Consider the following 288,358-nt stretch of genomic DNA (forward strand, 5'->3'; position numbering starts at 1 on the left):
CCACCAGGGTCATTTTTTTAATGTGAAAAAGCCCTTTAAGTGTTATTCCATCCAACATGCCGTATACATAGAATAACACGTGACTGGTTGGGTTCCTCCAAACAGAAACGAGGAAGTCCAAGTCCTCTGAAGTTTCTACAGAACTACAATGCAAAATGGAATCTTTACGGAGGTAGGACTTCCACACACAACCCTCAAGAGGGGAACTTCTAGAAAGTTTTGATATTATAAATGGGCATAATCAATGCCTTCCAAATATATAATAATGGTGTGTAACGGTAAGGACCACAAATGCAATAGAAGGTCAGGACCCCTCTAGGAATGTCAGAACAAGTGGAGATTGTGTGGTGGTGGATTATGGTTTTCTTCTCTCCACTGGTGGAATCTCTCCCACTGGCTTCTCTACATAGGGGGTCACATTTTTGTGTGTTTTGCCCTGGGGGACTCCATATTAGTAGTCACTGGCTGTTGTGTGGGGGACCCTGTACAATCCCCTGAGTATGACCTCCTGACCATTTTTGCGAGCCATTTGTCAACTGTATCTTTCCTTAGACTGGAAAATATGTCAACCATATTTGTGGATACACAAAAAACGGGAGGTTGCCAAATGATAGCTAGGCCCAACCCCTTCCAGAGTCACATGGTTGTGTTGTCTAGCAACACCTGCAAATACGAGCTGCAAATGTATTTCTGAGTTTTTTGCTGCCCTATTGAGTTCCATAAGACTGACCTCTCCATGTGTCACACCCATCTGTAGACAAACCCTCCCCCAGTGCACATGCAGCCTGATTTGCATATCCATAAAAAGATTGGAATCTTTACATTGCTTCATCAGTTTCTGGACACAAAAGAGGGTCATTTATCTTATCTCAGTTTCTTTTGGTTGTTTTTTGTCTTTTTTTTCCGTCTGCTTCTTTGGTAATTTATCAATCTCACCTTTTCCGTGTATTAAATGTTGTTTTATTTTCAGATCTCTTTTTGAGACATTTGTTACAAATGTCTCAAAAATGTCGCACAGATGTCTCAAGTTATTTCTTTCCAAGTTTTTTTTTTAAAGTATGGGTTTGTCTGGAGTTTTTTGCGCTAAAAAATGTTGCAAATTTTAGAGAATTTGAAAAGATAAATATAATTAGCGACAATTAGCACATCTGGAATAAAAAATAAAGGTGTCGTAAAGAAAAAAAACAAATGTTTTCAAAATGTCCAAAAGAAGGCGCAAAAATTGCAATGCACCAATAAATGTCAAAAAAAGACAGAAAAAAAACAGGAAGAAAAATAAAGATAAAGGATTGTTCCTGCTCCCAATAAAGGAACCCTGTATGGTACATTTATTAGTATGATGGGCATTTTGGATCATTTTGAGGAAGTCTCAAAATTAGTAAGGAATGGAGGCCATTTTGTTGCATTTCAGTCTAAAATCATATTTGCTTTAGAGCCACATCCCATTTTTTTCTCATACCACCTCAAAATATTCACAAATTGCCCTTTAAAGGGAACCTTCCCCCAGAGGGCCATTTTAGCAGGGGACAGATTCCTACAGAAACAGTACTGTAAATTCCCCATGTTTTTAAAATTGTAAAGCGCTACAGAATTTGATGGCGTCATATAAATAAAGATTATTATTATTAAAACAAAGCTGCACACTACATGGCTATTGAAGTAATCTATATTGGGCTCCCTGCTAGAGTCTTCAGTTGAGTCCCAGAGAGGAGGGGGATTTCAAATCCTAACGTTCATCCTCTCCTGGATCCATTCACTTGTCGTAGGGAGAGGGCTCACCGGCATGAGAATAGCTGACTACGGTGAGCCGACATCATCAGGGGGAGGGAGGAGGAGAGAGAGGATGTGGGTGGGGATGGAGGAGCGAGGATGATGGAGGGGGGATCCAGGAGTAGACAAATGTTAGAAATGCCCCCCTCCCTATATGGTTTATTTCAATAACCATATAACTTAGACCTTTTTTAAAAAACATGAAGTTGAATATACAGCAAAGTTTCTATGGGAACTTATGGTGACAGGATTCCTTCAAAGGCAAATTTTAAAGAAAACCCACCATTTGATTTGATGCCGTATGAAACAAACATACCTTGCGAATGCTGTAGCTACACTGATGCAGGATGATATCTTGATTAATATAACATTACAATTATAACATTCAGGACGTTGGGAAAGCTGGATCAGCATGGCTGTCTCGATCAACACTGAGCTTGTAATTACAAATGGAGGTTAGTCAAGCATGACTAAGCATGACTAATCAACCTGAGCTGGATCAGTCATACACAACAGCTAGGGGATGGTGCAGCAATTGATTATTTTGTCTGGCAGGGAGAAGAGTGATTGCATCATCTTCTTCTGCAGAGAAAAACTCACCTGCTAGGAGAAGCGCGGAACCAGCCATAGAAGGGACAGAGCTTCATTATCATAATGTTATATCTGTTTTATCAGCAAAACCACTCAGCACAGGGATTAACCAAGATCTGATCCTGCATCAGTGTAGCTACAGCAGTCTCAGGGTATGTTTGCTCCATAATGCATCAAATCAAATGGTAGGTTCCCTTTAAGAACCCAAACTGTAGACAAGTATTTAACATAAGTTATTTGTCTCCAATTCATAATCCGTCGGTAGAAAATTTTGTTTTAAATAATTTTCCCAATTTAGAAAAAAATTCTAATGTTTTTCATCGTCTTTCATCGAAATTTTAAATCCTGTGTCCAAGTGTCAGACTTTTCAGCTGTCTCCGGGGCTTATAGGGGAGCCCGTCCTGCTTTGCTTAGATGCATAATTCCAACAGGTTTTAAAAGACGACTCATCACCCAATGTCACCGAGTGCGACACGCGGAAGGACAAATTGCTTCCATTATTCCCACCACTCGCTGCAATTTCGTAGAGCGCTTCATGGCTAATATTACACCCCATGACTCACAAAATGACAAATGGACTGCTGCTCTAATGCTTGTTTGTCAAGTGTCATGGCTGGTGATTCACCGTGACTCATTCAGTGAAGCTCTGCGTTTTAGATGTATCTAAGCAATCTGTGCCCGAGCCCCTGCGCACGTAGGATACAGCGGACCCCCGACATCCGCACCATTCTAGGTCTATTATTTTTAATATTATATTTCTTTTTATATTTAGTAGTAGTTATTATCTTACTGTTATCGTATATTTTTATTTTATTTATATTTTTTAGATATATATATATATATATTTAATTTTTTTATATATATATATATATATATATATATATATATATTTATTTATATTATTATTTTCTGGTTATTTTTTTTTCATAATTTTTTTTACCCTTTTGTCATTAATGTAATTAAAACATTATTGTTACGTGTTAATTTATTAGCTGTTATATCCATTATTGTATAGAATTATGTAGTCTGTGAATTTTTTGGACTTCCAATTTTATTAAGTGAAACTTAAAGGTCCCATGGCAATGGTGGTGAACCTATAGCACTGGTGTCATAGGCGTCACTCGGAGCCCTCTCTTTCGGCCATCGCTCCAGCCACCAGACAGATCTCGAGGCCTCTTCCTGCAGTCTTTAGCAGCCCAGGATGTGCCACAGGTAGCATTATATTAAAGCAGCACGTTCCAGCCTGCCTGGAACTGCGGGAAGAGAGAGAAGATACGGACAGGGTCGGATTACTATTGGAGCTTCTAATGCTGGCTTTGTGATTCTTCCTAATCGGGGAGCCCTGGACGGAAGCTAAAATGATAATCCAACCCCATCTCCTCACTCTTCCTGCAGTCCCAGGCAGCTCCTGCTTTAAATATTGTTGAGTGTCCTCAGGACACCGATACTGTTGATATCGATGGCCGAACAGTTACTGGCACTTCACAAGAAATAAGTGGGTTTTGAATTGCATTTTTGTCACTTGATCTCTAAAAGGTTCTCCATCACCATTATCACGGGTGCTCCCACGTCCCATATCTTGGGTCGCGGGCTCACCCGTGCCCCTCGGTGTTCGCGAGCGCGGCGCTCGTGCTACATACCTCTCCTCGCTCCTGATCCTCGGGCCGTGCGCGTGCCGGCTTCAGAAGATTTAAAAGGCCAGCACACCATTAATTGGCACTGGCCAATTTCCCAGAATCCTACAAAAACCTGCCTCTCCCTGCACACCCTGCCGGATCTTGTGCCCTAGGGAAAGCTGTGTTCCATGCTCTGTGCTGTTATTGTGATTTCCTGTTGTGAACCCGGTTCGGTTCTTGACTACGCTCCTCCGTTGCCTGCCTTGACCTACATCCCCGACTCTGATCCCGTGCTGCCCATCCTGACCTCCTGCCTGTCCCCGACTATGACTCTGCTTAATGTCTTTGTTCCTCGTCTTGGCTGCCACCGTGGACAAAGTCGCACCTGTGGAACGACCTGGTGGTAATCTGCCGCAGTAAGTCCAACTTGCTTTGCAGCGGGCTCAGGTGAAGACCGGGTGCCACTTAGATTCCGGTCCCAGGTGTTGGCTTACATCATCGTCCGCAGTGGTCCTGTGGGTCCACTACCCCAGAAGCCTGACAACCATTTGGCAATTCAAGGCTCTCCACTGTGACTGAGGGAGCTGGATCTCTGTAGTACCACAGCTTGAGTCCAGGAGTTGGACTGTCATTGCGATGAAGTAGAAAGATACTAGTTCCTTTTCCTTGGGCTGGGTCAATTATATAATAGCCAGAACGAGTGGGAGGTGGGGGAGAAGTTAGTGAGTAAATTTTTGTGTTAGTGAATACACTGTTAAATATGTATCTTCCCCTTTAAATAATAACTTCCTGTGCCAAAACCTTCCAGGAAGTAGAGACCATTAGGGACCGGGACATTACCGGGATAGAAGTCGCAGGGGATCAGTGAGGAGAGAATTGCTTCCTTTATTATTTTTTAACCCCCTTTGAAAAAGTTTTTACCCACGAGAGGGTCCATAAAAAAATGTAAAACTAACTAATTTACCCCCAAACATGACCTTTTTAGTCCATCCAATCACTGATCTGTCCATCCAATCACTGTGTTTATAAATAAAATTTCGCTGGAGAGTGTTATGCATTTTAACTTTTGCCATTTCCCGATATATTTCTCTCATGTGTTTTATAAATAGGTCCTGTTTTATTTGTGTGTTCAGACCGGAGAGGCGGCCCTCGGGGCTTTTTCCACTTTCCAAATGCTTTTGCTTTTCGGTGGTGGAGGTCTGCGGCAGAACATGAATAGTCAAGCCAAGAAATTCACAACTTCAACTGAAAGTCAAGAGGAATTAACCTGTGAATATAGCACCAACATATTCTATAGCGCTGCACACAGGAGATCATTCACACTAGTCACTGCAGCCAATGAGGCTCTTAAAGGGTTCATTTAAGTCGCCCAAGATCTTCCTGGTATAACTGTCCCCTGGATCTGTTTATAATATAAGATTGTTTCCTCCTGACCCTGGAAAGTAAGAAAATATTTTAATATTTTGGGATTATAACTTCTGTTAGTCCAACGCATCCGGCATCTCACACTGCGGTGCTCTTAGCACTGCTGCTCCTCATTACCTTTTATGTGCTCTAAGTGAAAGCTGTAGTAGTCTTTTGGAAAAGGCAGAAGTTACTCAGAGCAGAGATAACACTGAGTTTCCTACACAGTACTTTGTATAAATTCATTTTTTCAGAATGAATTACTGTTGGCTTTTGGGGGTCAGTGTTAATTTCTTGGGTCTGGGGTCTGTATTTCCTAGTCTGAATAGCATCCAAATAAGTTTAGGTAACATAATTAATGAAGTGTGAAAATAATTTAGCTGCTTTTTTTTTTTTTTTTTTTTTTACAAATAAATCCTCATATTCATTTTAGTGATTACTAATTTTACTGCATGGTCTGGGATTTAAATGAACCCCTGAGTGACTCTGACTGAGAAGCCCAATTATATTTTATTATGTTTCACCCTCACCCACCCTTTCTAAAGTTGCAATAAGCAAAGATGTATCACAGCTTGTTTTTTGCTGGCTGGGATAAATTATTTCATGGCAACATTTTCCTAGAATTTATTTACAGAGTGCGTCAGATTAATTATATTTTGTTGCTTTATTTTCTAACCTTTTTATATTTAATAGATATATTTTTTTTTTAAGTTTCACTTAGCCCCATGTAGTGAAATTAACATGAAATCATTGCATCACATTGGACATTTTTTTCTTTATTTTTTAACATGCATTATTGTTTTAATTTTTTTTTTTAAATACCCATAAGAAATCTTTAGACTAGATGAGATTGATGGGATCCAACACCCAGCACCCTCACAAATCAGCTCTTTTTCGTATGTGATAAACAAATAATAAAGCAGAAAGGAAACAGCGCCATTCTCTGCGTAGTGGTCAGATCATGTAACTGCAGATCGGTACTGTCCATTTAAACGTGAGCAAACCTGCAATGACACGAGTTAGCCACTACACAAAGAATGGCACTGTCTGCGTCCTGCTCCATTCTCTGTTTATCAGATGCTAAAAACAGATTTATCAACTTCTAAAATTGATTGAGCTCAGCTTGGACCTTCTCCTAATCACACACCCAGGTAACTGAACCCTAAACTACCGTATTTTTCAGATTATAAGGCGCACCATCAATAAATGCCTGCAAAAACGTCTAGGTTCATATATAAAGCGTGCCGGATAATAAAAATGAATGACCAGCAGGTGGCAGACCTGTGAACAGTACAAGGCAGCTGTTGTCTGTAAGTACGGTTCATATATAAGGCGCACTGGACTATATGGCGCACCGGATTATAAGGATGAATGACCAGCAGGTGGCAGACCTGTGCACAGTACAAGGCAGCTGTTGTCTGTAAGTAGGTTCATATATAAGGCACACTAGACTATAAGGCGCACCTTTGATTTATGAGAAAATCAAAGGATTTTTTGTGTGCCTTATAGTCCGAAAAATACAGTAGTCCTCCTACCATATAAGGTCCTTCAACCCAGAGAAGATATCACTATGAAACAATATTGAATGTGAAAATTGGTCAAAAAGTTGTAATCGCAGCTGAATACATGTAGAATTTAGCAATATTTTTTAACTACAGCCAGTTACATAAAACCGCTCCATTTCGGGCCCACAATAAAGTGTTGTGTTTGGCAGGAATTTTCCTATTAGGACGTTATTACACAGTCAGGTATTTTACATGTCGGGTTTACAGTGTATTCTAATTTGAGCTTTTCGTTTAATACGCTTTACTAGATGACATAAGTTATTTGTAGAAGCTTTTATTGTAGTCAAAATAAAATGTAACGTGGAGTTACGCTGAAAACATGTGGCGGCACATTTTATATCGCCCTTATTATTCCGTGTAGGTTAAGGTTTCATTCCAGTTATGAAAAAAAAGCCAATGTTCATTCTGCTGCTTTTTTACATTACAAATCACATTATTGGACTGTATGTTAAAAAGTCCCAGTAAAACTATTAAATCAAGTCAGAGAGTCATTCACATTGAAGGAGCAATTAAATCCCAAGTTCATAGCTCGTAGAGGATTTATGGCGGTTCTCCATGTAATACTTAATAGGTCGCCTGTTTTATTATGTCTTATGGGTGTGTCAAGAGAATAGAAGAAACCCACTGGGAAGTTCTCTATTGGTTAGAACAAGAGTCATGCCCGGCATGGCCATGGAAGACCACCAGGATCCGTAGCAATTGTTGGCCCTTTGATACTTGCATTGTGGCCGTGTTGAGGGTCCATGGTCAGAAGGACCCCAGAGCATACATTAAAGTGGATTTGAGTAAAGTTTTTCCACAATAGTTCTGGTAAAAAAGTTAAAAAGGATATTGCCAATCTAAAAGAAGAGGACTCCCGTGACTTGACAATCCATCCATCTGGCTCTACTTGCACTTGCCTCCCATTTGTCACAGGTGCTCCCGCGACTCACGACTCGGGTCACTGGCGCACCCGTGCTCCTCTGTGTGTGCCCCCGTCCCCTGCCACGGCTCTCACCTCTCCTTGATCCAGCACTGGCGCCAACAGGCCGGCGCGCCCGTCCCATTCTCCTAGGGCACACGAGCCGACTTCTGGAGATTTAAAGGCCCCAATAATTGGCGCTGGCTGGTTGACAATTTTGATAAAGTCTAGCCTTTTCCTGTCTTCCCTTCCGGATCATTGTGCTATATGCCTCAGAGAATCTGTTACCTGTGACCTGTTTCCGTGTAGTGACCTCCCGTTGTGACCCCGGACCTGTTCCCGATTTCGCTCCTCCGCTGCCAGCCCTGACCTCCTGCTCCATCTCTGACCCCGAAACTCTGCCGCCTGTCTTGACCTATTACCTGTCCCAGAGCACCAGATTGCCTGCTGACTTTGTACCTCGACCTTGGTCCAACCGTGGTCTTTGGTAAAAACCGGGTGCCACTTAGATTCCAGTCCCAGATGTCGGCTTGTGTTATCATTCGTGGTTGTCCAGGGGGTTCACTACCCAAGAAGCCTGACACCATCAAGAGCTAAGCTTGAGGGTTTATGCCTCCACAATTGGGATTTTGGGTTGTAAGAGCTTAAAGAACTTGAAGGCCTCAAACCTCCAGAGATCTTCAAGATGGACATCTGATTGGGACATCGTAGCCTCGAAAAATCTTATCTGTGTGGTCCCAGTCGAACCGAGATTTGGGTTCTCCACCTTTATGGACCTCAGGGTCACCACTTTGTGGTTGTGGTAGTCAATTCACTAAATATATCTAATTACAGGTTACAGGATGACACCACAATTATTGCCTAGATAGTTTTTTCATTAGAAATCAAGTAGACACACTGGCTTCCAACACAATGGCTAGAGTTGAAGGACCTAAATCAATGGGTCATATATCATTTAAGACCCACGAGGTTGAGAACCACGAAGAGGACATTCATTTACCGCCTTTGCTCACTGTTAGCCAGCAGTAGTGTTCAGGAAAACCCTAGAGAAGACCCCCGTAAAAGTACTAAGTACGACTTTGGTAGTCCGGGTGGCCAGAGCCAGCGATCTCCTACTGGTTTAGTGTGATAGAGCAGCCTATGAGGATTGAGGAGAAGCGAGGTAGGACATCGAGAACGTTGCTAATGTATATTATTTCTGTGTTCCAATATTTATAATATTTGACACAATAACTTAATACAATAACCAGCTGCAATGATAGCTCCCTACACTTAATCATAGGGTTCCTTGGTTCTGTCTTGAAGACTTGGCTTGTAAACTAATTGTTGTTTAGTCTCTGAACAAAAGCCAAATACTTTTTGTTTCTTGAACAATGAGGGATCTCATTTTTGTGCATCTCCAGCACTTTAGCTCAGATCTGTTGTTTTACGTTCCAGTTTCGCAGATCCGGGGAATATCTCTGTCGATACAGCAACCTGAAGTGTTGCTCATGTCTTGGTAACCTCTTATGCTTGGTTACAGAATGGTTTCTATATCTCAGCAATTTGTAACTGGAAAGCCTAAAATGGGCGTCCTCCAACAACGTAAACAACGTGCTGGAGGTCTGTTCTGTTGAAAGGAAAAGCCACATCACCCCCTCCCCAATCCCTCAAGTAAACTAGAAAACCCCTTTAAGATCCAAGCACACAGTTATATTTTATTTAACCGGTTGCAGTAAGAGGGCTTGATTTTTGTGTGATGAGTTGTATTCATTATAACAAAATGTTGCCACTGTGAATTCAACAAAAAGTACCCTCTGAGTGAACGTGTGTCTTGGGAATAAAGTTCTGACCCAATAGGGAGAAATCCTGGTTAGGCAATCATGTCATGGACCAGTGGTGGTTTGTGGTTGCACGTTCATACAATGTAATGGCTTTATAATCACCAATGTACCAATTATGCTCTACTAAAGCTTGTAACCTGAAAAAGAGAAGACGTCAGTAGGTAGCTGCACTGGACTCAACCACCCGGCACTGTGCCTGCGCACAACCCAGACCACACCATACTTCCAAACATGGAGGACCTGGGGAAGACATGACTGACACCATATAATGGTTAGTCATTCATAGTTCCCCACAGCTATAGACACTCTTTAAATTCCCTCTCCACAGTTTTAACTCTCTCTAAGCCACAGATATTGGTCGACACAGATGACATTAGGTCAAATTCCAAAATGCAGTAGTTTCCACTCCCCAAACTCAAACTCCAGTCTACCTAGATGGCTCATTCTGACCACCATATGTTTTAATGTAGCTATACCGGAAAACTGGTATATGTACAGTAATAAATATTCTATCCAAAACTATGAGTGATAAACTACCTGCCCACAGTCACCACTAGGGGGAGCTCAGTACATAAAAATGCTCTGAACTCAATGGAAGCTGTAAAAAGAACTGGTAGCTACCTAAAACTGCAGGCACTTATGTTAGTGAGCACGAAAAAATTGGCAAAGTGCCCCCTCCACCCCATAACAGCTGTATTGTATCTACATATGGTAGGTTCACCATTGGCCAGTTACAATGTATCCCTAATTAGAAAAAATAATGAAGGACAATTTTTTTTTTTACTTTTAAGGGAACTTAAAATAATACAAAAAAGCTAGGGCTATGATATTTGCATTGTGATGTATTTGGCATCACGATGCCAGACCATGTGATGAGTTGAGGGGTCATTGTGGCGCTCAACTAGGACACAACCAGAACTCCACAAGAAAAGTTCCCTTAGATACATTTTCCAAAATCAACAGGACCAGACATCATGCCCATTGACCCAAAATGAACATATATGAAGAAGTCCAGGATGATGCTTAGCTGTGGGAACCCTCTAGCAGGTCCCCTTTAGCAGAAGACCTTCCCCTTTAAGGGGCCTTCATCAGGATTTTGGCCCGGGGCATGCTGACTGATATGAGCGCACTAGATCTCAGCTTTCTGTTTCTGAAATTGGAAGCAAATTTATCTGCTGTTTCCAGTCTCTGATAAGTTCAGTCACGCAATCTATTGTGTGGATATTTGGAACTTTTCCAGATAAAGGGATTTCCATATTTTGGAGCTTCATAGCGAGAACAACTAAACAACACAGAAATATTCTACCCGTTGTTCTGACCTCTACACTCTTGGCTTTTCCTTCAGCTTGATTCTTGGGTAGACATCATGGCAATGACTATAGGAACAGAAGACATCAAGTACTGTCTCCAACGACTGATTACATCCCGAAAATCTGGATATATTCACTAAATACTAGCTTAATGGTGAAAGTGTAATATAATCCCTAAAGGACACTATCACACAGGGTGAAGGATTGTACACCCAGCACACTGACATACTGGTGTGTGCCCACACTGGCAGGATCTGCTCTTCTTTTAACGTCTTATGCCCTGGTTTTTGCAAAAAAAAGAGTCAAATTTATGCAAATGAGCCTGAAGGACACTTTTTGGGGAGCTAAAATGGCTTGCACAGGAATTTAATGAGGGTGTGCGCTTGGATTTTGGCTCACACAACCCTTTTGTGGTGCAGCTGCGCTGCTTGCGTGCGACAGAGTTTGGGAGCGTCGGACGATTTGGACTGAGCACACTTACATGAACCGGGAAGAAAAAAGGTGAACTCCGGGGACCTGAGCGGGGAAGCGACACATGCAGGATATCGGGCGCACGATCTTAGTGAATTGAGGCACAGCGCATTATACACGGACAATGCACTTTCTGTGAACTCCGGTGACCAGGTAAGTAAATGTTCCTCACAATGTACCGTATATACTCGAGTATAAGCCGACCCAAGAATAAGCCAAGGCCTCTAATTTCACCACAAAAACCTGGGAAAACCTATTGACTCCAGTATAAGCCGAGGGTGGGAAATGCATTGGTCACAGCCTCCCCAGTATATAGCCTGCCGGACCCTGCCCCATGGTATATAGCCAGAACCTGCCCCCCAGTATATAGCCTGCCAGCACATATACCCAAGTAAACAGCCAGCCCCCTGCCTAAGTATATAGCCAGCCCCCTGCCCCAATATATTTTGCAGCCCCCTGCCCCAGTATATAGCCAGCCCCCTGCCCCAGTATATAGCCAGCCCCCTGCCCCAGTATATAGCCAGAAGCGGGGGAAGCCAGAAAGGTGAGTTTTGATAGATCTTTATTTTACTTGAGTATAAGCCGAGTTTGGGTTTTCAGCACATTTTTTGTGCTGAAAAACTAGGTTTATACTTGAGTATATATGGTAACTCTTACAAATGTTTGGGGTCCCCAAAGATCAGGGGCAAGTTGTTGACTTGGGTTTCCTCCAAGAAGCTGCAAATTTAGAATTTTGAAGACCACCATACAGCCCTGCAGATCAACCCACAATGCAACTCTTACAAATGCTTGTGACCACCAAACATTAGGGTGACCCGATACAGAAGTAGGATGTTGGATTCTGAACCACATCATCCCCGCATGCTTTAACCTGTAGTGGTGTCCAGAGAATGACAATACAGATATGACAATGGCTGTCCATGGAGTAATAACTAAGTTTAGTGCCCCAGAAACTAATGAAGGGGAACTAATCTGCAGTAACCTTGTCTGACCACTACATAGAGAATGTCTCTTTTGAAATCCTGCTCCATTATCTGTTTATCAGCTTGACAGGTTCACAGACTTAGGTTGAGGATGGGAGACTATCGGGTCATGCTGGACCACCCTCTGACAGCTCTCTGCTCTCCAGAACCTGAGTGGTCTTAGGTGCCACCACTTGGTACATATCAGACTGACCAGACACCTTGCATAAACTATGAACGAATACAGTATAATGCTCACAAGTTAAATCAATCAAGAACACAGAAAGGCTCTTATTAAATTGAAGGTTTAATATAAAAAAAGGACAGTGCTTACAAATAACAGGGATTATCATACAAGATTAAAGAGACTAATACATACATTGTAAAAATAACAGTTTGATAAAACAAAAAGGGATAAAAACGGAACTTAACACATTAAGTGATGTTATACTGTAAGTCTGGTGCCTGGGGAAGCAGAAGTAAGTGATCAATCTATCTGCTAGGGATCCCCAAAGAATGACCAAGTCTATCTGGTAACTTCTACCTAAGTAGCATCCCAAAATCCCCTCAACACCCGCCTGTGATGACACAAAGGACACTTGTATATGGTAATTGCCTTCTATGACACAGTGGGGCAGATTTACTTACCTGGTCCTGTCGCGATCCTGCGGTGCGTTGTCTGACGAGGATCCGGTTCTGCACGGATTCACTAAGATCGTGCGCCCGAGTTGCTGCATGTGTCGCTGCTGCGCCGAGGTCCGCTGCAGTTCAACTTCTTCTTCCTGGTGTATGTGAGTTATTGATCTTGCGACACAATTAGTTTTTTAAATTCCGAGGTTTTTCCGAATCCGTGTTGTCCGGCGGCCACGCCACCCGATTTCTGTCGCGTGCAAGCCTACGCCGATGCGCCACAATCCGATCATGTGCGCCAAAAACCCAAGGCAATTCGGCGCAAAACTGAAATAATCGGGAATCCCGACGAAAGTGCGGTGTTCAGACCCTTAGTAAATGAGCCCCAGTGTGTTTAAGATACATATGTGCCTCCGAATCTTCCTTTCCATGCGGGCATCCTATAAATCTGGTCTTACTGCCATTTGTTCCCTTATAATGTCCTGCGCGCATGCATACTAATCCTGATGGTTATAATAGTGATCATTTGGGAATTATGGAATTGCTCCCTGTTGCTGGCGTGTCAGGCCGGCATCTTTGGGTGAGTAACGTTAGGGGGGTGGATGGAGTTATTAGGGTAAAGTATATGGCTGAAATATTAACTATGCCACATATTCCTTTTATGTGTATGGCAAGTTTTGGGTTTATAAAGGTGACCTCAAATATCTGTAGGTCATCACCTACTGCTGACTTTGTTAAGGGGGGAACCTCATCCACAAGCCATTTTATAATGAAATTTCTGGCTCTAGAGGAGAATGGTTTTATTGCCCCAGCATCCTGGTCTGGACTATAGGAATTTCAGAGAGAAGGGGGAGCCTACTTCTCACATAGCTGATCTACGGGATTTCTGGCTTTGAAATACTCACCCAGATCTGCAATCAGTGGGGGAATACTCAGTCCAGTCATAGTCCCGGTCTAAAAAATGGGTGGCTGAGTGAGTAGCACTTCTGCCTTGCAGCGCTGGTGTCCTGGGTTCAAATCCCACCAGGGTCAACATCTGCAAAGAGTTTGTATGTTCTCTCCGTGTTTGCATGGGTTTCCTCCAGGTCCTCCAGTTTCCGCCCACACTCCAAAACATACTGGTAGGTTGATTAGATTGTGAGCCACATGGGGACAGGGACTGATGTGACAAGCTCTGTGCAGCACTGCGTAATCTGTGTGCGCTATATACATAAAGAATTATTATTATTATCATTATATATATCTATGTAGTAATCTTGATTCTGGTACTGTATCTATATAGTGATATTGTTTCTGGTATTGTATCTATGTTGCAAGTTTTTATGTTGTTTCTTTGTAGTAATCTTGGTTCTACTGATGGATCTCTGTAGTTAGCTTGGTTGTATCCATGTAGTAAGGTTGCTTTTGATACAGTCACCATATACTTAGTTATCTTATAGATTCTTTTCAGTAAGTTTTGTTGTATTACTGTTTTTATGCACTAAACCTCAGATCATTTATTAGTTCGCCATTTTCAGGTTTTGCGTGGCTTTATCAGGTATTTAACAGGTGTCTGCGCTGGGATTGTGTCGGACGCGATCGGATTGTGGCGCAGCTGCGCTGACCTCGTGGGGCGGGCCGTCGGACAATCCGACTGATTCGGACTGAGTGCGGGATTTAACTTTCAAATTGTGTCGAATCCAATGCACTTACATGCGCCAGGAACAGGAAGGTGAACTCCTGTGGACCTGAGCGGGGAAGCAACACATGCAGGATATCGGACGCACGATCTTAGTGATTCGCGCACAGTGCATTATACACGGACAATGCACTTACATGCACCAGGAAGAAGAAGGTGAACTCCGGGGACCTGAGCGGGGAAGTGACACATGCAGGATATCGGACGCACGATCTTAGTGACTCCCCGCACAGCGCATTATACACGGACAATGCACTTACATGCACCAGGAAGAAGAAGGTGAACTCCGGGGACCTGAGCGGGGAAGCGACACATGCAGAATATCGGGCGCACGAGCTTAGTGACTCCCCGCACAGCGCATTATACACGGACAATGCACTTACATGCACCAGGAAGAAGAAGGAGAACTCCAGGGACCTGAGCGGGGAAGCAACACATGCAGAATATCGGGTGCACGTTCTTAGTGACTCCCCGCACAGCACATTATACACGGACAATGCACTTACATGCACCAGGAAGAAGAAGGTGAACTCCAGGGACCTGAGCGGGGAAGCAACACATGCAGGATATCGGGTGCAGGATCTTAGTGACTCCCCGCACAGCACATTATACACGGACAATGCACTTACATGCACCAGGAAGAAGAAGGTGAACTCCTGGGACCTGAGCGGGGAAGCGACACATGCCGGATATCGGACGCACGATCTTAGTGACTCCCGCACAGCGCATTATACACGGACAATGCACTTTTGCGGAACTGGCTGGACCGGGTAAGTAAATGTGCTCCTTTGGGTCTGTGTTAGTCTTAAACTTATGCTACCGCTACTACTACTACTACTATTACTACACCCCATCACAAACATAAGATAGGAAACTAATATGTGCAGGGAAGGGGGAGAGGGGACAACATTTGCCAGTCAGAGGCCCCAATTGGGAGCCCTGCCCCCACTGCTGGGCATACATGCTACCGGAGGGCGCCAGGTGACAGCGACGTTGTGATGGATGATGTCAGCCTCCGCTCTTCAGGTAGAAGATCATTATGGTGAGAATCTACACGGAGAAATTAGCGGGGAGTTTTGTTTCCAGACAGACAATTTCATCATCTCTTAATTATCAGGAAAGCCCCCGCCGTGCTTGTTGCTCAATTCAAATCCTAGGAAGTTTTCTGACATTCAATCTGATATCCAACAAATACAGAACAATATCTCATTCCAAGCCGACTGCAAATGGAAAAGCGCTGGCAGCCGCACGAGGAAATTCCACCCTGTTAGGTTTCAGATAAGTGCCCGGAGCCGCGTCCGCAGCCTGGCAGGAATCATTCCGACACACAGATCCTATAATGGGAAGAGAGCGATTCCATATGTGCCACATTCCGGCCCCGTGCACCCGGCATTCCTCCCGCTCAGCCCATTGTTTACTTTCCACATTCTGCCCGGGTCCAGGCCGAGGTCCCAGCGTCTGATCCAGAGCGTGTACATGTATATACACATCCACCCACTGTATATACACAGGAGGCGGGAAGCCATGGGAAATAGCACGGAACATACATCAACATAGGACGAGCGGGAAGTGATGACATCACAGACTGTATATACAGGCTGATCCTTCTACAGAGAGACACGGCAGGGGACAAACAGCCGCAATGCTCCAATAATACTGCCATACAGTGCTCTTATAATACAGCCATACAGTGATGCGATAATCCCGCCATAGTTTCCACATAGCACCGCCATGCAGTGCTCCGATAATACAACCATACAGTTCTCACATTATACCGCCATACAGTGCTCCGATAATACCCCCATACAATGCTGCCGCCATAATACCATACAGTGCTCTTATAATACCGCAATACAGTGCTCCGATAACACCGCCATACCATACAGTGTCAACATAATACCACCATACATTGCTCCAATAATACTGACATACAGTGTTCCCATAATACCACCATACAGTTCACCGATAATACTGCCATATGGTGCTCTGATAATACAGCCATACAGTGCTGCGATAATACCGCCATAGTTTCCACATAGCACCGCCATACAGTGTTCCGATAATACAACCATACAGTTCTCACATTATACCGCCATACAGTGCTCCGATAATACCCCCATACAATGCTGCGATAATACACCATACAGTGCTCCAATAATACAGACATACAGTGCTCTCATAATACCGCCATACAGTGCTCCAATAATACAGCCATACAGTTCTCCAATAATACCGCCATACACTGCCCACATAATACCACCATAAGTTCTCCAATAATACCGCCATACAGTGCTCCGATACTACACCATACAGTTGCAACATAATACCGCCACACAGTGCTTCAATAATACTGCCATACAGTCCTTACATAATACCACCATGAAGTGCTCCAATAATACCCCCATACAGTTTCCACATAGTGCCCACATAATACCACAATACAGTGCCCACATAATACCACAATACAGTGCCCATATAATACCACAATACAGTGCCCACATAATACCACAATACAGTGTACAGTGCCCACATAATACCGCCATAAAGTTCTCACATAACACCACAACACAGTGCCCACATAATACCACAATACAGTGCCCATATAATACCACCATCGAGTATCAGCATAATACCACAATACAGTGCTCCTATAATAACGTCAGACAGTGCCCACATAATACCACCATACAGTTATCCAAAATTACCACCATACAGTGAACAATTAATGCTACCATCGGGAGTCTACATAATACCACCATACAGTGTCTACCTAATACCACCATACAGTGCCTACATAGTACCACCATACAGTGCCCATATAATACCACCATACAGTGCCTACATAATACCACCATACAGTGCCTACATAATACCACCATACAGTGCCCATATAATACCACCATACAGTGCCCATATAATACCACCATACAGTGCCCATATAATACCACCATACAGTGCCCATATAATACCACCATACAGTGCCTACCTAATACCACCATACAGTGCCTACATAATACCACCATACAGTGCCTACATAATACCACCATACAGTGCCCATATAATACCACCATACAGTGCCTACATAATACCACCATACAGTGCCCATATAATACCACCATACAGTGCTCACCTATTAGCACCATACAGTGCCTACATAATACCACCATACAGTGCCCATATAATACCACCATACAGTGCCTACATAATACCACCATACAGTGCCTACATAATACCACCATACAGTGCCCATATAATACCACCATACAGTGCCTACATAATACCACCATACAGTGCCCATATAATACCACCATACACTGCCCATATAATACCACCATACAGTGCCTACATAATACCACCATACAGTGCCTACATAATACCACCATACAGTGCCCATATAATACCACCATACAGTGCCTACATAATACCACCATACAGTGCCTACATAATACCACCATACAGTGCCCATATAATACCACCATACAGTGCCCATATAATACCACCATACAGTGCCTACATAATACCACCATACAGTGCCTACATAATACCACTATACAGTGCCTACATAATACCACCATACAGTGCCCATATAATACCACCATACAGTGCCCATATAATACCACAATACAGTGCCCACATAATACCACAATACAGTGTACAGTGCCCACATAATACCGCCATAAAGTTCTCACATAACACCACAACACAGTGCCCACATAATACCACAATACAGTGCCCATATAATACCACCATCGAGTATCAGCATAATACCACAATACAGTGCTCCTATAATAACGTCAGACAGTGCCCACATAATACCACCATACAGTTATCCAAAATTACCACCATACAGTGAACAATTAATGCTACCATCGGGAGTCTACATAATACCACCATACAGTGTCTACCTAATACCACCATACAGTGCCTACATAGTACCACCATACAGTGCCCATATAATACCACCATACAGTGCCTACATAATACCACCATACAGTGCCTACATAATACCACCATACAGTGCCCATATAATACCACCATACAGTGCCCATATAATACCACCATACAGTGCCCATATAATACCACCATACAGTGCCCATATAATACCACCATACAGTGCCTACCTAATACCACCATACAGTGCCTACATAATACCACCATACAGTGCCTACATAATACCACCATACAGTGCCCATATAATACCACCATACAGTGCCTACATAATACCACCATACAGTGCCCATATAATACCACCATACAGTGCTCACTTATTAGCACCATACAGTGCCTACATAATACCACCATACAGTGCCCATATAATACCACCATACAGTGCCTACATAATACCACCATACAGTGCCTACATAATACCACCATACAGTGCCCATATAATACCACCATACAGTGCCTACATAATACCACCATACAGTGCCCATATAATACCACCATACAGTGCCTACATAATACCACCATACAGTGCCCATATAATACCACCATACAGTGCCTACATAATACCACCATACAGTGCCTACATAATACCACCATACAGTGCCTACATAATACCACCATACAGTGCCCATATAATACCACCATACAGTGCCTACATAATACCACCATACAGTGCCTACATAATACCACCATACAGTGCCTACATAATACCACCATACAGTGCCTACATAATACTACCATACAGTGCCTACATAATACCACCATACAGTGCCCATATAATGCAACCATACAGTGCCCATATAATACCACCATACAGTGCCTACATAATACCACCATACAGTGCCTACATAATACCACCATACAGTGCCCATATAATACCACCATACAGTGCCTACATAATACCACCATACAGTGCCTACATAGTACCACCATACAGTGCCTACATAATACCACCATACAGTGCCCATATAATACCACCATACAGTGCCTACATAATACCACCATACAGTGCCCATATAATACCACCATACAGTGCCCATATAATACCACCATACAGTGCCCATATAATACCACCATACAGTGCCTACATAATACCACCATACAGTGCCTACATAATACCACCATACAGTGCCCATATAATACCACCATACAGTGCCCATATAATACCACCATACAGTGCCCATATAATACCACCATACAGTGCCTACCTAATACCACCATACAGTGCCTACATAATACCACCATACAGTGCCTACATAATACCACCATACAGTGCCTACATAATACCACCATACAGTGCCCATATAATACCACCATACAGTGCCCATATAATACCACCATACAGTGCCCATATAATACCACCATACAGTGCCTACCTAATACCACCATACAGTGCCTACATAATACCACCATACAGTGCCTACATAATACCACCATACAGTGCCCATATAATACCACCATACAGTGCCTACATAATACCACCATACAGTGCCCATATAATACCACCATACAGTGCCCATATAATACCACCATACAGTGCCCATATAATACCACCATACAGTGCTCACTTATTAGCACCATACAGTGCCTACATAATACCACCATACAGTGCCCATATAATACCACCATACAGTGCCTACATAATACCACCATACAGTGCCTACATAATACCACCATACAGTGCCCATATAATACCACCATACAGTGCCTACATAATACCACCATACAGTGCCCATATAATACCACCATACACTGCCCATATAATACCACCATACAGTGCCTACATAATACCACCATACAGTGCCTACATAATACCACCATACAGTGCCCATATAATACCACCATACAGTGCCTACATAATACCACCATACAGTGCCTACATAATACCACCATACAGTGCCCATATAATACCACCATACAGTGCCCATATAATACCACCATACAGTGCCTACATAATACCACCATACAGTGCCTACATAATACCACTATACAGTGCCTACATAATACCACCATACAGTGCCCATATAATACCACCATACAGTGCCCATATAATACCACCATACAGTGCCTACCTAATACCACCATACAGTGCCTACATAATACCACCATACAGTGCCTACATAATACCACCATACAGTTCCTACATAATACCACCATACAGTGCCCATATAATACCACCATACAGTGCCTACATAATACCACTATACAGTGCCCATATAATACCACCATACAGTGCCCATATAATACCACCATACAGTGCCCATATAATACCACCATACAGTGCTCACTTATTAGCACCATACAGTGCCTACATAATACCACCATACAGTGCCCATATAATACCACCATACAGTGCCTACATAATACCACCATACAGTGCCCATATAATACCACCATACAGTGCCTACATAATACCACCATACAGTGCCTACATAATACCACCATACAGTGCCCATATAATACCACCATACAGTGCCCATATAATACCACCATACAGTGCCTACATAATACCACCATACAGTGCCTACATAATACCACCATACAGTGCCCATATAATACCACCATACAGTGCCCATATAATACCACCATACAGTGCCCATATAATACCACCATACAGTGCCTACATAATACCACCATACAGTGCCTACATAATACCACCATACAGTGCCCATATAATACCACCATACAGTGCCCATATAATACCACCATACAGTGCCTACATAATACCACCATACAGTGCCCATATATTCAACAGAATTACTAAGTGTAGTATAGGAGGATATATGTATAGATAGATAGATAGACAGATAGGAGATAGATAGATAGATAGATAGATAGAGAGATAGAGAGATAGGTATGAGATAGATAGATAGATAGGAGATAGATAGATAGATATGAGATAGATAGATAGATAGATAGATAGATAGATAGATAGATAGATAGATAGATAGATAGACAGATAGATAGAAGATATATATATAGATAGATAGAAGATAGATAGATAGATAGATAGATAGATAGGAGATAGATATATATGAGATAGATAGATAGATAGATAGAAGATAGATAGATAGATAGATAGATAGATAGATAGATAGATAGATAGATAGATAGAAGATAGATAGATAGATAGATAGATAGATAGATAGATAGATAGATAGATAGATAGATAGATAGATAGGAGATAGATATATATGAGATAGATAGATAGATAGAAGATAGATAGATAGATAGAAGATAGATAGATAGATAGATAGTAAACAAAAAACGGCAGCACTCCCAAGGGGTAAAGAAAAAAAGGTGAGGTTTTATTCCATCTCTAGCAACGTTTCAGCTGTGGATCAGCCTTTGTCAAGCAATACAACAAGTGTTCAGTCAGTGTTTAAATAGTGGTTACACAGTGACGTTTCACATCCATCAATTAAGTGAAAATACAATTTTACAAGTCATCAACTTATCTATATCAGACAGTAATACATGTGTTATCAGTATCAGAGTGTTATCAACATATACATAGTGACATATTACATAAATATAAAACGAAGATATATAAAAAGAGTAATACAGTGTAAATTGATGCCAAAAATCACCTGTGTGGTCCTGTGCCCGCGTTGCGCAGGACGCATTCAGCGTCTCCTACCAGCTACTGCGCATAGCCGGAAGGAGGAGAGGAGACAATGCACTGCTACTGCGCATGTCTACCAAGCGCACAATGATATTACTAATTCTCCGTATCGTGGGGAGTAAGAACGGTGTAATGTGGCGCGTATGCGCCTAGCACCCTATTCTGGCGCACGCTAACACATTAGGACGCTGCTGCGCCCAATACATTGTGTAGCTCAATATCAACATCTGGGTGAATCATAAAGAAGTAAAAAGATATATATGTGTACTAGTACAGAGGAACACGTCACAAATAATGGACAATGAGAAATATAACGGGGTTAGAAAACCTCCAAAGAATATGTCCACAAATAATGAGGGTCATGGTGTATCCTCCATCACCCTATTCGGGCGATCAAGGTACCCATGGAGGGGGCAAACTTCAGTGCGGGCAGGGTGTACATATAATATGTCACACTGTCACTCACCAGACGATGTCCCCACCTCTAGTGGACCTAGACTGATGTCCTAGTAACGTGTATAGCTTCCTCATTGGCTATATCGCTATGGCAAAGGAAAGTCCATTGTCGGTACATCACTAATTGGAACAAATCCACTGTCTCCACTCCTCAATAAAAAAATAATAAAAAAATAAATATCATTGACTTCAAAAGAAAAAGAAAAAGAAAAAAGCGGGAAAGTACACACAGAAAAATTGATGATTTTGGCGATCTTCTTTCAGTGCATGTAGTGATTATGATCTGTTCACCAAAAGCAATTTTTCTCCCATTGTCACACACACAGCTGTTGATGCATTTATCTTAAGTATTAAGCAAGGTTTGAAAAATGTAAAGGCAGATGCTACAACCTCTATGTTTTCACATCCTAACATCACTAGACACGAATGGCAGGCTCTACAGGAACTTGTCCATGACGGCGACCTCACCATCAAACCGGCTGATAAGGGTGGTGCGGTCGTCGTCATGGACACCACAAAATACATACAGGAAGCTGTACGTCAACTGAATGACCCTGCAGTATATAAGGCAGTAAATACAGACCCAAAATTTGAATTCAAGAGGAAGATTACAGGAGTCCTACATAAAGCCAGAGACTCGGGCATCATTGATGAGGCATTACTCAATTACCTGTTGGTAGATAATCCAGTGACACCAGTATTATATTTACTCCCAAAAATCCATAAAGATCTATGTAACCCACCAGGGAGACCCATTGTCTCTGGCAGGGGATCAATTTTTAATACCATTAATATTTTCCTTGACAAGATTCTCAGGAAGTTTGCCACAGATACACAGTCATATATACGAGACACCTCTGATTTTCTAATTAAACTGAATGAAGTAGATCTAAACGATACTGGTGAGATCATCCTGGCGTCATTTGACGTAGTCAGCCTGTATACCTCAATCAACCATGAGAGGGGTCTAGCAGCTGTTAGGAGAAAACTACAAAATTCCGATTTTTCAGAACAAGTCATTATGCTTATCATGGATTTATTAGAAATGGTTTTGATGTGTAACTATTTTATGTTTCAGGACATGTTTTATGTTCAATTGAGGGGGACGGCCATGGGGGCCAATGTTGCCCCCACATACGCGAACATTTTTATGAGTGATTGTGAGGAGAGGTGCATCTATGTATCCCACCATTTCTCAAAAGCGGTGAGATGGTGGCGATACATAGATGACATCTTCCTCATCTGGTGTGGCACCCCAGAGGAGTTATTGTCTTTTCAATCCTTCTTGAATGATATCGACAAAGATGTCCAATTCACCACGGTATGGTCTAAAAACGAGGTACAGTTTCTGGATGTGAATGTGAGTGTTGATGAAGGCAGGATATGTACTAATTTGTGCACTAAACCTACAGATAGGAACAACCTACTAGAATACAGTAGTTGCCACCCTAGGAAAATGATTAAATCGTTACCTTATAGTCAATTCATCAGGATTCGACGTATCGTCTCTGATGATTCCTGCCTTGATAACAATTTTGAGCAGCTCACTAAAAAGTTCAAAAATAGGAGATACCCCTCCTCTATCATTACAGTACAGAGAGACAAGGCACATACACTTGATAGAAATATACTATTACAATCCCGTACGAAAACCAGAACGGACAAACGGATCCCGTTTGTCTCTACATATACAGAGTCAAGCAACAACATAAGTAAAATCATCTTAAGGAACTGGCATCTCTTATCAGATGCCTTCCCGAATATTGAAGAATTTTCTAAACCGCCTCTTTTATCCTACCGCCGTACCCCCAATCTGAGAGACAGATTAGTTAAAGGGGATGTTGGATCTGGCAAGACACTCAGGCAAACTTTTTTAGCCCCTCAGAGAAAAGGCAGTTTTCCGTGCCTAAAATGTGTAAATTGCACGATGATGTTGAAAGGCGATAGCTTTACACATCCTATTACAAAGCAAAAGTATCAGATCAAACATTACCTAACTTGTGACTCCGATTTTGTAATCTATTTACTTCAATGTCCGTGCAATCTTTGGTATATAGGAGAGACCACCTTAGACTTCAAAATTCGTATGAGCCAACATCGATATACCATCAGGAGTGGTAGAAAGGACCTTCCGGTCCCTAAACACTTCAAGGAGTGTAACCACAGGGAAGGCCAATTGAGGTTCAGGCTGATCGACAGGATCCCCCCTCTAAGAAGAGGAGGTGACAGAACTAAATTATTGAAAAAGAGAGAATTGGAGTGGATTTATAAACTAAATACACTTAAACCAAATGGCTTGAACGTGGATTTCAAGACCAGTGGGATCTTCTGACTTCTGGCTTGCCCTTTATGTCCTATGACTTACCTGTTGTCTTCTTCCCGTAAGGTTATTGGTGTATTTGATACCAAGATACTAATTTTTGTTTTATCTGTTTTCTTTCAGACCACTATCTTCACGTATAATCACTACATGCACTGAAAGAAGATCGCCAAAATCATCAATTTTTCTGTGTGTACTTTCCCGCTTTTTTCTTTTTTCTTTTTCTTGTGAAGTCAATGATATTTATTTTATTATTTTTTATTGAGGAGTGGAGACAGTGGATTTGTTCCTATTAGTGATGTACCGACATTGAACCTTCTTTGCCATAGCGATATAGCCAATGAGGAAGCTATACACGTTACTAGGACATTAGTCTAGGTCCACTAGAGGTGGGGACATCGTCTGGTGAGTGACAGTGTGACATATTATATGTACACCCTGCCCGCACTGAAGTTTGCCCCCTCCATGGGTACCTTGATCGCCCGAATAGGGTGATGGAGGATACACCATGACCCTCATTATTTGTGGACATATTCTTTGGAGGTTTTCTAACCCCGTTATATTTCTCATTGTCCATTATTTGTGACGTGTTCCTCTGTACTAGTACACATATATATCTTTTTACTTCTTTATGATTCACCCAGATGTTGATATTGAGCTACACAATGGGGCACATTTACTTACCCGGTCCGTTCGCGATCCAGCGGCGCGTTCTCTGCACTGGATTCGGGTCCGGCCGGGATTCATCAAAGCAGTTCCTCCGCCGTCCACCAGGTGGCGCTGCTGCGCTGAAGTCCGCTGGAATGCCTCGAAATACACCGGCCTATCCAGGATGAAGGTGAGTGAAATTTTCGCGACACAAATTTTTTTTTAAATGCGGCGGTTTTTACGAATACGTCAGGTTTTCGTTCGGCCACGCCCCCCGATTTCCGTCGCGTGCATACCGGCGCCGATGCGCCAAATTCCGATCGCGTGCGCCAAAAACCCGGGGCAATTCAGGTACAATCGGCGCAAATCGGAAATATTCGGGTAACACGTCGGGAAAACGCGAATCGGGCCCTTAGTAAATGACCCCCAATGTATTGGGCGCAGCAGCGTCCTAATGTGTTAGCGTGCGCCAGAATAGGGTGCTAGGCGCATATGCACCACATTACACCGTTCTTACTCCCCACGATACGGAGAATTAGACATATCATTATGCGCTTGGTAGACATGCGCAGTAGCAGTGCATTGTCTCCTCTCCTCCTTCCGGCTATGCGCAGTAGCTGGTAGGAGACGCTGAATGCGTCCTGCGCAACGCGGGCACAGGACCACACAGGTGATTTTTGGCATCAATTTACACTGTATTACTCTTTTTATATATCTTCGTTTTATATTTATGTAATATGTCACTATGTATATGTTGATAACACTCTGATACTGATAACACATGTATTACTGTCTGATATAGATAAGTTGATGACTTGTAAAATTGTATTTTCACTTAATTGATGGATGTGAAACGTCACTGTATAACCACTATTTAAACACTGACTGAACACTTGTTGTATTGCTTGACAAAGGCTGATCCACAGCTGAAACGTTGCTAGAGATGGAATAAAACCTCACCTTTTTTTTCTTCATCCCTTGGGAGTGCTGCCGTTTTTTGTTTACTTACATAGATAGATAGATAGATAGATAGATAGATAGATAGATAGATAGATATGAGATAGATAGATAGATAGATAGATAGATAGGAGATAGATAGATAGATAGATAGGAGATAGATAGATAGATAGATAGATAGATAGGAGATAGATATGAGATAGATAGATAGATAGATAGATAGATAGATAGATAGATAGATAGATAGATAGATAGATAGATAGATAGGAGATAGATAGATAGGAGATAGATAGATAGATATGAGATAGATAGATATGAGGATAGATAGATAGATAGATAGATATAAGATAGATAGATAGGAGATAGATAGATAGATAGATAGATAGATAGATAGATAGATAGACAGACAGACAGACAGATAGATAGATAGATAGACAGACAGATAGATAGATAGATAGATAGATAGATAGATAGATAGATAGGAGATAGATAGATAGATAGGAGATAGATAGATAGATAGATAGATAGATAGATGGATAGATGGATAGACAGACAGATAGATAGATAGATAGATAGATAGATAGATAGATAGATAGATAGATAGATAGGAGATAGATAGGAGATAGATAGATAGATAGATAGATAGATAGATAGATAGATAGATAGATAGGAGAGAGATAGATAGGAGATAGATAGATAGATAGATAGATAGATAGATAGATAGGAGATAGATAGGAGATAGATAGATAGATAGATAGATAGATAGATAGATAGATAGATAGATAGATAGGAGATAGATAGATATGAGATAGATAGATATGAGATAGATAGATAGATAGATAGATAGATAGATAGATAGGAGATAGATAGATATGAGATAGATAGATAGGAGATAGATAGATAGATAGATAGATAGATAGATAGATAGATAGATAGATAGATAGATAGATAGGTCCTGGCAGGTCTGGGTGCACCCTATAATTTGGAGTCCTGGCTGTGTACTCCCTGCATTACTGTGTAACACGATCCTGTGATAAGTGAGCCTCCCCGAGCCTTGGCTGCAGCGTTTTATGTAAAGAATGAAGGACATATGGGAATGATTATCAGCGCGCGGAGCTTGGAAAATGACGTCAAGCACTTTGAGTGCCACATAAACATTTTTCCCCGAGAATCGGTAATTGTTAACATGAAAAGCGGAGCGGGGAGGACTGGCCTGTGCTTCCAGGACTCATTAGTTAGCGGCCATACTGGATCTGCTCTGTTTCTGCAGCGGCAGAACAGAAGGGCACTTATTTCTCCGGGAATGGAATGTGCCAAGCAATTCGGAGCTCCACATCCAACCACCGCCGTTTCCATACTAATTATCATCATAGATCTGTAAATCCGTCCATGTAACGGCAGCCGGGGCGTCCAGAGAACGCGGAGACACGACATCGCCAGAGCTCGTATTATCACTTCTCTAATACTAAAATGACCCCCATGGGAAATTGGTTTATTGTTGATGGAACTGCACGGTTTGGGACTGCGATCTCTAGGGCCCAACGCTCAAAGCCAGTGTTGGGGCCCACAACTGGACAATTACACAAAAATATTATTGGTCATTCACAAATTCCTAAATGTAGGCAACAAAATATTCTTACAACAATAACTTGGTTCCTAAAGTTTGGAACGTCCTGGAGGTCCTGGAATGTTACTGGAGGTCCTCGTAGCAATGTATCATTGCACCCACTACAGGGGCCCATGCAGAGGGCATCGTCCTGACAATGATATAGTTAGAGGGGTTGTCCACCCTGTTAAAGCTTCTTGGACGCCGTAGGGTGCCATCGGGAACTGGTGGGCGCCGGCTCTTTGTTGTCTTATTGTGGATGGGCCTTGTAGTCATTTCTGTTTGCACAACCCTTCCGTCATAAACGCTCCACTAAGAGTGGTTGGAGGGGAGATGTCCAGATGGTAAGCCAACAGAGACAGACAGGAAGTCTTTGGTCTTCTGGTTCCCGAAGGCTCCAAGGAAGGTTTGATAGGACAAGTATAATTTGTGCCACATTATTACGGTCACTTACTTACCCTGTTAAACTTTGCTAAAGGTGGCCAACACCTTTAACATTGAGTTTCTACCATGATGTGATGATGTCATTGAGTCACTCCTAGTTACAGGAGAGAAGTTGGGAGGACTCCTATGGGGAGAATGGGAAAGCAGGACTATTGACTATTGTGGGGGACACTGTGACTATTGGCTATGGTGTGGGTACTGTGACTATTGGCTATGGTGTGGGTACTGTGACTATTGGCTATGGTGTGGGAACTGTGACTATTGGCTATGGTGTGGGAACTGTGACTATTGGCTACGGTGTGGGTACTGTGACTATTGGCTATGGTGTGGGTACTGTGACTATTGGCTACGGTGTGGGCACTGTGACTATTGGCTATGGTGTGAGCACTGTGACTATTGGCTATGGTGTGAGCACTGTGACTATTGGCTATGGTGTGGGCACTGTGACTTTTGGCTAACGGGGGGGGGGGGGCATTGTGACTATTGGCTATGGTGGGGGCATTGTTTGACAACCCTAATGAAGTGGATAATTTGTATCAGCTGATCCTACATTCGGGATCGGACCTTATCACATAGGTTAACTTCTTCCTGATCAAGTACATTTCATGGTCAAGTGTGGTGGGATCATCCAGAAAATCAACTTTTTTCTAGATGTTCGCTGAAGTCAAGTTCTCTCCATCTCAAAATACCCCACCCCCACCCCCCGGCATTCCAGAATATAGCAAAGTCACTTTTAGTGATGAGCGGACCCATTCAGATTCAGGTTTGTTGAGTTTGCCCAAACTTTGAACAAAAGTTCTATTTGGGTTCCTGAACCTGAACATCCACTGGTAACAGCCACATCATTGCTGGCGACCGATTGGGGTGTTAACCCTTTAAATTCCTTCGGCAAAGCCGCCTATTCTACTGAGGACTTTTGCTGCCCGGTGACGTCACAGGGAACAACCATCCTAGTGGAAATAAGGGCGCTCATGCCCCGCGCTGTTACGGGTACTCAAACTTCCCAGATTGGGGACGTCCATGTGGGCAAGAGTTGAACTTCATAGTTGGTATTCTGGATGATGCCACCATGATGAAGAACCTGAGTGACATCTGATTGGTCGGATGAGAGGCCTAATGTTTTTATTTATTATTTTGTTGTTCCTCTTGCACTTTCTCTTGCTCATGAAGCTAGACACCCCTCCGGGACCTTCTGCCGCGCTGTGCCGAGAGACTCTGATTATTATTGCTATTTATTGAGAGACATTTGGGACTCTTAATCTAAGCTGTGCACTGTATCGTTTTTATGCCTTCCTTAGAGTTATGATGTTTACATTCAATATATTCAGGTTTTTACCTCGATGTTGCTGCTGATTTTTGTGTCTGTGCCCTCCAGGTGCAGAACAGAAGACAAATATCTAGTGTCCTAAAATCTGAGGTTTTTAGGCCGCTCCAAGTCAAGGTTTCCCTTTGATGCTCTGAGCTGTGGATTTCACAAATTATTGTTTTATGTTTTAAACTGTTTTGTGCTTCTTTTGTTCAACCACTTTATAATGAATTCATGTACGAGTATGAATGGTCAGAATGTCAATCGTGCAGAATGTTGTCTGACACACATAGCACAAGGGAACATATGTAAAGGGTCGTAAAGAAATAAGAGCTCCTCCTAAGTCAGCAGTGGTAGCTCAGGCAGAAGCTACATGAGGAGGAGATAAAACAGCCAACACCTGAACACCTGTCAGGTCGCTGCAATAAATGTGATTCAAGGTCTAACTCTATTAATACGCACTAATACGCTTTCTGGGTCCAGAATTTTGGGGTGCCACAAAACTGGCGCAGACACTTCATAAATACCTGTGCAAGCCATTTCTTGTCTATGAAATATTAGACAGAAAAGTGGCACAACCAATTTAATAGATCAGGCCCAATGGGGCAGATTTACTTACCTGGTCCTGTCACGATCCCGCGGTGCGTTGTCCGGCAAGGATTCGGGTCTGCCGCGATTCACTAAGGTCGTGCGCCCGAGTTCCTGCATCCGTCGCTTCCGCGCTGAGGTCCGCCGGAGTTCACCTTCTTCTTCCCGATGCTTGTAGGTGCGTGTCTTGCGACACAATTCTAAATCTTAAATTCCGCGTTTTTTTCCAAAACCATTGGGTTGTCCGACGACCCGCCCCCCCGATTTCTGTTGCGCGCAAGCAGGTGCCGATGCACCAAAATCCGGGGGCAATTCGGCGCAAAACGGAAATATTCGGGAAACCCGACGGAAATGTGCGATTCAGACCCTAAGTAAATGAGCCCCAATGTGTTTATAATAATAGTTCTTCACCCGAGGTACTGTAGGCTCTTCTTTGGCTAGCTCCCTGGAAATTTCCAGAGCACGAGAACTAGTATTTATAATTTTAGGCTCAGCTCTGGAGTTCCTGGTCATTGGGGCAGATTTACTTACCCGGTCCATTCGGGATCCAGCGGCGCGTTCTGTGTGGAGGATTCAGGTCTTCCGGCGATTCACTAAGGTAGTTCCCCTGATGTCCACTAGGTGTCGCTGTTGCACTAAAGTCCATCGGAGTGCACTGAAGTACACCAAGCCAGGCCGGGTGCAGGTAAGCGCGTGTCAAGCAACACATTTTTTTAAAAAATACGGAGGTTTATCCAAATCCAACGGGTTTTCCGATGGCCACGCCCCCCGATTTTCGTCACATGCGCCATAATCCGATAGCGTGCGCCAAAATCCCAGGGCAATTCAGGGAAAATCTTGGCAAATTGGAAAAATTTGTGTAACCCGCCATAAAAACGCGATTCGGGCCCTTAGTAAATGACCAACATTGTCTTTGGTCTTTGGACTTCTGCTGCTACAGAGAGAGACTCTGCTGATCTTGTGCTGCACAAACAAAAGAGCCGACACGGCCCCCATAAGAATCATCCAGCCTATCTGAGGTTTTGAATTTCTAGCCCTGCAACTAACACATTTACTGCACTTAAGCTCACCAACTGGACATCCCTGCATGTCATATGAGTGGGATGTTGCAAAGTCTGTTATTGCTAAAGACTTGTTTGCAGGACCTGCTGATAAAGGAATTGTGAGTTTTTATTCTTAGTTTCCAAGTATAAGGCCCTGGATAAACCGCTAACATCACGGACCTCCCCCTTACCATCTGCTGGCACCTGTCAGCTAACCAAGGTGAAACTTATAGTGACGTGGCCTCCCTCTCTTCTTGTTTCACCTTGATGGTCTTCACAGGGGTGGATGAGGCCTTCTCTAGGACTATGCTACCATGATATCTGCGGCTAGACCACAATCTAGCCAGCCACTCAGTTCCTATAATCCAGCTGCCCGTATATACGCTGTCAGCCCCTGGTGGGGAAGCTGCGCTAGTAGAGCCATAGAAGGCACATTTGGGTATTGGACTGTACCATTAAGAAGCTTTCCAAGTCAACAAAGCTGTGAGCCTACCTGTGGAGACGCCTCTCTGGTGTCTCCAGGTCTAGTAAAGGACCTGAAATCTCATATAATAGAGGAGACTCCACCACCATAGCTGGATATCTCCAATTGGTGTATCACTTCATTATTGATTATTGGTATCCCAACCACAGCTCTGCTGTACAGGCTGGAAAATTAACCCATTACCTACAGTGACAACCAGCATTAAGGGCTCCCACCAATCTTAGATTTTTGAAAATTCCTTCAAAATGGTTTGTCCTAAGAATTTAAAAGACTCGTCTTTGATTTCTTACAATGTTGGGATTTCGGATTTCCATGGATTCCGCCCAGTATCTTCGCTACGTGTTGATTGTGTGTTAGCAAATTACAATGGTCTGTAGAACATGGCAGCCCCCAACTCCTGAATATCTCAAGCCGTGTAGTCAGGACTTGTCCCATGTTAACACATACCCGCCATTGTATTCTCTCCGTAGCATGACAATTTCCCTGGGACAGGATCTGACAGTATTTACACACGCTGGAGCTGGATGTAATGGGCACCAGATGTTTATGAATGAATGGGAGATCAAACTGAACATTTAATTAATCATTGTTAGCTCTTGCAATATCCAGATGTTTGGTTTTAGGGGGGAAAAATGGTCTAGAGCGTACACATTGCGGATAATATTACAGGAGGTGTTTCATGGCTGGGAAGAGAAAATAGATTCCTTGATACATTGTTTGACTTTTCGCTGCCCCTTATTAAAGGCTGCACTTCCTCAAGGAATACGTCTTAAGTCCTGGCTCTAAGAAAAACAAATATAAATGTAGGGTCTTGATAGAAGGGAAAATGGGGACATGATTGGTGATATGTTGTTACTGACCTTCCCCTGATCCTTGGACGTCTTCATTCGACAGATGCTCGGTCAACATTAGAATCCTATGGATGTTCCGGGACAAGGTTCCTATAAAGGTTGATGCTTAATATTTTGGATTTTTCAGATGAAATAATATATAGGTCATAAAGACGTTGTCCTGTAGTCACACGTGTGGTTGTCCCTAGCGATCACGAGACCTGCGTCCCCCAAAGAATAGAGTGACAGACACAAAGGGGCACATTTACTTACCAGTCCCTGGCGCGTTCCCCGATCCGGAATGTCTGATTCACTAAGATCGTGCCCCCGATATCCTGCATGCACCAGGAAGAAGAAGGTAAACTCCGTGGACCTGAGCGGGGAAGCGACACATGCAGGATATCGGGCAGAGGATCTTAGTGACTCCCTGCACAACGCATTATACACGGACAATGCACTTACATGCACCAGGAAGAAGAAGGTGAACTCCGGGAACCTGAGCGGGGAAGTGACACATGCAGGATATCGGGCGCACGATCTTAGTGACTCCCCGCACAGCGCATTATACACGGACAATGCACTTACATGCACCAGGAAGAAGAAGGTGAACTCCGGGGACCTGAGCGGAGAAGCGACACATGCAGGATATCGGGCGCACGATCTTAGTGACTCCCCGCACAGCGTATTATACACGGACAATGCACTTACATGGACCAGGAAGAAGAAGGTGAACTCCAGGGACCTGAGCGGGGAGCGACACATGCAGGATATCGGGGCACGATCTTAGTGACTCCCCGCACAGCACATTATACACGGACAATGCACTTACATGCACCAGGAGGAAGAAGGTGAACTCCGGGGACCTGAGCGGGGAAGTGACACATGCAGGATATCGGGCGCACGATCTTAGTGACTCCCCGCACAGCGCATTATACACGGACAATGCACTTACATGCACCAGGAAGAAGAAGGTGAACTCCAGGGACCTGAGCGGGGAAGCGACACATGCAGGATATCGGTCGCAGGATCTTAGTGAATCGCGGCACAATGCATTCCAGAAGAACAATGTACATTCAGGGATCGCGCAGGACAGGTAAGTAAATGCGCCCCTTTGGGTCAACTCCAATGATGGTCTTAAGGTTTACTTGCTTTTGCCTGTTATTTCTATTATTAAAGTCCATAGATCAGTTAAATGTAGTCCCTACCTCAAGCCCCCATGTTTCACTACCTGTCACCACTCGTTTCATAACATTTTCCTCATCCAATCATCCTTTACTCCTCATAAGATAAGGCAACTAGTGATCGGGGTCATGCAATAGTTTTGTTTTTTATGTATTTAATTTTGGCCTGTTTGTCCTGGCTTTGAGTTTTTCTTTTATCCTTAAAGGGGTTGGCCACTTTTCAATAAATCTCTTCCATTAGATATGTATATGTACCTGTGTCTCTGCCTCCTTTGACAGCTTCAGCCTTTCCCTCTTCTTTCCATGCTTCCCTTTGCATATATACACAGCTTCCTCTCTCTCACTGCTCCAGTCTGTCATCATGGAGTCACCCGCTGTGTCTCTCTTTTCACTGTCCATCCTCACTGATAGAAACAAGAAGAGGAGAGGGGGAGGGAACGGGATGAGTCGTAACTATCTTGCTGCAGCTCCTCCTATTCACCAGAGCTCAGACATGTAAACAAAGAATCCTGGAGAATCTGCACACAGTACACATACAAGTATCAGAACTGCTGAATCACTTGGTGAACATTCAGGGATTATTACTAAAAAGTAAAGGCATATGGGTAACTTATGTAAAAGAGTGTCCAACCCTTTTAACTTGTTGATTTCTTGTGTTTACTTTGGCTATTTCTCTGTAGCTGTGCTGCCTGCCCCAACCTATATCCAGATTTTCAACTTTGTATCCTTACTTCACCAGCCCTGACCTCAGCCCAAAGCTATTAAATACATTGCCTTGCATTGCACATGAGTCCCAAGTCTTTGCACAAGAGTCCCCCTAGGCCAGCGGCGGAAAACCTTTTAGACACCGAGTGCCCAAACTACAACCAAAACCGACATATTTTTCGCAAAGTGCCGATGCAACAATTTAAACAGTAACTTATTACTCCCTGCTCTGTCATAGGTTCAAATTGTATAGGCACCTGAGGACACCAATACAGTAGAAAGAAGGAGAAGAAGTTTGGTCATCATTGTAGCTTCCTTCTAGGGTCCTGCGCTACATGGGATTGCAAGAGGTCTTGAGTCCTGTCTGGCGAACCCTATCCTGGGGTGATGGCAAGAGTGCCCATATAGAGGGCTCTGAGTGCCACCTCTGGCACCCGTGCCATAGGTTCGCCACCACTGCCCTAGGCCCTAGTACAGCTTTGCCGGAACCACTTCAAGCGGTACAACCTGACCTGGTGGTCTTCCAGCATAACACTTAGATATCTCTGTATAACCCTTAGACTTCATTGCAGAGTGACCACCAGGTTGCTACCTCTTGAAGTGGTCCCATTGTTAGCGACAGCCACCCTGGGGCTGAGGTAAATTGGTTTAATGCAAACAAAAGAGAAGACTTTAAAAATGAGGGTTAAAAATGAGATGAGGTTATGAAAATTTTTCACAAAATTAGGCTATATTCACACTGCCGTTGCCCGCCCGTACCGTACCGGGCAACGGCAGTGTACGGGGAGAGGAGGAGGAGGTGAGCGCAGCTCACCCCCGCCCCTCTCCATAGCAACCTATGGCGCACAGCGCCGTATTACGGGAAGAGATAGGACAGGTCCTATCTTTTTCCCGGGTACGGAACGGTACGGTGCCGCACGTGTGCGGCACCGTACCGCTCCCGTAGGGTGCCGTGCGCCCATAGAAGTGTATGGGGGACGTATATCGGCCATATATACGTCGGCCGTATATACGTCCCCCATACGTTCGTGTGAATATAGCCTTAATAATCAGGATGTAGTTCTGGGCAGTCAGAGGCAAGCGAGGGCCAACACCTGTCTCTCTGTAATGTCAACAAGGTGCTGAAACATGGATTAAAGGGCGAAACCAGGGAGGCCACTGAGGCTAAAACACCCTGAGGAGTGGCCCAAAGCCAAACCAGTTAGGTGACATGGTGCTTCTACTAGCCGGCCGCTGATATAAGTAGTCTTATTCCACACTTGTGGAGTGGTTTCACGCTGCACCACAAAGAGAAATCTCTACTTAACCTAAAGAGTTTAGCAATGAGATCTGGTTAACAGGAAAGTCCAGGAAATACTGCTGAGGATTCGAGCTTATGGAGACAGCTGGAACCAATCATCACAAAGTCGGAAAGATGAAGCCCTAAGCTCCCTGTCCATAATGTCTTGCTCTCATTTGTACACCTCAGTCTCCTCTGAAATGAGAAATATACAAGAACATTTTTGATGGACGGATCTAGGCAGGACACTTTCATGGTGCCAGCTACAGATGTCTACATGCCAAATAAAACACGGGAACTCCCATGTCTGAGAAAAGTTTAGTTGAAAAATGATGACTTAGCTCACGTGAGGATTTTTTAAGTTCTTGGGATGACTTTACTTCTAGTCGTGATCTAATGTTTGAACAAGTGAATGAGTAAACTCGTTCCTTCAACCTCTTGAAGCCCTCTTGTTGGGTTTCTTTATATTCTACCTGGTTGGGTTTCTCTACCTTCTCTATAATTTACCTTGTTGGTGTGAAGTTCCTCAAAAACTATGCTACTGCCATATTTATAAATGAAGGTATAGCACCTTGTGCCTAGAGGAGCTCTCGTCGTTGCTAGTCATGGCACTGGTTGGCATGGTAGTGGTAGGTCAAGTCATAGGGGGGGTCCTGCCATTTCCATTTTCCAAAATGCCTCAAATTTCCAAACCTTGTTCATTTTGGTAGAGTATCCCTCTTATTTATGGCTTCCTGTAAGATCTCTACTGTGTTAAGTGTGGAGTGCAATGGTCTGGTAATATTGCATATTTGGCCATAATGTGGAAACCTGCAGGTCCCGTCCAGCATTGTAAGGTAGGGCCTGCTAAAAAAAAAACCAACAGCCAGAAACTGGCCACCCTGTGCATAACCAATAAAGTTGGATCCCCAGGGAATCAGGGAACAAGGGTAGTACCACCTATCTGCCCCCCCTACCTGACTATGGACTGTATCTTCAGGGTACGTTGACCTTCGTAAAGTTCTAACCCCCAGCCCTACAGTCTGCTCTTGGCTGCTCCTCTGCTCTTGGCTGCTCCTCTGCACTGGGCTGTTTAGGCAACATTTCCTACTGGAAACTGTCTGAGCGATAAGGTTCCTAGGTGGCCGGGTTCTGTGAAGGGGTTGTCCTACTTTAGATTTGTGTTACATTTTTACTAGTGCTGAGTGTACCTATCAAAATTTGGGTTTGGCTGAACCTGAATGTTAAAATAATGTTTGGGTCTGGGTTCAAATTCTATACCCGGACCGCAACCTGTGACATCGGCAATAGTCCGTGAGCTGGCACCAGTTGCCAGTGGTATATAAATGTCTGTGGCAAAGCGCCAACACTAAGCTGCTGGTGGCAATGCCCCCAGCCATTTTGGTGTGAGTCGTCGCTCCCGATGACAGTGGCGTTTAAAGAGTCTACACCTGTGATTGGTGCCAGCGCCCAATTGCAGGCGTTAACCGAGGGAAAGGTTTGAGCCAAACCTGGCCCCAAACTTCTAATGAAGTGTGTGGGCATGTGTGGGGGACCTGAACCTGAGAAGTTTGGTACAAACCCAAGCAGTTAGCAGTTCTGGTCCGATCAGCACTAATTTTAACCATGTTCACCTGTCCTGCCCTGACCTTGGATTGCTTATTGATTACACCTCTCTCTGCTCCTTTGGTACATCTTGACCCCTTGGGATCGCCCAAGAGAGATAGGAGCCTGGTGATGTCGAAGTAGAGAAGTCCAGATCGCCATGCAGGGGTTAAAGAGTGACTACTAATAGGGTCACGTGGAATATCCCATAACCAAATCTGTGAGGTGACACAGTAGCTCCACAGCTGCTGCATTACAGCTTCCCATATGGTAGCATCCAATAAAAATCTAGTCCAGCAATATACTAAAGTAGTGTCCAGTCATACACCCCCTGGGGAATGCGGCTACCACTATGGATCCACATGTGGCCCCAGGCATTGATGTCTCATGGTCATGTGACTTCCCTTCCCGCACATAATCGCTTCTCCTGTAGAATATGTTCTGCAGGTTTAATGATTGACCAATCATACAGCAGCGTCCCATCTCTTATCTATCATCCCTCATAGTAATACTGTGATTTCTTAGTTGTTAGATATTCCTTTAGGTACATTTGCTCAAGATCGGGAAAGCAAATAAGTGGCTTATAAAGCACAAAAAAAAAAAATCCTCTGCGAATGTTAATAGCATAATCAATGGCTACATAATCAATGCAGTTACTAGGAAAATAATCATCTCGGTTACGGCTGCAAATATTAACTGAGATTTACCCTTCCAGTAAGAATCAATATATATTATAAGCTAACCAACAAACCGTGTCCAAGGAGGTGCAGGATCGGGAGAAAGCGGGAGGCCGGCACAAGAAACGGGAGCACCTACAGATCTTGTGGGATCTGTAACCTAAGGGGTACATGCCACAGCTTTAGTGTTTAAAGGGAACCTTTGTAGAATTTCCTCCTTTATGTAAAATCTCACCCGTTTACCTACAAAAAATTCTCCCCCAAAGTCTGGAAATCTGACTCATCTCAGCTAATTTTACATGACATAAGACAGATTTAGTGGTTGCAGGGTTAGTGTCACTTCAGAAGCCCCAATCTTCTGTTCTATAGCACCTAGTAACATGCTGCTGGTGTCATATTAAAGATAAGGATCTCATCTTTCAGATCACATCAGGTTTACGGCTTTCTGAGCTGAAAAAATTTACATACAGGCAGCTGAATACATAATTGGAAAGGCAAGATTCCGATGAAGATCTACTTCCTACTTATTTTTTAACTGCCTGTATGACCAGCTCTATAGCTCACAGAACCACAATCCTGATGTGATGTAAAAGCATAAGCTAGATAGGATCTGAAAGATGAGATTGTCTTTTGTAAGACACCAGAAGCATGTTTCTAGGTGCTATACAACAGAACATAGTGGGCCTCTAAAGCGACACTACACCTGCAACCACTAAACTTGACTCAACTCAAGAGTTTTATCTATGGAAACGTGTGAGATTTCCCATAAAAGAGAGAATTTGAGAAAGAACATTTTATATCCTACCTGAATGAACTGTTAGATTAGTGACAGGTTATGTTTCTACTGGAGGCACCAATTGCATTTAACAACTGTAAGATACTTTGTCTGATATGGAGACTGTAAAGGCGACAGACTGTACTCCCTTGTGTTGCAGACATGACCTCTGACCGTCCTGACCTCTAGTTGTTTCTTGAATTTTGTTTCAGGACTGTCTTTGACGCTTCGTTGCCCGATACTTTGCACTGACCTCCTCCGAGCCACCTACATTAGTTGTCACCTACACAAGGAGTACCACAAGAGGTAGAAGCTTATGTCCTCCTTGCAGCGAAGTCTAGATGCCTGTACAGGGGTTAAAAGGTAGAAATGGAAACAATTACATGATACAGTTGTGAAAGAGATACTAATGTATGGTGTCGTGGTTCTGTGGCTACTGAGGAGAGGCTCATGAGGTATAAGGAACTGCCCAAGGAGCTCAGAGAATTGTAGCAAGGCACAGATCTGGCCAAGGTCACAAAATAATTTCTGCAGCACTCAAGGTTCCTAAGAGCACAGTGGCCTCCAAAATCCTTAAAAGGAAGAAGTTTGGGACAACCACAACTCTTCCTGAACCTGGCAATCCAGACAAACTAAGCAATGGTGGGAGAAGAGCTTTGGTGAGAGGGGTAAAGAAGAACCCCAAGATTGGTAGGGCTGTGCTCCAGAAATGCAGTAGGGAGCAGAACTTTTAATAGATGTTTATTGGTAAATTACCTAACATCCTTCCCCCCACAGTTGCACACACATTACAATAAACATGAGGTAAAGTGGCCAACCCCTTTAAGTGTATGCTTGTATATCTCTATATTAGCAGTAGAATCAGAGATCAGAAACAGGAACTTCTATATGTGGCTGAGGACCTAGAGTGCTTTTCAGAGATGTCCTGTTTCACTGTTCATTGGGAGACATTTATCATACGTGGGCACATCTGCATATGATGTAAGCCCCGCCTCATAAATCCGGAGGCTCCGGCCTCCTGATGTATCCATAGGGCAGCTGTGCCTTTCAGGAATTCTACACCAGGCCCTGGCATGCATAGAACTGTGCTATTACCTGCAATTGTTAAGGCCCGAATAAACGCAGCCTATAGATAGTGTGCAGGAGCAGGGGCAGGAATGTCTTCGCACCCCTCTAGGACCAGGAGGCGTAAAGGGTTCGTAAAGAGGGAAATAATCACAATCCCTGACGATTCGAAAGGAATTGTGATCATTTCAAAGTTTCTAGGGCAGAAAGCAGCCCCTGATAAATGTCCACTCTGGGCTCACTCAGCTCCCTCCTCTGTTACTCAGCTCCCTCCTCCACTCTGTCACTCAGCTCCCTCCTCCCCTCTGTTACTCAGCTCCCTCCTCCACTCTGTCACTCAGCTCCATCCTCCCCTCTGTCACTCAGCTCCCTCCTCCCCTCTGTTACTCAGCTCCCTCCTCCCCTCTGTCACTCAGCTCCCTCCTCCCCTCTGTCACTCAGATCCCTCCTCCCCTCTGTCACTCAGCTCCCTCCTCCCCTCTGTCACTCAGCTCCATCCTCCCCTCTGTCACTCAGCTCCCTCCTCCCCTCTGTTACTCAGCTCCCTCCTCCCCTCTGTCACTCAGCTCCCTCCTCCCCTCTGTCACTCAGCTTCCTCCTCCCCTCTGTCACTCAGCTCCCTCCTCCCCTCTGTCACTCAGCTCCCTCCTCCCCTCTGTTACTCAGCTCCCTCCTCCGCTCTGTTACTCAGCTCCCTCCACCCCTCTGTCACTCAGCTCCCTCCACCCCTCTGTCACTCAGCTCCCTCCTCACCTCCGTCACTCAGCTCCCTCCTCCCCTCCGTTACTCAGCTCCCTCCTCCCCTCTGTCACTCAGCTCTCTCCTCCCCTCTGTCACTCAGCTCCCTCCTCCGCTCTGTTACTCAGCTCCCTCCACCCCTGTCACTCAGCTCCCTCCTCCCCTCTGTCACTCAGCTCCCTCCACCCCTCTGTCACTCAGCTCCCTCCTCCCCTCTGTTACTCAGCTCCCTCCACCCCTGTCACTCAGCTCCCTCCTCCCCTCTGTCACTCAGCTCCCTCCTCCCCTCTGTCACTCAGCTCCCTCCTCCCCTCTGTTACTCAGCTCCCTACTCCCCTCTGTAACGGCACAGACTACCATTACCTTTGTGCAATTTTGTGATAAACTTAAACACTCTACCAAAATCAATCAAGTTCCGTGGGAATTTTAAAACTGTATATTGTATACACTAATAAAACCTTTATGCTACTTTATATGTACGACATCCCTAAAAATATGTATAAACTATTGTAACTAAAATAATTACCAGAATAATTACCAGATTATCACTTCAGTGCTATCTTTTAAGTTGGGTCATGACCCAGATCTGAGATTACTACAAGGGTTTGGTCTGTACAGTCAGAGCAGAAGGTAGGGCAGCACGGTGGCTCAGTAGTTAGCACTACAGCCTTGCAGCACGGTGGCTCAGTAGTTAGCATTATAGCCTTGCAGCACTGGGAACCTGGGTTTAAGTCCCACGCAGGTCAACATCTGCAAAGAGTTTGTATGTTCTCTCAATGTTTGCTTGTGTTTCCTCCTGTTTCCTCCCACACTCCATACATACTGGTAGGTTGATTAGACTGTGAGCCCCGTGGGGACAGGGACTGATTTGGTAATCTCTGTGCAGCGCTGCAGAATCTGTGTGCGCTATATAAATAAAGGAATTATTATTATTTATGCTATTGGACCCCTGTGCAAAAATTACCCCCCAACCGAATTTGAATGTATAATTTTTAGAAGAAAACTTTCTAGACACCCCCCCCCCCCCCTATGACATTCATAATCCCTAATATACAGATACAGGTTCTACGCAGAGACTCTCCGATCTGATGTCTGAAGGGTCTAATAGCTGCCATATAGGGAGTAGTATGGACCTGTTATAGATTTTCCAGGACTAATCCTCGGGTTCAGCATTTGCAGTCATCGTCAATACTCCTGTTTATGGGATCCTGGTCTGTAGATCCTTTCTCTCTGCATTAATGTCAGAGATCAGCCTTGTGGTCGCCCTAATCTCACTATCCCAAACCACACGTCTCATCACTTCACAGCCCACAATTACCACCACTACTATGTATTCTTCTCCTTTGTTTAAAAATCTTTTGCAATCCTTACATTTTTTTTTCTTTTTTATTGTTTCCTAATACTTTCACATTAGCTATAATGACCTGGTATGAGGTTGTCGGGGACAATATCAAACTATCCCTGCCTTCAGGGGTCAATGAAAGTTGCCTCCCCCTTCCTGCAAAAGTAAAATTCCATGCCCACCCGTCCAATGATTAAATGAAATCTCCCATCACAATCCATCCTGATAAACCAGGGACATTACTCATAGATACAGGCACCGGGACTGTGATATCTGCTTATATCTGTTATCCATGGCCTCTTTCCTTCTAAAATCAACTTTTAAGTTATTCTATTGCGAAAGAAGGGCTCCTGGGGGGTGTTACCAGAGCCCCTCTGTGCTGCAGCTTCAAAGGTTAACCTTTGCAGGAGCTATTCCTCCCTCCCACTGTGCGAGAAAAAAGCAGGCAGATGGAGGGAGGAAGTGCTGAGGGGGAGACAGTGTAACAGCCTGTGAAGCTACATCATGGAGGAACTCTCTCCAGAGCCCTTCTGTGTCAGTAGAATTATAAAAGTTGATTTTAGAAGGAAGGAGGCCATGGATAACGAATATAAGAAGATACCACAGTCCCGGTGCCTGGATCTAATGTCCGGTAATGTCCCTGGGTTATCAGGATGGATTGTGATGAGAGTTGCCGGATGCTGCATCAGTGTAGCTCCAGCATTCTCACCGTATGTTTGGTTCACAATTCATAAAAGCAAATGGTAGATTTCCTGTAATGTTCAGGCTGTCGAAGATGAGACAACTTTTATATGTATTTTTATTTAGAAAAATTGGGGCAGATTTACTTACCCGGTCCATTCGCGATCCAGCGGCGCGTTCTCTGCGGTGGATTTGGGTCCGGCCGGGATACATTAAGGTAGTTCCTCCGCCGTCCACCAGGTGGCGCTGCTGCGCTGAAAAGCATCGGAACGCACAGGAGTTCACTGAGCCGGGCTGAGTGAAGGTAAGTGCAAGCTCCGCGACAGATTTTTTGTTTTAAATGCGGCGGTTTTTCCGAATCCGTCGGGTTTTCGTTCGATTTCCGTCGTGTGCATGCCAGCGCCGATGCGCCACAATCCGATCGCGTGTGCCAAAATCCCGGGGCAATACAGGGAAAATCGGCGCAAATCGGAAATATTCGGGTAACACGTCGGGAAACCGCGAATCGGGCCCTTAGTAAATGACCCCCACTGTGTTGTATTTTTTGTTGTATATGTGTAGTTTATCCATGATTATAGACCAATCCAAGTGTCAAATGTGTGACTACAATTCCTGTAGCAAACCCCCAACTATAATATGTTCATAGTAATGGCTTTCACCAAAGGCTTCTAGGCTCTGCTATGCCCGTACCCTCTGCTCTGACTCCACTTATGGCCCTCGCCCCAGGGGTATCTGAGCAGCACTTCTGTATTGCAGGGTGCTATGCCTGTCAGTGTGATGTTGACAGGTATTCTAGTTGACCTGAATACTATCCCTATATACCAAAGATACAATCAACTGCTCAAAATTGTGTATAAAGAATCTTAAAGGGGTTTTCCCAGGATAGAAAGTTCTCAAATTTTATTCCCCTTAGTGATGTTTACACAATAAAGATCATTTAACCCCTTACTTCACAATGCTACTCAGTGTTAATTCTGTTTTAGCTCCTATCACTCAGTGTTGTCAGTGTAAGATTCCAGAGTGTGAGTGGGGACTCTCTGTGCAGACGCTTCATGATCCCTCTGTGCTATGAGATGCTGTGTGCTGACAATGTGCTTAGTTTATCAGGGTCCAGGGTTTATTTACACTTTTATTTAGCTTCTAAATATTCACTAGTATCTGACATATAGAAAGAGAGATGAGACTGATCAGAGCTGAGAGATGATGAGATACATGAGATGGATATAACACAAAATGACATGCTCAACTCTGTAATACACACAAAGTCAGCACTGCTATATGCCTCCCTTCCGGATTAAGACTTGTCTGTAGATTGAAGAGCAGTGGTTCTTAACCATGGTTCTATCGTACCCTAGGGGTTCGGTGAGTCAGTCTCAGGGGTTTGGCGGAGCCTCTGCCATGGAGGTCAAGACACACACATATTTGATTTATAATAATAATAATTCTTTATTCATATAGCGCACACAGCGCTGCACAAAGCATGACAAATTGGTCCCTGTCCCCATGGGGCTCACAATCTAAACAACCTACCAGTATTTTTTGGAGTGTGGGAGGAAACCAGAGGAAACCCACACAAACACGGAGAGAACATACAAACTCTTTTGCAGATGTTGACCTGGGTGCGATTCGAACCCAGGACCCCAGCGCTGCAAGGCAGAAGTGCTGCCCACTCAGCCACCGTGCCCCCCTGTGATTTATCACTAAAGAAGGGTTTGGTGAATGTGTATATGAAACTGGTGGGTTCAGTACATCAAACAAGGTTAAGAACCACTGTTGTAGACTGTCTGAGCTGGTCTTGCAATGCAAGGGGGGAGGGGCAGGTGGCAGAGAGCACTGCAGTGAGCAGGCAAGAGAAGCTATTCATGAGAAGAATCCAACCATAGTCAGAAGATTTATGGTTGTATCCAAGGGCAACCAAAATTGTAAACACCAAGAGAGAGGTTGGACTTATATTTGTGAAATGTATTTTTGTTAATATCAGTGAATTAGAGAATGTGTTATTTTGTTATCCTGAGTATATTTAAGACTCCTGTCTTTGTGGGAATATCCCTTTAAATCTCTATTTAATCTATAGTTTACAATAGTATCTCCAATCCCTAAATAATCAGGTATAAAACAAGATGTGAACCCCAGCAGCACAGGACAGAGGCAAATCCAGACAACCATAGAGAGATGATATAGAATGGGCAGACAAGTGTAAGAAGTCAGTACTAGGGATGAATAGACCCGCTTAAGTTTGTGTTCAACCTGATAGTTTGGTCTGGGTTCAGATCTGGGTATCAAACCCGAAGGCTCACCTCCAAGGAAAACGCCCACACTCGGTGTTTACCCTTTAAATGCCACTCAATTCTCTGTCTGTGAGTTTGCTATTGTCTGACCTAGCTGCTGTGACTCCCTGCTGCCTCCTCCCCTCTCCATAGACTTCTATGTAAACTGACCCCCCTACTGTCTTATAAGTAAGATTCAAGCGGCAATATCAGAGTGAAAAGCAGATTAGGAAGGAAGATAATAAGAGACAAAGTAAATGGAGTCGGAGGCTGTTTTCTCTGATAAGATACATCACAGAATTTCTTGAATTTACTTGTATTGCTGATTTATGGAATATTTGATAAAATTATGTAACTATCTGGACACTGTTTAGTGGGCGCATAACATGTTTGCTACTTTTTTGGGGGGCCCATTCATACTATTTGCCGTCTACAAATGGACAGAGATGAAGGTGGGTCTACAGCGACGTCCCCCTACCCGAAGACTTATAGAAATCTATTGGAGCTGGTAAAGCCCCCTGGGTTGAGTGGCAGCAATTACAGCAAAATGCTAGTCACCAGCTACTCCTTCCCATGACCCAACCAGCTCTGGCCGGGTCAGATGACACCTACAACCTATCAGCAGCTTCAGCAGTTACAGTAGTAGTTACTTGTAGTCCATGCAGAAATGAATTGGGAAGTCAAAGCGAGATAAGAACCCCCTGTGGCCATTTCGAGGTTTATAGTATATCTAAAAAAAAAAAATTTAAATAGGAGTCTACCACCCACACCAGACAGCACTATTTAGATAGGCGCATTGTAAATCCCCACAAACCTTTATTATTTCTGGACATTTTGCCACTTCCAAGTTATTCCCTGTTTAATCCGTATGCTAATGAGGCAGTTAGCGCGCCTATAGAGCTTTTTCCTCTTGCCCCAAGCTTCTTACAAGACAAACCTCCAGCAAATCTAATAGCGAGGATAGTGATCCAGGCAGAGATAGCAGTGCCCCAGGTGTTCAGGATACACTCAGGGTGCACCAACTACCTCATTAGCATATGGAATATAGAAACAACATAATGGACAGAAATTGTGAAGTTGTGTTTGAAATCACAGTGTTTTTCTCTACAACATTCTACATGTAGGTAGGGAGATGGTAGATACACTAAATTTACCATCAGAATCCACGGTGGCTCGGTGGTTAGCCCTACAGCCTTTCAGTGCTGGAGTTCAAGTCCCAGGGTCAACATCTGCAAAGTGCGTGTGTTTGCGTGGGTTTCCTCTGGGTCTTCTGGTTTCCTCCCAAAACATACTGGTAGGTTGATTAGATTGTGAGCCCCATGGGGACAGGGACTGATGTGACAAGCTCTGTGCAGCGCTGTGTAATCTGTGTGCGCTATATAAATAAAGAATTATTATAATGATAAACCAGTGACACTTACTCATAGATTCAGGCACCGGGATTATCCATGTACCTTCCAAAATCAACTTTTACAAATATGCTATTGGTCCTGAAGGATTTTGGGATGCGTTCCCAGAGCCCATCCATGCTGTAGCTTCACAGGCTGTTACACTGCACAGAAGTGAGATAGGGAGGGGGACGTCCTCCTGCACAGTGTAACAGCCATTTACAGCACAGAGGGGCTCTGCTACACACCCTCTGTCTTATTAGCATAATTTTAAAAGATGATTTTAGAAGGAAGGAGGTCATGGATCACACAGTCCCGATGCCTGGATCTATGAGTAATGTCCCTGGTTTATTATGATGGATTCTGATGACAGGTTCCCTTTAAGGCTGCCCACTCAACTGAAGTTAAGTTTTGTTAATGAAAGGGTAACATTCCGGACACCTACTAAACGGTTCAGAGCGGAAAAGGTAGATCAACATTTTGAAACTTCTTAGCGCCCAGTATCATAATCCACAGAACATATGTAGACTCCGACCCAGAAGACGCTGGAGCTGTTTGAGGACTCTTCCCTCTATGTAAACACAAGTTATTTTCACTCGTCTTCAATGAATGCGGCTTTAATAGTCGCCATCAATGAATCTTTGTTCTCTCCACTAAATACACTGTCGGCAGAAGAAATCATTCCAGGGCCAAACTAAATTCCTCGGAATTTAGGATCCACACTATTACAAGAGAGATGTTACTGAGCAATTACAGTAAGTATGTTTACCAGCGAGAGCCCCGAGATTAACCCTTTCACTACCAATCACCATAATGATGACTATAATGGGGGGGGGGGGGGTCTCTATTCCTCCCCTGACCGGATCCTGTATTATCCTGGGAAATAAGCTGCCACCGGAGATGTCTGGGAGCAGATCACTCTCCTTTCCCTATTGGAAACACATTGAGGTTTATTTACTAAGGGTCCGCATTTCCGTCAGGTTTTCCAAAGTTTTTCGGGGATCGTGCCGCTTGGACAGGTATTAAGAAGGGGAATTTGGCGCAGACGATCGGATTTTGGCACATTTGCGCAGGCTTTCATGCAACGGAAATCGGGGGCGAGAAGTCGGATGATTCGGATAAACCGCAGGATTTAACTTAAAAATTGTGTCGCAAGCCAAGCACTTACTTAAGCCGGGAAGAAGAAGGAGAACTCCGGGGACCTGAGCGGGGAAGCGACACATGCAGGATATCAGGAACACGATCTTAGGTGACTCTCCGCACAGCGCATTATACACGGACAATGCACTTACATGCACCAGGAAGAAGAAGGTGATCTCCGGGGACCTGAGCGGGGAAGCGACACATGCAGGATATCGGGTGCAGGATCTTAGTGACTCCCCGCACAGCGCATTATACACGGACAATGCACTTACATGCACCAGGAAGAAGAAGGTGAACTCCAGGGACCTGAGCGGGGAAGTGACACATGCAGGATATCGGGTGCAGGATCTTAGTGACTCCCCGCACAGCGCATTATACACAGACAATGCACTTACATGCACCAGGAAGAAGAAGGTGAACTCCGGGGACCTGAGCGGGGAAGCGACACATGCAGGATATCGGGCGCAGGATCTTAGTGACTCCCCGCACAGCGCATTATACACGGACAATGCACTTACATGCACCAGGAAGAAGAAGGTGAACTCCGGGGACCTGAGAGGGGAAACTACACATGCAGGATATCGGGCGCAGGATCTTAGTGACTCCCCGCACAGTGCATTATACACGGACAATGCACTTACATGCACCAGGAAGAAGAAGGTGAACTCCAGGGACCTGAGCGGGGAAGTGACACGTGCAGGATATCGGGGGCACGATCTTAGTGATTCCCCCGCACAGCGCATTATACACGGACAATGCACTTACATGCACCAGGAAGAAGAAGGTGAACTCCAGGGACCTGAGCGGGGAAGCGACACATGCAGGATATCGGGCACACGATCTTAGTGAATCGCGGCGCAGTGTATTGTCGCCGGACAATGCACTTTCGGGGTGCTCCTCCAGGCCGGATAAGTAAATGTGCCCCATTCACATGAGTCAAATTATGATCTCAACTTATAATGCAACAATCTGTACTAATAAACCCACTGACAACTTTGAATTCTCAATTTGGTCATATATTTCCAGGAGGAATAACAGAGGAACAATACAAGTTCCAATAAAACCTGAGTCCCAGTCCTCCATCTAACATGTCTGTATGTTACAGATTGTATCCGGCCATGTGAACGGGACCTTTAAAGTGCATTCTGTAGACTGGAAACAACTGTAGCAAACCCTCAGCTGTAAGAACGTAGATTAAAGTCTCAACGGGAGAAATGAATAGTCACAGTCACTGACAGCAAACAGAGATGTAACAAAATGATGAGGAATTAATACACACAGTATATTCATAACCCTGCAAACACTTTCATTACACTGTAATATAACCAGATTGCCTGAGATCTGGCAGGAATCCCACAAACCTGGCAAAGCTCCGGCACAAGCTGCCGCCAGGGGAGACTCGCTGCAGGTTTTATTTATATTGCTACAATTGACTTCAATGAAATCTTCATGAATATGTATGCGGTGAGCTCCCCCTAGGGGTGGCTGCAGTCAGCAAGAATTTGTATCATCGTACTGTACCTTTGTATGAGGGAAATCAGGTGACTAAGAACTTTGTATGAAAAAGTAGCTCCGGCCTCTCCGGCTGAGTCTCAAACATATTTATACTAAATACTCCAGTGCCCCCATTATGGTGACATTGTATATGGGGAAAGCTTCTGCATTCTGCTTCCAGGGTGGACTCCTGCATGTGAGGGGCTCTAAGGAGGCTGCTAATGGAGCCCTCTCTGCCACATCCAATACTAAGGGATCAGGTTATTTTATTTTTTAGTAAGTGGCCTACACCCATATCAACATCAGATCTGAAGAGACAATGTTGATATGGGTGCCGCCCACCATCTTGCTGCAGGTGGTGCTGCCTGAGGCAAGAGGCTCAATTCAACTCATTGCTCGTGGATGGACATATAGGGGCTTTTTTTACTAAGGGTCCCGCGGCCGCATTTTCGTCAGGTTTCCTGACTTTTTGGGGATCGCGCGGGGGATTGTGTTGCACGCGATCCGATTGTGTCGTAATCACGCCGGGCTTCACGCAACACAAATCGGGGAACGGGCAAGCCAAGCACTTACATACACCGGGAGGAAGATGGTGAACTCCGGCGGACCTCATCGGGGAAGCCACACATGCAGGAAATCGGGCGCACGATCTTCTTGAATCATGGGGATCGCGCAGGGACCGGGTAAGTAAATGTGCCCCATAATGTTTATTTACATCTTAAAGATTGTCACAGTCGCATAAAAAATATTATATATTTTGATACCTAAAATATGCAAAGTGGCTCCTATTTGATCATATATTATACGGTAAGATAGAGATGCACATAGGATACTCTTCCTGCTTTATAACATGCTGCCTGCAGATAGGACACTATGTATAATCTGCTCAGCTCTTCCTGCTTTATAACATGCTGCCTGCAGATAGGACACTATGTATAATCTGCTCAGCTCCTCCTGCTCTATAACATGCTGCGTGCAGATAGGACACTTTGTACAATGTGCTCAGCTCCTGCTTTATAACATGTTACCTGCAGATAGGACACTATGTACAATCTGCTCAGCTCCTCCTGCTCTATAACATGCTGCCTGCAGATAGGACACTATGTACCCATCTCCTGCTCTATAACATGCTGCCTGCAGATAGGACACTATGTACAATCTACTCAGCACCTCCTGCTCTATAACATGCTGCCTGCAGATAGGACACTATGTACAATGTGTTCGGCTCCTCCTGCTCTATAACATGCTGCCTGCAGATAGGACACTATGTACAATGTGCTCAGCTCCTCCTGCTCTATAACATGCTGCTTGCATATGGGACACTATGTACAATCTTCTAAGCTCCTCCTGCTCTATAACATGCTGCCTGCAGATAGGACACTATGTACAATCTGCTCAGCTCCTCTTGCTCTATAACATACTGCCTGCAGATAGGACACCATGTACAATCTTCTAAGCTCCTCCTGCTCTATAACATGCTGCCTGCAGATAGGACACTATGTACTATCTGCTCAGCTCTTCCTGCTCTATAACATGCTGCCTGCAGATAGGACACTATGTACAATCTGCTCAGCTCCTCCTGCTCTATAACATGCTGCCTGCAGACAGAACACTATATACAATCTGCTCTGCTCCTCCTGCTCTATAACATTTATGGGTGTTCATAGCATTGGACTGTCTAGTGGCTGAACCAAGTCACTGAGCTTAAAGGGAACCTGTCACCAGGTTTCACCCCACTAAACTCCCAGCCCCCTCAGCTCGGGTATGAAATGTCCTTTCTATAATTCCCTCTTTAACCTATTAAAAAAAATCTCCTCTAGACTCAGGCAATAATGACTCTTCTAACCTCTTTTTCACATGAGATGAGTCAAGTTTAGTGGTTGCAGGAGCCCCTATCTTCTGTTCTGTAGCACCTAGAAACAAGATTTTTGTGTCATATTAAAGATAAGAGTCGGTTACGGTTGCGATTAGGGTTCTGTGAGCTGCAAAACCAGAGATACAGGAGGCTAAAGACATAGTTGAAAATGCAGATAAAAACCCAGTTCCCCAGCATCTTAACTGCCTGTATGTCCAGTTCTGTAGCTCACAGAACTAGAAGCCTCTTCTATATAAAATATGAGATTGTTATCTTTAATATGACACTAAAAAACATGTAATCAAAGATTCAGGCTTCTCACTCCACCTACAACCACTACACTTGACTCATCTCAGGTGAAAACGACGTGAGAAGAGTCATGTTTTCCTGACTTTGGGGGAGATTTTTTCTATAGGTAAAAGGGTGAGATTTCACATAAAAGAGGAAAATCTAAACAGGAGATTTCATCCCTGACCTGCGGACTATTCGTTTAGCAGAGTAAAATCTGGTGACAGGTTCTCTTTAGCTCCATTCCTATGATTGGTGGCTGAACTGCAGTAACCTGGTCTGACCACTGCACTGACAATGGAGCTGTCTACTGAGGGTGCTGGGGTGCCCAGGCTTCAATATTGCAGACTTTTTCTATGGATATGTTATCACTATCTTTAAGCCTGAAATCCTTTCTAATAGTAAAAGGTTTTTCCATGTTAATGATACTGCAGCTCCAGCCAAACATTGGGGAGGCCTGAGTGTCTGAAATGTTACCAGTCATCAGGGCCACCATCCGGGGGGTTAGTCTGACTTTGTTCAGGGGGCCCCAAGGAGGAGAAGGGGCCCTAAGACACAGAAAACCTTCCTCCCTTTCCAGGTGCAGGGAACTCACTGTACACACAGGGGTGGATGATCATTCTATGGGGGGCCCCACAAAATTTACCAGTCAGGGGCCCCGGACTTCCTAGTGGCGGTGCTGGTCATCCTTATCACTAACCTTAAAAATATCTAATTGGTCAAAAAACCCACAAGTAATAAGTGATCCAGAAACCTCAGCAATCAGAACCTCTGGGGGGGAGGGGGGGAGGGGGGGGCATAAGTCATTTCTATAGGAGGGGGGGGGGGGGTCGCCGCTTATCTCCAGCAACAAGGAGTTAAACACTGTGCAAAAATGTAATTCTGACAATTTTTGGCATCATCAGGCCTGATATACAGGAGAGAATCTGACAGGATTGTGGCCAGAAATCCACGGAATATCACATAGAAAAGCCTAGAAGTGGGGCGAGGGCTGTGCGTGTGGGGCGAGGGCTGTGCGTGTGGGGCGAGGGCTGTGCGTGTGGGGCGAGGGCTGTGCGTGTGGGGCGAGGGCTGTGCGTGTGGGGCGAGGGCTGTGCGTGTGGGGCGAGGGCTGTGCGTGTGGGGCGAGGGCTGTGCGTGTGGGGCGAGGGCTGTGCGTGTGGGGAGAGGGCTGTGCGTGTGGGGCGAGGGCTGTGCGTGTGGGGCGAGGGCTGTGCGTGGGGCGAGAGCTGTGCGTGGGGCGAGAGCTGTGTGTGGGGCGAGAGCTGTGTGTGGGGCGAGGGCTGTGTGTGGGGCGAGGGCTGTGTGTGGGGCGAGGGCTGTGTTTGGGGCGAGGGCTGTGTATGAGGCGAGGGCTGTGTTTGGGGCGAGGGCTGTGTTTGGGGCGAGGGCTGTGTTTGGGGCGAGGGCTGTGTTTGGGGCGAGGGCTGTGTATGGGGCGAGGGCTGTGTATGGGGCGAGGGCTGTGTATGGGGCGAGGGCTGTGTATGGGGCGAGGGCTGTGTATGGGGCGAGGGCTGTGTATGGGGCGAGGGCTGTGTATGGGGCGAGGGCTGTGTATGGGGCGAGGGCTGTGTTTGGGGCGAGGGCTGTGTATGGGGTGAGGGCTGTGTTTGGGGTGAGGGCTGTGTTTGGGGTGAGGGCGCGTTCACACGTTGCGTTTTGACCTGCGTTTTCATTGCGTTTGAAACGCATATACAACAGCTGAGGAGGGGTGATTTGCCTAATTACATCACTGTTAACGTTTCCATTTACAAAACGCATTGTAAACGCGATGTTAACGCATGCGTTAACGCATGCCTTTTGTTAACGCATGCGTTAACATTGCGTTTACAAACGTAAACGGTCATGTAATTAGGCAAATTACCTCACATCAGCTGTTGTATATGCGTTTCAAACGCAATGAAAACGCAACCAAAACGCAACGTGTGAACGCGCCCTGAGGGCTGTGTGTGGGGTGAGGGCTGTGTGTGGGGTGAGGGCTGTGTGTTTGGGGCGAGGGCTGTGTGTTTGGGGCGAGGGCTGTGTGTTTGGGGCGAGGGCTGTGTGTTTGGGGCGAGGGCTGTGTGTTTGGGGCGAGGGCTGTGTTTGGGGCGAGGGCTGTGTGTGGGGCGAGGGCTGTGTTTGGGGCGAGGGCTGTGTTTGGGGCGAGGGCTGTGTTTGGGGCGAGGGCTGTGTTTGGGGCGAGGGCTGTGTGTGGGGCGAGGGCAGTGTTTGGGGCGAGGGCAGTGTTTGGGGCGAGGGCTGTGTGTGGGGCGAGGGCTGTGTTTGGGGCGAGGGCTGTGTTTGGGGCGAGGGCTGTGTGTGGGGCGAGGGCTGTGTTTGGGGTGAGGGCAGTGTGTGGGGTGAGGGCTGTGTGTGGGGCGAGGGCTGTGTATGGGGCGAGGGCAGTGTTTGGGGTGAGGGCAGTGTTTGGGGTGAGGGCTGTGTGTGGGGTGAGGGCTGTGTGTGGGGTGAGGGCAGTGTTTGGGGTGAGGGCTGTGTTTGGGGGGCAGCCCCCTCCCCCGCCATGTTGTGTCAGGTAGTGGCAGAGTGAGTGCATTAACCCAGCCCTGCCGCTTCATTAGCATCTGCTGCCGCTACTGCAGGACTACAGGGGGGAGAGACACCCAGAGGAGGGGGAGAGACACCCGGAGGAGGGGGAGACACACACACACGGCACAGGGACACACACAGGCGGGAGAGACACGAGGGAGGGGGAGGCCGGAGCTCATTACACGGGCGGAGCGGACATTTTGTCATACATTACAGTATCTGGATGAGCGGAGAGAGCGGCTGCGGAGCCGGGGCTGCAGTCGGGACCGGGCGGACGTGACAGAACGTCGGGGAAGCGCAACATTGTATCAGGAGCAGAACGTCCCCGCATCGGCGCCGCGCAGCTTTGTGTCGGGGAGCAGAGGGTCGGCAGCAGGAGACCGAGGAGCAGTGTGTCGGGTCGGGGAGCAGTGTGTCTGCACCAGGAGGTCGGGGAGCAGCAGCTGCCTCTCCTCCCCCGGAGGGGCCCCTGCTCCTGCTGCTTCTCCTTCCTTCTCCCTGGAGTGGATTTTTCCCTTCTGTGAGAGCCCAGGACTCGTGGAGCCGCCATTTTTCCCCCTGTGTGACACATGAACATGGCAGTGCCGCAGAGCCCGGGATGTGAGCGCTCTCCCAGCTTGGAGGACGGGTAAGAAGAGGGGGCGCACTGGTGGTGGTGGGGGGACTCACAAGCTGTCAATCATTGTGACAGGGGACTGACAGCCGGGGCAGCTTATTTATTCATGGAGGTTCTGCAGCAGCTGTGAAGGGTATATCCCTACACTGACCTCTGGTGGTAGAGTGGATTAACCCCTTGCCAGTGATTGTGATGGTGCATGGGGATTGGCCAAGGTCATGTAGGGTTGACATTCGGTTGGGGCTTTGGGCACAATGCGACCTTTCTGTCTGGTCGTGTGTCAGGAGCTTCTTCTCTTATTAATGGACGTGGAGGAGCTCGGAGGGTTCGGAGGAGGGTGACGAGCCGTCATTTCCAGAAAGCCGAGATGTGTGGAGTGTAATGTACAGGGGCGAGGAGCTTCCCTCTCATAACATAACCTTTACTCCCATGTATAGCCGCAGTAATGAGCGCTTCCTCCTATCCGCTGCCATGTAGCTGTGCCACCATATCAGTATCAGCCATCATACACTCCATTACTGCTCGCCTATTAGTTCTGCATTATACCGAGTGTCTGCTCGGGCTGCGGAGGGGAGAGTCCTGAAGAAATCCTCTGAATAGAGGCATATGATGACTGTCCCTAACTTTTAGGACATTGTCTCAATATCTTCTGGATCGTACGGGTTCATTAATTTTATTCAGAGCATGTGTAGACATCTCAAGAGGTTTAAGGATCTAGAAGATCGATAAGCCCAAGATATACAAGATACTCCTCTACCTTCCCTCCAAATCTTGATGCTGTGAGAACCCTCGGGTCTGTCGTCAGGTTGGATCTGGAGGGTAGACTATAAATCTCTGCCACTTGTGGTTTGGTTGAACCAATTATGTTGCTATAAAGCCCCTCACCAGTTGGTCCTTAGATCGAATCTCTAACCTGTCCTCAGTTTAGGTTATTATTCTCTGCCAATTCCGGTTTCATTGGACAAGGTTTACCTCCAAATACTGATGCCATGAGATCCCCCACCCAGTTGGTCCTTAGGTTGGATCTGTACCCTGTCCTCTGTTTAGATTATAAATCTGTGCTACTTGTGGTTTGGTAGGACAAGGTTTACCTCCAAATTTTGATGCCACGGGATCCGCACCCAGTTGGCTCTCAGGTTGGATGTGTACCCGGTCCTCGGTTTAGGTTATAAACCTGTGCCCCTTGTGGTTTGGTGGGAGCAGGCTAGCCTCCATGTATATCTATATGAATTACAGACGGCAGCTGTGACAAGGATTTCCTATTGGTTTCCGCTAGCAGTAACGTAGACTGATAATCTCGCTGTTGATGTTCGCTTCTCCCAAGGCAGATAGAGCTTATTATTTGTATCCTGTGGAGAAGCAATGCGTAGCTCAAGCCTTGACAGGAAAGCGAGAGCCTGCTCCGAAACGCTCCCCTCCCTCTTCGCCTTTTGCCCTTGTGGTGGTAGAACATCCTTCCGAGGCAAAATACAAGACACACGTGTGTAGGGATCATGCACTCATGTTTCAACCAGTCTAGAAAAACAATTGACAGGATACCACTTGTGTCTTGGCTCCCTGGGGGGGGCGGGGGTAGCACCCCCTACCAGGTTTGTTTTCGACTGCTATGTGAACAGACTGGTTCTAAGACCCCTAAAGTACACAGTGACATTTGCTCCAAATTGCAACCCACCTACAACCTCCCCCCTCGCCCCTGCACCATCCGCTCAACCTGCTCATGTTTGTTTACATTTTTCTTGTTAAAAGTCAACTGTGGCCCGAAATTTATTATTTTTTGGGTTGTTTGTGATTGCGGAATAGGAAATTGATCTTGGTTTGGTCTTTGACCTGGTCTGACACTTCCCTGCATGAATACCCCGGGAGGTCACACTCACGACACTGCCCCCGGGGGGCTTCTGCTGTTAAGTCCCCAAAATGGTTTTGCAGGTTTTTAAAGTAATTTGGATAATCTTGAGAAACTTTTCTAGAAATCTATAGATGGATGTGAGGCTGTCCAGCGCTCGCCTAGACTTGGTGCAATCTACGGTCTCCGCTCCATCAGAGCCAGGGCTGTTTGTTTTGATGGAAACACTGTAGTCCGTAAAATGAATCATTGGGAGGAGCGCTCCGTGCCGTGCCAGATATGTGAAATTATTATAGATTTTGTGTCCAAAATGAATGTGTTTCATTAAACTTGACAGCTGTAAAAATAACGGATCGCGTCGCCAAATGTATTTGTTCTCCGTGACCCAGACTGCTGCTTATTCCCGGAGACTGTAGGATGTCTTGGGTTGTGTTCCTTGTGAGGCTGAAGACTAATCCCAAGTGTCTGTTTTCTCTCAGGGGGAAGGAGGAAACGTTTTTATCTCCAAGTATTGTCATGGCTGAGGGGGAAAAGTAAAATATGGCAGCGGTTAAAGAGGAGCTGGTGATGCTGTAAGTGGTGTTGAGGTTTTGGTTCCTTCTAGAAATTAGGACCTGAAGAGCTTCAATCGTCCATCTGGTGCTCAAGAGGAGCATAGTACAAGCACAAGGCGAAGCCCATTCTGTACAAGTGTCGTGAATGGACCTGCATGGAGTAGACTTGCATTCGAAATTTTGTGTTGATGGCTTTGATGATTGAGCCTCAATAGAGCAAAGAGTATATTAAAAGGTCTATGGGCACAACAATTTCCAAATCTGAGCTCTATTGCTCTCGTGTAGTGGATGGCATTGGGTAGAATTAGTGCCGGGAGCTTCTATGTACTGGATACGTGCCATGAGGGTCATTGGGTTCTAAGAGCGGCTAGCAATTACTTGAGTATTGAAGGCCTCAGAGATGGCTTCCAATGATATAGTTACATGAAATGCTGTAGTCAGTGCCTCCTCTCATCTTATCTCTGTGAGTAACGTAGTTTGAGTCTCAAAAAAAATCTACTTTTATCCAACCGTACACATAATCCTGAATGTTGATCACGTTGAAGGCAAAAACCCATCAAGTAGAAGCCAAATTTCCTTCTCTTGGAGAAATAAACTTTGACTCCAGATATGATCATTAGTAAAAAATCTCAGCAATTTTAAAAGTTTCTTTTTTTCACGGTTTAGAAAGTAAATATTAATCCTTAAATAAAATCTAGCACATGGCTATACCAAGCTCGCTCACATGCTGGTATCAGCCTCCTGAAACCAGATCCAGTTTTGTTTTTGGTTTCTAATAAGTTTGTTTTTAAGAAAAGCGGCTTTGAAAATTATGCAGATGAGCCTCAGGTGCTCCTGTCTATGTCATAGGAGCCTCTGCTGGCACAATCTAATAATTATTCACTCCTCCATTTGGATGTCAGCCGGTTGTGGGCAATTCATCTCATGGAACAGCTGGTTGGGCGATGTGGGAGATGACCGCGCTTGCGCAGGGATTGCTGAGATGTCACCTCTCCCTGGCAGGGCAGGTGAGGGGAATCGAGGGAGGAGACGGACAGCAATGCCAAATAAAATTAGGAATAATAACTACAACAGAGCCTGGGAGGGCTTCTGAGACATTAACAGGAACCCCTGAGGCTCATTTGCATAATACAAAAACAATTTCTCAAAAAACAAGTGTATCAGCGATTGGTTCCTTCAAGAATTCAGTCTTCTCCCCAAACCCTTACAAATCACGAGAACAGGGGCTACTTTCTCTCGAAGGAAAATTCATAAAGCCACACGGTGCATAAATCTTTGGTGGGGGCGTCCCTACCTCCTTGTGGTCCCTACCTCCTTGTGGTCAATATACTTCCTGTGTTTGGTCTGGTGGATTCCACTCATGACTAGTTTTTGACTATACTTCTCGTGTTCATGCCATGCTATCTGGGCTGGTGCCTTCTAATCACGGTCTCATGACTGTTTGCTGTTGTCCATCTCTGGTCTACCTAATTTTTTTGGTTCTTGATTGGTCCCTTCAACCCATTTGGTGAGAACCTTTTATGTCCTTGATGCCATAAAAAATCCTTCCCATGTTTCTTTAATGGTCTTCTGTCTAGGAGATTCCACTCTTGTTCTTGACGAGTTCTTGGCTTTGTCCACCTTGAGTCTACCTAATTCAGTCATAGTCCTGCTAGGCACCTACAACTCTTAGTAAATTGAGGTATGACTTTCCACAAACCCAGGAATTATACTGTGGGAATCACAGTGGTAACGACTACACCCCGGCTCGCTTGGCGCTCAGCCTGTTGGTTTTGCCACATTTTTTTTCTCTTACACTCAATAGATGTAATTGAAACCAGAAGTCTTTCGAGTTTATGGGCAGCCAAGAAACTCCATTTTCTTTCCAGCCAAGAAAAGGGGGGGAAAATAAATATTTTTTTTTTCTGCTGATGTTTTTTCAAGTTGCTGAAGTCTCGTTCCTGCCAAGAAGTTCACTTATTGTTATTTAACACGTTATCAATTTAAAAACTTGAATTGTTTGTGATGAATCTTTCGGTGCCAGCGAACGTAATTGTCGGACTGGATGTCTCTTGACAGCAGGGGGGATAAAAAGCTTATTTTTATTAGTTTATGGAGATCTTGATGAACATTTAGTCTTGTGTCCCGCAAAAAAATGTTTTTTGTCTGTTCATTGGCTGGTAATAGTCAATAGTTAATGTCTCAATGGACTCAAAAAATTTCTTCTAGCTCTTATTGTGTTCAGAGTAACTGGAGGAGTAAAGTAAGTGGATTCCATTCCTCAAGGGGTTCGGTAGGATTAAAAAATAAATTGTGCCGTAGCTGTTAACTGGTTGGGTTGGGTCCAGCCAAAAGCTTGTTAATTAAGCTTAGTATCGATACCAATTGCAACTATGGATTAGTGGACCTGAACCGCAATGTTCCGGTCTGTGGCCAACATTGCGGTTTTGGGTGAACCTGAACTTAAGCCAGTGCCAGAATTTTTTTCTCACCACCAGCGATTGATGCAGTATTTAAAGGGTTAACACCCACGATTGGTGCCTGGTCCATGGGTGTTAGAGGTTAGTTCTGTTTCTGTACCAGAACCACTCCTTTTTTTTTCAAGATTCGAACCCCATTGGCTCCGCTCATTCCAAGATGCCACCCAAGGGCAGGTGTGGTACAATAACTAATAGAGACCAGCCTCTTTTTATTTTCGTTTTAGGTCCTGGATTTCCCAATTTTAAGTGGGTTGTGGGTTTGAAGAAATAAAGACCAAAGTGATGGTTGCACTTGGTACATCCCATAGGCATCTCACCAATCGCTCTTATGGGTGAGACCTCTACCCATGCATGACCAACCTTAATGGCCCCTAGTATACAATGGGTGAAAATTGTTAAAAATTTCCAAAATTCTTCTCTGTTGTGAGGTCTTTATAGCCACGTCGACTTGGGCCGTTTCTTCTGCTTGAGACCACTTTGAAGATTTGCGATAAGATCTTGTGGCTTTTTTTTGAGGTTGCAGAGATTGCATTGTGGACACTCTTGCAAAACAGTGAGCACATGTGATAACCTCAGAAAAATTGAAAGCGTAGATACCAACTGGCTGTTTTATTAGGGGTTGGGAATGTGCTGACTGCCAGCACCAAAAAAGTTGGGGCAGGTCCTATGCTTCCCGTCTTTTCAGCCTGGGCAGTCACTTCCTATGGATATCGCTGATGTCAGACGGGCCAAAATAAGCAGCACACGTCCTATTGTTTGCATCCCACAAATCACTTTTGATGTGGACTTTGTGATCCATCAAACCCCGAGATTTAGTGGTCGTTCGAGGAGTTGTATCTGTTTGTTGGTAACTAAATTTCGGTTTCCAAAGTCGTCATTGTCACAATCATTAGAATTAAGAACCAAGTCTGAGTCCATGGATGGACCTCCATGCTTAATGGGTCTACAATCCAGCAGAACCTATCCACTGAACACAGGAGAAGTTACACTTCTGGGAATCCCAATGATCACAAGAATGGAAGTCCTATATCCTTCATTTTGAGTGTTGGTTATTCCTGTACGCTTCCCATTCATCAATCCCATAAACTTCAAAGAAGCAATGGTCATGCATTCTCGACGCCTCTCCATTGAAACAAGGGACAGAAGACTTGATTTGGATTTGATTTGAGCTACTTCTATGAACGTTGTCTAAGTGGTCCACTAGTCTTTAACCTATGACCCCCTCGGTGTGGATCTGGACTTCACTGCAGGAGGCCACCAGGCTACGAGCTCTTATTATGGTATCTGTTAAGAAGGACTAGATCCCAGACAAGTCTAGAGAAGGCCATGAATGACCTAGAAGGGAGAGGTAATCCTGGCGAAGGTCAGAGCAGGTAATCGGAGTCAATATGGTAATCGGGCTGGATAGGTGGAACCGGTTAATAATTGGGTAGAACAGGTGGAGGTCACTTACATGAGGCAAGAGACTATGTGCCATGTTGTTTATGCACCTTCCCATGGGTGTAGGTGCCCTAAATAATCCAGGGTGTTTAGTGTCTGGGACACCGGGTCACAGGATACATGTGCCAGGCCTTTGGAGGGCACCTGTAGTCTGGTATCTTACTCCCCCTAGTAGGGTGGAAAACGAACCACCATGTAAAATGATTATTCGAGCCTTGCATAGGTGAGATTGGAGAGATTTTCACTGACATACACGAGATTTCCTTACGTAATGTGTTGTAATTACACAGCTGTATTTACTATGAGATTTACACGATCTCTCTAATCTCCCAGCTGTGACCTTCAGTTTTTACCTTCTATAGTCGTCACGTAATAGATAAAAATATACACTTGATATTCTCCTCCGTGTTCTCGCCATTTGTGAAGTGACAGCTGATCTTGCTGGTGCGCTGCTTATATCATGAAATTCTCTGTTTTCGTGGAATCACATTGAAGATGTGCGACCTTGGCTGAGAAGTGGCACGTGCCGGGGGTACTGATCGTAGTGCAGTATAGGCATACAGTCATCGCTGCGAGCCAAGAGGGATGGTGGAATCATCGCCTTGTAAATGGGTGGTGGTCGTCTTGTTATTCACATAGTCATGTTTGGACAGTTTACCGTAGACCTTAAGAACCTATTTAACCTCAGTTGGGGCCATTTTTAATTATTTTGTGGCCAGAGATTGTAAAGATACCCATAGACATTGGTGGAAACTAAATTAAAGAAAGGGGGGCCTAGAAATGTTCTAGGTGTTGGCCACCTGTGTCTTGCTCTCGTCTTCAGGGTCATATTAGTAATTGCAACTTCCTGTGGTCAGATACTTCTAGTCCCTACTTGTTGTAGTCAGCTTGTCGTGGGAATAGCTACACCTAAATCATATTTTTTTGGGGGGGGGGTCAGTGGAATGTTTTTGAAGTAACTTGAGATGTAATGGTGAGGGTGGAGCTACGTGTTTATAAATCTGTTGAGCTTGAGGTCAGGAAAATTCTATGATTAAGTCCAGACCTTTGGACTCCGTGTGGCCCAAACCCTGAAGATTTTTTTTTTTTCCCCTAAACTGCTTTTGCAAGTCAATCATTGACCTCCAAATTTTTGAAGCAGCTTGGTCGTATGGAGTAGACTTTGCCCAAGGACTCTCTTAGACAACATTTTAGGATTATCCCACATGATGGGGATGTGGTTTGTATCCAGCCATTTGAAGCCAACGTCTTGCCGCAAATTTAAAAAAGTTTTTGCCAACTGTTTTTGATCTTTTGCCATAAGTGAAGACTTGAAGATCCAGTTCTTTGGTTGTCCTCTGACTGGTAGGAGTTTTATAGGGAAATGTAACCGGTTTTACATCTGTTTGGAATGAAGATGTTCGAAGTGTGTATCTGGTTGTCTTTCTATTACTATGAAAATATTAGGAACCCTGCACCAGGAGAGAATGGGTCTACGTCGGGTTCCTTCTTTCCATGGGAGGAAAATAAATTCTCAATAAATCTGGTTCTGCTTTTATTACATGGAATATTCTTCTTGATTTTCATGGGTTTCCCAAGATTCTCCCCCTCTAATTGCTCTATAATGGCGTCAGGCTTACTCTCTAGGTCCTTCTGTAATGGGGTCTGGTCCCAAGTGAAGGAGCCACGTTTGTGTAGCGTCTGTTATGGACATGGGTTGTCTTCATGAGCTTCTGACTTCTTTTAAAGGGGTATTCCAATTTTATATATCAATGGCTTCCTCATAGGGCAGTGATGGACCCCAATAGCATTAAATGAAGGAGGGGATGTTCACATAATTCTTGTAGCTTTCCTCCAGGGTGCTTTTGAGAAAGAAGAATCGTGGGCAGCAGCTCCAATGATAATCCAGCCCTGTCTACACCTACTTCCTCTTCCTGCAGGAAGTTTCTGGAAAACTCTGTGCTGGGGTAATGCCTGGGTGCCCACAGAGATGGCTCTGAGTGCCACCTCCGGCACCCGTGCCATAGGTTCGCCACCACTGTCATAAGATGTGGGTATGATATGTCACCTGTATTTATCACCTTAATGGGTGTCCCACAACTCCATCCCCCCCCCCCCCGATGATGTGACTGTGCATGTGCTCTTCTCTCCGTTCACTTCTATGGCCGCCAATATTCTAGAGAAAGTGTAGATAAAGCGCGGCTCTATAAATAATTGTGGTTGGTTCCTAATATTACACGACGTTGACGGAATCGGCCGGTTACTTCCTCTCTCCCAACAACCTTTGTAACAATGAGGAGCCTTGTGGTTAATGATTTCCAGCCTTGTGCGGGTAAACACATGGCGTCAGCTCCAGGCCTGTCCCAGGTGACAGCGCTTGTCATGGACGCCATGACCTGACATTGTAGCTCGGTTTTTTTCCCTCTTTGTGATGTAGGTGAGTCATGCAGCGAGCGCCTTCCTCCTGAACCAGATCTATCTGGCTGTGTACTGCGCCGCTGCTGCCGCTTGTCCTTGTTTTCCTCTGACCTTTTCTTTTAAATTGCTTTTCTTTTTTTAATGCAGTGTTGAGTAGATGCGGAGAATTTAACTCCCGAGTGACCGGTCTGATCTTTAATCTTAACTAGAAGAAAAAATTGTTAAAAATTTAAAAAAACAATTAACTAGAATGTAGTAAAAATTACAAACAATCCATGGGATAAGACCTTTTTAGAACAGTTAAACTTTTTAACAGTTTTTTTTTATATATTCCATCAGGCCGCAGGACAAAGAGCAGATTTCTTATTCACTAACCGCCCAGGACTCTTCTCTAGTGTTGCTCACTTTGTATCAGCTGCCAAGTCTAGTGGAGGAAGGGTAGTGACAGCTGCTCTCAGCGCGCTCCTATCTCACTAAATTGGGTGTCATTGTCCAAGTCCATTCAGCTATTGTCCATAGGAACTAAGAATTACACCAGCCACAACTAATATAGTATCGGGCCCTGCCATCAAAAGTATACTTATTATAATACTGCCCCTTCTGTACAAGAATATAACTGCTATAATACTGCCCCCTATGTACAGGAATATAACTACTATAATACTGCCCCCTATGTACAAGAATATAACTACTATAATACTGCTCCCTATGTACAAGACTATAACTACTATAATACTGCCCCCTATGTACAGGAATATAACTACTATAATACTGCCCCCTATGTACAAGAATATAACTACTATAATACTGCCCCCTATGTACAGGAATATAACTACTATAATACTGCCCCTATGTACAAGAATATAACTACTATAATACTGCCCCCTATGTACAAGAATATAACTACTATAATACTGCCCCCTATGTACAGGAATATAACTACTATAATACTGCCCCCTATGTACAGGAATATAACTACTATAATACTGCCCCCTATGTACAGGAATATAACTACTATAATACTGCCCCCTATGTACAAGAATATAACTACTATAATACTGCCCCCTATGTAAAGGAATATAACTACTATAATACTGCCCCCTATGTACAAGAATATAACTACTATAATACTGCCCCCTATGTACAAGAATATAACTACTATAATACTGCCCCCTATGTACAGGAATATAACTACTATAATACTGCCCCCTATGTACAAGAATATAACTACTATAATACTGCCCCATATGTACAAGAATATAACTACTATAATACTGCCCCCTATGTACAAGAATATAACTACTATAATACTGCCCCATATGTACAAGAATATAACTACTATAATACTGCCCCCTATGTACAGGAATATAACTACTATAATACTGCCCCCGATGTACAAGAATATAACTACTATAATACTGCTCCTATGTACAGGAATATAACTACTATATAACTGCCCCCTATGTACAAGAATATAGCTACTATAATACTGCCCCCTATGTACAAGAATATAGCTACTATAATACTGCCCCCTATGTACAAGAATATAACTACTATAATACTGCCCCCTATGTACAAGAATATAACTACTATAATACTGCCCCCTATGTACAAGAATATAGCTACTATAATACTGCCCCCTATGTACAAGAATATAGCTACTATAATACTGCCCCCTATGTACAAGAATATAACTACTATAATACTGCCCCCTATGTACAAGAATATAACTACTATATAACTGCCCCCTATGTACAAGAATATAACTACTATATAACTGCCCCCTATGTACAAGAATATAGCTACTATAATACTGCCCCCTATGTACAAGAATATAGCTACTATAATACTGCCCCCTATGTACAAGAATATAGCTACTATAATACTGCCCCCTATGTACAAGAATATAACTACTATAATACTGCCCCCTATGTACAAGAATATAGCTACTATAATACTGCCCCCTATGTACAAGAATATAGCTACTATAATACTGCCCCCTATGTACAAGAATATAACTACTATAATACTGCCCCCTATGTACAAGAATATAACTACTATATAACTGCCCCCTATGTACAAGAATATAGCTACTATAATACTGCCCCCTATGTACAAGAATATAACTACTATAATACTGCCCCCTATGTACAAGAATATAGCTACTATAATACTGCCCCCTATGTACAAGAATATAGCTACTATAATACTGCCCCCTATGTACAAGAATATAACTACTATAATACTGCCCCCTATGTACAAGAATATAACTACTATAATACTGCCCTCTATGTACAAGAATATAACTACTATAATACTGCTCCCTATGTACAAGAATATAACTACTATAATACTGCCCCCTATGTACAAGAATATAACTACTATAATACTGCCCCCTATGTACAGGGATATAACTACTATAATACTGCCCCCTATGTACAGGGATATAACTACTATAATACTGCCCCCTATGTACAAGAATATAACTACTATAATACTGCCCTCTATGTACAAGAATATAACTACTATAATACTGCTCCCTATGTACAAGAATATAACTACTATAATACTGCCCCCTATGTACAAGAATATAACTACTATAATAACACTGAGGGATTATTCTGTATTGTAAGTTCCCTGTGGATGACACTTTGCAGTATGGAGAGGCCGCACTTTCCCTGTTATCCGCCATTGCCGGCTGTTTACATTAATGGTCATAAGTCATTGCCTCCTTGTACTCGGAGTGTACACAGATCTTTCTTAGAAGCATTATCCGTGTCCGCCCCGCTGCCTTGTTGACTTGGGGTAAGAGCTCTTCAGGCTTCAGTTTTCTTCTTGCATTGACCATGATGCTCCCGTTCTGTGACTTGGGTTTGCAGGCCGGTTTTTGTCATCAGGAATTTACTAGAAAGTTACAGGAGGAGGTTGTGCGATCAGGTTACTGTGGGAAGATGAAGTCGTGAGCGTCTCCTCCGTCATTGTGAAGCCGCGGTTCCTGTTGGAGTTTCTATATGACTGATGGTCTTACAATGTCTTCTATTTGTGTGATGACTACTCGAGTTCAGGTCTTAAAAATGACTCGTCTGCTCAAATTGTGCAGATATCGTTAGTCCATTATGTGTAAATTAGGAGTAACTTTGTTCGGGTTATTATGTGATCTCCATTATCCGGCAGCTTCCTCTGTGATGGATGGTGAGGCTTTGAGTCTGCCCATCCATTCTCCATAGATGTCTATATAAATTGACAACACGTTGAGTCCCTCCTGCTATAGGTCACTGTCTGCAATTTGCAGTCTCCCCCGAGCTTGTGAGTGGAAATCTAGCTGTTGTGACTCGCCCCACTCCCTTCCTTCTCCATAGACTTCTATATCCTTTGATCCTTTCCAATAAAATGGAGTTGGCCACAGATCGGCAGGAAGAAGCAAGGATAATGGAAAATCTTGCAAGTCAGTGAAAGTCTGTCAATCTTGCTAGCAAGAAGGAATTCAGCAGAGATTCCACAGTGTAAAGCAGAGTAGGAAGGGAGGAGGATAATAATTGCCAAAGTAAGAGGAGAAGGAAGTGCTTTCCTCCGATTAAAATTTGACACAAAGTATCTTGTTGCTGCACTGCTGCTTGATTAAAATCCGTAGAACCAATGGGAGGAGTTATTTTGAGCTTGTACCATTTTCTGCCCTTTTAAGGTGAAGGGGAGTGGCTTATCAGTAAGGACTGACCTCATCTGAAATGGGTCATCCAACAACCTGCACCAAAATTTCTCCACAAAGTGTTCCATGCAAATTACGGTCTGAAAAGAAGCTCCATATATTTAATTCGGTAACAGCCATTGGGGCACATTTACTTACCCGTCCGGAGGAGTTCACAGAACATTGTCCGACGATAATGCATTGTGCATTGCAACCTCAATCCTGCTACAACTTTAATGCATTGCAGAGGTGAGGAACTTTAGCGCACTTCAATGCAGAGAGCTAAGCGCTGTCCAGAATTAGAAAAACATTGCTGTTATTTTTTAAGAACCAGCGCCACCCCTGTCTGCAGGTTGTGCCTGGTATTACAGGACTGCCCCAGTATAGTGTAAGTGTACGGATGGGGCATGTATTAAGAAGAGCTACCATGTCTGATGAAACTTGTACGACCCTCCCGGTACTTCCGGAGTCAGTTGACCTTAGACATGCCGTATCCTATGGTACCATCTTATCAAAGGCGTAAGAAACTGCTTGAATAACAATGTTTTAATTTAGTTTTTTCTTAAAAGTATGTTGTATAGGTTCATTAGTAACTATCTGGAGAGTAGAACCTTGTCGGGACCCGTCTACTCCAGCAGTTCCTCAGGGCTTGAGTTTCCTTGGTGAAGCTGCACTTACGCGTAAAATGCTTTCACTCATAGCTGCGGTCAGATTGAGTGTCGCTCGGTGCCGTAATTCCATATGACAGCGTTTATACTTCACCCAGGGAAATCTATGGTCTGCTATTTTATGACCCCCCTGAAGCTTATTAACCACGTTTGCTATAAATCCTGTGATCTATGTGGAGATATGTACATTTATCTGCATTAATAAACCCTTTTACTGTAATATTGCCAGCCTGGCAGCCCCCGTGTCCTCGCGTTTCTAGAGGAACGCCTCGTCTCCGCTCACGACGAATGTAATAAATAAAGATGACAAATTATAAATGGGAAAATGTATTCGTTCCCGTCACATTTTGTGTGGGAGGAGGAAATGAGGCAGGAAGATTCTATAGATGGTTATAGATCATAAAGGATCACTAATGGAACTTGCCAAAACTTGAGGTCAGCTACACTATGGAGGCCATCTATAGCAAAAAACAACTGGTGGACACCTCATCATCCAAAAATATGACCCAAGCTAGTTGTATAGAATCTCGTAGTCTGAGTAGGACCGTAGATATACACCACACCAAAGGTCCTGAAAGCCCACCATAGCGATGATCATTATGACTGTTCAAGCTTTGCCCACCCAAAGTTTCTATTGAAAGAATTTGTTAGAACTTGACCATGTTATGGTCAACAGTTTTGCCCGTTCTCCGTGAAAAACGTTTCCTTGAATGATCATTTGGCAAATGGCTATTCCTCTCGACCTCCCATGTTGGATTTGGCTGAGCTTGTGTATTTTTTTTATGTGGATAGAGTAGAGTAAGCCACTGCCAGACACTTCCCCAATGGAAACCAAAAGGATTGACCATTCAATAAAAATTCCATTAGCCCAACTTTTCCTGAATTCCCTTGAAGTTGTTTGTTGGGGAAGAGTCGGAAGACACTATGGACATAAGAAAATTCACTGGTTCCTGAAAACCATTTCTTTATTTACCACTACAGACCCCATCATTTTTTTTGGACTGTTAGTCTCGGTACTTGAGGATACACCTTTTAGAATTCAACCATCAAGGTCCCAAAGATGTGTTGTAGAAAAGACTCAACTATTAGAAACTTGTTGATGGTAAATAGGGGGACATCCTGAAGATAATGTAGAAATGGGGTTAGAAACTCAACTTGGTGGATCAGTGTCTGTCATTGACTGGATCCACTGTGCGTTTTTTTTAGAATATTATCGAAAATGTATCACCAGTGAGATGTAATGGCAGATTCCGGTGGTGTGGGCGGCTAAAAAATGCTACCAGTACAGTAAGCGAAGAGAGTAACCTGATCGCTTTGCTTTGTATTGGCTGACGAGACTCAAGTGATGACTACTTGTTGCTTATTCTGACGTGAAGATGATTACCGTGATATACGGCTTTATCCATGTACCCTAAATTTTAAACCAAAAGTCATAAATCTTGTAAGGAGACGTATTCCCAACTTTGACGCGTTTTTCAGCCTACGGCTATAAGACGATGGAATATTGCGACAATGCCGTGTCTCTTGTACAGGCCGAACGTAACATGTTCCACCCGTGCCTGTGCTGTACCAGGAAAGTGATTTATGTAGCACCTGCCTCGAAAAGAGGTGACTTTAGGCTACTACTCAACTAGTGAACCTGAAATGTTTCTAAACCTTTTGTGTAAATGAAGAATTTCATAAATAAAGATGAGCTGACCTGACGTTTTGGTTTTGGGTTCGGCTGTGCGGCCAGCACATATCGGGCAAAATGAAGCCCCTACCAACTGTCTGGGTTGTGCAGCTGGATCCAAACTGCTAAAGTCAGGTCCGATCATCTCTAATCTCTATTGCTTACCAAATTCGAATTTCCCATTTATTACTCTATTTTATGCCCAGTTGACTTGTCCAAAAAAATTATTTTGTTGACTTGCTTCTATGCTTCCTCTTTGAATGATAGAGTAATTTTATATGCAGCGATAACATCTTCTAGCAGGTTCCCACCTCTTAACGTGGCAGATCAAAGAAACCGTAGCACAACAATTTCTAGGAACTGTTTGTCTGTGTAGATACTTGATACAACGTAACCCATCGGCACACCCTCCAACTTCCTAACATCTGTGGACTTGAGTCAGATCATGGTGCCTCGAGCTCCCCTGGGAGTAGTTGTATTATAGTATCCTACAATGAAGCGGGTCAAAGGGTTGTAAATGAATCTAAAGACTTGTGTAGAAAGTAAGTTGTTTGGGCTGCCTAGAAGAGATGGAGGGAATGTCTCGGGCTCGATCTCCTTGGAATGTGGTTGTAGATCTGGTCTGGTCAAGATTCCTCCAGCAGAGTTTTCCATTGTTTGGCTTCTCGTACTTCAGTTGTTTGACCTTTTATTGCCTATCTGAAAATAATGATGATAATCACAACTTTTAAGACTTCTTAGATCTTTTGATCATGTATGGTAAAATTTTTTTAAGAAGGTATGAAAATGGGATTAATGAGTAGATAATGTGAAGGGGCCTCTGGCATAAGCATTAGTTAAAAGTAAGACTACTCTTCATTGACTATTTGTTTTTCCTTTTTTTCAGATTTCCAATTCTCTCTCGCCATTGCTGATTTTGGACTCTATAAGGCGATAAATTAACTACTGCTACTTCTATAGACCGTATTGCCAGTCTAACTCCAATATACTTTGGTCAGAAGTCAGTGGATTTTTGGATTTGCCATGGAGCAACGCGAAAACATGAGCAGCAACCGACAGCGGTGTTGTGAGACAGACTTTATTCCGTCTGCTTCTTCTTTGAAGACCTCAACGTCTGGCTCTACTGGTGGAGACGCCACCATCAAGCCAGCACCTGGGGCCACCAAGACTGGACCTGGAAATGGAGAGTCTATGGAACCAGAAGAAGAGGATGAACTAGGATCTGGAAGAGATGTGGATTCAAACTCCAACGCAGATAGCGAGAAATGGGTGGCAGGGGATGGTTTGGAAGAACAAGAGTTTTCCATCAAGGAGGCCAACTTTGCCGAGGGAAGTCTAAAACTTAAGATTCAAACCACCAAAAGGGCAAAGAAGCCTCCGAAAAACTTGGAGAACTATATTTGCCCCCCAGAGATTAAAATTACTATAAAGCAATCCGGAGAGCAGAAACTCTCCAAATCTGGGAAAAATAGCAAACCTGCAAAGGAAGATGAGAGAGCTCACATGAAAAAGAAGGTAAGAAATTCAGTTTCGTAGCCATTGTTCAGTGGTGCCTAAAAGAAAGTTCTAAAATACCACTTTGCATTACATGTAGTATGCGTTCTTTAGATTGCAGTACTACTGGTTTGGACCTCAGGTATCTTAGACTCGCCCTAAAGACCCATGAAAAGGAAAGTCTACAGTTACATTGGCTTCTACGAAAATAAAATTAATGAGAATTTCAATGAAGTAGGACAGGAAGACTATATATAAGGTGTAGGCTATATGAGAGACACCTCCTGACTAATTCTAAACGCAGATGATGACGGGAGGCCATTGGGTACCAGCATGTTCTAAAGAGAGATCTCCCTATTTTATATCACGCATTGAGGGGAGGGTGTACCCCACATCAACTACTATAACGATTTGGAATGAGTAGTAACGGTTTGATCTGTAGAGCAGTAGAAGCGTTCTTGATGCAACTTGAAAGTAGAACATGACAGAAGTCTTGTTCTCTGTGCAAAAACCAACAGTGTGACCTAGATTTGTGAATGTGTTGAGGAGGAGGATTAGCATAAACATAGTGTGATTAGCATAAATGTAGAGCGTGATATGACTCATGTATGTTATGTTCCTAATCAGTTGCCTGGCTATATGACCCTCATGTGGTTGCTTCGGGTTACATATCTGTCCTTATTGACCTTTTTATTACTTGGCTTTTCTGGTAGGGTCTTAAGCTGTACCTGGTCGGTAATGGTCGCATCTATAATAAACCTAGTGTAAAACAAAGGCGCTTATGGATTTTCAGCCAATAGAATAGTGTCTGCCTTTCCAGGTCTGGAGTTACTGGTGTCCATACATTTTGAATACCACGAGCGTTTGAGCAAAAGTAGAACTATTTCATACATATTGCTGTACTGGGTTGGGTTCTCTGTTGAGTACTTTGGCCAATGTTTGTCGAATTCCTGTTGGACATCTTCTGGTTCTATAGTTGGTTCAATAAGACTTCCGGGTTTTCTGACCATTTCCATCCATCTCAAACTATCTTGAGTTATAGTGGAGCAAAATGGTGTAGTGTTTTAGACCACTTTATAAGCCAATGTGACTTTTTAGGTGGTCTACTGTAGGACATCTTTCTGGCTTTTTCAATATGTGTTGCCTACACCTACGTTGACTCTATCTTATCTCCTTTGCTTAAGATATTCCAAGATGAGTGGTGCATAGAGATGGATAGCCATGGCTAATAGCTAGGGATGTTCCTTTGCCGGATTGGCTATTCACCTGTCAATTTGGCAAGATGTCTGGGCCGGGTGGCCGAACGCGGTAATCAAGTCCTGTGATCTCTAGTGGTGAACGTTCATCTTTGTTATGTTTGTATATTTTTTACGTTTTGTCACTGGGCACCACTCATCTTATTTTGAGCCTAGAGGTGGGGTCAGGAATCTTTTTCCATGGTCGGAATCCACTTGAAAGAGACATGGAAAAAGATGGAAGCATTAGGACATAGAAACTTGGAAGCCTCCACAATTATGATTACAGCACTGACTGAGATTGGACATCGTCGTGATACGTGTAGTATGGTAATTTTAGTTGTCAAACAAACACTTTTGTTGTTGCTAAAATAATGAAGAACGATGAATAATGAGGATTGAACGGCATGTGTTTTCTAGTGTGCGCGTGGTATGCGTGTTAGTTGTTTGCATGTGTTGACAACCGCGCAGGGATCTGCTAAGTTCTCGGGGCTCACGCTGAAGTTGTAACAATTGGTTTGCAAACTACAGAAATGGATTTTGCTCCCTGCTGATATTTTAAAGCACATTTCTCGGCTAATGTTTACATATGGCTCAGTGGCATGAATTGTGCTGTATCGATGCAAATAACGCCGGGTGGTAAACCACAGAAAGTTTCAAAGTCATTTAAATAACAGCATGGTGGTGGACAAAGACTGGCACTACCCGCCGCTCTGTATGATGGGACGTTATCGATTCCAAATGGAAGGTGTAAGATGTTTTTCATGGTCTTGTTTTTCACGGCCGAGGTTCCTGGTGGATAATGAAATGTGTTTGAAGTTGAGAAGAAAGATGTCGCTTCTGTCGTAGAATCTCTAAGGAACTTGTGTTCAAAACAACAACAAAAAAATGGGATCTATTTGGTGAAATTTTTTGTAGGTGCATTGGCAAATCATTGACTAGCTGACATCTTCAAAGTCTTCTGAAGAAATACTTGGATCATAGAAAGGTTTCTTGCCAAAGATTGACGCGTAGGCTCAATGTAGCAAAGGTTAGATGCAGTGGTGGATCTCATCTTCTCTTCGGTCTTGTGTTACTTATATCCTGTAGGTTCTTTATCCAATATTCTTATATCCTGTAGGTTCTTTATCCCATATTCTTATATCCTGTAGGTTCTTTATCCAATATTCTTATATCCTGTAGGTTCTTAATCCAGTAGTCTCCAATCCCGTAGGTTCTTAATCCCGTAGTCTCCTATCCCGTAGGTTCTTAAATCACTGATACAACCACCACTTATAACCACCAAAACGCAACACCTTACTAAGGGATTGTACCTCAATACCTATAACTATAAGGGATTGTACCTTAACCTTTGTTTAAGTGAACACCAGATATGGGGACAGGAGACTCGTGGGTAATTGAGGGGGGAGGTGAAGCAGACCACCATTTTTTTATAATCTGCTACATCCCCTTCAAGAGCTTTCCAAGTAGAACTTGAGTTTTTTTGCCGTCTCCCTTCTGTTTTATCCATGGGCCATAAAGGATAATGGGATTCACATGTTAGTGCAGTGAATTAATATCTGAACCTCGATGGATTTCCTGAACTTTATCTGCCGGTTCACATGTGTTCTGAGGCAATAAGTCAAAGCCGTTTTGAAATCTCTCATTAATGCGTTCCTGTCTTCTATCCCGTCCTGCCACCCGACAGATGTTTTCGTCATTTTTCTTACCCCACTTTTGGCAAGCCCTACAGTAAATGGTTATTCCACTCAATGAGTGATAGTTCCAAAAATGTTGGGATTCCCATCTCCTTTCTCAATAACGTGACATACTTAGAAGCAGGTAGCATGCAATACTCAACCACAAATCCCAGACAGTCTATCTGCACCATCTGGTTTGGAGACCTTTTAGGTTTCTAAGACATTAATAGAGCAGAACATGCGCAGAGAAAGAAATCTGAGCTCATAAGGTGGGAATACACATAAGATAGAAGTCGATGCTTGGGCCGACCATTGAGCACAACATCATCTGCTGAACAATAACGTTGCCAGTGCTGCCATATTTTCCATTGTAGTCATTCAAACTGGCCACTTCTGAGATGATGGATAAATCATCATTTGTCGGAACATTATTCCATAGAAATATTTTTTGTGGATTAGCAGCCATAAATTTGACCTCCTCTTTCCATGCTACTGTGCATTGTACTGTTTAATACTGGAAAAATTGATAGATTTGTGGTTGTTTTTGTGGTTGGCACAATCAAAGTTGACCTAGTCTTCCCTGTTCGAGTTTTGGTCTAGCAACGTTGCGAAACTGAAATGTGCAAACCTCTCTTATGTTTGCTTTATGTCTGCCAGCTTTGGTGTCCTTGACCTAGAACGGCATCAGATTAGCTACTATGTAGTTTATGGAGTGAAGTGAAGGCGTGTGGAGTCGTTGAGTTTTTCATCATTCATCTATTGGAAGGTTCATTAGATCTGTGTTACAGTAAATGGGACATTCCTGGAACTGTCAACTAGTTTGCTTGTTTGGGAAAACTTTACCATATTTAAACCATAAATTCCTAATTTGTCTCTTACAAGTGATGTGATATATGACCAAAAGTAATATCTACCATTGAAAGACCTTAGGACACCACTAGCATCCAGTAATTTGTTCTTAAGATGTGTTTTTTAGAAAAGCAAACGCTATGGTTTCTAGAAAAGACTTCACCCCCAGTTTATAAAGTTATGAATTAGAAAACTTCCATCTAATATAGACCAAAAATGTCCATTATATCGCCCAATGTTAACCATAGAGGGTTGAACGTTGACCAGAGAGGACGACTTTGGACCTGGAAGTGATTTTTAGGGGCAATCTGAACCTTACAGAGACTTTTGCTTCCCTCATCTCTTTATTTAGAGCCCTGTTTTGCCTTCAAACGTTCTGTCATTTGTTTTAATAGGACCCAGTTATTCCCGGTGCACCGTTGACGTGCTTTCTAATAATAGCAACTTGCGAAGGGTTTCGACACATTTTCCATGCATGATTCATAATCTGAGCACATTCCATGCTCACAGACAAGATAATATGATGTTGGATCCACCCTGCTGGTTCGTATCTTCCTTCCCCTGTGTGTGCAGAGCGGGGATTGGAGAGCGCAGGACACCATCTGCTCTACTGGATGCTGCAAAGAACCAGGAGAAAATACCAATAGCTCTTTGTTAAGGACAGAAAATAAAATAAGGCCCCGTTGTATTTGTAAAGTGTGAGAGCGTCTGGTATTGTGTTTCCCCTCTGCCCCTGAGGGGAGGTTGGTTCTTTCTTTCGGTCTGTCTTTCTTCTCCAGCCTTTGATTCAATTCCCGGGCCGGTCAGATTGCAGCTGCTAGTGTCTACTATACACGGGGAGTCCCATGGTTTGTAGCATGTGTTAATTTAGGGAGTGCAGAGATACTGACCACTTTCCCATGTGTCTGTTATAAATAGAACTGTCCTTTAGGGTTATTTTTGAGCTCAGCACAAAGGCCGAAAGCTTTAAATGTGTTCTGGAGCCACCCACAAAGGCATAGTCCAAGCCAGTATCGGACTGGCCCACCAGAGTGTCAGAAAATCCTATGATGGTCCAGACTTGGAAACAATAAGTCTGATGGTCTTCTGATGGTCTTCTGATGGTCTTCTGATGGTCTTCTGAAAGCTGTTGATAATAGAATGAAATGTAGACCCCCATAACCGTTATCTACTATTGACCTAGAGCGCCCGAGTCCAATATTACTCCAGGTACCTATTGGTTAAACAAGTACATCCAATTTAACACTCTCTATTCACAACCATGAATAACCCTACTCCATGTAATGAATGTGTTATTGAAGTATCTCTTGGCTACACTGTGCATTTTGCCTTATGATTGGACACCGGTTTTCATCCCATAGGAACTCGATGAGTCACAATATGTGTCAGCTGTTATATCGTGCCCAGATTTTTTGGAAACAACTCAAGTGCATTGTGAGGGTATATTCATCGCAGAAATTTCTGTGCCTAAAAACATTATTCCATTCATCTCGATGGGAATTTTTTGGCTATGAGCGTTTGGATTTTTGCCGATTCAAGTAGAATAGTTGCAGAAATGATTGGAACAAAGCCTCTTGATGTGAATATGGCTGGCCTCTAGACTTTCTGGCCAAAATTGGCCACAGGCTGTACAGATTGCTCTGTTTTATCTAATAAATGAAGTGATGGTGATCGTGAGTCCTCTTGTTAGACGGGAAGCTCCCCTGGTCATCAGAATGGTGGCACCTGTTCCCTCAGCCTCAAAACTTCTCATATAACCTGAAGCTTGCTTGTCCTATCTATTCTGAAGATCATTGGACATCTAATTAGTCAGAGCCCCTTAAAGTTTTTAGATTTTAATGGATTAGATGAGGGTTTACTCAACTCTATAATTTATTAAAAATATCTTTGCATCTTCTCCTCTAATATCTTGGAACTTGAGTTTGTTTCCTCTACCTATTCCCTGTTATCCACTAGATCCGAGACGTAACCTCCCGTCCTTCACCATGGAAAATCTGCATGCAAATGCACCTTTCAAAAATTGACTATGTACCGCTTTGGATTCTGTGCCTTAGGCTGTTTTCCATTTGCATGTAACCACACACACATATATATATATATTTTTGTAAGTCACGCTCCAGAAGAAGCGTTATGTAGATGAGATTCTGCCTTGCGCCTTGTTGAATGCTACACGCCAGGAAATTAGCATACAACTGTTCAGTCCCGGGCCATTTGTTGCTTTCGGCAAGGAACGCTCTTTGAAAAACCCTTTAAATCAGATTTTTTTTTTTCTTTCTCAGCCTCTTTCACTTTGCCTACATCTCCTTCTATAGAAGCCGGACTTGCGTTGAGATTAGTGTATTTACATTCGAGGCATCTGCTCGGTTTATCGGGGCAGCTGATCTGGAGGATGTACAATGGTGGATATTGAATTAACTGTCATTGCATAAAAAATTAGTCAATGAAAACTCAAGCTCAATGGGGCTTTTGTAACTGTATACGACGAGGCAAGAAATTGTATCCCATACAAGCACAGGACTCTCCAACTGTGACTGATCACATTTGTGTCTGTGTAACGAGCTACTGACGGGACTCAACTTCAGATGCCAACTGCTTGACGCTTCAAGGTCATCGTGACCTTGGTGGTGGTGGAAGACTCCTTCCTGGATTTGCATGGGAGCTGAGAATATACATTTCATTCCAGGTTTTTTTTTTCACTAGAGAAAGGTGTTGTTAATTTTAACAGGCTTAGCTAATAATTGGTTGTAGGAATCCTAGCAACTCCTGGCAAATGCGTTGACGCCCAAGAACATCGCGAGGTGTTTTGACTTGTTTTGACAGTTTTGTTAGAATATTAGCTGAGGGCTTTATTAAGAGTCTAGAATAATATATATATAGCTGATAAAACGTGGATAAAAGATTATATACTTCACACTACCGTCTGCCTTTTTGGAGGATGGAAAGTCACGATTGGACAAATACTGGGGCAAAACTCCGGGAGAAGAGCTTCATGTGTAGAATTTGTACCAGTGTATAAGCCACATTTGATCCCCGGCCTGTCGTCTGTGGAGGCAGAAACTGGGAGTTCCCACTACACGTCTGAAAGTCAACCGGTCCCTTCTTTATTCTGATGTATAGGACCCTAAGAGAATCTAAAGTATGTTCCGTAGGGCGTCAACTACCCGATCTATCAAGGGGATCATAATATCGTGGACATTTATAGCAAACATTTGGCTCTTCAGTTGCTGCCACATCGGTTTTCACGTTTTTGTATGAGGTTGTGGTACACCCCTAGTTTGGTTCTCGTTGCAGGGAAGTAATTATGCTATTAAAGACCTCAAAACATTGTATCAAGTTGGGTTTTATGGAACAGTTTGCAGTTTCCGAAACAGATCCCTAAATATACAGGTACTTTATGGCTTGAGTTGCAAAACCAGGCACCGCACTTGGACAACTCTGGTGTGAACGAAACCACAGCTGTAGTTGTAGGCCCTTCATGCTATATGGAAAGCTTAGACTGTGTTTACTGTTCCTTCATCTCAAAAGATCAACTTAACCGATCTGCTGCTTCTCTAGGAACCTTCTTTCTTGATGAGTCCGGAAACCTCTTTGAGGTGATAAAGAATCTTACGGGAGTGATTATTTCAAGGGAAATGGCCAGAATCTGTAACACAGGGTGGGACTTTGGTCTAGGTAACGAGTGGTCTTCTGAGAGTGATGGTCATTTTGGACTGTAGTTTTGTGACCATTTTGGTGAGATCTTCCATAATACAGTTTCTTTCTACCCTTCTGGCCAGTAGCTACATGAAGTCGTTGTTGTTATTGATCCTCACTATCAGACCTCCCTTGGATCCATATCATGCCTCCTATTGTGATTTCAGTTTTGGAATTCTTTTTCAGCAAAGCTTTGGACTACTACAAAGTCTTTTGACATCGGATTGACCCGCAGCAATTATTTCTTGTGACATTTTAAACTATGAATTAAAGATTAGCTGATGGTGTAAGAACTTGTGCTGCAGGCTAAAGCATCATGCGACTCCGATGGTTGATAAGGAGCTGCGGTATGAGCACGCCTGACCGGCCGCTGCCTGCTACGACGTGTTGGGATTTGTAGTGTGACAATCGTTTGGCTCGATGTGTTGCGTCTCGTATTGTTTTGTGAAGGCTTAATAGAAACAAACTGTGGACGGTATGGCAGAGTTGAATCTCCTGGCCCCTCTGTGAAATCTCAAGCATGACCCCATGACTATCATTTAGCATATTTGTATTGGGTTCTTCAAACTCCAGTTCCTTGGTGTAGTGGAAACCGTTCCATCCTCCACTTCATCTTCTTGACATATGATGCCCTTATAGGAGCCTAAATTTGCCCAAATTTCTGAGTTCCTCACCCACAAGGAGACCATTTTGAGATTCCTGTCTTCTTCAAAAGATGGAATTTCTTTTAAAGCATTCAAACTCAATCTATCAGCAGTTTTGACCAGGTAATAGCTTCTCCCAGTGCACTCTGACCTGGAGCACAGGGTGTGCGGACACACCCTCAGTGCACTTAGAGCTATGATCCTAAAATTGAAATGCATTTTGCAGTCCAGCTACTACTAACAAATTCTAATGAAGGTAATATTAGACAGCTCTAGCTACCTGGAGGCATAATAATAAGCTGCTAGGCCCCAATGCAAACCCTGTACCAGGCAACAGACCTTATGTTCATTATAGTACCTGTCTCTTCATATGGGGAGGAGAACCTAATGACACCTTAAGGTCCTTGAGACCCATTGCACCCCTTTTAGCCCGTAGGAAAATCGCCTTGAACCAGGTTGGGGTTGGTTATTTTCTTATAGGGGAAAACCTGTGGTCCTAGAACATAAAAGTTTTTCGAAATATCTCCATAGAACATCTAGAATAGAATATCTCCAAGTATTGGGTCAGAAATCTCAAACCAGCTGAAGGACCACAGCTTGTAGACCGCTGGTTATGAATTTGCACTCCGTGGATACTGTGTACAGTATGTAAGTGTTTTGTGTTGTTTTTTACAGAACTTTGTGGTTTTCTTTGCAAAGAAAAAGCTAACTGGAAATGCAAAGAAAACTCTAAAGCAAATTGTGGTCAACTTGCTTCCTTTTTACACGTTTTTAGAGAAATTATGATTCTCCTGTAGCGTATTATAGCAACGTGAAGATCACATGACATTGAGGGCCACGTACTACAGTAGCTTTGTTTCTGTATCCTATAGGCACGCAGTGTTTTTTTTACAACTTTTTGGATTGTGAAGTTCTACTCGTTGTATTTCCTCGATGTAGACCGAGTAGTTAATCTGCTTCCTGACCAGCGTGGGAAAGTGTTACGGGTCCCTGGTGACATGTGTATGTGTGATGGGACGTCACATCTGCTCGTGTTAGATCTCACGGTTTTACGCCGGGTGTTGAAAAAGATTCTGGGACGCTGGGAAAAGTTGGTGACAAGAAGTAGCTTGTAGACCGCTGAATTGAGTGTGGTTTTTTACTTAACTAAGTAACACGTTTACAGCTCAGCCACACATTACTGAGGCTTGATGGAAGGTTGGTCTGGAAAGTGAAGACTCTTTGGAAATGTCTCTCTGGTTTTATATTGAGGTTAATATAGGTTTAGTTTTTGAGGGGCAGACCTGTCCACTGAAGCTTCTCTGAGGTGAGAGCACTTGATCTCCAACAAAGATGATCAGTGACTCCTTACTCCCGGCTCTTATACTGCAAGGTCCTGCAATCTTCATGACTGTTTTATCATATTCAAAGTAGGAAAAAAAAGGAACGCTACACATGGCACGCAAGGGATCTGAGATCATCTGACTCTAGCCAAATTCACAGATCTGGCCAGCAATGGAATGTGTATTGGGACCTCCCGATTCTCGGCTCATGGAAGATGTAAGGGGACATAAGAAATGGGGAGGCTTGGACTGCCCTTTACGATTAGGACTCGAATTGCTCCTAATTCCTCCTCTATCCTCTTCATTCTTATTATTTTATACTAATGGAGCTACATGCATTTTTCTATGGGGCAATTTGTTTTTGGTTTTGAGAGATTTTCTAACTACATCGAATTATTATTTTTTTCTATGAAAATTTTCCCTATTCTCTAGTTTAAGGATAGCTGAGGATAACTGAGATATCCCTTTGAGGCTGGCCAAGCCCCAAAACCATCTAGTGCGTAAGGGAAACCTTGTGTCTCTCTACTGAGGGCAAAGGACTAAGGACCTTCTGAAGGCAGAAGTAACCAAACTGGTCATACATTTTGACAAAATTGTTCACTGAAATGGTGGGATTGGCCAACCATCTAATCCCTATAGAGTCCTCTGGTGGCCGTCGTTTTGGGGAGTAAGGGTCGTGCTACTGGCTTACAGCCCAATATTTGGGGTTTGTTTTTTTTTCCCAAGTAAAGATACCAGAGGTCTTTGGTGTTAACTTTTACTCCATACAAGACCCCATTGATGTAGTCTTGGTATAATGGAAGCTACGGTAGTAGTTTTAAACTTGTACCGACAGTCCACTAAATTTCCATTGTACTAAGAAAATGGCTGAGCTGTTACAACCAGTCTTAGCACAGGGAAGTAACACCACTAGCACAACAAGCAAGTCAAAGGAGAATCTAAAACATGGGCAGGACAAAAGCTTACTATTTCAACATCCTCTACTTGGCACTTGTGGCGTCAGGTGTCCTACATTCCTTCTCCGGTGAAGGTGCCAGGTAAAGGACTGCTGACAGCAGAGATGGAATCTTTGGACGACAAACTTCTTACCTTTGAGTTCACCGTAAACATGTTTGTGTGGATCCAGACGATGGCCTCCATGAAGACCACAAAAACCAGTTCGGCAAGTTTATTGGCTTGTCTCTTTGGCTGTGAGTCGAATATCATCACGGAGATGAAATATGAAAATGTAGTAGCAACCATTATACAGACAGAAGCAATCTATAGTTCAGAACATCTTTACAGGGGGTTTTCTAAGTTACAAACCTTGGTTATTGGTCTTTACAATATGTGCTCAACATCAGATTGGTTGGGGTCCTACACCCAGCACCCCCACAGACCAGCTGTTCTCGGCAGTCCGTGCACAAAGAATGAAAATGGAAGCAATGAGCTTTGTTTTCTTAGTGGTCGGAAGAGGTTACTGCAGACCAGCTCTTGTTTACTTGCATAGGAACTGATCTGTGGGGATGGTGGACATGAGACCCCTACCAATATCCTATTGAGAACATGGTCATCAAAATCTTTAGGCCAGAAATCTTCTTCAGACCATGAAACTTCTGAATTTTGACTCTGAAAATCGCTCCAAAACTAATCGTGCCACAATGCTATGTTAAAGGTTCTCACACAGCACTTTGATTAGTCTAGGGTGTATCTGTGTCCTGTTAGGATTCCCTAAAACCAAAATTATTTCAAGAAAGTTTTCTTTAATTTAAAACTTTTACCCAAACTGGTAGAAGTTTTGAACTAGTTTTTTTTTTCTGGTCCATTAATCACAGAAGACTTGTGTTACTATTGCTCACCCTCTAAATGGGCAGCAAATTTTTGGCCCTTGTTGCCTTGAGTTGGAGTGATGACATGAACCAAAATCTGCACTAAGGTTTCAGTCTAGTTTTTGCTCTAGTTCCCGTTGATCTGATGCATCGAGCACAAGTTCTGTCATCTCCTGTCGGCTTGGGCTGGTGGCTGTTGATGTGGTGTTCCGCAGAAGCTTTAGTCGTTACAATCATTTCTATAGACGTTTGCCGGGCTTCCCTGAGTTTTGTTGGCACATATTTTGTGTTCTCGACATTTTCTATAGTGGTACTTGCCGGTTGACTGGTGCATGATAGACCAGCTGAGATTCTGAGTGTCCCATGGGTGCTGGCTTAGACTAGGACCTGCATGTGCAACGAGCCAAATGTCGGATGCAGCCCGACTACTGCCTTGGAAGTGAAGCTGTCAATCATCGTCGTCTGTGCCTTCTGCTGTGACTTTGATTGACAGCTAACACAAAGGTTTGCGTTCTGGTCAGCTGAACCTGATGATCTATCCGCTCAGGCGAATTACTTCTAGATCTTTACCCTTAACATATACGTGTTTGTTCAGGTAACAACATCTTATGTGAGTAACTCGTAATAACTGTTCATGTTATGTGTTGGGTCTGTTTTGGCTCGTCTCTCCCCTCCAACTACTTTTTTTTTTCTGGTTTTTCTGGATATACAATTGCTTTCCGTGGTTAATGAGTAGTCAAGTGTCGGCTTTGTAAGCAAATCATGTGTCCACCTCCTGAATAAATACTTGTCCTACCTAATTTGTTTAGCAAAATTGTAGCCTCAAACCACTCCGACCACCTTTTTTGTTTCTATGTGGCCATATAGGAAGAAGTTGAAAGGGAGAGGTTAAAGTTTTTTTTGAGGGGGTGGGGGGTTATAATTTTAAGGATGTACACACAAAGTGGGTGGTTTGGCAGTGACAAGCCATGGACTTTAACCAACCTTATGATCTGAAGTTCTTACCAAGACAAAACTTGGTAATGAGCTTGGGTACTCCAACATGCCTATTGTCCTCCACGCTGCTCCAGGGGCTTCACTTGTTTTATTCACCCCCACCATTTGGCCAGACGAACCCCCTCTATTCTCAGGGAGTCGAAGGGACCTATTGGAGGGGTTGAAGGGGGTATATTGCCTATTGATGCCTAATGTATAGTCAAGTTTAGTATTTAATGTTGGGAGTGGGGTTGGGTCTTTTGAATGGAACATTTTTGGATCCTTTTATGAAATCTATAGCTACTGCCGAAGCCTCGTCCTCCATGAGTAGTCCATGAGTAGTCCTAATTGATTTCCACTTACCTAGGAGGACAACGAGCGACTGATGAAGATCGTTGCTTCTTCTTAACCTTTCCTACAGGGATGGCCGCACCTATCCCTCCGTACTTTTATTTGTTACACAAAGAGACATTCATGGAGTTTATTTATCCAGGGTGTCAACGAGATCGCTTCACTTCTAAAAAGAATTTCCATTAACAGGCCGCCTTTTTATAGAAGTATTAGAGAATCTTTATAAAATGTTACAAACGAATTCTATTTGATTTTCCATCCGGGCGATGGCGGCCGCACAGAGTCTCTTTCTTTCCGTGTCTGCACTTCTGTGTAAACAGGGAAATGGAGGGGCAGCCGGGAATCTCAGAAATCCTTCTATGGAAAGTGCAAGAGTTTATGTAAAGACCACATTCAGGTTTTAATTTTTATTTATTTTTTATATTACCTTTTTAAAGATGTTTTATGTGTTGACCACCATTGATTTTTCTAGTTGGGTTTGTCGCCTCTACAAGGGGGGCCCATGGTGGTTCCAAAGAGTTGGGCTAGTAGTTGAGTTGTTGGCACTTCGGACCCTACCACATCTTTCCGAAAGGATTAGCCATGGATTTTAGATCTTTTGGTCCTTCCTGTATCTCTAATGGGGTGGCCTTGCTTTGGCTGATCCAATGGGGGGGGAAAGGGTGGTGCATGTAAAATTTAAAAATGTCTAATTCCTTGATTCCGAGGTGATGTCTGTCGACGGCTTCTTCAAGTTTCTCCACCTTTTTAGCCGATGGTTCCTGTGTGTGGATTTTTAGGAATAACTATTTTGTTTGCGCCCATTGAATAGTAATAGTCATGTTTACTCTGTGATTTGTTTTATCTCTTTTTATATTGGGTAAGTAAAGTTACCCAACCAGCCGGATGGACATCATCTTCTGTGTACGGAGATTACTTCATTTTCTCAAAAGTTGTCAAGGGAAAAAGCTAAGGCAATGTTTGTCATCTCAGAAGATAAGCCGGGTCCAAAGACGTCTGGCCTTGGATTGTTTCCAGCTGCTCATAAAGAGCACATGAACCGTTGTCTGGGCCAAATATGTAATGCGTGAAGGTGCATTCATACGTGGCGTATGCAACGCGATACAAGATCTGAGAAGAGGGGATTTGCCTCAGGACATTGCATTTACAAACTGCAATGTTAAAGGAAACCTACCATGAGGAATCCACTGAAGTACTCGTGGTGGTAGATTCCTCCTGCTGCCTCTGCCCTAATCTGTAATTTAATAACCTGACCTGTTAAAAGACTTTATTTTAGTAATATTTCAAATAACGGCAGAGGCTCCTGGGGCGTGTACTAGCCTGGCCGGGCACTGGGAGCTAAGGCTTTTCCACGCCCCTGGAGCCTCTGCAGTTCATTTACATATTCCTAAAATAAAGGCTTTTAACGTGTAATGTTTGGTTCTAAGATTATTAAATTTCAGATTAGGACAGAGGCAGCAGGAGGAATCTACCATCGCATCTACTTCAGTGGACTCCTCATGGTAGGTTTCCTTTTACAGCCATGGACTACAAATCTCCTCTTCTCAGCTGTGTTTCAAAATGCATGCGTTATCGCCACATACACCACATGTGAACGCACCCTAAGGCTCGGGAGCGACACTTTTGAATCTGCACGGCCAATTTTAAAAAATTTGTATTCTGGGCACAATGGCTGCCTTGTGATTGGTCTTGTTGCCTTAAATGAGTTGGAAACCTAAAAGGACACCATTACATAAATTTTATATGGCGAACCAACCCCCCCCCCCCCCCCCCCCCCCCTTACTTTTGAGATTTTGTCTAGTTCCCTCCAATTTTTTCGAAGACCTCCAGTTTCCATACAGTTCTCGTCCTCCTCGGGGTAGTGGTTTGAATCGATGGCATTCGTGTTCCTGACTTTTATAAATAGGGGCTGCCCAAACCGTCTGGTTTGACCACAACCGTCCGCAAAGCCGGTTATCTGTAGGCAGCAAACCGGTCGGGGCAGTTTCTGGCCATTATCATAATTGTGAAATAATTACTGCTGAGGGCACAAGAGGACGTGAGAACTAATGTGGATAGAAGACGTGTAATAAGACTTGTTTCTCCGGGGTCTGAGCAATGTCTCATTGGGTAACTAGTAGACTGCATCCTCTATATGGACTATGGGCTTGTGCTCCTATATGGACACCACCAGCCGGGGCGGATAAGACCACCATGGGCCCTGTATGATATGGACACCACCAGCCGGGGTGGATAAGACCACCATGGGCCCTGTATGATGTGGACAACACCAGCCGGGGCGGATAAGACCTCCATGGGCAATGTATGATATGGACACCACCAGCCGGGGCGGATAAGACCACCATGGGCCCTGTATGATATGGACACCACCAGCAGGGGTGGATAAGACCACCATGGGCCCTGTATGATATGGACACCACCACCAGGGGCGGATAAGACCACCATGGGCCCTGTATGATATGGACACCACCAGCAGGGGCGGATAAGACCACCATGGGCCCTGTATGATATGGACACCACCACCAGGGGCGGATAAGACCACCATGGGCCCTGTATGATATGGACACCACCACCAGGGGCGGATAAGACCACCATGGGCCCTGTATGATATGGACACCACCACCAGGGGCGGATAAGACCACCATGGGCCCTGTATGATATGGACACCACCACCAGGGGCGGATAAGACCACCATGGGCCCTGTATGATATGGACACCACCACCAGGGGCGGATAAGACCACCATGGGCCCTGTATGATATGGACACCACCAGCAGGGGCGGATAAGACCACCATGGGCCCTGTATGATATGGACACCACCAGCAGGGGCGGATAAGACCACCATGGGCCCTGTATGAATATTATAGCCCCTACAAGTCTGGAATGGCCTCCTACATCTGGTCCTAGACTGGAGGTTGTTGGGGAATGTCGGATGCGTCCCTTCTTTCTGCCTCTATACTGATCCGCGTTACAAGTAGGAGCAGCTCTAATCCGGCTACAGGCGGCCGCGAGATTCCGGCACATGAGGAGGAGACAGATGTTTCTCTGTTAATAGAAGGTGTTGGGATTTGTATTATGTAACAGGATCTGGGTAGAAGATGCTGAGATGGGGCCACCCTGCCCCCACCCGGATTGAATGTTGAGATCATACAACACCCAATGCCATTATAGGGATTTAGAGTAACTCTGTGCATGGATGTGTCCTATAGATGTATAATGGGCCTGTGATGGCCTCTCGGCCTTATTGCCTTCTGCGGTTTTTCCTTTTCTGTGCTTACATGACAGACATAGGGTCTTAGGTGAACAGGTTTTATTTCCTTATAGGCTGCTCGTACATATGGGACATATATACACTACTGATATTTCTTTACATACCCATGTCCTTATAGCTTTTAACCTGTTATATAAATTAAGTTTTGACATCTGAATGTGGTCTGTAGAGAAGTTTGCTGGCAGCATGTTATAGAGCAGGAGGAGCTGAGCAGAGTGTACATAGTGTCCTATCTGCAGGTAGCATGTTATAGAGCAGGAGGAGCTGAGCTTATTGTACATAGTGTCCTATCTGCTGGTAGCATGTTATAGAGCAGGAGGAGCTGAGCTTATTGTACATAGTGTCCTATCTGCTGGCAGCATGTTATAGAGCAGGAGGAGCTGAGCAGAGTGTACATAGTGTCCTATCTGCAGGCAGCATGTTATAGAGCAGGAGGAGCTGAGCAGAGTGTACATAGTGTCCTATCTGCAGGCAGCATGTTATAGAGCAGGAGGAGCTGAGCTTATTGTACATAGTGTCCTATCTGCAGGCAGCATGTTATAGAGCAGGAGGAGCTGAGCTTATTGTACATAGTGTCCTATCTGCTGGTAGCATGTTATAGAGCAGGAGGAGCTGAGCTTATTGTACATAGTGTCCTATCTGCTGGCAGCATGTTATAGAGCAGGAGGAGCTGAGCAGATTGTACATAGTGTCCTATCTGCAGGCAGCATGTTATAGAGCAGGAGGAGCTGAGCAGAGTGTACATAGTGTCCTATCTGCAGGCAGCATGTTATAGAGCAGGAGGAGCTGAGCTTATTGTACATAGTGTCCTATCTGCAGGCAGCATGTTATAGAGCAGGAGGAGCTGAGCACATTGTACATAGTGTCCTATCTGCAGGCAGCATGTTATAGAGCAGGAGGAGCTGAGCACATTGTACATAGTGTCCTATCTGCAAGCATCATGTTATAGAGCTTGTATGTTTATCTATATGTAGGAAACATATTATAGAGCAGATTGGTATGGATTTGAAAGATGCTGTACAACTTACTTCCAGTTCTATATCTCTGATCGTCTTTAGACTCAGGAGTCAAGTCATCACTTCTATTCTTTTATTGACCTCTATCATTGCAGGCGCTCGGGTCCATAGACCACGAGGCACCATATAGGTGGCTCCTCTGGACTCCGTAGCCCAATAGATCTGAAATTGTATAGAATCCTTTCTACTTCACTCTTGCTCTATAACATTCCCAGAGTGGATTAGACACAGATAGACACAGTCTTTATTTCTTTAGTGCCATCACATTCGGCCGGGCTTTACAGATTGTGGGTGACATATACAAACAAAATAAGACGTAAAGGAGCAGTGACACAGTTTTCGACATGACTGATTTCCTCTACGTTTCCTACAAACGTCGCTATGGTCTTCTAATCGGACACATGGATCACTTCCAGCTGATCTGAGCAGGAGGATAACTGATCATTATTGGTGCCTGAGCCTGGGTTAAGTAAACATGACGAGAGTTCAGGTTAATTGTCCCCCGGCCACCGAGTCACGTAGAAGTCTGGCCAGGGAGCAGATGGGACGGACAACGTCATCGCCTTCCGTCTCATTGTGTCTGGCCTTCCTCCTCCTCCTCCTCCTTCTCTTTGGCTGAGCAGAATAGACCAGATGGTAGTGAGGGGAGCAGACAACAAGTGAGGCATGGCATATGGGCAGCCTGGTTAATTTTGATCCCTGCTGAGATGTGGATTGGAGAAGGTAAGTTACAAAGGCCAAGAGCGAGAAAAAAAAAGCTTAAGACCTGACAGGGAAATTGGATTCAATTTTCTGTTGTGGACAAGGCATTTTTTTTTTTTTCCTATACCGTTTTCTCTTAGTGTCTCGCCATAGCCCTCCCTGCCTTAAGTGATGCTAATACACCTCATTATAGAGGAAGGCCATGGGGGAAGGGGCGTACAAGCGCCCGCTACATACTGAACACACACTGATAAATTAGCCCCCTTGTTTCCTTGTCATTTATTGCAGGAAGTCTTGTCAGCTACTTAGATGGTCAAAATGGATCTGTGTGCCACAAACGGATGACCCTCTCACTGCCTTGACAGGGGTGACTATTGAAGTGCATTTCCATGCTAACGACTCTTAAGGCTTGTATCCGGTGTCATCTTGTTCAGCACGAGTCTTCGGGGCACAAGACTTGTACACATGAGGCTGAGGAACTATTATTATGGCCTAGAACCTCAAGGCTTGTGAGCCAAATACTGTTTGAAATTGTTGGAAATGTTGGTGGAACCTTCACCGTAGGGTATACAAATCTTGGTCCTGGTATCAAACAATGAAATTCTATAGAAATATTTAGAATTGGACTTCTTAGATGTGGTATCCTAGAGAGCCCATGGCTCTTCATGCACCCCACCCAACCCCCAAGCAGATTGGTAATATATAGTCATTGACTCGGAAGAACATCTGAGATCCCTCAGGCATAGGTACCTTGTAGTTGCATCACACACTACATGATTGTAGTTACTTGTGGTTTCAAGTGCTCTGTGGTTGTTGAGGTGGTCCAACGTCAACCTCGATGGAGGTTAAGTTGGCCCATAACATGGCAGTAATTGAGGTGGTCCAACGTCCACGTCTATGCTTGCTAAGTGGTCCCATAACATGGCGTGTGGAGGAGTCTGAAGTACAATTATTACTGTATGATATTTCATCACTCCATTTCATAGAGATCCATACTTAGGCTACATTCACATTGCCGTTGCCCGCCATACCATAGCACGGTTGGCACATGGCAGTGCCGGGAAGAGGAGTATGTGGAGAGCGCCGCTCACCCCCGCCCCTCTCCATAGCCTAACATAGAGACCGGCGCCGAATTCCGTTTATCGTGTGCAGCACCGTACCACTCCCGTACGGCACCGTAAGGCCATTGCGATGTATGGGGGACTCTAGATCTACACCCCGTTGCCATATGAAAGTTGTTTCCTCAGCTGGCGGGATGTGTAAAGCATGAATGTGGATGAATGGAAACTGGTGAGAGCGAGAAGAAGGGGGCAGGCTGGACCACACCATTAATAAACTGGGAATACTTTTTCTTACTGCCTATTGAGTGCCAGGCCTTGGGTTTGATCTGCCATGAATGCCGTTCCCTCTCTTTCTGGGGCTTAGATTCTGAGAAGATTTGGAGCATTGTCTGAGGTCGCAGGATGTCGGATTGATTTCGAGGCTTTTGTATTGACTCCAGTCTCCTGAATGAAGCTGTCATTTGTGTCTGTGGCTGGCGAGCAGGCTGTCCGGCTGCAAGCTGTGCCTTCCTTTGTTGTTTAGGCCTCATTGAGCAGAGGGAAGAGGCTCATTTCAGGGTGATTTACCACCACCCAAACACCAGCTGTCTGTTGTGTTTCTGATGCTGCTGCTACCTTGAAATCATTCTCATCCCTGTCCCCCCCATTCCCACCCCCAAGGCTTCAAATTCTGTACTGAAACACAAAGAGAAGCGAGGGGCTATCTGTATTGTGCACACTTATTACAGCTGGTCGGTTAGAACCGTTTTTCCATCCCGGTCTACAGTTTGCTTGTGGTATTGCAGCTTAGCTTGATAGAAGTACCAAGCACAACCAATATCTAGGTGTGGTGCAAATTTTTTGAAGGTGGAGGCCAATGGGATTGGTGGCCTCCCGTAGAGTTACTTACATTAGCCCCCCCAGGAAGCAGCGACTACAGTGTTCTCATGGTTTTTGGCTCAAAAAGTTGCCTTTAAATGTTTTCCTCTCCTTTTAGTCTGATGGTTACAGGAACTGGCAGCACTGTAGACCCCTGCTAAAGGGTCTGGCCTTACACTGTGTTATTGAGCCTTCGAGACCTTGCAGCTGCCACCCATGGGGATCTCCCATCTCCTCCTCGAGAAGGTTTTATCTACATTGACTGCCCATCTGGTAGTCTATCCATGTCCATGTTGTGTTCGTTCTAGCTTCCAAAGCTTTGATTCCAATTTAATTATTTTTTAACCAAGTCCTGTGCTTGGCCCCGTCTCCTCCTCCTTCCAGGCAGCAGCGGCCCATCCATCATCATCGGTGACTGCGGGGCCTGTCTTGTTAGAACACACGGCACTAGGGTGGGCTGGAGGAGAGCTCTCGTTTTCCTCTGTGTACACTGCTGTGGGATATGGTGATGGATGTGATTGTTAACATGCAGCCATGTGGAAGTCTCTAACCACAATTCCCAGGTTTGAGACTCGTGAAATCCTCAGTTTTTGTTTGGAAATTCCTTTGGTGATGTCGCTTGTTCTTTGGGAATTGATAGGCTGCTGACATTCATGGAAAGTGGAAATCCCCACGTGTAAGAGCGTGGACCACTTTATTATACTGAGACATCTTGTCATAGAATTGATGAAGGAGTTACAGCAGTTCTAGGGAAACTCGCGGAGCCCGTCGGATCCTATGACCACGACGGGGCATGTTCTTCTGTAGAAGCCTCAGATGCAGATGTGAACTTTTGGCTTTACTTGTTTGGCATTGAATATGTAGAGAACTGGTGATGCACATATTGGGGCAGATTTACTTACCCGGTCCTGTCGCGATCCCGTGGTGCGTTGTCCGACGTGGATTCGGGGTCTTCCAGGATTCACGAAGGCTTTGTGCCCGAGTTTTTGCATGTGTCGCTTCTGCGCCGAGGTCCGTCGGAGTTCACCATCTTCTTCCCGTTTTAAGATTCTGTGGTTTGTCCAAATCCGTCGGGTTGTCCGACGGCCACGCCCCCGATTTCCGTTGCGTGCAAGCCGGTGTGCCGATGCGCCACAATCCGATTGTGTGCACCAAATCCCGGGGCAATTCGGCGCACATCAGAAATATTCGGGAAACCCGACGGAATCACGGTCCGCAGACCCCTAATAAATAAATGAGCCCCATTATGTCATCACTTCTCCTGTAGCATTTCGGATGTCTTTTAAACATAGTATTTCTACAGTCTCCATATCCTGGATTAAGGTCCATTTAATGGTTCTGCATAGATACTTGGCCTGGAATATAGAAGAAAGCAGCTTTGGGTGTTGCGTGAATCACTCAGTGCCTGAAAATATTGAATCTACAAACCAACGATCACGTGAGATGTGAGAACATGTAGAAGGTTGGTAGTAATCTTGATCCAAGCAGGTTCCTTCCCCGGTCGTCTTAGTGGTATGGTCCAGGCCCAGGAGATAGGCCTCCTTTTTATCAATGTTGCGCCCCTTCATGTACCATCCCATCTTTCTCCATTTTGCATATGATCCGTGAAGGCTTTCTCGGTGCACATTTTCCTTCTGAGCCGCAGCCAAGGGATTGTGAGATATTGTCTTGGGCCTGCGGAAAGATGTTGTCTCTCATTCAGGCTCGGGACGTTGATGAATGGATGCAATTCTCTGTAATTGCCCTCTTGTTAGGTTAGTGGCTTTCCATCCTGCTAAGCTCATTAACCTTTTTAATGATGCAATATCCTTTCCCCCATATAAAATATCATGTACTGTTTATGTAAGCGGCTAGAGACGCCTCGTACCCTCATTTGTGGTCTTCGCATGTCATCCATCTGACAACTCTGTCATAAGGACGAGGATGAATTACTCTGAGGATAAATCACAGAACTCAAGTCAAATGAAGGTACATTTACAGTCATGAGCTGAGAAGTGAATGTATGCTTGTACATAGGGGGCAGTATTATAGTAGTTATATTCCTGTACATAGGGGGCAGTATTATAGTAGTTATATTCTTGTACATAGAGGGCAGTATTATAGTAGTTATATTCCTGTACATAGGGGGCAGTATTATAGTAGTTATATGCTTGTACATAGGGGGCAGTATTATAGTAGTTATATTCCTGTACATAGGAGGCAGAATTATAGTAGTTATATTCCTGTACATAGGGGGCAGTATTATAGCAGTTATATTCCTGTACATAGGGGCAGTATTATAGTAGTTATATTCTTGTACATAGGGGGCAGTATTATAGTAGTTATATTCTTGTACATAGGGAACAGTATTATAGTAGTTATATTCCTGTACATAGGGGGCAGTATTATAGTAGTTATATTCCTGTACATAGTGGGCAGTATTATAGTAGTTATATTCTTGTACATAGGGGGCAGTATTATAGTAGTTATATTCTTGTACATAGGGGGAAGTATTATAACACATGGGGGTGCGGCGGCTGTATGCGGATGTGTTACTGGGGGTGCGGCGGCTGTATGCGGATGTGTTACTGGTGGTGCGGCGGCTGTATGCGGATGTGTTACTGGTGGTGCGGCGGCTGTATGCGGATGTGTTACTGGGGGTGCGGCAGCTGTATGCGGATGTGTTACTGTGGGGTTGGCGGCTGTATGCGGATGTGTTACTGGGGGTGCGGCGGCTGTATGCGGATGTATTACTGGGAGTGCGGCGGCTGTATGCGGATGTGTTACTGGTGGTGCGGCGGCTGTATGCGGATGTGTTACTGGTGGTGCGGCGGCTGTATGCGGATGTGTTACTGGGGGTGCGGCGGCTGTATGCGGATGTGTTACTGGGGGTGCGGCGGCTGTATGCGGATGTGTTACTGGTGGTGCGGCGGCTGTATGCGGATGTGTTACTGGGGGTGCGGCGGCTGTATGCGGATGTGTTACTGTGGGGTTGGCGGCTGTATGCGGATGTGTTACTGGGGGTGCGGCGGCTGTATGCGGATGTATTACTGGGAGTGCGGCGGCTGCATGCGGATGTGTTACTGGGGGTGCGGCGGCTGTATGCGGATGTGTTACTGGGGGTGCGGCGGCTGTATGCGGATGTATTACTGGGGGGTTGGCGGCGGTATGTGGATGTAGCACTGGTCAGAAAGTCGATAGTGAGCAGGAGTATGTGTATGTATGCCACATTCAGTGGGGGCCTCCACAAGATTTTGTGCCCAGGGGCCCCCACCAACCTTAATCTGGCTCTACCAGTGAAAGCTATTAGCAGTAAGCGCAGCCCGTGAAAACTTACGGCAGCATGCAGTGCATGCTGACTGGACTATTCTGCCCCAACAATGGTTGGCTGAGCTTGCTGCTAGCCAAGCCGTAGCCAATCCGTGTTGGGTCAAAGTAACAACACTCCCCCGACCACCAAGTGTTCTGTATAGAGCTGAATCTCACAGAACACTTGTAGTGTCGGCACGGGAGTCATCCTTCAGCACCAGGTAACAGTGTCCCATATACTCTCCCCTAATAAAGTCTCCCCATTTATTCTCCCCACACAAAGTACACTATTAAAACTTCACCAAATGTCACACAATGACCCCTAATAAAAGTATCCCCTACACAGTCCCCTTAGGCTACATTCATGGCGGGCACACGTCGTTGTCCAGGAGAGGAGGAGGTGGTGAGCGCTGCTCGCCCCTGCCCCTTTCCAAAGAGAAACATGGCTGCACAGCACCGCTCTGTACAGTGCCGTTACTTTACTGTTACTTTATTAAATATTTTAGCACACTATTTGGGGAAAAAACATTTTTTCTTATTTTTCCTCCTCTAAAACCTAGGTGCGTCTTATGGTCCAGTGCGTCTTATAGTCCGAAAAATACGGTAGTTATATTCCTGTACATAGGGGGCAGTATTATTGTCTACATATAGTATAGATTACATTTGTCTTTAATTAACAGTATTGCTTTAAAATAACTCCCCACCCCCCAAAATTGGTATTGGCTCGGAAAAGACAAACCGCTACGCAGGCATGAACACAGGGTCGTAAAATTTGTCAAAGTTTAGTGGATTACAAACCCCATTGTAAATCCTGCATAATGTTTAACAGCCTCCTGCCTCTTCCAGAACTGATAAAATTCTAATAATCCTCAATAAAATATTCTCAGGACTTCCATTTTTCAAGTTTATTTTCTGTGACCCTTCATTTGTACTTGGCGGCCTACCTTGGCATCGGTAAATGGAGATGTGTGTTGGGTGGAAATCTGCAGCAATCCACTATCCAGGTCATGTCCTTCACTACTGAACATTTGATTTTTGGTGGAGTTTTGAGGCTCGAGGATTAACTAGAGAAGAATCGTATCCTTATTTGACTTAATACATAGATATAGTCACTGTGTAGATGTTTTTGGATATTTTTGGGGTTTCTGGCTGTCAGAGCAGACCCATGTGCTCTGTTTCTAGTCCTTAATGGGTCTATGTACCTGCTCCGTCAAGGTTCCTAATACTAGTCTTGGGTTTGGAAATGTATCACGTCTGCCCTCTCCTCCTTCTACAAGACTCATGGATTGCTAAAATATACGAAGTGATATGTGGAAATACATTCAAATTCACCTGAGATAGAGAAGGACATTAATGAGACCACTCGAAGAGGCAGGAAGAGCGTCTTTAAAATCAAAAATTTTCACCGTCCTGATAACAGTTTTGTCCTTGGTGGCCAAATCCTCCTATTTCTGTCCTTGGAATCGGATGCCGTTTCTTGGGTGTATTTTTAGTTGGTGACTACAAGCATTTATCATGGCTCTGACAGAACCCGGTCATTATCTAGGGCAGCAGATTTTTAAAGAGCTCCATGGTTTGTGGCCAAACAGATTGTTTGTCTGGGAATGTGATCTTCAGCCATATAAATTATCCTCCGGACTTGTAGATAAACATGTCCCTCCCTGTCCAGCGACTGCTTATGGCTGAAATCCTTCTAACAGATTAACAAGCCTCGAGATCTCAGATGCTCCATTCAGGCCCTCAGTGTTGGCTGTTACATTTGGAGACCCTTAAAAAGTCAACCACCTGGCAGTGGGGCTCCGTCCGAGGTTTCTAGGAAGATTATTGGCTAAACCTGCTTATTATACTTCAACCCCTAAGACAAGACAAGAGGTTTGATATTTTTTTGTCAATATAAAAGAGGTCTCCTATCTCCTAAAACAGTGATGGCGAACCTTTTAGAGACTGAGTGCCCAAACCGCAACCAAAGTGCCAAATGCCAACTTATTGCTCCCTGCTCTGACACAGTTTGAAACATATTGGCGTCCTGAGGACACCAATACAGTAGAAAGAAGGAGAAATTATTGTAGCTTCCCACTAAGATCTTAACGGGATGAATCACAGGCCTGGAGAAGGGGCTCCAATGATAATCCAGCTCTGTCCCCACCTCTTTGCTCCTCAAGTCACTTTAAAATAGTCCTGAATGTGGCACTTCCTGGGCTGCCTTTGACTGCAGGAGGAGGAGTCCTGAATGGTGACCTTTGTGCTAGGTGATGGCCCCGGTGCCCACAGAGAAGGTTCCGAGTGCCACCTCTGGCACCTGTGCCATAGGTTCGCCACCACTGTCCTAAAAAGTCTACCCAAAAAATGAGACAATTCACAGTAGATTGTGACAAATCAAAGAGGTGTTCTTAAAGGTAAATATGTTGTTGGTTGGAAGACCTACCTAGTGCTCACGGGGGTCTTAAAATGAAGCACATCAGCCCCCCTCTGCCTCTAGAGGTCACTTTACACGTGGTCGAGAACAGACTTGAGATTGTACAATTACTCTATATCTTGGAATTGATGTGGATTATGGCCGGAAGGGGTTCCAAGTCCAAGTTGTATTGGAGACCAATCTCCGAATTGGCAACTTTTTTCTTTGTACAAAGCTCGAGCAATTATTTGTTTCTATATTCGAACAACTTAAAGATGAGGTCAGATTCTCCATAAATTGGGTTATCCCAAAGGAGGAAAAGATAAGTTTTGAGATTGCATGTGTGTATATATATCTGAAGACTCAATAGTTTGGAATTTTTGAAGCTCTGATCTGTGGATTCCTTAAATTATCCTAATTTTAAGATCTCAAATTTTGTCAGTACATCATAAGCTTACTCAAGGTTGAGGACCTTCACCGTCGCATTGTGGTCTTGAGGTTTACGTTGACATCTGGTTTCTCTATATCTTGGAATTGAGGTGGAACAATGATGACCATCTAGTGTTGGTTAAAGTTTTTAGCCTCCAAATCTTCCTGGGAGCTGTGCTTGGGATTACTGGGTCTTACTTCTTCTCAGTGAGTTATTCCTGGAATGTTGTTGGGGAAGGGGGGCAGGGTGGCTCCAGAGTTTTTGATGCCATTAATAGCGATGTCTCTGGTTGAACTTTTTTTTTTTTTTTTTCTGGGTTTTGGTAAAATGAATTTTTCTTTCATCCTGGGTGAAGTGAAGCCACACACACGGGTCTGTTTATGTAACGCTCTGACATGGACATGTTTAGAAAAATAAAGAGCTGCTTTTATGGAGCTTAAGAAAGACTTTCTTCCCAGGAGCTGGACAGTCACATTAGTGTCTTTGTGGAGGACTGCATGATCCCCCTGCTGGGTATGAACTGGAATCCCGTATCTTTGGAGTTATTCCAGGAGGCCCCATAGATGGTAGCCAAGGATGCAGATTTACTTCATATTTTTGATCTCCTGGTTTAGTTTTAAGACTTTGTGGTATGTTTTATTACCTCATTACAATGTACAAATGCCTGAACGGACAGTACAAGGATCTCTCCAAAGATCTTTTTATACCTAGGCCTGTGACCAGGACAAGAGGACATCCTCTACACCTAGAGGAGAGGAGGTTCTACCATCACCATAGACAGGGGGCATCCTCTACACCTAGAGGAGAGAAGGTTCTACCATCACCATAGACAGGGGGCATCCTCTACACCTAGAGGAGAGGAGGTTCTACCATCACCATAGACAGGGGGCATCCTCTACACCTGGAGGAGAGGAGGTTCTACCATCACCATAGACAGGGGACATCCTCTACACATAGAGGAGAGGAGGTTCTACCATCACCATAGACAGGGGGCATCAACTACACCTAGAGGAGAGGAGGTTCTACCATCACCATAGACAGGGGACATCCTCTACACCTAGAGGAGAGGAGGTTCTACCATCACCATAGACAGGGGACATCCTCTACACCTAGAGGAGAGGAGGCTCTACCATCACCATAGACAGGGGACATCCTCTACACCTAGAGGAGAGGCGGTTCTACCATCACCATAGACAGGGGACATCCCCTACACCTAGAGGAGAGGTGGTTTTACCATCACCATAGATAGGGGGCATCCTCTACACCTAGAGGAGAGGAGGTTCTACCATCACCATAGACAGGGGCATCCTCTACACCTACAGGAGAGGAGGTTCTACCATCGCCATAGATAGGGGGCATCCTCTACACCTAGAGGAGAGGAGGTTCTACCATCACCATAGACAGGGGGCATCCTCTACACCTAGATGAGAGGAGGTTCTACTATCACCACAGACAGGGGACATCCTCTACACCTAGATGAGAGGAGGTTCTACCATCACCATAGACAGGGGACATCCTCTACACCTACAGGATAGGTGGATCTACCATCACCATAGACAGGGGACATCCTCTACACCTACAGGATAGGTGGATCTACCATCACCATAGACATGAATTTTTTTTTTTATGCATTTCTCTGTCTCCTCCTTTTCTTGGACATGATCTCCACAACAATTAAACTCCAGAAATCTATAAAGAAACCTTTTCTTTGTGTCTCTGGGGTTCACCTTCTTCATGATCTTGTGAGATAACCCCCTTATTCAGATAAAGAGAAAGGAATAAGTCGGTTCTTTTGGAAATCATCAGATTTTTACTGGATTGTTGTATCTGAAGCCGGATCAAATTGTACTCTTGGAGCATAACCCCCTTATGCCCTGCCTGAAGAAGAACCACCACCCCTGGTCAAGGACTCAACGGTTATTGATCATCTTCTCTGTTTAGTTTCTATGAGGCATTTGTTTCTCGATCACATAGATCATGTTTGAGGGCCACTTTAGTTCTCGTTTCCTTTTTTACGATACATTTCTGGGTGTAGTGTTCCTTTATAGATATTCAACACTTCTCTGTTGACTTTGTAGCTTAGCAGTTTCCTCATTTCTTTCAGGTCCAGGTCCACTTTTGCAGATGTCTCCAGTCCAGGGGTGGTTGCCTCTTTTAAGGCACCACAGGTTACATCTTTAGTCAGGGAACCAACTGTTTGAGAGGTTTTTTTTTTTGGGTTTTTTTTTTTAGGTCCCCTGAGTAAACCGAGTGACTCTTCAAAACGGGATGTCACGTTGAGTGGTGAACATTTGGTCAACCAGTGTCGGTCATGATCCATAGTCCATATGCTTTACTTGTTGGCCCAGCAAATGGTTAAATCTGTATTTACCCAGACACTTGTTATTCCCATTGGCAGTTGTAATGGATGGAATATGTATCTCCATTTTGTTTGATTTCTATGGATGTTTTTGATGTCCGTTTGTTGACATTTTCGTCGCACAACCTATCAAATATGTTCTCCGCTCATGGATTGTAAGGGTAGTGCAGCTAAGTTTTGTATGTAGCCAGAGATTGAGGGTAACCTGATAACCGCTGGGCTTGTTTGCTCCTCTGGAAATAGTATCCGGGCTGGGGAGTAATTATTTAGTGAGTGGAGCGCCGGGTTCATGTTGGCCGGTATCAGATTAATCATTATTAAGCATGGATTCTGTAATGGAAACCTTGTCCTGTGCCCTGGTGTCTCTCTACACGGAGGAGGCGATGCCTCTGGTTACATAATGATGTTATAGTGGTCACCACCAAGAGTGGATTCTACGTGACAGGAGGCGTGTGATTGGTTATAGGAGGTGGGATTATTTTTTGGCTCCATTAGAACATTTAAAAAAAAAAGTTTTAGAACCTTCATCTCCTCTCAAAATCCAAAATTGCAGTTATGGTTTCTTTGAATACTTGAATATTGGGTAATTTTTGAAATGGAAATAATTTCAGGTCCACATTTCATGGGTTTATTTTTACAGTTTCTTGGCCAGAAGGGGCTCCACGTCCATTGTATTGGAGACCAACCTCGGAATTGGCAGCTTTTTCTGGTACAAAGGTCAAGCAATTATATGTTTCTATAATCTAACAACTTAAAGATGAACTCAGATTCTCCATAAATGGATTATCTTAAAGCAGGAAAAGAGAACTTTTAATTACCCCCTCCCCTTTCTGTTCGCACTAGTGTATGAGGGACGAATATATGTCTATGAACCCCAGGCTCAGCACTCGTTGTGCTCACCGTTCTAAACCATGGCCACAAAAAAGATAGAGCATGGTCTGTTTTTGGCAGTAAGAACGGCTGTGTGGCTCTATTCTCTATGGAGAGGTGAGGGGTGAGCAGCACTTACCTCTCCACCTCTCCATCGCGTCTGAGATGTTCCCACACGGCTACGGCTGGGTTGGCACACATTTGTGAGAATGCAGCCTTATTCACATTGGCCAATCATTTGTGAAGAGCTCTGTGATCTCTCTATTCCTTAGCCAGCACAGTGCTGTGCGTTATCAAGTGGCTGTGATTGGTATTGCAGTTCAGCCTCATTGACGGACTTGTTATCGGCCTCAGGGAGGCACTGGCCTGTAAAGCGGGTGCCATCCCAGATGTAACCCATGAAGAGGCATATGATGACCTTGCCTTGAGAGAGGAGTATTTTCATGGCTTCGGGATGCTACCATCCTGCCTCATTTTACTTTGCCAGACCAACTGTTCATGCTCGATATTGCCCCCTCAACTCCACTGAGTAGAGGTCCAATTTGACCCCATAGGCATCTGACCACCTCTCTTGTTGACTTTGCCCATATGTGGGCAATGTTGAAAATGAAACGATAGACCCGTGTGTTATTTACCAGCAGTGTGTTCTCCCTCTATTGGGGGAGTCCCCAGCCAAAAATAGCTGCCAAGTACCGGAACTTGCCCAAGTAGTGAAATATACACAAGCACTCAAGCGCTTGGGCTGTTTTTCTAGTGAACCGATGTTGAAGGTTATAAAAATTGTGCTATTACTCATCTCCACTTTCAGTATGATCTACAGTGGAAAATGAGTGTGGAGGCCGCGGGCTGGCACCTCCTCGTGATGGGCTTGTTGTGTAGGTCAAGCTGGAGCTATGCTACACATTTCCTCCGAAATTCTATTCTTGCACAATTTCCCAGCCCAACCCCCCCCCCTTCCTCCCGCCCTTCTCTGGTATTTTTGTATCCCGCCATGTAGTAGTTGTACAGGACCTGTCTTCTTAAAGGGGTTGTCGGAATGTACAAAAACATTCCCAGGACCTGTGCCTTGCCTCATAATCTGTGGACAGGAGTGGTGCTGTTTTTGGAAAACACTATATCCTACTAAGATTTTCTATTTCCAAGTGCAAGTCCTTGTGTATGGTGTAAATTTTGCAGACACAAGCTCTATGTCAGTTCTGGGTTTTGCATATACCTCCACATAGGAACAATAAGTTGAGTGAAAGTACGGAAAGTTTTATGTGCGAGGAAATGTCCTCCTCATCCTTTGGAGAAGTCATCCTGCTCCATTGCTGTAACTTTTGTTTTACAGGTCCTGACAATACGGCTAATGAAATCCGGAGTCTGTGGTTTATTGGGCCTCGCTGGCACCATAACCGTACAATATTATCTTTCTCTTGTGTCTTCTGCTTGTAAAACGTTGTCATGATTTAGCGGTGCTGCGTCTTGTTTATGGTGTTTTTATGCAGACTTTGATATTTATATTCATTTTGTGATTCTCACAAGCCTTTGCTTAGGTCTCTCTTGAATCATCTATTATCTATTTTATCTTATTTTCTGGTGGATTACTTACAGGAACTATGTGCCATGTTATATAGCATAACCGAGCGTAGCCACTAGACCGTGATGTAGATCGAAACAGAGCGTGGCCACCACACTGGGATGTAGATAATAACCAAACAAGGGCACTAGTCCACGACGTAGATCGTAAACGAGCGTAGCCACTAAACCGTGACGTAGATCGTGACTGAGCATAGCCACTAAACCATGACGTAGATCGTGACCGAGCATAGCCACTAAACCATGACGTAGATTGTGACTGAGCAGAGCCGCTAGACCGTGATGTAGATCGTGACCAAGTGTAGCCACTAGACTGTGATGTAGATCATAAACGAGCGTAGCCACTAGACCGTGATGTAGATCATAAACGAGCGTAGCCACTAGACCGTGATGTAGATCATAAACGAGTGTAGCCACTAGACCGTGATGTAGATCATAGCGGAGCGTGGCCACTAGACCGTGATGTAGATCGTAGCGGAGCGTGGCCACTAGACCGTGATGTAGATCGTAGCGGAGCGTGGCCACTAGACCGTGATGTAGATCGTAGCGGAGCGTGGCCACTAGACCGTGATGTAGATCGTAGCGGAGTGTGGCCACTAGACCGGGATGTAGATCGTAAACGAGCATAGCCACTACACCGTGATGTAGATCATAGCGGAGCGTGGCCACTAGACCAGGATGTAGATCGTAACCGAGTACAGGCAGTCCCCGGGTTACATACAAGATAGGGTCCGTAGGTTTGTTCTTAAGTTGAATTTGTATGTAAGTTGAAACTGCATATTTTTTAATTGTAGATCCAGACAAAAAAAAATTTAGGCCCCATTGACAATTGGAGTTTAAACATTTTTTGCTGTAATGGGACCAAGGATTATCAATAAAGCTTCATTACAGACACCTTACAGCTGATCATTACAGTCTGGGACTATAGTAACATCCAGAGAGCTTTACCAGAGGTCAGAGGGGTCTGTCTGTAACTAGGAGTTGTCTGTAAGTCGGGTGTCCTTAAGTAGGGGACCGCCTGTATAGCCACTAGACCGTTATGTAGATCATAAACGAGCGTAGCCACTGGACTTGTTTCAAAAAGAAATGAAAAAGGGGTATTTGCAACTTTCTAGGCTAATTAAAGAAAAGTTTGGCGTGTTTCGGTTCGGTATGCCCAATCCTCCACCTAAAGAGTAAGAGATGCAGCAAAACATCCATGTTTGCTTTGCAGTGAATGGACAAGATCCCAATGTCCTTCCTGAATGTAATTTTGTAACGTTTTATAAGGACACGGGTGATGGACAAACACTGATGACTAAATCTGTCGCTGGGTTTCACACCAATTTACATAACTGTTTAATAGCAGGTTAGGCCGATACGTTAACACCCAAGTTTTCTTGGGATTTCTTGCTTTATTTAGGCCAGAGTCCCATCTTTAAAGGAAATCTACCACCAAAATCCATCATGATAAACCAGGGACATTACTCATAGATCCAGGCACCTTGCTTGTGGTAATCTTCTTACATTTGTTATCCATGCCTTTCTTCCTTCTGAAATCAATGTTGAAAATTATGCTTATGAGTCTGCAGGGCACTGGGGGGTGTTACCAGATCCGCTCCTTGCTGTAGTTTCACCGGCTGTTATACTCTTATCCTTCCCATGCTTTCAGATCATTTCCCTCTCCCTCACACAGTGCAAGTGGAAAGTGTAACAGCCTGCGAAGCTAATGCACTGAGGAGCTCTGGTAGCCCCCCCCCCTTCAGAGTCCTTCTGGATCATTAGCATAATTATAAAAGTCGATTTTAGAAGGATGGCGGCCATGGATTACAAATATAAGATTATAACAGTTCCGGGCCCTGGATCTATGTGTAAGTCTCCCTGTTTTGATGTCATGATGGGTTTGTAGGTAGATTTCCTTTGATAATTGGGTGGGTCGGCATGCAATTTTACATTCTGCAGAAAGGGGAAGGTTTCTACTTTCAGTGACCCCAGGACTACCCATGATGGAGGCAAGGATAGTTTAATTTTGCCCCTGACAACCTCATTCCATTTCATTATAGATGATAAAAGCCAAGAAAGATGATTTGATATTTTTTTTACTTTTATGGAAGACTCAATAATCCTCTGCTGAAGCCTTGCAAATCATCGTTAAAGGGCTACTCAACCTGCCTTATCTCTAGAACTCGTGCTGCTGGATACAATCTATTATTCAATTGTAACATTCATTTCAGTGACTTCAAGGAGAAGTCCAGGAATGTGCCTCTCGTTCTCTAAAAATATCCCGAAAACTTTTTTTTTTATAGACCAGAACTGGTTACCATTGGACACGGGCAACAATCTTACTGTCGGACACCCTGGCGGGTCTCCTTTAATGCACTGGGTATGTCATTTGTGGAATAATGTGCCTATTGTGAGGCTTCTACTTATCATATTACAAATCAACAGAAAAGACACTGAACAAGTAGGGAATGCTAGGAGCTCCGAATTGTATAAAGTAGCACATTCCGCTACCGTGTAGGCTGTAACTCCTGGGTATATGATGATCCTACTTGAATGTGTGGCAGATCTAGACACCTGCCGCATGTCCACCAACAACCGAGTCCAGCGTTCGCAGCTTCCTCTGTATTTTATTGACTTCCACTCATAAGTCTATAGAAGGAACCAGTTGTGGTGTCTTAATATAGCCGGGTCTGCGTAACATTATATACCCAACCCCTCCTTCCCCACACATAAACACATAGTTCCTCCTCCTACGTACGTATTCTATGACTTGTGAAGTTAATTCTGTATCTAAAAAACATACATCTTGCTTCTGGCATCCAAACCATCTACAAAAAAAAACTACAACCAAGCCCTTGCCCAAAACATCCAGCTTCAAACCTCAAGTGGTTTCACATTTTATGCGGTCATTGCCTATCCACATGTTATGAGGAACTGTTGGGGGTTCCATTACTTGGACCATGAATGGTCAGGAGAACTGGACCTAAACACATCCTTAATGCTCCATATGGATTCATCAAGGATCCATTCCATTTTGTCGGAGGTCGCCACCACCATAGATAAGCATGGAGCACTGGTTGAGCAAGGAGGTACTTGTTGGGTCCTCCAGAAATATATCCCCTATTTAGTGAATATCTACTATATCTGTCCATACCCAAGTTCTCAAGATCTCGTGACTATTCATCATCTTTGTCTTACGATGTAGTAAGACGGACGCGGAGCTCCGGCAATGTAGTCATTCATCAGTCCCATGTTCTCCTCTGTATTTACATTATCCCTTGAACTTTTCGGAGAACACCCGGTGTGGTGTAAGATGCCTATTAATCATCCTTCTCGTTACACATAATAATAAAATGTTGCTTATTTGCTAAGTTATGTGGAGGGGGATCGTTTAAGGGGCACCAATTCTTAAAATTCCATAAAAAACCTGAATCGAGCAGTGTTGGGTGATGAAATGTCAGGCAGTTATGATTCAGAGAGAGGATTATCTGTTAAATGGTGGCAAGATAATCCGGAGAATGTAATCCCATCAATCCCTATGTCCCCCGGGGAACACAGCCGGTCTCCTGTCTATGTCGCGTGCTAGGGCCTATTTTAAAGGAAGTCAATTAACTTATGGCATTGGGTTCCTTCCAAGTTCCGTAAGACTAAGGAAGGCTAATTTCCTCAACATCTTCCCCATTTTTGAAAAGGGAGAGGTGATGGACCCCAATACAAATTGGGCAGTATAGTGTATAATAGTTGGTTTGACAATAATCCCTCTTCTTGCAACCTGATCTATTAGTGGAGGTCCAACTGCTGGGTCCCTGGTTCTGCTGAGCCCAATAGAAGTAAATGCAGAGGCCACTCCTTTCTAAGGGACTTCTGGAGATGGTCATGTTCATCATTTTGCTTTCTTGAGCTTCATAGATTAATGGAGATGTCCTCCATGAGCGGCCAACTATTCCATTCATCCAGTGCTCAAGGAGACCCATTCTTATGATCGCCGTGAGTCATACCGTTACAACTCAGTACTTGAGTGGATACTCAGGCGTTGCGGATAACTTGAAACAACCAAAGTAAGATGTACAACCATCCAACGAAGACTTTTAGTCAATTGGAAGTCTCCAAGTCTTGGCGTGGTCACACAAGAGTAACAGTGTTTGTACTCGTTGTACCCACACCAGATTTTCCATCATTACAGATTATAACCGCTCTAGTTCCTTGATGGATCGGTTTATGCACTTGACCCTTTTGACGAGATCTAGGCAGATGCCTATGGCAGCCTTTTGTTGGGGGGGGGGGAGGGTATTCTGTACATAGATGCGCGTTACAAGCACAGACGTAACATTGTGCATCTGTATCAAACGTTCAGGTTACTAATGTTCTCTGGGGGCTTGTCCCACCCCTCCAACACCGGTCTGTCTGTCCTGATAACGCCCGCTCCATCTATATACAAGTCTAGGATTCCACGCTAAGCGCCTGTTATTTTGTGTCGGTGCCGCTGGGTTCAGGAGGAAGCTCTGTATTGACTTTCACTTGATTACTGAAGCAATTGAGTTTGTCAGTGAAACGCGATAGGCTCCATCAGCTGCCATCCTGAGATATTCCTATCAGCGGCCATCAGTGGCTTCGGGTTTCTGATCCTTCCTCAGATTAGCCCTGTGCCAGGACATCAAATGAAAATCCACTTTGGCATGGTTAGAGGAATTAATAGCAGGGGGCAGGTGTCCTCTTACAAGCTTCAAAGCAAAAAGCCTGTCCCGTTCCTCCAGCCTGGATGCCTAAGGGAGCGTCGGATGTTGCAGGACTTCATTATCTGTTTATAATCTATTGTAATGGGGTTTTATAGAGATGGCGGAGTTCTGCAGAACCTTGTAGCGTCTTGTCAATGGAGCTTACCATCTACCCTCTCTCTGGCCTTGAATGTGTGGTGCTCCTGGGATCCCTAGCAGTCCAAAAGACTTGATTCACATTAAGTATCTGTTGTTCTACGTTATAGGAACGGAATAGAGGTGTTAAATATTACAGAACCCAGAATTAAAGGGGCTCACTCATATGTAACTAGTGGGAGTCCCCCGCTGATCATGATTGGTTCTGTTACCCACTAATTCATGGAGCAACCGGTAAAGCCTGTCCATTCAACGTCTATTAAAGCCCCAGACATCTGATAATGTTGAATCGAGCAGCATGATGGATACTCACGTTGTCCTTCTTACAATTACCCCAATGATATGATCGATGAGGGACCTAGCAGTTGGACCCTTATCTGCTGATGCAGCAGAGAACAGTAGAACTCGGGACAGCCCCGACAAATGCCCCAAAGAAAAGTTGGGAAATATGTACGTATGATTTCCAGGATGAAACGAAAACATTGCCTCTTAGCTACCTTGTAAGGCAGTCCCCTGTACATCAAGCATGACTTTCAGGAAGCCTAATGACATGATGCAGGATTAAAACCAAAACAGTATATCTATTCCAGAAGCATCAGACTTCAAACTATAGAGAGTTTCCATGCCATTGCTTCTCGGCCGTAGAGTGCAGGGAGCTATTTTAGCAGAGCAAGAGCGCTTATAGAGACTTTGCCAATTGAGGCCGCCTTACGGATGTGTGGAGGCTTACGGCTATTGGTGCGCCACTTGGGGATTCTGGGAAATGATGCGATAGGGAAAACAAAGTAAGATGTAACAAAGTAAAATTATAAGGCAGCCCCCTATATATCAAGCATGACTTCCAGGAAGCCTAATTACATAATGTGGGATTAAAGCCAAACCAGCATATCTATTCCAGAAGGAACAGATTCTCAGAATCCCCCATTGGAGCATCAATTGCTGTAAGTCCCCACACACCTGCAAGGGAGCCTCAAATGGCAAAGTCTGCATTATGAGTCTTCTTGCATACCTACCTGAACCTCCAGCCTCTCATTTTGCTAAACCAGTGTACTGACAAAATACACCACATGGACACCACACTGTCTACAGTTGGGAATTTGTTGCTTCTGGAATAGATGTACTGGTTTGGTTTTAAATATGGGGCAGCATGGTGGCTTAGTGGTTAGCATTACAGCCTTGCAGCGCTGGGGGCCTTGGTTCCAGTCACAGGGTCAACATCTGCAAAGAGTTTGTATGTTCTCTCCATGTTTGCGTGGGTTTCCTCCGGGTCCTCTGGTTTCCTCCCACACTCCAAAAATCATACTGGTAGATTGTGGACCCTATTGGGAACAGGGACTGATTTGGGAAGCTCTGTGGACTAATCCCACATCCTGTGATTGGGCTTTCTGAAAGTTATGCTTGATGGTAAGGGGGCTGCCTTACAAGGTAGCTAAGAGGCAATGTTTTTCTTATCTCATTCTGGAAAACATATTTGCATGTTTCGCTAAATCCCCTAGTAGAGCATAAAGGACTGCAATTCTCCACACACCTTCAAGGTGGTCTTTCTTGGCAAAGTCTCCATAAGGAGAGCTCTTCCCCAACCAATGAAAAGTTGGTATGCATTTAAGAGTAGTGTGGATTGCTGCAGGTCAGGGGTCACTGGAAGGTGAGGACGAGCAGAACCAACTCTGGCAGCAGAAAAAAACTAGAATTTAGTAAGCGGTATCACAGATCTGCGTTGCACTCCTTGTCCCTCAGTTACAATTTTCTCTGTGATAATTACCTTTTGTAGCTTAATTGCTGTGAATGTCAACAAACCTGCACTGCCCAGGGCACCCCGAGCCCTCTGCTACATTCATGTGTCCTAGTACATGAGCTGAGAATAATGACTCATATGGTGACGTGTGATGGGGGTGGTACAGATTCTCATTATGGAGATCCAGCTGCTGTATTGGCCAATCAAACTTCTTAACTGTGTTGTCCACTTCTCACAATCCCTATATTTTTTTTTTTAGAATGGTCCTTTGTCAATAATCTAAGTGTCCCCCAGTTGGGACCACCAGTCATCAGCTGTAATCTGTTGGGAAATCGAGTAGTAAGTGTGATATTTCTCTGCACTGCCTCCGCAGGTGAAATTGGGTTTTACACATTGCCTATTCAATGTTATAGTTCTTTATTAATCAAATTAAAAACAAACTGTAAGCAAAACCGTAACGTCCAATAAGGATCCTCCAAAGAGAAGCCTCTCTAGTAGCTGAGAATTTGCGAGTAGGGTGTAATATGTCCTGGATTTTCCAGGCTTTCTGCCCAATATCTTGGATTGTTTGTGTTTTCATCCACATTTTTCCTGGGAGCTATCGGTAAATACTAGGTCCTTGTGGGACCGAAGCAATGAACCCAGTGTTGAATATTTCTCCAGTTACCATCTGTATTTGCCTCCAAATAACCGGCTTCACCACGTTCTCCCCTGGGCCAGACTCTCGAGTGTCGCGGTAATTGATTTAGTGACATAAGTGACGAGTTCACCCGCACCTCGTAGAGAGCATTTTGTTGGATATCAGTTTCCTGCTCAAACGTTGCCAATTTTTAAGTCATTTTCTCCCTTTCTCTTTGGATATTATATACACATATATATATTACAGTCATGTTTGGAGGATAGGATGTGTATCTTTATTATGGACTAGTTCAGTTGGCTCCATATAAATTGCATAAAATATCCACCAAAATTTCTACTTTCGCTAGTACCTGTTGACCATCCAATGTGTTGTGCAGTGTCCAGACTAGAAACATACGTTAAAGTGGTTGTTCCAAGTTTTAGTGTATCTACAGGATATAGGGCAGTGGTGGCGAACCTATGGCACGGGTGCCAGAGGTGGCACGCGGAGCCCTTTCTGTGGTAAATAAGTGGATTTTGGTTGTAGTTTGGGCACTCGGTCTCTGAAAGGTTCGCCATCACTGATATGGGGGATAACAATCTGAACAGTGACTCCTCCTTCGATCACGAGAATGGAGGTCAAGTGGAGCATGTGCCCTGCCAGGCTGCTCAATACCATGGAGGTCCCGGATGTGCCAGAGATACCACTGTTATGTGCTTGGATTAATTATCATAGTATGTAGAAGCAGACCTAGAACCTCCACAATTGGGATTGTTATGACCTAGGGTAGCGGTGGCAAACCTATGGCCTGGTTTCCTGATGTGGCTCTCGGAGTCCTCTACGTCGGCACAGAGGTCACTTAACAGGACTCCAGGCCATTCAGGTAGCCCCAGGATGTGTAGGGAACTGCAAGAGGATCAAGGAGGTGTGGATAGGGCCGAGTTAACATTGGAGCTACTGCTCCGAGTTCTATGATTCTACCTGTTCAGGAGACCCTGGAGTGAAGTTACAACAATGATACAAATTTCTCCTTCATTCTACTGTATTGGTGTCTTCAGGGCAACTATATGATTGAAAACAATGATAAAGCCAAGGAGCGATAATTGACTGCTTATATTGCCATATTGGCACTGTGCGAAAACAATATTTGGGTTTTGGTTGTGGTTTGGGCACTTGGTTCACCACCACTGACCTTAGGGGTTGCTGTCTTAGCTGTGTTTGGCTCAAAGGTCTCCTGCCTAGAACATCATTGAATAAGTCCTGTTACGGCTCTGCAGCTTAATTTTTTTTCGGGGGTTTCAGAGGGATGAGTGGTAGATTGACACCCCTGGACAACTGGCTATGACTGATTGGCCAGGAGGACAACTCTGGCCAATCATAGCCATGGTTAGTTTGCCAGATTTGCTGTTCGGCCACCACCATATGTCTGGGTTGTGCAGACGCAACTAAACGTTTGGGACCACTCGTCTCTATTAGGGAGTGATCCCCATGTTTCCCTCTCTAACCCAGAGCCACAAAGCAAGGAAACCAGAAGAAAAGCCTATGACGAGAATGATGCAATGAATTCTGGGAGTGATTGTTCCATGGACTTCCACTATTCAGTTACTTGCGATAGTTGTTGTTTCTGTACTGGAGGCTTATTACGCTGACTTATTCTTGTGATGGTGTCTGTTATAGTAATTTTTGGCCGTTCATTTGTTGCCTAATTTTCCCCCGTGACCTCCAGGGTAGGTCGTGTCTGTCACGTATCCTGGGGGTTGCTCATTTAGGCCGCTTACTGCCAGGTGTTTATCCGCTCATTATTGACGTCTATGCTCCCCCTCCATACGCTCCTATACTGCACGGCTAATTAGCCACAATCTCATCCATTATCACTGACTGCTTCCTGTAACTGTAGCAAATCACACAATGTCCATTTTATTACAATATTCAGGTTGTCATGGCGATTTAATAGTTACTGCATTTACAAGGGGGAAGAAAAAGGTCAAGCAATCGATAACCTATATGCAGGCAGCATGTTATAGAGCAGGAGGAGCTGAGCAGATTATACATAGTGTCCTATCTGCATGTAGCATGTTATAGAGCAGGAGTAGTTGAGCAGATTATACATAGAGCCCTATCTGCAGGCAGCATGTTATAGAGCAGGAGGAGCTGAGCAGATTGTACATAGTGTCCTATCTGCAGGCAGCATGTTATAGAGCAGGAGGAGCTGAGCAGATTGTACATAGTGTCCTATCTGCATTTAGCATGTTATAGAGCAGGAGGAGCTGAGCAGATTGTACATAGTGTCCTATCTGCAGGCAGCATGTTATAGAGCAGGAGGAGCTGAGCAGATTGTACATAGTGTCCTATCTGCAGGCAGCATGTTATAGAGCAGGAGGAGCTGAGCAGATTGTACATAGTGTCCTATCTGCAGGCAGCATGTTATAGAGAAGGAGGAGCTGAGCAGATTGTACATAGTGTCCTATCTGCAGACAGCATGATATAGAGCAGGAGGAGCTGAGTAGATTGTACAGAGTGTCCTATCTGCAGGCAGCATGTTATAGAGCAGGAGGAGCTGAGCAGATTGTACATAGTGTCCTATCTGCAGGCAGCATGTTATAGAGCAGGAGGAGCTGAGCAGATTGTACATAGTGTCCTATCTGTAGGCAGCATGTTATAGAGCTGGAGGAGCTGAGCAGATTGTACATAGTGTCCTATCTGCAGGCAGCATGTTATAGAGCAGGAGGAGCTGAGCAGATTGTACATAGTGTCCTATCTACAGGCAGCATGTTATAGAGCAGGAGGAGCTGAGCACATTGATGTAGACAAATTATAATTTGGGCTTACGAGTCCAGTGACAGGTTTTGCTCAGTTCTTGATAGTTTCATTCAGTGTAATACTCCATTTTCCCTGAGCTGGTTCTGTAGGTAAGTTTAACCCTCCCTAGTGCTGGGGTCGGGGCTCAGTAGCGGGTGGTCTTATACCGTATTTGGCTCGTTATTGGGAACCCTTTTAACCAAAGCAGAATGTGCTGAGTAGACACAGTCCCTTATGAGGAGCCCGTCTGTCCATCAGCTGCTCCCTCCTTCTGCACCGGGCAGGGTCGGGGCAGCCGCCTCCTGTTCCTGCCGATCAGCTATTTGCTGGTTACATTTGTTGGGAGGGTTGTGGTTTTATCACAAAGCTGCAATTGTCTCTCACAATGGACTTTGCCAAATCAGCAGTCTAATGGCGGAGAAATAAAGCCGGCTACAAATGAACTGCAGCAGCTACTGCACTGTGAAACCCTGCGCTTGTATCTCGTAGGTGTGGGCTGCGTTGTGTTTGTTTTTTTTTTGGTTTTAACATTGTTTTTTTTGTTGCCACTAGATTAATTAGTTATGTGTTATTTTAACCATTTCAAATTTTTTTTAGATTTTAAATATTAAGATTTAAAAACCTTTTTTAATTATCAATTTAATCCTCATGACCCTATTCATTTATGATTAATTAAATTTTTATTTTAAGGGCCAACCATTGCAGGTCCTTGCCAAGTAATTCCAGGTCCCGGTCCGGCGTTTGGGCTCCCCTCCAGTAACTCCCAAGACCAGAACCGAACCTCTACCAAACTTTCAGGATCGGTTTGGGGCGAATCTGATGAATAATCTCTAAATAATGTATTAGGTCTACGAACAAGTCTACTCCATTGTTACTGGTGTCCATTTCAGCACGGTATCTTCTGGGCGTGGTCCTCTTCTTTATTGGGCAACTGGTGTAGCCAATCATTGGCCTTTGTGGTCACATGTGCCTGAACAGCCTCTGCCTGGCTATACTAGTCACATGGTAACAGGATGGGTGGGAGCCATGACGCTAGAATGATAGGACCTTGAACGGAGTCACTCGACCTTCATCAGGAGCTCAATGGATACGTACAATGTGGCCACCGGGAGCTTCTCCAGTCATAATCGCCACATGTAGGGCTCTAATACAACCTGTGCCATAGTTAACATTCCCGCCTGCCTCTGTAGTCCCTCGCTTAACCTTGTTTACTGCTTTAGGATTTTTGGGGGGGAACATTTTAACTGTAATGTGCAACCAAAAAGGAAGTTGTGATTAATTTAGGAGAGCCTGGGGCAGTGCCAGAGGTAGCGCCTTTTATTTATTTAGTCAAGGTCGATGACATGCCACCAGCAGGTGCGCGAAACCGGCTTCTATTTCCAGAAAAATTTTATGGAACAGGATGAAGCTGCCGGGCCATAGGGTCTTCTGATAACACTGTCACTCTGATTTCCACCGCCATAAAAACGATAAATCGTACCAACACCCGTGCGGTTTCTGTAACGTGTCTATTTATTAGAAGTTTATGAGAAAATCCGAATTAAAAATGTCATTGCTATGTATTACAGGAAGGACGGAACAGGTCAAAGATCAGTTGATAGGGGGTCGGATCACCTCTGACCTCTGATCCATAGACTTAACTCAATCTTTCCAACTAAAAATGGTGGGTTGTCTTTGGGCGTGTTTGAATCTTTGAAGGGGGTTGACCAGGGAAACTATAGGTGGGGGAGAGCAGTGATTGACACCCAAGATGGCTTATGCGGAGTATAGGTCATCAATTGATTTTCCTGGTCAAACTCTTATAAATAGGTTTACAGGAATCTTCCTTTCCCTAAAGTTGGCCACTGTGAAGTCCTGGAGGTCAAGGGACCTATTATGGCCAATTGCTGATCAGAACGGGCCCCAGTGACCAATAACATCACAGGGGGCTAAAGTGTGTCTCACAACTCCCCAACCGGCATTGCCGTAAAACTGAAGGCCATGGAACCAGGAGCCGGTGCAGTGATTACACCTTCCCCAACACCTTAGATTTTGTTAAAAACTCTTTAATCTTTCTACATTAACCAATTGCTGCCTTGTCATCACCTAAATGCTCTAAACAACTTTTTTATACGTTGATGAAACGTTAGAAGATGATTCAAAGTGGTGTCCATGCCCCCGGGTGATGTTGGGTTGAGCTACGCGGAGAGCGGCTGTGTGTATCTGTAGTGACGGCGCCTTCCCGGGCCCTTCCATTTGTAACAAGTTTCGAGTAATTGTTGCCCTTGTAACCAAAGAATGTGCCAATTTATTTCTCCACATTTTTGGAAAAAAAAAATTTCTCTCCTTCTTCCTTTTAATTAACATAAAAGCTCTTAGCGCGTCTGGTAAGTGGGGATTGGTTTTATTTATATGCAGATGAGATCGGGCCTTTTACATGGCGTGTGAAAATGTTAACAAGCCTGAGAACGCAGGGAACATTCAAGAATTCATTTTTTTTTATCCCTATGGTTTTTTTTTTCTGGCCTATCTTTTGGATAAACATTACAAAGACATCTTTGCAGCCCCGGGACCTTGAGACTTCCACTGCTTGTCTGGGGTGAAATCTCGCTTTCTCACCTTTGTACTCTCTCTCCTTCTCTCTTTGGAGAAGTTTCCATGGATACTTCACAGGAAGAGAGATGACAGCTGGAGAGGAGAATGGTCATTCATGGGTCTTTAGATGGTAGAGGTCTTTGTTGGTGTATTTTTAGTATCCAGGGTAGTTTTTTGTCCTTGAAGCAGGACTTGCCAGAAGTTTTTTTTTGGAAGTCCACTCTTCATCAAACCTTTTGTAATTAGCTCGATTTGAAGGCTACTAGAGTCTGTCTTCTGATGGACCTCTGGGTTTTTGGATTGGGTTAGTCTGAGCCCAATGGATTATTCTCTGAGCTAGTCGGACACTGATCGCAGAACTCGGCTTTCCTCTGTCATGCTCTCAGATAAGACATAAAATCCATAAAATCTGACCCATAAAATCTAATTTTAAACTATTTCAGGAATCCGTGTGTCAATATGGTCTCCAGCTCCAAGTATCAAAGTAATCCGATGGTCACCACAAAACCTTAAGACACCTACTGCTTGTCTTAGGTGAAATCTTGCTTTCTCGCCCTTGTATGGGTCAGAGGAAGGAAATTTAGACACGGGTTCCTGAAATGGTTTAGAATCCGACTTTATGGGTCAGGTGTCTTATCTGAGAGGAGAGCATGACAGAGAAAAGCCGAGTTCTGCAATCAGTTTCCAATTGGCCCACCAAAGCACCAGAGGATCCTCTAGTGGGCCTAGACTGCAGTCCAATACTAGATCCTAGAGATTCCTCAGAAGACAGACCATAGTAGCCTTGAAATTGGGTTAATTATTGAGGTTTGATTTTGTGGTCCCAAGAAACATCACAGCCTGGGATGGTGGTGAACGCAGAGCTGGAGGTGGAGAAGCTGCAGGAGCTGGTCAGGAAGCTGGAGAAGCAGAACGAGCAGCTGCGAAACCGGGCAAGTAACTGCACAACCAGCCCCACCTGCTGCTGCCGCCCCCTGCCATGCTGTGTGCACGGCCGCCCGGACTATGCCTGCCCAGCCCGGTGCCCACTCTGCTATGCACCTCCACCATCGGGGGAAGCTTGTACCCTCCGGAGAACATGGGCTATTACAGCAGAGCGGCAGCATGTGCCACCATCCTGGATGAGGTGGAAGTCCTGGACCTGGAGGATGGGTATTGTAGTGAAGAGGAAGACACCTGGCTTTACGTGTCGCCTGCTAAAAAGTCGGAGCAGAGGAGGATGCAGCAGCCATCAGCGTCCCTCACTCACTGACTGACAAACCTCACAGCCTATAGGTTTTTATGGTTCAAAGATGGATTTCCCAGTGAAAAGCTGAATACTGGCTGGACTCAGTGGAGACCGAAAGAGTCCTAATAACTCCGCCCACACACAGTAAATAACCGATCTTCCTTATTCATTGGGTGTTCAAGAAAAGACTGTGCAATGAGAAAGCTTGTCCCACCCACACAAAGCAGTTGTCACAGGACTCTTACTGTCTCTCCTGGGAGTCCTGTCCAGATTTTCCCTTTCTAGATGTTATGTACTTGATATGGCCGCGCTCCACTTCTCTCCATCATATCTTTCTCACCAATGGGGCAGAGTTGAGGTTTTTCTTTACTTTTTTTTTCCTTTCTCTCTTTTCATTGCATGTCACATGGTTTTTATGCTGGTGGTTGGGTTTTAGGCCATTGTCGTCAAGTGTCTCCTCGTCCAATATGTATTGCCTGACCTGAGCTCATCTCTGGTTTGTGGTGTCAGGGTGGATTATTTATGGAGTCTGTGACCATGGATGTGAGACACCAGTATGAGAAGAGTTTGGGTGGGTTTTTGCTGACCCCCTGTCCAACATGATTTACTGCCTGTAGATACTGTTACATTCCGGACATTCCACAGACACACAAATGGCTTACTGATGTTATGTTATGGCTGATTCCACCCAAAAATTACTAGTGAAGTTAACCCTAACTTTCCCTTTTCCCAACACATCATAATCATTGATGTACATGTATGATATCTTCCTGGAAGAATACATTACTTCCGCATAGTATGGACCTTCCATGCTCATCATAACTGATTATACTACTGGTATTAAATAGACCATGGATGGCAAAAGTCCTGAAGCCAACGTTTCTAAAATTTGCCCGGTGATAAGCAAAGTCTACCCTTCATGGTCACATTGGGGTAACATTTGGTGAGGCTAATTGAAGGTCATCTGGCACCAATTCTATTCTCCATGGTCCTTCAAACCCTTCAAGTCAAGACTATCCCGGAAAGGAACACTAGTGACATCTCGTCAATGTCTACTGACCCTCACTTCTATGATATAGAGTGGAGATGGTGGTCACTAGTGGTTGTTTGATGGCTTCCTTCTGGGACTTTTTTTTTTTTTTTTATGTTTATAAAAGTAAGTGAAGCGCCCCTTTAAGTGGAATGTTCTGTTCTATAGGATTAGAAGAACCCTTAGTTAAGGAACCCCTTGACTATTCCGTGCCCTGTCTTGTAAATTTACAATTTCTTTTCCCCAGAGGTTTTATTGGGGCCATAAATTCTCCAACTTCTTCCTGACCCCTAGATAAGATCACATGTAGTAGTAATCCTGTGCTCTTTGGAGGGGATGGAGGACCAGATGAGGGGGAGGGGGCACAGCTCTAGATAATAGGATTTTGAAGGTTTTTGGGCCACAGGGCAGAGGTGATGTGCACTTCGTGCCCCCACACAAGAGCGGTAAATCAGTGTATAGCAGCCGTAGTGTCCATCGAGTGAGAGGGGCCTGGTCTGGAATGTCTCCAGTTACGATGCCCACCATTGTTTTCGAGTGTGGGCTCCTTGCTTTGTGTGTGGCAGGCCGCTGCTCTCTGGTGTCAGCCTCAAGCTTTGTTCTCTCCAGTGAATTATTTCTGTTTATCAGCCAGGGCAATAAATGGTGGCCTTTGCCTCCTGGAAGGGGATTTCCTATTCTCTGTAGTGTTGGGGGCCAAGGAGGACCCACTGTAAATTTTGTGCTGTCTCTTGAAGGAGGCTGGATACTTAGTCACACTTGAGCAGCTTCCTAGAGATCCTTGGCCTTTCCAAAATAATGTACTGCTAATTGACGGGGATAATATACGAGTTATTCTCCGGGTCTGGTGGGGGGGGGCGGACTGAGACAAAGCCCCTCTGTGGGTACAGGGATGCGGTTATGACAAGTTCAGTCCGGTCTGAAGATCTGCCTCTTACATGGCTCCCCCCAAGCTTTGCTAGAGAAGAGGAGTCGTTTTGTACTCTGAACATATTAAGACTTTGATTCTTTAGAAAGTGACGCTGAGATCCGAGACACATCGTGCCTCTTTATTCAGACAACTGGTAGTACATGCATAAAGTATGTGCACAATCTAAGGAATGTGAACACGCGCCTAATAGTAGACCGAAAAACTCAATTCTAACCAGTGACCAGGATGCCCACCATTACTGGTCACCCTCTCACGTTTCACATCACACGAAGAAGATCTTTATCACGTATGCAGCGGCGTTCCTTGAATTACAAGCATTTTATAACTTATTTTCTGCTTTAAGGTAATTACATATTACTACACTGTTTATTTAAGACTACTGTAGCAGTTTTCATGGAAAGTATTTTTCAGGGTTTTTCATAGGGGGGATATGCACGTTAGCCCCTGGCTCTCTGCTATCTAATGCCTGACCCTGCTATTGTGTTTCTTGCTGTAGCTGTTGAATACATCAAGTAACCCTTGGATTCTTCATAAATGTTTGGTCTAGTACTGCTGGTCACTTACGAGCAAGATGCAGTTTACTTGTTGTGTAGTTAACCTTGCATATGTATGGTCCCCACCGTCGAAATGTCTAGCGGTTCATGCTATTGTGTGTTACAACTTGGTGCCTAATTTCGTTTAATAGTTCAAGTAGACTTGACCTAGAATTTGGCCTGCATAGCCATTAGTCAACACGAGGTCTTCTCGTTGTCCTATATGCTACATAATTGTATGTTGCAGCATAAAATGTTCCCCAACTTACTTTACAATTGTATTATTGTTTTTGGTCTTCTCACTCAGTGATGGTTAGTGTAAGATTCAGTGTGGGCTGGTGCTAGCTAAGCAGAGACTACATGTGTACTGACAATGTGCTTAGATTATCAGGGTACAGGGTTTATCTACACTTCTATTTAGCTTCTGAACAGTCTACTAGTATCTGAGAATCAGAAAAAGAGAGATGAGACAGTCAAGAGATGGATATAAGACACGATAACACAGTGAGCTCTACTGTTTCATCTAATCAATACAACAATGAGCACTGCTATGCCACTCCCTCCCCTGGGATCCAAAACTTATCTTGTTTGTAGAGCAGCTTCTGCTGTCTCCTGTTAGAATACCCCTTTAATATAAGCTCAGTCAGATACTACATGGTGAAGTTTTGAGATGACTGGTGCAGGATGACTAACATTTCCTCAGTGCTGGCCATCTTGGAAAATGTTGAGCCAAGAGAAAAGGGTAACGAAGGACATACAGCATTACACCAGTGGCAGCGTGGGCTATGACATGATTTAAATAGTTCCCAATGATCCTCAAGTACATTACACATCATATTTTTGAATATCACCCAAACTTTTTGAATTCTAGTCCAGAAACTGATGATGATTACCAAACAGTGGGTTTGGAGCCTCAATAATCTCCCTGTGTCTTGGCAGGTGATCCAGAATGTTCTCCAATGAGTGTGTCCAGTGGTCATCTCTATTTTCCCTCTCTGTGGCCAAAGACTGATCCTTCAGTTCGCCTCCTAATAACGTGACTGTATTGTCTCAGATTCTTGGCGCTTTCCCAAGACTATTCATCTGCGCGTTCGTTACGGCTTAACATTTAATTTGTACTTTTTCGTTTTCGTGGAATTCCTTCTCGATTCATCAGAATATCCGTTCTCGGTTAAATAAACAGAACTGTGATTCCTTTTATTTTCATGCAGATAACTCATTTGTCATCTCTCCCAACAACATTCTTGTGTATTTATGTAAAAGTTTCCATTCCTGGTCTTACTCGTCATTCCATTTACTGGAAAATTATGTTACATTGTTACATTTTTTTATGGCCGTAGTGGTCTGTTGTTTTTTGTTTTATGTTCTTTTTGTACCTTGAATCTTTTGTACTTGTCTGTGTTTTTCTAATAAATTAGAAGACCCTCCAAGAATATGGATTCTTCCAACGAGGGTGTAGACTGAGATCATTAGGGCTTGGCACGTGCCGGATGTTCTGGAGCATTGAGTAGACCACTATCAGTTGTCATCACCTGTGGTAGGTTCTCCAGCATAAATTATGGTTAGTGCTTTTGGCCAGTGGTAAGGATCCCTTGGGAATGGTCTGAGTTTGTGCTCTTAAAGGGAACCTGTCATCAGAAATTGGCCTAATAAACTATTACTATGATGTTATCGAGCAGCTGAACAGCTTCTGGGCCATGCTTTTTTTTGTTCATGGCCCAGCTTGGTGGCATCATCCAGAAAATCAACTTTTGAAGTGAGATGTAAATCGGTTTATACAGTCAGGCAGGTGGAGAGTTTAGCACTGTAGTCAAGCTCTCCCGCCTCTGACCACCTCCTCTCTATGATTACGTCAGCCTTCAGGAGATTTGGACAATGAAGTCTCTGGATGCAGGAGCTTCAAATACAATGAAGGGGGAATCTGAGGCAGAACTTTGTTAAACTCTCCGCCTCCTTGACTTCATACGCCCAGTTGACATCTCACTTCAAAGTTTGTTTTGTGGATGATGCCACCACACCAGGCCATGAAAGAAACCTGTTCTAGAAGCTGCTCAGCTGCTTGACAACATACTGGTAGTGGTCTATTAAGCCAAGTTTTGATGACCGGTTCCCTTTAAAAATTTCCTACACTTTGGATATCGGTTCTTCTCATGAGCCGGTGGTTTGTTCTGGAGAATAAAAGTAGTTGGCATCTTTATATTCAAAATGCACACCCTTCTTTCCCAACATCTGACCTCAGGGAAGCTCGGGATGACCTCATACACATTTAATGGACTGGTCGATGTGAAGTTGGTGGCTATGGCTGGTATCCAATGTATGTAGCATTTTTATGGTACCTGGAATATTTCATGTGTTTTTGGCTTCTGTTAGATTTTGCTACATATGTCATGGTATTTGCCACCCGTAGCTTCTTGGTGAGTGTTTGTGGCCTATTGTATGTTTTTAAGCAAATCTCATGGTTGGGCTCAAAGGCCATGGTAAGCTCTCAATAAAATGCCCTTGTGAGTGTTTTTTCCATTATTTCATGGTCTTGTCTCCATGTCTTAGTCCTACACTTTCAAAATTGATACATCTAAGTCATCCAAATATAACATTTTTGATGTGTTCTTCTGTCGTTCTTTTCACGGAGACAAGGCATCATGATCTCGTAGAGTGAGAATCTAATCTTTTGTTACAAACGCAACAATCTTTTAAGAAGACGACCCCTCCTTTCCCCTCCTCGCCCCCAATAGCTGTTGTGATTTCTCGGGGCCAGTTGTCTTGTCTGCTACCTTTTTGTATATTTGCATGGCAGTTGTGATACATATCCACAGGGTAGATATCCACGCTTTGCTTTGTGCCATCCCTTCCCCCGCTGAGCCGAGTCTTGAATGTAAGCATCAGCGGAAGCTAATTGGTTCTATGTTCTGCAGGCGATTTCCTGGAGCATGAGACAGAACCTGGTGGTGGAGCTTTCCAATTCATTCACTGCCTTCTCGCTCTCTCTTTTTCCCCCCTTTCGTTTGCATAATCCTGGACGTGCCACATGGTTAATCACTTAATCATCTCCAGTGCCATCATCACCCCCCCTCCTCGGAGGAAACATTCTGCAGGTGTCGGGAACAAGGGCCTCCTGATTATAAATGTCCTCCCTTGGCCCTCGTATTCAAGATTTCTCCCTCGTCCATGTCCTACCCAAGTACTTTAGAGCTCCCTCTTTACCGGTTTATTAAAAATGCTAATCTTCTTCTGCCCGTCGTTGCCGATAAGGGGGATGCCCTCTGGATAGAATGGATGGGCATTTTTGTGGGGTCTCCGGAGTGATAATCCACTGGTCAGACAGAAGCTTCTTTTCATCAAGGTGACCTGCACAAAGAGCCGGGGACGTGATGCTAGACTTAATATGTGACAAGACGACTAGAATGGCTTCTTTGTTGTGGAAGCTCCTTCCAACCGCCGGCACACAAGGACGGGGCGAGACTTCTCTCACACACACTTCTCCTGGACTTGCTTTTCCCACAGAGACAGAAGCGAGAAAACTCCTACCTCCCAAGGGGAAAGCAACACCCCCGTCTATAACCCGAAATCTCCGCCACCTAATCGAAGTGACAGGTGGACAATGGGAAATATTTTTTTGTTCTTCTTCCATCCACTCCAGTGCAATATAAATTAAGACTTTTTCTCTCTCCGCTTCAGTTCCCCTCATTCGGTCTCATTGTCATCGATTGCTACCGACAGAAAGACGTGAAGTGTCCTTTTTACGTTTTCGAGTGGGGGATTACTTACTGCAAGGCCACTCGGTTCCCAGACATAACAAAGAATATTGATTTAAACGTGAGGTAAAAAGGGGGGGGGAGCAGCATTTTTCCCATGGCCGACCTCGTAATGAACCAGTAAAGCCTCGACGGCAGAGGTGACGATTGCCTCCCGACCTACGGAGGGCGCTGTTGACTTTATTGCTAGTTAATTTAATTTATCGATTTGCGGATGAGATGTTACACTGAGATTCTAAAGGAAGTTCTTCATTGTGTCCGGTGTCAGAGCTTATTACTTTACCAAAGCTGAAGAGTTAATTCAGCGTGTCCTCACACTGCTGCGCCCTTAGCTCTGTGCATTGAGCTGCTCTGAATACTACTACTGTAGAATGAAAGTGGAAACCTGCTATGGCTTTTTACTCAGCCAAATTGAGGCATGTCAGAGGAGAGAGCTGAACGCACAGCAGTGTGAGGACGGTCCTCCAGTGCACTTCCTAGTTTACCCCTGGCATAGGAATCCATATTAGACAGTCCTGCTTCTACTAACGTACACAAAGGTCTGATTTACATATCTCTCCAGGGACAATACTGAACACTAGCTGCAGAGAGCAAAGCAGTGTGAGGACATTTCTCCAGTGAACGTCCTAGTACAATCCTGGAATATAAATCCATATTTCACAGTCCTGCTGCTACCAGTAACATGCACAAAGGTCTCATTACACATCTCTCCAGGGACAATACCGAACCCCAATACGGAACACTAGCTGCAGAGAACACAGCAGTGTGAGGAGACTCCCTCAGTGGACTGGGAGAAGCTACAATCCTGGAATATTTAATCCATATCTAGCAGCCCTGCTTCTACCAATAATATACACAAAGGTCTGATTACAGCCTTTTCCAGGGCCAATACCTCACACTGCTGTTTTCTGTGATCTCTGTAGAGAGCACAGCAGTGTGAGGTATGATTACATATCTCTCCAGGGCCACTACCTACCACTGGCTGCAGAGATCACAGAAAACAGCAGTGTGAGGTCTGATTACACATCTCTCCAGGGACAATACATAACACTGGCTGCAGAGATCACAGAAAACAGCAGTGTGAGGTATGATTACACATCTCTCCAGGGCCACTACCTACCACTGGCTGCAGAGAGCACAGAGCACAGCAGTGTGAGGTCTGATTACACATCTCTCCAGGGACAATACATAACACTGGCTGCACAGTGCACAGAGCACAGCAGTGTGAGGTCTGATTACACATCTCTCCAGGGCCAATACCTACCACTGGCTGCAGAGAGCACAGAGCACAGCAGTGTGAGGTCTGATTACACATCTCTCCAGGGCCACTACCTACCACTGGCTGCAGAGAGCACAGCGCACAGCAGTGTGAGGTCTGATTACACATCTCTCCAGGGACAATACATAACACTGGCTGCAGAGTGCACAGATCACAGCAGTGTGAGGTCTGATTACACATCTCTCCAGGGACAATACATAACACTGGCTGCAGAGAGCACAGAGCACAGCAGTGTGAGGTCTGATTACACATCTCTCCAGAGACAATAGATAACACTGGCTGCAGAGAGAACAGAGCACAGCAGTGTGAGGTCTGATTACACATCTCTCCAGAGACAATACATAACCCTAGCTGCAGAGAGCACAGAGCACAGCAGTGTGAGGTCTGATTACACATCTCTCCAGAGACAATACATAACACTGGCTGCAGAGAGCACAGAGCACAGCAGTGTGAGGTCTGATTACACATCTCTCCAGGGACAATACATAACACTGGCTGTAGAGAGCACAGATCACAGCAGTGTGAGGTCTGATTACACATCTCTCCAGGGACAATACATAACACTGGCTGCACAGTGCACAGAGCACAGCAGTGTGAGGTCTGATTACACATCTCTCCAGGGACAATACATAACACTGGCTGCACAGTGCACAGAGCACAGCAGTGTGAGGTCTGATTACACATCTCTCCAGGGACAATACATAACACTGGCTGCACAGTGCACAGAGCACAGCAGTGTGAGGTATTATTACACATCTCTCCAGGGACAATACATAACACTGGCTGCACAGTGCACAGAGCACAGCAGTGTGAGGTATTATTACACATCTCTCCAGGGACAACACAGAACACTTGTGACCGATTCCTGGCAGAGGTGACTATAAAAGTGAGCCTTTGACTTTAGGGTCATGAGACTAGAACCCAATTTGTGGTCATGTTTCTCTCTTATGATTTGTTAATCTACACTTTAACCTGTCGGTGGAAGAGACCTGTATTTTCGGAGCTGCACATAGTAATTAAATATAATATGGAATAATATAAAATGGAGAATCATGTAAGTGGGTGTGGCAGTGAGATGTAGAATGGGATGATGGGTGTTGTACTGGTTTTTGTGTCTATGAATCAGTCGTGTGTATCGGTGCACGATCGCCCCCCCCCCGCTCATTGGTTTCCTCCCACATTAATTTGTGGTCTCATCTGCTATGCCAGGGGCATCTTCCTCACCCCCGGGAGCTGTGCCCAGCTTAGATGACCATATGGGGAAGCCCTTGTAGAACGTATTTATCACATTAAAAATTCCGCTTCTCATGATCTCATACCCCCTTATGTTGCCTCAGGAAAGGAAGGGGGGGGGCTTTAGGCCCGTTAACCATTTGAGCACCCGTCCCCCTATACTGTGCCCTCCTGTGAACATTCGGGACTGATGCCAGGGCTGCCAATCATTACACTGTATCCTTTCTTTCATTAAACGGAGGAAAGGGAAGCAAAAACATTTCCCTTGGTGTGACAAGTGGAAGGAGCGATGACGTGACGTAGGACGCAGTGTAACCACTCCTCCTGTTTGTTTGCTTTAGACCTGTTGGGTTTGTCTCTATAAAGGGCTTTTCTTATCATGTTCTTTACTCCGGTTACCCCTCCCACCCCCCACCCCCCTCTGTTCTGAAAAGAACCATAGGGGTCCGGCAGCCCCATGTCTGGGAGAGTCTGGTTCCCACAGGGTCCTCCTGCCCTCTGATGGTAAAGTGTATGGAAGAGCAAAGAACTTGTAACATTCACAGGGTAGGAGAGCAAGAAAGCGATACAATGTAACGAATTATAGATTCTATTTATCCTGTAATAATATTATGAAATACAATCCTACTATGTATCAGGAAATAGAATGTTTAGTATTATTATTATTATTTACTAGTAGTAGAATATTATTAAAATAAGAATAATAGATCACAAAATAACCAATACTTATAACCATTATTATATTATATTATTATATCCAGTAGTAGTTGAAGCTAGTATTGAAAGATGTAATAGTAGTAGTGGTAGCGGTAGCAGAAGGGGTAGTAGAAGCTGTAGAAGAAGTAACAGTAGTGGAAGCTGTAGTAGTAGTAACAGTAGTGGAAGCTGTAGAGGTAGTAACAATAGTGGAAGCTGTAGAAGTAGTAACAGTAGTGGAAGCTGTAGTAGTAGTAACAGTAGTGGAAGCTGTAGAGGTAGTAACAATAGTGGAAGCTGTAGAAGTAGTAACAGTAGTGGAAGCTGTAGTAGTAGTAACAGTAGTGGAAGCTGTAGAGGTAGTAACAATAGTGGAAGCTGTAGTAGTAGTAACAGTAGTGGAAGCTGTAGTAGTAGTAACAATAGTGGAAGCTGTAGTAGTAGTAACAGTAGTGGAAGCTGTAGAGGTAGTAACAATAGTGGAAGCTGTACTAGTAGTAACAGTAGTGGAAGCTGTAGTAGTAGGGATAGTAGTAGTAGTAGTAACAGTAGTGGAAGCTGTAGTAGTAGTAACAGTAGTAGAAGCTGTAGCAGTAGAAGCTGTAGCAGTAGAAGCTGTAGCAGTAGAAGCTGTAGCAGTAGAAGCTGTAGCAGTAGAAGCTGTAGCAGTAGAAGCTGTAGCAGTAGAAGCTGTAGCAGTAGAAGCTGTAGTAGTAGAAGCTGTAACAGTAGTTGAAGCTGTAACAGTAGTTGAAGCTGTAATAGTAACAGTAGTAGAAGCTGTAATAGTAACAGTAGTAGAAGCTGTAATAGTAACAGTAGTGGAAGCTGTAGTAGTAGGGATAGTAGTAGTAGTAGTAGTGGAAGCTGTAGTAGTAACAGTAGTGGAAGCTGTAGTAGTAGTGATAGTAGTAATAGTAACAGTAGTGGAAGCTGTACTAGTAGTAACAGTAGTAGAAGCTGTACTAGTAGTAACAGTAGTAGAAGCTGTACTAGTAGTAACAGTAGTAGAAGCTGTACTAGTAGTAACAGTAGTAGAAGCTGTACTAGTAGTAACAGTAGTAGAAGCTGTAGTAGTAGTAGTGGAAGCTGTAGTAGTAGGGATAGTAGTAGTAACAGTAGTGGAAGCTGTAGTAGTAGGGGTAGTAGTAGTAACAGTAGTGGAAGCTGTAGTAGTAGTGATAGTAGTAATAGTAAAAGTAGTGGAAGCTGTAGTAGTAGTAACGGTAGTAGAAGCTGTACTAGTAGTAACGGTAGTGGAAGCTGTAGTAGTAGTAACGGTAGTGGAAGCTGTACTAGTAGTAACGGTAGTAGAAGCTGTACTAGTAGTAACGGTAGTGGAAGCTGTACTAGTAGTAACGGTAGTGGAAGCTGTAGTAGTAGTAACGGTAGTGGAAGCTGTAGTAGTAGTAACGGTAGTGGAAGCTGTACTAGTAGTAACGGTAGTGGAAGCTGTACTTGTAGTAACGGTAGTGGAAGCTGTAGTAGTAGTAACGGTAGTGGAAGCTGTAGTAGTAGTAACGGTAGTGGAAGCTGTAGTAGTAGTAACGGTAGTGGAAGCTGTAGTAGTAGTAACGGTAGTGGAAGCTGTAGTAGTAGTAACGGTAGTGGAAGCTGTAGTAGTAGTAACGGTAGTGGAAGCTGTAGTAGTAGTAACGGTAGTGGAAGCTGTACTAGTAGTAACGGTAGTGGAAGCTGTACTAGTAGTAACGGTAGTGGAAGCTGTACTTGTAGTAACGGTAGTGGAAGCTGTAGTAGTAGTAACGGTAGTGGAAGCTGTAGTAGTAGTAACGGTAGTGGAAGCTGTAGTAGTAGTAACGGTAGGGGAAGCTGTAGTAGTAGTAACGGTAGGGGAAGCTGTAGTAGTAGTAACGGTAGTGGAAGCTGTAGTAGTAGTAACGGTAGTGGAAGCTGTAGTAGTAGTAACGGTAGTAGTAAAATAGTATTACAATTTTATAATAACACTAGTATGTTAATTATATAAAATTTGAAGAAATAAAAAAGGAATAGAAAAAAATTCCAACTAATCCCATTGGATCCCAGGTTTTAATGTGCGGTATATTTAGCCGGTTCTCGGCTGCTTCTGATGTTCAGATTACCTAAATAAATCCCCAGACAGATCTATTTCTGCGCTCACATTAATTATACACTGTATCCTCTGCAGCTGTACAGCGGGGGGATAGAAGCCGCTGTGACATGGAGCCGCCAGGTTTTTCTTTTCTAGTTGTTTTTGTTTCGAAGTGGAGCTGTCACTAGGACAAGTCCCTGGGGATCTGCTCATCTCCAAGATGTTGTTAGCACTAAAATAGAGGGCGAAAATACCCCCAGTAAACACCCTGCTATAAAAGTAACCTGCTTGTTTTCATAAACCTATGAGGGCATCCTAAGTTAGTAGAAAGCTCCTCTAATCAAGGTCCAAGAAAGCCTTGGAGGACCCAGCGTTGCATTGACAGCTTATAATATTTCAATGTTGGATATGTAATTCCTCTTTTGTCCTGCGGGTGTGCTGTAGAGAGACTGCACAATTGCTGTGTTCTCACAGATGTCTCTGGTGGTGGGTGGTTGCCCAGACTTGATGATATTCGGCATTCCCAAGCTTTTTACCTCCCAGAATTCATCACTCTTTTACTTGTTGAATCCCTTCAATGTTTTTTAAGGTTCTAATGTTTTTCTTATTTATTTTTTTTTTTATTTATAACAGGAAAATTTTTGCATAGAATAATGTTAACATTTTTCTCCCGCACCTCATAATTTAATAGTAATGGTGGATTATTCCATCTATCCAAAAGAATGATGGCAGAACTCCTGAAAAGGTCACGCTACAGCCCGTTGTTGGCAAGGCCCTATCTTGCGATGTTGGTTTTGGATTTGCTTACCTAAGCTCGAAAAGGTTCAAATCAAAGACATCTGCTGGATTCATACGCTCTGTTTAGACTGGTTAGAGAAATGTTAGAGATTATTGAAGCCAGGCCTGCTCTCCGGTTACTCCGTCTACCACATATTAGATTTGGTGATTAATCTAAGCAGACATTGTCTGGATGGCGTTCAACGTGGGTTCTTCTAAAGTTCCCCGCAACGGAGAAAAGTCAATGTTCTCGAGGAAGATTGAGATGTGTAAGATATTTGATTAGTTGAATAGAACTCTAGGTTTTCTATATGAGATTCTTGGTATGGCCCCGTTGTGTTTCGAAGCCCATAGATCACGTTCAATCAGTTTGGCCAATTTGGTGGACAACCCTTCACCACTGTGTTTTCTTCTTCGGTCTTTCTTGAACCATATGAAGGCTCCGTTGCCCAGTGTCACCAGATTTCGGTAATGGTGCTTAATCTTTTGTGATACTGAGAACATGAATGATTTGGGTAAATTGGTAGTCTTAAAGGAAACTTACCATGAGGAATGGACCATTAGAAGTGGTTCTGATGGTCCATTCCTCCTGCCTGCCTCTCCCCTGATCTGTAAGTTAATAATCCTGGATCCTAACCTAACTTGTTTAAAATGTAATTTTAGTAATATGTAAATTAACTGCAGAGGCTACTGGGGTGTGTCCTAGCCTTAGCTCCCAGAGTCTGGCCAGGCTGGTACATGCCCCAGTAGCCTCTGCTGTTAATTTACATATTTCTAAAATAAAGTTTTATTACAAGTTATGTTCGGATTCCAGGATTACTAAATTAAATTTTAGGCCAGAGGCAGGCAGGAGGCATCTACCATCACATCTACTTCTAATAGTAGATTCCTCATGGTAGGTTTCCTTTTAATGCTGAGAGCAAGATTGAGGGTCCCAATCGCCAGAATTGGCTGTGTTTTATAGTTTGGCCTTCAGCTCTATTCAGACGGAAGAATGACTAGACCCGTCATCAGTGATGGGCTCCAGTGGGATACTGTAAATGTTGGTCCAACCCTTTTCCCCCCTTCCCTAAAAATGCCCTCAGACTTCCCCAAATTGTCCCCTTTTTATGGGGTAGGCCTCCATCCATCCCTTTTTATGGCTGGATTCCTGGATAGTCTTTCCAAAACCAGGACTGTTTGTCATGTATCTGCCCATAGTTGCTTGGTCCATTTGGATCATGCATCTTTGTCCTACCCATTAATACATGTTTACGAAGAGGGGAACCAAGAGGAATAGAGAAGCTATTAGATGAGTGTTTGGTTGACGGCTATCTTTAGGCTTTACTAGTGGCTTTTCAAATATCAGAAACCCTACTGTATCGTTGTTAATTCAGACTTCTCCACCATGAATAAGTTAAGGCTCTTAGTGCTGCTTCATTGGGTCTATATCTTTATTCCTATTCTGTACTAGAACTGATCCAGCCCCCCCCCCCCCCTCCCCCACTTTGGTTTCGAGCAGTCAATAACACCTCTTTCACCTTGTCTCTTCACATCACGTCACTGATCATCTAAACCTCGTAGGTTCGCCGGTTACCATAGCGCCATGAATAAATCATCCCAGAAGATGATGGAAATGGGTCCCCATGATGTCCTCAAGTTATGGATATTTGATTTGCTTTGTACGTTTCTCTTCTCGTACACATAGGGCATGAGGTTGGATGGTTTTTACCCACGAAATTCCAATTTTATGCTGATTTCATTGGAATCACTTTGCGATTGTTGCTGGGAACGTCTCCGGATAGACCGGCCCTGATACTCTTCTCGTCCATTGGTGTCCTATGAAGGATTGGGTTACCTTGCCGGTGGTGGTAGATGCATCGGGGAGGTGATATACTGCAGATGATCATATCATTTTCCCTGAAGCCTCGTTGCCGAGTAAGTTATTTGTAGACATTATAACCGTGATGTTGGGATTTAATGTGACCTGACAGTTATCGCTAAAGCTCAACATAAAGACAGCAGGACCGACCACATCTGTTTCTTCAACACTACCTAGGAGACACCAGGAGGTCCAGGAGTAAGCACAATTTCCCAACTTCTACTGGGAGTAACATGACCTTTTCTTATCTCATCCTCATTCCTATAGATTCTAGGAGGCATAGAGTGACTTTATGCCCAATTTCACTGGGGGGTCTATGACCATGACATGGTTTGTAGGTTTAGGATGGGTGGTGGGTTCTTACCAAATATCTATGGAGGATATAAAGGAAACAGATAAAGGTATTATGAATCATCTCCCCAGCATGGGGTCATCTATCGCCTAAGACTTTATCCACGGTCACGAGTTCCACTAATGGATTATTTTGATACATGAGGTCATGGGAAGCCCCATTGGTAATAGTGGGTGGAGTTCTGGTAAAGAAGAGATACTTTGCCGATTCCTCCTGAATGATCAGATTGCTGCCCTCAGACAGTCTTCTGAGACCTAGACAGGATGTCTTCTTCTTGATTACAATGTCGTTTATGATTATAACTTAATATAATCCTCCCAAATGAAGAAGATGCATCATGAGGGGGTGACATTGTAGTGAGTCGGTCACGTTTTTATGTCCCCCCTCTCGAGGGCCGAGCTTGTGGCCTGAGGTGCTCTATGGGATTGCTGCAGGACTATGTGAACAGATGATGGGCGGATAGAGTTTCGCTAAGAATCCGATCAAAGGTCGCATGGCGAGTTGGACAGCTGTGTACATGGATCTGAACATACTCGCCGCTCACTGTGTTACCAACAATGTAACGGAGATGCGTGTAGTCAATTAGTTCGGTCAAGGGTTGTGTTACAAATCGCACTCATGCTGCAAATAACTCAACCGCAGGGAATGGGCTGTTCCACCAAAGTGCAATCGTCTGGATCAATCAGTTGGCAAACGTAGACTGGTGGAATCCCAAAACACGATATCCTGGAACGTAGAGATGGGACCTGAGAGGTAACAACAGATTCTCAAATATTCTATATTCGAAGGTAATTAGAAGGATTGGGTAATATCTATTGCTTTGTGTCCATCGGGTTCTAGATGGTCTGGGACAACATTTCTTGACTATCTAGGCCGTTCTCATGAATGGAGTTTTGTGCAATTTCCTTTTCAGCCTGGATACGGCTGAATTTCTCAACTTGGACTACTCTAGCCTTCTATGATAATTGGGTGATGGGCCAATCGTATTATCATGCTGATGGGCCAATCAGATTATAGAGAGATACATGTGTAGACAGGTGACTACCACCTAGACTACCGCCCTCACTGGTGCTCACCAAAAAGCTTGAGTATATATAAGTACCTGCCAGACTCTTCTCTCTATGTAGAGGACCACCATAAAAAGGAGTTTACCATGTGATTGTTAGAAGTGGGGGGGGGGGTTGTTCCCACTCTTCGCTAACCACGACATGATATTCTTGGGTATTGTCCCTGGAAATCCGTGTTATCATACTTAAATGTATGTTAGTAGAAGCAGGACTGTTGAATATGGATTACCATATATACTCGAGTATAAGCCTAGTTTTTCAGCACAAAAAAATGTACTGAAACCCCAAACTCTGCTTATGCTCGAGTAAAAAAAAATATAGGTTTTATCAGTTTTTTGTGGTAAAATTAGGGGCCTCTGCTTATACTTGGGTTGGCTTATACTCGAGTATAAACGGTATATTCCGTGATTGTAGCTCCTTCGGCGCTGGGGGTGTGTCCTCACACTGCTGTGCTCTTAGATCTCTGCATGCAACGGCTCCATAACTCCTATACTGTACTATTCAACCGAAAACACGCTAGAGCAGATAGGAGGGGCGGAGCTGCCGTTTAGCAGTTAAGTGCAGTGTGTTAAGTGCACAGCAGTGTCGGGACATGTATTAGATGCTCTGAAACTTCCTCTACTGCAAGAAGTAAAATGATTTCGAATAAGTTATCGAATCCTGGAAGAGTAGGTTGTAGCGTTGGTGGACTGCATTATTAGGGGGTCTTGTTTTTTTCTGGTGGTCTCTGTTTCTGTCATAGTGCAGGTATTGCAGATACTTGAATGAATCTCCCCAGTGATTTACTATATATAGCGTTTCATGTTGTGCATTATCTATGTTGCATATGGCTTATTATTATACCCCGCCCAAGTGTTAACAGATTGTTAGTACGCAGCCCCCCCCCCCCCCCCCATCATATGTGTGGCTGAGAGACGGGAAAGTTAATCGGTTTCTGTTCGGTTTCGCCAGGACAACAGCTGCACGGAGCTTTTGTTTCATGTTTGGCAGCGCAGCCTCACACATGTACCCTACATGCCGAGGATGGCGGATGATAGTAACTGGCACCGCGCCCACCGCCTGATAATTTGTAACACGGCAGCACAAGCAACACTTTGTTTCTCTCCTCCTAAATTTATGATGTGTGCCACCGAGGTTGTCACCTATTGATCTCACCTCCCCCCTTTCCCTATATTTGTGAGATTTCACAATGAAACTCTCACGTCGGAGACAATTAACAGACAATCTTGGAAGGTCTTTGTTTTCGAGGAGCTACTTCTTATAAATAAAGACATTGCGGCACGGAAGCGCTGCGTTCCTTAGATGTTAATCCAAAACTCCGTCTTTTTGTTACAAATTTCCATCTGGAATTTTAGATGGTTATGAGATATGAAATGTCCCTTAGGCCCCCGAAACCCTTTTATCTTGTCAAATGTGACTCTGTAGTCCCATGAAGGGAGCGGGACTAGACATGAGCGGATTTGATGTCCTCCTGGCCAATCATAGCCACGGCTAGTTGCATGGGGCGTTAATTTGCCGGATTGGCAGTGCAAGCCACCAATCTGGTAGTACTTCGGAGTCGGGTGGCCCAAACACAGACATAAAGTCACTCGTGTCCCAACTGGCACTGCTAGGATTTTATATGAGGCCAAGTCCCTGAAGTTAAAGTTTAATGACTGAACTAAGTTTTGAAAACAGCTTTGGATGTGAGCGGAGGATAAAAGTTGATAGAACTTAATTGCAAAAAATGTAACCAAAAAAAAATGATTTTATGTGCAGCTTCATTTTATCTTGCTTCAGAGCTGCATTTATAATTCTGCCCAATCCAAAGAATCAAACTTTGGATGTGACTAAAGTTTTCAAACTTATTTAACCAATAAGACAATTGTTTATTGGCAATTGGTTATGAAGATATCAAATGTCACTGTATAAATAAGCTGAATTATTTTCTCAATAAGATCTCTTGAAGGTATTTATACCACTGCTCATCCTGGCCTCCCTGGTTCATGAATACAAGCCTGTAAAGATATACATATAGATACATATAGATACATATAGATACAAGTCAGGCTGCTGTAACTGCAAAGGTTGTATCCTGGACCTGACATGTGAGGGGCTTCAGATTGGAGTATTATAATGTCCAATAATAATCTGTGGAATAGCCTTCCTCAGGCGCTGGTCACAGCAGGGACAGCAGAGAGCTTCAAGATCAAAATAACATTGACGTTATGTTATAATATAGAATATTTTCCCTTCTATTCCTTCCTCATCCAATCCCTTTCAATTCTTGGTTGAACTTGATGGACATGAGTCGACTGTATAAACAATGTAACTATATAATTGGAGCCGGGTTTGGACCTTAAACTTTTTGCATTAGAGCCCAGACCTCAGGTGATGTAAATATAAGAAACCTATACATCCCCAGCAGGATTTGTATTACACTGGTGAGTTTCTCGTATTGTACAGGATCTGCCACAGTAATAATTTAGCGCGGCGCCCCCACCGCTGACCCCGCAGAGGAGGCTGCGGCCTCTGATGTTTTATTTTTCATTTAGGAAATAAAATGACACGATTTGGTTACTGTACGAGTTGACCCTGAGAGCAGGTTACAAAAACCACAAAGAACAATTTCTGTAAACTCCCACTCACATAATAGTCCCAGCCAGGGCTCATGTTCCGATAAAGGCGCACAGCTGGCCTGAAGCTGCCGAAAGCGAAAGGCTCGGGAAATGCTACTTACTATTTACAGAGGCAGAGGAAGTGCAGCTATTACAATGTCACCCACCTTATCTGTAAGTACATTATTACCCTCAGAGGGCAGGACTCCTAACTTTACTACATTCCTCAATTGTCTCATGTTCCCTGATACTTACTATATGCAACTTTATATCTAGAAAATGCAGATTTTTTTTTTTTTTTTTGTGAAAACTCTATTAAATATCTACTTATGTATCCTGCTGCCCCCTGTGTACAAATATATTACTACTATAATACTGTCCCCTATGTACAGGAATATAACTACTATAATACTGTCCCCTATGTACAAGAATATAACTACTATAATACTGCCCCCTGTGTACAAGAATATAACTACTATAATACTGCCCCTATGTACAAGAATATAACTACTATAATACTGCTCCCTATGTACAAGAATATAACTACTATAATACTCCCCCCTATGTACAAGAATATAACTACTATAATACTGCCCCCTATGTACAAGAATATAACTACTATAATACTGCCCCCTATGTACAAGAATATAACTACTATAATACTGCCCCCTATGTACAAGAATATAACTACTATAATACTGCCTCCTATGTACAGGAATATAACTACTATAATACTTCCCCTATGTACAGGAATATAACTACTATAATACTGCCCCCTATGTACAGGAATATAACTACTATAATACTGCCCCCTATGTACAAGAATATAACTACTATAATACTGCCCCCTATGTACAGGAATGTAACTACTATAATACTGTCCCCTATGTACAGGAATATAACTACTATAATACTGCCCCCTATGTACAAGAATATAACTACTATAATACTGCCCCCTATGTGCAGGAATATAACTACTATAATACTGTCCCCTATGTACAGGAATATAACTACTATAATACTGCCTCCTATGTACAAGAATATAACTACTATAATACTGCTCCCTATGTACAAGAATATAACTACTATAATACTGCCCCCTATGCACAGGAATATAACTACTATAGTACTGCCCCCTATGTTCAAGAATATAACTACTATAATACTGCTCCCTATGTACAAGAATATAACTACTATAATACTGCCCCCTATGTACAAGAATATAACTACTATAATACTGTCCCCTATGTACAAGAATATAACTACTATAATACTGCCCCCTATGTACAGGAATATAACTACTATAATACTGCCCCCTATGTACAGGAATATAACTACTATAATACTGCCCCCTATGTACAGGAATATAACTACTATAATACTGCCCCCTATGTACAGGGATATAACTACTATAATACTGCTCTCTATGTACAAGAATATAACTACTATAATACTGCCCCCTATGTACAGGAATATAACTACTATAATACTGCCCCCTATGTACAAGAATATAACTACTATAATACTGCCCCCCATGTACAGGAATATAACTACTATAATACTGCCCCCCATGTACAAGAATATAACTACTATAATACTGCCCCCTATGTACAGGAATATAACTACTATAATACTGCCCCCTATGTACAAGAATATAACTACTATAATACTGCCCCCTATATACAGGAATATAACTACTATAATACTACCCACTATGTACAAGAATATAACTACTATAATACTGCCCCCTATGTACAAGAATATAACTACTATAATACTGCCCCCTATGTAATACTGCCCCCTATGTACGGGGATATAACTACTATAATACTGCCTCCTATGTACAAGAATATAACTTCTATAATACTGCCCCCTATGTACAAGAATATAACTACTACAATACTGCCCCCTATGTACGGGGATATAACTACTATAATACTGCCCCCTATGTACAAGAATATAACTACTATAATACTGCCCCCTATGTACAAGAATATAACTACTATAATACTGCCCCCTATGTACAAGAATATAACTACTATAATACTGCCCCCTATGTACAAGAATATAACTACTATAATACTGCCCCCTATGTACAGGAATATAACTACTATAATACTGCCCCCTATGTACGGGGATATAACTACTATAATACTGCCTCCTATGTACAAGAATATAACTTCTATAATACTGCTCCCTATGTACAAGAATATAACTACTATAATACTGCCCCCTATGTACGGGGATATAACTACTATAATACTGCCCCCTATGTACGGGGATATAACTACTATAATACTGCCCCCATGTACAAGAATATAACTACTATAATACTGCTCCCTATGTACAAGAATATAACTACTATAATACTGCCCCCTGTGTACAGGAATATAACTACTATAATACTGTCCCCTGTGTACAGGAATATAACTACTATAATTCTGCCCCCTATGTACAAGAATATAACTACTATAATACTGCCCCCTATGTACAAGAATATAACTACTATAATACTGCCCCCTATGTACAAGAATATAACTACTATAATACTGCCCCCTATGTACAAGAATATAACTACTATAATACTGCCCCCTATGTACAGGAATATAACTACTATAATACTGCCCCCTATGTACGGGGATATAACTACTATAATACTGCCCCCTATGTACAAGAATATAACTACTATAATACTGCCCCCTATGTACAAGAATATAACTACTATAATACTGCCCCCTATGTACAGGAATATAACTACTATAATACTGCCCCCTATGTACAGGAATATAACTACTATAATACTGCCCCCTATTTACAGGAATATAACTACTATAATACTGCCCCCTATGTACAGGAATATAACTACTATAATACTGCCCCCTATTTACAGGAATATAACTACTATAATACTGCCCCCTATGTACAGGAATATAACTACTATAATACTGCCCCCTATGTACTGGAATATAACTACTATAATACTGCCCCCTATGTACAAGAATATAACTACTATAATACTGTCCCCTATGTACAAGAATATAACTACTATAATACTGTCCCCTATGTACAAGAATATAACTACTATAATACTGCCCCCTATGTACAAGAATATAACTACTATAATACTGCCCCCTATGTACAGGAATAGAACTACTATAATACTGCCCCCTATGTACAAGACTATAACTACTATAATACTGCTCCCTATGTACAGGAATATAACTACTATAATACTGCCTCCTATGTACAGGAATATAACTACTATAATACTGCCCCCTATGTACAGGAATATAACTACTATAATACTGCCCCCTATGTACAGGAATATAACTGCTATAATACTGCTGGATAGTTAGCACTGTTAATAGTTCTGCCCTGCTCTATCTATATGATGATCTTCCTGTGTAGTTGTGTATTTTCCTTGCAGTGTAATCTTCTAGTTTTGCCTGTTATGGTTCCCGGCGCCCCCCTCTCTCCTCTGGCCGGGGGTGTAGTGTCAGTCATGTGCTTGGCTAGTGATTTGCATAGTACACTGTGTGCCAGGCGCTGTGCTCAGTTGTTGTTGCACACAGAACATGATGTTTTGTGCGGGGGTTACCGTCGCCCCCTCCTCTGTATGATTGAGGTGAGCGCCGGTGTCTATTATACTCTGTAATAACTGACAACACGTGAGTGACAGGTGGAAGCCTCGGTTGTCAGGGCCGGTTCTGTAGCGTCTGTGGTTTTGTGTATAACGGTTACCTGTGCAAACACTCATCGCCTGGAAACACCAAAATTTCCATGGAAGTGTCCGCCTGCTGCGCTCGGAGAGATCCGTGCGCAAATTCAATGAGTCGTGTGCTCCGCAATATGTTACAATGTGTCTACGTTTTACATTAATAATCTGTTACATAATGTCTGATGGATGCAGCAGAGCCCATTGTGCTACATTGTGACGGACTCTGGTATGCGGGTTCTTTATGGATTGTATCCAGCTGAAATCCTCCCCCCATCTATCCTCCCCCCATCTATCCTCCCCCACTCCTGTCTATGGAGCAGAGACAAAAATCTGTTCCCGTGCCAAGAAAAAGCTGCTGCAACTTGATAATGGAATCCGGCGCTGCACGAATATTGTGAATCGAGACGTATGGGAGAGCGGGCGAACGTGCGAGAAGCGAGGATGGCGATGGAGGACGCAGCATCTCGTCACAGTGTTACAGTGCAGGCTGTGCCGGCGTTCACCTTGGAGCCACAGTGTCCCAGATCAGGGATGGGCTTCCACCTCGTGTGGTCAAGGTTCTCCATGTAACGATATCACATTGTGTCTAATGACAAACCCAGATCTGCTCCATCTATAGACATAGAAACCTTCCTAAAGACCTCGTCACAGGGTGTGAGTGACACATGAGGTTTACTTCACTAGACGTTAACCTCTCCATCATGAAGAATATGAAGGTTTAGTCTCTTATTATCTCTTGTGCAGTTAATTAGTCAGGGCAGATCTTCTGCAGCCATGGTCCAGCTCATTGTGTTATCAGAGATCCTCTTAGGAATAGGTGGCTGCATCTCATTAAGATATTGTGTATCTTCTGCCTCAGGCCATAGATTATCAAGATCCCTCAGATGTGTGTTATATGGGGAGATTGAAATAGAATATCCACTATAAAACTGCCCCTATGTACAAGAATATAACTACTATAATACTGCCCCCTATGTACAAGAATATAACTACTATAATACTGCCCCCTATGTACAAGAATATAACTACTATAATACTGCCCCCTATGTACAAGAATATAACTACTATAATACTGCCCCCTATGTACAAGAATATAACTACTATAATACTGCCCCCTATGTACAAGAATATAACTACTATAATACTGCCCCCTATGTACAAGAATATAACTACTATAATACTGCCCCCTATGTACAAGAATATAACTACTATATTACTGCCCCCTATGTACAAGAATATAACTACTATAATACTGCCCCCTATGTACAGGAATATAACTACTATAATACTGCCCCCTATGTACAAGACTATAACTACTATAATACTGCCCCTATGTAGAAGAATATAACTACTATAATACTGCCCCCTATGTACAAGAATATAACTACTATAATACTGCCCCCTATGTACAAGAATATAACTACTATAATACTGCCCCCTATGTACAAGAATATAACTACTATAATACTGCCCCCTATGTACAGGAATATAACTACTATAATACTGCCCCTATGTACAAGAATATAACTACTATAATACTGCCCCTATGTACAAGAATATAACTACTATAATACTGCCCCCTATGTACAAGAATATAACTATTATAATACTGCCCCCTATGTACAAGAATATAACTATTATAATACTGCCCCCTATGTACAAGAATATAACTATTATAATACTGCCCCCTATGTACAAGAATATAACTACTATAATACTGCCCCCTATGTACAAGAATATAACTACTATAATACTGCCCCCTATGTACAAGAATATAACTACTATAATACTGCCCCCTATGTACAAGAATATAACTACTATAATACTGCCCCCTATGTACATGGATATAACTACTATAATACTGCCCCCTATGTACATGGATATAACTACTATAATACTGCCCCCTATGTACAGGAATATAACTACTATAATACTGCCCCCTATTTACAGGAATATAACTACTATAATACTGCCCCCTATGTACAAGAATATAACTACTATAATACTGCCCCCTATGTACAGGAATATAACTACTATAATACTGCCCCCTATGTACAGGAATATAACTACTATAATACTGCCCCCTATGTACAGGAATATAACTACTATAATACTGCCCCTATGTACAAGAATATAACTACTATAATACTGCCCCCTATGTACAAGAATATAACTACTATAATACTCCCCCTATGTACAAGAATATAACTACTATAATACTGCCCCCTATGTACAAGAATATAACTACTATAATACTGCCCCCTATGTACAGGAATATAACTACTATAATACTGCCCCCTATGTACAGGAATATAACTACTATAATACTGCCCCCTATGTACAGGAATATAACTACTATAATACTGCCTCCTATGTACAGGAATATAACTACTATAATACTGCCCCCTACGTACAGGAATATAACTACTATAATACTGTCCCCTATGTACAGGAATATAACTACTATAATACTGCCCCCTATGTACAGGAATATAACTACTATAATACTGTCCCCTATGTACAGGAATAGCACCTGTATTAGTATTTTTATGCAGTCTCTTTGTGTAGTAATAGGATCAGGTAAGGTGAGATGACTATTGGAGGATATAAGATTGGTTCTGGCTCCAGATGTCTGCAGGATAAAGTGCAGGAAGCCATCGGATCCATAATCGTGTCTCTCATCCTATAAACTCTGTGTATTTCTTTATGACTCTGTTGCGCGGTGTGTCCATACAACACATCAATATCTCCTGGCCGCTCATTATACTCTGGACGTTTGTGTATTGCTGTTTTATCGATCCGCGCTGCCGTAATGATGCCAGCAGGCAAGAAAAGGCCAAGCTTGCAGGAATGCCGCCGCTGCTTGTAGAACATTTACTTTGGAAGTTGCTACGGGTCAGACCTGCCTGTAATAACTGTAATTCTCTTCTGCACAAATTGGTGGAGATCGTCTTCCGGGAGACTGGTAGGAAATAAACATTGTGCGGTGGAATGACTGCACAATAGCATGGCCATGGGGTCGGGGATGGTTAGACCTACAACATTTGCACTGTGGCTTACCGCTATACAGTTTCAGTTAATTATCCCCTTAACCTGATATTGTAGATACCGTCGAAGGTCCCAATACCAACCCCCAAAACCTTGTTCACCATCAGCCGTCACCATCGAAGGCCCCACCATTATGTTCTCTTACACGGCCTTGTATCTTTGTCTTAGATGGACTTCTCCTTGTTAGTCTTAACCAGCCAGTTCTTCTCGAGACCATTCTGGAAGGGGCAGGCCCACCACCCTAAACATTCAACACCAGCGTCGACCAATCCCGTCTCCTTATCATCATCTAGGCTACTTTGATGACCTTGAAAGCCATGGCAGATGAGGTGAATGTGTTAGACTTCTCCTCTTGCAGTTTTGCCCAGATGTTTAGCTTTTCTGGTCTACCATGACTCCATCCAAGGAACCAACAAATCGCTTCTACTGTTTAAGGTCAAAGACCCTATCTGACCAATAGGCCAAACCCAGTCCTGATGGCTTCCACCCACCACTGCTGAACAAATCTGCAATTTCTTGTCAACGTTTCTTGGGTTTAGGACAGTGGGGCACATTTACTTACCCAGATTCTGGTCCTGCACGATTCACTAACGTCGCGCGTCCGAGTTCCTACAAGTGTCGCTTCTGCGCCAAGGTCCGCTGGAGTTCACCTGCTTCTTCCTGGTGCATGTGAGTGCTTGATTTCGCGACACAAATCCTTTTTTAAATTCTGTGGTTTGTCCGACTCCTTTGGGTTGTCCGAGGGCCATGGCCCCCGATTTCTGTTGCGTGCAAGCCAGTGCCGATGTGCCAAAATCCCAGGGCAATTCGGTGCAAAACGGAAAAATTCCGGAAACCCGATGACAGTGCGGCGTTCGACCCTTAGTAAATAAGCCCCAATGTTTCAAGGGTTCATTAACTATGGATGTTTTTTTTTTTGGCTGGGGAACCTACCCCATTTTGCCTTCCTTATATATTGCATTACATCATACCTGCCTTTAAATGGGCAGGTAAGTGGAGCACAGCCCTTGTATGGAGAGTTTAGGCTGTCGTGAAGCTGTCCAGACCCTCCTGGGCCCCATTGGTTGTTCCCGCCTCATTTTTTTGGCGTGGAGGTCATTTCATTGCTGTAGCGTGGCTTCGCTGGTGTGATAAACAAGAACAAATTCTTTGTGGGATTAAAGGATTAAGATCTGAAAGGTGATTCAAACTCTTCTCCGAAGTGAAAAACACAGATCAGAAGAGAAGTCCTTCATTTCGGTCTTTGCTCAACTTGTTTTCCCCTTTAATTAAAGAAAGTGATTGAGAAATACTCTCGGGGATTAGATGTTCGTTAATGTTGCAGGAGGTGGGGGGTGGCCTTGTAAAAAGAGCCCTTCAAATATTTTCCTATTATCTGCCTTGGCTGAGGGTAAACCATCCTGTTTTGGCTCTTAGGTTTTATGTAGGTGGGAATTTTGAAGGTTTTTTTTTGCAATTGGTCTACATTATTTAAGAACCCACAAATAAGGGGCATAACCGTCTTTTTTAAGGGGGTCGGAGCAGCACAACTTTCCACAACTTTGCCTTCTTACATACAGTTACTGAGATAAATGGTAGAGTCTTAAAGGGGTTGTCCTTACTTCGAAAATTTATGGTTTCTTTTTTTTCCAAAAACAGCGCCACACCCTGAGCGTGGGTTGTACTGATATTTGGAGCTCGGCTGTAGATGGGAAAATGGAGCTTAGATAAAATACCACACACTACTTATGTTCAGGAGTCGAGCGTATTTTTTTTTTTGTTTTTTTTTTGGAAATTTTTTTTTTTTTTCCTCCCTCTAGATAACACCCTTTAAAACCTCATTATTGAATTTAGAGTTTTATTAAGATTGAGTTAGGATTAAAAAGAATTTCGGGCCTGAAAAGGTTAAACGTTCGAAAATCTTAGCTGTTTTAGACATTCGAGATTCTCCTTGAGGAGAACACCAAGTAGACCTCTACAGTGACAGGAGAGTGGCGATGAACCCTGTTGCAGCCAGTTGTCTTACAGTTTACTTAGGATACTGAATAGTTGGGTTGCACCGATAGCAGAATTTTGGTTGTGATACGATAACTTGAGAAGTATCACAATACTCGATACCGATATTTTCGAGAAAAGTAAAAATATTATCTGAACTCAATGTTTAGGGTGCAGTCACACTGGTGTAGAAGCACTGACAAATCACCCCCTTTATCTCTATGGTAGAGAGTGGAGGTTGTGAGTGTAAATCCCGTCTGGGCAAAAAAATATTTAATTGAATAACATTAAATAATTTAGAGACCTTGTGTCAGGGGAAGCCAAAGACACCAAATATGGACAGATGATGGGATTTCCCTGATGACGTTGTTCCTGCTCTGCCGCTGGCTGACGCATCTATACAAAGGATTCCCCGACACATCTATGCAAAGGATTCCCCGGTACATCTATACAATGGATTCCCTGCCCAATGTCTCCTCTGTACAACAGCCGAAGTCATTCAGTACCGATAATTACAGAAACCCAATATTGGACCATTCTGAGTTTGAAGTATCAAACAACTACTGGGTAATTAGAGGGTAATGGCTGATCAAAGAGGGTCAAGTGAAGAACTCCATCCATCCATCCATCCATCTTAGTCAACTCCACAGAGCTGAATAGAGTAGCTGGCACATGCACGACTAGCTTCTCCAGTCATCTCTGGCCCAACGGGTACAATGGCCCCCTCTTCTCGTTGTCCATGGGGGTCCCATCACAGAGGACCCCACCAATCGGTAAGTTAGGCTCCAACAACAGGATAGGGTCTAACTTATTATGACTGGAGAACCGCTTTAAGTTTTAAAGGCAATTTCCTGCTTATTCAGTTTTCAGAATCATGGGATGGAATCAAAACACTTGGGACCCCATCGATCAGCTTAACGGTCATTGGGATAGGGACAGAGCAAGTCGTCAGAAGTTCGTAAAACTTATCTGATATTAATGACCACTCCTTTGGCAATAATCTAGAAAACCCACAAGATTGTGGCCTATGGTCCGATGTCGCACCGCTCCAGGAATCGCTTTTTATTAACATTCCCTTTAAGACGCTGCACGGCTTCATCAGTCTTGATCGGATTTGCAGTAACCGCATTGACGCGTGGAGACAGGCCCTCATGTTTTCTGACTGGCCTTGCCTACGGTAGCTGCCAACCTCCTGCGAGTCGGACGTCTTAATTGCAGAGTAATAATTATTAGTTACGCTCCTTATCAATCCGCGCACGTTCTAACCTGCAGATCGGCGTCCCGATACTATAAAAAGATTGACACGTCTCTGCGTAGAATGTAGGAGCAGGCTGGGGCAAAGCCTTATAAAGTGAGTGGATATTGTGTCCCTGCTGCCTCGGCATTAATCATTGAGTGTTTAGCTAAGGACATGACTTGCATACAGGCCTCCCCCCCCGCTCCTGCACTACAAACCAGATTACTCTGCTGAAATGAGACAGGGCTATTGATTTACACTTCCCTTATCGACTATTCCCCAGTAGCAATGAAAATAGCTGTGATATCCAAACGCAAACACTGGAGCCCAGCGCGTTTCGAGTAGGCCCGTTGAATGATGAGCGCGCACTAAAGACCCTGAACAGCATCGGCACATTAACTCTTCCCAGTATATGCTGCCATTGCTTACTGAGTAGATTTGGGCATAAAATAATAGCCCCATCTATTTTATCTTGTATATGTGTTGATTATCTTTTGATTTGGGGATGAGCGGTCCTATTCAGGTTCTGAAAGTTCGGTTTCGACTCTAGGCACTCGAATGCTTATCCCTATCGGCAAGACCCACAATCGGTGGTGGCACCAGTAACGGGTGTTAACCTCTGCCATTGGGGAGCTACGCTCCGATAAGAAATGGCTTTACAGATTTATGGCGGCATTTTTAAAAGGTTATCACTGTTACCAGTGGGTGGTGGGGAGGGTGTTGTGTAGGTCCCAAATGCTGAACCAGAACACGGACTTATAGCTGACTTTTCAGTTTGGATCTACTCACCCTTAACAAAGATGAGTCTCCTTTAAGGGATTTTCCTATAAAACTGCTTGTTGGCTAAGGTAGGGAACAAAAAGAATGTGTACTTGCCCTTCTTCGGTTCCCGGTTCCATCGTTGCTCCTAAAGACTCTTTATCTACACTCAGTGCTGGATCAGAAGTGTCAAAGGGCACAGGACTCACTGCAGCCAATCAATGGCTTCAATTATGATGTAGGACAAGCAACATCAACGGCCTGATGCAGCCAATGATTGGCCCGGTTGGGGCCTGATAGCCAACACTTCGAGCCCGGCTGCGAGTGTAGGGGTAGAGATGACAGGGTAGGGTAAGTACACTAAATAAATTTTTCCTTCCCACTGCCCCAGAACACTTGCGGTTTCCTTAGTCATAGGTCATGATTATTTTTAGGCACATCCACATTCACCCGTGAATAAGCCTTGTATAATCTGCATGTTCTAAAACGAGAATGCTGTCAGCAGGTGGGCTTATTTTTGGCCTGACCATATAGAATATTAAAGAGATCCGACACCAAGCCCAATCACAGATCAGATGTTCTCTGACGTTTATAACCAGGGAATGCAAGGGGAAGCAGACAGCTCCATTCTCAGTGTAGTGGCCAAACTAAGGCACTACAACTTTGCTCCAATGAATGGGAGTTCTTAGTAGCAACTTGACCATAACACAGAGAATGGAGCTGTTTCCTTCCCGTTCCATTCTTACTGTGAACAGCTGGTCGATGGGGGTTCTGAAATCTGGTATTGAGGACTCGGTCAATGAATAGGTCGACGTCAACAATTTTCACCCTTGAAAACCTATTTTCAAGAACTGATTTTGAAAACATTTCTCTCGTAATTAGGGTTTATGATTTCCTTGCATTTTGGATAATCGTGAAGCGCCATCAAATGGCACTTTAATGAAAAAATCCCACACCGGTCAATTGTGTGTTGGCACAAAAAAAAAAAACTTCTCAGGAGACGGTGTTGTGTTCGGTTGTGATGAGGTTTTACGTTGACAATATCAAAGTCTCATAAAACCCTCGTCGTCTCTAATTGATAGTTTCATTCAGTTGTCAAAACAAAGTCTTAATGTTCTTAAAGGCAGATAAATGGCATAAACATGTCCTGACAAAGCCGTCCAAACAAAGCCGCCTTCACAGGACTTGTGTAAGAGGGGATTTTCCTAAACCGCGCTTGTAAAGAGCACGCAGGCTAAACATAGCCCATCACTGCAGATCAGAACCAAACAATATTCATATTGTGCCGCGTTATCTCTGTCAAGGTGACCGGCCGAGAACAGGAAAGGGAACATTGGACGGGTGGGATTTCTTTTGTTGAAATAGATGCAGGGAGAGTTATGGAGAGTCTGGGACGTTTCGAGCTAAAGTAGTAAGTCCTTTCAAATGTTTTTGTGTAAATTAGTAGTTTGGATCTTTGCAGGGACCTAAACCTAAAAAATGGGTTACTGTTCTTCTGAAAACCATGCCGGGTCGTCTACAGGTTCTCTGTTGGGTCCATTTTTGCGGAGGTACAGAAATAAATCCAAAATCAATATACAAAAATAGTGTCTTGGGTAGAAAGTAATCATACACTCCATTTAATGGAGTGTACACAAATTGAATGGTAACCCATGGAAAACATAGCTACTTTTTCCCAAACCGTGCTACCTACCTTGATAGGATGTATGTTACATTGCACTTTAGTGCCATTTGTGCCATCGCTGAGCTGCACTAATAATCATGAACATATGTGGCGCTGTCTGTAGAAGGAAGTAGCCATGTTTCGTTAGTCCTGGACAGCCCTTTAACAAAATCTTGCCACTACTCAACTGGGACAGAAGGATTTGGCAATTGTTGGCCAACCATTTTGCTTCCTATGTTGCTTGCATAGCCTCCTGTATACACCACCTTTCATCTCATTAATACAAGGATTTTAGATGACCATTCCTAGTCTGGACATATAGCCCTACACTAATATATGGCTTAATTCCCTATGAGTCACCATAAATGGACTGGTGTCTTAAGAGGACCACCCTGATGGTCCTCCGATTTGGTCCGGGTATTGAAGAGGAATAATACCCCAGATCCAGCATAAGACAAGTCTATTTGAAATTGCCCTTAATATTTTAGGATAATCTAAGCATTATAGTTTTATTAAATCTTTGTGAGTATTATGTCTTCAGGATACATCCTACTTGGAGATGTACAGGTCCATTGGGCATGTCCTCTGGGAGGACGTTGGCTTCTCAGTACGAGACCAGGTTTGTTCTACTACAACCACAGTCTATCATTCTAAGTATTCTCTCTGGCAGGAGGTCACATTATCTTCTGGTGTCTTGTTTTCCCCCCAAGGGGCTCCTCTGCATCGGGTTTTATATTTTGTTGCTAGATGGAGGTTGTTGTCACATTGATTTCACCTTGAAGCCTGTCATCGGGATGTAGATAACTCTGACTATATTGCTTTATCTTCTATCTACTGTTATGAACTGTGAGCCGTGGAGATAAGGACCTAATGCTTTCATGTGATATCAACCCTCACAAACCACAAAACAAACAGACATTTCAGCTGTGAATCTGCGAGGCCTTGTGCCATGTGCTCGGCCAAGATAGAGGCTTGTGTGGAGTGAAGGATCCTCCTCACCCCGTGTGATGAAATCCTCATTCACTTGTAGTTATCTCTCTCCTTCCATCCACCCGTCTGTTTTTTGAGCTCCACTGATTCTAGAAATGAAATATGGAAATGTGTGGTGGTTTTTTTTTTTTTTTTTTAATGTTCCCGTCAAGGATTCAAAATGGCCGACCAATGTTATAGATCCTTATAGTTCACAATATATAAATGGAAGGTTGTACGACAAATGATTGCTCGAATAAGTGTATATGTGTGTGTGTATGTATATATATATATATATATATATATATATATATATATATATATATATATATAATATTATATACACAACTTTAGTGGATGGGAACATTAATATTGACATATTCAATATGTCAATAATATTCAATAAAAATAATCTTTTTTACTATTTCTGTATCTCCGCTTTTCACATTCCCGCCAGTGTTATTTTTTTTTTCAATAGTGAAACAAACTTGCTGATTTCAGTTTATTTTAATTTTTTTTCTTTTTAAAATCATCTCAACTTCTAATGCGCGCTGTAATTAACCCAGAGAAGCCACATCAATGATGCACCATTTTTCAACTTTTTCGGAAGATTAGAATATGAAAATGAAGGGGCACAATGGTGCAGATGTTTTAAAATCACAGCAGACAGCAATTAGTGACATGAGAGCCAGCTGCTTATCTCTCCAGATAAAGCCTCTTAATAGGGAATTACACTGGCGGAGCTATTAACACAGATGGATCTGCAAATGATTTAAAGAGGGGGCGTCTCAAAATTGGCTTCTGATTCCTAAAGAAACCTTGGAGATTCTTTACATTTATGTATTTATCTGTATGTGTATATATCTATATATATATATATATATATATATATATATATATATCATATATACTCGAGTATAAGCCTAGTTTTTCAGCACCAAAAAATGTGCTGAAACCCCAAACTCGGCTTATACTCGAGTAAAAAAAATATAGGTTTTACCATGTTTTTGTGGTAAAATTAGGGGCCTCGGCTTATACTTGGGTCGGCTTATGCTCGAGTATATACAGTATATATATTTGTGTTTATGTACATTTGACTATAAAGACCTGTAGAGAATAGAGAATTTTGGACAACAAAAAAAAAAATCATAAATATCTAATCATAATGTTTTCCGAAACCTGGTGCATTGTTTATTTTATAAGTTGTGGGACATGGTGATCCCAGAATTAAAATTTGGTTACTACCGTGACCTTAATTTAGTTCAGGATTAGCCCAGGACAGTAAAACTTTTACGAGGTCACATGGTTACTGGATGCCATGTAGCCTTGTCGGAATCGAGGAAGATTTTCTACCAAGAATATAAATCTGTATCTGCTTCGCCTTCCCGGGCTCCATAACTTCAGTAAATTAACCGAACCGCCAAATGACTTTTCCGTTTTTACGAGTGCAAAATATATAAGGACGTATTAAAAATCTGTGTTAGAATCGTGCTAGAGATTAATTACAGCGGTGTATAATAGGTTAAATCTCTGTGATTAATACTCATCTTCCTTAATTAGACGGCAATAATTGCTTTTCAACGGCGCCTATAAATCTGTAAGTAGACTTAGAATGGAGGAGAACTTGGTCGTGTCTCGGGTGGCGTGTAATATGAGCAAGCAGCTCGCGACCTGCTGGGATTTTTATCCGTCGTAATTTGTTAACAAGTGCTAAATATCACAAGGTTTTCTTCAGAAAATTGAGAAGTTGACTTGGAAATTAAAGTCCTAACCATAAGAGCAGAGGTCGCATTAACGCCTCACCACGCGTCATAGACGCGTGATGAGGCGCCATTACCCCCCAAAATAATTGCCATGCGTAAAAGAACGCATGGCAATTATTCCCTGTAGCGCACAGGCTGAGCGGCCCGGCGCGCGCTGCAAAAGAGGGAAATGTCACTAGCGCGATCGCAGCGCGCTCCGGGCCGCTCAGCGGGGCACGTGACTAAGGGGCGTGCCGGAGAGACCCGGAGTGAGAGCACCGGCCACAGGGGAGACATGTGGACAGAGGGGCTGTCCCCGCGACGGGACTTAAGATCAAGGCCGGGTGAGTGTAGTGTGCTGTGTGTGCTGTGTGCGTGCTGTGTGAGTGTAGTCTTGTGTGTGCTGTGTGTGCTGTGTGAGTGTAGTGGTGTGCGTGCTGTGTGAGTGGAGTGTAGTGTAGTGGTGTGCGTGCTGTGTGAGTGTAGTGTAGTGTAGTGGTGTGCGTGCTGTGTGAGTGGAGTGTAGTGTAGTGGTGTGCGTGCTGTGTGAGTGTAGTGTAGTGTAGTGGTGTGCGTGCTGTGTGAGTGGAGTGTAGTGTAGTGTAGTGCGTGCTGTGTGAGTGGAGTGTAGTGTAGTGGTGTGCGTGCTGTGTGAGTGTAGTGTAGTGTAGTGTAGTGTAGTGTAGTGTAGTGTAGTGTAGTGTAGTGTAGTGCGTGCTGTGTGAGTGGAGTGTAGTGTAGTGTAGTGCGTGCTGTGTGAGTGGAGTGTAGTGGTGTGCGTGCTGTGTGAGTGGAGTGTAGTGTAGTGGTGTGCGTGCTGTGTGAGTGGAGTGTAGTGTAGTGGTGTGCGTGCTGTGTGAGTGGAGTGTAGTGTAGTGGTGTGCGTGCTGTGTGAGTGGAGTGGAGTGTAGTGTAGTGGTGTGCGTGCTGTGTGAGTGGAGTGGAGTGTAGTGTAGTGGTGTGCGTGCTGTGTGAGTGGAGTGGAGTGTAGTGTAGTGTAGTGGTGTGCGTGCTGTGTGAGTGGAGTGGAGTGTAGTGTAGTGGTGTGCGTGCTGTGTGAGTGGAGTGGAGTGTAGTGGTGTGCGTGCTGTGTGAGTGGAGTGGAGTGTAGTGGTGTGCGTGCTGTGTGAGTGGAGTGGAGTGTAGTGGTGTGCGTGCTGTGTGAGTGGAGTGGAGTGTAGTGGTGTGCGTGCTGTGTGAGTGGAGTGGAGTGTAGTGTAGTGTTGTGTGTGCTGTGTGAGTGTAGTGTAGTGTTGTGCGTGCTGTGTGAGTGGAGAGTAGTGTAGTGTTGTGTGTTGTGTGTGCTGTGTGAGTGGAGTGTAGTGTAGTGGTGTGCGTGCTGTGTGAGTGGAGTGTAGTGTAGTGTTGTGCGTGCTGTGTGAGTGGAGTGTAGTGTAGTGTAGTGTTGTGCGTGCTGTGTGAGTGGAGTGTAGTGTTGTGCGTGCTGTGTGAGTGGAATGTAGTGGTGTGCGTGCTGTGTGAGTGGAGTGGAGTGTAGTGTAGTGGTGTGCGTGCTGTGCCAGTGGAGTGTAGTGGTGTGCGTGCTGTGTGAGTGGAGTGTAGTGCTTTCTGTAGTGGTGTGCGTGCTGTGTAAGTGTAGTGTAGTGGTGTGCGTGCTGTGTGTAGTGTTGTGCATGCTGTGTTTTACCAAAATTTTCATACTCCTCCTCGGGTAAAAATACTCCTCAAAAATGGTGAGAGGAGTATTTTTACCCTTCTGGAAAAATGTTAGTGCGACCTCTGCATAAGAGATTGTAGGGTTAGAGGCCAAGCTTTATACAGTCATTGGAAAGAGCCTTCATTTCTTAATCTGTCCATAATTTCAATGACATATTCTCGAGGATCATAACAATTTCAGTGTTGAATATTTGAACTCAAAGGGGTTTGCCCATGAAAAAAAGTTCTTAAATATTTTTCCCCTCGAGAGTTTACACAATACATTTAATTTTTAACCTCTTACTCTTAGAGTGACAGCATGGACTCTGTGCTAGACAATAGATGATTCCTCTGAGATACTGTGTGCTGACAATGTGCTCAGATTTTTCGGGCACAGGGTTTATATACACTTTTATTTGGCTTCTGAACATTCACTAGTATTTGACACATAGAAAAAAAGAGAGATGAGACAGATTAAAGTCATGAAATGGATATTAGACACAATTACGGGCTCTTTTGCCTCGCCTATAAAACGCACCTATTACCTATCAGCGCTGCTATGCCTCCTCCCTCCCCTGGGATCCAGATCTTATCTTGTCTGTTGAGCTGCTGCTCTCTCTCCTCTGCAGGGTTCCTGTGTCTGTAATGCTCTCTGCCTCTCCCCTGCAGTACAAGAGAAGCTGTTCCTGCCCGTTCATAGTCAGTAGAGGCTATGTGCTGTGTTTAGTGAAGGGGGGGTAGCGGGCTACCAATGATCTAGTGTTGGACCCCAAGAATCGGGTTTGGAGGACCGTTACTTCCGATATATCATCAGTATTATATAATAACGGGACTAGTCAACCTATTTTTGTGTATTCATACACTTCCTGGAGGAACGATGTAGGTAGAGTCTAAGAATTCTAAGAAAAGGTTCTTGAGAATACAAACAAAGCATAAACGTGACAATCTTTGTATTTTCTTAATTGGCTTCTATTAAAGAAGTCTTGCATGAAAGCCAGTATGGCTGCCATTGCAGCCCCAAAAGAGTGGTATCCTGAGAACTAAAATGTACATATTGGATGTCACGGTTTTATTGTATATTGTAGCTGCCAACATATAATTAAATATCTACTTATTTTATGATCTAATTTTATAATTTATTCAAGTGACTAATGAGTATTATTGTTTCCTTTTTTTTAGGTGCACGAAAGGATTCAGAAACATTCGGGCCTTCATTACAACTCCAGCGTCCCCCCAGACATCACCAGTAACACCTTAAAACCAAAGCACCAGCAGAAAAGCAACCAGAATCGCCATGACTGGTCACCAAAACCAGACTCTGGCCCTCCAGCACAGAGTGGATTTCTAAATCCAGAAACTGGCAAAAAAGACTCCTCTAATGTAACCAAGAGTCCAAACCCAGAGGTGGCTTCTCCCTTCCTCAAAACTCAAGCTAAGAAATCTAACATGGGGACTTCTTGGAGTCAAAACTCTGCTTCCAAGGAAGGCATTGCTAGCAGTTCAGCTTCATCACCCAGTGGTGGAAACGGCAATGCTCTCCCAGCTTCTAACAATATTGAGAGTAGTGAGCTCTCAAAGTTAGAGGACCAAAAAGGTGGATCATCTGAGCCACCAGAACAACCGTTTGGTAATGCAAAAAAGAAATCTGGTAAAAAAGAGTCAAGTCAAAGCATACAGGCAGCAGAGGCAGAAAGGGCAAAAAGTAGCCCTAAAGCACTTGAACCTAAAAGTCACGAAACTGTGGAAAGTAAGAAGGATAATGAGAATTTACCGGCTACTCAACAGCAGGAATCAACTTCTGGAGCTAATGGGGAGAGTGATTCAGTCCATGTGCGTGCTATGCTTCCACAGAAATCTACACCTTCTGATCCACCAGTTAATAAACGTAAGAAAAAAACCTTGTTGAAACCAGTAGTGGACAAAAAGGTACCTGATGTAGAGCAGCCTTCTGGACGGTTATTTGTTGGTGAAATCAGTAATCAGAACTCTTCTCAAATCCAACCCAATAAGAAGGACAACAAAGTAATCAAGCAAAGTAGAGTCCCATCTTATGAACCACCATTAAAGTTACCAGAACTGAATGGTAGCATAGGAAAAGCATTCGTAAATAGCATGACCAGACTTCAAAAATCCTCTTCACTACCTGCATCGAAAGCCATTTCTGATCATGCTCGTTCTAAAATCTCAGAAATGCAACATCCCAAATTTGCAAAGAAAAGGTGGGCATGTGGGAAACCTAAAATAAACCCTCATGAAAATTCTGTGTCGCTCTCAGAAAAAATTGTAGTCGATCCTCCATCTGCTTACCCAATAACCCCCTCGAGCCCTCTCTACACAAATACAGATAGCCTTACAGTGATTACACCAGTAAAGAAGAAAAGGGGTAGACCAAAGAAACAACCATTGCTTACTGTGGAGACCATCCACGAAGGAACGTCCACTAGCCCAGTAAGTCCCATTAACCGAGAATTCCCCGGAATGAAGAAGAGAAAGGGCAGACATAGTCTTGCCGAACTGGTCCAGATGACCCCTTCAATGGAAAAATCCATTGGCGAGTTAGAATTTCACAAGAAAGTTGGTAAACTTGGAGTGTTGGATAAGAAGACGATAAGAACCATCAATAAAATGAAAACCCTCAAAAGAAAGAATATTCTAAACCAAATTTTGTCTTGCTCAAACAGCATAGCCTTGAAGTCTAAATCTCAGCCGCAGACAAATGCAATAGCAACCGTGACCACAACTCTGGATGCTAGATTAGGCAAGCAGATTAATGTCAGCAAGAGGGGAACCATTTATATAGGCAAAAAAAGGGGAAGGAAGCCACGAGCAGAGCAAGTTCCCCAACCAGTTGATCGTAGAACAGCCATTAAACAGACCAGGCCTGTTTCTAACCAGCCCGAAAACCCAGCAGTGCCTTCCAATTTGCAGTCATTTATGGCATCCTCACCAGCAGCTATTCACAGTTTTGCAACTCAGTTCATGGGTTCTAATGGAAACCTTAGTCCTGCCAGCACTGATACAATATTTTCAGATTTAAAAACTATGCCAAATCTACAGCCAATCAGTGCTCTTCCAACAAAAACGCTGAAAGGAATTCATGGAAGTTCCTGGAAGTTGTCTCCGCCAAGATTAATGGCTCACTCGCCTTCCCATCTGTGTGAGATTAGTTCCTTAAAAGAAGTCACACTGTCGCCAGTAAGTGAGTCACACAGCGAAGAAACCATCCCTAGTGATAGTGGCATTGGGACGGACAACAACAGCACTTCTGACCAAGCTGAGAAGAGCTCAGAGTCTCGAAGAAGGTACTCCTTTGATTTTTGTACTCTGGATAATCCAGAGGTTACTCCATCTGATACCAGCACAAAGAGCAAGCATGGTCACCGGCAGAAGCATCTCATTGTCGATAACTTCCTCGCCCATGAAAATGTTAAAAAGCCAAAGCACAAAAGAAAGAGAAAAGGTTTGCCTAACAGGGACAATCTTCAATTTCTTGCAGATCTTGAAGACCTTATCAACAAGTTTCAAGTCTTCAGAATTTCCCACAGAAATTATACATTTTACCATGAAAACCCTTATCCCAGTATTTTCAGGATTAATTTTGATCACTATTACCCAGTGCCATATATCCAGTATGACCCATTGCTCTACCTTCGCCGGACCTCTGACTTGAAATCAAAGAAAAAGCGTGGTAGGCCTGCCAAAACCAATGACACCATGACAAAGGTGCCTTTTTTGCAAGGGTTTGGATACCCTATTCCCAGTGGAAGTTACTATGCACCATATGGAATGCCTTACACATCAATGCCTATGATGAACCTTGGTTATTACGGTCAGTATCCAGCTCCTGTGTATCTGTCTCACACGCTCGGGACAACTTCTCCATTTATGAGGCCCTCAGTTCCACCACCACAGTTTCATACATCCTCTCACATGAAGATGTCTAATGCCGCCAAGCATAAAACAAAACATGGAGTTCACCTGCCGACATCTGTAGGTATGGGCTTGGGTGACATGGGTTCTTCGAAAACTGGAGCCGTTGGACTTTCCAGCAGCCGACTACACAAAAGGAAACACAAACATAAGCACAAGCATAAGGATGATTGCATCCTTGGAGGACATAGTGATTTCAGTGGTCTCTTTTCAGGCAAGTCCTCCGGCTTCTCAAGTCATGTGGCAAATGAGAAGCTCACCACCTCTAGCAAGGACCTTTTCACAGTCAGTGACAAAAGCAAACACAAAGAGAGGCCGAAGCACCAGCATTGTGAAACCGGACAAAGAGGTCCAAAGAGTTCTTTCGAGGTGGACACACTATCTTCTTTGTCTCTTTCAGATGGTCAGCACTTGACTCAGTCTAAAGACAAGAGTGACTTGACCACAGAGTCTGATAACTGTCTGAAACGGTATTCTGGAAATGACTTCATTGGCAGACCAGACTCATCGGACCTGTTTGTGGACATGAGCTCATCCGGTGACAAGAGGGATGGGGATTTGAATGGCAATAAACGGAGGACATTTGAAGGTTTTGGGTCCTATAGAGAGAGAGACATTCAGTCGTTTAGAATGAACAAGAAAGACAGAAGTGCTTTTGATCATTCAGGGTCAGGTAAGAACTACTTTTATTACTAGAGGTGTCATCAGAATGCTGGTCTCTTATGTAATATATGATCCTACTGGATTAAACCATGTGAATTGGAATGATCTAGAAAGTTCTACCTTTGGTACAGTGACATACTAAGTGCAGCCGAGTGGACACCTTTGAGATTCTCACTGTATTGTGCACCACCCGTTCCAGGTTTAGTGGAAATAGGTTGAAAGGTTTGGCATTGTTCCCCTTCAAGATATTAAAGATTCTTTAATTCTCCAAGTCTGAGGCTCAGTTATAATGCCTTTGCTTAGCATTTTCTTGATTGATAAGGTCAGTAAGGATTCGAAGTTACCAACATTTCTAGAGATGACCGTGGAAAGTTGTTTTGGGCTCGGTTCATATCTCGTTTTTTGCATCCATTAGACGTATGGTGCTACATATAAATCTAACATAAAAAGTGGATGCATTCTTCTTCTTGCGTCTAATTTTTGACATAGATGTCGTATCCATCGCATACGTTGGAATCTGTTTTTACACTTTTTTTTAAGAGTTACATTTTTTTAAGAGTTTTAAGATCCAAATTTGGGCACAAAGACAGGATGACACATAACACTTTATGCATATGTCGTCCATAGACACCAATTTGTACATTTTTACATACGTTTTTCGAAAGGGCATGAAAAATGAAGGAGCCAATGTTTTTCTTAACAAAAAAAATTTAAAAAAACACAGGACAACAAATGTACGCTGTTTGTGCATCTCTCGTGTCCATAGACGTGAATGGATACGCCGTAGCACACGTTTAGATACGTTTTATTCAGTGAAAAACAGGTCAGTCAGCAGTATGCAAATAAAACGAGACGTGAGCCCAGCCTTAGTGGTAGGGACAGTACTAGGGACTAGTACTATCTGGGCTTGCATCTTTAAAGGGAGCAATACCAACCCTCCCTACAGAGGAGACCCAACCAGCACTGTCTACAGGTGGGAATCTGTTCCTACTGGAATAGATCTACTGGTTTGGCTTAATCCCGCATCATGTTATTAGGCTTCTTGTAGGTCATGCTTGGTGTTAAGGGAGATGCCTTAGCAGGAGGCATTGTTCTCCATTTAACACCTTGGAAAACATATTCGCATACTTTGCAGCATCTGCAAAGCGAGACAGTACTCTCTCTGATCTAACATGTTTTATGGGCAAGACTGAGGACACTACTGTAGATCTACATAATTTTTGGGGAGCATAAGCGGGATCAGTGCAGATTGTACAGACTCTCAACAATCTGTGCCTACATCATGTAAATCTCTACCATCTGCCCCTGGCTCATATTCTGGCAAAGACAGGAATCCAGTACTATCTGTAGTTGCCGAACTTTCGGGACAAGACTTTCAATTTGGATCATTGACAAGAAATGTCTTTTATATAACATACATGGAGACAAGGAGGCAGTACAATCTGTGCCTACCTTCACGATTCAGTAGTGGTGATCCCCTTCTAGTTGGTTTTAAACCAAAATCTTTGCACATGATGTGATTGTTACCTTCTTGTTATATAATGTGCTGCCATTAGTATTTATAAATTCGAGAATGCAATGGATAGATTATAATATTGGCGTATAGGCAGGAAAGCAAGTATAACATCCTAAATTTTTCCTTGGTAGGGGGATGGTTAAAATAATGTATACATTTTCTGCTAGGGCATAATTATATTTCAGTATAATTAAAGCGAGGGGCATGTTTAATTTAAGTCGTTTAATGTTTTCGGGGGGAAAAAAGTCGTCTCAATTAAGATGTTCATTGGTTTTGTGATTGCGACTTGTGTGATGGCTCTTTGTGCAGATATTACTCTGCTTCTATTGGAAAAATGTTCTCTTAATTAAAAACTACAGTGAAAATGAAACTGTAATTAAATGGACCTTGGTGTTTGACAATGAGCTGGGGGACTTGGAGGATGTCCCGATGCCCGTGTTCATGGATTCATGCTGTGGAAGGAATTAGGAAATTGTATCCATATATTACGTAGAATGAATACATTGGAAATGGAAAATGGTAATCTCCCTCGAACTGATTATCTATCTTGTCCATGAAGTTACGGTAGAGTTATACAGTAGATCCTCTGTGCCCGATCCAGTTATGAGGTCCCTCCAATACTCTGGTTCCCGACCAATCAATGTGTGATAATGGTTCCCTTTTGTGGTCAGAAGATCTCTTCATGGTTTCCGATGAGTCTGATGTGATGTCTTCAGATATCAGTGTTCGATGACCTGCTAAGCCAGATGTGTCCCGACCTTGGGATGGGTGACCAGTTATCTAATCTAAATTGGGGAAATTTTTTGGCCATACAATACATTCAGATTAAGCAGAGGCTGATAAAGACCGCCATGGGTCCCAGGCTGTATGAATATAAAAGCCCCTGCAAGTCAGGAATTCACTTCCTACATCTGGTACTAGAATCGGCTTTTTGGGGAATAGAGGATGTGTCCCTTCTGTCTACTTTCAATCTGTAGTTTCTAGACCGTTCTAGACCTTTTTGGAGGACTTTTAAAAATCCTGAAATGGCTCTTGTGTACATGTGTGTTGAGAGCAGGAACGGATGTACGAGGATTTCATGGGTGAAGCTCCTTCTCAGTCTAAAATTTTGGTGGGTGGTTTCGGTGGCAATGGGACACCTAGAAGGTTCTGGCCTGGGGCTATCGCCCAACCCGCCTATATTATAATCCACTACTGAGATTAAGAAGGACGTAAGAGGTGCTGCTAGAAGCTTCTCTGGTTTTCAACAATATAGTTGCTCAATTTATTTTTGTTTCCTGTTTTTCACATTGACGACAACCTCAGAAACCTCAGAAGTTCTTACTGCCAAACCACAAATATACTTGAAAATACATTAAGATGAGGCCTTCTTGATCCTCTAAATACTATCCTTAAGTCTTGCCCTCTCCACTCAATGTCCCTAAACTTTATCGTCCCATGCATAGGTAGGTGCTCTTGACCATGAACTTCCAGTAGACTACGGAATAATGGTGATTTTTTTCCTGGTGAAGTCTGTTTTTAAAGTTTGCAATGTTCTTCAGGTTGTTAGATAAAACTCATTTTGGCTTTGTGAGGATAACTGGCATTCCTAGCCATCTGGATGACCTTTTATGGTCCTCTATAAACTAGAATATTTAGGGAATAGGAGACACAAAATTGCAGCAAAATTGTTCCCCTGCTCAATAATTTTCTGTCTACCCAGATTCTCATACACCCTAAATCCAATTCATCAAGATTTCCAGAAAAGGTAGGAACAAGTTAATTGGTAGGAGTGACCAGAATTTTTCTTTTTAGATGTTTTTTAATTCCCTAGGGAGATTTTTTAATGTCAGTAATAAATATCTACTTTGAGGGCAACATAGTCCATTAATTTGTGACAAATTCTAACGGCACATCTCTGTATCGAAACATCCTCGCTTTTTGGTCACTTTGGGCTTCCATTTATTATAACTGTGAAATGGCCAAGCTGCATATTTTTCGGGGGCTTGTGGTGTCCCAAAATTTAGAACCACTTCCCTTTTATATAGTTTCTGGTTGATGTGGACGACAACCAATATGTTATTGTCTCCCCATTTTCTTGGATGGAGTAAAGTGAAAGTTGATTATAACCAGTAAGGCTGGGTTCAAGTACACATCACAAGGATCTTGACGTGTTCTTACAACATATGTATGTACAGTGGGACACGTTGGCCGGGGACCCTGAATGCAATGGGAGGAGTGTACAACGGCAGGAGCCAGCGATTGGGTGCTGCCAATGAATGGGGTGTTCCTTCAGTGATGTCACTGTCCTAATATGGACAATGACATCACCGGGTCCTCACTCCTGCCGAGCAAGGTATGCACTCTGTGGGGCTCTGGGGAGAGTTGTAATATTTTTGACGGACAGGATGTATAGTGGTCAGACCGAGGCAACAACTATGCCCCCGTCTGCCACTATTTGTCCACATATATGCTAAGCGTGAACATTGCGTGCTTTCCGGACGTATGCGCTTGGTGTTTACGAAGAACGTGGTGTTAACCCAGCCTTGGGGAGATTCTGGTGGCCACCATAATAGACCCTACTCTGTTCCTTGTTATTATACGTTCTTTTTGGGTATCACAATACGTCTATTTTCCTTCTTCCCTGCCCATAAATATTCTCCCGTCTGACCTTTCTGCCTTCCAGCTCACAATCATTATTTCCCGTCAGTGTTTTCACTGTTGACCACATGAAAGATTATGTAGACGAGGAAATCTCCCGCTCCCGCTGGAAGCACGGCCAAGCTCTGCCAAGTCTTGCCTTCCCCTTATCTCGCCTACAATGATTTTAGTTGAGCAAGTCAAAACTATTTTTCTTCAAGGATTAATTTACTCCTGATGTTAACAGTATATTAACCGTATTTACAAGTGCACAGGACGATGGCTGCAAGATTATACCCGGAGCTTTATCAAGGGGACGAAGTTCTCCATCTGTATTTTAAGCAATTTAACTTTAGAAGGACACAATCATATAAATTGTCACTCAACGTGACGTTGTCTTCAGCTTTGCCGGAGATGTTTTAGAGGGTATCACCCGAGATCAGTGCTGGCAAGGTGATGAGCTAAACCCGAACTTCTGCTGAAGTTTGGGTTTGTGGACCTGAACCCACATCGTTCGGCACGGATGTGAACTTTGAAGGTTCGTGTCAGCTCAACCCTATTCCTGAGTACTCTGTCCTTATTGTAAGATCTCTACTGTCAGATGGGCAGATCTAAGTTGTCTTCTCCAGTCCAGGACCACCCATAGGACATTTGGGAGTCTAAGAAGAATATGAGGCCTGAAACAATTCTGAAACTATATTAATGAAGCTGCCGGATTGGTGCTACTGAGCTGTAGCAGACAGCCTGGCACTGCCTATCTGCCACCAGACAGCTAGAGGTAATCACATTGATTGATCCAGGAAAGGTCTTGGTTTGAGCTGTTATTCCAGATGTTCCACAAACTGTGGGGCTTATTTACAAAGGACCCGCGGCCGCATTTCTGTTGGGTTTTCCGATGTTTCGGGTATCGCGCCGGGGATTGCGACGATCGCGATGGCTTTCACATGACACAAATAAAGTGACAGGCCGACGGACAATCCAATGGATTCGGACTGAGCGCGGGATTTAACATTTAAAATGGTGTCGCAAGCCAAGCACTTACATGCACCGGGAAGAAGAAGGTGAACTCTGGTGGATCTGAGCAGGGAAGTGACACATGCAGATTATCGGGCGCATGCTTGTAGTGAATCGCGGCAGCTGTTCATTCTCTTTGGGGAACGCACCTCGGGCATTGCGACGGGACTGGTAAGTAAATCTGCCCCAATGTCTGTTAAAGAGGACTTGGGGTTGGTGAATCTGGTGAAAGCTCTTTGGACAAACCTAAGGCAAAGAAAGCGCATTCTAGTAACAAAAGAAAGAGCAGCCCAAGAGAAGTCTTGTGATTGTGAGAATTCTGGGGTGAAACTTGTAGAAGACCAAGTTATTTTAGGAAGAATTGGAAAAATGTTGTAAGTTAGTTGCCAGGCATTGGCATTGCAGAGATTTTAAAGGAAGTTTCCAGCCGCCTATTCTACTAATGACCAAGTTCATAGGCGATTGGTGGAGGTGCAACAGCCGGATCTTCTGCCGGACAACTGGTTGCAAAGGAAAATAAAAATCTCCATCGATTCGGTTTTGACTATCAACACAAGCTGCAAATATTGATGGATTACTTGGAAATTGGTCCTCAGTTTCTCTCCTTTGATATCGTGAAGGGATTTTTAGTTTATGGAAAATGGCAGCAACTCCTCTCCAACGGGAACCAATCTATAAATAGAACAAATATCGACTAGAGATTCCGGCTGATCTGATCAACACATTTTTTCTTTTTTAATTTGTATATTTTGACAGCAGCCAGGTGTGACAGAATGGCCGGGTTCCCAGAAACCTCTCGAGGTAGAGGTGGTATTTGTTCTATCATTACGCAGCTTAGTGCTTTAGATGAATTGCCAGATGAGCAAAGCGCTTAAACTTACATTCATATGGAGTATGAGGCATCATGGGAAAAGAGGACCCCACTCTCTAGTGAATGAACGAGAGCCAAATCTGGGACTGTCGCATCATCGATTCGCCCATATGGATTGATGAGATCCAGTGTTATGGTTTTGTGTGCCGAGCTGCGGGATAACCGAACACATGGCTTCTATTACTAATAGGAAAAATTACATTGCCTGCCTTTGTACTGTTAGAGCTTATATTTTACTTCAGAGCCGGATTCAAAATTGTGCGGAATAGTGAGTACAGCTATGCAGTATGTAACATGTAGTAACTCTGGATCAGTAAAGGATAAGTAATGTCATGTATGTAGACAGTGACTGCACCAGCAGCAGAATAGTGAGTGCAGCTCTGGAGTATAATACAGGATGTAACTCAGGATCAGTACAGGATAAGTAATGTCATGTATGTACACAGTGACTGCACCAGCAGAATAGTGAGTACAGCTCCGGGGTATAATACAGGATGTAACTCAGGATCAGTACAGGATAAGTAATGTCACGTATGTGCACAGTGACTGCACCAGCAGCAGAATAGTGAGTGCAGCTCTGGAGTATAATACAGGATGTAACTCAGGATCAGTACAGGATAAGTAATGTCATGTATGTACACAGTGACTGCACCAGCAGCAGAATAGTGAGTGTAGCTCTGGAGTATAATACAGGATGTAACTCAGGATCAGTACAGGATAAGTAATGTCATGTATGTACACAGTGACTGCACCAGCAGAATAGTGAGTACAGCTCCGGGGTATAATACAGGATGTAACTCAGGATCAGTACAGGATAAGTAATGTCATGTATGTGCACAGTGACTGCACCAGCAACAGAATAGTGAGTGCAGCTCTGGAGTATAATACAGGATGTAACTCAGGATCAGTACAGGATAAGTAATGTCATGTATGTACACAGTGACTGCACCAGCAGAATAGTGAGTACAGCTCCGGGGTATAATACTGGATGTAACTCAGGATCAGTACAGGATAAGTAATGTCATGTATGTGCACAGTGACTGCACCAGCAGCAGAATAGTGAGTGCAGCTCTGGAGTATAATACAGGATGTAACTCAGGATCAGTACAGGATAAGTAATGTCATGTATGTACACAGTGACTGCACCAGCAGCAGAATAGTGAGTGCAGCTCTGGAGTATAATACAGGATGTAACTCAGGATCAGTACAGGATAAGTAATGTCATGTATGTACACAGTGACTGCACCAGCAGAATAGTGAGTACAGCTCCGGGGTATAATACAGGATGTAACTCAGGATCAGTACAGGATAAGTAATGTCATGTATGTGCACAGTGACTGCACCAGCAGCAGAATAGTGAGTGCAGCTCTGGAGTATAATACAGGATTTAACTCAGGATCAGTACAGGATAAGTAATGTCATGTATGTACACAGTGACTGCACCAGCAGCAGAATAGTGAGTGCAGCTCTGGAGTATAATACAGGATGTAACTCAGGATCAGTACAGGATAAGTAATGTCATGTATGTACACAGTGACTGCACCAGCAGCAGAATAGTGAGTGCAGCTCCGGGGTATAATACAGGATATAACTCAGGATCAGTACAGGATAAGTAATGTCATGTATGTACACAGTGACTGCACCAGCAGCAGAATAGTGAGTGCAGCTCTGGGGTATAATACAGGATGTAACTCAGGATCAGTACAGGATAAGTAATGTCATGTATGTACACAGTGACTGCACCAGCAGCAGAATAGTGAGTGCAGCTCTGGAGTATAATACAGGATGTAACTCAGGATCAGTACAGGATAAGTAATGTCATGTATGTACACAGTGACTGCACCAGCAGCAGAATAGTGAGTGCAGCTCTGGGGTATAATACAGGATGTAACTCAGGATCAGTACAGGATAAGTAATGTCATGTATGTACACAGTGACTGCACCAGCAACAGAATAGTGAGTGCAGCTCTGGGGTATAATACAGGATGTAACTCAGGATCAGTACAGGATAAGTAATGTCATGTATGTACACAGTGACTGCACCAGCAGCAGAATAGTGAGTGCAGCTCTGGGGTATAATACAGGATGTAACTCAGGATCAGTACAGGATAAGTAATGTCCTGTATGTACACAGTGACTGCACCAGCAGCAGAATAGTGAGTGCAGCTCTGGGGTATAATACAGGATGTAACTCAGGATCAGTACAGGATAAGTAATGTCATGTATGTACACAGTGACTGCACCAGCAGCAGAATAGTGAGTGCAGCTCTGGGGTATAATGCAGGATGTAACTCAGGATCAGTACAGGATAAGTAATGTCATGTGTGTACACAGTGACTGCACCAGCAGCAGAATGGTGAGTGCAGCTCTTTTATCTTGATTCTTATTGCCCTTTGGGGTAGTTTGGTTATGTACTCTTCAATTATTTAACCAAGAGAACTAGAGACATTGTATCACGAGAAATACAGAATAACTTTCTGCTTTGCCCCCCAAATAACTCAGTACATTGTGTTCCATTTTTTTCCTGGGAAGGTCTAAATGTCCCTTTTTTAACTTTTTTTCCGCTCTTATCACATTGATCTGAGTTTATCTTGGCGTCTTTGTTTCCGTGGACATTTTCGGGAAAGGAGTTGAACAGTGAAATCCAGAATCATAAGTCAACCATGGTTCACATTCTTCTGCAAGTGTACAGTTAATTTGTATTGGGGGGGGGGGGGGGGGTCTTAGAATGCTCCGCCATCCAAAAATAGTTATGTTGTATAAGGTACTAAAAATAGTCATGTACTGCTCGGAGGAAAGACTCTGATATGGGATACATTTTTCTCCTTGCTCTACAGACTTCCCGTCTCTTGGTTTAGAATATATTACATTTCCAGTTATTTGGATACACAAACACATTTTGTTCGTAAACTTCATAAAAATTACAAAAACATGTTTGAAACCGGCCCCATTGTGGCCGACGTGAAGTCTGAGCCCCCTCCTACAAACAGTCCTATGGTTGCTATACAAAGTATCATATTAACTAGCTGTAGCTCCTGGCGTTAGCCGCGATAGTAAATAACTGCTCTTAGCTACAACAAAATAGAATGGGTTAACAAAAAATATTTCATATGTCTCCATAGACTGTCTGTCGCCGGCAGTCTCTTTCGCTGACTGTCTGTCGCCGGCAGTCTCTTTCGCTGACTGTCTGTCTGTCGCCGGCAGTCTCTTTCGCTGACTGTCTGTCTGTCGCCGGCAGTCTCTTTCGCTGACTGTCTGTCTGTCGCCGGCAGTCTCTTTCGCTGACTGTCTGTCTGTCGCCGGCAGTCTCTTTCGCTGACTGTCTGTCTGTCGCCGGCAGTCTCTTTCGCTGACTGTCTGTCTGTCGCCGGCAGTCTCTTTCGCTGACTGACTGTCTGTCGCCGGCAGTCTCTTTCGCTGACTGACTGTCTGTCGCCGGCAGTCTCTTTCGCTGACTGACTGTCTGTCGCCGGCAGTCTCTTTCGCTGACTGTCTGTCTGTCGCCGGCAGTCTCTTTCGCTGACTGTCTGTCTGTCGCCGGCAGTCTCTTTCGCTGACTGACTGTCTGTCGCCGGCAGTCTCTTTCGCTGACTGACTGTCTGTCGCCGGCAGTCTCTTTCGCTGACTGACTGTCTGTCGCCGGCAGTCTCTTTCGCTGACTGACTGTCTGTCGCCGGCAGTCTCTTTCGCTGACTGTCTGTCTGTCGCCGGCAGTCTCTTTCGCTGACTGACTGTCTGTCGCCGGCAGTCTCTTTCGCTGACTGACTGTCTGTCGCCGGCAGTCTCTTTCGCTGACTGACTGTCTGTCGCCGGCAGTCTCTTTCGCTGACTGACTGTCTGTCGCCGGCAGTCTCAGGTCTCAAATTTCATTTTTGCACAGCTGTTTATAAAATTACAGCTGATCTCTGATCGATTTGTGGCAACGGGAACAGTTTTTTCCAAAGACATTTCTGAGGAATCTCCCATTATCTCTGTATCCCTATTCATCTTAACTCGCACATAAGTTGCATTACACTCATTGCCTATAGTAACCAATCACAACTCAGAGCTCATATTAGTGACCTGTGGCAGAGCGGCAACCAATCACGTCAGCAGCAGACAATGGTAATAAGTGGGTTTTGGAAAGCACAGGGTGAAAATTTCGTCTCAAAACCAGATTAAAGACGTTCCTGAGTCTCAGGCAACAACTTTTGGTGATTGTAAACGCATCGGTACAGATTCCTTTAGCGGACAGACATACTTACATATACCCAGCTTTATATATTAGATGTTGGGTTAAAATGCAGGGGTGAACCTAAACTCTCTGCTGCCTGAGCCGAGCTATAAAACTGCGCCCCCCCAGCTCTCCAGTAGTAATATATCAGGTTCTTCATGCAGTGTCTCTTACCCATGCTCACATTGGGTGTGAAGAGACTGCTTCGTAGCAGGTGACTGCGCCCCTGATGCTGCCCCTTATATTGCTGCAGTTAGTGTTTCTGAGGCAAGAGGCTCAACTCGCCTCATGGATGGTGCGCCCCCGCTCACCTGCCGATTCCTGTCGGTACAATTTACCTGGACATTGAGCCAACTCTATGTAGGTGGATGAGGCCATTTTCTCCCACCATGGGCATTACACAAGGATAGAAGAATGAACGGCTCCAGTCACATTTTGTATCCTTCTGCCTTCGTGTAACATTTTGTACAGAACATGACAGAAGTTTGTGTGCGCTGAGGTTCCTTTTTTTTGTTTTTTTTTCCCTTTCCCCTTCCAAGAATATTTCCAGGTAATTCAATCCCAAACACACAAGCATTTCTATTTTACATTCAATTATTTATGGTTTCAGAAACCCACGTCCGCGACGTCTGGGGCAGGACGGAACGTGCCAGCTTCACTCTGTACTTGATGGCGATGTTTCCTGATTAAGTGATATCATTATAAAGGGGGGGGGCAGTTCCTCTCCGTTTATCATTGTGAGGTTCATAGTTTTGTTGAATTTAAAAAGCCTTGGAAAAAAAACTTTTTCAACTTTTCATAACTTTTTGAAGGGGCTTTTTTTCATTTTTTTCACTTTTTTCATTTATTCCGACCCCCTTTTCTGGAAGCCTACTAAATGGGGACATAAAAAATCTCCCTAGGGAAAAAATAAAAATAAAAAAAGCCTCCCGACTGAGGAGCTAGGAGCTGGCTGGTGACATTAGAGCCGGGGCGTGGAGAAAGCGCCCTCCCTGCACCCTCTGAATGGGTGTCATTGTACTATAATCCGGAATATACCAATCCGAATGACAGGGGTTGGAATGAGGAAACTTTAAAAGGGTCAGTTTAGGACCCTAGTGGAGTGGCCCATATTATACTTGGCCTGGTAAGTTTGCTGGAAGCTGCAGTCCACGTGACCCCTGTTCAGTAGGACTTCCTGTGACATCCCCTGTCCCGTTGGCTTCCAACGGATGGAGGAGTCCATGCAGTTATTATGATCTATTCTGTGCAGATACATCTGCCATTATGGTAATGATGGAGGCGGCAAACACAGTGGTCACTTGAACTTACCTTAACAAGGTTAGTATATTATATTTCGAGTGACCCAATTACGGTCTTACCCGCAATATTACTTACACAGTTTTTGTTTCCTATAAGTGGACAACCTCGTTAAGAAAATGTAACTACATAATAATGTAAGCAATAAATTTAGAAGGTAAACATTCCCCTTCTCCTCTCTGTTTCCCTTCTTTGCATTTGCGAACGGATACACCAGTGTAAAGAGGACACCGAATCTGCCCCTGGAGAGTCTGTTAGTGGGTAACAGGAGTTTTTCTTCCGGCTGTTGGCACAAAAGTAAACTGTGCAATTACTTTCATTTAATGCCAGGGAAGGTTACTCTTTTCAGCACCAGGTAAGTCTTGCCAATGTATCATGGCAACGCGGGTGAAAGAGAGGTCAGTCCTTTTCCGCGGCGGTCTCCTATTTTCGAGGTATCTCTGTAGACTTGTAGACCACTGAGCTGTAACGTCATTTTCTTCGGGTGGTTTTAGTTTTTTGATGTTTTTGTTCTCTCTCGTAGACTTTTTTTTTTTGGGGGGGGGGGATCTCGTGACATTTTCACTCTGTTTTATTTTGAAAAAACTCCTAGGATCTTAAATTGCTTTCCTCGTTTTCAGCTAGCAACTTCTGTCTGTGATGGAAACTTATTTGTCTCCTGGTAATTTTCCATCCTCAGATGAATTTTAGTTTTATGGAGTCGGACCATCTCCTAGCGTTGCCTGGCACATGGGACAAGCCCGTGCCGATTCCTTAAGGTTTTGGTACATAACACCTATTTGTTATTTGATGAAGATTTAGAAGACTTGTAACATGAAGGGTCAATGTTTTCTTGATATGCCAACAAGGTTTTGCCAATGAGCTTGGTTTTACCCTTAATGCAACCCATGCAGTTGCTTTGGGGCCACAACTGCATGTGATTGGATGAAATTGATTTTCCTGGACCAGTTTTTAGAAAGATAACTAGTTTTTGGGAATAGGGAGAAGCCTTTCCACATTTTGACCTGTCAATCTTGTGATCACCAAGATACAGCTTAAAGTTACGGCAAAGCAGGTAGCTACGAATTTAACATGTGGCGTTAGAAAGGCCAAATCTGCTTCAACACATATCAAATTCACTTTTACACTCCATAGGACTATTTTTTGGAAATCTTACTTCTAGCTCCGGTCCCCGAGGTGGGAGATACTTCCTGCCAAAACAGGAAATGGGTAACCGTTAGTGATGGATGATGTTCCGTTTAAGGGCCTGTCTCTCTGCCGAATTATGAAAGAGAAATTCTGCTACTTCCCCTATGGCGAATGTATATGTTTGGTAGAATGGCATTTGTTATGGCACATAAGAATTTCACAAGACGGGGTCCCATGTAATTTCCTGGTGGTCACCCTTTATATTCACCCAAGCTACATAACCTTGTGTTAGGTCTCTACCTTAATTTTATTTTATTAGACTACTATTTAACGATTATCCTCTGGGAGTTGATAACCATTAGATTAATGGAGGGTAGGACCACTGAGACAACTATTGTTTATGAGGATAGGGGCCACATTTTCTTTTTAGGTGGCTGTCATTTGTATGTGATAGCCCTCTTTGGTTGTATTGATTGAATGGGAGTGTTCATACGTGACCTGAGGGTTCATTCAATTGCAGGTTCAAGAGATCCCATTTTTTACCTAATGGGTGGGTCCTATGTATTAGAGAAAACTTGATTTCACCAGAATGATCCTCTAAGTGAACGTAAAAAAAAATCGTGTTTCTTTACCCCTTGCTGGTCCCCACCAGTTCTTAAATCTAGCGTCTTGTTGTGCCATTGTTTGGCCCTAAGTCTGAACGTCTATCGACTTTACTTCAGCTTTGTGAACTTTACTACTTTGTTTAATAGACCCCAAATATTGGGTGGTCAGTTCAGCCAGCCTTATAATTTGTCTCGTTAGATGTATAATTTGTTCTGTATAAGCGTTTGATTGTTGTGTGATTGCCCTACATCTGGCAGCAGCACATTTATCATGACGGACGCATTTCGCTTATCTAGTAGCTGCATTTCATAGTCACTCGTGCCGTTGGATGGCTTTAACCCCCTTTTATAAATATTGGATCTGTATGAGGCGCCTTTCAGTTTGTGCCAAATGGATGTGCCCTTGTGTGACACTGGGTTAAAGAGCCATACACAATGTTTTCTCTATGACACAATACGCTGTTATTCCATCCCCGAGCGTGTAGTCTCCCAGAGGCCAAATAAATCTACAGCCGCCGCAGCTCAGCGACTGTGATGTTTCATTTTTTTACGCAACCGTGAATCCGAGTCAAAACTCTCAATCACATCTATTGTCTCAAAATGGCAGCAGGAGTCCAAGTCCCGGCCTAAATGTAATTTTCCGGAAGAAACAAACATAACTTTTACATTTAGCCATAAAGATGGAAAAAATTTTGGATATCCTGAAGTTTCATCAAGTTGGTAATTTTACCGTCCAATATCATGTTGTACGTTCTTTCCCCCTACGTCTGGGAGGTCTCTCTCTAAAGATCCTTTAGATAATGACTTGTTTTATAATCAAAAATTTTTAAAATTTTTTGTTCCGATGGTGACAACTTAACCATCGTTGTTGGTGGAAGCAACTAGACATTAAAGACATTTGGCATCACAGTTGATGTAGAATTTGGTTCAACTATTACATTGTATATTTGGATTTAGGGGCTCTCTGCGCTCGGGTTCATTTTCTGTACAATTCACCTACCCTCCAGGTAATTAGTATGAGATCTGTATCTATCTAGGGCACAGGGCCCGAAGCAGATGGTTCCATCAGAGGTGATGCCAGTGTACACCCAAATAAGAGCAGAGCTACTGTTCCCCACTGGCCTATTTCTAAGGCTAATTTATAAGCTTCGAAAGTGGCTCCAAGGCCTACACAATCCTTTAGGGACTCCCAAGTTCTCAGTGCTAGAAAAACACTTTACAGACTGCAATTAACATTACATCTACTTGGTGACCGGTTATAGAACAGACTGGTATAAACAACTCCTGAAAGAATACCCAAAATTCAGAATATATTTTTTATAGATCCAACAACTTTCCAAGGAACTGAGATGACATTCAGTTTTATTTTGTACCTTGTATGTAAACGGCCCTTGCCCGGATGTCTGGAGAAGAAAGGATTAGTATGTTTACATCCGCTATCCTTAAAATAGGCGATCAGTATCATATCACCTGATATTTGTCCCTTACAAATCAGCAATTTGGAGTGTTCAAAGAAAAGTCCCTGAAAACCCCTTAAGTTTTTTTTCATGGTGCTTGATCCTGTGATTCCTTGCGAGTAGGGATGAGTGGACCTGAAGTTCCAGTTTGGGCGCGTTCCGATTGACCCAAACAAAGTGCCAGATTGGCAGCCAAACAGCCAATTCGGTAACTTGATGCCCCTAGCCAACTATCTATGGCTGGGATGGGCCCAGGTGTCACCTCTTGCCAATCATAGCCATGACTAGTTGGCCAGTGGTGTCATTTTGCCGGATTGGCCCGAAACTTGAGGCCTGCTCGTTTCTACTAATGCGTTCAAATGCTGCCAGAGGCACTGGTTGTGGACTACTTCCATCTCTACACTCACATTTAAGGAGACCTTTTATTAGATACCATGGTTCTGATGGGCTCTGAAGACAATTTGGACTTATGTTGGACACAGGTGGAATCCATTGGATTGCCTCTCATGGTGATGGTCTCTGGAAGAAGATGCGACCCCTTCCTAGCGATGACTCTTAGCACAATACTATTCACTTACTTCCGTTTCGATTCCATCCAATGTAGACGTATATTTTCCAAATTTTTTTTCTACATTTTTACCATTTGACGCTACGGATTCCTTCCTGTTGACCCTTCGCATGTATTTATCCTTTATCTTGTTGCATTTGTCCGTATTAGTCAGAGCTTGTTTATTGCTTCTTCCCCCATCCCCCCCCCCCCCCATCTCTCGGAGGAATATGATTCACACGTTTTCAGATTTATTTGAGCAAAAAGCAATAAATATACTGCTTCAATTTTCACTGCTGGAACACAGCCAGGATTTTTAATGAATCCGGCCTGCGCTATTGAAGTGGTCTAGGATCTCCAAGGCTCTAGGCTCTGTTAGATTATACACATACTCGCACTCTCCTCCTCCCCTCTTCTCTCCGCTCCTCGTTCCCCACGGACTGTATGAGTCACACACCAATGCAGGTTTATTTTTCAGACTTGGCTCTGGTTAGAATTAGGATGAGTCTTTTATAATTCAAGCTATGGAAGGTTTCCTCCGCGTTTCGTCGAAGCTGCCAGGAGACGCCATGTTTTTGTCGCTAAGCCGCCTTTTTTGCCGGGTGGCAAAGTAGTTCCGTGTCTTTCATTAGATTATTTCACCCAGAAGACTTGTAATAATTTGACCTACTCAGCAATTTTTTTCCTTAAATGCATTAACTAGACTGCACAAATCCCCCTGGCCGTAGAATTTGCAGATTTTAATCACCTCGCGAATGGAGCATGGCTTATTAGTTGGCGATGCGCAGCCTAGCTTGCACATTTCAGACCATGTGAGTAATATTTTTAGCTGCTGCTAATAAGGGAATGAATTTCAAGGGAGACATTACTATAACCCTTTCCCGACAGGGAGACATCCAGTGGTCAGAGAGTAATTCTAGTAAAAATTCATATAAAGAAGGAAAGTTCACCTGAAGATGTTCTCTGCCAGGTCAAGAGATTGATAAGGCATCTGATGGATCAAAGGACTCTTTGAGATGTGTCTGAGCTTTGCTTCATGAGAATTCTCAGCAATATATCACAACACTGAATTCTTAATGGAAGCGGCATCTAAAGAATTGCTATAATACTGCCCCCTATGTACAGGAATATAACTACTATAATACTGCCCCCTATGTACAGGAATATAACTACTATGATACAACCCCCTATGTACAAGAATATAACTACTATAATACTGCCCCCTATGTACAGGAATATAACTACTATAATACTGCCCCCTATGTACAAGAATATAACTACTATAATACTGCCCCCTATGTACAAGAATATAACTACTATAATACTGTCCCCTATGTACAGGAATATAACTACTATAATACTGTCCCCTATGTACAAGAATATAACTACTATAATACTGCCCCCTATGTACAAGAATATAACTACTATAATACTGCCCCCTATGTACAAGAATATAACTGCTATAATACTGCCCCCTATGTACAAGAATATAACTACTATAATACTGCCCCCTATGTACAAGAATATAACTGCTATAATACTGCCCCCTATGTACAAGAATATAACTGCTATAATACTGCCCCCTATGTACAAGAATATAACTACTATAATACTGCCCCCTATGTACAAGAATATAACTACTATAATACTTCCCCTATGTACAGGAATATAACTACTATAATACTGCCCCCTATGTACAGGAATATAACTACTATAATACTGCTCCCTATGTACAAGAATATAACTACTATAATACTGCCCCCTATGCACAAGAATATAACTACTATAATACTGCCCCTATGTGCAAGAATATACCTACTATAATACCGCCACCTATGTACAGGAATATAACTACTATAATACTGCCCCCTATGTACAGGAATATAACTACTATAATACTGCCCCCTATGTACAGGGATATAACTACTATAATACTGCCCCCTATGTACAAGACTATAACTACTATAATACTGCCCCCTATGTACAGGGATATAACTACTATAATACTGCCCCTATGTACAAGAATATACCTACTATAATACTGCCCCCTATGTACAAGAATATAACTACTATAATACTGCCCCCTATGTACAAGAATATACCTACTATAATACTGCCCCCTATGTACAAGAATATAACTACTATGATACTGCCCCCTATGTGCATGAATATAACTACTATAATACTGCCCCCTATGTACAGTAATATAAGTACTATAATACTGCCCCCTATGTACAGGAATATAACTACTATAATACTGCCCCCTATGTACAATATAACAACTAGCTGAATGTTGTAAGTTATTGTCTCTAGATAATTTCTGTCTGTATTATATGTCAGTGTGAATGTATTATGTAACATCACAGATAAGTAATTGGAGATGTATATTTATGTAACATGTTTGCTCTGTAGTACAGGCTGTTCCCTTCGTATTACCCACTCAGGATATTATGCCGCCCAGGTAATGAGTAGTTACATAACTGCAGCCTTGTCAGGTCTCTGAAAATTAATTTAATATGTCGGAGTAGATATTTACAGAGACATTTCATAAATGTACAAACTATATGGAATTTAAGCTTATTTAGCAGTAAAATATGGTCTACAATTTTTGCTCTCGGTTCCACAGAACGTATCTAAATCCCATCCACACTGTATCATATGATGGAGGCCACACTCGCCCCCATCCTACTGGATAAATGTAACCGCTCACCAAAACTGCGCCTGGACCGACCTGGCATATTTTTGCAGAAAAACCTGCAAAGCTACAGTACTTTTTGAAAGTACGGGGCAGGTACACCCCATGCCTGTCCACCTTTCCGGCTGCTACACCCAACCAGGCCACCCGTTAAGGTGGCATAGTCGCCAATATAATCGGATGTTCTTGGTGTTGTACCACCACCAATCTGATATTGGATATATATGGACTAATTCTACAGATCTGTTCTTCCAGAAACAACACCACAACTGGTTGTGTGTGGTAGTGCATCTTACCTCCACTGACCATGGTCCTCATTTTTGTTATCCCAGACCACCTGTCACCGTTCAACGAGCTTTGATAAAGATTATGTAGATGAAGAAGAGGAAGGTGATGCTTTGGTGGGCAGGTCTTGAGGTTTTCTTGATGAGTGGGCGCTTTACGTGACTCAATGTTGGAGTTTACTTTTTATTAGTATCGGGAGCGAGTCGGCGGCAGGAGCGCTGCCTCTGGACACGCTGGAATTGATCAGTCTGCCAGAATGAGCTTTGTGGGTTTATTAACTGGGAGTTCATCACTATCTCGGCGCTCATCTAATTCCTGAGAGGTTTTTCAAAGCTCTCATCTCTGCGTTCCTTCTTCTAAGTGAGTGGCTTGACATAAAGGAGACGGGATGGTGGGGGGGTGGGGAGTTATGTAATGACTCTTCTTAGAAGGTTTAGTGTGAACAAGGTAAAAACGTTGAGCTCTTGAGATTAAAAAGCGGCGTGCTACTTAGAACGTACAATGAAAGTACGGCTACGACGAAGACTGTTTGTACGGGGAGCGGGAGAGAGACCAGAGACTGTTCATTACCGGCTTCTCTTATGATAGCATCACAGACGTTAACTATTTGCATCAAATCTTTGGTGAATTAAACCCATCGGGAATGGAAGAGTTTTATTGACTCCTGGGATGTTTTTGAGTTGTCCAAAAAACCTTCTAAGGTTCTCCGTTGTGGGGCTTTGCATTGGTGCCATGATTTCTCACTTTTGGACCCTAGAAAATAAAATTACTTGTGGATGGGGCCAATGGGGGCTGTTCCATAGCTTACCTGAGAATTTAGGTTTACCCCTGAGTAGGGGGCTCCTTATCTCCTAGCTGTAGCTATTCTCCATTATTCTTGTGTTTGTGGTGACTTTACGAAAAGGTTTGAGGGGCATTTAGTTATTTGTTGCTTGTTCTACATGAAATCCTGTATTGCTGTCACCTTGGATCTGTCGTATATGTGATGTTTCCCCCTCGAGGCTGCTCCTTTGGGTGGTATATGGATCTATAGACACGTCGCCTCTTAAACATGTTGTGTCACGGGAACGTGTGACAACCCGGCATTAAAACCTCATCTTCCCTGCACTTTATGGTGACAGGCGTTATTACCAGAATCCATCATCCGGGTTTCTACAAGATTAATGGAGATGAAATGAATAATCGAGGCTTTCAGCAACATCCATTATATTGCCATCCTCCTCCAACAGCTTTGTGGAGTCAATCTTTTCATACAAACTGTTCCTTCTAGTAACCATGTACTTACCTTGTTGTTATGTTGTCATGGAGGGAAGAGCTGAGGTGCAAGCACAATTTAGAGGACAAATGATTATTAATATTATGGCATCCACTTTGTAAGGTGACATTCAGGAGACCAACACGGGAACTTTCAAACATCCGATGTAGTAATCCTGCTCCTTTGCTTTGGGGCCTGTAGTTTCCCATTTATGGCAAAAACATTGATGGGTTACTTTAGACTTGATGGTGTGCTCCTAAGGATAGGAACTGATTTGGTGGTGGTCAATAGCTGTAGACAACGATTACTGGACAAGTAAGGCAGCCCCCTGTTGGGTAGAACGTATGGATGGCATAGAAGGGGTTCCAGCACTCGTTGTTTCCTCTTCCGACCATCGATAGCCAGCATAGTTGTCAAATGACTGCCATGTATTATTTGCCCACACACGGCTTCCCACCAAGACTTCGTTCTTAAAGAGGTCATCAGCCCATTTCTACAGAACTTCTTCTGGGCTATCTATGGATGCTGGCAGAGACCTTTGGTTGCCAAAGTCATAGTTTAGTTTATACGGTTGAAAAAAGACACTTGTCCATCAAGTTCACTCAAGGAAGGTAAGAGATTGGATGAGGAAGGGATTTAGGGGCAATAATTCTATAGAACATTTCCATCAATGTTATTTAGGTGTAAAAAGTCATCCTGACCCTTCTTGAAGCTCTCTGCTGTCCCTGCTGTGACCAGCGCCTGAGGCAGGCTATTCCACAGATTGACAGTCTTCGTAAACTCCTACACTTATCATAACTGTACACGGGGCACCACAATGGACATTACTATAGGTGTTCCTCTACAGAAATCACATTCATCTAATGTATCTTGGCCTTCAGTTTATCTGTGGTTCCTGAGGGCAGGGCATCATCCAAGTCTATGTCCACCTATAGTATGCTAGTAAAGATAACGGCTTTACAAATACCCCACTAATGATACTTGGTGGTCTTTCTTTCTCCCTCAATGTAATCTCTCCCTCCGAGGACTTCGAGAAGCTCTTTGACCTCTCTAACATCTCCACTAGTCAATAATACGGCTCTTACAAGCCGCAAACTCTGGGGGATTCTTATTTTTGAGCAGTTTAACCTTCATCCCATGTATCTATTTCCATGGAAACAAGTTACTAACCCTTAATGTGTGTTATACTTGGAAATACATCAAAGCTGCAGGGGCTCATGGGAGCGTCTAATATGTTAGTATGTAATGTATGTAGAGACGTTGGGTTTTAGATGCCTCCTATGCACAGTGTTGGCACAGAATCATGATAATTTATACCAAGGGGATGTTATAGAAGGTTTTGTGAAGTGGTGGTTAAATGGCCCTTCATAGCATGTTCCTATCTGTAAATATTTGGATAATTGGATCTATAGGTCATCGGGGATCGGGAACCTAATTTCTGTGGATAGTTTAAATTATGGGTATAAAGATTTTCTTTATTGTTTAATGATGAATGCAGAATCCAGCAGCAAAATGGAATAATTATACCGGCATTTATGCAAAGGTCTTACGGCCGCGCTCATGGATATAGCGTAGCTCCATCACGTTGGTTACATAGAGTCTTTTTTTACAAGTTGAAAATGTAACTTTATTAAAAAAAATTTGAAACTGATTTTCAGACAACTTGAGCAGGTGACCAAAAACTTCAAGGTTCGATGTGGATCTTGCGTTCTTCAGATCTTTGTTACATCCTCTTCTATAATTATTTCTTCTTGGATTTTCCATTGGCCTTCTTGAATTTTTTTTTTTCATGATTTTTTTCATCATTATAGAATAAATTGTCTAATTCTGTCTATCGATGTCAACTTTTTTTTAATATATATTTTTTATTCCCTTGTGTATCCTTTAGGTTTAACAAGTGCTCACCAGAAAGCTGATCATCTGTCTCAGCAAAACAAAAATGAAACTAATTCTTCCAACAATATGACCAAAAGGAAGCCAGCAGCAGAATCTGCACTCGTGCCTCCAAACCCCCTCTTAACCTTCTTCTCATCATCCAATGAGTCAGGTCAGTAGAAATCATAAAACTGAGATGTATGTTTTATTTCTTGTGCTCAAGAATGGTTGTAGTTAAGGAGGACCTGTCACCTGTAAAAACGGCACTTGGAGCTGGTCCTATTTAAAGGGGTATTCTCGTCTGATCATTCACATTCAGTTTGATTAATCTGCCATTTATAAACATTTCTTCAATTGGATGTTATTAAAAAAAAATGCTCCTGTGTAAAGATAATTTCCCATAAACATAGCCATGTTGTCCCTTAGAAACTAGATACAGCCACCTCTGCTGGCACAAATAAACAAAATGTTTTTGTATATGAAATGTCCGGGAGTTACTGTATGTCCCTTAGCCGTCCTGTGGTAATGATCGCTTAATCCAGGTGGTCAGACAGAACTCAATACCGCATATCTGACCACCGCTGCCAGAGTGTGAGGTGGTCGTAACCGAGGAAGCTATCTGGTTTCTAAGGTTCAACAAGGCCACATTTATGTGAAATTATCTTCACACAGAAACATTTTTTTTAATAACATCGAATTGAAGAAATGTTTATACATGGAAGATTAATGAAACTAAATGTGAATGTCCAGACGAGAATACCCCTTTAAGTATTAAACAGTCAACAAGGCCACTCCATAGATGGGATCTTAAACAGGTTTGCTATCAAGATATTTATCTAAGGTGCTATAACCTTTTGCATTATAATGTAGACCTGTTCTTGCTTAATAGCACACCACATGGTCACACATGGTATTGCATGTAAGCTATCCGTGTTTTTATGTGATGATTTAAGCCAAGAACCCGACCAAATGTCAGAATAGGGCACCAAAATCGCCCCTAATACGACTATAGACTTCCAGGATCTGCTCGTTCGTGTGAGCAATCCTGGTAGTCCCATAGGAGGACAATGCCAGAAGCTCTACAAGGGAGCTTTTGGTCCCCTTTTCTGCCAATCGTATGGGATCTTGGCATTTGGACCCACCTCTGATTTTTTTTACTCTAATCAATCTGATACTACAAAGGACTTCCAGGTTCTACTCTTCCTGTAATCTGTTCTATGCATCCCACAGGAATCTTTGGGGCCAAGACAATGCCATAGTCCCAGATTGTGTTTAACACTAAAGACGGGATCTACTGATTGCATGGGGTCTTGGCTGTTAGACCCCCTTTTGATCAGACTTTTATCATCCTAATCATTGTTATACTACTACTACCTCCAGGATCGGCACTTCCTGTAATCCTTCCGAGGTATAACGTGGAAGTCATTGAACTTAGACCCCCCTTTGATCAGATTGTGGGGGGGGGGGTAAATGTCTTTAACCATCATTTTGGATGCCTGTCATTGGTTAGCAATTTATTGCCCTATTTATACCAACATGTTCTAGATATCCAAAATATTCATGCGGGAAATCTGGGGAAACAAAATCTCTTATAAAGAGACCGAATTAAAATGTTCGGCTTTATCTGCAGTCCAGATGTTGTGAAATCTACAAGAAACTGTTAATGGGGATATTGGATTGCGCCGAGAGTTTCCTGTAATTAATGAAGATCTTTGAAAACGTCTTCACTGAAGAGAAATGTGCAGTCGGAGCCCAGATGTTATTTGCAATATCTTTTCCTGCAAAATGCCCCAAGGCAAAACCAACTGATAAACTGCATAATGAGTTTTCACTAATTAAGACCAAACTTTACTTTTAACTTTTTAATATCGAACTGGACGCAGTGGTTGTAACGCACAGACGCCGCTTATTGCTTTGGCATATGGAATGAATATTTTCTTCAATCAGTAGACCAGTCCTCCAGTGAGGGTATTTATTCTACACCACATCAGGCCCAATCTTTGTCACATTTTGTTTTTATGGGGAGGACTCTTTAAATTTTAAGAATTGTGGCTTGTATGTCACACTGCAAGAAACCTGAAACGGATTGAGAAAAAATGTCTGAACTATTGTCCTAAACTTAGAAATCCTTATATATTTTATATAGAAAATTACTGCAGTACATAGTTATGCCATTTGGGGTGATGTTGAGTATAGTACTATAGGGTGTAGGAGTTGCTCTTGCTATGTTTTTCCTCCTTGGCTCACCATTGGACAGAAAGTGGGTGATAACTTGTTTGTTAGTCTCGAGAATTTGCCAAAGTACATTGGGGGGGGGGGGGTGGAATTGACCAACTGTTCTATAACTTTATTCTCAAATCTGCTTCCATTCTCGTAGCTTTACGCCATCTTAAAAAGCTAAACCTCTACTATTTTACTGACTTTGATATAGATTTAATGAACCGGTAGAAAACAAAGTTAAAAGGAATCTATCATGTTTGATATTTTCGAGCCCCAAGCAATGTTCTAGTAGAACCTCCACATCTTTGCTCCAAAGGGCAGGGAAAGAAGTTTATTGCTCCCTTCTTTACTATAGCTTAATTTTTTTCGAAAGCCTTAGGACTTCTGTTTTGGCCTAACATATTTTGGGGCCAAAACAGAATGGGTTATTGAATGGGTTAAGTATTGGGTCCATTTGTTGCCACACCTTAGGCTTTCTCAGATTTGGGTTTTTACATGTCTCCTTGAATACAGTGATTAATTTTTGTCTCATTGATCCAACTAATAATATGTCTTTGGTCTTCTTCACAGCCAATGCCTCGCTCCGAAATCGTTTCAAGAGATGCGAGATAGAAGCGATCCAGGGCGAAGTGAGGAAAATGTGTAACTACAATAAAATCCTCTCCACCAAAAAGAACATGGATCATGTGAACAAAATCCTTAAGGCCAAGAGATTACAGAGACAATCCAAGACGGGCAATAACTTTGTGAAGAAGAGAAGAGGTCGCCCAAGAAAGCAACCCCTCTTGTTTGACGATGACTCTAGAGACCAAATGCCTATTCTGGAGAAATGTGTGGACCTCCCCAACAAACGAGGTCAAAAGCTCCATTCCCAGGATGCAGAGGGGAAAAGCAAAGACACAGTCATGGACACCATTGAAGCGGTCATACACATGGCAAGAGAAACTCAAAATTCTCGAGTGCCAAGAAACGGGAAACGGAAGATGGCAGATGAGGAAGAGGTGAAGACAAAAAGACATCGAAAGAGGCGAGGGGACTCTGAGAGTGGCCCCTGAGATCACTACAGACTTGTATTTAATTTGATAATCAGGCTGACAATTGATGTAAAGGGTACAACCCCCTTGAAAGGCTGCAGCAAATTTAGGTTCTTTTTTGTATCCCCCTCCCTCCCATTTAACAGACATTACAAAACGACATTAATTACAGTTAATGTACAATTCTCTTAGCACTAGGCTACACACTTGTATGATATATTATAAGTAGGCCGCCCAGGTTGGGTATTCAGACTATGTACCGTTTTTGTTTTCAGGTTAGTCTTATATTCTTCTTCATTCCAGAACCCAACAGAAGGTTCTGTAAACATTTTTATGAGCAGTACAAGAGTTTCGAGACCTGGCCAGTATACATGGGGGGGGAAATACCATCACTATGGTATTTTTTTTGTTTTGTTTTTTATAACCTCCTTCAACAGCCACCACCCCCCCCCCCCATCATATTGTCATTAAGATAATGAATGTGTACAAAAAATATTTTTTTATACATTTTATCTACATTACGTAGATACGCTTCCCTACGAAGACTTTGAGTTAACTTCAGTGCATTTTGATGAGCCGGTAATGCCTTGAGCCTGGCTAGACACCATAGGAATTTTTTTTCCCCTCTTCAAGTCTGAACATACTTTAATACTCTTTTCTCAAATCCTTCCTCGTTCAATAACTTTTGTGTAATTTTTTCAGGCTGAAGGACCTCCCTCCTTTTGCCAGTGCCCCCATTTTGCACCCTAACCGTAAAGCATGGAATAGCCATACCCAACAGGTGCAGTATTTTACCGATTTAGCTTCAGTAAATAAAAAAATATAGTTTTTTTTTAAATTATTTTAAGTAATTACCGAAAAGGCTGTAAACCTGGACAACTACTAGAATAATAACGGAACTATCGATAGTTGTTACAGTGGAGCAAGTGTTCTTACCTTAAAACTATAGGATATCATAACTGCAATTGTTCACACTTAAAGCCACACTGGGATAAGAGGAACCCCAAATGTGGTTGCCTTAATAAAGTTTTTTTTTTTCTGTTGTACATAATGTAATTATAACATTTTTCAGTCTGCATGATTGCAAACTGTCTGTGACTTAAAGTCTGTCTATTGGTCCATTAGCTATTTGATTTTAAAGCTCAAAACTGAAACGTCTGATTTTAAGGCCCAAGAAAACCCCAAAAACCAAAAAAAAAAAAAATCTATAAAAATTATCTAGATTATGACTCTTGGTTAAGGTAATAGCAGACATGGAAAGCTAAACTCTTTACAGTATCCGTTAAAATAAATTGCACTTATACTTAACTTTTTTTAATTATTATTTTTAAGATTGTATCATCTTGAAACATTTACACGTTACCTACAACTCCACCCACCCTTAGTGGAAATGAGTCTTGTGCTTCTAAAATGTACATTTTAGAATTTAGAATTTTTAAAATTTTTACTGGGCATTTTTTTTCTTGCACTAAACCAAAAAAAATACTGCCAGATTTATCATTTTAAAAAAATATATAATTATATATAGTGGAACATAGGAGTCATAATGTAGTAAGATCTTTACTTGCCTTCCGAATCCTTCGAATGGAGTTGGTCGCTTCATTTGATCGGCTTCTTCTCGTACATCTTGGATTTCTTAGACATCAACACTTTCTTGGGTCATCTTAAAAGCCATAAATAATAATAATAATAATAATGTACAGACGCCTTCAGGGCCATAGAGATTATCTAGTAATTTAAGAGATCATGGCATGTCCAGTTACATAGTGAATATTTTTGAAAACCATAGATGTCTCACTTGTGATCCAGGTGGCTTCTCAAACTCAGGGGCAAGATTATTGACGATTCAGATATTCAAAAATTTGGTCCCACCAACTTCAAATCATCCATGGGTTTTTTTTTTTTTTTGTTTTTGCCTTCGGGGCCAATTTGGTTACTATGTATGCACTACAAGAGGCCCCACAATTGCCCATCTCTAGCTGTGATTTTCTTTTAGGATATGTATCTTTTTTTGGTGTTTTTTAACCGATCTGTGTTAGCATGTAGATTGACGTCACACATTTTTTTTTTTTTTTTGCTTCAAAGTTTAATATATGCCGGTAACCCATCGGTTTTTTTGTTAACTGTATATAATAAGCATGCTAATGAGTTAAAATAGGTTCAAACAGTGTTATTGCATCTCTAGGGTTTTGCTTACTAGAAATGGAGGATTTAGGGTTTTTACGACCAAGTAACTGGCTGGATAATCCATAACATCAAGAAGAGGAAGATCTCAACTGTAGAGCTATAGCCGAGTGAGACAACATTGGGCTCTTGAGTTTTGCTACAAATGTATTCGGTGCAGATCTTTTTTTCATTGTAATGTTGCATGTCCTGCAAAATCTCCAAAATTAAAATTTTGGTGTAATAAGGCTAAAAAAAATTTTTTTTTTTTGTAAATGGTCATCGGTAGCCTACTCCAAAGTTCAGCTGTCTAATATTTTACATTCTACTTATGCAGTTCCCCAGTTCAAATCAAAAGCACATCTCCGCCTCCCCTACGTCCCCAGTTTAACAATCCCCCCCGTATATGTCTATATTTACACTACAAGGAAAGGAAGACATTATGTCGATATGTGAACGAGCTGCCAATCTATCAACGTCGGGGGTTGTTCCGTTTCGGTCCCACGTTGCTGTTTTTTTTTTTTGTTTTCTAAGCTATTTCTTAAGTAATGCACATGAAATGTTATATATGTATATATTTAAGTTTAAAAACGAGAAAAGAAAAAAAAAAGAAAAAAACCGGGGCACAAAATTGTTTTACAAGTCGTGCTGGCTAATTTTTAGTTTGTATTCATAAGTGGTTTTTAAAAGCCTTTTTTAAAGTGTACTTGCATGTTCTACTTTGATTGTATGTAAACATATTTTAGAACAAAAAAAAAAAAATTGTATTTGTATTTTATTGAATATAGAGGCAAGAAGAAACTTGTACATTGTTTGAAATTGTTCTTTTTGTAACGGTTTTTATTCATGAAGCATTTTTGTACATTTAAAAGCAAAAAAAAAGTGGGAAAAAAAACGACAAAATGAATATGAAATTGCTGTTCTACGATGCATAGGTACATCAGGCATGCTTTCTCGTCATGCTACGTCATGATCCTAGATGTTGGTTTTTAAACTTTTTTTTTTTTTTTTTCTAAAAAGAAAAGCTCAGTTTTTTTTCGCTATCCAATCAGGTTAGCCGTATAGAGCACTTAACTAAAGCAAAACAAAACTAAAAAAAAAAAAGACAAAAAAATAATCCTATTCATATGTTATTCATTGTGTGAAATTAAATGAATTCAATTCAGACATATTTATATTGTGGATTCTTTAATTTTATAGGATGGGTTTTAAAATTTGGGGGTTTGGAGAGAAAATTTAGAATAATCTAAATTAAAATTTTTACTTTCCTGCACTGAGAGGATACTTTTCAGTTTCTTCTTTTTACACATTGAGATGTACATTGTGAAAAGGGAGAACACTAGAAGAAATGGGCAGTATTAAAAGGAGGTATAGCTACACCACCGGTGCACCTTGATGTTAATTTGCATAAAGGGAACCTATCAGGAAGGTTATTCTAACCTGTAGTCAGGTTCCTATAGCCTTTGGCATGTTCATTTTAAAAATGCCTTTGTCAACAATAAGAATTACATTACATGGCTCCCTGCCAGCAGTGTAAGGCGAGTCCCGGTGAGTGGAAGAGCTGTTCAAACAGCACAATTCGTCTTCTCCTAAAATCTCCTCCTTACTTAGGGGAAGAGGCTTAGAGAAGGGGGAGGGAAAGCGATGAGAGGACGGACTGAGGAAAAGATTTTGATATGCTCCCCCATACCCCCTTCCTTCCCCAGGACTCACCACACGCAGTTGGCAGGGAGCCAGGTAATGTAAAATTGCTTAAAAAGCACAGAAATTATTCATATTGCTGAAAAATGCATTTTTTTAAATGAACATGCCATAGGCTACTGGAACCTGTCTTCAGGGTAGGGCTCATTCACAGGGACGTAATAGGGACTGATAGCCAACGGCACCATTTGTGGCCAGATATCGGCCCCCGTTGATGCCTATGGCGCCTGGTTACGTCATGACCATACACAGCGAAAAATAGGACCCTACACTGCTCTATGGAGATGGAAGGGGTGAGCAGCGCTTATCTCTCCTCCTCTCCAGGACGCTGTTCATGTGAATGTAGCCTTAGGGTGTCAACATTCATTGACTGTAAGCAGAGGTCTTTTAGCGACAGATTTAGGCTTCTTTTGACAATTTTTTTTTTTTAATTCCCTGAATATACTTTAAAAATAACCTCCCTGCAGACTTTCTAAACCATGTTGACAAGAACCCCCTGTAGGTAAAAATGGGTTTGACCAATGTTACGAACTACGGATTCTATGTGCTGCAGGAAGTGACTACTGCTTACTTTATCATATGATCTCTGTGTGGAGCTAGCAGGAGAGCTGTACGGTGTCTGTGCAGTTCTGTGGATGCAGAAGTCTCTTGCAAAGAGTGGTAGCAAAGGCTGTTCCCTAAATCTTATTAATCCATTTCATACAGTGTGTTATCCTGAAAAACCTGTCTCTCTGGGCAGCACCACAGAAGACTTCACTGTCTGCTGAAACTACACAGCAGGGAAGCTGTTAAACCGTAATGCTTACACAACTCAGGCTACACTTCATGTTACAATATCACTGCTGGGTTCCACAAATTATTCCATATTCCTCCACGATGAAAGCTGCCAAACCAGTCACTATATAAACCCGGCATGTCCAGAGTTAAGCTGAGCTCAGTTGATTCAATTGTTTAGGTCCTTCATGAATGTACCCAAAGCATCATGGGAAGTGAGAGCTCTATGCATTAGATAGGAAAAGGTTAGATTTTTCCCACCTCTTTTGCTAAGGAAGATTTTTGACAAGTGGCTTCAGAAGAGAAAATGCCAAAAGATGAGAAACACATATGGTATATTTGTTGAGCCAAACTTCTACTAAAGTCCACGTAACACTAGTAAGGATTGCCCTATCTTCGGTTCTGTAGCACCTAGAAACATGCTGCTGGTGTCATATTAAAGAGAAGAATCTCATCTTTTCAGATTACAGGAGGCATGAATAGGTGTTACACAGTGGGGATAGCTATATGCAGCTGGTGGAGGTATGAGGCTAAACAGTTACAAGTGTTAACCTTTGGTTCCCCTTTATAAACTGTCCCTCACATCTACTGTTCTCCATTCTGCACTTGGATTTGATGAAGAAAGTTCTGCATCAACCTGGATCGTACCACCACGTGCATAGACTTATTTGATTCCTCTGGGGCTACAGGAGAACATTTATGTAATGAGTGATTTGGTATGGTGGGCTTCAGGTGGACAATGTCTGACGGCAAGTAATAGATGATATAAGTCAGTGATGGAGAACCTTTTAGAGACCGAGTGCCCAAACTACAACCAAGACCCACTTATTATCGCCCTGCTCTGTCACAGCTGTCATTCATATCAGCACCCTGAGGACACCAATAAAGCAGAAAGTAGAAGAAATTTCGATGTGCATTGTAGCTTCCCTCCTGGGTCCATTAACGGGAAGAATTGTCAGGCTACAATGATAATCCAGATCTGTCCACATCTTCCCACTCCTCCAGGTAGAGCTGTCACTTTAATATAGCTCTGTGCACAGCAAGTCCTGGGCTGTCTGGGACTGCAGGAATATACCTGGACTCATCTCTGGTGATGGCCTGAGTGTCCACAGAAAGGGCTCTGAGTGCCACCTCTGGCACTAGTGCCATAGGTTCGCCACCACTGATATAAGATTTTCATGGACTTTCTGGTGGGAATCTATGGGCTTCCAGAAGGTCTGGTCTTATTTTACAGATTTGTCCTTTGTTCATTTTTCTCTCCGGTTACTATAGACTTCTCTGTAAGGACTTTCTCTACCACCAACTAATATCTCCATGGCCACAGTAGTCTGACATATATTACCTTATACTAAGGTTCACTTTTAACTGAACGTTTCTTTTTTCTTTTCTTTTTTTTTTGCAGTTGACATCGCAATTTTAATTTATGCCAAAATTTTTATCAATCACTTTACCGCAGAATTTAGTCATAATTTGCACCAAAAAAAAAAACTAAAATGTCTTGAACCACATTTATGAAGGAATTTAGACTCTTCGAAAATGGGCTTCGAAAATGGGGCATGGACTTAGTTATGCAAATTCATCAGAATTTCGGCACTTTTTCCTGTCCGACTAATAGGAGGCGCAACGTATTGACGATACAGAATTGTACTACCCCAGATTTATCGTCCAGCACTATGTGGTCTTACGTTGCACTCTGTCTTGGCTTTAGACAATTTTGATAAATCTACCGCATTGGGGCAGATTTAGTAATGAAATTGTGCCAAAATATTGGGACTCCTACTTTGCAATAGAATACAATTTTTACACCCGATCCAACTAGAGGCGTGGCTTAGCCAAATCCTGTCTCAAATTATCGGCAGATTTTTTTCAAAAATTTGACAAAATGGTGACGGAGATTTAGACTCCACAGATTCATCTTCTATATTTGCTCCGTTTTACTAGACAGAAGTTGTAGATCTGCCCCATCGCCTCTAATAGTGATGTAATTGGTAATTTTGTGGCGATTTTCAGGAATGTCAAATATTGTATCTATGGAAATTTATACATCCTCTATCAAATCTATTGCGGTCAGGATTAGAGCCGTATCCTTCATGGCAGAAGTCGTTCATATTGATTACATTGAGCAGATGGCGCATTAGTCACGCCTCCAGCGCGTTCCCGTACACTTCTCGTCATGTGATGTACAGTCCTATAATGGCAGCAATAAATTGATTATAAATAAGCCATCACCAATGTGTCCAGGTAGAAGGATGAACAGACAGTGTGAATGTGGCCCTCGCTGTCCATATGGAAGATACTCATGTGGTTATCTTGAAATTTCTGCAAATCTGTCATCATTAAATCAAAATATTATTCCAATTATGTATAAAACAGATTTTTTTTTTTTTTTTTATTATTGTGATCACTGAGGCTTTTAAGGCTAATACTTCCTGTTCTGTAGAGATCACATCTCTGCATAAATCAAAGGATTTAAAAAACATATCTATAGATGGATCACACAGGAACCGGCACTCATAATCGTCTCAAGCCCTTCTTCTCCCTGCACAATGACCTCTGTAGAGGTCACCGAGCATGCCCACAACACTCCACCATAGAGGTGAACGATGGGCACCTGCCAAGACCGGTGGTTTTCATGCTCCTTTTGACACCCCTGTGCAGTGTGCACCTAATATATGTCCAAGCACAGGACTTACCTGTTGACTCCATTTTTCCGCTGCCACGCCCACTTCTGGGAACTGCATAGGGCACCAAAAAAAACCTCCATTTGTGGAAACTTTTTGTGCAAATGGAGTAGGAAAGGAGGCAAACTGGGGTAGTGCTCCTTATAGGCGCTAATATATGATCCCCAATAAGTTTCTCAAAACTACAGTTTCCTAGGATCCTTGTGGCTGCTGTAAAGCGTATCCCACTATGCTGTGAAGAGTAACTCAGCATGGCTGCTCCCATAATCATGGTGACATTCTGGTTCTACACTGAGCAGTGAAGTAGGACAACCTGGTCGCTAGGAATACACTGCCTGATCTGCCCACTATGCAATAAGGCCGTCAAATGTATTCAAATTAACAAGTCCATCTGAAATATACACTAAGGGGAGATTGCGGCCTAGAAAAAAAGCAATGCAATAAATTATCACAAAATAATCAATACAAAGCTTTATTAAATGCTACAATAAAGACAAAACACAATGCATCACAATTTTTCAGCATTTTTGTAATTATTGCACTACTTCTGGCGTAGGATAAATCTCCCGCCATGATAGCATATAGGACTTTAGAGAACAAGTGCCCCCCCCCACCCCCGCCTCCTCCAAAGACCATCCCTATTAATTATATTGGACAGTGGATGGTAACCCTCTCCCTGAAGCATTATTTATGCTTGACCCATGGAAAACCACAGTGGTGGCACCCCAAAGATCCATTGTGAACTGCTCCGGGGAATCCGCAATATTTAAAGTGGTTGTTCAGGAATCTTTTATGGATGGTAGAGGCAAAAAGGACAAATGGCCCAAATCTTGGAGGCAGTCTCTACGTAATGTCCCCCACCGACAAAACGCTCAGGACTTATCTTATTGATCTGTGATTGTAAGGAAATCTGATCTTTAATTGTTGTCCACCTTCCTCTATTACACTACAATTGTAATTTACGTTTTAGGGCCAGAACAGAGATAAACCGATCTGCCATAGACCTCTGGGTGGCGGTCTCTTCGTAACCCACCAGAGGACCATAGTTCAAAGTGATGATGGCAGAGTCTGTACACGAGGTCAGTGAGGGCCTTCACACTTTCACAGGAGCTGGTTTGGGTCTCCTCCTGGAAGCATTATCATGTAACGGGGAGGGGGTGTGTCCTAGATTTTTAGAGGGAAACTCAAAGAAACATCATAACTATCCAAATTACATGGATAGAATCCATAATTTTTAGCATCTACTAACCGGGGGAGGGGGGGTTAGCCCTAGCTCCCTTGTGAATTGTAAGGCTGGGCCCCTCCAGGAACCCCTCTGAGCACATAACTGCTCCAATCCTGGGCATAACCCCCATCTGGCATCATAACCCTCCCGGGCATCACCTCGTTTTTAGTACCCTGTAATGATACCTAGATGATTTGAGCAAATAGTACAGTTATAACATTTCCCTGAAAAAGTTTTTGAAGACTAATTTTAAAAAACACACACAAAAAAATGTCCCTCACCGAGAATGTGAACGTTCTCTCAAGCCCGGGGTGGGGGGAAATAGCCATAGGGGTTATATGAATGGACCGTGGAATACCTCAGGGGGATTCCTGGAGGAAGCCATTGCCATCTAAACTCACACAGAGGTAATTCAGGACTATTTGGGGCACCAAGTCACTGGCCCATAAATCTATGTGGGTGATTTACTGTCCCCATTACTCCTGACGGGTTCCCTTTAAATACTGATAGTACAGAGCACCGGGCATCTGCAGTGGAGGCAATGGGTGGGATTGTGACTAGATGGGGGCTGGTCCCTGCCAATAATCCTGATATTTCCCAATGGAGACCTCTAAAGTTAAGTGTCACCCCTCTCAGCTGAGCCCAAGGTGACTTGATGGTCTACGACCCATTCCCCCCCCCCCCCCATCTTAATTTCATTCAGATCTTTATTATATCTGTTCTTATATGTTCCCTTTATTGATGGCTGAATGTTCCAGGATTGTACGATAAATGGTGTAAGGAATCTGTATCCCGCACCCGCACACACACCGGCCGCCGCTGCACCCAACATCCTGAATTATTTACAATGGATTTCAAACCTTACAGTAAAATCCCCAGTAAATTATGTATTTCTGCAAAATAGAAACTCAGAATATTCTCCTCATAAATGTTGATTACGCCGCAGCTCTATTGTTTCATCTGTTTCACTGGCTGGAAATATTTGTCAAGTGTGTAAGTTCTTGTGCAGCCGTTACTCCAAAACATAAAAGAAAGACAAAAAATTCCCAGACTGTAGTTATATTCTTGAACATAGGGGGCAGTATTACAGTAGTTATATTCCTGTACATAGGGGGCAGTATTATAGTAGTTATATTCTTGTACATAGGGGCAGTATTATAGTAGTTATATTCCTGTACATAGGGGGCAGTATTATAGTACTTATATTCTTGTACATAGGGGGCAGTATTATAGTAGTTATATTCTTGTACATAGGGGGCAGTATTATAGTAGTTATATTCTTGTACATAGGAGGCAGTATTATAGTAGTTATATTCTTGTACATAGGGGCAGTATTATAGTAGTTATATTCCTGTACATAGGAGGCAGTATTATAGTAGTTATATTCTTCTACATAGGGGGCAGTATTATAGTAGTTATATTCTTGTACATAGGGGGCAATATTATAGTAGTTATATTCTTGTACATAGGGGGCAGTATTATAGTAGTTATATTCCTGTACATAGGGGGCAGTATTATAGTAGTTATATTCCTGTACATAGGGTGCAGTATTATAGTAGTTATATTCTTGTACATAGGGGGCAGTATTATAGTAGTTATATTCTTGTACATAGGGGGCAGTATTATAGTAGTTATATTCCTGTACATAGGGGGCAGTATTATAGTAGTTATATTCTTGTACATAGGGGGCAGTATTATAGTAGTTATATTCCTGTACATAGGGTGCAGTATTATAGTAGTTATATTCTTGTACATAGGGGCAGTATTATAGTAGTTATATTCTTGTACATAGGGGGCAGTATTATAGTAGTTATATTCTTGAACATAGGGGGCAGTATTACAGTAGTTATATTCCTGTACATAGGGGGCAGTATTATAGTAGTTATATTCCTGTACATAGGGGACAGTATTATAGTAGTTATATTCTTGTACATAGGGGGCAGTATTATAGTAGTTATATTCCTGTACATAGGGGCATTATTATAGCAGTTATATTCCTGTACATAGGGGCAGTATTATAGCAGTTATATTCCTGTACATAGGGGGCAGTATTATAGTAGTTATATTCCTGTACATAGGGGGCAGTATTATAGTAGTTATATTCCTGTACATAGGGGGCAGTATTATAGCAGTTATATTCCTGTACATAGGGGGCAGTATTATAGTAGTTATATTCTTGTACATAGGGGGCAGTATTATAGTAGTTATATTCTTGTACATAGGGGGCAGTATTATAGTAGTTATATTCCTGTACATAGGGGGCAGTATTATAGTAGTTATATTCTTGTACATAGGGGGCAGTATTATAGTAGTTATATTCCTGTACATAGGAGGCAGTATTATAGTAGTTATATTCTTGTACATAGGGGGCAGTATTATAGTAGTTATATTCTTGTACACAGGGGGCAGTATTATAGTAGTTATATTCTTGTACATAGGGGGCAGTATTATAGTAGTTATATTCCTGTACATAGGAGGCAGTATTATAGTAGTTATATACTTGTAGATAGGGAGCAGTATTATAGTAGTTATATTTCTGTACATAGGGGGCAGTATTATAGTAGTTATATTCTTGTACATAGGGGGCAGTATTATAGTAGTTATATTCTTGTACATAGGGGGCAGTATTTTAGTAGTTATATTCTTGTACATAGGAGGCAGTATTATAGTAGTTATATTCTTGTACATAGGGGGCAGTATTATAGTAGTTATATTCCTGTACATAGGGGGCAGTATTATAGTAGTTATATTCTTGTACATAGGGGGCAGTATTATAGTAGTTATATTCTTGTACATAGGGGGCAGTATTATAGTAGTTATATTCTTGTACATAGGAGGCAGTATTATAGTAGTTATATTCTTGTACATAGGGGGCAGTATTATAGTAGTTATATTCCTGTACATAGGGGCAGTATTATAGTAGTTATATTCTTGTACACAGGGGGCAGTATTATAGTAGTTATATTCTTGTACATAGGGGGCAGTATTAAAGTAGTTATATTCCTGTACATAGGGGGCAGTATTATAGTAGTTATATTCTTGTACATAGGGGGCAGTATTATAATAGTTATATTCCTGTACATAGGGGCAGTATTATAGTAGTTATATTCTTGTACATAGGGAGCAGTATTAAAGTAGTTATATTCTTGTACATAGGGGGCAGTATTATAGTAGTTATATTCCTGTACATAGGGGGCAGTATTATAGTAGTTATATTCTTGTACATAGGGGACAGTATTATAGTAGTTATATTCCTGTACATAGGGGGCAGTATTATAGTAGTTATATTCTTGTACATAGGGGGCAGTATTATAGTAGTTATATTCCTGTACATAGGGGGCAGTATTATAGTAGTTATATTCTAGTACATAGGGAGCAGTATTATAGTAGTTATATTCCTTTACATAGGGGGCAGTATTATAGTAGTTATATCCCTGTACATAGGGTGCAGTATTATAGTAGTTATATTCCTATACATAGGGGGCAGTATTATAGTAGTTATATTCTTGTACATAGGGAGCAGTATTATAGTAGTTATATTCCTGTACATAGGGGGCAGTATTATAGTAGTTATATCGCTGTACATAGGGGCAGTATTATAGTAGTTATATCGCTGTACATAGGGGCAGTATTATAGTAGTTATATCCTTGTACATAGGGGCAGTATTATAGTAGTTATATTCCTGTACATAGGGGGCAGTATTATAGTAGTTTTATTCCTTTACATAGGGGGCAGTATTATAGTAGTTTTATTCCTGTACATAGGGGACAGTATTATAGTAGTTATATTCTTGTACATAGGGGGCAGTATTATAGTAGTTATATTCCTGTACATAGGGGGAAGTATTATAGTAGTTATATTCTTGTACATAGGGGGCAGTATTATAGTAGTTATATTCTTGTACATAGGGGGCAGTATTATAGTAGTTATATTCTTGTACATAGGGGGCAGTATTATAGTAGTTATATTCTTGTACATAGGGGGCAGTATTATAGTAGTTATATTCTTGTACATAGGGGGCAGTATTATAGTAGTTTTATTCCTGTACATAGGGGACAGTATTATAGTAGTTATATTCTTGTACATAGGAGGCAGTATTATAGTAGTTATATTCTTGTACATAGGGGGCAGTATTATAGTAGTTATATTCCTGTACATAGGGGCAGTATTATAGTAGTTATATTCTTGTACATAGGGGGCAGTATTATAGTAGTTATATTCTTGTACATAGGGGGCAGTATTATAGTAGTTATATTCTTGTACATAGGGGGCAGTATTATAGTAGTTATATTCTTGTACATAGGGGGCAGTATTATAGTAGTTATAGTCTTGTACATGGGGGGCAGTATTATAGTAGTTATATTCTTGTACATAGGGGGCAGTATTATAGTAGTTTTATTCCTGTACATAGGGGACAGTATTATAGTAGTTATATTCTTGTACATAGGAGGCAGTATTATAGTAGTTATATTCTTGTACATAGGGGGCAGTATTATAGTAGTTATATTCCTGTACATAGGGGCAGTATTATAGTAGTTATATTCTTGTACACAGGGGGCAGTATTATAGTAGTTATATTCTTGTACACAGGGGGCAGTATTAAAGTAGTTATATTCTTGTACATAGGGGGCAGTATTATAGTAGTTATATTCTTGTACATAGGGGGCAGTATTATAGTAGTTATATTCCTGTACATAGGGGCAGTATTATAGTAGTTATATGCTTGTACATAGGGAGCAGTATTAAAGTAGTTATATTCTTGTACATAGGGGGCAGTATTACAGTAGTTATATTCCTGTACATAGGAGGCAGTATTATAGTAGTTATATTCTTGAACATAGGGGGCAGTATTACAGTAGTTATATTCCTGTACATAGGAGGCAGTATTATAGTAGTTATATTCTTGTACATAGGGGGCAGTATTATAGTAGTTATATTCTTGAACATAGGGGGCAGTATTACAGTAGTTATATTCCTGTACATAGGGGACAGTATTATAGTAGTTATATTCTTGTACATAGGGGGCAGTATTATAGTAGTTATATTCCTGTACATAGGGGCAGTATTATAGCAGTTATATTCCTGTACATAGGGGCAGTATTATAGCAGTTATATTCCTGTACATAGGGGGCAATTTTTATTAGTAAAAAACAAACATAAATACAGAAATACTTTTCCATCAAAATAAATCATAGATCATTCAGTATAAAACATACATGTTCATAAAAATAAAATGTATATTAAATGTAACTTAAGAGTCCATTTTAGCTGAAAGGGAAACAAAAAAGACAGAAAAAAAACAAATGCATCCACATTATATAATCAGACATATTTCACTCCAGATGAATGTTCCTCCAAAGTCTTATATTCTCCCCCTTTTTCCTGACCTCTAATGACCGGATCCACCTGAGCTCGGACATGATGAGGCTTATGGCCTTATGATGGTGGAAGTCCTCGCTATGGACGGACACTCTGGTTCTCATGTGCCAGTGATAGTACTTGATGACCTGGATCACTATATACATGGTCTCCTGGTTGGTGTTACTTACAGTATGCGTCACACCATAGAGGATCTCTGGGTACTGAAGGGACTGCAGTGATGGGATTCTTATCTTGGTGGATATGTCACGCCAGATGTTCCGTCCACCCCAGCACTCTGATATAAAATGGACCATAGTCTCCTCTGTCTGACACCCGAGGGGACACATACGGTCTGCCACACTAAGGAACTTAAGATTCCCCCTGACAAACAGTTTCCCCTGTAATGACAGCCAGGCGATGTCACAAAACTTATGGGGCAGCCTCCGACCATTCAGAAACCTCAGGCTGTCCTTTAGGGTGGTGGTTGGACAGTCTGGAAGTGCCAGCTGCAGAGAATAGAAGGTCCTACAGACTCTGGAGTACAGATCTCTCCTGGTCTTACTTTCAATAAAAGACTTATCTATCCCCCATTTCCTTAAACACCTGAGGCCATACTCCAGATACTGGGGGAGGAAGCCAGGAGTCCTTCGGCCCCTCTTGAGACTGCCGCCTCGCACCCAAGACTCTGCAAAAGGCAATATCCAGTCCCTGACACTACTTACCCACAGGAGACCATTATTTGAGTCCAGGCAACCGAAATTAACTTTCAGAAACACGGAGTCAAAGAAGACCCTTGGATTTAACATATCCAGCCCACCCTCTCTCCTCTGCAGGTAGGTGATCCCTCTTTTTACTGGGTTCAACCTGTTCCCCCATAAAAGTTGGAAGAACAGGCTAAAGAGCCTAGCGGAGAAAGATTCTGGCAATGGAAATACGACAGAGACGTAGAGGAAGACAGGGACCAGGTAAGTCTTCAGCAGAGTAACCCTTTCTCTATAGGTCAGCCTCCAGTTCTTCCATCGCTGAACCTTTACATTTCCGGCTTCCAACTTCTCCTCCCAATTTAGTGCAGAATTATCTTCCCTCCCAAATTTAACCCCAAGGATTTTAATATGGGTGGAGGCCTTTACAAACTGTGGCAGATCAAAGCCAGGAGCAGCATCCAATGTCCAGAAAGCTTGACTCTTCTCAAGATTGACCAGAGACCCGGATGCCTCTGAGTAACTTTTGATGGCTGCAGATAACATCTCCACCTCATGAGGTTCAGATATCACCACAGTCACATCATCCGCATAGGCAACAACATCCAGGGGCAAGCACTGGGGGACCGGCACCCCCTGAAAATCACACCACTGCAGTGATCTCAGGAATGGATCGATAGCAAACACATACAGCAGTGGACTCAGAGGGCAGCCCTGTCGCACCCCTGCCTCTACCCTGAAAGTGTCCCCCTGCCAACCATTGATCAGAGGAAAGCTCTTCGCCTCTCTGTACAAAGTCCTGAGCCAATCCACAAATTCTCCCGGAATACCGTACTTTGATAAAGTGGCCCATAGATACTCGTGGTCAACCCTATCAAAGGCTTTAGCCTGGTCCAGACCTACAACATATCTCCCACACCTCAGAGCTTTACATCTCTCAAACATCTCCCTTATCGAGATGACTGCTCCAGAGATGTTCCGCCCTTTTACCGTGCCATACTGAGAGCCTGCCAACAGTGCCGGGGACAAACAGACTAATCTAGAAAAGAGGATTTTTGCCAGAATTTTCCTATCAACATTCAAGAGGGCGATGGGCCTCCAGTTCTTGATGTCACTTGGCTCTTTCCCTTTGGACAGCAGAATCAGCGATGAGACCCTCATGGATGGAGGCATCAGGTGATTTTCTAGACAATTTCTGTAAACATCCACAAGGATTGGAGCCAAGAGGTCTCTGAACTTCTTATAAAATTCTGCGGTAATACCGTCAGGACCTGGTGCCTTCTTCAGATTTAACTTATCAATAGCCTCTTTTATCTCCTCCACCGTTATTTCTGCTGTCAAAGGAGAAAAGTCCAATTCTCTAGTATCAGGGCCTGGAGTTGCCTCCAAGAATTGGGTCACTTTTTCCTTATCCAAAGCTTTCTTCTGAAACAAGTCAGTATAGTACGATCTCACCACTCCCAGGATTCCCTCCCGAGACTCTTGTAAAACACCCTGGGAGTCAGTGAGACCTGCGATCAGTTTCTTCTCTACACGCTCCCGGCAATTCTCAAATGGATCCGGTGCCCCTCGGGTTCCATAGTCCCTTTCCACTACCAGGGAGGTGTACCTACTGTACTGATACTGCCTTATCTCAGATTTCAGCCGGTCAATCCTTTGTTGGTCATCCCCACCCGCCGAATAGAGTGACTCCAATTCTTTACGCAGTCTCAGATACTGGCTGTACTTACTTCTCCCCTTCTTAATTGACAGTCTCTGCAAGAGGGACCGGATCTCCTCCTTGACGTCCTCCCACCAGTCGGCCATGTTGTTATAGAAATCCACTCTGTCCAGTTGATGCAGCAAAAAAGATGAAATGTATTCCTGGACAGAAATATCATCTAACAGACTAGAATTTAGTCTCCATAGTCCTCTTCCAACATCAGGATACTTAGAGGAACCCAAACAAAAATATAAGGCCAAGTGATCCGAATATGGGACATTCCTTTCCATTCTCTCACTGATGGCTTCAGTAGGACTCACCAGAGCAAGATCTATCCTACTGCTGCGTCCTGCACAGGTGTAGGTGAACTTTGGACTCCTACCACCCTGTACAAAAACATCAGACAGGCCAGCCTGCTGAATAATACTGTTTAGGACCTTACAGTCCCTGGTAAGGGGCCTACTGTTCCTGTCCCTGGTGGTAGTGGTGGCATTAAAGTCCCCAGCCATGATGACAGGAATTGATGTGAACAGATAAGGCTTTACATCGTTAAAAAGCTGAGTCCTTTCGGTCACTGTCTGTGGGCCATAGATGTTAAGGAGCCGGAGTCTTCTACCTCTGATGGTGACCTCTAGCAGCAGGCACCGTCCCATCGATACCTCAGTGAGTCTGTGGACGGTGACATTGTGGGTGTTAAACAAGATGGAGACTCCGGCATAAGGCTCCACAGCCAGTGACCAAAAGGAAGGACCAGACTGCCAATCTCTCTCCGCCTCTCGCATGAGACCCAAGGTGTTTAAACGGGTCTCCTGTAAGAAATAAACATCGGCCTTGAGATATCTTAGATGATCATATACAACATGCCTGGTCCTTCTAGCCCTAATACTGTTTACATTACTGGTGATCACAGAAAGATGGAAGTCTGCCATTAGAAAAAGAAGAAGAAAGACCATCCCCATCATCATAAGTCAGAGTCAGAGTTGTCTTCCTGACTACCGGTTTCCATATCCCATACTGACTGAGACTCGGCATGAAGGGGTTTCCTTTTTGTGGGAGGATCCCCCCCTGGGTCGTCATCATATTCCTCCATCATACGTTTCAGTTCTCTCTCTATTTCCTCCTCTCCATCTGACTCGGACAGTACACTGTACCTATTTGTGGTTACAGTAACATCAACCTGACTCTGCATTTTCATTTTAGAGGGTTTTTGGACGGTGGTCCACGCACTCTCGGGTTTTCTGGTGCTCTTATCCTTCTTCCTCTTTTTAACACTATGATTTCCCCCAGTGGTCGGTGTCAGTTCGGGGGAAGGGACGGGCACTGGCTGCTCTATAGGCTGCTCCACTACCTCCATGTCTCCCTCTGTGTTACCTGTCCCCGGATGGTCCGGGGCAGCACCACTAATATCCGGGGTCTCTGGCACAGTACACACTGACCCTGACAATAGGGCCTCCTCCTCCTGCTCCTCCTCTGGTACATCTGCCCCTTCCATCAGGTCTTCATCGGGGAGGTCCCTACAGATGTTGTGCCAGGCTTCAGGACAGTCTCTGTGGGGGTGACCGATTTGACCACAAAGGTTGCATCTGATGGTCTGGCAGTTGGCGCTCACATGGCCCAGGTCCCCGCACAGGGTGCACTTCATTGTGGTGCAGTTACTTGCCACGTGACCTGATCTCCCACACCTAAAGCATAGCCTGGGCTGACCGACATAGAAACACACACCCTTCTCTCTGCCGATAAAGAAGGAGTTAGGGAGGTGATGGGTGATGTTCTGGTTCTGATGTAATTTAACCAGGACCCTCCACCCCCCGGTCCAGATCCCATCCTCATCCCTGGTCTTGGTCATGTCTGACATGAGGGTGCAATGTCTCTTGAGCCATATGATGATATCTTGAGGGGGGACAGACTCGTTCCAGAACATTATGGTGACAATCGCTGTATCTAGTTTGGAGATGGGAATGAAACTAAACCTGTTCCACCCCTCAATATCTCTGTAGCGGGGTTGTTGAGCCCAGAACCGGTCCAGATTAGACATCAGCTTGAAGCTGATATCATACCCCTGTCTATCAGGAAGATTTATTACGGCCAGGATGTCGGCTGGCTGGAAACCCATCTGGGTGCATAACATGTCCCTCACCACGTGCCTCCTGTCAGGTAGATCTTCCTTAGCCCCTCTATGCCTAAACCTGACAACGTTCCTCCTCTTGAAAGCCTGGCCGGTGTAATGGGTGCTAGAGGAGAAAAATGGGGAACCACGACTCCATGCATTACCTGATGACTGACCCCTATCCTGCTGTGGGGGATGTGTGGGCCGGGGACCATCAGTAGTAGGGGGCTGCTGACCACCCGGACCATGGGGCTGCTGACCACCCGGACCATGGGGCTCTGCTGTCTGTGGTGTAATTAAGGGGGGGAACTCCTCAGCCGTAGATTGACCCGCTCCCTCCACAACAACATCAGGGCCCTCTGTGTCTCCAGTTTCCATAGACTGCACCTGAGATGCCTGCTCAGCTAGGACATTATCCACAGAGACATCAGCAATTTCAGACACTTCAGTAACAGAAATATCAGCAATTTCAGACACTTCAGTAACAGAAATATCAGCAATTTCAGACACTTCAGTAACAGAAATATCAGCAATCTCAGACATATCAGCAACACTATTAAGAGCATTAAGCTCCTGCAGATCACAGTCCTGAATGTCCTGCTCACATACACCCCTCACCACACAGTTCTGTGTAGATACACCCTGAGGTGCTACAGAGTTACCTTCTGGCGGGAGTCCAGAGTCCTCCTGAAGTGCACTGCCACCTGGGACTTGTGGTGTCTCCTCCACTTCACTGCTGTTATCAGGTAATAGTCCACAGACAGCTGGAACTTGCAGTGCCTCTCTAGAGGTTGCTGGGACTTGTGGTACCTCACCAGTGGTTGCTGGGACTTGTGGTACCTCACCAGTGGTTGCTGGGACATGTGGTGCATCACCAGCGGTTGCTGGGACGTGTGGTGCATCACCAGCGGTTGCTGGGACGTGTGGTGCCTCTCCAGCGGTTGCTGGGACGTGTGGTGCATCACCAGCGGTTGCTGGGACGTGTGGTGCATCACCAGCGGTTGCTGGGACTTGTGGTGCATCACCATGGGTTGCTGGGACGTGTGGTGCATCACTGGGAGCTGCTGCAGGACTTGGCTGTTGCTGTCTTTTCTTATACACGACTCCCTCCTCAAAAGGCAGTGTTGCTGGCTGCAGTATGGGTCTCACATGGGGATGCGGGGTCTCACACCTGGATGATGAGGCCTGGTCTCTCTCAAACCTTTGTTGGTTCCTGTATGTCTCTCCCACTGGTCCCATCTGTTCAATGGTGGCCTCCATCTCCTGCACAACGTCAGCCAGTTGTTTGGCCAGTGAGTCCAGCTTCTTGTCTAGCAGGACCTGCTTCCCTGGGTTTGCTGCCCTCAGTTTGTAAGTGCAGTCTATCTGTTTCTGCAGGTGAAGTTTCTGGATTTTGAGTGTCTCCATCTTCCTCACCAGTCCTGGGATCTGTCTGGCCAGCTGGAGCTCCGGTGATGGGGGCTGCAGTTTGCTGCTGAGATGTTTGCTTGCAGGCCTGGATCCTGTAGCCACACTACCACCGCTCTTTCCTGACCCCTGAGATTTTGGCACAGAGTCCTGGGACTTCTGGTGTTTTGCGGTCGCTGTAACTGCACTGGGGTCACAAACTACTGATGGGCGATTGAGCCCCGGATGTTTTGCAGACACAACATTGGTGGTACCTCTAGATGTTCCTTCCTGGCCGCCTTTGGTCTCCTTTCCAGCTTGCAGGCCCCCAGACCTGGTGCGCTCCGCTGGTAACATCACTCGCTGCTGCAGGTTCTCCTGGATTGTCTGCCTCTCCAGTGATGTCCTCCTCTGCCTGCCCGGGGTGGAGGTGGATTGTCCACCTGAGGCCTGGGATGGAGGCTGCTGCACACTCTGCATGTTTCTTGCTCTTGGACTTTCCAACAGCTTACTTTTACTTTCAGTCATACTGACAGGTTGCTTCACCATGTTCTTACATGTTCTGACTTCCACACCGGCTGTCCTTCCATTACTGGAACTTGCACTGCTGCCACTGCTGCTTCCTTCCATAAAGACTTTAGGATTTACATCCCTTTCTTTAGCTGGCTGGTTGCTGTTTGCCAGATTAGGCCTTGGAGCCTGGGCCTTGCTTGGGGAGCTTCCCCACCCAGGGTGGCCCCGCCCTGGGCTATCTCCAGACATGCAGAGGTCTCAGGAGCTCAAACCACACACAACCTCACCTCTAGGAGGCAGGATTATAGTAGTTATATTCCTGTACATAGGGGGCAGTATTATAGTAGTTATATTCCTGTACATAGGGGGCAGTATTATAGTAGTTATATTCCTGTACATAGGGGACAGTATTATAGTAGTTATATTCCTCTACATAGGGGACAGTATTATAGTAGTTATATTCTTGTACATAGGGGGCGGTATTATAGTAGTTATATTCCTGTACATAGGGGGCAGTATTATAGTAGTTATATTCCTGTACATAGGGGGCAGTATTATAGCAGTTATATTCCTGTACATAGGGGCAGTATTATAGCAGTTATATTCCTGTACATAGGGGGCAGTATTATAGTAGTTATATTCCTGTACATAGGGGGCAGTATTATAGTAGTTATATTCTTGTACATAGGGGGCAGTATTATAGTAGTTATATTCCTGTACATAGGGGGCAGTATTATAGTAGTTATATTCCTGTACATAGGGGCAGTATTATAGCAGTTATATTCCTGTACATAGGGGGCAGTATTATAGTAGTTATATTCCTGTACATAGGGGGGCAGTATTATAGTAGTTATATTCTTGTACATAGGGGGCAGTATTATAGTAGTTATATTCTTGTACACAGGGGGCAGTATTATAGTAGTTATATTCTTGTACATAGGGGGCAGTATTATAGTAGTTATATTCCTGTACATAGGAGGCAGTATTATAGTAGTTATATACTTGTACATAGGGAGCAGTATTATAGTAGTTATATTCTTGTACATAGGGGGCAGTATTATGGTAGTTATATTCTTGTACATAGGGGGCAGTATTATAGTAGTTATATTCTTGTACACAGGGGGCAGTATTATAGTAGTTAATTTCTTGTACATAGGGGGCAGTATTATAGTAGTTATATTCTTGTAAATAGGAGGCAGTATTATAGTAGTTATATTCTTGTACATAGGGGGCAGTATTATAGTAGTTATATTCCTGTACATAGGGGCAGTATTATAGTAGTTATATTCTTGTACACAGGGGGCAGTATTATAGTAGTTATATTCTTGTACATAGGGGGCAGTATTAAAGTAGTTATATTCCTGTACATAGGGGGCAGTATTATAGTAGTTATATTCTTGTACATAGGGGGCAGTATTATAGTAGTTATATTCCTGTACATAGGGGGGCAGTATTATAGTAGTTATATTCTTGTACATAGGGGGCAGTATTATAGTAGTTATATTCTTGTACACAGGGGGCAGTATTATAGTAGTTATATTCTTGTACATAGGGGGCAGTATTATAGTAGTTATATTCTTGTACACAGGGGGCAGTATTATAGTAGTTAATTTCTTGTACATAGGGGGCAGTATTATAGTAGTTATATTCTTGTACATAGGAGGCAGTATTATAGTAGTTATATTCTTGTACATAGGGGGCAGTATTATAGTAGTTATATTCTTGTACATAGGAGGCAGTATTATAGTAGTTATATTCTTGTACATAGGGGGCAGTATTATAGTAGTTATATTCCTGTACATAGGGGCAGTATTATAGTAGTTATATTCTTGTACACAGGGGGCAGTATTATAGTAGTTATATTCTTGTACATAGGGGGCAGTATTAAAGTAGTTATATTCCTGTACATAGGGGGCAGTATTATAGTAGTTATATTCTTGTACATAGGGGGCAGTATTATAGTAGTTATATTCCTGTACATAGGGGCAGTATTATAGTAGTTATATTCTTGTACATAGGGAGCAGTATTAAAGTAGTTATATTCTTGTACATAGGGGGCAGTATTACAGTAGTTAGATTCCTGTACATAGGAGGCAGTATTATAGTAGTTATATTCTTGAACATAGGGGGCAGTATTACAGTAGTTATATTCCTGTACATAGGAGGCAGTATTATAGTAGTTATATTCTTGTACATAGGGGGCAGTATTATAGTAGTTATATTCTTGAACATAGGGGGCAGTATTACAGTAGTTATATTCCTGTACATAGGGGACAGTATTATAGTAGTTATATTCTTGTACATAGGGGGCAGTATTATAGTAGTTATATTCCTGTACATAGGGGCAGTATTATAGCAGTTATATTCCTGTACATAGGGGCAGTATTATAGCAGTTATTTTCCTGTACATAGGGGGCAGTATTATAGTAGATATATTCCTGTACATAGGGGGCAGTATTATAGTAGTTATATTCCTGTACATAGGGGGCAGTATTATAGCAGTTATATTCCTGTACATAGGGGCAGTATTTCGCAGTTATATTCCTGTACATAGGGGGCAGTATTATAGTAGTTATATTCCTGTACATAGGGGGCAGTATTATAGTAGTTATATTCTTGTACATAGGGGGCAGTATTATAGTAGTTATATTCCTGTACATAGGGGGCAGTATTATAGTAGTTATATTCCTGTACACAGGGGGCAGTATTATAGTAGTTATATTCTTGTACATAGGGGGCAGTATTATAGTAGTTATATTCCTGTACATAGGAGGCAGTATTATAGTAGTTATATACTTGTACATAGGGAGCAGTATTATAGTAGTTATATTCCTGTACATAGGGGACAGTATTATAGTAGTTATATTCTTGTACATAGGGGGCAGTATTATAGTAGTTATATTCTTGTACACAGGGGGCAGTATTATACTAGTTATATTCTTGTACATAGGGGGCAGTATTATAGTAGTTATATTCCTGTACATAGGGGGGCAGTATTATAGCAGTTATATTCCTGTACATAGGGGCAGTATTATAGCAGTTATATTCCTGTACATAGGGGGCAGTATTATAGTAGTTATATTCCTGTACATAGAGGGCAGTATTATAGTAGTTATATTCTTGTACATAGGGGGCAGTATTATAGTAGTTATATTCCTGTACATAGGGGGCAGTATTATAGTAGTTATATTCCTGTACATAGGGGCAGTATTATAGTAGTTATATTCCTGTACATAGGGGCAGAATTATAGCAGTTATATTCCTGTAAACAGGGGGCAGTATTATAGTAGTTATATTCCTGTACATAGGGGGCAGTATTATAGTAGTTATATTCCTGTACATAGGGGGGCAGTATTATAGTAGTTATATTCTTGTACATAGGGGGCAGTATTATAGTAGTTATATTCTTGTACACAGGGGGCAGTATTATAGTAGTTATATTCTTGTACATAGGGGGCAGTATTATAGTAGTTATATTCCTGTACATAGGAGGCAGTATTATAGTAGTTATATACTTGTACATAGGGAGCAGTATTATAGTAGTTATATTCCTGTACATAGGGGCAGTATTATAGCAGTTATATTCCTGTACATAGGGGGCAGTATTATAGCAGTTATATTCCTGTACATAGGGGGCAGTATTATAGTAGTTATATTCTTGTACATAGGGGCAGTATTATAGCAGTTATATTCCTGTACATAGGGGCAGTATTATAGCAGTTATATTCCTGTACATAGGGGGCAGTATTATAGTAGTTATATTCCTGTACATAGGGGGCAGTATTATAGTAGTTATATTCCTGTACATAGGGGGCAGTATTATAGCAGTTATATTTCTGTACATAGGGGCAGTATTATAGCAGTTATATTCCTGTACATAGGGGGCAGAATTATAGTAGTTATATTCCTGTACATAGGGGGCAGTATTATAGTAGTTATATTCTTGTACATAGGGGGCAGTATTATAGTAGTTATATTCCTGTACATAGGGGGCAGTATTATAGTAGTTATATTCCTGTACATAGGGGCAGTATTATAGTAGTTATATTCCTGTACATAGGGGCAGTATTATAGCAGTTATATTCCTGTACATAGGGGGCAGTATTATAGTAGTTATATTCCTGTACATAGGGGGGCAGTATTATAGTAGTTATATTCTTGTACATAGGGGGCAGTATTATAGTAGTTATATTCTTGTACACAGGGGGCAGTATTATAGTAGTTATATTCTTGTACATAGGGGGCACTATTATAGTAGTTATATTCCTGTACATAGGAGGCAGTATTATAGTAGTTATATACTTGTACATAGGGAGCAGTATTATAGTAGTTATATTCCTGTACATAGGGGGCAGTATTATAGTAGTTATATTCTTGTACATAGGGGGCAGTATTATAGTAGTTATATTCTTGTACACAGGGGGCAGTATTATAGTAGTTATATTCTTGTACATAGGGGGCAGTTTTATAGTAGTTATATTCTTGTACATAGGAGGCAGTATTATAGTAGTTATATTCTTGTACATAGGGGGCAGTATTATAGTAGTTATATTCCTGTACATAGGGGCAGTATTATAGTAGTTATATTCTTGTACACAGGGGGCAGTATTATAGTAGTTATATTCTTTTACATAGGGGGCAGTATTAAAGTAGTTATATTCCTGTACATAGGGGGCAGTATTATAGTAGTTATATTCTTGTACATAGGGGGCAGTATTATAGTAGTTATATTCCTGTACATAGGGAGCAGTATTAAAGTAGTTATATTCTTGTACATAGGGGGCAGTATTATAGTAGTTATATTCCTGTACATAGGGGGCAGTATTATAGTAGTTATATTCTTGTACATATGGGGCAGTATTATAGTAGTTATATTCTTGTACATAGGGGGCAGTATTATAGTAGTTATATTCTTGTACATAGGGAGCAGTATTAAAGTAGTTATATTCTTGTACATAGGGGGCAGTATTATAGTAGTTATATTCCTGTACATAGGGGGCAGTATTATAGTAGTTATATTCTTGTACATATGGGGCAGTATTATAGTAGTTATATTCTTGTACATAGGGGGCAGTATTATAGTAGTTATATTCCTGTACATAGGGGACAGTATTATAGTAGTTATATTCCTGTACATAGGGGACAGTATTATAGTAGTTATATTCCTGTACATAGGGGGCAGTATTATAGTAGTTATATTCTTGTACATAGGGGGCAGTATTATAGTAGTTATATTCCTGTACATAGGGGGCAGTATTATAGTAGTTATATTCTAGTACATAGGGAGCAGTATTATAGTAGTTATATTCCTTTACATAGGGGGCAGTATTATAGTAGTTATATCCCTGTACATAGGGTGCAGTATTATAGTAGTTATATTCCTATACATAGGGGGCAGTATTATAGTAGTTATATTCTTGTACATAGGGAGCAGTATTATAGTAGTTATATTCCTGTACATAGGGGGCAGTATTATAGTAGTTATATCGCTGTACATAGGGGCAGTATTATAGTAGTTATATCCTTGTACATAGGGGCAGTATTATAGTAGTTATATTCCTGTACATAGGGGGCAGTATTATAGTAGTTATATTCCTGTACATAGGGGGCAGTATTATAGTAGTTATATTCTTGTACATAGGGGGCAGTATTATAGTAGTTTTATTCCTTTACATAGGGGGCAGTATTATAGTAGTTATATTCCTGTACATAGGGGACAGTATTATAGTAGTTATATTCTTGTACATAGGGGGCAGTATTATAGTAGTTATATTCCTGTACATAGGGGGAAGTATTATAGTAGTTATATTCTTGTACATAGGGGGCAGTATTATAGTAGTTATATTCTTGTACATAGGGGGCAGTATTATAGTAGTTATATTCCTGTACATAGGGGACAGTATTATAGTAGTTATATTCTTGTACATAGGGGGCAGTATTATAGTAGTTATATTCCTGTACATAGGGGGAAGTATTATAGTAGTTATATTCTTGTACATAGGGGGCAGTATTATAGTAGTTATATTCTTGTACATAGGGGGCAGTATTATAGTAGTTATATTCTTGTACATAGGGGGCAGTATTATAGTAGTTATAGTCTTGTACATGGGGGGCAGTATTATAGTAGTTATATTCTTGTACATAGGGGGCAGTAATATAGTAGTTTTATTCCTGTACATAGGGGACAGTATTATAGTAGTTATATTCCTGTACATAGGGGGCAGTATTATAGTAGTTATATTCTTGTACATAGGGGGCAATATTATAGGATTAATATAGGTGTCACATCTTAACTCTTTTTGGCAGCTCAGATTAATAATAATGAAGGGCTCTACATTATTAATCCTCTGCCCTTTTGCATAATAGAACAGACATTTTCAGATATATTATTGGGCCGGCAAAGAAAATTCAAAATATAGTAAAAAAAAGGTGCTAAATGCTCCATTATGCGCCCAGGAAACGGTTTACCACTTTATTAATGGTGCTATCGCTTGTGGCTGGTAGGTGTAATAAGAACAGTCCATGGAGAAGACATTGCAAATCTATTCACGCTCCCCTCGTACGTTGTGATGTCACATTAGTGCGGTGAAATAGTCATTGATTTCTTAGGTGATAATGATATTATTTTATCTTTTTTAACAATGAATTAATATGAAGATTTTACAGTCAAACTGTACAGTGGCAGTCGGAATATTTACCTTACACCGAGCTTAGGCCACTAGTATGAAGCTCTGTTATTCTATAGCTATTATTCAGCTCAATGTACAAACAGAGTTAAGTGAGCTCCCTCTAGTGGCAGCTACTGACAGACAGAATTTAATTATTTTTCTGTTTGTGCTTCAAGTAGTCTGTAGTCATGTCCAGTAATTAGTCTCATCTGATTATAGGCCTATCCATCTATATAAACCAGATTTGAGTTTATTGGCAATGTATGTCTTCGGTAGCTAGTATTAATTATACTAGAATCCTAGTGACAGGCAATTATGTCCTATTTATAGAATAGGGAGGTATCTAGTTGTTTGCCCAATCACACGTGTTCAGCTGCTCCATGTCTTCTCTCTCTGGCACTTCTTCTGTACTTGGTTATTTGTGGCAGTCCCATGAGCCTCAGTAGGCAGTGCTACATACCTTTAGGGATACAAGTGATTCCCAATGATTAACTTACTCTATATCTTCGGGTGTGACCAGACTACCCCTATAATTAATCCGTGCAAAATTTTATTTTCAGTATTAATTTTAAAATGCTAAATTTTTTTTTTTTTATTATTTCCACATTAGGGATGCAGCAATACCGAACATGTTTAATATTTTACTTGTTTATTTTTATTTGTTCAATGGAAAGGACGGTGATTAGAATTTTTTAATTTAAAAAATTTTTTTTAAATAATTTTTACAACTTTTTATATTTTTTTTTCATATATTTGAGGCCCTCTAGGGTCCTAAAACCTTAAGGCAGGGGTAGGGAACCTATGGCTCGGGAGCCATATGTGGCTCTTTTGATGGCAGCATCTGGCTCTCAGACAAATCTAAGACACACACAGCGATGATCACTGGATGCAGGGAGGGATGTTACCACTGCCAGCGTCCTTTGTCTGACCAAGGTGCCATCGCCACCCCATTACTTAGATGACAGCGCTTGTGTCATAGAGTAGAGAATCATCCACTCTTCCCTATGACCCAGGCGACATTGCTGAAGCAATGATGGCAGCGGCGCCTGGGTCAAAGAGAAGAGCGGAGGAGTGATGAGAAGCCACTGAAGGGAGAGCAGATAGGTGAGTATTCCCTTTTTTTCTCTGACTAACTATCTACTGTGGGCATGTGCTAGAGCTACCTATCTACTGGGGCCTGGGGGCATGTGATGTGGCTACCGATCTACTGGGGGCATGTGCTGTGACTACCTATCTAATGGGGGCATGTGGCTACCTATTTACTAGCAGGCATGTGATGATGCCACCTATCTACTGGTGGGCATGTGCTGTGGCTACCTATCTACTGGGGAGCATGTGCTGTGACTACCTAACTACTGGGGAGCATGTGCTGTGACTACCTAACTACTGGGGAGCATGTGCTGTGACTACCTATCTAATGGGGGCATGTGGCTACCTATTTACTAGCAGGCATGTGATGATGCTACCTATCTACTGGGGGGCATGTGCTGTGGCTACCTATCTACTGGGGGGCATATGCTGTGGCTACCTATCTACTGGGGAGCATGTGCTGTGACTACCTAACTACTGGGGAGCATGTGCTGTGACTACCTATCTAATGGGGGCATGTGGCTACCTATTTACTAGCAGGCATGTGATGATGCTACCTATCTACTGGGGGGCATGTGCTGTGGCTACCTATCTACTGGGGGGCATGTGCCGTGATTACCAATATACTGGGGGACCTGTTCTGTGGCTACCTATCTACTTGGGGACATGTGCTGGGGATAGCTGTCTATTTGGGTGCATGTGCTGTGGCTACCTATTTACTGGGTGTCATGTGATGTGGCTACCTATCTACTGGGGGTGTGTACTGGGGCTACCTATCTACTGGGGGTATGTGCGGTGGCTACCTAGTTACTGGGAGCCATGTGATGTGGCTAGCTATCTACTGGGGCTACCTATTTATTGTGGGGCATGTGCTGTGGCTACATATTTACTGGGGTTCATGGACTGGGGCTACCTATCTACTGGGGGACATGTGCTGTGGCTACTTATCTACTGGAAGGCATTTGCATATGGTACGGCTCTCACAGAATTACATTTTAAAATATGTGGTGTTCATGGCTCTCTCAGCCAAAAAGGTTCCTGACCCCGGGGTCTGATTGCATATACAATATACCGCAATACGGTTGTGTTGCACCATATTGTGAATATACTTCTCCTGTATTATTGTCTGTCGCGATTTGCACTGCCTGTGTTTCTAGTCTTGGGGCCGTTATGTCACAAGCCCTCGGATCGATGGATCACTCATTTGTAGACTTACTTGTAGTCTATCATAAAGTAATCTGATTTAAAAAAAAAACCTCAATAAAGATGTCAAGTGGAAGATTCCTCTATAGTAATGGAAACTGTTTCATTTATAACCAATCATCTTCTCCAATGAGGTCACAGGGGGCATGGGGATTGGCCATCCAAAATGGTGGCACCCATATGTTGCACTGTTAGGTGGGTGTCATGGTTGGGTTTGATCAGGTTAGCTGCTGCAATCGGTGCTAGCTGTGAGAACTTTACATACACCCCTTCATGACCGGTCGTATATTTGCATTGGCCAGTTCTGATAAGAGTTAAGGGCTCTTTCAGATAAGGACTCCTTGTCTCATTCATCCCTTGGATCTATGGAGACCTGATTCCAGCACTGTGGTCGGCATTTTAAATCGTGGCCAGCGCACCGACCATGGTCATTTGAAAGATCTCCATGCGAGCGTACAGCCACGTGCAGGAGAGAGGAGGGGCTAGCACTGCTCACCCCTCCCCTCTCCATAGAGAAGCGAATGGCCGGCACAGTAGTTCGCCAAAATGTAGTCCATGTCCTATATTTTCCAAGCATTGTAAAGGTGCGGTGACAACGTGTGCTCAATGCACGGTGACAGCGCGCCATAGGCGTCTATGGACACCGATATCCAGCTGCATTATTATCTTCGCATGCAGGGGCCTAACTCTGCGTTCAACGACTGATCACTGAATGCAGAGACAAGTGGCCAAACAGGTTGCAGGTTCAGGTCCACTGCATGGAAATGGAAAGGTGCCCAGACTTACCTATCCAGGGCTGCACCAAAAGGTAACAAAACCTCCTTCCACCCGGCACTATATTTGTCCATTACTCTCTAGTTTTAGGCTACCAGCTCAGGTCCACAAACAAGGGCCATGTGTATGAGCCGCTGAAATACATGGGGTCAGGTACTAGGTGATGTGCATGTAGCCTTACATTATAACTTATCCATGCAGAGTGGTATATAGCCCTGTATATGTCTTTACACTCTGCCTGTGGTATAGATGCATCATACATGTATAAACACAGCATAAACTTATGTATAATCATTATGGAGGAGCACACATGTACATGCACATATCACACACACGGCATACAGACTTACAATTGTGTGCAGTTTCTTAGGAGCTCAGGGTTGGCTCCAGGTTTCAGTGGGCCCCTGGGTGGCAGAGCCTCAGTAGGCCCCTGGGTGGCAGAGCCTCAGTAGGCCCCTGGGTGGCAGAGCCTCAGTAGGCCCCTGGGTGGCAGAGCCTCAGTAAGCACCTGGGTGACAGAGCCTCAGTGGGCCCCTTTGTAGTGAACTCACATGGCAGCATTAAAAATTCAGAAACTAAGACAGTCTCCTGTTTCCTAAAATATTCCCTAGTTTATCATCCCAAACAGCCCCTCATGGTTATTTTATATAAAGCCAACCTCACCACCTATGGATTCTTTATGTACAGCCTTATGTGGCCCAAACAATCAGCTCTGGGTTCCGGCACTTGCCCAGGTATGCCCAGTACTGGCACCGACCCTGGAGGAGCTCATCTCTGACAGGTCAGCAGCAGCTTCCAGCAGTGTGATCCCCTTACCTCCTCCCCCTCCCTTCTGACTACGGAGGCTAGTACAGCAGTGACAGCAGGAAAGAAAGATGTTTTCACAGAGAGCTGGAATGGAGGCAGCTGCTTCATGCTGGGGAACCTGTGTCAGTTTAGCTAACGCTCTGCATTCCTATACATGCTACTGATTTCTAGAGGCAGGGACAAAAGATCTGCCCGATAAGCAGGGGGAAGGTAGACGGCAGGAACTAGAGATTCCAAGTCCTGCTGTCCCCTACAACAACGTTTCTTATCAGAGCTCCTGGTTCAGCTGTGTACTGTGGAAGATGTGCAATGCATGATACTCTGGGCCCCATAGCAGCTGCTATGGATGCCACCCCTGTAGTATTGCCCTTGTGTGTATGAGTGTATTAATGTATATGTGTGTGTTATATGTGTGTATGAGCTTATTCCTAGAACTTGCGGTTATTTCCCCCTTTGAAGAAGGAAGGGGGGCCACGGCCGGCCGAGGATTGGTCATGGTCGGTGGGGAGTGGGGCGCCGAGTGGCATTCCTGTCTCCAAATCTGACAATTTACCGGCTGCGTTTATTTCTACACCAGGCAGAGCTTATCAGGGACCCGTTCCACCTGGACTTAGTGACAGTGACGAGTCTAGTTTCAGCTTCCCCCAAGCCATTAGGACATTAGCCATTAGCCTGGTGGGAGAACATTGCATAATAACACATTGGTGCATTGTACAGGAGGTCTTCCACTTGTCCAGGGGACATTTTTGTAGGTTACAATAACCATTGGTGTCCTTCATGGATTTGCAAAGAGATATGCAGCAGAAAGTGGTTGGAGAAAGAAAGGAACCCTGTGTGAAATTGATTCCAGGTTTGCCACTTTACTGGGGTCACTTTTTTGAGCTATAGGGTACAGCAAGGTGGTCACCCACTCTTAAGAGTTAATCATCCCCTTTAGTAGTAGTAGGTAGGGCACACATCCCCATCCCTTTATGCTCTTGCTACTCTATCAGTGCTTCTCATTGTCAATCCCATCTTAATCTAGTGCCATCTTCTGGCCAAGTTCTCAATGCCCTGCATGCTACATTGTAAGTGCTCAGAGACTAATGGACTCTTTAAAATTGTGAATTTGGAGTCCCTACTTTGTATTGGGCCCACCCTACATCCATAATGGACCTATATATCTTCATTTAGGATGTATCATCAATAAATCCAGCGTTGTAATGATCACGACCACAAAGGTTGCAACTGGACCTGGGGATTGGAGGGGCCAGCAGACTGCAGGTCCATGATGGGAAGATAATCAATTGTATTCACGTAAGACATACATACTATTTATTACTCATTCATTCATACAATACATGTTATTGGGTGGAGGCTGCTGCTGGACATCTGATTGAGTGGAATCTGCTACTAGATATTTCTTTGAGTGGAGGCTGCTGCTGGACAATTCAGTGGGTGTAGGTTGCTGATGGACATTTTATTGGGTGGAGGCTGCTGCTGGACATTTTATTGGGTGGAGGCTGCTGTTGGACATTTCAATTCATTGAGTGGTGGTTGCTGATGATCATTTCATTGAGTGGGGGCTGCTGCTGGACATTTCTGCCGGTCATTTCATTGAGTGGGGGCTGCTGCTGGACATTTCTGCCGGTCATTTCATTGAGTGGAGGCTGCTGCTGGACATTTCATTGAGTGGAGGCTGCTGCTGGACATTTCATTGAGTGGAGGCTGCTGCTGGACATTTCTGCCGGTCATTTCATTGAGTGGAGGCTGCTGCTGGACATTTCATTGAGTGGAGGCTGCTGCTGGACATTTCATTGAGTGGAGGCTGCTGCTGGACATTTCAATGAGTGGAGGCTGCTGCTGGACATTTCAATGAGTGGAGGCTGCTGCTGGACATTTCAATGAGTGGAGGCTGCTGCTGGACATTTCATTTCATTGAGTTGTGGTTGCTGATGATCATTTCATTGAGTGGGGGCTGCTGCTGGACATTTCTGCCGGTCATTTCATTGAGTGGAGGCTGCTGCTGGACATTTCATTGAGTGGAGGCTGCTGCTGGACATTTCATTGAGTGGAGGCTGCTGCTGGACATTTCATTGAGTGGAGGCTGCTGCTGGACATTTCATTGAGTGGAGGCTGCTGCTGGACATTTCAATGAGTGGAGGCTGCTGCTGGACATTTCATTTCATTGAGTGGTGGTTGCTGATGATCATTTCAATGAGTGGAGGCTGCTGGACATTTCTGCTGGACATTTCATTGAGTGGAGGCTGCTGCTGGACATTTCATTGAGTGGAGGCTGCTGCTGGACATCTTATAAATGAATGGGATTTCCAGAAAGTATCTCAATAAGCGAGGCTGCTACTGGATGCTACATATAAGGTGTATGAGTATGGTTCTTTGAGTATATGCCGGTATAGCATCTATGTGTATTTTCAAGTGTAATGTGCAGGACAGGTGGTAGCTTGATTTTAGGTATATGGGGCCCTGATCTAAAGCTCGATTAGGGGACCCGTGGTGTCTTGTTATGGCAATATTTGTGAATTATTCTATAAATAATAGTCTAGTGTCAAGTATTTGCTGCACTTACCCCCACAGGGGTTATGTTCTGACGACCCCTGGGGGCCCATTAGCACATGTCTAGCCTTGGGTCCACTGGAGGATCCTCTGGTTCTCCGGTGGGTCAGTCTTACCCTGAATATGTGAAGCCTCCGGGAATAGTTTACAATACTAATTGGCTTTTAGCTTCTTGTGTGGCGAAGTGGATATTTTTTCTCTTTTTTCACACTTTCCATACTGCTCTATTCTACCTCCAGTCTATAAATGACTCGTCTAAAATTGACTATGAATGCCTCCACTTGAATACGCCTTGGCTGTGTATTAGAAGGGGGTTAGGGAGCTGCGTGCCGAGAGAAAATTGCATGATGTGAACTGGCATTCAGCCCTGACATGAGCAATTCACAAAGTAATCATTTATGCGCTCGGTGGGCAATTTACATTCAGTAGCAATGAGCAGATTCAGCAGTGACAAATGATCGGCCTGTACTTCCTCGCAGCGCTCCGGTCTGCCCGAACCTTCCTTTAATGAAACTTTGTGTTCCCCGGTAATGGGTAAAAATACATAGAAGCTTTATAATTGCACATTAACGTGTCACCTTGCTGCCAGAGCTTCCAAGGGAAACTGCCGTACAAACAATATCCGTGGCTGATTCGACGCGGCTGAATTGGCGCTCTGCTGTTAGGAGACCCGCTTGTTCTACATAGGAGAGAGCGCGTTAATGATACATTAAAGTTCACAGGAGTTTAGACAGGATAGAAAGATTTCCAGGTAAAAAGCTCTAATTGATTCGTGGCCCCAGGCAGTGAAATGCCCAAAGCTGTTACTTTACTGCAAAGCGTTCCGTGTGACAAGCGGCTTAGCTGTGTGGGCTACCAATGGTCTCATCCCATAGGATCTGACTGCAGGAGGACGAGAAGGAGAGCACATTATAGCCAGGGGTTAATAACATGTTAGGTTCACATAAACACCCTATATGTTTAGCATGGAATAATGCTAGTGCAGGACTCCCAATGTATATATATATATATGGCTGGGAATAAATGTCCGACCATTTAAGTTTAACATATAGTTCCACAATTTAACAACATGGAACATATAACTATAACATTTTATGGTGTCAAGCCTGTAGCTGCTTTACCTGGCACATGCACCTTGTAATATTTAAAGGGAACCTGTCACCAGGGACCTCATTTTCACAGAAGCCTGTTACAGCTGCAGTGCACAGATGCCTTACTGCCGTTTCTATTCATTTACATTACAATATAATTGTGTGTTATAACTTACCTTACACCCTTACAGAATCCTCTGTGTAGTCCCAGGGGTTGTGCTTTGGTTTGGATGCATTTCAAAAAACAACATGTGACTCAGCCCCCACCTTTGTGCTCCTGTACAGCTCCTCCCTCCTGTGTGTGGTGTGGTGAGCTGACATCAGTAGGGGAGGGAGGGACTGTGCAGGAGCACAAAGGTGGGGGCTGATATGTGAGGAGTCTGTAGCACTTGTCTGAAGTTCTTTTTTGAAAACCAAAGCCCAACCACTGGGACTATGTACAGGATTCTGTCAGGGTACAATGTAAGTTATAACACACATATATATATATTGTAATGCAAATGCTCAGAGACTTCTGTAACCTGTCTTGAAAATGAGGTCCCTAGTGACAGGTTCCCTTTAAAGGAAATGTACCATGAAAATCCATCCTGGATGGATATATCCAGCGTAAGTTACTCATAGATCCAGGCACCGGGACTGTGGTATCTTATTATATTTGTTATCCATGGCCTCCTTCCTTCTAAAATCAACTTTTAATATTATGCTAATTAACTATGGACTCTTCTGGCTTATTAGCATAAATGTAAAAGTTGTTTTAGAAGGCAGGAGGCCATGGATAACCAATAGAAGACGATGATGGTTCTTGGATATATGACTTAGTGTTCCTGGATTATAACGATGATAATGATGATAATGATTTTGATTGTAATGGACAATCCTTGTTAACCCCTGTGGATAAAAGGCGCCTTCCCCTGCTTGAAGTTTTGTAGGTATTTTTTATATACTTTCTGTGCTCTTCCTCTTGGCTTTGTTATACGGCTCCACCTTTAGCTTGCAATTCAATCGTTCTGATTCTCGCTGATGAGTCAGTATTCATCTGACTCTGAGTGTAGCTGCTCACCCCACCTGCCCTGACCTTGGCCTGTCTTTGACTCTCCTCTTCCTGACCTCCTGGTGCTGTACAGAATTATTTCCTTTTCCGTCTAGAACAGATGTCACCTGCACTGAGGCTACTCCTAAGGGTTGTGACCTTGTGATCCTGAAGTCCAGATCCTTGTGTGGTGGTTAAAGGGGGAAGAGCATCACATGGATATCAGCTTTAGGGTTACCCCAAGTCGAAATGGTCTGGTGCCACAGGGGATCCACAGCTCATTGTCCATTAAGGGAACGAAAAATGTGAAATTATAACAGAATTTTAGATATGGAGACTGTTATTTATACTATAAGCATCAGGACAACCAGCTAGAGGAACTGTACATATTCAATAACCTTTGGCTGGATGTGCATTAGACTGGATGTCATTGAGCCACAAACACAAGCCAAGTGTGAGTCTGATCTCAGGAAGTGGGAAGTAAGTAACAGCTAGCCACAGCTCGTGACAACCTACCTCCAAAGGCAACAAAAAGAAAGAGCATCTTCTCTGTCCCAACATCTGTCATCAGGTGATTTGTCAGTACAATTAAATGGGCGGATTCTTCCCAAATCAATCGAATGTCTATGGTCACCTTTACAATGAACGTTTGTCACACAGGGGCAGGGAACAGAGACAGAGGGCACTAAGACTAGTCCCCTTCCCAGCTCTCCCCTCCTTTTGCTCTACCCTAAGTAGTGAGTAGATGATCCCTCCCTGGAACAAAGTGCAAAATAAAGAGACCAGGACAAAAAGGTACAAATAGATAAGAATAGTCACCAGAGCCAGGTCACAACAAAGAGGACAAACACAGTACAAAATCACAAGACAGTAGAGTAGTCTGAAGACAAGCAAAATGTTCGGATACCAAGATAACAAAGATCAGAATCATAGGAATCTAATGGGGATAACTAAACTTCTATACCCAGCACCCTAGGAAGGGTGAGCAGGACAAGTGATCCCACAGCCCCAACAGTGATTGAACCAGAACTTAGAGATCCGGAAAACATAGAAAGCAATGTGATTAGTGTCAGAAGATGCCAATCACAGCAGATTAACTGTGGATGAGCCAAAACTAAGCTGCAGGAAAGAGACGGGTGTGGTACTAATCAATCCAAAAAGCTTAGCCAGCTTAACCCCGCGTGTGCAAGAAAAACACCAGGGAACAGTCGGTGCCTCTTCAGCCCTGTACAGACCGTACACTCTTATTGAGGGCCTTTAAAAATATATTAAATCCTATTTGGATCTAAATCTAAAGCTGTCCCTGAAGTCCTACAGGCACGAATAGTGCAGGTAAAACATGCAATGATGCTCCCTCTATATGGGACTTCAGAACCCCCTTTTTTGTGACGGATGTGACTAGCGGATGGACCCTCAGCGATTAGACCCCATGATAAGATGTCTAACTTTTTCTTTGAAGACCTCTGCTTACTGTCAGTGAATGGTAACACCCGGTGCATCGCTATCCGAGCAGTGGATACATTTGTATCTAATGTGGACTAGATGCATAATTCTATCTAGTAGTTTGCTACAATGTATCAGCCTGGAGCAAATACAACATCAGTTACACAAATTTGCATATCCTTCCATGAAGAGAGTTATTGGCGTCTTTGAGACTGGCGACTCATTGGCGACTTATTGGCGACTTATTGGCGACTTGTCATTCTGGGTCGGTTTCACGGATTTGAATAAGGTTTCCCATAGCCGGCTCCTACTTTCTGTAATACATCTTATGAATGTTAAAGGCTTGTGTTTCCCGGGTCTATTTGTCTCCTGGCCGGTGGCCAATCTGCTAAGTCCATGTGACAGCAAGCCAATTAAAATAAGTGGATAATGCGGCCAGTGTTGTGCGGCTCATAACCGCTTATCGGGAATGTTATCCCTTGTATATTTTACGACACGAGTCCTGGCTGCGGCGGATGCCGTATATCAGTCTATGGAGTTTTTATTACTCATTATCTTTTTATATGTCAAAAATTAAGAAATACTTTGTGGATTTAGTTTATCAGATCTGTGGTGTAGGTTTACGTGTCTTATGACTTATATGTGGAGGAGAATTGAGGTCTGGTTTGGGGTCCCTGCTATAAAGAGGTAGGAACCTACAAGTGAGTTTATTATCAGAGGTGAGATAACCCCTCTATGTTTTATTGCACATGGGGTAGTATGTAGAGGGCTCACAGGCTGAGCCCTCTTCATACTCATCAGGTGTTTGCTTCACAATGAAGCAAACACCCGTCGCTAACACCTGCGATCGGTGCTTGCAGGTGTTAACCCTTTGATTGCCACTGGCAAAGCTGCCGGTGGCATCAACCAGCCGGCGGCGCATGGGCGCCGCCATCTTGGCTCCGATCGGCGCTCCCCGTGACGTCATCGGGGAGCGGCGATCCGTTGCCATGACAGCCTCGGGTCACACAAACATCTGAGGCTGTCATGATCTAGGCTATCTACTACAATGTGCGATTTGCACATTGTAATAGATGGTGTGCAAAATCCTCATACACTGCCATACTGTAGTATGGCAGTGTATGGTAGGATCAATCAGACAACCTAGGGTGAAAATACCCTAGGGATTCTGAAAAATAGTAAAAAATAAAAATAAAAAAATAATAAAATATTATATTTAAAAAACCCTAAAAATTCGAATCACCCCCCTTTCCCTAGAAGACATATAAGTATACATAAACAGTAAAATCATAAACACATTAGGTATCGCCACGCACGAAAATGCCCGATCTATCAAAATATAACAACGTTTTTTTCACTGCGTTTAACCCCGTAAGGAAAAAAAGCATCCAAAGTCCAATCCAAAGCATTTTTTTTGCCATTTTGAAAAATATAAAAAAATTCAATAAAAAGTGATCAAAAGGGTCGTAGAATCCTAAAAAAGCATTGAAAACATTGTCAAAAGTCGCAAAAAATGACACCACCTGCAGCTCTGTACTCCGAACTGTGAAAAAGTTATTAGCGCAAGAAGAGAGCAAAATTAAGAATTTTTTTTTTTTTTGTACAGGAGGTTTTAATTTTTGTAAATGTATAAAAACATTATAAAACCTCTACAGATTTGGTATCTTCATGATCGTATTGACCCAATGAATGAAGTAGACCTGTCATTTGGGGCGCTGAATCGAATGAGTCCGGAACAATTATGCTCCAATTGCCCCCTAAAATATTGATTCATATTAATAAAAAGGTTCTATATAGTTTCAATCATTTTCTAATTTTTTTTAATTAAGGTTAATGTTAATGTTACAATATTCTGGCTTTACCGGAGGCCTCTCCCCTGGACCTCCCCGCACTCCATAGGAGGCGGGATTAGGGGCGGTGGCTGCTGCATGACCCTCGGTAGTCACCGCCCCTAATCCCGCCTCCTCATGAATACGCCTGACTGCTTCCAGCGCGCTCCAGAGTTTGAAGTATACAGCGCAGCAATGTTTGCTAGCGTTATCGGAGGTTTCCGATAATACAATGTAACACTGCTGCGTCCGTTTTAGCACTAGGAGCTTCTTCCTTTTTTGCTTGTTGTAATATGGAGTTGTTATACAGTATCGGGATCTCCACGAGGTTTAGCTGCTATTTACACAGCATATACTGTCTTTTTGTATGGTTTTATATGGTACCAGCATGTTAAGGACAATGCTATAGATCTATGTTGTGTAACTATTTATTATTCTTAATAAGGAATTAGTTTGGGCCACATTATTATCGATAACAGTGTTTATATTTCTCTCTCGTTGCTCCACATTTTCAGTATTAAATGTTTTATGGTGTGTTGGGACTAGTGTGATGAATTGTATCTCAGCCAAACAAGACTTCACCAACAGGGGCATACCTACAGCAGTATGAGCCAGAGTGGCCACTATGGGGCCCGCAATGTCAGGGGGCCCGGCAACTGACCAGACACTAAATAATGGCGGATATGCACCATTATATACATTTTATGCTGCACACTGTACAGGATAATATGTACATAACATCTTCTATAGGATATAGCTGAGTTGGGAAATTTTGGGGAGGGGAACAGAAAGACTAGGAGTCTCTTTTCCACTTCCTGCGGTCTACTTCCCCCATGTTAGGTGAATTTACCTATATGGTGTGTGGATATGTTATAGGTGTGTGTATATACAAAATACATGTGTATATATCATATGTATATACTGTATTTGTAATAATATGAAGTATATATGCTATATGTGTGTGTATGCAGTGTGTATATCCTATATGTGTGTGTACGTTGTGTGCATACTACATACATGTATGTACTGTATATACTGTATTTGTAATAAAATGATGTATATATGCTATATGTGTGTGTGTATGGTGAGTGCATACTACATACATATGTATATATTGTATATACTGTGTTTGTAATAAAATGATTTATATGATGGACAAGTGTCTTTTTACAACCGTATAAACTATGATACTATGATATACTATATGGGGTATATTTATCATAGGCCCACGCCAGGGCCGCACCTGCCATGAGGCGAGATGAAAATCTCGCCTCAGGCGGCAGATTTCCGAGCCCTGATGAGAGCGGCATCTTGGGTGAATAAAATGAGGGTGATTCGGGCGCCCTTTGCCGCCCGAATCACCCATCATTAAATTAATCGCGTCTGTTTCTTTAAGAACACAGATTAATATACAGAGTGGCGCAGGCCTGTTTGGCTGCGCCACTCTGTTGCATTGGAGGACCCAGGCGGCATGTGATGATGTCACGCCGCCTGCGTCCCCGCACAGATCGTTCGGGGGAAGCAGAGAAAATGGCAGCGGCTACGTGCAGTCTCGGGTCTCCACACTGCCCATCAGCATCAGATAACGATCCCCTCCAGACTCACAGGGAGCACCGGAGGAGGCTCAGATCATGCACCGGGTAGCACAGCAGCTGCCCGGGGCTGTAGATGTTGATCGCGGTCCGTGTCAGCCCTGAACTCTCACAGCTGCTGCTCCTCCTGCTCAGGGTACCGGCACCATCGGATCCCCATGATGCTCACACAGAAGCAGCCCGCATCGGGTCCTCCGCACAATCTTGAACAGCAGCAGCCCGAGCCACACAGTTATCTAGGGGACACAATAGGAGGAACTGATGTATGTATCTAATGAGTCTATATATATATGTGTGTGTGTTTATGTGTGTGTGTATATGTATATGCTGTATGTGGGGGTATATGCTGTGTGAGTGTGTGTGTATGCTGTATATAAACTGTGTGTATATGATGCATGGTATGTATATACTGTATGTATGATGTCGTCTATATACTGCGTGGGAACGTAAATGGAGGTTATTTTGGGGGGGGGGGGCAGCATTTTCAAGTTTCGCCTCAGGCAGCAAAATGGCTAGAATCGGCCCTGGCCCACGCTCGTCGCAGCGGCATACATCAAGAGGCTTCTGCGGGGCCTGGCATAGAAATAAACGCAGCCAGCGAAGTGTATAAATGTGTGTGTGTGTATATAAGAGTGGATGAATGTGTGATTGTAACTCGCATGAGTGACTATACAAATATGTATATCGTTTTAAGTGGGAAGAGGGGCCCCATCAGGATCTTGCTATGGGGCCCTGCCGCTCACCAAGACCATGATAGTAAAGAGCTCTGGTGATTCCTCTTACACGTCTTCTATCATTTATGATGAAAGTCTATGTATTCCGTCTATCAGGAGTGAATTCCAGCAGAGATCAGGTCTGTCATCACCTGCCGGCAGGTAGTAACAGGTCAGTCGCAGGGAAATCTATCACATAGTTTCCCGGTATCATCATTGTGCAGCCGCCTCTCATCTTCATATCTGTAGATAAAGCCTAAAGCTTCTCCGTCTCTGCTCCTGACACGTCTCATCCATCGCGGAGCGTCTGTTCTTACAACTCTGGATACTTGGAGCCTCCTGATACTTTTCTCTGCTCCTCTGCAGTAAAGCGATGGTTAAAGGGGTCGGAACTATAGTCTATGAAATGTGGCGCTGGGGTTATGGGGTTAACAGATTTGGGGCATCTTAACATTTAAGTCTCAGTTCACACTTGTCTCTGTATTTCTTCAAACCCTCTTGCCAACCCATTACATGGATGCAGACTTTTGGTTGATAAAATTGAGGACATTTATGCCCAATTCCAACTTTCAAAGAAATTCCCACTTTTCTAAATGCCCCGATAATCACTGAAACTTCCAGACCCCTGATATCATTACGTTACTGACTGCTACCATAAAAAAGTTAATAAGAACAACCCTATAAAATCTAGCAGACACCCCAGTTTATGGTTAGATACTGTAGATGAATCGGATGACTAAGTTGACCTATAGATATAATGTCTTTCTACATCTTTCTACAGCTCGGGGCCGGCGCTAGCACTGGGTATACCTGGGCACATGCCGGGGGCCCAGAGCTGCTGGGAGGGGGGGGGGGGCACATATGGCTGTACATAAGGAATCCATGGGGGGGTGAGTGGGTTTTATATAAAATAACCATGAGGGGGCTATTCGGTATGAAAAATAGGGAATATCTCTGGGAAAAGGAGTTTTTGAATCTTTAACGTTGCCACTTGAGTTCACTGCAAATGGGCCTACTGAGGCTCTGTCACCCAGGGGCCTATTGAAACCTGGAGCCGACCCTGCTATAGCCTGAGGCTACTTTATTGCATGTATTTCTAGCTCACAAAGCTAAGAGGCAAATACCAGTCAGCAGGTTACTGACAGGGCTCCTAGGACCATAGCAGTCCAGGGTAAAGGCTAGAAAGGCAGATTAGGTTCAGCTATGTCTCGGAATTTGTGTTTGTATGTAAGATAATGGGGCACATTTACTAAGGGCCCAAATTGGGTTTTTCCATCAGGTTTCCCGAATATTACCGAATTGCCCCGGGTTTTTGGCGCACGCGATAGGATTGTGGAGTGGCCGTCGGAAAACCTGACGGATTCGGAAAAACCACCGTATTTTTTTTCAAAATTTGTCGCTTGACAAGCACTTACCTGCACCCAGGATAGCTTCGTGAACTCCAGTGAACTCCGACGGACTGCAGCGCAACACCTGGTGGACATCGGGCGCACTACCTTAGTGAATCGTCGGAAGACCCGAATCAGCGTAGGAGAACCCGCCACTGGATCGCGAATGGACCAGGTAAGTAAATCTGTCCCATTATGTATATGTAGCTGAATTCAGGGGTGAACCACACCTTTCTGCTGCACTTACTGCACTCATGTTCCATGTTTTTGCAGAAGATAAAAACGTCCCAGGGTTCTTCCGTTCCGGTCCCCAAATGCTGTCTCTTGTTATACAGCAGAAGGTGCCATCTGAGGTGAGTGGCTCAACTCACATCATGGCAGGTGAACTCCTGGCTGTGTAGCGCTGGACCCTATGAAATGATTTTACTTGTGGACAGTAGACATTCTAGTCTGACATCATTAACCCACTCAAGGGATTGGGATCCTACTTAAGGGATCCCTGGTAAAAGGATGAATGAGAATATTTTACAACTTCAGCTTAGCCAAGTGGATTGTGGCTTAGAATGTCCACTATGTGAGTTCAGGTAGTAAGAGCTTAGGTTCGGTTCCCCCTGCCATCAATTACTCTAGTTTCAATCTTTTTGGGCAGTTCCATCATTTTTTACATTAAAAATGAATACATCCTGTAACTTTAGCTTTGATCTTAAACTTGTGATCGCCATAAATGGCAGAAGGACATTGGCTATCATCTAGAGCCCTTCCCATCATTAAGATGAATCATGTTGTGGCTCCAGTTGGAAATATATACAAAAATAAATGGCAACTTATCAAAATAAAAATTTTGACTAGTCTAGAAGCGGCATGAGTTTGGGATAGCGCTAGTACATCTAGGCATAACATAGACTAAGTCTACATTGTGCAACCACTTGAGAACATTTCCATACATTCCATGGTGGCTTCACATCGGATGGACATGGACATGGCATCAATGGCTTCGGTAACGATGGAATCCAGAATGTATCATTCATGCTAAAACCAAGGAGCATAGACTCCTCCGAGGTCAACAAACCCTCCGGGTAAATCATGAATCTTAAGTCGGTTTAGAGGCTGTCCGGTGAGCATGGACTAAGTCTACATTGTCCAACCACTTGAGAACATTTCCATACATTCCATGGTGGCTTCACATCGGATGGACACGGCGTCCATGGCTTCGGTAACGATTTAATCCAGAATGTATCATGTGTCATGTTGTGGCTCCAATTAGAAATATATACGAAACTAAATGACTACTTATAAAAAAATGTTTGACTAGTCTAGAAGGGGCATGAGTTTAGGATAGCGCTAGTGCATCTAGGCAGAGCATGGACTAAGTCTACATTGTCCAACCACTTGAGAACATTTCCATACATTCCATGGTGGCTGCACATCGGATGGACACGGCGTCCATGGCTTTGGTAACGATGGAATCCAGAATGTATCTTTCATGCTAAAACCAAGGAACGTAGACTCCTCCGAGGTCAACAAACCCTCCGGGTAAATCATGAATCTTAAGTCGGTTTAGAGGCTGCCCGATGAGCATGGACTAAGTCTACATTGTCCAACCACTTGAGAACATTTCCATACATTCCATGGTGGCTGCACATCGGATGGACACGGCGTCCATGGCTTCGGTAACGATGGAATCCAGAATGTATCTTTCATGCTAAAACCAAGGAACGTAGACTCCTCCGAGGTCAACAAACACTCCGGGTAAATTATGAATCTTAAGTCGGTTTAGGGGTTGCCCGGTGAGCTGTAGACCTCATCTTCCATATTCGGCTGAATGAGGATAGAACTGATTGAATGTCCGTTCTCCTCAAGAGTTGACATTCACGATAATCTATGCTGAGGAATAGGAAGTTTAGTAGATCATGAAATGGACTTGGGTGGGGGGGGGTAGTGGGAAAGGAGCCGCAATAGAAAGTCAAACTTTCTACGTCTATTTTTAGGATTCCTTTCTACTTTCAATAAAAGACGCCACACGCTGAGCTCCGGAGCTGGAAATATTGTAATAAAGCTTCGAGCTCACGGAACTTACTGAGCCTTTTTTTCCTGATGAAAAAGAAAAACCCCGGGTAACGAGAAATAAACAAAGAAGTAAACGCAGCGCCATTCATGTGTAATGTTCCCTCATTATACGTCCTAGGGAATCGGGGGAAATACATTTCATCTTTACTATTTTTAATAACAAACTGTCTGATGCACTAATTTAAAGGGGAACTCCAGCCTGGAGCAGTTCTGAACATACGGACTACCGAGGGTGTTAAGAGATCTGTGTAGTCAGATCTTTGTGTATGTAGTTAGTAGCAGCAGGACTGTGAAATAGGGATTTGCATTCCAGGATTTAATGGGAACCTGTCAGCAGAAATTGACCGAATAAGCCACTAACAGTAAGTTGTCAAGCAACCGAACACCTTCTAGATGATGTTTCTTTCATGACCCAGTGCGGTGGCTCATCCAGAAAATCTGATTTGAAGATAGATGTAAATTGATTGTATAAAGTCAAGGAGGCGGAGATTTTAACACTGAAGTCAAGCATTCTCTTCCTCAAAAAGCCCCCTTCACTGTAATTGATGGTCCTACATCCAGAGACATCGCTAACCAGATCTCCTGACGTCCAATGCACAATATCAATCCGAGAGGAGGAGGCTTTCAGAGCTCCCACCTTGACTTCCATATTAAACTCTCCGCCTCCTTGACTTTATTCAATCAATTTACATCTCACTTCAAAGTTGATTTTCTGGATGATGCCACCACACTGGACCAGGGTAGTTGTTGCACTGCTTGATAATATTCTGGTAGTGGTTTATTAGGTCAATTGCTGATGACAGGTTCCCTTTAAGCTTTTCAATTTTCCTTATGAAGACGCTAAAAGCAATATCCTGTGATATAAATCCCTTTTCAGAGTCCTGCTGCTACTAACAACACATACAAAAGATATGATTACACAGATCTCTAGGGAAAATACAGAACACTGGGTGCAGCAGTTCATGGTGGAAATTGCTGATTCCCTTGAATGTACTTACCTCAGTATACACTAAGGGGGAGGGGAATACACCTTTACTTACCTACCAGTAGTGTTTTCTGTTATCCCATGTGACTAGAGATGAGCAAACACACTCGTCCGAGCTTGATGCTCGTTTGAGCATTAGCGTACTCGAAACTACTCGTTGCTCGGACGAATACTTCGCCCGCTCGAGAAAATGGCATCTCGCGGCATTTTGATTTTTGGTGGCCAGAAACAGAGCCAATCACAAGCCAGGAGACTCTGCACTCCACCCAGCATGACGTGGTACCCTTACACGTCGATAGCAGTGGTTGGCTGGCCAGATCAGGTGACCCTGGGATAGACTAGCCGCTGCCCGCGCTGCTCGGATCATTCTGTGTCTGGATGCCGCTAGGGAGAGAGCTGCTGCTGGTCAGGGAAAGCGTTAGGGTGTTCTATTAGCTTACTGTTAGGCAGGAGTGATTCTACAAGAACCCAACAGCCCTTCTTAGGGCTACAATAACGTTATATTTTATTTTTTTTTGTTTGCTTCTGGCTGGGCTTGCTGCTATTAGTAGTGCAGCTAGTACCATATTGTGAGTAATTTGCAGAGAGACTTGGGAACGTTATATTTAGCTCTTAGTGACACACATATCCACCTCAAACACCGAAGTGGGACAATTTATTAGGGGTTTGATTGAATTAGGCACAGTCTGCAGATTTTTTTTTTTACTTTTATTTTTTTTTATAACTCAAAGTCATCAGGCACAGCACAAAATCCAGTTGTGTGCTGTCAGTGTAGGTTAGAAACTAGCCATAGCAATAGGATAGCATCGTTTTGTTAAAAAAAAAAAAACACACAAAAAAAAACACAAATAAAACAAAAAAAAAAACAAAAAAATAAAAAAAAATTTACAGAGTACACTTTTTAATTTTGAAAATGTTGACCCCGAGGGCTAGGGGTAGAGGATGAGGGCGTGGACATGGGCGTCCAACTACTGCAGGGGTCAGAGGCCGTGGTCCTAGGCGGGGTGAGACACCACCTGCTGATGAGGGAGCAGGGGAACGCCGCAGAGCTACACTCCCTAGGTTCATCATGTCTCAAGTTACTGGGACTCGTGGTAGAGCACTGTTGAGGCCAGAACAATGCGAACAGGTGATGTCGTGGATTGCGGACAATACTTCTAGCCATTTGTCCACCAGTCAGTCTTCCACGCAGTCCACCCATGTCACCGAAATCAGCACTCCTCCAGCTCCTCCACCTCAGCCTCCTTCCCCCCAGCCTGCCCCCTCCCAGGAAAATTTGGCATTTGAACCGGCATACTCTGAGGAACTGTTTTCTGGACCCTTCCCACAGTCACAAACCACTTGTCCGGTTGCTGCTGAGCTCTTTTCCGATGCCCAGGTTTTCCACCGGTCGCAGTCTGTGGGTTGTCAGACAGTGGTGAAGTTGTTGTCAGGGCAGGAAGTCCGAGGGGGGAGCAGACTGAGGGATCGGAGGATGATGAGGTGACAGACCCAAGCTGGGTTGATAGGCCGGGTGAACACAGTGCTTCTGAGACGGAGGCGAGTCCTATAGCAGAACAGGTTGGAAGAGGCAGTGGTGGGGCCAGACGGAGAGGCAGGGCCAGAGCTGGTGCATCAGTGCCAAATGTTGCCCGTAGTCAAGCTCCCGTGGCGAGTGCTAGATTTTCGGAAGTCTGGAGGTTCTTTAAAGAAACACCGGATGACCGACGGACTGTGGTGTGCAACCTGTGCCACACCAAGATCAGCAGGGGTTCCACAAACTAATAGCTTAACTACCACCAGTATGCGCAGGCATATGAATACTAAACACCCCACTCAATGGAACCAAGGCCGTTCACCTCCGGCCGGGCACACCACTGCTCCTTCCCCTGTGTCATCTGCTAGTCAGCCCCCTGCCCAGGACCCCGGCCCAAACACCTCCCGTGCGAAAACCCCATCTTCGCCTCCACGATCCTCCACATCATCCACCAATGTCTTCATGCGCAGCGTTCAGCTCTCCATACCCCAGACGCTGGAGCGCAAAAGGAAGTATAGTGCAACCCACCCACACGCCCAAGCCCTCAACGTCCACATCTCCAGATTACTTAGCCTGGAGATGCTGCCCTATAGGCTGGTAGAGACCGAGGCCTTTCGCAACCTCATGGCGGCGGCCGCCCCTCGGTATTCGGTCCCCAGCCGCCACTACTTTTCCCGATGTGCCGTCCCAGCCCTGCACCAGAACGTGTCAGACAACATCATCCATGCCCTGACCAACGCCGTTTCAGACAAGGTCCACCTGACCACGGACACGTGGACGAGTGCTGGCGGGCAGGACCACTATATGTCGCTGACGGCACATTGGGTTAACTTGGTGGAGGCTGGGTCCGAGTCTGACCCTGGGGCTGGTCATATACTGCCGAGGCCGAGGATTGCGGGGCCTACCTCGGTCCAGGTCTCAAACGCCTACTATAACTCCTCCTCCTCCCACCCCTCCTCCACCTCCTCCTCCTCCGAATTACCATCCGTGGGCATGGCGCCATCAGTCGGTAGCTCTAGGAACAGCAGCAGTGCTGTCGCTAAGCGACAGCAGGCGGTGCTCAAACTGCTGAGCCTAGGCGATAAAAGGCACACTGCCCAAGAGCTATTACAGGGCATCACGGCGCAGACTGATCTGTGGCTGGCACCGCTGAACCTGAAGCCAGGCATGGTTGTGTGTGACAACGGCCGTAACCTGGTGGCGGCTCTGCAACTCGGCAGACCGACACATGTGCCATGCCTGGCCCATGTGTTAAATCTCATAGTTCAGCGTTTCCTCAAGACATACCCCAATCTGTCTGATTTGCTCACGAAGGTGCGCCGCATCTGTGCGCATTTCAGGAAGTCCAGCACAGATGCTGCCACTCTCAGCGCAGCGCAGAGCCGCCTCCAACTGCCACGAGGTGGAATTCAACATTAACCATGTTATCCAGAGTTTACCAGCAGCGCAGAGCCGCCTCCAACTGCCACGAGGTGGAATTCAACACTGACCATGTTATCCAGAGTTTACCAGCAGCGCCGAGCCATTGTAGACTGCCAGATGTCAACTTCCACCAGAACTGGTAGTCAGGTCAGTCAGCTTCCTCAAGTCTACGATGAGGAGTGGACGTGGATGTCTGATATCTGTCATATCTGCCGCCATCATCAGCCTCACCATCCCGCTGCTTGGCCTGTTGAAAAACTCTCTGGTCTCTCGGAAGCTTTGCGCTCGTCACAAGAGACGGGGGAAGAAGATTCCCTTGTTGATAGCCAAAGCACCCTCAGGTCTGTTTCTTAGCGCATTTCGGAGGAGGTGGAGGAGGAGAATGTTGGCGAGACAGAAGAGGGGAGCATTGCTCAGACCTTCACTGTTCAGCGTGTATGGGCAGAAGAAGAGGAGTTGGAGGAGTTGGAGGAGGAGGAAATGGACAGTCAGGCCAGTGAGGGGAGTGAATTCTTACGCGTTGGGACTCTGGCGCATATGGCAGATTTCATGCTAGGCTGCCTATCCCGTGACCCTCGCGTTCAAAGAATTTATTCCAGCACTGATTACTGGGTATTCACTCTCCTGGACCCAAGGTACAAGCAAAATCTTTCCACTCTCATCCCTGGAGAGGAAAGGAGTGTGAGAATGCATGAATACCAGCAGGCCCTGGTGCACAAGCTGAAACAGTATTTCCCTTCTGACAGCGCTAGCGGCAGAGTGCGTAGTTCTGCGGGACAAGTAGCGAGGGAGAGTAGGCGAGCAGGCAGCTTGTCCAGCACTGGCAAGGGTACGCTTTACAAGGCTTTTGCCAGCTTTATGTCACCCCAGCAAGACACTGTCACCTGTCCCCAGTCTCGGCAGAGTAGGGCTGATCTTTACAGAAAGATGGTGAGGGAGTACGTAGCTGACCATACCATCGTCCTAAATGATCACACAGCTCCCTACAACTACTGGGTTTCAAAGCTGGACATGTGGCACGAACTGGCGCTGTACGCCTTGGAGGTTCTTGCCTGCCCTGCCGCTAGCGTGTTGTCCGAGCGGGTTTTCAGTGCAGCTGGTGGCATCATCACCGATAAGCGTACACGCCTGTCGACTGACAGCGCTGACAGGCTGACGCTTATCAAGATGAATAAAGCCTGGATTTCTCCGCATTTCCATTCTCCACCAGGTGAAAGAAGCTCAACCTGAATAATGTATGCACTCCTCCTCATTGTCCTCCTTCTCCTCCTCTTTGTACACTAAAGCAGAGGGCCAACTGGCTCTAGCCATAGTACTTTATGTATTTAATTTTTCTGGAGGGCCACCTACCTAACCTCTCTTTTAAACAATACAGAGCCTCCACACGTCATCTTTTTAGCTGCCTCCACACGTTGTATCCATTGCTACCTCCACACGTCATCTCCATAGCTGCCTGCAAAAGTCGTCCATATAGCTGCCTCCATACATCGTCCCCTTATCAAACGAGCTGTGTCAGGCAGAATTATCGACTAAATATACCGTCAACCTTTTGTTCACATAGGAAATCATTTCACTTCCTTTGGTGAAACCTGAGTCCATTTAGGGTATGTCGCCATGACACTCTCTAGCCTGCCGCTGCTGCCGCTGCCTCTGCATGCCGTCCCCTATAGTGTCAGGGTCAATTATTGGATGTTTTAGATGCTATCTAGCCTCATTCGGTCACTCTGTCATGGCCATGCTGTTGCCCATAATTTTGGCATAATGGTGCGATTAAGCAGCCTCAGAGGCATCCATGCATGCTGCCCCTGCTGTTTCCTGTCCATTTCCGTGGTGTTTCCATCCTTTTCTGAGGTTCCCAGGTGTTTGGCCAAGCTTCCCTGTGCAGAGCCTTGGTCCCCTTGAAAAATGCTCGAGTCTCCCATTGACTTCAATGGGGCTCGTTATTCGAGACGAGCACTCGAGCATCGGGAAAAGTTCGTCTCGAATAACGAGCACCCGAGCATTTTAGTGCTCGCTCATCTATACTAGTGACCCTTTAAATGTATCTTTTAATAATAATAATAATAATAATCACTTATTAATGCCATTCCCCCCAAATAAATGTTTTGTGGGGTTTTGTAACTGGTTTCAGTTAGAGATATTAACTTAAATCCACAATTTATATCTGCAGTATGGACCCAGATATAGACATACAGGACCCAGATAGAGACATACAGGACCCAGATATAGACATACAGGACCCAGATAGAGACATACAGGACCCAGATATAGACATACAGGACCCAGATAGAGACATACAGGACCCAGATATAGACATACAGGACCCAGATAGAGACATACAGGACCCAGATATAGACATACAGGACCCAGATAGAGACATACAGGACCCAGATATAGACATACAGGACCCAGATAGAGACATACAGGACCCAGATATAGACATACAGGACCCAGATATAGACATACAGGACCCAGATAGAGACATACAGGACCCAGATAGAGACATACAGGACCCAGATAGAGACATACAGGACCCAGATATAGACATACAGGACCCAGATAGAGACATACAGGACCCAGATATAGACATACAGGACCCAGATAGAGACATACAGGACCCAGATATAGACATACAGGACCCAGATAGAGACATACAGGACCCAGATATAGACATACAGGACCCAGATATAGACATACAGGACCCAGATAGAGACATACAGGACCCAGATATAGACATACAGGACCCAGATAGAGACATACAGGACCCAGATATAGACATACAGGACCCAGATATAGACATACAGGACCCAGATAGAGACATACAGGACCCAGATAGAGACATACAGGACCCAGATAGAGACATACAGGACCCAGATATAGACATACAGGACCCAGATAGAGACATACAGGACCCAGATATAGACATACAGGACCCAGATAGAGACATACAGGACCCAGATATAGACATACAGGACCCAGATAGAGACATACAGGACCCAGATATAGACATACAGGACCCAGATAGAGACATACAGGACCCAGATATAGACATACAGGACCCAGATAGAGACATACAGGACCCAGATATAGACATACAGGACCCAGATAGAGACATACAGGACCCAGATAGAGACATACAGGACCCAGATATAGACATACAGGACCCAGATATAGACATACAGGACCCAGATAGAGACATACAGGACCCAGATAGAGACATACAGGACCCAGATAGAGACATACAGGACCCAGATAGTGACATACAGGACCCAGATAGAGACATACAGGACCCAGATAGAGACACACAGGACCCAGATATAGACACACAGGACCCAGATAGAGGCATACAGGACCCAGATAGAGACATACAGGACCCAGATAGAGACATACAGGACCCAGATATAGACATACAGGACCCAGATAGAGACATACAGGACCCAGATAGAGACATACAGGACCCAGATATAGACATACAGGACCCAGATAGAGACATACAGGACCCAGATAGAGACATACAGGACCCAGATAGAGACATACAGGACCCAGATAGTGACATACAGGACCCAGATATAGACATACAGGACCCAGATAGAGACATACAGGACCCAGATAGAGACACACAGGACCCAGATATAGACATACAGGACCCAGATAGAGGCATACAGGACCCAGATAGAGACATACAGGACCCAGATAGAGACATACAGGACCCAGATATAGACATACAGGACCTTGATAGAGGCATACAGGACCCAGATAGAGACATACAGGACCCAGATAGAGGCATACAGGACCCAGATATAGACATACAGGACCCAAATATAGACATACAGGACCCAGATATAGACATACAGGACCTTGATAGAGGCATACAGGACCCAGATAGAGACATACAGGACCCAGATAGAGGCATACAGGACCCAGATATAGACATACAGGACCCAAATATAGACATACAGGACCCAGATAGAGACATACAGGACCCAGATATAGACATACAGGACCCAGATAGAGACATACAGGACCCAGATATAGACATACAGGACCCAGATAGAGACATACAGGACCCAGATATAGACATACAGGACCCAGATAGAGACATACAGGACCCAGATATAGACATACAGGACCCAGATATAGACATACAGGACCCAGATAGAGACATACAGGACCCAGATATAGACATACAGGACCCAGATAGAGGGATACAGGACCCAGATATAGACATACAGGGTCCAGGTGACGAAAGCAGAAAGTCTTGAGAAAAAGTGCATCTGATTCCTAGGAAGTGCCTTATAGAGTCCAGATATAGAAAACAATAAATCTTATGATTCCTATATAGTGCTCTATAGTGTCCTGGGAGCGGCACAGTGTGCACAGAGTCTTGGGATAGAGGGAGTGTATGTGATTCCTAGATAGTAGCAGATAGTGTCCGGGCTTCAGATAAATCAAGTGCCATTCACTGCCCAGATACACAACGCAGAACAAATGATCCCTATATAGAACTGTTTATGGTGATTGTGTACCCAGATAAAAAAAACATAAGGTTTTGGGATAAATAAAGTCTGATAAATCGGATTTATTTTTATCTAGTGCCATATAGGAACCTGCACTAGATATCATTGGGCAGCACGGTGGCTCAGTGGTTAGCATTACAGCCTTGCAGCACGGTGGCTTAGTGGTTAGCATTACAGCCTTGCAGCATTGGGGACCTGGGTTCAAATTCCAGGGTCAACATCTGCAAAGAGTTTGTATGTTCTCTCCTTGTTTGTGTGGGTTTCCACCGGGTCCTCCGGTTTCCCCCCACACTCCAAAATCGGTTGATTAGATTGTGAGCCCCATTGGAGACAGGGACTGATTTGCTCTGTGCAGCGCTGCGTAATCTGTGTGTGCTATATAAATAAAGGGATAAGTCCATTTTTTTGGCACTAGCAACGGGGTGTGACCTTGGGAAATGAGGCGTGTCATTAGGCAAAGGAGGCGTGGGAAATAGATTAGATAACAAGATCACACAATGTCAGGTGTAGAATCTTCTCGATTTTTCCACCCATGTACATGAGCTCCATTGGCCTGCACCATTATGAAGCATTAGGTTTTCTATTTTATTCCAGATAATTAGTATTTTTCTCCTCTCTCCTGATTTTAATGAAGTCACATCAACGGTTTAATGGCAGATCCGCAGCCGGATTTATGAAGATATTATTTCAGAATTGTAACTTTGTATAATGTAACATCTTTTAGCCCAATTATTCCTCTGACACTTGGATTTTTTTTGTGCTTAATATTTCCCTAATCTCAGTCTGGAGACAAGAATTCTAATAATTATCTGCCGATGGAGGGCTCCGCGATTCCTGACAGTCTATTAGTGTAAATCTCTCCACCTGACAGTCACATATATATATTAGAGATGAGCGAGTATACTCGTCCGAGTATACTGCTCGGTCGAGTATTAGCATACTCGGACCGGCTCGTTACTTGGACGAGTATCTCGCCGGCTCGAGATCGAGCATTAAATTAAGTGAAGAACAGTATTTTTATTACATAATAAAATAACCCAGATGTTTACTGATGTTTTGCTTGTAAGAACACATTGAAATAACACTATTCTTCACTTTGCAGGTGTTCGCGCGTGTCTCCCGCTAAGTTAGGAGATGTGCACGAACATCTGGAATGTGAAGAATATTGTTCTTTCAATGTGTTCTGCACTTAAATGCTCCTGTATTCACTGTTTTTAATGTTTTAATTCTATTCTTCACTTTGCAGCTGTGCGCGCGTATCTCCGAACCTATCCGAAGACAGGAGCGCACATCTGCAATGTGAAGAATAGAATTAAAACATTAAAAACAGTGAAAACACGAACATTTAAGTGCAGGACACATTGAAAGAACACTATTCTTCACATTCCAGATTTTCCGAACATCTCCTAACTTAGCGGGAGACACGCGCGAACACCTGCAAAGTGAAGAATAGTGTTATTTCAATGTGTTCTTACAAGCAAAACATCTGCAAACATCTGGGATATTTTATTATGCACTGTTCTTTTATTGTTCTCTTTTACTAAAAAAATGCTCGGGTCTCCCATTGACTTTAATGGGGCTCGTTATTCGAGACGAGCACTCGAGCATCGGGAAAAGCTCGTATCGAATAACGAGCACCCGAGCATTTTAGTGCTCGCTCATCTCTAATATATATATATATATATATACACTGTATCTGTGATGAGTATTTTCTCCTTCACACATTGTAATTAGACCAATTTTCCTCCTCGCTCTCTCTCCTTCTGGAAGTTAATAGGAGATAGAAGACTCCGGATGCTCCACTTCGGTTCTGATTAGGGGCAGGCATATTGCTGGGCACATTTGGGTTAGCCTGAATGGACCCCAACTGTAGGGTGGTCCCAGCCCCAAATGACTGTCACAAGGGGTTTGGTAATAGAGGGAAGGAAGGGTGCGATTTGTGTGTGTCAAGACTATGGGGGTCATTTACTAAGGGCCCGATTCACGTTTTCCCGACGTGTTACCCGAATATTTCCGATATGCGCCGATTTCCCCTGAATTGCCCCGGGATTTTGGCACACGATCGGATTGCGGCGCATCGGCGCCGGCATGCACACGACGAAAATCGGGGGGGGGGGGAAGTGGCAGAATGAAAACCCGACGGAGCTTGCACTTACCTTCACTCAGCCCGGCTCGGTGTATTCCAGTGCGTTCCGGGGAACTTCAGCGCAGCAGCGCCACCTGGTGGACATCGGAGGAACTACCTTAATAAATCCCGGCCGGACCCGAATCCACCGCAGAGAACGCACCACTGGATCGCGAATGGACCGGGTAAGTAAATCTGCCCCTATGACTTATTTTCAAAATGTGTAGAATGTCTTATTAAAGGAAACCTGATGGTCAAATTAACCCACCCAAAAAATTACTTGAAAAACTATGATTAAGTAGCATTGCCCTCATCCCTAAATGGTTCCTTTCCATGGCTGCAATGTTAAAATCAGTTTGTAAACTTATATGCAATCATCCAAGTTGAGTCCAATCACAGGAAGTGAGTCCTGCATATTTATTGTTCCCTGCATTGCCATGCCTCCCTGTTCCTGATTGACAGGTCTCACTGCAACCGCCATGCTGACAAACTAATTCTCAGCGACCATCTGCCAATATTGAACTGCAGACGTATAAAGTTCCCTTTACTTTCCACGGCAGGGGTTGCTATCAGGGGTAGGAAATGCTACACAATGCCTTGACGGAACCTTGACGGAGAAAAACCTCTATGAGGATGAAGAGAATTCCTGAGGAACGTGTGAGAGAGAGACAGTGGTTGTGTGTGACTCGGCTCTGCTACATCATTAACTACTCCCTCAGGAATGAGAGACTTGAGAGTGATGTTGGCTATGTGAAGAGAAATCAGCCTTCCTCCTCCCTCCTCCCCTCTTCAACTGGGTTAGCAGGTCAGTGTCAGTAAGAAAGGTGGGCTAGCTTGACTGTATACTACAACTCCAAGCCTCCGGGATTGGCACAGCGGACAATCAATCAAACGCTGTTTTAAAATACCACAGATAGAGGCATCATTGAAACTTGTATACAGACATGTTAAAAGTACCGTGTGTAGTTTGTGGGGGGGAAGGGGTGTCGCTGGTGATGGGTTCTCTTTAAAGGGAATGTCTGGGGATTGAAAAACGTTGCAGATTTCCTCCACATACAACTTTTCTCCTGACCATGGGTAGTGCAGTTAAACTCCACTGATCTCTATACAACAGAGCTGCAATACCAGCAGTGACCAGTTGTGGCGCTGTTTTTGAAAGAAAACAGCCATATTTTTCAACCACCGGAAAACCCCTTTAGGCAAGCAAATATTTGCATCATGTCGTGATGTAGGGGCACATTTACTTACCGGGTCCTGTTGCGATCCCGCGGCGCGTTGTCCGACGTGGATTTGGATTCACTAAGTTCGTGCGCCCGATATCCAGCAGGCGTCGCTGCTGTGCCGAGGTCCGCCGGAGTTCACCTTCTTCTTCTCGGTGCATGAACGTGCTTGATCTTGCGACACATTTCGTTTTTTAAATTCTGCGGTTTTTCCGAATCCGTCGGGTTGTTCCGCCGCCACGCCCCACAATTTCTGTCGCGTGAAAGCCGGCACAAAAATCCGATCGTATGCGCCAAAATTCCGGTGGAATTTGGCGCAAAACTGAAAAATTCGGGAAACCCGTGCGACGTGCACACCGTTATATCCTATGAACTCTCCCGGGGGCGCCTTACAATGATATTATGAAAGTATCCTAACTTTTCACTGGATCATTTTTTAACAGAAAGTAAATATAAACATTGTTCTTTTTTAGGATCTATGCAATTAATAAAAGATTTAAGGCTTAGACAATCCCTTTAAGGGTTTATTGGCATTTGAACTCTTATTTACTCTGGGGAAAGATGTGACTCATAGAATCTGCTTTTCTCCTGAACTTTGCTACAAAATACCTGTAGATAAATTATTCACCATTTTGCATCTATTATTTAGAGTAAATTATACTGAAAGAAGAAATAATTACATGGAATATATATGAAAACATGAAACTGACACATTGACACTTGGGGTACAAAGCAATGGAGAACGGACACTTTGGGGCAAATTTACTTACCCGGTCCATTCGCGTTCCAGCGGCGGCTTCTCCGCTCTGGATTCGGGTCCGGCCGGGATTTAATAAGGTAGTTCTTCCGCCGTCCACCAGGTGGCGCTGCTGCGCTGAAAGTAAACTCATCGCGCCGGAATGCACCGAGCTGGACCAGGTGAAGGTAAGCGGTCCTTATGCGACACATTTTCGGTTTTTAAATGCGGCGGTTTTTCCGAATACGTCGGGTTTTCGTTCGGCCACGCCCCCCGATTTCCGTCGCGCGCATGCCAGCGCCGATGCGCCACAATCCGATCGCGTGCGCCAAAATCCCGGGGCAATTTAAGTACAAGCGGCGCAAAACGGAAATATTCGGGTAACACGTCGGGAAAACGCGAATCGGGCCCTTAATAAATGACCCCCTTTGTGTAGGATAATGACTTGGGATACAGGACAAGGACATGAGGACACTTATGGTGCAGGGCGATGACATACTTACACTTAGGGTCCAGAACAATGCAAACACTTGGTGTACAATACAATGAAATATAAGGTATATGACAATAGTAGTGCGGGGTACAGAACAGTGACAGGTTGATGTTTGTTGGTAAAAAAGAACGAAACTGGGGGGGACAGGACAGGGACACACTGACACTTGGGGGACAGGACAGGGACACACTGACACTTGGGGGACAGGACAGGGACACGCTGACACTTGGGGGACAGGACAGGGACACGCTGACACTTGGGGGGAGAGGACAGGGACACGCTGACACTTGGGGGACAGGACAGGGACACGCTGACACTTGGGGGGACAGGACAGGGACACGCTGACACTTGGGGGGACAGGACAGGGACACGCTGACACTTGGGGGGACAGGACAGGGACACGCTGACACTTGGGGGGACAGGACAGGGACACACTGACACTTGGGGGGACAGGACAGGGACACGCTGACACTTGGGAGGACAGGACAGGGACACGCTGACACTTGGGGGACAGGACAGGGACACGCTGACATTTGGGGGGACAGGACAGGGACACGCTGACACTTGGGGGGACAGGACAGGGACACACTGACACTTGGAGGACAGGACAGGAGCACGCTGACAGGGACACTCTGACACTTGGGGGACAGGACAGGGACACGCTGACACTTGGGGGGACAGGACAGGGACACACTGACACTTGGGGGGACAGGACAGGGACACGCTGACACTTGGCGGACAGGACAGGGACACGCTGACACTTGGGGGGGCAGGACAGGGACACGCTGACACTTGGGGGACAGGACAGGAACACGCTGACATTTGGGGGGACAGGACAGGGACACGCTGACACTTGGGGGACAGGGACATGCTGACACTTGGTGGGACAGGACAGGGACACGCTGACACTTGGGGGGACAGGACAGGGAAGCCCTGACACTTGGGGGACAGGACAGGGACACACTGACACTTGGAGGACAGGACAGGGACACGCTGACACTTGGGGGACAGGACAGGGACACGCTGACACTTGGGGGGACAGGACAGGGACATGCTGACACTTGGGGGGACAGGACAGGGACACGCTGACACTTGGGGGACAGGACAGGGACACGCTGACTCTTGGGGGGACAGGGCAGGGACACGCTGACACTTGGCGGGACAGGACAGGGACATGCTGACACTTGGGGGGACAGGACAGGGACACGCTGACACTTGGGGGACAGGACAGGGACAAGCTGACTCTTGGGGGGACAGGACAGGGACACGCTGACACTTGGGGGACAGGACAGGGACACGCTGACACTTGGGGGGACAGGGCAGGGACACGCTGACACTTGGGGGGACAGGTCAGGGACACGCTGACACTTGGGGGGACAGGACAGGGACACGCTGACACTTGGGGGTACAGGGACATGCTGACACTTGGGGGACAGGACAGGGACACGCTGACACTTGGGGGACAGGACAGGGACACGCTGACACTTGGGGGGAAAGGACAGGACACGCTGACACTTGGGGGACAGGACAGGGACACGCTGACACTTGGGGGACAGGACAGGGACACGCTGACACTTGGGGGGAAAGGACAGGACACGCTGACACTTGGGGGGAAAGGACAGGGAGACGCTGACACTTGGGGGACAGGACAGGGACACGCTGACACTTGGGGGGACAGGACAGGGATACCCTGAAATTTGAGTTGTCTTCCCCATGTTTTGGTGGTTCCTGTTGTGGTGCTGGAGCTGCTGTCGGCCGCCTCTAGTGCAGGGTTCCGGGATATAATCCGGGCTGGATGTGTCATCTCCCTCCTCGCAGCTTTCAGCTCAGTTCTCTCTTCTCCGTCCGGCCTGCAGTGCTGCCGCTAGATCAATATGATTCATGTCTCATTTCACATTCTTAATCTTCTTTGGTCTCTCCAGCGATAAAAGTCACTTTGATATATGAGGCCGGGGTGACATGTTTGTACTTTGTTGTTTGGTTTGTCATTGTTCACATTTTTGCTTACGTTCCTTTGTTTTATTTCGTACTATGATCAATATACATTTAATATTTAGACATTAAGAGACATAAAGCTTTCGGCTTATTCTGACCATTGTCCGCGAACAACCTACAGTCTCGAAGATGGAAGGAGGGACAGTCCTATGAGGGGGTCAAGGACTTGGTGGTGGAATGTGGATAGGAGTAGAGAAGTTTTAAGTCGTAGTAATGAAGTTTGGGCAGTGTCGAGGTTTTGGATCCAAGATATGGGACAGGAGTGGAAGGGTTTTGAGTGACCATATAGTGGGGGTAAAGGTAGAGATGTTTCAATACATAATAATGGAGTTCAGTGCAGTCACGGAGGGTTTTTGGACGATAGAGGTGGGATATACTGCAGCTGTGGTGGTGATTGGGCTTATATTGGTGGAGGTTTAGGCAGAACTTAAAAGGTTGTATGCTGTGGTTCTAGTAGGTTCTAGAACAGTAGAGAGATATTGGACCATAGAGGTGGTGGCTACAGTTGATATGGTGGACAATATTGGTGGAGCGTTAGACAGTGGCAGAAGGGTTATATGCTGTAGTGGTGGCGTCTTTGAGTCTGGTGGTGGGTTATGGGTGGGAATGGAGATGTTTTAAGTAGCAATTATGGATTATGGACCAGTGGAGATGTTTGGACCATAAAAATGGGGTATGCTGTAGAGGAGTAGAGGTGGAATTTCTCATATGGAGGAGTTATATGCTGCATCGGAGTTGTTTTCTCAATAGTGCTGGGGTTCATGGTCCTGATGATGTCATCTTGCTGAAGGCTTAGGTAGAAGTAGGGGGGTTATGTGCAGTATCGGGGCCATATGGTGATCAATTGGTAAAGCTTGGGATGTAGAGGTAGAAGCTAAGAGTGAGGGGTTCTGTGCTGTACTGCAGTTGATTTTGTCCATAGGGGTGTCACTTTTTGGCACTGATGATATGGGCAGTAATGGTGAAGCTATAGGCAGCACTAGAGGGGTTATGCACAGTATTGAAGTCTGCAGGCTGGGTTCTTCTCTGTAGTCTTCTTGGCTCTACTTTGTTACAGCACAACAATAGCTCAGTCTCCTCAATAATCACTCACTACTACCAGAAGGAAACCTTTTATATTGACTATAGGAGTCACTTTCTGGGGTGTCAGCCAATCAGACATCCTGCTTCCCAGCAGATGACATGAACAGTAAACACAGAAAATTAAAAAAAATATTAAAATATTAAAATTAGATAGCTTAGATATGCGTGCACATAGATAAACCTGTACTGGACATTAGATGGCCATGATGGTACATAAGCTCGGCTCACATAGGGGATATATATATATATATGAATAAGTGTCATAATGGATGAGCCTGAATCTACTAAAACACTTACCTTATATACTCGAGTATAAGCCTAGTTTTTCAGCACAAAAAATGTGCTGAAAAACCCAAACTCGGCTTATACTCGAGTCAAATAAATAAATAAATCAAAACTCGCCTTTCTGGCGGCACCCATAGATCTACTGTGCGATCCATCCGGTATTGTTGTGCTGCACAACGGGGAAGGGGGGCTATATAAACTGGGGCAGGGGCTGGCAGGTTATATAAACTGGGGCAGGGGCTGGCAGGTTTTATACACTGGGGCAGGGGCTGCCAGGCTATATACACTGGGGCAGGGGCTGGCAGGCTATATACACTGGGGCAGGATCTGGCAGCCTATATACACTGGGGCAGGGTCTGGCAGGCTATATACACTGGGGCAGGGTCTGGCAGGCTATATACACTGGGGCAGGGTCTGGCAAGCTATATACACTGGGGCAGGGGCTGGCAGGCTATATACACTGGGGCAGGGGCTGGCTGGCTATATACACTGGGGCAGGGGCTGGCAGGCTATATACACTGGGGCAGGGTCTGGCAGGCTATATACACTGGGGCAGGGGCTGGCTGGCTATATACACTGGGGCAGGGTCTGGCAGGCTATATACACTGGGGCAGGGGCTGGCTGGCTATATACACTGGGGCAGGGGCTGGCTGGCTATATACACTGGGGCAGGGGCTGGCAGGCTATATACACTGGGGCAGGGTCTGGCAGGCTATATACACTGGGGCAGGGGCTGGCTGGCTATATACACTGGGGCAGGGGCTGGCAGGCTATATACACTGGGGCAGGGGCTGGCAGGCTATATACACTGGGGCAGGATCTGGCAGGCTATATACACTGGGGCAGGGTCTGGCAAGCTATATACACTGGGGCAGGGTCTGGCAGGCTATATACACTGGGGCAGGGTCTGGCAGGCTATATACACTGGGGCAGGGTCTGGCAAGCTATATACACTGGGGCAGGGTCTGGCAGGCTATATACACTGGGGCAGGGTCTGGCAGGCTATATACACAGGGGCAGGGTCTGGCAAGCTATATACACTGGGGCAGGGTCTTGCAGGCTATATACACTGGGGCAGGGTCTGGCAGGCTATATACACTGGGGCAGGGGCTGGCAGGCTATATACACTGGGGCAGGATCTGGCAGGCTATATACACTGGGGCAGGGTCTGGCAGGCTATATACACTGGGGCAGGGTCTGGCAGGCTATATACACTGGGGCAGGGGCTGGCTGGCTACATACTGGGGAGGCTGTGACCAATGCATTTCCCACCCTCGGCTTATACTCGAGTCAATAGGTTTTCCATTTTTTTTGTGGTAAAATTAGGCGCCTCGGCTTATACTCGGGTTAGCTTATACTCGAGTATATACAGTATTTGCTCTTTTGGCCTTCCTACAAGTCATGGGGTGTTGGGTTGTTGTGACGGTGAGATTTTGGGCATTAGTGATGGGATCCTGCCATCATATCGCTGTAGTCCATCAGTGTTTGAGAGAACCTTAACCCGAAAACCGAGACTGTGCAGGATAAAGCTACGTGTGAGGGTTCCCTATAGTTTTTGTGTGATTGTCTTTACTATGTTTCTTTTTTAACGATAGACTTGAAAACAATAGGTATTTAACGTCTCATCTGCGTGAATAACGAGCATTTATATCCGCTAATTATCTGAGGAGATAATTATTTGAGCCCCAGAGATAAAGAATTTAAAAAAAAAAAACCTGTAGAGAAGTTTTGACAAGACGTACAGTAATTTCTGGATAACAAAGGCGGATAATGAAATCCTTGTTTGTTAATTTATCACAAAGTGCAATTTTATTGCTTCTCTTTATTATATAATACAATGTATTATTAATTAGAGAAGTCACCGAGATGACAACAAACCCACTCCGGTAATATTACAGGGAGGGCACGTGTGTCTCTGTATGGTAGCAATACTTCATATATGCTCAAATATGCATCTACAATGGCCTTGAGCAAAATAAAAATGGAAAAAATTTAGAAAAAAAGCTTGGAGGCTACCTAAGAGAGAAACCAAAGGTGTGAACTGGGGTCACAACCAGATATCAAGGTAATGCAGAATTAGAAGGCAAGTGAAGGCCAGGAGATAAAGCAGGAGGCCAGACAACTAACTAGTAATTTATTGTAAATCAGCTATAGTAAGTTTACCAAAATCACTGGCAGAGACATACAGCCCCCAAAAAAGCTTTATAGCTGCCTATTGAGTTAACTGGGAGGCAGCTGAGCAAAAAGACCAGCACTATGTCACACACAGGGGGTGTGGGAGACAGAATCTAACAAAAGAAGGTCAAGTGGTCAGATAGAACCCCAAGAACAGTGTTCAAACTTTGGACCATGGGCCACATTTATCACTTGTTTTTTCTGTTGTTTTTGCGCCTTTTCGTTTAGGCGCACCGTTTTTGCGCCATTTTTGCGATTAAACGTCAAATTAGCCGCGCAGCTAAAATAACCAGCTTTCCCTCATCTATCGTTCAATTCCAGATGTTTTGCTGCGCCTAATGATATTCATCACGTGCGACTTTTGCATTTAGGCGCAAAAACGGGCGCAAAAACACTCCAGCCCGAAGGTGGCGTTATCTGAGAAGAAAGCACTGAGCCCCTCTGCAGAAGAGCTCATTTCTAGCAGCAAAGCTCAGCCAGACACTGGAACATATAATAGATACATTAGATACATTACAGACAGGAGCTGCAGACTCTATTTACAGGTCATCACCTTCTATTTACAAAACAATCTGCAAACGCTGAGCTCACAGCAAGAGCAAGAGAAGTTTGCACAAGTTTGCAGAAGTTTGCAGATACTACAAACAAGTGTCCCCCATGTAATTCTGCACAGTGTCTGAGGGGGATACTGTGCAGAATTACAGGGGTGCAGCAGGAGACCAGCACTTGGGGATCCCCTCCAGGAGAAGCCCCTGCTGAGGAGGTCACTGGGTGCTGGGTGTCACACACCTGGGTGCTGCTGAGGAGGTCACTGGGTGCTGGGTGTCACACACCTGGGTGCTGCTGTGAGTGTTATCTTCATGCTGGGATGTGGGAGAAGCAGAGAGGAGCTTGTAGCAGGATCACATGTAACTGCCTGAATCTAACATTGCGCCTAAACTGTGTTAAAGTAAAGTGATTAATAAGAGGCAGAAAATATACTTATCACAGATGGTTGTAGCTTGTGATAATTCTGGCAAAACAGTGCGCCCGAATTTAGGCGCAACTACTACACTTAGGCGCACAAAAGTGATAAATGTGGCCCCATGAGTGGAAACATCCTTTAGGGTTGCCTATCTGCAATGGGGACAGGGCAAGTTCACTTTATTGAATGGATGATGGATGGGGCCAAGTATTGCAAGACTTTGGCCAATAAGCCCAAGAGAATTGAAAATGGATCATAGATTATCTTCTATTATAAGAATGATCTTACATCACACCCAAAGCAACTAAGGAACAGCTCTCTAAGAGCTACTTGAAGGCCTTGGCATGGTCTCTCCAGTCTCCTGACCTGAACCCAGTCCAAAAACTTTGGAGGAACCTGAAACTCCATGTTGTCCAGAGACAGCCCCAAACCCTGAAAGATCTGAATCGGATCTGTATGGAGGATTGGCCAAAAAAACCTGAAAGATCTAGAGGAGATATGTAGGGAGGATTGGGCCAAAAAACTCTGAAACCTGAAAGATCTAGAGAAGATCTGTATGGAGGATTGGGCCAAAAAAACACTGAAGCCAGAAAGATATAGAGAAGATCTGTATGGAGGATTGGGCCAAAAATTACTGAATCCTGAAAGATCTAGAGGAGATCTGTATGGAGGATTGGACCAAAAATTACTGAATCCTGAAAGATCTAGAGGAGATCTGTATGGAGGATTGGACCAAAAAAACTCTGAAATCTGAAAGATCTATAGAAGATCTGTATGGGGGATTGGGCCAAAAAAACACTGAAACCTGAAAGACCTAGAAAAGATCTGTATGGAGGATTGGGCCAGAAAACACTGAATTCTGAAAGATCTAGAGGAGATCTATAGGGAGGATTGGGCCCAAGAAAACACTGAAACCTGAAAGATCTACAGCAGATCTGTATGGAGCATTGGGCCAAAAAACACTGAAACCTGAAAGATCTAGAGAAGATCTGTATGGAGGATCCACAATCCTTAATGCAGTGCAAACTATAAGACGCACAGGAAACATCCGACCTTTAGAACTGTAAATAAACAATTCTAACCAAATATTAGCTTCTGTTTTTCTATTGTATCAAAAACTTATGAGATAAAATGCTAATTAATTATTTAAACATTATGCAATTCATTCATTATGCTACTTGATTTGTTTTAGATTCTGTCTCTCACAGTTGACGTGACCTACGATGAGAATGATAGACCTCTCCGTGGTTTATAATTTCCAAAATGTGCCAAATTGGCAAAGTATCCAGTATTTTTATTTTTCCCACTGTAATTTTAAAGATAAGAATCTTCACTTTCAAAACACATCAGGTGGTGTTGTGTGCTATGGAACCAGGTATATGATTGGGAATGTGATCTGCAAATCATGATATAATTCTCCATTATATCCATAAGTGCCGCTGTCTCAGAACCATCTAAAGCTTTTTGAAAGCTGAAGTACTTCGCTTTCATATGACACCAGAGGGGTGGCTCTAGGTGTTATGGGACAAGACCTTATAGAAGAGTTAGTATGTGTCTCATTTTTAGCTATAGGAAGTAAAATAACTGTCCGATGTCCTGTGATCTGCACCAATAAACTGGGCCAGGCTTTCGAGAGTTGGGTTTGGTTTGGCAAATCATCGTAGAGATGTTGACCTTGAGATCCTACGTGGTGGTGGCCCCTTCCTTCTGATCTTCATTATATCCTCCATTCCTATGCCCCAGTCTAGACCGTATAATGAATGTCCTGGTCAACACATCCCTCCCACTAGTCTAGACATCGGCTTCTCCCACATTTTGTCTAGACTGGACATTTCCCTCGTCTAGACACCAACGTCTAACTCAGATAACGTCCTGTGTGTCCTGACCAGGCAGCAGCCTCTGTTACACCCTGAGCCGTGCAAGACAACACATCTCCCTTATAACTATTGCCCCCAAGAGGGGTATTTATCAAGTGACGGAACCCAGGAATTAGTAAAACAAGAAAAACAGAGAACTAGAAAGTCCCTAATGATAAATCCCCCAATGATTTCTATAGCTCAAGTCTATGGGCCAAAGTTCTTCAGAAAATTTACTTGGATTGGTTAACGGCACCAAATTTGTTGATTACAAGAGTAACAAGAGGCAATGATCTTGGTGGTTACAGATGTGAGGTAAGTTCTTAGTAAGTTCTTAGTAAGTTCTTTACTCCTGCAGAAGTAACATTTCGATGCTTGGACATTGTGTGATCCTCCTCCAGTTCCTTCTCTCTTGTACCTCAAGGAGACCTATTTGGTCACCATAGATCTGTGTTAATGGACATGGGTAAGGAATATAGGGTAGGAAATAGGAAAACGATTGCCTCTCACCTCTCGCCTGCTCAAAACAGTCCCTTATGCTGTAAATAGAGGAAATCTACCTTGAAAATCCATCCTGATAAACCAGGGACATTACTCATAGATCCAGGCTACGGGACTTTTAAAATTATGCTAATGAGTCTGAGGGGCTACCCCATGAGGAACTTTTTGATGACATTTTATTAACATTTTTATTGGAGGCAGAAGACTGTGGGCAGCTTCACAGGCTGTTACTCTTCCTACTCCCTCAGCACTCCTCCCTCCAACTGTGTGAGATGACAACAGGTAGCTCGAGGGAGAAGTCCTAATCAGCCCCTGGTTGTGTGTATAATTCTACTTACCTACTGCTGTGGACATTGCGAGGTCCATGTCGGGGAGCACTTTGGATTACACAATGGGGCTTATTTACTAAGGGTCCCGTGGATCTCACTTACGTCGGCTTTTAGAAATTTTTGGGATTTGCGCAGCTGTAACTGGTATTTAGAAGGGGATTGTGTCGGATTTTGGAACAAAAATCGGGGGGGGGGGCGGATGATCCGATGGATTTGGACTGAGCGCGGGATTTTACTTTAAAATAGTGTCGTAAGACAATGCACTTACATGCACCAGGAAGAAGAAGGTGAACTCCAGGGACCTGAGCGGAGAAGCGACACATGCAGGATATTGGATGCACGATCTTAGTGACTTTCTGCACAGCGCATTATACACGGACAATGCACTTACATGCACCAGGAAGAAGAAGGTGAACTCCGGGGACCTGAGCGGGGAAGCGACACATGCAGGATATCGGGCGAGGATCTTAGTGACTCCCCGCACAGCGCATTATACACGGACAATGCACTTACATGCACCAGGAAGAAGAAGGTGAACTCCAGGGACCTGAGCGGGGAAGTGACACATGCAGGATATCGGGCGCAGGATCTTAGTGACTCCCCGCACAGCACATTATACACAGACAATGCACTTACATGCACCAGGAAGAAGAAGGTGAACTCCAGGGACCTGAGCGGGGAAGCGACACATGCAGGATATCGGGCGCAGGATCTTAGTGACTCCCTGAACAGCGCATTATACACGGACAATGCACTTACATGCACCAGGAAGAAGAAGGTGAACTCCGGGGACCTGAGCGGGGAAGCGACACATGCAGGATATCGGGCGCAGGATCTTAGTGACTCCCCGCACAGCGCATTATACACGGACAATGCACTTACATGCACCAGGAAGAAGAAGGTGAACTCCAGGGACCTGAGCGGGGAAGTGACACATGCAGGATATCGGGCGCAGGATCTTAGTGACTCCCCGCACAGCACATTATACACAGACAATGCACTTACATGCACCAGGAAGAAGAAGGTGAACTCCAGGGACCTGAGCGGGGAAGCGACACATGCAGGATATCGGGCGCAGGATCTTAGTGACTCCCTGAACAGCGCATTATACACGGACAATGCACTTACATGCACCAGGAAGAAGAAGGTGAACTCCGGGGACCTGAGCGGGGAAGCGACACATGCAGGATATCGGGCGCAGGATCTTAGTGACTCCCCGCACAGCGCATTATACACGGACAATGCACTTACATGCACCAGGAAGAAGAAGGTGAACTCCAGGGACCTGAGCGGGGAAGCGACACATGCAGGATATCGGGCGCAGGATCTTAGTGACTCCCCGCACAGCGCATTATACACGGACAATGCACTTACATGCACCAGGAAGAAGAAGGTGAACTCCAGGGACCTGAGCGGGGAAGTGACACATGCAGGATATCGGGCGCAGGATCTTAGTGACTCCCCGCACAGCGCATTATACACGGACAATGCACTTACATGCACCAGGAAGAAGAAGGTGAATTCCAGGGACCTGAGCGGGGAAGCGACACATGCAGGATATCGGGCGCAGGATCTTAGTGACTCCCCGCACAGCGCATTATACACGGACAATGCACTTACATGCACCAGGAAGAAGAAGGTGAACTCCGGGGACCTGAGCGGGGAAGCGACACATGCAGGATATCGGGCGCAGGATCTTAGTGACTCCCCGCACAGCGCATTATACACAGACAATGCACTTACATGCACCAGGAAGAAGAAGGTGAACTCCAGGGACCTGAGCGGGGAAGTGACACATGCAGGATATCGGGCGCAGGATCTTAGTGACTCCCCGCACAGCGCATTATACACGGACAATGCACTTACATGCACCAGGAAGAAGAAGGTGAACTCCAGGGACCTGAGCGGGGAAGCGACACATGCAGGATATCGGGCGCAGGATCTTAGTGACTCCCCGCACAGCGCATTATACACGGACAATGCACTTACATGCACCAGGAAGAAGAAGGTGAACTCCGGGGACCTGAGCGGGGAAGCGACACATGCAGGATATCGGGCGCAGGATCTTAGTGACTCCCCGCACAGCGCATTATACACGGACAATGCACTTACATGCACCAGGAAGAAGAAGGTGAACTCCGGGGACCTGAGCGGGGAAGCGACACATGCAGGATATTGGGCGCAGGATCTTAGTGACTCCCCGCACAGCGCATTATACACGGACAATGCACTTACATGCACCAGGAAGAAGAAGGTGAACTCCGGGGACCTGAGTGGGGAAGCGACACATGCAGGATATCGGGCGCACGATCTTAGTGACTCTCCGCACAGCACATTATACACGGACAATGCACTTACATGCACCAGGAAGAAGAAGGTGAACTCCAGGGACCTGAGCGGGGAAGCGACACATGCAGGATATCGGACGAATGATCTTAGTGAATCGTGCCAGACTTCATCCTCGTCGGACAACGCACCTCGGGGATCGCGGCAGGACCGGGTAAGTAAATGTGCCCCAATGTGTGACCCAGATTCAGTCCATTCTTACATTACAAATGACATCAATCTTCCGTATCTAAACACATTTACTTCGAGTTGTAACTTTGTAATGTTTTCATTCTTTGGGAGATACAATTGTTGCGCTAACACTTGGCCTCCGCAGCCGTTAATAAGATCATTCGTCAAAGCATAAATTATGTAAATGAATAGCCTCCACTTCAGAGGGTCCTGGAGAGGCTTCCACTTGTCAACCTGTAAGAGCATTTCACGTCGGCTAACGACTTTATCGCTTACGCAATTGTGCGAGCGAAGCTGTTGCCATGGCATCCGCTGATTACTCATCCAAAGTGTAGCACCTAGTTAGCCGCGGATACACAGAGATCACTCGATTTCTAGGGACTGGAAAGTGAAATAATTCAATTTCCAGAAGTCTCTCTTTTATGATGTGATTCAGGCGGCTTTAAGTATTAACATATCAATGCGCCGGTGACAGGGGGCGCCGGCAAAAGACAGATTGTACAGATACTACATGTCAATTAGAGTCCTCGCTGTTTCCTGGGATAATCATTCCTGCCGGATTAAGGACAGGCTGCAAAAATCATTTAATTGGTGCCATTCTGTTTTGTAAGGAGGAGAAGGAGGGAAAGGAAAGATCTGTAATACATTTCACACATTGCGGCTGCCGGGGCATAAAAGATGCATTAGCCGCGAATCTAAAATGGAAAATATATTTCTATTATATGCGGGAGAAATGTCAGGTGCAGATCCCCGGCCGCCGCTTCCAATCATCTCCTGATGAAAGATTCTGATGATGACTGGAAAAATACCGACGCTTTGTTTCGGGGTCTGTCAGGTCCTGACATTTAATGTGTAATTGGAGGGAGGCATCAAAAATCAGACACATGGAATAATAAGATGCGTGTTATTTTGGGAAGGGGTTGGAGATGCCGTATGTGCAGCCCGGGCAATTGTACCAGGGCTCTGCAGGTGAAGGAAGAAAGAAAACCGCAATATTCAATATTCACGGCTCTTAATAATAATAATTCCTGTATTTATATAGCGCACGCAGATAACGCAGTGCTGCACACAGCTTGCCCTGTCCCCAATAGGGGCTCACAATCTAATCACCTACCAGTATGTTTTGGAGTGTGGGAGGAAACCAGAGGACCTGGAGGAAACCCACGCAATCACAGAGAGAACATACAAAGGCTTTGCAGATGTTGACTTGGATGGGATTTAAACCCAGGATCCCAGCGCTGCAAAGCCACCGTGCTGCAAGGCTGTAGTGCTATCCACTGAGCCCCAGTGCTGCAAGGCGTTAGTGCTATCCACTGAGCCACCGTGCTGCAAGGCTGTACTGCTAACCACTGAGCTACTGTGCTGCAAGGCTGTAGTGCTATCCACTGAGCCACCATGCTGCAAGGCCGTAGTGCTAACCACTGAGCCACCGTGCTGCAAGGCTGTAGTGCTGCCCACTGAGCCACTGTGCTGCAAGGCTTTAGTGCTAACCACTGAACACCGTGCTGCAAGACTGTAGTGCTATCCACTGAGCTACCATGCTGCAAGGCTGTAGTGCTATCCATTGAGCCACCATGCTGCAAGGCTGTAGTGCTAACCACTGAGCCACCGTGCTGCAAGGCCATAGTGCTAACCACTGAGCCACCGTGCTGCAAGGCTGTAGTGCTGCCCTCTGAGCCACCATGCTGCAAAGCTGTAGTGCTAACCACTGAGCTACCATGCTGCAAGGCTGTAGTGCTATCCACTGAGCCACAATGCTGCAAGGCCATAGTGCTAACCACTGAGCCACTGTGCTGCAAGACTGTAGTGCTAACTACTGAGCCACCGTGCTTCCCGCTGATGAAACACAAAGGTTTGATAATGCAAAATAGAAGGGAGGACATGTTAAAAGACACGGAGGACGTGGAAACCAATTTGTGGAGGATCGGTGAAGTCTATAGGAAGGAGCAAGGACACTTCAATCTATGCACAGATTTAAATTTGTCATTAGGCACTTGAGGGCCCGTGCGGGGGTGCAGTTGATATGGATATGACTTTCTTTTCTAGTGAAGTTATTCAAGGAGTTAACTTTACAAGACCTCGGAGAGGCACCAAGTCTCCCGAAACCTTGAACAAGCTCATCTTGTACTTTCATTGTCTTACCATGTAAAGTAGCTACATATATACAGTATATACATTGTATATACATCTCCTGTGCCAGGTTACCCAATGAGCAGATGCGGAAGTATGACCAAATGAAGCCAATCACAACCAAGTGTAGTCCCTAGGGGAGGGGCTTCTTCACCTATGATGGATAAAAACTCTGGAGTTCAATAATAAATGAGAGAATCTTAAAGGGATTTGCCCATTAAAGGAAGTTCTCATATTTAATCCACTAGTGGATATAATAAAGCTCATTTTTAACCCCTTACTTTACAATTTTACTCAGTTTTATTGCTGTTTTAGTTCCTAGATATCCTTTTATAGTATTGGCCAAAATTCTACCAAAAAGACATTTAAATACCACATTGAAGCCAAAAATTCTAAAAAAAATGCAGCTGTAAAGTAATATTTTGTCTGAAGGCTTGTGTCTCCGCCCCTGGTGGATCGGTGTATACAGTGGATTATATACACGTATCCAGCTCCAGCTTCCCCGGTAGCAATGTCGAGTTTCTTCAATTTCACACGGCTCTGCACCCGGCAGGTTGGGTCGAGGTTCATCCGATTTGCCGCATCATCTTTACCAGGTTGAAGTCATTTAGCCTTTGGATGAAGCCGCACAGAACAGGGGGATAAGAGGCGCAGACACGGGGCGCGGGGAGGCACGGAGGCGTGAAGGCGATATTGAAAATGAAAGGTTTATATGAAGAAATAAGGCTGAGGTTATTTCATTGTGCGGCGCTCCCTCATCTGCTCGCACCACTCCGGGATTTTCTAGTTTTTTCTAGATGTTCCAGATTTTCACAGGAACCAAATCATATTTGTCCAGTCATGTGAAAAGAAGACTTTACTTAACCCCTTAAAGCAGAACTGTGAAAATATTAATGATTTTGCCAAATTATTATATGTGGTTCCCACTTTGATGCCCACTTTGTGCTGCTCGTCCATTTCTTTCCAAAGTTTTCTGTTCTGAAAATGTTTCACAAAAATCTTTCTTTCCTGAGGTGCAGTGGGCGGAGACTTATATCTGTCAGTCTATGCCCTCAAGCTGAGGCCAGTTAGCTTGCCCACAGATGCTATGATGCCTTGTGTTCTCTCTCTGAACATGATTTTATTAGTTTTTAAATTTTTATATCTTGTTTTATGGAAATGCGGTGAGTTGAACCACCTTGAATTTTCTTAGACCCCCTTGGTTACTTTGACCTTAGGGAGTCTGATTGCTCCTACCATATACTGCAATACTACTACCATGTAAAACGGATAATACCTATTATATGAAGGGTGAAGGGTGAACAGCACCAGTCGGGTGAGTGTTCTGGTACTGAACAAAACTTGATTGTGCCCACTCATCCCTAGTTACAAAGTATCAATGTTTTATATCACGTATCAAAAAATTAAAGCCTGTGAAGACAAAAGGGCTCATTTACTTACCCGGTCCTGTCGCGATCCAGCGGCGCGTTCTCCGATGAGGATTCAGGTCTTCCGGCGATTCACTAAGACGCCCGATGTCCACCAGGTGTCGCTGCTGCACCGAGGTCCGCCGGAGTTCACCTTCCTATTCCTGATGCATGTAAGTGCGCGTCAAGCGACACTTTTTTTTTAAAAATAGCGCAATTTTTTAAAATCCGTTGGGTTTTCTGACGGCCACACCACGCTGGCAGGCCCCGATGCGACACAATCCGATCACGTGCACCAAAACCCGGGGCAATTCGGCGCAAAATGGTAAAATTCTGAAAACCCGGCGGAAAAAACACGTTTCGGACCCTTAGTAAATGTGCCCCATTATCTCAGTGTTTGGTAGTAAGTAATGCAGATAAATGCAGGGGGGTAACATGAGGGGGGACAGGGGGTTCCTTACACATGGGCCCTGGAGCCTCAGGGGTGGCCCAATCGCTCATGCAGATCTGGCATCTCAAATTAGCAGCCTCAAATTATGTCTGCGTTATAATAATAAAGTAACATGCCAGAAAATAAAATGGTTCCCTGCTTTTTCCACATTAAATTAGTTAAAGGTTGCGGCTCACATCCTCCTCTACCAGCTTTTCCAAATATATTTTGGTGTCTTAAAGGGAACCTATCATCAGGTGCCAAGTATGTTTTTGACACCTTTAAAAGAGAGTGGAAGCAGAAGTGTTAATGATGAAATCCGATTGGGAAATAGTACTAAAAAGTCTATGTGAACCTGTCAGTAGGTGAATATGTGTTTCCTGATGACAGGTTCCCTTTAAATCTCAGGTCTAGATGGAAGAAGTTGGGTGACAATTACTGGGTGACAAAAGTCTCTTCACTGGGGACAACTACTAGAGAATATTGCAAAACCACATGGGGTGTTGGTTATACTTGTGCCTTGCTTCCCAATTTAGTGTCCAGGGCTGATGGAAATAGTAGCAATGCACTCAGCATAGCTCCGCCCACTGCCCCAGCCCTAATCATAGAGGGTGTAAGTGAGACCCACGCTCTTTTCAAGCTTCCACACCTTAAATTAATCATGTAAAGTCCATTGAACAGAATTTTTTTTATCTATCCCTTGTCATATGTCATAATTGTCCATTATTGTAAGACCACTATATTTGCAGAATTCGAGGGGTGACTATGACCACAAGGGGGGGGGGGGGGGGTCTTTCTATGTAAAGAGCTTCGCAAATGTCTGTAAACTCTTTGGGCTTTAGTGTTGTCACATTCTCTGCACTGAGGACTGAATTCTCATCCTACATCTGGTATAGAATCAGCTTCTTGGGGAATGGAGGATGTGTCCCTTCTGCTGCATCCAAACTCTGGTTACAGGACCTTTGTAGGACCTTCAAAGCTCCTGAAATGGCTCTTGTGTACATGTGTATTGAGAGCAGGAACAGATGTCTGAGCATGTCCCCTGCCTCTTCTACCTGTTTTGCATGAGGCCACTTTCAGATCTTTTTTCCTGGGCCACTTTACGTTCCCAGTCCTCACCTGGTCAAGTGTTGGAGGAAACAGGAGATTGCTGGTCCCTACTTCCCTACTCACCTTCCAGGTAGCTGCACCGCAGAAAGGACTGACATCCAAGCAGTAACATAATCTGCCGACACTGATTGTACCACCACCTGTATTTGCATTCCTAACCATTGTATATGTACAGGGCTTTATCTAGTCTGATCTGAAGGTGATAAAATATCTTTTATCTCTATCCACAATACATGTGTCCATGTTGTTATTCTGAGTTATACACTACCTGGGGCTGGTTTCTGGCCCGATATAATCCCATTACATACCATCTTATAGGGGGGCAACATATAGCATTGGGGACAGTAAGACGTTGGGGTGTGTATAATATGCTATGGTCACACATTGGGGATGTGCCCCCTTCCCTCTTACACCTAGAAAAAAGACAAATTCCCTGAATGACTTAATAACTCGTTCATTTTATTATTTTATTCTTGGTAAGTACCCGGGGGGGGGGGGGGATTAGAGGTGGAGATAGGGGGGATCCTTGTCTGGATGTGTCTTTGGGGCTTCTGTGCCATCTTTACCATTGAAGAGGAGGCCCTGGTGTGTGTAACAATGGGGGCTGAAGACCAGCGGGGGGGGGGGAGGGGGGGCTGATGGACCTGTCTCCAGTTCTTATATAGAAGCTCTGGTGATAATCTTTCTATTGGATGGATCACACCGGGAGAATCCGAAGAACCTGCAGGAGACAAGACCAGGGGACATTAGTGACTGGTGATATAACTGGTGGGAGGCGCAGGCTGGAAGCGTCCGTGTACTTACATAGTGTCTGATGCTGCAGCTGGATGCAGTAAGTGGTGTATTGCGCTGGAGCACGTGGTGCAGGATGGCGGCGGTGACTGCGCTGAGCAGGAGCTGGGGGATGGTGCTGCACTCCGTGGCCTCACCTCTTCAGGTATTGCTGGTGCATGCAGGGATCAGGGACATCACGATTTGGCAGCAGTCCAGGACTGGGTGGCTCCCCCAGGCAGCGTTCAGGCAACCAGTGGGTGTAATATCAGAAATATGGGGCATCTCTGTTGAATCTGTTCTACTTTCCATAACCAGGAGCCCACGGAGCTGCCACCTGACATCACTGCGCAGGAAGCGGACGTCCTCTGTCCCTCTAGTCTCTGGAGTCGGCACCGCAGCAGCACAGGAAGAATCTGAAGAATCTGTGGGAGACAAGACCCGGGGACTTTAGTGACCGGTGAGTCCTGATATGGAGACCCCCAACCATCCTCTCTACTCAGTCTTATAGGGGAGGGGTAAAGAGGATCTTTTGTATTTTACCTTGAAAACCTCTGCTGCAGAAAAATAAAGATTAAAATCTCAGTAATATAAGAGTATATAACCGGCAAGAGGCGCAGACTGGAGGTGTCCGTGTACTTACATTGTGCCTGATGCTGCGGCTGGATGCAGTAAATCGTGTATTGCGCTGGAGCACGTGGTGCAGGATGGCGGCGGTGACTGCGCTGAGCAGGAGCCGGGGGATGGTGCTGCACTCCGTGGCCTCACCTCTTCAGGTATTGCTGGCGCATGCAGGGATCAGGGACATCACGATTTGGCAGTAGTCCGGTATTGGGTGGCTCCTCCAGGCAGAGTTCAGGCAACCAGTGGGTGTCATTTCAGAAATATGGGGCACCTCTGGATCTGTTCTGCTTTCCATAACCAGGAGGCCACGGAGCTGCCACCTGACATCACTACGCGGGAAGCGCATGTCCTCTGTCCCTCTAGTCTCTGGGGTCGGCACCGCAGCAGCACAGGAAGAATCTGAAGAACCTGCAGGAGACAAGACCCGGGGATTGTGGGGACATTAGTGACCGGTGAGTCCTGATATGGAGACCCCCAACCATCAAAGAGGATTGTACAGAGTCATGTAATTACCTGGAAGCTCTCAGCCCTCCTCTGCTGCTTCTGCTGCTGGAGAAAACGGAAGATAAAATATCAGTAACATCAGTGCATGGAGGAAGATAAGGGAGGAATGTTGTGCACAGAACAACTACCACCATCATCCCCAGTCACCTTAACATGCATTAAAACACAATATCTGCCTCCACTAGGGGGAGCTCATTGCAGATACTGAATAAGAGCAGTGATACACACCCCTATGCAGTGAGCGCCCCCTAGTGTCCTCTACAGGTAGAGAGATAGTCAGCTGTTACTCACGTCTTCTTCCTGCTGCCTCCGCTCAGACACTTCGGGATCCACCACCTGCGTCTTGGCCTAAAGGAAGAATAAAGAAGATAAATCATCTGTATGTGACGAGTGACCGGTCTGTAAGATTTTATACATTAAGATCGTTCATATCCTGAGAACAACAGGTGCAGGAAGTATGTGCCCCCCCCCCATTTGGACGGCAAAGCATTCAGTCCTCTCTATAGCCCAAACTTACTGGGTAGACGGGTCACTGGTCCGATCCTCCTCCTCCTGCACCACTTCCTCCTCTTCCTCTTCAGGTTCATCTTCCTCTTCGCTATAAGACAAAGAACATAAATGAAGTCTCTACATCAGTATAAATATATCATCGCTGTGTCCTCGCCGGCTTATAGACTTACATGGTATCCATGACAAAAGCTGGAACATGCTTCTCCCTTCTTACCCTAAAATAGGAAATAATCACTGGTTACTGGTGGCGCCAAAGCCATGAACCCCAAAATAGCCTCATATAACCCCCATGTGCCCTCGTATAACCCCCTGTACCCTCATATACCCCCCCTGTGCCCCCGTATAGCGCATGTGCCCTCTAATTTACTAAAAAAAATGTCCCCCCAGTATGAAGCCCCTGTATTTGTAGTCCTATACAGAATAGAAGTGTCAGGTAATTACCGTATTGGGGCCTGTGATCCCATCACTCGCCACCACCACCTGTATAGAGAACATGATATATATATACAGGTCAGGATATTCTCATTCATAGACACGATACAATGTATAACAGCAGGTATTTCCATAGACACAACCAATCACATCCCTTGTGTACCCGGCCCAGATTCTGTGATTTTCTGCTACTTTTCATGGACATGAACATTTTTCTTTCTACGCCAAATCCACAGCAGGAGGACGGGGACGCCCCGGAATAGAGATTTAAGAATGAAGTAGAATCGCACTTTCCGTGTCTGTTATACGAATCCCCTGTACCGATGGCTCCTTCCCTTATGACATTGGAGTCTGTCCCTGAGCGGTTGACCTAATATCTATGTTACCTGTTATGGCTGTTGTTGAAAATTATAAAATGTTTAATAAAATCTAAGAATTAAGTAGAATTGGCCCAGGTACACAATCCCCTAATATACTAAAGGACCGACCCTCCTAGTACATCCAACACTAAAGTATTGTGGGGGAGTATTGTGATTGGTGCATGAGGCGCCCAGTCGTCATAAATCCCTCCCAATGACATATCTCCTAATACAGATCTGTGATATACTTACTCTGATGTCTCCGCGTCCTCCTCCTCCTCTTCCTCCTCGCTCTTATCCCAGATGTTTCCATCCTCCTCCATATCCTCCTCCTCCTCGCTGTTCTTCCACTCCGCCAACTTCATCAACTTGTTCTGCAACTCCTCCAACTCCCTGCTGTTAAATCCCTCCATCACCTCTCCGATGTTCTTACTCTCCGCCATCTCCTCCTCCATCTCCTCCACCTCTCCGATGTTCTCACTCTCCTCCAACTCCTCCTCCACCTCCTCCAACTCCTCGATGTTAAACACCTCCACCACCGTCTCCTCCACCTCTCCGATGTTCTCACTCTCCTCCAACTCCTCCTCCACCTCCTCCAACTCCTCCAACTCCTCGATGTTAAACACCTCCACCACCGTCTCCTCCACCTCTCCGATGTTATTACTCTCCTCCATCTCCTCCAACTCGTCCTCCACCTCCCTGATGTTAAACACCTCCACCAACGTCTCCTCCATCACCTCGTCGTCCTCCATTCTGTAAATAAATAAGTTAAGAGTAAATTTTATGGACATCACCATTATCTCTACAGACAAAGAAATAATATCAGACGATAGTGGCCAAGGAAATAAAAGATGATGGTTATTCACCAAAACCATCATCAACTTGTACCCAGAGGACGACCTAAGCCCAGGAGCTGCAACCGTTACTTCCTCTACAACACTAAGTTAATAATACAGCAGCTCCCAATATCCAGCTTCAGCCACCACTAGAGGCCACTTCCTGTATATAGACTTATTTACACTTAGCGTAATACTCAATGGTAGCTGTATACAGTGAGCTCCCCCTAGTGGTGGCTGCAGGAAAACACTTTAAATAAAAACTGATCTGTCGGCCATGAAAAAATGTATAGAACCCACCCTATTATTTCACATTCAGATCACAGAAGGTAATGGATGTTTTTGGGTCTGCAAAAAAAACTGATGGCGGGTTGTTTAAATTTTCCACTGACAATGCCGGGGCACAAGGTGTTATGTTATCCAAATAATGTTAAACCACCAGTTTTTTTTTCAGACGTGAAAAAAATAGATGAATATTGGAAGTACGGTAGATGTAAGAAAAAACGGATGGGGACAAAAAAAGGAATGGAAACAAAACACGAAGTACACGCCAGTGTGAATCCGCCCTTTATGTGCTCGACTATGTGCTGTGCCTACAACTGTTACACGAGACTTATTATTGTGAAACATGAAGTACATTACTCCGGCACACAGACTAAAGACCCAGAGTATACGCTATGGTGTTACCGCTTACATCGTATAAGAAAACAGATCAGGGCTCGGCCCCTCCTCCCACATGGGCCCCAGAGCAGTGACATCATCCTCCCCCCAGTGACACCCCTGGCCAATCATGGACCCTGTGTGTAGCAGGGGCAACTATTTTCTGGATTGGCTCTTTGGCCGTCAGTCCGGCAATATGTCCGGATCGCGCAGTCAAACCCAAATTGAAACCACGGATCTGCACATTTCTAGTTATCACACATTTTACATTTATCGGAAAGATGGACTCACCGCAAAAAAATCACTAAAATACCACCAGCACCAACTCTGAAAAAGATGAAAAGTAAAGAAGTGGCCATTACTGAAGCGGAGGAGAAATAATAGAATACAATAAAGGACACAACAGGAGCTGGGGACACAGCGGACTTACCTCAAACGCCTACAAAAACCCTCAAAGGCGTGTAGGTTCCGCAGCTACTTATATAGCCATGTGATGTCATAATGTAGGGGGAGGAGCCAGCGGAACATTCCGTAACATCACATGCACCAGCACATGGATGGATCCTGATTGGGTAATGCAGCCAATTCATATGCATGATGTCATAATGTGTGGGGGAGGAGCCAACATCACCTCAGCCAATCCCTTATAGATGAAAGAAACACAATGTAATGAATCTATATACAGTGTCGCTGTAGTGTATATACAATCACACACATTTACATACCCATATATACACAAATCTATATACTTATCTACATGCACATGAAGTTCTACACCCATACACACACTTATACATCGTTGTACACATACATACATGTATGTAAATGTAGTGGGTAGCACTTCTGCCTTGCAGCGCTGGGGACCTGAGTTCAAATCCAAACATCTGCAAAGAATTTGTATGTTCTCTCTGTGTTTGCGTGGGTTTCCTCTGGGTCCTCCGGTTTCCTCCCACACTCCAAAAACATACTGGTAGGATGATTAGATTGTGAGCCCCAATGGGGACAGGGACCAATTTGGTAAGCATCTGTGCAGCGCTGGGTAATCAGTAGGCGGTATATAAATTAAATATATATATATATATATATATATATATATAAAGAATTATTATTATTATCATTAATCACTAACGCACTCACATTTATGCACCCAGATATAGATGTATACACTCATACAAGGAGAATATATGAATCACTACATAAAGAAAAGATGTGTGCCACAGGGGCAATCTCCAAAACTACACTCACCGGCCACTTTATTAGGTACACCTGTCCAACTGCTCGTTAACACTTAATTTCTAATCAGCCAATCACATGGCGGCAACTCAGTGCATTTAGGCATGTAGACATGGTCAAGACAATCTCCTGCAGTTCTCCCGAGCATCAGTATGGGGAAGAAAGGTGATTTGTGGCCTTTGAACGTGGCATGGTTGTTGGTGCCAGACGGGCTGGTCTGAGGATTTCAGAAACTGCTGATCTACTGGGATTTTCACGCACAACCATCTCTAGGGTTTACAGAGAATGGTCCGAAAAAGAAAGAACATCCAGTGAGCGGCAGTTCTGTGGGCGGAAATGCCTTGTTGATGCCACAGGTCAGAGGAGAATGGGCAGACTGGTTCGAGCTGATAGAAAGGCAACAGTGACTCAAATCGCCACCCGTTACAACCAAGGTAGGCAGAAGAGAATCTCTGAACGCACAGTACGTGGAACTTTGAGGCAGATGGGCTACAGCAGCAGAAGACCACACCGGGTGCCACTCCTTTCAGCTAAGAACAGGAAACTGAGGCTACAATTTGCACAAGCTCATCAAAATTGGACAGTAGAAGATTGGAAAAACGTTGCCGGGTCTGATGAGTCTCGATTTCTGCTGCGACATTCGGATGGTAGGGTCAGAATTTGGCGTCAACCACATGAAAGCATGGATCCATCCTGCCTTGTATCAGCGGCTCAGGCTGGTGGTGGTGGTGTCATGGTGTGGGGAATATTTTCTTGGCACTCTTTGGGCCCCTTGGTACCAATTGAGCATCGTTGCAACGCCACAGCCTACCTGAGTATTGTTGCTGCCCATGTCCATCCCTTTATGAGCACAATGTACCCTGTAACATCTGATGGCTACTTTCAGCAGGATAATGCGCCATGTCATAAAGCTGGAATCATCTCAGACTGGTTTCTTGAACATGACAATGAGGTCACTGGACACAAATGGCCTCCACAGTCACCAGATCTCAATCCAATAGAGCATCTTTGGGATGTGGTGGAACGGGAGATTCGCATCATGGATGTGCAGCCGACAAATCTGCGGCAACTGTGTGATGCCATCATGTCAATATGGAGCAAAATCTCTGAGGAGCTTCCAGCACCTTGTTGTATCTATGCCACGAAGAATTGAGGCAGTTCTGAAGGCAAAAGGGGGTCCAACCAGTTACTAGCATGGTGTACCTAATAAAGTGGCCGGTGAGTGTATAAATGTCTTGATTCACAAAAAGAAACACACAAGAGAAACAAACAGAGAAAAGTGGTAGGAAAAGCATCAATAGGCATCACATGGTAATGTCTGGTAGGTGATGGATAGGAGATGGAAGGCTCCCAACATGTTCCGTCTCCAGCTGGAGTCTTCCTCAGGATTGACTTCCTTAACAACTAAGCGCGATATATGGGGCACAGGCGCTTCCTATACATCACCCTGTCTCGCAATTAACATATAGATATCTCCAATGTCTCCTGGGTCGACATCTCCCCCATGAAATCACAGGATCAATTTAATCGGAGGTGGTAGCAGTCCACGCCATTTGTGGAGGGGGTAGTAGTGCGAGGAGGTAGTAATGCACACCGTCTGTAGAGGAGGCAGTAGTGTGGAGGAGGTAGTAGTGCACCCATGTGTGGAGGAGGTAGTAGTGCGGAGGAGGTAGTAGTGTGGAGGAGGTAGTAGTGCACCCATGTTTGGAGGAGGTAGTAGTGTGGAGGGGGTAGTAGTGCGGAGGAGGTAGTAGTGTGGAGGAGGTAGTAGTGCACCCATGTTTGGAGGAGGTAGTAGTGTGGAGGGGGTAGTAGTGCGAGGAGGTAGTAATGCACACCGTCTGTAGAGGAGGCAGTAGTGTGGAGGAGGTAGTAGTGCACCCATGTGTGGAGGAGGTAGTAGTGCGGAGGAGGTAGTAGTGTGGAGGAGGTAGTAGTGCACCCATGTTTGGAGGAGGTAGTAGTGTGGAGGAGGTAGTAGTGCACACCGTGTTTGGAGACGGTAGTAGTGCGGAGGAGATAGTAGTGCGGAGGAGGTAGTAGTGCAGAGGAGGTTGTAGTGCGGAGGAGGTAATTGTGCACGCCATTTGTGGAGGAGGTAGTAGTGCACCCATGTGTGGAGGAGGTAGTAGTGCACCCATGTGTGAAGGAGGTAGTAGTGCACCCATGTGTGGAGTAGGTAGTAGTGCACCCATGTGTGGAGGAAGTAGTAGTGCGCCCATGTGTAGAGGAGGTAGTTGTGCAGAGGTGGTAATTGTGCACGCCATTTGTGGAGGAGGTAGTAGTGCAGAGCGGGTAGTACTGCACTCCGTCTGTGGAGGAAGGAGTAGTGCACACATGTTGAGGAGGAGTTGTGCACACCGTGCTTGTGTACTATTTCCCCATCCTCCGTTTTCCCTTTTTCAGGTAAGGGAATATCATGGATCGTAAAACTTGTACCACATCGTAGGCATACAGTTATATTGCCTCCGATACCGAATCTGCTATTGGGGATCAATGTCCATTTTATGTCCATGTCATCCTCGTCATCCCATAGTGACTCCGAAGAAGCCCCAAGAAGGCGCCTTAGGACTGAAGAAGTGTATGGAACTTCTGACCCCATATGGGTGACCCCCAGTAACTATGACATTTCAGGTCCCTGATTTCCAGTCCTGGATACACAGAGACACGGCAGGGCTTAGACCAGGGGACTATTTTAAGAATTTTTTTTTAGTGAGGACCTAATTGGTCTGATTGTATCCCAGACCAATCTCTAGGCTGCACAACATATTGCCCCAAACCCTGCTTCTATTTATGGGCAACCCCACAGGCGGAACCCTGTTAGTGCAGCAGAGATTGAGCAATATTGGGGCATAGTACTTCTTATGGGGCTGGTTAAAAAAGCCCAAAATCAGGGACTATTGGAGCACAGACATATTGTACCACACCTGATGTTCCATATGGCATTACGCTGACAACACACAGTGCCCACCCAGAGATGACCCCAGATATGTTTATATAAGGTCCAGCCGATAACAGTGCCAAATTTATGGACACATATACCCCTGAGAGGCACATCTGTTGAAGAGTCCTTGGTACATTTCAAAGGGAGACTGTATCTGCCAAACAAGAGGGTAAGGTATGGCGTGAAGATGTATAAGCTGTGTGAGAGTGCATCAGGGTAAACATACAAGTTCAGAGTGTATGAAGGGAAATACTCAAAAATAGTTCCCCCAGAAAGCCCCCCCCATTCCTAGGAATTTCTGGAAAAGTAGTGTGGAATTTGGTGCACCCACTACTGGACCAGGGCTACCTCTACATAGACAATTTTTACACCAGCATTACCCTGTTCAAGAGGCTTGCTTCCAGAAAAACTGCGGCATGTGGTACTGTAAGAAGAAATCAGAGAGGTCGCTGCTTGGGGAAAAACAGAAGGCGGGAGAGCCGAGCAGTATACAGCGACTCTGTACAGGAGAGCTGAGCAGTATACAGCCACTCTGTACAGGAGAGCCGAGCAGTATACAGCCACTCTGTACAGGAGAGCCGGGCACTATGTAGCCACTCTTTACCGGAGAGCCAAGCACTATACAGTGACTCTATGAAGGAGAGCCGGGTACTATGTAGCGATTCTGTACAGGAGAGCAGGGCACTATGCAGCGACTCCGTACAGGAGAGCCGAGCACTATGCAGTGACTCTGTACAGGAGAGCAGGGCACTATGCAGCACTCTGTACAGGAGAGATAGGCACTATGCAGCGACTCTGTACAGGAGAGCCGAGCACTATGCAGCGACTCTGTATAGGAGAGCAGGGCACTATGCAGCGACTCTGTACAGGAGAGCCGAGCACTATGCAGCGACTCTGTATAGGAGAGCAGGGCACTATGCAGCGACTCTGCACAGGAGAGCCGGGCACTATGCAGCGACTCTGTACAGGAGAGCCGGGCACTATGCAGCGACTCTGTACAGGAGAGCCGGGCACTATGCAGAAACTCTGTACAGGAGAGCCGGGCACTATGCAGCGACTCTGTACAGGAGAGCCGAGCACTATGCAGCGACTCTGCACAGGAGAGCCGGGCACTATGCAGCGACTCTGTACAGGAGAGCCGAGCACTATGCAGCGACTCTGTATAGGAGAGCAGGGCACTATGCAGCACTCTGTACAGGAGAGCCGGGCACTATGCAGCGACTCTGTACAGGAGAGCCGAGCACTATGCAGCGACTCTGTACAGGAGAGCCAGGCACTATGCAGCACTCTGTACAGGAGAGCAGGTCACTATGCAGCATTCTGTACAGAAGAGCCGAGCACTATGCAGCACTCTGTACAGGAGAGCCGGGCACTATGCAGCGACTCTGTACAGGAGAGCCGGGCACTATGCAGCGACTCTGTACAGGAGAGCCGAGCACTATGCAGTAACTCTGTACAGGAGAGCCGGGCACTATACAGCAACTCTGTACAGGAGAGCCGAGCACTATGCAGCACTCTGTACAGGAGAGCCGGGCACTATGCAGCACTCTGTACAGGAGAGCCGGGCACTATGCAGCACTCTGTACAGGAGAGCCGAGCACTATGCAGTAACTCTGTACAGGAGAGCCGGGCACTATGCAGCGACTCTGTACAGGAGAACCAAGCACTATGCAGCGACTCTGTACAGGAGAGCCGGGCACTATGCAGCATTCTGTACAGGAGAGCCGGGCACTATACAGAGACTCTGTACAGGAGAGCCGGGCACTATGCAGCGACTCTGTACAGGAGAGCCGAGCACTATGCAGCCACTCTGTACAGGAGAGCCGGGCACTATGCAGCCACTCTGTACAGGAGCGCAGGGCACTATACAGTGACTCTGTACAGGAGAGCCGGGCACTATACAGTGACTCTGTACAGGAGAGCCGGGCACTATGCAGCGACTCTGTACAGGAGAGATAGGCACTATGCAGCGACTCTGTACAGGAGAGCCGGGCACTATGCAGCGACTCTGTACAGGAGAGCCGGGCACTGTGCAGCGACTCTGTACAGGAGAGCCGGGCACTATGCAGTGACTGTGTACAGGAGAGCCGAGCACTATACTGTGACTCTGTACAGGAGAGCCGGGCACTATACAGGGACTCTGTACAGGAGAGCAGGGAACTATGCAGCGACTCTGTACAGGAGAGCCGGGCACTATGCAGCGACTCTGTACAGGAGAGCCGGGCACTATGCAGTGACTCTGTACAGGAGAGCCGGGCACTATGCAGCGACTCTGTACAGGAGAGCCGGGCACTATGCAGAGACTCTGTACAGGAGAGCAGGGCACTATGCAGTGACTCTGTACAGGAGAGCCGGGCACTATGCAGCGACTCTGTACAGGAGAGCCGGGCACTATGCAGAGACTCTGTACAGGAGAGCAGGGCACTATGCAGCGACTCTGTCCTTCTTCTAAAACGATGAACCTTCTAATTTTACGTTAAAAATAAGCAAACATAAAAAGAATTATGGAAATAGAAAAAAAGACAAATGGATAAAGGTTTCTACAAAATACATTTGTGCTATGACTATTGTCTAAAAATTAGAACATTTAAAAATTTGATAATTGTAATTTTTTTTTAAATTTTTTCCTGAATTGTTGATTTTTTTACCCCCAAATACTCAACCGATCAGCAAAATGATACTACTATTATAAACTACAATGTCTCATGAGAAAAGTCTCAAAATCACTGGGATAAGTTAAAGTGTTGAAAAGTTAGTACCACAGGAAGAGACACTGGTCAGAAAAGGATGAGCCTTAATGTACAAACTGGCTGCATCCTTAAAGGGGTTGGCCTATGAAAGAAAGTTCTCAAATTTTAATCCCCTAGTGATGTTTACACAATAAAGATAATTTTTGACCCCTTACTTTACAATGTTACTCAGTGTTATTGCTGTTTTAGCTCCTATCACTCAGTGATGATCAGTGTAAGATTCCAGAGTGTGAGCGGGGACTCTCTAAGCAGACACTTCATGATTTCTCTGTGCTATGAGATGCTGTGTGCTGACAATGAGCTTACATTATCAGGGTGCAGGTTTATATACACTTTTATTTACCTTCTGAACATTCACTAGTATCTGACACGTAGAAAAAGAGAAATGAAACATATAAGTGATGAGAGATGATGAGATGCTTATAACACACAATGACACTGTCCCGCTACATCTGTGCTATAACAAGCACTGTCAGCTCCGCTAACTCAGTTAGATCACACACATACAGTCAGTTCTGCTGTACCTCCTTCCCCTGATATAAGGATTTTATCTTGCCCAGGGCCACATCTGCCATAAGGCGAAATGAAAATCTTGCTCCATGCAGCAGAAAGCAGAGCCCGTTAAAGAGGACCTGTCACCCCAAAAAATACCCCCACCACATATGTTCCCCCTAATCCTGTCCCCAGCCCCTTTATATTTATTTAATTATATTGCACAATTGCTGCCGGCTCTATGCGATGCGGCACGCTGACAGCCGTTGAAGAGGGGCTTATTCACAGCGCTGACCAAACATTCAACCGGCCGTGAATTCAGCCGTGATACGTCATGGATTGGAGAACCCGGAATAAAGTCCTCCTGATGGAAGAGATTTCATCTATAAGGTACTAGATGCCACTAATGACTCCCAGAACCTGTAGTCAGTCACACAGTGTCAGTGAGCTGCCTGTGGGGATGTTAATTGTTAGTAAAGTTTTCAGCATTTTCTGGACATGGAGCCGGCAATGGAACAGGAGTGGATCAGGGGGCCCTGATCTTGCCTGTAGCTTGGAGATTTACTCTCCTCACGTTGCTGTTAGCTGGCAGGAAGTGCTGGGCTGGTCTTGTAACGCAGGAGGGAAGGAGCAGAGAACAAAGCAGTCTGCAGGCAGGAGAAGCTATTCATGAGAAAAATCTATCCTGTCCAACCCTAAAGTCAGAAGATTAACAGATCCCAGGGCAACTGAAATTGTATACACCAGGACTGATAGAGACCAGTTGGACTTATATCTGTGAACCTCAGTATTTTTGTTAGAGAATGTGATATTTTGTTATTCTGCGTATATTTAAGACTCTCGTCTTCCTGGGAATAGCCCATTAAGGGGTTAATGATGAGGACATTTACCGTTAGTTTAGGAGATGTGTGGTTGTTTAATCTTACCTGGTTAACACAACCAGTTGTAGTATAGATGCACCTGTGTTGTAAATGTTTTTATGTGTTTGTTTCTCTTGATAGACGTGTGCTTCATTTTGAGAATAAAGTCGGGTTTCCTGACTATTTCAGATTTGAGCCGCATTTAACAGGGGTTTTGGCTCACGTGATCGGATTTTGGCTCAATCACACCGACTTTCTTGCGACACAAATCCCGGGGGGGGGGGGGGGGCGTGGCTGTCGACAGCCCGACTGATTCGGACTGAGCACGGGATTATAAATTCAAATTGTGTCGTAAGACAATGCACTCACATGCACCGGGAAGAAGAAGGTGAACTCCGTAGGACCTGAGCTGGGAAGCGACACATGCAGGATATCGGGAACACGATCTTAGTGATTAGCACCAGACTTCATCCTCGTTGGACAACGCACCTCGGGGATCACGACAGGACCGGGTAAGTAAATGTGCCCCAATATGTATGTAAAGGTGCACATCCTCCACTCTATAGTGTGGCAGGTTGGGTATCCAGGTCCACTAATACTGAGGACCCCATAGCAGCTGCTATGGCTGCTATCCCTGTAGTTAATTAGCTTATATACTCATGTATAAGCCAAGTTTTTGAGCACAAAAAATGTACTGAAAAACCCACCCCAATAAAAAAAATGTACTTCCAGTGCAGCTTATGATCGGCACGGCTCCCAGATGCTCCCGTCCCCGCGGCTCCTCTTCTTTTTTCTCTCTGTTGTAACAGCTGGCAGAGATGCATCCATGTCGCTGCTGATTACATCATAGTGTGCGCCGTCCGGCAGAGCGCATGAACATGTCTCTGTCGACTGTTACAGCAGAGAGAAGAAAGAAGAGGAGTCGTAAGTTTATGGTTTTATGTGCTGGGCAAACTGGGGGCCTGGCTGGCTATATACTAAAGGGGGCTGGCTATCTACTACACTGGGTTGGCTATATACTACACTGTTCTGGCTATATACTAAAGGGGACTAGCTATATACTAAAGGGGGCCGGCTATATACTAAAGGGGGTTAGCTGGCTATACACTAAAGGGGATGGCTATATACTTAAGGGGGTTGGCTATATACTACTAGGGACTGGCAGGCTATATACCAAAGGGGCTGGCTATATATTACTGGAGGCTGGCTGGCTGTATACTATAGGGGGCTGACTGGCTATATACTACTGGAGGCTTTCAGGTTAAAAACTACAGTGGGTTGGCTGGCTATATACTAAAGGGGGCTAGCTGGCTATACACTAAATGGGCTGGCTATATACTAAAGGGGGTTGCCTATATACTACTGGGGACTGGCAGGCTATATACTAAATGGGCTGGCTGGCTATATATTACTGGAGGCTGGCTGGCTGTATAGGGGGCTGGCTGGCTATATACTACTGGAGGCTTGCAGGTTATAAACTACAGTGGGTTGGCTGGCTATATATTACATGGGCCTGCTAGCTATATACCACTGGGGGCTTGCTGGCTATTTACTACAGGGGGCAGGCTGACTATACTACAGGGGGTGGGCTAGCTATATACTACTGGGGGCTTGCTGGCTATTTACTACAGCGGCTGGCAGGTTATTTACTACAGGGGGCTGGCAGGCTATATACTACAGGGGGCTGGCTGTATAATACTGGGGGCTGCCTGGCTATTTACTACAGGAGGCTGGCAGGCTATATACTACAGGGGGCTGGCTGTATACTACTGGGGGCTGGCTGGCTATATACTACAGGAGACTGGCAGGCTATATACTACAGGGGGCTGGTTGGCTATATACTACAGGGGGCTGGCAGGCTATATACTACTGGGGGCTGGCAGGCTATATACTACAGGGGGCTGGCTGTATACTACTGGGGCTGGCTGGCTATATACTACAGGAGGCTGGCAGGCTATATACTACTGGGGGCTGGCAGGCTGTATACTACAGGGGGATGGCAGGCTATATACTACAGGGGGCTGGCAGGCTATATACTACAGGGGGCTGGCAGGCTATATACTACAGGAGGCTGGCAGGCTATATACTGCAGGGGGCTCGCTATATACTGGGTGGAGGTGGTGACCAGTACATTTCCCACCCCCGGGTTATACTTGAATCAAAGGGTTTTCCCAGTTTTTGGTGGTAAAATTAGGGGCCTTGTCTTATAATCGAGTATATACTGTTGTTCTAATTCTTGTTTGTTTAAAAAAAAGGGTTTTTTTCTCCTGATTTACAGAATGTCAACTTTATTCCACTACAACTTAGAAAATGACTCTGATTTATTATGTGTTAGTAAATAAATCAGAGTCTCAAGATTCAATAAACAGGGAGGCATTTTTTTCTGTAGGCAGAGAACAATGGGGGGCATTTATCATCATTTTTGGGGTCATTTTTGAAAAAAAAATTCACTATTTTCTGACACAGTTATGAGATTTGTCTCTTCTTTTGTGACTTTTTGGGTGCAGACTAAACTATGTCAGGTCATGGTTTTAAGTGTCTGCGCCTCATTTGTCCTGATGAGTGAGAGCTCTGCACTCTCTTTATTTTGAGCCTAAAAAGACCCAAAAAAACCCACAAAGACTCTGAGCAGCTCCACATGAAACAAACCTCCCTTTTCATTACTAGACTAAAAGGTCTGTGCAGGGGCCTTGCTAGGGTAGTAAAAGAGGGGCCCCAATGCATGTCTATCGCACTTACAGTAATGGCCGATCCTGTACATAACCCCCTCACATGTGGTTGCACCAATAACACCTTTACTGAGGGTCCAAACAGCAACAAAAACACTGGAGACATCCCGACTTACATCCAGTGCCTGCAGGTGACGCGTCCTCCATCTTCTCCATTAGTCCCAGAGTCACCAGGTCTCCTCAGCAGCCTCATGTCCTCCCTGTGGAGATCACCAGACATCTCATGTCCTTCATTATTCCTACATATTGGTGCCCTGACAGTGTTACCCTTCTGCTGTTGCCCCGATCACTCTGCCCCATGTACTTTAAGGCTGCATTTAAACAGTACAAGACACCAGGTGCTCGTCCCCGATCACATGCGTTTCACTGGAAACCCATATGAGATCAAACCGAGGGACGTACTAGTGCCACATGTGAATGTGCCCCACACAGTTACCTCCAGTAATATGCCCAACAAAGCCACCCCAGTAATGTACCCCACACAGTAACCCCCAGTAATGTACCGCACACAGTAACCCCCAGTAATGTGCCCCACACAATTAGCCCCTAATGTTGTCCCCATACCTTAGCCCCTAGCATGTTTCCCCTGTAGGTCATGTGATCATGACATCATCACAGGTCCTGCAGCTTCCAGGTAGTAATATTCTCCAGAGGCTACAGGACCTGCAGGGGAAGCAGTAATGCACCTTCCCATCACAATAAACACAGATTGTGAGAGTGAGGAGGAATCATATGGCCCGGATCTTTTCATCCAGCGACGCCCCTGGGTCTGCGCTTCCCAAATGATCTCTATGCAACATGAAAAAACTGTAAAAGTTCATCATCTCCCCATTAAAATAACCTCTAGTAACGACTTCATCATTTTCTATCTATTTAATCATCTCTCTGAGTGATTATTGTGTCAATGTGCAGATCTGAAAATGTAATCAGCCTCCATTTCTAGTACATTATAATAAAAAAGGCAAAGACTCATTTGACCAAGAATTTTTTTTTTTTTTTTTTCTGTAACTTTTGGTCTCTGCACTGTAATCCGGACATTGTAATAGCATACATGTTACTTTTTTGGTACAAAAATAAAGCTCGGGATGTTCAGCTCAGACTGGACCACTGAAATACAAGTATATTATAGACTGCACCACTGGGGTATATCATAGACTGCACCACTGGGGTATATCATAGACTGCACCACTGGGGTATATCATAGGCTGCACCACTGGGGTATATCATAGGCTGCACCACTGGGGTATATCATAGGCTGCCCCACTGGGGTATATCATAGACTGCACCACTGGGGTATATCATAAACTGCACCACTGGGGTATATCATAGGCTGCACCATTGCGGTATATCATAGGCTGCACCACTGGGGTATATCATAGGCTGCACCACTGGGGTATATCATAGGCTGCACCACTGGGGTATATCATAGACTGCACCACTGGGGCATATCATAGGCTGCACCACTGGGGTATATCATAGGCTGCACCACTGAGATATGTCATAGGCTGCACCACTGGGGTATATCATAGACTGCACCACTGGGGTATATCATAGACTGCACCACTGGGGTATATCATAGGCTGCACCACTGGGGTATATCATAGGTTGCACCACTGGGGTATATCATAGGCTGCACCACTGGGGTATATCATAGACTGCACCACTGGGGTATATCATAGGCTGCACCACTGGGGTATATCATAGGCTGCACCACTGGGGTATATCATAGACTGCACCACTAGGGTATATCATAGACTGCACCACTGGGGTATATCATAGGCTGCACCATTGCGGTATATCATAGGCTGCACCACTGGGGTATATCATAGGCTGCACCACTGGGGTATATCATAGGCTGCACCACTGGGGTATATCATAGGCTGCACCACTGGGGTATATCATAGGCTGCACCACTGGGGCATATCATAGGCTGCACCACTGGGGTATATCATAGGCTGCACCACTGAGATATGTCATAGGCTGCACCACTGGGGTATATCATAGACTGCACCACTGGGGTATATCATAGACTGCACCACTGGGGTATATCATAGGCTGCACCACTGGGGTATATCATAGGTTGCACCACTGGGGTATATCATAGGTTGCACCACCGGGGTATATCATAGGCTGCACCACTGGGGTATATCATAGGCTGCACAATTGGGGTATATCATAGGCTGCACCACTGGGGTATACCATCGGCTGCACCACTGGGGTATACCATAGGCTGCACCACTGGGACATATCATAGGCTGCACCACTGGGGATATATCATAGGCTGCACCACTGGGGTATATCATAGACTGCACCACTGGGGTATATCATAGTCAGCACCACTAGGGTATATCATATACTGCACCACTGGGATATATCATAGGCTGCACCACTGGGGTATATCATAGGCTGCACCACTGGGGTGTATCATAGACTGCACCACTGGGGTATATCATAGACTGCACCACTGGGGTATATCATAGGCTGCCCCACTGGGGTATATCATAGACTGCACCACTGGGGTATATCATAAACTGCACCACTGGGGTATATCATAGGCTGCACCATTGCGGTATATCATAGGCTGCACCACTGGGGTATATCATAGGCTGCACCACTGGGGTATATCATAGGCTGCACCACTGGGATATATCATATACTGCACCACTGGGATATATTATAGACTGCACCATTGGGATATATCATATACTGCACCACTGGGATATATATCATAGGCTGCACCACTGGGATATATCATATACTGCACCACTGGGGTATATCATAGGCTGCACCACTGGGGTATATCATAGGCTGCACCACTGGGATATATCATATACTGCACCACTGGGGTATATCATAGGCTGCACCAGTGGGGTATATCATATACTGCACCACTGGGGTATATCATAGGCTGCACCACTGGGGTATATCATATACTGCACCACTGGGATATATCATAGGCTGCACCACTCGGGTATATCATAGGCTGCACCACTGGGGTATATCATAGGCTGCACCACTGGGGTATATCATAGGCTGCACCATTGCGGTATATCATAGGCTGCACCACTGGGGTATATCATAGGCTGCACCACTGGGGTATATCATAGGCTGCACCACTGGGGTATATCATAGACTGCACCACTGGGGCATATCATAGGCTGCACCACTGGGGTATATCATAGGCTGCACCACTGAGATATGTCATAGGCTGCACCACTGGGGTATATCATAGACTGCACCACTGGGGTATATCATAGACTGCACCACTGGGGTATATCATAGGCTGCACCACTGGGGTATATCATAGGTTGCACCACTGGGGTATATCATAGGTTGCACCACCGGGGTATATCATAGGCTGCACCACTGGGGTATATCATAGGCTGCACAATTGGGGTATATCATAGGCTGCACCACTGGGGTATACCATAGGCTGCACCACTGGGGTATACCATAGGCTGCACCACTGGGACATATCATAGGCTGCACCACTGGGGATATATCATAGGCTGCACCACTGGGGTATATCATAGACTGCACCACTGGGGTATATCATATACTGCACCACTGGGATATATCATAGGCTGCATCACTGGGATATATCATAGGCTGCACCACTGGGGTATATCATAGGCTGCACCACTGGGGTATATCATAGACTGCACCACTGGGGTATATCATAGGCTGCACCACTGGGGTATATCATATACTGCACCACTGGGGTATATCATAGGCTGCACCACTGGGGTATATTATATACTGCACCACTGGGATATATCATAGGCTACACCACTGGGGTATATCATAGACTGCACCACTGGGGTATATCATAGGCTGCACCACTGGGATATATCATATACTGCACCACTGGGATATATTATAGACTGCACCATTGGGATATATCATAGACTGCACCACTGGGGTATATCATAGGCTGCACCACTGGGATATATCATATACTGCACCACTGGAGGTATATCATAGGCTGCACCATTTGGATTTATCATAGGCTGCACCACTGGGGTATATCATAGACTGCACCACTGGGGTATATCATAGACTGCACCACTGGGGTATATCATAGGCTGCACCACTGGGGTATATCATAGGCTGCACCACTGGGATATATCATATACTGCACCACTGGGGGTATATCATAGACTGCACCACTGGGGTATATCATAGGCTGCACCATTTGGATTTATCATAGGCTGCACCACTGGGGTATATCATAGGCTACACCACTGGGGTATATCATAGACTGCACCACTGGGGTATTTCATAGGCTTCACCACTGGGGTATTTCATAGGCTGTACCACTGGGGTATATTATAGGCTGCACCACTGGGTTATATCATATACTGCACCACTGGGTTATATCATAGGCTGCACCACTGGGGTATATCATCGTCTGCACCACTGGGATATATCATAGGCTGCACCACTGGGGTACATCATAGGCTGCACCACTGGGGTATATAATAGGCTGCACCACTGGGGTATATCATATACTGCACCACAGGGGTATATCGTAGGCTGCACCACTGAGATATATCATAGGCTGCACCACTGGGGTATATCATAGGCTGCACCACTGGGGTATATCATATTCTGCACCACTGGGGTATATTTTAGACTGCACCACTGGGGTATATCATAGGCTGCACCACTGGGGTATATCATAGGCTGCACCACTGGGGTATATCATAAGCTGCACCACTGGGGTATATCATAGGCTGCACCACTGGGATATTTCTTAGGCTGCACCATTGCGGTATATCATATTCTGCACCACTGGGGTATATTTTAGACTGCACCACTGGGGTATATCATAGGCTGCACCACTGGGATATATCATAGGCTGCACCATTGGGGTATATCATAGGCTGCACCACTGGGGTATACCAAAGGCTGCACCACTGGGGTATACCATAGATTGCACCACTGGGGTATACCATAGGCTGCACCACTGGGACATATCATAGGCTGCACCACTGGGGATATATCATATACTGCACCACTTGGATATATCATAGGCTGCACCACTCAGGTAAATCATAGGCTGCACCACTGGGGTATATCATAGGCTGCACCACTGGGATATATTATATACTGCACCACTTGGATATATCATAGGCTGCACCACTCAGGTATATCATAGGCTGCACCACTGGGGTATATCATAGGCTGCACCACTGGGATATATCATATACTGCACCACTGGGGGTATATCATAGGCTGCACCACTGGGGTATATCATAGACTGCACCACTGGGGTATATCATAGGCTGCACCACTGGGGTATATCATAGACTGCACCACTGGGGTATATCATAGGCTGCACCACTGGGGTATATCATAGACTGCACCACTGGAGTATTTCATAGGCTTCACCACTGGGGTATATCATAGGCTGCACCACTGGGGTATATAATAGGCTGCACCACTGGGTTATATCATAAGCTGCACCACTGGGGTATATCGTAGGCTGCACCACTTGGATATATCATAGGCTGCACCACTGGGGTATATCATAGGCTGCACCACTGGGGTATATAATAGGCTGCACCACTGGGGTATATCGTAGGCTGCGCCACTGGAGCATACAATAGGCTGCACCACTGCAGTATATCATATTCTGCACCACTGGGGTATATTTTAGACTGCACCACTGCTGTATATCATAGGCTGCACCACTGGGGTATATCATAGGCTGCACCACTGGGATATTTCTTAGGCTGCACCACTGGGGTATATCATAGACTGCACCACTGGGATATATCATAGGCTGCACCACTGCGGTATATCATATTCTGCACCACTGGGGTATATTTTAGACTGCACCACTGGGGTATATCATAGGCTGCACCACTGGGGTATATCATATACTGCACCACTGGGGTATATCATAGGCTGCACCACTGGGGTATATCATAGGCTGCACCACTGGGGTATATCATAGGCTGCACCACTGGTGTATATCATAGACTGCACCACTGGGGTATATCATAGGCTGCACCACTGGGGTATATCATAGGCTGCACCACTGGGATATATAATATACTGCACCACTGGGATATATCATAGGCTGCACCATCGGGGTATATCATAGGCTGCACCACTGGGGTATACCAAAGGCTGCACCACTGGGGTATACCATAGATTGCACCACTGGGGTATACCATAGGCTGCACCACTGGGGTATACCATAGGCTGCACCACTGGGACATATCATAGGCTGCACCACTGGGGATATATATTATAGGCTGCACCACTGGGGTATATTATAGGCTGCACCACTGGGAAATACAATATACTGCACCACTGGGATAAATCATAGGCTGCACTACTGGGGTATATCATAGACTGCACCACTGGGGTATGTCATAGTCTGCACCACTGGGGTATATCATAGGCTGCACCACTGGGGTATATCATAGGCTGCACTATTTGGATTTATCATAGGCTGCACAACTGGGGTATATCATAGGCTGCACCACTGGGGTATATCATATACTGTACCTCTGGGGTATATCATAGGCTGCACCACTGGGGTATATCATAGGTTGCACCACTGGGGTATATCATAGGCTGCACCACTGGGGTATATCATAGGCTGCACCACTGGGATATATCATAGGCTGCACCACTGGGGTATATCATATACTGCACCACTGGGGTATATCATAGGCTGCACCACTGGGGTATATCATAGGCTGCACCACTGGGAAATATCAAAGGCTGCACCACTGGGGTATATCATATACTGCAGCACTGGGGTATATCATAGGCTGCACCACTGGGGTATATCATATACTGCAGCACTGGGGTATATCATAGGCTGCACCATTTGGATTTATCATAGGCTGCACCACTGGCGTATATCATATACTGCACCACTGGGGTATATCATAGGCTGCACCACTGGGGTATATCATAGACTGCACCACTGGGGTATTTCATAGGCTTCACCACTGGGGTATATCATAGGCTGCACCACTGGGGTATATCATAGGCGGCACCACTGAGTTATATCATATACTGCACCACTGGGGTATATCATAGGCTGCACCACTGGGGTATATCGTAGGCTGCACCACTGGGGTATATAATAGGCTGCACCACTGGGGTATATCATAGGCTGCACCACTGTGGTATATCATAGTCTGCACCACTGGGATATATCATAGGCTGCACCACTGGGGTATATCGTAGGCTGCACCACTGGGGTATATAATAGGCTTCACCACTGGGGTATATCATATACTGCACCACAGGGGTATATCGTAGGCTGCACCACTGGGATATATCATAGGCTGCGCCATTGGGATATATTATACACTCCACCACTGGGATATATCATAGGCTGCACCACTGCAGAATATCATATTCTGCACCACTGGGGTATATTTTAGACTGCACCACTGGGGTATATCATAGGCTGCACCACTGGGGTATATCATAGGCTGCACCACTGGGGTATATCATAAGCTGCACCACTGGGGTATATCATAGGCTGCACCACTGGGGTATATCATAGACTGCACCACTGGGGTATATCATAGACTGAACCACTGGGATCTTTCTTAGGCTGCACCACTGGGGTATATCATAGGCTACACAACTGGGGTATATCATAGGCTGCACCACTGGGATATATCATATACTGCACCACTGGGATATATCATAGGCTGCACCACTGGGGTATATCATAGGCTGAACCATTGGGGTATTTCATAGGCTGCACCATTGGGGTATTTCATAGGCTGCACCACTGGGGTATATCATAGGCTGCACCACTGGGGTATATCATAGGCTGCACCACTGGTGTATATCATAGACTGCACCACTGGGGTATATCATAGACTGCACCACTGGGGTATATCATAGGCTGCACCACTGGGGTATATCATAGGCTGCACCACTGGGGTATATCATAGACTGCACCATTGGGGTATATCATAGACTGCACCACTGGGGTATATCATAGGCTGCACCACTGGGGTATATCATAGACTGCACCACTGGGGTATATCATAGGCTGCACCACTGGGGTATATCATAGACTGCACCACTGGGGTATATCATAGTTAGCACCACTGGGGTATATAATAGGCTGCACCACTGGGGTATATCATAGGCTGCACCACTGGGGTATATCATAGGCTGCACCACTGGGGTATTTCATAGGCTGCACCACTGGGGTATATCATAGGCTGCACCACTGGTGTATATCATAGACTGCACCACTGGGGTATATCATAGACTGCACCACTGGGGTATATCATAGTCTGCACCACTAGGGTATATCATAGGCTGCACCACTAGAATAAATCATAGGCTGCACCACTGGGATATATCATAGGCTGCACCACTGGGGTATATCATAGGCTGCACCACTGGGGTATATCATAGACTGCACCATTGGGGTATATCATAGTCTGCACCACTGGGGTATATCATAGGCTGCACTACTGCGGTATATCATAGGCTGCACCACTGGGAAATATCATAGTCTGCACCACTGGGGTATATCATAGGCTGCACCACTGGAATAAATCATAGGCTGCACCACTGGGGTTTATCATAGGCTGCACCACTGGGGTGTATCATAGGCTGCACCACTGGGGTATATCATAGACTGCACCATTGGGGTATATCATAGTCTGCACCACTGGGATACATCATAGGCTGCATCACTGGGGTATATCATAGTCTGCACCACTAGGGTATATCATAGGCTGCACCACTAGAATAAATCATAGGCTGCACCACTGGGATATATCATAGGCTGCGCCACTGGAGCATACAATAGGCTGCACCACTGCAGTATATCATATTCTGCACCACTGGGGTATATTTTAGACTGCACCACTGGTGTATATCATAGGCTGCACCACTGGGATATTTCTTAGGCTGCACCACTGGGGTATATCATAGGCTGCACCACTGGGATATATCATAGGCTGCACCACTGGAGCATATAATAGGCTGCACCACTGCGGTATATCATATTCTGCACCACTGGGGTATATTTTAGACTGCACCACTGGGGTATATCATAGGCTGCACCACTGGGGTATATCATATACTGCACCACTGGGGTATATCATAGGCTGCACCACTGGGGTATATCATAGGCTGCACCACTGGGGTATATCATAGGCTGCACCACTGGTGTATATCATAGACTGCACCACTGGGGTATATCATAGGCTGCACCACTGGGGTATATCATAGGCTGCACCACTGGGATATATCATATACTGCACCACTGGGATATATCATAGGCTGCACCATCGGGGTATATCATAGGCTGCACCACTGGGGTATACCAAAGGCTGCACCACTGGGGTATACCATAGATTGCACCACTGGGGTATACCATAGGCTGCACCACTGGGGTATACCATAGGCTGCACCACTGGGACATATCATAGGCTGCACCACTGGGGATATATATTATAGGCTGCACCACTGGGGTATATTATAGGCTGCACCACTGGGAAATACAATATACTGCACCACTGGGATAAATCATAGGCTGCACTACTGGGGTATATCATAGACTGCACCACTGGGGTATGTCATAGTCTGCACCACTGGGGTATATCATAGGCTGCACCACTGGGGTATATCATAGGCTGCACTATTTGGATTTATCATAGGCTGCACAACTGGGGTATATCATAGGCTGCACCACTGGGGTATATCATATACTGTACCTCTGGGGTATATCATAGGCTGCACCACTGGGGTATATCATAGGTTGCACCACTGGGGTATATCATAGGCTGCACCACTGGGGTATATCATAGGCTGCACCACTGGGATATATCATAGGCTGCACCACTGGGGTATATCATATACTGCACCACTGGGGTATATCATAGGCTGCACCACTGGGGTATATCATAGGCTGCACCACTGGGAAATATCAAAGGCTGCACCACTGGGGTATATCATATACTGCAGCACTGGGGTATATCATAGGCTGCACCACTGGGGTATATCATAGGCTGCACCACTGGGGTATATCATAGGCTGCCCCACTGGGGTATATCATATACTGCAGCACTGGGGTATATCATAGGCTGCACCATTTGGATTTATCATAGGCTGCACCACTGGCGTATATCATATACTGCACCACTGGGGTATATCATAGGCTGCACCACTGGGGTATATCATAGACTGCACCACTGGGGTATTTCATAGGCTTCACCACTGGGGTATATCATAGGCTGCACCACTGGGGTATATCATAGGCGGCACCACTGAGTTATATCATATACTGCACCACTGGGGTATATCATAGGCTGCACCACTGGGGTATATCGTAGGCTGCACCACTGGGGTATATAATAGGCTGCACCACTGGGGTATATCATAGGCTGCACCACTGTGGTATATCATAGTCTGCACCACTGGGATATATCATAGGCTGCACCACTGGGGTATATCGTAGGCTGCACCACTGGGGTATATAATAGGCTTCACCACTGGGGTATATCATATACTGCACCACAGGGGTATATCGTAGGCTGCACCACTGGGATATATCATAGGCTGCGCCATTGGGATATATTATACACTCCACCACTGGGATATATCATAGGCTGCACCACTGCAGAATATCATATTCTGCACCACTGGGGTATATTTTAGACTGCACCACTGGGGTATATCATAGGCTGCACCACTGGGGTATATCATAGGCTGCACCACTGGGGTATATCATAAGCTGCACCACTGGGGTATATCATAGGCTGCACCACTGGGGTATATCATAGACTGCACCACTGGGGTATATCATAGACTGAACCACTGGGATCTTTCTTAGGCTGCACCACTGGGGTATATCATAGGCTACACAACTGGGGTATATCATAGGCTGCACCACTGGGATATATCATATACTGCACCACTGGGATATATCATAGGCTGCACCACTGGGGTATATCATAGGCTGAACCATTGGGGTATTTCATAGGCTGCACCATTGGGGTATTTCATAGGCTGCACCACTGGGGTATATCATAGGCTGCACCACTGGGGTATATCATAGGCTGCACCACTGGTGTATATCATAGACTGCACCACTGGGGTATATCATAGACTGCACCACTGGGGTATATCATAGGCTGCACCACTGGGGTATATCATAGGCTGCACCACTGGGGTATATCATAGACTGCACCATTGGGGTATATCATAGACTGCACCACTGGGGTATATCATAGGCTGCACCACTGGGGTATATCATAGACTGCACCACTGGGGTATATCATAGGCTGCACCACTGGGGTATATCATAGACTGCACCACTGGGGTATATCATAGTTAGCACCACTGGGGTATATAATAGGCTGCACCACTGGGGTATATCATAGGCTGCACCACTGGGGTATATCATAGGCTGCACCACTGGGGTATTTCATAGGCTGCACCACTGGGGTATATCATAGGCTGCACCACTGGTGTATATCATAGACTGCACCACTGGGGTATATCATAGACTGCACCACTGGGGTATATCATAGTCTGCACCACTAGGGTATATCATAGGCTGCACCACTAGAATAAATCATAGGCTGCACCACTGGGATATATCATAGGCTGCACCACTGGGGTATATCATAGGCTGCACCACTGGGGTATATCATAGACTGCACCATTGGGGTATATCATAGTCTGCACCACTGGGGTATATCATAGGCTGCACTACTGCGGTATATCATAGGCTGCACCACTGGGAAATATCATAGTCTGCACCACTGGGGTATATCATAGGCTGCACCACTGGAATAAATCATAGGCTGCACCACTGGGGTTTATCATAGGCTGCACCACTGGGGTGTATCATAGGCTGCACCACTGGGGTATATCATAGACTGCACCATTGGGGTATATCATAGTCTGCACCACTGGGATACATCATAGGCTGCATCACTGGGGTATATCATAGTCTGCACCACTAGGGTATATCATAGGCTGCACCACTAGAATAAATCATAGGCTGCACCACTGGGATATATCATAGGCTGCGCCACTGGAGCATACAATAGGCTGCACCACTGCAGTATATCATATTCTGCACCACTGGGGTATATTTTAGACTGCACCACTGGTGTATATCATAGGCTGCACCACTGGGATATTTCTTAGGCTGCACCACTGGGGTATATCATAGGCTGCACCACTGGGATATATCATAGGCTGCACCACTGGAGCATATAATAGGCTGCACCACTGCGGTATATCATATTCTGCACCACTGGGGTATATTTTAGACTGCACCACTGGGGTATATCATAGGCTGCACCACTGGGGTATATCATATACTGCACCACTGGGGTATATCATAGGCTGCACCACTGGGGTATATCATAGGCTGCACCACTGGGGTATATCATAGGCTGCACCACTGGTGTATATCATAGACTGCACCACTGGGGTATATCATAGGCTGCACCACTGGGGTATATCATAGGCTGCACCACTGGGATATATCATATACTGCACCACTGGGATATATCATAGGCTGCACCATCGGGGTATATCATAGGCTGCACCACTGGGGTATACCAAAGGCTGCACCACTGGGGTATACCATAGATTGCACCACTGGGGTATACCATAGGCTGCACCACTGGGGTATACCATAGGCTGCACCACTGGGACATATCATAGGCTGCACCACTGGGGATATATATTATAGGCTGCACCACTGGGGTATATCATAGGCTGCACCACTGGGAAATACAATATACTGCACCACTGGGATAAATCATAGGCTGCACTACTGGGGTATATCATAGACTGCACCACTGGGGTATGTCATAGTCTGCACCACTGGGGTATATCATAGGCTGCACCACTGGGGTATATCATAGGCTGCACTATTTGGATTTATCATAGGCTGCACAACTGGGGTATATCATAGGCTGCACCACTGGGGTATATCATATACTGTACCTCTGGGGTATATCATAGGCTGCACCACTGGGGTATATCATAGGTTGCACCACTGGGGTATATCATAGGCTGCACCACTGGGGTATATCATAGGCTGCACCACTGGGATATATCATAGGCTGCACCACTGGGGTATATCATATACTGCACCACTGGGGTATATCATAGGCTGCACCACTGGGGTATATCATATACTGCAGCACTGGGGTATATCATAGGCTGCACCACTGGGGTATATCATATACTGCAGCACTGGGGTATATCATAGGCTGCACCATTTGGATTTATCATAGGCTGCACCACTGGCGTATATCATATACTGCACCACTGGGGTATATCATAGGCTGCACCACTGGGGTATATCATAGACTGCACCACTGGGGTATTTCATAGGCTTCACCACTGGGGTATATCATAGGCTGCACCACTGGGGTATATCATAGGCTGCACCACTGGGTTATATCATATACTGCACCACTGGGGTATATCATAGGCTGCACCACTGGGGTATATCGTAGGCTGCACCACTGGGGTATATAATAGGCTGCACCACTGGGGTATATCATAGGCTGCACCACTGTGGTATATCATAGTCTGCACCACTGGGATATATCATAGGCTGCACCACTGGGGTATATCGTAGGCTGCACCACTGGGGTATATAATAGGCTTCACCACAGGGGTATATCGTAGGCTGCACCACTGGGATATATCATAGGCTGCGCCATTGGGATATATTATACACTCCACCACTGGGATATATCATAGGCTGCACCACTGGGGTATATTTTAGACTGCACCACTGGGGTATATCATAGGCTGCACCACTGGGGTATATCATAGGCTGCACCACTGGGGTATATCATAAGCTGCACCACTGGGGTATATCATAGGCTGCACCACTGGGATATGTCATAGGCTGCACCACTGGGGTATATCATAGGCTGCACTACTGGGAAATATCATAGGCTGCACCACTGGGGTATATCATAGGCTTCACCACTGGGGTATATCATAGGCTGCACCACTGGGGTATATCATAGACTGCACCACTGGGGTATATCATAGACTGAACCACCGGGATCTTTCTTAGGCTGCACCACTGGGGTATATCATAGGCTACACAACTGGGGTATATCATAGGCTGCACCACTGGGATATATCATATACTGCACCACTGGGATATATCATAGGCTGCACCACTGGGGTATATCATAGGCTGCACCATTGGGGTATTTCATAGGCTGCACCATTGGGGTATTTCATAGGCTGCACCACTGGGGTATATCATAGGCTGCACCACTGGGGTATATCATAGGCTGCACCACTGGGGTATATCATAGGCTGCACCACTGGGGTATATCATAGACTGCACCACTGGGGTATATCATAGGCTGCACCACTGGGGTATATCATAGGCTGCACCACTGGGGTATATCATAGACTGCACCATTGGGGTATATCATAGACTGCACCACTGGGGTATATCATAGGCTGCACCACTGGGGTATATCATAGACTGCACCACTGGGGTATATCATAGGCTGCACCACTGGGGTATATCATAGACTGCACCACTGGGGTATATCATAGTTAGCACCACTGGGGTATATAATAGGCTGCACCACTGGGGTATATCATAGGCTGCACCACTGGGGTATATCATAGGCTGCACCACTGGGGTATTTCATAGGCTGCACCACTGGGGTATATCATAGGCTGCACCACTGGTGTATATCATAGACTGCACCACTGGGGTATATCATAGACTGCACCACTGGGGTATATCATAGACTGCACCACTGGGGTATATCATAGTCTGCACCACTAGGGTATATCATAGGCTGCACCACTAGAATAAATCATAGGCTGCACCACTGGGATATATCATAGGCTGCACCACTGGGGTATATCATAGGCTGCACCACTGGGGTATATCATAGACTGCACCATTGGGGTATATCATAGTCTGCACCACTGGGGTATATCATAGGCTGCACTACTGCGGTATATCATAGGCTGCACCACTGGGTTTATTACAGGCTGCACCACTGTGGTATATCATAGGCTGCACCACTGGGATATATCATAGGCTGCACCACTGGGGTATATCGTAGGCTGCACCACTGGGGTATATAATAGGCTGCACCACTGGGGTATATCATATACTGCACCACAGGGGTATATCGTAGGCTGCACCACTGGGATATATCATAGGCTGCACCACTGGAGCATATAATAGGCTGCACCACTGCAGTATATCATATTCTGCACCACTGGGGTATATTTTAGACTGCACCACTGGGGTATATCATAGGCTGCACCACTGGGGTATATCATAGGCTGCACCACTGGGGTATATCATAGGCTGCACCACTGGGGTATATCATAGGCTGCACCACTGGGGTATATCATAGACTGCACCACTGGGGTATATCATAGTTAGCACCAGTGGGATATATCATAGGCTGCACCACTGGGGTATATCATAGGCTGCACCACTGGGAAATATCATAGGCTGCACCACTGGGGTATATCATAGGCTGCACCACTGGGGTATATCATAGGCTGCACCACTGGGGTATATCATAGACTGCACCACTGGGGTATATCATAGGCTGCACCACTGGGTTATATCATAGGCTGCACCACTGGGGTTTATCATAGGCTGCACCACTGGGGTTTATCATAGTCTGCACCACTAGGGTATATCATAGGCTGCACCACTGGGTTATACCATAGGCTGCACCACTGGGGTATATCATATACTGCACCATTGGGATATATCATAGGCTGCATCACTGGGATATATCATATACTGCACCACTGGGATATATTATAGACTGCACCATTGGGATATATCATAGACTGCACCACTGGGGTATTTCATAGGCTTCACCACTGGGGTATATCATATACTGCACCATTGGGATATATCATAGGCTGCACCACTGGGGATATATCATATACTGCACCACTGGGGTATATCATAGGCTGCACCACTGGGATATATCTTATACTGCACCACTGGGGTATATCATAGGCTGCACCACTGGGGTATATCATAGACTGCACCACTGGGATATATCTTATACTGCACCACTGGGGTATACCATAGGCTGCACCACTGGGGTATATCATATACTGCACCACTGGGAAATATCATAGGCTGCACCACTGGGATATATCATAGGCTGCACCACTGGCGTATATCATATACTGCACCACTGGGGTATACCATAGGCTGCACCACTGGGGTATATCATATACTGCACCACTGGGGTATACCATAGGCTGCACCACTGGGGTATATCATAGACTGCACCACTGGGATATATCATATACTGCACCATTGGGATATATCATAGGCTGCACCACTGGGGATATATCATATACTGCACCACTGGGGTATATCATAGGCTGCACCACTGGGATATATCTTATACTGCACCACTGGGGTATATCATAGGCTGCACCACTGGGGTATATCATAGACTGCACCACTGGGATATATCTTATACTGCACCACTGGGGTATACCATAGGCTGCACCACTGGGGTATATCATAGGCTGCACCACTGGGATATATCATAGGCTGCATCACTGGGGTATATCATAGGCTGCACCACTGGGATATATCATATACTGCACCACTGGGGTATACCATAGGCTGCACCACTGGGGTATATCATAGGCTGCACCACTGGGATATATCATAGGCTGCATCACTGGGGTTTATCATAAGCTGCACCACTGGGGTATATCATAGGCTGCACCACTGGGAAATATCATAGACTGCACCACATCTGCACCTCAGCCTGTTTTAGTGGGAGGACCACGTGCATATTATTCAGCTTCAAGACTCAAGAATCCACTTGTATAAAATGTACCAAACCTTTATTTCCAAAACTTCTTGGGCCACATTTATCACTTTTGCGCCCAAAGTTTTTAAATAGCAGCAACTCCAATCACGTGACCAAGATCGAGCGAAAAACACGGGATGTAGTCACGGGAGGGAAGTGCTGATATATTTAAATCATTACATAAACAGATATAAAAATACATTGTTGCAACAAGTAAATAAACATTGATACTAAAAAAGAAAAAACATAATGAGAGGACGTAGTATGTATGGGAAAACAAAAGAACCATCTTACATTACAATCGGCAAGACACATTTGTTGTAGTTCTTTTCTTAATACTGACAAATGACGTCTGGTCTTTTGTTTAACCCTTTTGGTACTCGAGTTTCCAAAGAAATGTGGGTTTCTTTAAATGTGGCCACACTAAGGGCCACATTTATCACTTTTGTGCGCCTAAGTGTAGTAGTTGCGCCTAAATTCGGGCGCACTGTTTTGCCAGAATTATCACAAGCTACAACCATCTGTGATAAGGTAATTTCCTGCCTCTTATTAATCACTTTACTTTAACACAGTTTAGGCGCAATTTTGGCGCAATTTTGGCGCAGTTTAGGCGCAATGTTAGATTCCGGCACTTACATGTGATCCTGCTACAAGCTCCTCTCTGCTTCTCCCACAGCCCAGAATGAAGATAACACTCACAGCAGCACCCAGGTGTGTGACACCCAGCACCCAGTGACCTCCTCAGCAGTGGCTTCTCCTGGAGGGGATCCCCCAGTGCTGGTCTCCTGCTGCACCCCTGTAATTCTGCACAGTATCCCCCTCAGACACACTGGTGATACTGTGCAGAATTACATAGGGGACACTTGTCTGTAGTATCTGCTAACTTGTACAAAGTTCTCTTGCTCTTGCTGTGAGCTCAGGAGTTTGCAGAATATTTTGTAAATAGAAGGTGATGAACTGTAAATAGAGTCTGCAGCTCCTGTCTGTAATGTATCTCATGTCTGTATTATATGTACTAGTGTCTGCAGAGCATCTCATGTCTGTATTATCTGTACTAGTGTCTGCAGAGTATCTCATGTCCGTATGTCTCTTCAAGTGTCTGGTTGAGCTTTGCTGCTAGAAATGAGCTCTTCTGCAAAGGGGCTCAGTGCTTTCTTCTCTGATAACGCCACCTTCGGGCTGGAGTGTTTTTGCGCCCGTTTTTGCGCCTAAATGAAAACGTTGCAAGTGATGAATATCATTAGGCGCATCAAAACATCTGTATTGGTAAGATAAATGAGGGAAAGCTGCTTATTTTTACTGCGCGGCTAGTTTGGCGTTTAATCGCAAAATTGGCGCAAAAACGGTGCGCCTGAATGAAAAGGCGCAAAAACGGTGCGCCTGAATGAAAAGGCGCAAAAACAACAGAAAAAACAAGTGATACATGTGGCCCTAAGTGTATAAGGTGTGATCATGCCTCTCCTTCTAGAGAGTTTGTATCCCTAAGTACAGGTAAACGATATAAAGTGGGTCACTATTAGTTGTAACACCACTAATAGTGTGTCTTGCCGATTGTAATGTAAGATGGTTCTTTTGTTTTCCCATATATACTACGTCCTCTCATTATGTTTTTTTCTTTTTTAGTATCAATGTTTATTTACTTGTTGCAACAATGTATTTTTATATCTGTTTGTAATGTTTTAAATATATCAGCACTTACCTCCCGTGATTACATCCGGTGTTTCTCGCTCGATCTTGGTCACGTGATTGGAGTTGCTGCTATTTAAAAACTTTGACTACTATGTAGAGTTAGCCATGAATAAGGGTAGAGGGTCTACCTTGTACGCAGAGCCGATTATCTTTGATTCTTGTGACGACGTGTGATTCTATTTTGTACCCAAGAGTTTTGGAAATAAAGGTTTGGCACAAGTGGACTCTTGTGTCTTGAAGCTGGATAATAAGCATGTGGTTGCCTAAACTCTAAAGGAAGCTGGAGGATCCGTGCTTGTTGAGTCTACTACACTCCAGGTGAGCTGACACAACTCTTTTGCTGTGGACAGGAAAAGAACATTATACTGTGTTCCCGGGAGCACAGAGATGCTGTTATATAGCATCGGGGACAGTAAGACGTTGGGGTGTGTATCATATGTTATGGTCGCACATCGGGGTTGTGCCCCGTTCCCTCTTCCACCCTGAAAAAGATTGTTGACAAATTCCGTACATGACTAAAAAACTCTTTCATGTGGTTTTATTAGTTTTTATTAGTTTTATTATTTTATTCTTGGTAAGTACTCGGGGGGGGGGGGCAGTTTTTCCTCC

General features: G+C 44.2%; 3 protein-coding genes across 7 annotated transcripts in view; 1 reads left to right on the plus strand and 2 right to left on the minus strand.

The window, feature by feature from the left end:
* The first annotated feature begins 54,055 nt into the window (after window positions 1–54,055).
* On the plus strand, window positions 54,056–182,492 carry SETBP1 (SET binding protein 1). The gene is made up of 5 exons (XM_072132855.1): window positions 54,056–54,598; window positions 70,191–70,819; window positions 151,112–154,535; window positions 175,918–176,076; window positions 178,695–182,492. Exons 2-5 carry the CDS (start codon window positions 70,328–70,330, stop codon window positions 179,177–179,179), a joined length of 4,560 nt encoding a protein of 1,519 aa, XP_071988956.1. The 5' UTR covers window positions 54,056–54,598; window positions 70,191–70,327; the 3' UTR covers window positions 179,180–182,492.
* A 71,478-nt stretch (window positions 182,493–253,970) lies between these two features.
* Window positions 253,971–258,657, minus strand: LOC140116174 (uncharacterized). Its single transcript, XM_072132856.1, has 11 exons — window positions 258,642–258,657; window positions 258,503–258,538; window positions 256,968–257,468; window positions 256,366–256,404; window positions 256,095–256,139; window positions 255,932–256,012; window positions 255,706–255,762; window positions 255,424–255,459; window positions 254,930–255,318; window positions 254,320–254,711; window positions 253,971–254,236 (listed from the first exon to the last, which is right to left on the minus strand). Exons 3-9 carry the CDS (start codon window positions 257,465–257,467, stop codon window positions 255,270–255,272), a joined length of 807 nt encoding a protein of 268 aa, XP_071988957.1. The 5' UTR covers window position 257,468; window positions 258,503–258,538; window positions 258,642–258,657; the 3' UTR covers window positions 253,971–254,236; window positions 254,320–254,711; window positions 254,930–255,269.
* Window positions 258,658–288,287: 29,630 nt separating this feature from the next.
* Window positions 288,288–288,358, minus strand: part of LOC140116190 (uncharacterized) — a 4,971-nt gene continuing 4,900 nt past the window's right edge. For all 5 annotated transcript variants that reach the window (XM_072132861.1, XM_072132860.1, XM_072132859.1 and 2 more), the window contains one exon: window positions 288,288–288,358. This exon is cut by the window's right edge. The gene's annotated coding sequence lies outside the window, so the exon portion shown is untranslated.

This window comes from Engystomops pustulosus, chromosome 1 (genome assembly GCF_040894005.1).
Source record: "Engystomops pustulosus chromosome 1, aEngPut4.maternal, whole genome shotgun sequence".
In the NCBI taxonomy this organism is placed as follows: Eukaryota; Metazoa; Chordata; class Amphibia; order Anura; family Leptodactylidae; genus Engystomops; species Engystomops pustulosus.

Bases quoted from the DNA above. Each gene is read 5' to 3' on its own strand.
- LOC140116174 (XM_072132856.1), bottom strand. From the start codon at position 257,467: ATGGAGGACGACGAGGTGATGGAGGAGACGTTGGTGGAGGTGTTTAAC. The intron at 256,013-256,094 runs GTAAGTCTATAA...TTTGTCTTATAG, and splicing joins GCTTTTGTCATGGATACCAT to CGAAGAGGAAGATGAACCTG. The intron at 255,460-255,705 runs GTGAGTAACAGC...CGTTTTCTCCAG, and splicing joins GGAGGCAGCAGGAAGAAGAC to CAGCAGAAGCAGCAGAGGAG.
- SETBP1 (XM_072132855.1), top strand. From the start codon at position 70,328: ATGGAGCAACGCGAAAACATGAGCAGCAACCGACAGCGGTGTTGTGAG. The intron at 70,820-151,111 runs GTAAGAAATTCA...CCTTTTTTTTAG, and splicing joins GAGCTCACATGAAAAAGAAG to GTGCACGAAAGGATTCAGAA. The intron at 176,077-178,694 runs GTCAGTAGAAAT...TCTTCTTCACAG, and splicing joins CTCATCATCCAATGAGTCAG to CCAATGCCTCGCTCCGAAAT.